Here is a 288,358-nt window from a genome sequence, read left to right as displayed (position 1 = left end):
GTTGTCGCCAGTGGTCGGCGGAAGGTGCACGTGCCCGTCGACCTGGGACCGGACCGCAGCGACGCACGGATGCACGCCAAGACCGTAGGATCCTACGCAGTGCCGTAGGGGACCGCACCGCCACTTCCCAGCAAATTAGGGACACTGTTGCTCCTGGGGTATCGGCGAGGACCATTCGCAACCGTTTCCATGAAGCTGGGCTACGGTCCCGCACACCGTTAGGCCGTCTTCCGCTCACGCCCCAACATCGTGCAGCCCGCCTCCAGTGGTGTCGCGACAGGCGTGAATGGAGGGACGAATGGAGACGTGTCGTCTTCAGCGATGAGAGTCGCTTCTGCCTTGGTGCCAATGATGGTCGTATGCGTGTTTGGCGCCGTGCAGGTGAGCGTCACAATCAGGACTGCATACGACCGAGGCACACAGGGCCAACACCCGGCATCATGGTGTGGGGAGCGATCTCCTACACTGGCCGTACACCACTGGTGATCGTCGAGAGGACACTGAATAGTGCACGGTACATCCAAACCGTCATCGAACCCATCGTTCTACCATTCCTAGACTGGCAAGGGAACTTGCTGTTCCAACAGGACAATGCACGTCCGCATGTATCCCGTGCCACCCAACGTGCTCTAGAAGCTGTAAGTCAACTACCCTGGCCAGCAAGATCTCCGGATCTGTCCCCCATTGAGCATGTTTGGGACTGGATGAAGCGTCGTCTCACGCGGTCTGCGCGTCCAGCACGAACGCTGGTCCAACTGAGGCGCCAGGTGGAAATGGCATGGCAAGCCGTTCCACAGGACTACATCCAGCATCTCTACGATCGTCTCCATGGGAGAATAGCAGCCTGCATTGCTGCGAAAGGTGGATATACACTGTACTAGTGCCGACATTGTGCATGCTCTGTTGCCTGTGGCTATGTGCCTGTGGTTCTGTCAGTGTGATCATGTGATGTATCTGACCCCAGGAATGTGTCAATAAAGTTTCCCCTTCCTGGGACAATGAATTCACGGTGTTCTTATTTCAATTTCCAGGAATGTATATTTCATTCTCCAGACGAATGACATCAAAAATTAAGCTCCGCTTCCTTGACACACTATGTTCTATGCAGGCACCACTCCAGAAACTCATTGAAACTCTACCTCGGAAGGATATGCATGTGACCCGATCTGCTTACTCCGAGAAGGAAAAGTTTCAGCTTGCGACTAGGAAAGGAGTTTTCTCTTTTGAATATAGTAAGGCGAAAGTCGACGAGACCAGGCTACCCGGCATATCTGCATTTACCAGCTCTCTCACAGGCGATGCTATAACTAGTGCATGCCATGAATCTCTGGCGGAAATTCAACATTACAAATTTGGTTGGGTACGCAAGACTATACATGGAAACTGATGTGCACTTGCTTGCGGATGTTTTTTAAAAGTTCTGGAGTGTATACAGGGTGTTACAAAAAGGTACGGCCAAACTTTCAGGAAACATTCCTCACACACAATGAAAGAAAATATGTTATGTGGACATGTGTCCGGAAACGCTTACTTTCCATGTTAGAGCTCATTTTATTACTTCTCTTCAATTCACATTAATCATGGAATGGAAACACACAGCAACAGAACGTACCAGCGTGACTTCAAACACTTTGTTACAGGAAATGTTCAAAATGTGCTCCGCTGGCGAGGATACATGCATCCACCTTCCGTCGCATGGAATCCCCGATGCGCTGATGCAGCCCTGGAGAGTGGTGTATTGTATCACAGCCGTCCACAATACGAGCACGAAGAGTCTCTACATTTGGTACTGGGGTTGCGTAGACAAGAGCTTTCAAATGCCCCCATAAATGAAAGTCAAGAGGATTGAGGTCAGGAGAGCGTGGAGGCCATGGAATTGGTCCGCCTCTACCAATCCATCGGTCGCCGAATCTGTTGTTGAGGAGCGTGCAGGAGCTCCATCGTGCATGAACCACATGTTGTGTCGTACTTGTAAAGGCACATGTCCTAGCAGCACAGGTAGAGTATCTCCTTTGAAATCATGATAACGTGCTCCATTGAGCGTAGGTGGAAGAACATGGGGCGCAATCAAGACATCACCAACAATGCCTGCCCAAACGTTCACAGAAAATCTGTCTTTATGACGTGATTGCACAATTGCGTGCGGATTCTCGTCAGCCCACACATGCTGATTGTGAAAATTTACAATTTGATCACGTTGGGATGAAGCCTCATTCGTAAAGAGAACTTTGGCACTGAAATGAGGATTGATACATTGTTGGATGAACCATTCGCAGAAGTGTACTGCATGGGGGCTTAATTAAATATAATGCAAATAATTTTAATTTTTTGATTTAGTTGTCTGTCCGATTACGAAGTCTCGTAAACGGTTGGCCCTGACTAGTTTTAGTACGCAATCTGACTGCATAGAATAACAACAAAGAATGAAAGAAAATTTCCGTTAACACAATTAATTAATTAAGTCCCCAGCAACTATAAAACGTACGAAACCAAAGCACAAGTGTAACTGTTCTGTGTGTGGAAGTGTGATTCAACGTACACATGTGGCACGGTTCTTCTTCAATAAGACGAGAAATTTTAAATACCATTTATACTGAAGTAATTTAAAAAAATAGAAATACTATAATTGCGCAAGAAAACCAGAATTACACTCTAATACAAGAACACGAGCCAGATGCTTTGTTGACTGAACCTGTAATGACGCATTATTTAAGACATTGAAATAATGAAAAAAAAGGGAATTTTTTTACCTTCATATATATTGACGAAAAGCACTCTGATCATTACAATATCTCCATTCGAACAACATCTGCTGTCTAGCCCATCAAACAACTGCATAAAACATGGAACAAGCACTCCCTACTACAACATCTCAACACCGACTCACTGCTACTACTCCACAAGCACTGACTACTGCCACATCTCGACAAGCACTGCCAGTGGGGGCGGCGGAATAAAACTCTTTGGCGCAATCTCTGGCGCTGTGGCTCAGTGTAGCCACCTTTCATATGCCCTTCCTCCACAGGCCAGAATTTGATGGTATTTTTGCCAGCATTGGTGGTGAAAATACCACCAAATTCGTCCACAAAAATACAGACAAAAATAAAAGATAATATTAATACGTAAATATCACATAATTAGATAAAATTTTGGCTTTGCACTGACCTTTCAATAACCTAATATATAAAATACAGTAAACAATACAAATTCTTTCATACATGTGACTTTACATAATAGTTTACACAATACACAAAAAATCAGTTTATACAAATGTTCACATAAAATGCTTTCAATGATTCAAAAAACAAGTAGTTGATAGTTCCAGCAGTAGCACCCAGCAATGGTCAACAGGTGCAAACAGCAAGAAGTAACATCATTTCAGTAGAAACAGTTCCAACAGTGGCACCCAGCAATGTTGAGTAGGTGCAGACACCGACAAGTGACATCATTTCAATAGAAGCAGTTCCATCAGTTGCACCCAGCAATGTTGAACAGGTGCAGACACCAACAAGTGACATTATGTCAGTAGAAGCAGTTCCATCAGTGTCATCCAGTAATGTTGACAGGTGCAGACAGCAACAAGTGGCATCATCTCAGTAGAAGCAGTTCCATCAGTGGCACCCAGCAATGTTAAACAGGTGCAGACAGCAACAAGTCACATTATTTCAGTAGAAGCAGTTCCATCAGTGGCACCCAGCAATGTTGAGCAGGTGCAGACACCAACAAGTGACATTATTTCAATAGATGCAGTCCATCAGTGGCACCCAGCAATGTTGAACGGATGCAGACACCAGCAAGTGACATTATCTCAGTAGAAGCAGTCCATCAGTGGCACCCAGCAATGTTGAGCAAGTGCAGACACCAACAGGTGACATCTTTTCAGTAGAAGCAGTCCATCAGTGGCACCCAGCAATGTTGAACAGGTCCAGACAGCAGTCCATAATATTCACTATCACTAATCACACTGTTCATCAGAGTTTATCAGCAGAAATTAAACATGTCCTAGTGGCACCAATCATGTAGAAAAAGTGCAAGTAACAGTCCATAATATTCACTATCACTAATCACACAGTTCATCAGCAGAAATTAAACATTTCTAAGTGTCACACATCAATGTTGAACAGGTGCAGGTGTGAACAACAGTTTGAATGCACACACAATTGCTTTTACAAAATTATTATCAATGCTCTTATACTAAACATACAAATTATAATAAACACACAAATGATATCAGATAATTGTCATATTAACTATTACAAATACACAAATATCAGTAAACCTATAATATTTATGGGTGTCAGTGCAAGCCACAACAAACAAGAAAAATAATATTTAGGAGATAGGTCGGTACCAATTATCTGGGATTAGGAAAGGAAAACACACAAAACACACACAAAACACACTCACTCATCTTTCATCCACATTAAGTGCTACTGTGTAATTGAATAGTGTTAACTGTGTGAATGCAATTCTGTCAAAATTTGATGTTCATCATGTGTATCAAATAGTAGTGGCAGCAATGTATAACAGTCAATAATAGTTAGTCAACGTCATAGTCATCATGTCAAGAGCAATGTTTGCCAAGCCAAATCAAATGTACTGTTGCTGAACAACTGTCAGTGTGCCATGATATGCAAATACTTCCTCTCTCCAAAAAAAAGTATATACTGCTTAGTGATTTAACAAAGTGTGTGTGCAGACAACCTTCTTTCCACTTGAGTGTTCTAGTCTGCCATCTTCATCCTCCTTGCTCCATATAAACCAACAAAAAAAAATATGCTCCTCACTTACTTTACCTCTTATCCAACAAAACTCCAATAATCGTCAGCATCACATAAACTTAATACTTCAATAATACCTCTTACGTCGATACATATACAACCTCATCATCAATATCATTTACCTTACCTCTTGTCCACCAAAACTCCAATAATCATCAACATCACACAATCTCAATACCTTAATAATACCTCTTCCATACGTCGATACATATAAACCTTATTACCAATATCATTTCACTTCCATAACAACTCTTTCCTCTAGTCAGTCTCCTCGAACAAGTACAGATAAAATCCTAGTGCAAACTTCAATTCATCATCCCATACAATCTGAAGACACAATGTCCACACACAACCTCTGTGTAATCCATCTGACCCAAATCTTCTACTCATTATGAATTATAAGATACATTTTGGTTACCTTGTCCATCATTAAATAAAAGAAATGAATACATGACTTCTAACAGCCTTTAGTTTGAAGAACTTTCAGTAAGTAAGTACGATTACGAAGTGTGAATAATCGTGATATTTCAGTGTGTGCACCACTTCAAGAATTATGGCAAACAGAAGCAAACATGTGGAGTATTTCTTGTGTCAACTGTCACTTGCTATTTCAATTGCTCACGAAGAATGCAGTGTAATAACTGTCAATGGTCTAAACCTAGTGTTGGTGTGTCATGTCGTTAGCTTCCTTCCTGTTAGCATAAATTTATACAGCTTCCATAAAACCTCCAGCTCATGTGACTTCAATGAAGTTTCTTGTACTAATGTCGTTCGTCGAATTATAGCAGTTCATTTTCTTATCTTAAAAATATAAGGCACTGAGCGTAAGCAAAACATGCAACAGCGAGTAAATATGCCAGTAGAGAACATAATGTCAACAAGTGGATGCAGCACAATCCCTACAACGAGGCTCTGCCAAGCGAACAATAATTAATACCATAGTGTAACCTAAACTCCATGTTCGTACACCGTATATCAGCATTTCTATATACCAAATTAAAGAGTTGTTATGACAACAAAACAGAAACGTGTAAATATGCAATCCATACGCAAAGCAGCAAATATGTTATCTTACATAATAAACAGGTCATTAGCATCATATCAGCATAAGCAAATAAATGTTCATATGTAATCTTATCACAAAGTATAACTTACATATAACCATATCAGCACAATTAATCAGGTGACAATTATAATTTAAATAAATAAGCACAGCAGGCACATAATTAAAAAATATGACATCAGTAAAAAAGCACAGCAGCCAAGCGATGCATAACATACACAAGTAACAACTCTGTTCATTAATCAATCATTGTCAAAATCAGTTAACACAAAGTATAAATCACGTAATCGCGAGCAGCAAATTAAGTCTAAAATACGTACCTAAGGGGAAATATGTTTCCTGAAAAATAAACTCAATTAATAGTTACCTTTTTAGTTTATTAGTTTCTTCTTGGAAATTACATTCTTCCTGAAATTTTCGCGATAGCAAGCCCTCTTAACGTCGGACACACACAGAATTTGCCTGAAGTTCTTAAATATTTTATACAAACGTATCCTGAAAAATACTGAACGTTAATAACATAATTTATCAAGTCACTATAGCTTTATACTGAATTTATTCGGAGAAATTAGACTGTGCATTTGTTTATGGCTGTCAGTGCATTGCACTGAGCGCTCGATCAGCTGTAGGCACGAGACGTAGGAAGTAATTGTTTGCGGTCAACGACTGCCTTGTGCGGCGCGCAGACTTGACTGTTGCTTTGAATATGTGCCGCCGCCGGAGCACGGCGCGGTATCCTTGCATTCTTCGTGTGTTTACGTATAACTGTTGATGTCTCAAAAGTATGTCATTCCACAAAAATTTTAACGTTTGATATATGATGTATTCCCTTAGAGCGTCGAGATTTAAGAGTTTCTACTTCGACAATGTTATCATGAATAATTTTGCGAACTCTATATGGACCGTTATAAAGCAGAAAAAATTTGCGACACAAGCCCTTTCCTTTGTGAGACAAACGATGAGACTTAATTAACACCTTCTGACCAACTGACAAGATTTTTAAACGAGCAGGACGTTTAGCTGATTTCTCTCTTCTAGCAGCCGCAGATGCAATATTTTGCAGAGCTAGGTTGACAACTTCAGAATGTCGCAGTTTCCGTGCAGGCGGGAAAGGAACTATTTCAGAAATGCGATTTGTCGGTGCTTTATTTTTTAATATCAATATAGGCGGTAAAGAAGTTGAATCATTAGGGAGTTCATTCAGAATGTTTTGAAAAATATGAAGACACTGATCCCACGTTCTGTGATTCTGATGACAATAAAGTCGACACAATTTATTGATTTCCTTCATCCATCTCTCTGAAGCGTTAGATTGAGGGTGAAAAAGTGAAATGAAAATTGGTTTAATCTTACGACGCCGTAGAGTACGAAGCCAAATTTTAGAACAAAACTGTGATCCATTATCTGATATAACTTTATCAACATGACCCACTTCTTTAAGAAAATGTTTGATGAAAGCGTTAGATACTGAACGAGCTGTTGCTTTGCGTAAAGGTGTAAAACACACATATTTTGATGTCAATTGCACTGCTACTCAAATATACGCAAAACCATTAGTAGAACGAACCACTGGACCGAACAAATCGACTGCAGCCATCTCCTTTAATTTCGCTGGAATGATAGGAAACAACGGTGCTCTGTGAGAAATAGTTGGCGGCTTAGCCTTTTGACATAATTTGCATTGCAGATCGAATACGTTTTTCCATATTACTGAAGTAGCAATTTTCTCGTAATTTATGAAAGCATTTTCTGGGACCAAAGTGTGCATAACTGAAATGTGTGTACCAAATCAATTTATTAACCCACTCATCAGGAATACAAACTAACCAAACAGAGTTGTCGACCGATTTTCGTTTAAAAAGAATATCATTGCGAAGTAAATAATACTGTCTGATCGCTACGCTTTCCTTTCTCCTCCACTTCTCCTTAATGTCCTTCCAGATTGGATCCTTATTTTGCTCCTTAGCGATGTCCTGGAGCGAAGACGAAATAAAATTCTCAAACACAACACCTTGAATATACATCAAACAATAATTGTTTTCCTTGCAGTCCTCTTCAACACTTTGTTTCAAACCCATAGGTGCATGTGATAAAACATCAGCAACAATATTTGAAGATCCCTGTATGTAAACAATACTAAAATCAAATTCCTGTAGGTACAGCGCCCATCGTGACAATCTTCCATGAGTTAATTTTGTTGACATAAGAAATTCCAGAGCTCGATGATCGGTATAAACCTTAGTATTTCTGCCAAACAAAAATGTCCGAAATTTTGTGAAAGCCCAAACAACAGCCAAGGCTTCAAGTTCCGTAATTGAATAATTCTTTTCGGATTTAGAGAGAACACGACTTCCAAATGCAATAGTCTTCTGTACTACAACGCCGTTTTCTTCTATCTCTTGAAATAAATGTGCATCTAGGCCTTTGTATGATGAGTCCGTCGCCAAACAAAAATCTTTAGATAAATCCGGATGTGAAAGAAGTGGAGCAGCAACTAAAGCATCACGAAGTTGTTCAAATTCTGACTGAGCTTCCTCATCCCAACACCAATTAGAATTCTTTCCAGATAGTTCACATAAACGAGGTGTGGCCAAATCGTCCAATCTAACAAAACGTCTAAGAAAATTACAGACACCAAGGAAACTACGAACATCACGTTATGTGGTAGGAACAGCATAATTACGAATAGCGTCTAATTTCTCTAGATCAGGAAGAATACCTTCTGTAGAAATAATGTGACCGAGAAATTTCACCTGAGAACGACCAAATTCAGATTTTTCCAAGTTCACTGTAATGCCAACTCTTGCAAAGATACGTAATAATGAATCCAAAATTTTGTTGTGCTCACTCCAAGAATGTTTAGCAATAAGAATATCGTCAACATATGAAGTAATATTGTCACGAAGATAAACAGGTAAAATTTCGATTAAACTACGAATGAATGCTGCAGAAGATACAGTAAGTCCAAACGGTAATTTCCGAAACTGGTAACAGTTACCAAAGGCTAAAAAAATGGCTCTGAGCACTATGGGACTCAACTGCTGAGGTCATTAGTCCCCTAGAACTTAGAACTAGTTAAACCTAACTAACCTAAGGACATCACAAACATCCATGCCCGAGGCAGGATTCGAACCTGCGACCGTAGCGGTCTTGCGGTTCCAGACTGCAGCGCCACCAAAGGCTAAAAAGGCAGTGTATTTTCTACAATCAGGGTGGAGTTCTATTTGCCAAAAACTTGCGCGCATATCAATCGTGGATAAAACTTTAATTCCATGGAAATGTTGAAGAAGTTCATCTAAATTTTGTGGACGGTCAGTTTCAGGAATGATGATATTATTTATCTGTCTGGAATCCAGAAACAAACGAACTGACCCATCCTTTTTAAGAACGACATGTAATGGGCTGGTATAAGGACTGACTGCTGGCTCAATAATGCCTTGATCTAACATGTATTGAAGTTAACTCTTAACCCTGTCTCTGTAAGCCAAAGGAATAGCGTACGTTTTCCCCCAAAATGGTGTGTGTTCTTTTACTTTAAATAAATATTGTAAGCCTTGTATAGTTCCTGTGTGATGACTAAATACTGTAGCATGTGAAGTCAAAATTTGGTGCAGTTCTTCTCTTGCAATGTCATCTGGCACTTCAGCTTTATTAACCTTTTCATTAATTAATTCTTCGCTATTAATTATATCATCCATCGCGTCTCTGTGTCTATTGTCGTTGTCATGAATGAACACATTGTCGTCATAATGCTCAACGAAAACATCAGAAGTAAGAAACCTTAAACATTTTGTATCTGATTCAGATCTTGCTAAACACTCGAAAAATTTCAAACATTTCGGCATTCCGGCAACAGTCAAATTCACACTTCCTTCTTTAAAGTTCAAAATTGCCTTATGTGTGTTAAGAAACTCCATACCTAATATAATTTGTGTACTGAGTAATGGGACAATAATAAAATTAGCAGAAAATTCGTATCCTTGACAATTGAAATTTAGGTTGGTCTGTTGTTTAACTTCCACACTTTTTCCAGAAATAGCGCCTCGAATTGTAGTTTTAGAAACAGGTAACACAGGACAAGCAATGGTTCTTACACATATACGAAAAACTGATTCACTAATGACATTCAATGGGCTCCCAGAATCTAAAACCGCAGTGAACTTATTCTTACCCACACATACTTCAACAACAGGATGTAAAAATGCGTCTACATTATTTTCCTTTTCGTCTAGCAAAATGTCTCTCATGTATTCCAAGCGTACGTAGTGTAAAGTCGTAGTGTCATTACTTTCTGAACCGTCTATATTGATGCCAGAAGCCGAAGCTACAAGTCATTGTCGATTGCTTGCGTCACGTCTTTGATTATTCGCGTCATTTCGCGGATCAATTTCTACGATTTGCACTTGTCTCTCTGAAGTTCTGTCACGTGGAGGATGCCAATTAGGTCCCTCCTGTCTGTTAGATACAAATTCTTGGTTGTGTCTGTAATTAAAATTTCTCTTGTGTAATTTCGACTGTCACTTCTGAAATTACTGTTAGACCTACTACCCTGGTTATTTCTGTAGTAAGAATTTCTATTACTGAATGAATAATTTCTGTCTTGATGATACCGATTACTGTTTCCGTATGATTGATCATTCCGGTACGAATTACCGTTATTATAATTGTCTGTGTAATTTCTGTTAGAACGTCTGTTATTGTCATAAGGCTGGTATCTATTGTCCTGTCTGTTACGTCTGTCATTCTCAAAATTACCCATATAACGCCCGTTCCGATCACTATCCCTTTTCTCTGAAAATCTATTGTAATTACTGTTACTGAAAAAATTACAGGAAGCCCCGTCGTCGTAGTCATACTCGAGTTCTTGTAGCAAAGTCTTAAAAGTCTCAATGTCGTCTTTACATCTTCCAGCTAAAGCAATTTGTCTTATGGATTGTGGCAGCTTAGTTAAATAAATGCGAATTAATTCAGTCGGGCTATAAGGGTTGGAAAGGAACTGATTCTTTCGAATCATGTCTTCAAAATGTTCTGTTTGAAATTACGCTGCATTATAAGACTATGTTTGACTCTGTCTTGCGTGTTTTCGGACCAATATGCCGATAGAAATGCATGATAAAAATCATTTAGATTATTACAATCTCTAATAAGTGCACGCATGCGCGTCGCCGGTTCGTTTTCTAAATATCCACACATAAATTCCAGTTTGTGACTTAGTGGCCAATTTGGTGGAAGTGCGTACATATATTGATCTAGCCTTGAACATGGATGTATGTCATTCTTAGAATTGCGAAAGATCTTAAATTTCCGAACAGTCAAAAAGTGTTTATAGTCAAAGTTTTCGCCTCGTGGCGACAAAGATCTACCGCGACTGTTCCAGTCCGAATGTCGATTATTGTCAAGTTCATGCGAATGGCGCTCTCTTGTTGCATCCCGTAAATGAAACAAATTATTTTCTTCAAAGCCCTCTGCTATCTGCGATTCTAAATTTCGTCTGCTGTCTTTTCCTATGATTTCGCCTTTAATTTGTTCGACTTGCTTTCGTAATGCCTCAAATTCCCTTTTGACGCGTTCATTAAATTTTCCCTGATTTTCAACATGCTTATTTATGTTCTGGTACTCTTCGGTTTCTGCAAATGGCAATGGTGCTGTATCATCTGAATCTCTGTCCCCATTTAAACTAAGACTTGTCAATTTATCTGAAATCTCCTCAACTCTTTCCGATAAATCACCTATTTGTTCTTTCTGTTTATTTACGTCTTCCGTAAGTATCGCGACTCGGGTTTCAGTATTAACACATTTGGTAGTTAACTGTTCATATTGTTGTGTTAGGTTATTTATTCAGTCATTTGGTACGGATTCCTCGATTCTCTCAAATATTTCTTCCTTATCGTGTGCACGTTGTAAATTTAACTCTGAAAATTTCTGTACTATCACGCGATCTCTTTCCTCCTGTTCTCTATCCTGTTCCTTTTGTCTGATTTCTATTGAAATTAATCTATTATTGTGAGCATTCAAAATCGGTTGTACTTCTTCTCTAACTTCTTTCTTTAATTCATCTTTCATGTTTTTGAAACATGTCCCTATTCGTGAGTCTAACCGTGTTTCCATTGTTTCCATCTCTGTTTTAATTGTTCCTATTTGTGATGCCAGTGAGTCTAACCGTGTTTCCATTGTTCCCATATCAGTTTTAATTTCAGATCCCAAAGTTCCCATCTCTGTTTTAATTGTTCCTATTTGTGAGTCTAACCGTGTTTCCATTGTTTCCATCTCTGCTTCTAAACGTGTTGCCACTGTTTTTAATTCAGATCCTAACCGTGTTTCCATTGTTCCCATATCAGTTTTAATTGTTCCTATTTGTGAGTCTAACCGTGTTGCCAAAGTTCCCATCTCTGTTTTAAATTTAGATCCCAACTGTGATCCCAGATTTAATATTGCACCCATCAACTGCTCCATGTTAACTGGTTCGAAATTCTTTTCGCTCCTAACATTTCCCGCTAAACCAGCTTCGTTCATCATAGCTGTAAAGCTATCTGTGTTCGATACTATTCCAGAATCTTCTGTCATTAATCTCGTATTCTGAAAATCTTTTGATTGTGAAAAGTTTTGAAATGGTTCCGGACTATTTTCCCGACTTATTAAATTGTTTTCAACTTCATTATTCATCGTACTATTCTCATGTGTTGGCGAGTTCGCCATGTTAACGATTTCGTCATTGTCACTATCCATCATTTTTGCCTTTTTCATCGATCGCGTAATCATTTACAAAACATACAAAACTCGTCACTGTACGAAAAATAAACACAATATGACACTTTATCACCAACAATACCATTCACACGAAATGCTTCCCTCAAACACGATTAACGAACAATTGAAATCTTCATAATTGCACAAAATTGTCAAACCCGTATACAAGACAACAAAAATTAAATTCTGCAAAAAAAAAAAAAAAAAAAAAATACCATTAGAAGAATAACAATTACCAAATTTACACATGCAATATAGACTACAATTACTAAACTACAAATTACTACAACAATACTACTGTCTACTATTTTTACAATCAGAAGAATTCCAAGGGACGATCCGAAGCAGCGGTCGCCACGTGCATGGGGGCTTAATTAAATATAATGCAAATAATTTTAATTTTTTGATTTAATTGTCTGTCCGATTACGAAGTCTCGTAAACGGTTGGCCCTGACTAGTTTTAGTACGCAATCTGACTGCATAGAATAACAACAAAGAATGAAAGAAAATTTCCGTTAACACAATTAATTAATTAAGTCCCCAGCAACTATAAAACGTACGAAACCAAAGCACAAGTGTAACTGTTCTGTGTGTGGAAGTGTGATTCAACGTACACATCTGGCACGGTTCTTCTTCAATAAGACAAGCAATTTTAAATACCATTTATACTGAAGTAATTAAAAAAAATAGAAATACTATAATTGCGCAAGAAAACCAGAATTACACTCTAATACAAGAACACGAGCCAGATGCTTTGTTGACTGAACCTGTAATGACGCATTATTTAAGACATTGAAATAATGAAAAAAAGGGAATTTTTTTACCTTCATATATATTGACGAAAAGCACTCTGATCATTACAATATCTCCATTCGAACAACATCTGCTGTCAAGCCCATCAAACAACTGCATCAAACATGGAACAAGCACTCCCTACTACAACATCTCAACACCGACTCACTACTACTACTCCACAAGCACTGACTACTGCCACATCTCGACAAGCACTGCCAGTGGGGGCGGCGGAATAAAACTCTTTGGCGCAATCTCTGGCGCTGTGGCTCAGTGTAGCCACCTTTCAGTACCCGTGGAGGCGACTCAGCTGCTGATAGTGCCTGCACACGCTGTACGTGGTACGGAAACAACTGGTTCTCCCGTAGCACTCTCCATACAGTGACGTGGTCAACGTTACCTTGTACAGCAGCAACTTCTCTGACTCTGACATTAGGGTTATCGTCAACTGCCTCGTCCATTGCAGGTGTCCTCGTCGTTCTAAGTCTTCCCCAGTCGCGAGTCATAGGCTGGAATGTTCCGTGCTCCCTAAGGTGCCGTTCAATTGCTTCGAACGTCGTCCTGTCGGGACACCTTCGTTCTGGAAATCTGTCTTGATACAAACGTACCGCGCCACGGCTATTGTCTCGTGCTAATCCATACATCAAATTGGCATCTGCCAACTCCGCATTTGTAAACATTGCGCTGACTGCCAAACCACGTTCGTGATGAACACTAACCTGTTGATGCTACATACTGATGTGCTTGATGCTAGTACTGTAGAGCAATGAGTCGCATGTCAACACAAGCACCGAAGTCAACATCACCTTCGTTCAATCGGGCCAACTGGCGGTGAGCCGGCCGCGGTGGCCGTGCGGTTCTAGGCGCTCCAGTCCGAAGCCGCGCTGTTGCTACGGTCGCAGGTTCGAATCCTGTCTCGGGTATGGGTGTATGTGATGTCCTTAGGTTAGTTAGGTTTAAGTAGTTCTAAGTTCTAGGGGACTGATAACCACAGCAGTTGAGTCCCATAGTGCTCAGAGCCATTTGAACCATTTTTTGAACTGGCGGTGAATCGAGGAAGTACAGTACATACTGACGAAACTAAAATGAGCTCTAACATGGAAATTAAGCGTTTCCGGACACATGTCCACATAACATCTTTTCTTTATTTGTGTGTGAGGAATATTTACTGAAAGTTTGGCCGTACCTTTTTGTAACATCCTGTATATGCCCACATACTCTCGGGACACTGCCTTTTATTACACAGCAACTGGGTTGTCCTGGGATGCAGTGCTCAAGAAAATGAGGTGCAGCATCGAACTGTTGACTGATGCTGATATGCTACTTTTTTTTTAGCACAGGATCTGTGGAGGACTTTGCCAGTGTGTCCATAGACACGCCGAGGAAAATAATCCATGTATGGGTGCGGGGTTTAACACATCTCTTGATTCAAGTTATATTCTATACTCAAGTTATATATTCTATATTCAAGTGATATTCTATATTTGGATGTGAATAATGGTCACGCCAGGATGCAGCTACTGCCGGTTGGTCGGTTCCAACGGGTGCCCAAAAACGAATTAGAGGGATTAGGCAGAAAAATATTGGGTCTGGCGGCTGATTCTGATGTAGGGTATGCGGTGGAGGCAGACCTCATATACCCTTTTAGTTCACATGAAATGACAAGCGACTTGTCGTTATGTCCAGAGCAACAAGTTCCACGAGGAAGCACTACTCCTGCATTGATTATCACTGTTGGACATAAGCAGAGGTATGTAATTCATTATCGTAATCTCCAGCAGTGTCTCAGCTTAGGGATGGAGCTAGGTAGAATCACCCGGGCTATTTCCATCTATCAGTCCCCCAGGTTGAAGGAGTATATTGAATTAAATAGCGAAAAGAGGGCGGTCGCGACTAGTGATTTTGAAAAAGACTTTTATAAATTAATGAATAATTCCATTTTCGATAAAAATATGTAAGAAATGAATGCAATATTTTGATTAGGACCAAATGGGATGGGCGTTGCGGTGTAAGAAACTGCATCGGCAGACCAAATTTTAAGCGGGTCACTATTTTCAATGAGAACATAGTTGCTGTGGAGATGTCGAAGGTTTCAGTAGAGTTTCCGAAACCGATCTATTTGGTATATGTGTACTGGACATCTCCAAACTCCACAGGTACCGCTTCCACTAGGCGTTTGCTTAAACACACTTTGTGGAACCAAAGTTACTTTATATGGATACAGATAGCTTCATCTACTTGGTGAAGAACAGCAATCAATATGAAGTAATTAGGTGTCACGGTAATGAACTCGACACATTGGGGTTTGCAGCCAATTATCCTTACGGTATCGCACCTCAGAACAAGAAGGCTATCGGCTTAATGAAAGATCAGGTGGATGGCTTGCCGATTGTGGAGTTTGTGGGTCCAAGATCCAAAATGTATGCATATCGTACAATAGATGGAGCCATCCAGAGGAGGGCTAAGGGTGTGCGACGTGCGGCATCACATGTCCTCATGGTCGAAGACTACCTGCAGTGCCTGTACGGTGGAGTTTGTGGTGCTTCGCCACAACCTCCACATATGGTACACCAAATTAATATTCGATCGCGAGGTCACGAGGTTTACATTGTGCTGCAATCTAAAGTCGGACTGTTACCTCATGATCATAAAAGAGCCATTTGCAATGATGAGATGGAAACCCTCGCGTACTCACACTATTTACTTGATGTGTGAGAGGTGGTGGGGGACTCCGATGGTGTCAATGAGAGAGAGTGAGTGAGTGACTGGCTGAGTGAGAGCTTGTACCTAGTAGTTCGGCTGTTTTATCATAGTTTAAATATTGTATGTGTGATATATGGCGTGCCTGTGTGTGTGATTGCTTATGTGTGCCCGTGTGTATACAGGGTTATTACAAATGATTGAAGCGACTTCACAGCTCTACAATAACTTTATTATTTGAGATATTTTCACAATGCTTTGCACACACATACAAAAACTCAAAACGTTTTTTTAGGCATTCACAAATGTTCGATATGTGCCCCTTTAGTGATTCGGCAGACATCAAGCCGATAATCAAGTTCCTCCCACACTCGGCGCAGCATGTCTCCATCAATGAGTTCGAAAGGATCGTTGATGCGAGCTCGCAGTTCTGGCACGTTTCTTGGTAGAGGAGGTTCACATAGCCCCACAGAAAGAAATCGCATGGGGTTAAGTCAGGAGAGCGTGGAGGCCATGACATGAATTGCTGATCATGATCTCCACCACGACCGATCCATCGGCTTTCCAATCTCCTGTTTAAGAAATGCCGAACATCTTGATGGAAGTGCGGTGGAGCACCATCCTGTTGAAAGATGAAGTCGGCGCTGTCGGTCTCCAGTTGTGCTATGAGCCAATTTTCCAGCATGTTCAGATACAAGTGTCCTGTAACGTTTTTTTTCCGCAGAAGAAAAAGGGGCCGTAAACTTTAAACCGTGAGATTGCACAAACACGTTAACTTTTGGTGAATTGCGAATTTGCTGCACGAATGCGTGAGGATTCTCTACCGTCCAGATTCGCACATTGTGTCTGTTCACTTCACCATTAAGAAAAAATGTTGCTTCATCACTGAAAACAAGTTTCGCACTGAACGCATCCTCTTCCATGAGCTGTTGCAACTGCGCCGAAAATTCAAAGCGTTTGACTTTGTTATCGGGTGTCAGGGCTTGTAGCAATTGTAAACGGTAAGGCTTCTGCTTTAGCCTTTTCCGTAAGATTTTCCAAACCGTCGGCTGTGGCACGTTTAGCTCCCTGCTTGCTTTATTCGTCGACTTCCGCGGACTACGCGTGAAACTTCCCCGCACGCGTTCAACCGTTTCTTCGCTCACTGCAGGCCGACCCGTTGATTTCCCCTTACAGAGGCATCCAGAAGCTTTAAACTGCGCATACCATCGCCGAATGGAGTTACCAGTTGGTGGATCTTTGTCGAACTTCGTCCTGAAGTGTATTTGCACTGTTATGACTGACTGATGTGAGTGCATTTCAAGCACGACACACGCTTTCTCGGCTCCTGTCACCATTTTGTCTCACTGCGCTTTCGAGCGCTTTGGCAGCAGAAACCTGAAGTGTGGCTTCAGCCGAACAAAACTTTATGAGTTTTTCTACGTATCTGTAGTGTGTCGTGAGCATATGTAAGTGAATGGAGCTACAGTGAATTTATGAAATCGCTTCAATCATTCGTAATAGCCCTGTACTTATGAGTGCGTTTGAGTGTGGATGTCTGTGTAAATATGTATGACATTGTGTAAATATATTGTTTTTTTCTAAGTAAACACCATAAAAAATTATGCAGAGAAAAAATTATAAAATATTTTCAAAAAATTATGAACGTGCAATGCATTTATGAAAAAGATTTAAAAAATTGAACCAAAATCATCAAAAAAGTTAAAACATTGTAAATGAAGGAAAAAATAGTGTATTGTGTTTCTCGCTTTTGCATGTGATGTTCTTGTGTCATTGTATGAGTGAATGTGTAAATAGATTAGTTCTTAAGTTTCACCTACCGCTAGATATCCAAGTCATACTAGTTGTAAGTGTGAGTTCCACCCAGCTCATTTTAGTGCAGCCGTTTGGGATGACCCATCCGCTTCATTGTATTACTATTTCAGCTGCTTGGGGCGGAAAATGTTTAGAGCCACCCAGTTAAAAGTACAAATTAAGTCTTCTCTTTGCGTGGAATTTCACTAGTAATAGTATCAGTGTAAGAGAAACTATACCTCTGCAATAGCTGTAAACAGTACTGTAACGTAAAGCAAAAAAAAAAAAAATTCAATCAGTACTATTATTTTTAAAAACCAAGAATTGTAAATAAAAAATTCAAACAGTAACAAGAACTGTGAATTAAAAGGCAATATGACTTTGTGCACTGAAAAAACAACAAGATTTGTGAACGTAAAGCTGTATTACTGCTGTGTATTTATGTCTGAATAAAAAATTGCTATTTGTTACCATAAGTCTTTGTTATGGTTTCACAAATCCGTATCATTACAAATGTATATAAAGGCTGTGCAAGATGGACAAGATATTAGTTTAAAACATGTGGGAGGTGACGATTAAGATGGAGGAAAACAAAATGTATGTAATGATTGCATGGGATTTCGCCTATCGTGCTGCACATATAGGTTTTTGGGAACAGGCATTGCGTGATAGTGTTCGCTTCCAAAGACATATAGAAAATCGTATCTCCTGTGCTTGAACAAAGCCGCAGACATATGATCTAAGTAGGAGCTAGGAAGAAAGAAAGAAAAACACAGAATGTGAAGTAAAAAACTTAATTTATTTTCATTAATCCAACTTAAAAGTAATTTTACATTTCCATAAGCAGATACAACACTATTTTCACACATCTTCTTCTTCTTAAGCTTATGGATAGCAAGACACCAGTAGAATTCCAGATCTTGAATAGACGCAAACTTGAAGAATAGCTGCATCCATGTGAGCTTCTCCTCGTCTTTGACTTAGATGGTGGTCTCAGGATGATCGAATGTTCGAAGTGGCGTCATCATTCCTTTATAAGATATAACAGGATCATCCCAGTAGAGTCCATGAAAGAAACGTGTTACCCACTTTGCACTCCTCTGTGTTTTAGCACAGTTCACATGCTTGAAAGGCCTCGGTGATACAATTCTTGCTGAGAATGTCTCTATTATACCAGCATCTTCTGTGTGTACTATGAGTGCAACATCTTTAAATACGAATTGTCTACACTCACCATCATAGAAACCTTGAATGTCAGCAACGACGTTCACACTGCAAGTTGTCATTGTGAAATTCTCTGGGCATGACATACCACTTGTTCATTTATACAGCATGCTGCACAACAGCAGTAAGTGGGCAATAGTTAATCGCACGGTCATGTAGAACTAGAACATATGCTGCAGTGTATTCTGAGAAATTTGATGAAGATTCAAATTCGATTCGTACTTCTATTTGTCCTGATTTAATTATCTCATTCTGCTTAGAACATTCTATCACGGCGATTGGTGCCAGTTCCTTGAATTTCCGTGGACTGAGTAGGCATCCTTCCTCTTAAACACCTTCAGAGTAAGAAGCAAGGAATCTTGCATACATGTCAAATGCTACACTGTATACATTCTGATCCCACTGTAGCAGTAAATTGTCATACGGATAAAATTCGGAATTCATGTAGACTCTGGCATTAGTTAAATTACAATTGTCAAATACGGTGGAATTATTTGCCCATTTGGTCTGGAATGCAAGTGTGATGAATCTCGGTGTTTCCAGCTGCACTGAGGTTTTAATAGCCCACGTTTGTCTGTTCGCTGTTGATAGCACTGGGTACTCAAAACCCCCCCCATGAGCGGAAAGTTAATAGCAGCTAACTTTTAAAAGCTTCAAACGCTTCTCGTCTGCCACAGCTTTTTCCATATAATATTACTGATGATGATATGTTTCTCCTCTTGAGCTCCTTGAATGTATGAGTTACTATTGTTGCGCTCCGTACACGAATAAGCTCCTGTTTAGCATTCATAATAATTCGCTGTGTGTCCTCAAAGTACCTCATAAGCACTTTTAGAAGTCTGCATGCAGTAAATCGGTGGTAATCTTCTGCTGTTCCGCCCGCAAGCTCGTCTATGAACCATCCTGCATTTTCTAAGCCACTGAGATCCGAGGGTGATGATGATGCTATGCCGACGTTACATGTACGATCAATCTCTACCCCATTCATAATGTATTTCCTGGAACAGGAATGCCAAAGCATTACGTGTAAGCTTTGATCCCACTGTATACGTGTAAGCTTTGATCCCACTGTACGACTACCATCATTTTTCTTAAAGGATCCATCCAAATACAGGAAACTCATGCATGAAAGAGTTAAAGCGTCTTGGTACTGGATGACAGTCTTAATTTCATCGTTCTTGTTAAATATCGTTGAAGCATAAGGTGTATGCGAGAGGTAATCCTGGCTTATGATTCGCTCATCATATTCCAATGGGTGAGATATATTGAGCGAAGACGTTATTGCGACGTTTCAAGCCTACCGATTTAAGAAACTCGTAGTTCGCACGTGTTATCACCTTGCGGTTCTGCTGCGAAGTGCTATGCTGTGTGCTGTGTGTGCTGGTTTTATACCTTACGCCCATCTTGTCGTAGATGCAGTCGTACAATGATTTCCTCACCATGAAAATCAACAAGTTGGTTATTCTGATCCGAAATACGCAGCTCCAGATAGTTCAATGTCTGAATTGTCACTGGAAAGTATATAGCGGTGGTAGGAGTCTCAACAATGCTATACCCTGTTCCAGCTGATGGAAGGAATACGTAAACTGAATGAACCAATCTATCGTTGAGATATGAGTTCGTTGCAATGTTACACTCAACACGGATTGTACTGACAGGAAGAATATCCACTGCCTGATCAGATTTGTAAAATTTATCCGAATCCATTTCAGATTTAAGGGTGCTGATGTTTGCACGGAGTACAATCCCTTTTCCAGATTGTTTTAAAACTTCGTTTAAATCGTCAATATCGTATCCACCAGGCTCAATTTCTACAATTTCTTCTTTACCACTAATTTCCAGATGCATTGTTAGCCTCTGTGATATTTGGGATGGTGTTCTATGTCTCCAGTCCAACCAGCGCGATGCTCCATTTCCGACGCTTAAATCAAATGGTGGGAAGTAATTCGCATGTAGTACAGACGATCGTTCTTTTAATGTCAGATGTACGACACTGCATCTAAACATCGACTGGTGACTGAGTGCTTAATACCCTGCCTCATATACCATTCGCAAAAGTCAGGAGGAACATGATGTATTAAAGTCTTGGTAGCGTCGAAAATTGTAGAACACATGTTTTCTATCAGTGAAGTATCGTTGTAATTCTTCTGGGGGTTGCAGGTCACCGAATGAGTCGAAATAGTAGATGTTACTTGTCTTTTTTTAACATATGCTACCCAGTGAGTTCCAGGTCTTCTTGCTACATCCAGATTCAAAATTTCGTATTCTCCTGATTTCCACACAGTATTCGGTAATGTATTCCGCATAAACACACCTCGTAATCTCGGAATGTGGAATTTCTAGAATGAGATTTTCACTCTGCAGCGGAGTGGAAACATCCCCCAGGCTGTGGCTAAGCCATGTCTTCGCAATATCCTTTCTTTCAGGAGTGCTAATTCTGCAATTCGCAGGAGAAAAGCTGTGAGGACGGGGCGTGAGTCGTGCTTGGGTAGCTCAATTGGTAGAGCATTTGCCCGCGAAAGGCAAAGGTCCCGAGATCGAGTCTCGGTCCGGCACACAATTTTAATCTGCCAGGAAGTTTCATATCAGCGCACACTCCGTTGCAGAGTGAAAATCTCATTCTGGAAACATCCCCCAGGCTGTGGCTAAGCCATGTCTCCGCAGTATCCTTTCTTTCACGAGTGCTAGTTCTGCAAGATTCTCAGGAAGTTTGGAAGGTAGGAGACAAGGTACTGGCAGAAGTAAAGCTGTGAGGACGGGGAGTGAGTCGTACTTGGGTAGTTCGGTTGGTAGAACACTTTCCCGCAAAAGGCAATGGTCCCGAGATCGAGTCTCGGTCCGGGACACAATTTTAATCTGCCAGGAAGTGTCATATCAGCGCACACTCCGTTGCAGAGTGAAAATCTCATTCAGCTCTACATTTGTAAGCGCCCTGTCTGGTAGGACTGCTAGAGTATAAGTTCTCCGATGGCCCCTGCCTCCATCATGAGATTATGTCTTCGTGCCTCCTGCAGTTGCTCCTGAGAGCTTTGTGCATTCTTTACTGTCCTAGAAACAGCCGCAGCATCCCCAGCCACTGAACTCGCCGCTGAGAGACCGGCTAAGGCAGGAATGAGGAAGGGAATAATTCCACCCGTCATGGGTATTGGTAGAACCCTGGGTGGTTTAATCGATCTATTTTTCTCTCTCTTTTCTGCTTCAGAGCGCTTTTAGCTGCAGGATGCAGTTTTTCATGCACTCTTTGGTTTTCATCTTCTCCCTTAGCCCCCTACATACAGCGCTCGTACGAGTAACTTGGCTGAACTTCTTCACATCCAAGCCCAACTTAACTTTACTACGCATAGCTTTTTCAACTGCAAATGCTGCAATGCGTTGACCTATACCAATATCCCTTCCCGCACGCATTGCCTTAGTTTTATCAGCTAAAATTCGTTCGGCGGTGTGACGATCTTTATTTCCTGCGTAAGCGATGTCGTGTTCCATACACGCTTCGTCGAGCAGATTTATCGTCTTATCACCGCGTGCCAATCTATTTTGAAGTTTTGCTCCAGGTCCACAGTACTTATATCCAGTAATGTGTAGTTCGAGTGGCAGTTTGTAGAGAATACTGCCTCCACCTCTAATGCGTCTTCTATCAGGCATGTTATGCTACTGATGTGCTTGTGGTCTGCGCTCCCTGTTATATAACAAATTGTCAGCGTCGATCCAGCGGTTTTGTGATGCGGGAAAACCAAGCCATTTAACAAATGCTCTATTCCCACGACGCCGTATGACCCTTTCTACGAGAAACACATCTGGTTCCGAGCTCTTCTGCAACTCTTGTGTGTAAAAGCATCCTGCAATTTCACTACCGCTGATGTTCTTTAAGAGGTAGGCTCTAGTATTCTTTTTCTGCACTTTTGGAAACTGTGAATATCTCAATTGACCAGTTTGGCATGTTTGACTTCTCAAATGCTGTCTTGTGTTTTGAAATACGTACTAAATCACTTACATTAAATTGCTGTTTGCTCGGATCTAAAATTTTAATACGATTGTATGCTGTATCTAGAAGTCTATTTTTCATCAACATCGATAGGTCTCATTTTTACTGTGCGATGTTTGGTTCGATTATACTGTGCAAAGGTTATCGATCCATCTGTGTGAGCCACGAAGATTGAATTGCATCCAAATTTGGGTTTTCACTGTCCTGTTCTGACGTTCCACGATACTCGCCTTCAGGTGGGTGGACGTCGAGTAGAGGTGTATTCCATAACGCTCCATCACAGCCTTGAAATGTCTATTGTAAAACTCACCGCCGTGACCTGTTTGAAGGTTGTCTGGGCTTCGATTCGTCCCCGTCTGCAGCAGTCCATCAAACACGTGCACGACTTCCTTCCCTGTTTTCGCTTTCACGGGTCATGCCCAGACATATTTAGAATAAACATCAATGACCATAAAAATATTTGAATCCGTTATTCACACGTGAATATTCGCTCATGTCAACAAGATCCGACTGCCACAGATCGTCAAAACCTTTAATCACAGCATATCTTCGAGGGCATGTTTTGCGTGCTGGTTTGTGCACTTCTCGAACTACTGTCTCCATACTTATTCGATGATGCCTCTCTCTCTAAGCTCAGAAATTACTGAAACAACTTCCTTCAAATCAGCTGTATTACCTGCGGCAGCTGATGCCATGAGCAGTCGTAGCCAGTCTGTTAGCTCATCGGGGTCGTCGTAATATATATACTACGGGAGTCAATTGCTCACTCTTTTATGCTGAATGTCAGTACCATCAACACTGCTATTTTTGTCACGATCCAAAATAGGTTTTATAATGGATTTGTATTTCACATTGCTTCGACTTTTTGCATTCTTATGCAGATCAGTTAAAAGCAATATTTCTCGATACATTTCCAGATCTTTAGGCGAATAATTTACAGTTTTTGTGGGTCTTAGGAAAATAAGATTCAGTAGACCGGGTGCTCTTTGAAATTGTTTATCGCCAATCCGTATTGTCTTTTCATTTAAAGTTATAGGCTGTGTGCCCAACATGTATGGTTTCTCACAACTGACCGAATGTTCTGTCTGTCCTAGCGTCGCTGTGACGGTCAATGAAATCGGCAGTAGAGTCATCGTCGTCGTTGTGGAATGTCGCTGAGGGTTCATCGAGACTGGTTTAACTGGTTTAAAGGTTTTAAAGGTTTCTCGCAGTGTCTGCTCCCGCTTCAAATGTCCTAACCTCAGCAACTGTAACTTCTCGCGAACAGCCTTCCGTGCCTCGATGACTTCATGCTTAGTCGACATCTCGGTGTATACTAATCGAACTTCCGTGCAGCGTGAGGTTTTATATATCCGCTATTCTTCTTCTTATGCTGTTCCCCCTTCTCGGCAACAGCTATTTTCCCTTCAGTTAAGTTGCCTATTTTCTTTTCCCAGGTGTGTGTGTTGGGGGGGGGGGGGGGGGGGGGGACGTCAGCACAGTCCTGGGAAAAAGAAATTCCCGCCAAAATTCTTTTGTCAATTCTTCTCAAAACTGCTTCATTACTCAAGTGAAATGTACGCCAAAACGCTGCTATATTCAATGACTTTTTATTATGGTTTTACTTTCTGGTGCTATAAGCTTATTTCGGGTTCACGGCCATTATCAAGCTGTCTGCAAATCTATGGAGTTGTTAAGTTCATATATCTGTGTCTGCTAGTAACTAATAACAATTTTGTATATATCTGTTGTAGTACTTCCTTTCATAACACATTTTTAACTCGGTCGCTGACGAGCACCTTGTATTACTACGTATCTTACATGTAAGGCAGACGAAATTGTAAACACGCAATGTCTCAGCAGTGGAATTTGTTGCTGTACAACCTATTTAATACTTTTCGTAAGTTTGACAACATCAGTTGACAAATAAGTCAACGATGTTATATGTTTACATACTTTGCTTGTTAGTCTATGGCGTTGTTTATGGTAGTAGTAAATTCTTTGCTAATGTTCAATGGTATTGTCTTTGTCTCAAATTTGTTTTAGCCGTTATCCGTTATCATATTCCATAGTTTTAAGGAAATTTTTCTAACAAATTAAGGGTTGGTCCGCCTTTTTGCGAGTTCAAAAAATTATTAAAACACTCAAACATGTTTCACTACATTTGTGGCGTCCTCAGTTAGGTTCTTTCTTTTATTTTCCTGACATGCAAACATGCAGATTATGTTTATGTAGGTTATTGTTATTTCAATTACGTATGCTCTTTACCTTTTATTTTACACTGTGCGTGTCCTGTGGCTGCCAACCGGCACGAATCCGCCCGGCAGATTAGTGTCGAGGTCCGGTGTGCCGGCCAGTCTGTGGTTGGTTTTTAAGGAGGTTTTCCATCTGCCTCGGCGAATGCGGGCTGGTTCCCCTTATTCCGTCTCAGTTACACTATGTCGGCGATTGCTGTGCAAACGTACGCGTACTCCATAACTACTCTACCACTCAAACATTGGGGTTACACTCGTCTGGTGTGAGACGTTCCAGGGGGGGTCCACTGGGGGCCGAACCGCACAATAAACCTGGGTTCGATGTGGGGCGGCGGTGGGGTGAGTGGACTGCTATAGCCTGTTGTGGAGTTGTGAACCACTGAGGGCTACAGTGGGGACGAAGCCTCTCCGACCATTCTAGATCCCCAGTTCCATACAATACAATACAATACAATGTCTGCAAGAAGGAACTGACACCATGAATCCCGCAGCGGTGTCCATAAATCCGTAAGAGTACGAGGGGGTGGAGATCTCTTCTGAACAGCACGTTGCAAGGCATCCCAGATATGCTCAATAATGTTCATGTCTGGGAAGTTCGGTGACCAGCGAAAGTGTTTAAAATCAGAAGAGTGTTCTTGGAGCCACTCTGTAACAATTCTGGACGTGTGGGATGTTGCATTGTCCTGCTGGAATTGCCCATGTCCGTCAGAATGGACATGGATGGACGCAGGTGATCAGACAGGACCCCTCACATACGTGTCACCTGTCACAGGCGTGTCTACAAGTATCAGGGGTCCCATATCACTCCAACTGCACACGCACAACACCATTACAGAGCTTCCACCAGCTTGAATAGTCCACTGCTGACATGCAGGACCCATGGAGTCATGATGTTGTATCCATAGACGTACACGGCCATCCGCTCGATACAATTTGAAACGAGAGTTCGACCAGGCAACATGTTTCCAGTCATCAACAGTCCAATGTCGGTGTTGACGGGCCCAGGCGAGGGTAAAACTTTGTGTCGTGCAGTTATCGATGATGTTTCGTTGAATGGTTTGGACGGTGACACATGTTGATGCCCCAGCACTGAAATCCGCAGCAATTTTCGGAAGGGTTTGCACTTTTCTCACGTTGAACGATTCTCTTCAGTCGTTGGTCCCGTTCTTGCAGGATCTCTTTCCGGCAGCAGCGATGTCGGAGATTTGATGTTTTACCGGATTCTTGATATCCTCACTTGACCGCTGCCTCGGAGATACTATGTTCCATCGCTCGTAAGCCGACTATATCACCACGTTAAAACTCACTTAAATCTTAAAACCTACCGTTGTAGTAGCAGTAACCGATCTAACAACAGCGCCAGACACTTGTTGTCTTATATAGGCGTTGCCGTCCGCAGTGCCGTATTCTGCCTGTTTACATATCCCTGTATTTGAATACGCAGGCCGTGTACCAGTTTCTTTGGCGATTCAGTGAATCTAAACCCTTTCAAGACATCTATAACACTGCAGGTCCAGAAGAATTCAAAAGCTGACACTCAAATCGATTTATTTCACTATGGAACTTTCTTCAGGTTCCTTACAATTTCTTCCATTGCAAGTATTACAAGTGTTGTCAAGGAAGGCCTTTTGTCTGCGTTGAGAGTAGGTTTCCCGGATATCTTTCATACATTGTCGCGTTTCTCACACTATGATTTCAAATCTTCGAAATATGAAATTAACTTATTCGCTTTGTTGAAAATTTCTTTCTACAAACGAGACGCAATCGTAGTTGTTCACTTGTTGGTGAAGGGCTAAATCTGTATTCCAAGTATGGATTCAGACATTGTCAGCAGTACTTTTTCTCAGTCATTTTGAGAAAATATACATTCAAAACACACTGGTTATATCACTTACTAGACACTACAGACTTTGTGCAGCGTGTAGCTACAACTTACCACAACATCTACGCAACTTTAGCTCTCTCAATACTGACGCTTCGCTGCTGTTAACAGGGTCGTCAATACAGAGTCAGTTCACGGAATTTCCCTGTCAGAGATATGGCTGAGTCTGATTTCTTTCACTTTTTGTGTACTGACTCCATGACGGAATATCTGGTGACGTGATAGCAGTTTGTGGAAGTAAGAGTATCAATTTCTATCTAACTGTATTTAAAAGCTTTTTTTTACTCAGGTTTTTTAGTTGTTCTGGTCCCATTTTTAAACTTACTGGTAAGAGAAATTTTCAAATGTGTGTGAATTCCTAAGGGACGAAACTGCTGAGGTCATCGGTCCCTAGACCTACACACTACTTAAACTAACCTACGCTAAGAACAACACTCACACCCATGCCCGAGGGAGGACTCGAACCTCCGGCGGGAGGGACTACGCAGTCCGTGACATGGCGCCTCTAACCACGCGGCCACTCCCCACGGCTGTAAGATTAATATGATTTGAACCAGTCAAAGTAGACTGAATTGTCATATATTAGACTACCAATATTATTGGCAACAGGCAGTCATCCAGCTCAGAAATGTAACAAATCAGTTGGCATGACTGTACAACAAAGTGGCAAACTGGAGAGGTTTTGTTCAGTCATATCCTCTAAAGAGTCAGCTCTACGAGCCAATGTGGGTAAAGTATTGTGTTTTCCAAATGTATCCAATCGCATGCTAAGCCCGTTAAAATTATATACAAACAACCGAAAACATGTAGCTTTAAAAACACACTAGTTCAACAAAAATTAGTGCTGTCAATGTCTAAAATGGAAGACATAAAAATAAGGTGATACATTCATTAACATGATGAGATATGAAGTTCTGCAAGCGAAGAAACTACTACATATATCAAAGATAAATAAGCATTTATTTAAAAATATCTGTACCCTCTTCCATTGACTCCAATAGTTGTAAACAAATGACGGTTTTGTGTTTTTTTTATTGATATGCAACAAGATTTTCTCAACCATTCAATCTTTTTTTTCCTATTTCACATTTTAAATGTTAGTGGTATGTGAATAGAAATATCTTTGTTAATATTTTCTTGTTTCTTTTCTAGTTTGATCGATACACTCGATTTAATATTATGAGAGTATAAATTAAAATAATTAACAAAAAATGACTTACGTAATAATACTGATAATATAAAAGGTATGTCTTATGCACATGCTTATGACATATGCTTGCAACGTCAGCGTCAAATTAATCTGCACTCAGGATCACGTTCGGTGGATCATTGTCTTTTGAAATACATCAAATTTTCTGTACCTCCTGTCAAACTTTATTATTACAGCATGAACCACCTTCAACCTCAAGGAATCATTAATTCCAAAAATGGCAACTTCAGAATCGTTCTTCCTCTTGGGTTAATTTCTGAGTACATCCATGACTGCATTAAAGGAGTTTTCTGTTCTCAAGCCTCATGATGTAAGCTTACATCTTACCCTGGTTTACTCTCCCTAAATGTTAGCAAGTACCTTGTCTTTCATACATCTCCATCCTCAGCCGATTTTCATTTTCATTTCAGCTGAATTTATTTAATTATCGTGAGAGTTAGGTTCATTAGTTATATCACATGCATAATTTTATTTCAGAAATTGTTGTTACTGGCTTCCCGTGGTCAAACAAATGAATAAAAGATATAATTGAGCACTTCTTTATCTGTTGATGTATGATGTAATTACGAAAAGAGTATTTGGCAGCAATAATAATGAACCAATGTTTATAAAAGAAAAATAATAATAAAAAAGCGTGAGTTTAAAAAGATCATTCCATCTAAATTATCCATGACTAATCGTCTGTTGCATGTTTAAGGCTCAACCCGTCTAATATCAGCGATATAACGTATTTTTAGGAGGACGTTTTGCTCCTATACTAAAAATATGATTTAGTTGGCAACCACACAGGGACGAAAAAGTGACCTTCAAATATGTAGCTCTGTATGATTTATTTGTACCAAAATAGAATATTTGCAATGGTATGTACTAATGCGTGGAATGTAATTTCTGTTTCAGGTTTAACAATCACAAATGCACGTAATCTGACAAGTACAAGAAGAACTGTAAAAGGCTGAAAGGGAAAAGGAAGGAATTAACAAGACAAAATCAAATGTACTACACACAGCAATGCCAGCAAAAGTATAAAAGTATGAAAGTGACCATACTCATGCGTTGTAGTATAGGCCTTAACCAGGCAGTAGTTATGTAGTAGTTTATTACTAGTTTAGTTTTTTATTTATATTTGGAATAGGATAGTAACTGAAGAGTGCAGTTTAAATTTCTTGTAGTTTGTGTGAATGTGTAATGGTTGATCTGGTATAAAAGCACTCCCATATGGATGAGCGCTGCTATATCGTTTGATATAGGATAGCATCAGATTGTCCGCGTGGTTGACTGCTTTAGGAAGGCCAACGCATATTTGTGTACCACAGATTCTACGCCAACGATTCGTTTTTCAAGGGGCAAATATTTAAATTGTTAAGTTAGTATAGTTTTTTATTATGTAATTTTTTTCTGTGTTAAGGGGATACGGAATCGGATTTTGGGTTAAAAAATCGAATTTTTTTTATTGGCGTATTATATTCTGCCATGTTTCCTCTTTAAAATGACGTATCATACATAGCTCTACTACAATTATAACTATTTTATTTTTATATATTTGTGAGATCGGGTATTGCGCTTTAGTTATACACGTCTCTCGTGGCTGACCATGAACTTTTTGGCAGTACCTTTAAAGTGACATGAATTCAAATATCCCGGTTTCCAGCGACTATTTATACACTAGTTGCCCGAAAATATTTCTCTCTGGTTTCCTCAAGTTACTCTTTGACTTTGTGGCGGGACTGTTTTGTAAACAGTGTGATATAAGAAAGTAGTTGTTGTTGAGTTATTTCGTATTTAGTGCTTCATTTTTCGCTGTGAAAATGCCTAGAGCTAAAGCAAAAGTATTTAAAAAGCGTGTGAACTGGCAAAAGAAAAGAAATAATGATTCATTAGCAAAGCAAAGCAGTTCATCATCATCACTGTTGGAAAATGTGAATCCACTTATTACTGATTTGCCGAACGGACTTACACCAAATGAAAACAGTGCTTCTCATAAAAAACTAAGAGATTTGGAAGAGAAATATAATTTACTTGATAGAGGGAATGAAGTTTTTGAACTCATTGATACGAATATATTGTGTGAAGCTCTTGAAAACAGTTTGTGCTGCAAAAAATGTCATGGAAACGTTTCTCTGAAAGTAGAATCCCATGTTGGCCTGGCTGCCCAGTTTAATTTAATATGCAGTGTTTGTAAATACAGCTGTAAGTTTCCAAGTTCGGTTTCAGTAACTGTAAATAATGGATACAAGAAAACTGAACTTTATAGTGTAAATATTAGGTTAGTTTATGGATTGCGAGCAATTGGTAAGGGCAAAGCAGCTGGTGATATGCTATGTGGTGTTCTAAATCTTCCAAGTGCACCTTCAAAGTTTGAAGCTTACAATTATGTACTAGGATCTGCAGTTGAAGATGTAACACAGAAGTCAATGCAGGTTGCTGTGGAAGAAGCAGTGGAAGAAAATGACGGCAGTCGTGACCTCACAGTGGCGTTTGATGGCACGTGGCAGAAAAGGGGCCACACCTCCAACAATGGTGTTGTAACAGCAACTAGTGTTGATACTGGCAAGGTTATTGATGTTGCAATAATGTCTAAATACTGTAGGTGCACAGGCAGGCTGAAAAATGAACACAGTGATGACTGTATTGCTAATTATTATGGTAGTAGTGGTGGCATGGAGGTTGCTGGGGTGAAGAAAATTTTTCATCGCTCTTCACAGTGGTATAATGTTCACTATGTCAAATATCTGGGAGATGGTGACTCTAAAGCATTCAAAGAAGTTTTGGAAAGCAAACCATATGGGAACAGTGTAAATATAAGCAAACTTGAATGTATAGGACATGTGCAGAAGAGAATGGGTGCCAGGCTGAGAAGGTTAAAATCAGTTATGAAAGGGAAAAAACTAGATGATGGGAAAACCTTGGATGGCAGAGGAAGATTGACTGATTCCATAATAGACCACATTCAGAACTGCTATGGCCTTGCAATCAGGCAAAATACAGGCAATCTTGAAGAAATGAGGAGAGCTATATGGGCTTTATATTTCCACACCGCATCCACGGATGAGCATCCACAACATGGTTTGTGCCCCAAAGGTGAAAACAGCTGGTGTAAATACAATAGGGGACTAACAACAGGAGAGAAATACATTCACCACCACAGTCTACCATCAGCCATCATGGCAGAAATAAAGCCCATTTTCAGAGATCTGGCTGACAGAAGTCTTCTGATGAAATGTCTTCACGGAAAAACGCAGAACCCCAACGAGTGCTTGAATAGTGTGATATGGCATCGTCTCCCAAAAACAGTGTTTGTCGGAATTAATACACTACATTTTGGTGTGTATGATGCTGTGGCAACCTTCAATCTTGGAAATATAACTAAATGCCAGGTCCTTCAAAAGTTGGGTATGTGTGTTGGTTCCCGTACGGTATGTGCTATGTTCTTTTAAGATCAGCACAGACTAAGGCATGCTGATAATATAATCAAGACATTAGTGAAAAAAGCAAGACAGGTGCAGAGGGGTGCCAAAAGAAGACTTGAAGATGATTATGAAGACTGTGAAGGGGGTATTAGCTACGGATCAGGAATGTTTTAATCTTCTTTCTCCGTTTCCCGTAAGTTTACTTTTTACTTCATCTAGGAACATTATCTCAGGTACTGGTCAACCTAGAAGTCTGAAATTTTTATGACGTAGTGACATAGGTCCCTATTACATACTGAAACAACGATTTTTTAATTACTTGATTTACAAAAGACTTAGGGGTGATAGTCTAGTAAAAAGCAATGGAAAAAATTTACTTAAAAATAAATGTACAATATCTCTGTAAGAAAATACTTTGACAATAAACTGTTGTTTCAGTATTGTTGTAACATATGAATGCACATACAGTAAAATTTTTACCTCTCTGTCTCCAGTAGTTTGTGAGAAAATGTTCCCTATAGTAGGCATATATTAACATTGCGGGGATAGGTGATTCCGTATCCCCTTAAGGACTGCCCAAATTGTTCCTACAATAATGGCCGCGGTGGAACAGTTTTCTGCGCTGATGGCGCAATTACAAACCCGTGCTGAGAAGTCAAAGACGCTTAGAGCTTCGCGAAAAGCAATAGTGAAGAAAATTACTGTATTAAACAAAAAGTAGACTCCTACCGTCAACTAAGTCGAAACATTAAATTTGAAATTTTATGAGCAAGGAGATAAGCTCGGCATGGAGTTGGTGAAATGGGCAGATCTGCAAGACAAAAAAATGACGGAAATTTTGGAGGAAAAGTTCGATATCTCGGGCAAACAGTAAACCCACAGGCTTGACGAATGATACACGAGTTAACAGGAAGATCTAAAAAGACCCTCAGTGAGGCATATTTCGAACAAAACGAGGAAATTGAAACTTTTGTTGACGAAAGACTAAACGCCAAGTCACGAAACCTGTAGCTAACGGAGGTTAACGAGATCAAAGTTCTAGTTGATGCTGTATGTGAGATTGTTTGGGCAAGACTCAGTATCAGGGATGGGTATGAAATGATAACTGGATCCTATCAGCGTCCATCAGATTCATCTCTTGATGTAACCGAAAACTTCAGAGAAAACCTCAGTTCATTTGTACGTAAGTTCCCCAATCAAACTGTAATCGTCGGTGGAGACTTTAATCATCTAACAATTAACTGGGAAAAATGCAGTTTTGTTAGTGATGAGGTTGATATGACATCCTGCGAAACTTTACTAAATGCCTTCTCTGAAAACAACTTAGAAGACTTAGTTCGGAACCCCACTCATGATGGAAATATATTGGATCTAATGGCGACACATCGAAACTGGTATTAGTGAACATGACGCGGTTATGGCAAGAATGATTACCAAATTACAAAGGATAACTAAAACAAGCAGCATATATACGTTCAGTAAACTAGATGAAAAGTCTGTAATGTCATATCTTAATGACAAAATCTTAAACATGGCTGCGAAGCAGCAACTGTGTAAATCTGAAGAGGTTGAAAAAAATCAACCAACCAGTTGTCAAACACACGTTTATTAGCCCTTGACACAGATTTCGATATTTCTAAAAATATCTTCTTCAGAAGGAGTGGGACTTGTTACATCACATGATGGTACATTAGAGTAGCTGCAACCGAGCAGCTCTTTTCATATATAAAATTGACAAAACGAGAATTATCACAGTCATGGCCTTAGACAGGAGGCACATTCCACTTAGCGTACTTCAGGATGAATGCCTCTACCTGTGGGCGCAGGTAGAGGCTCTTGTCAACATAAAAGTGTAACAGGAGTCACAGGACAAAATATTTGCAAAGTTAGTATACATCATGCCAGAGAGAAAGGCATTTATCTCTGGTATGATGTACACGCAACAAACGCATTTGTCTCTGGCATGATGTATACGTAACTTACGCTAGGCAACGAAAGCTCCATGAATTTAACACAAACAACAAGGCAGAGGAAAATACACTGAAGCGCCAAAGAAATGGTGTAGGCATGCGTATTCAAATACAGAGATATGTAAACAGGCAGAATACGGCACTGCGGTCGACAACGCTTACGTAAGACAACAAGTGTCTGGCACAGTTGTTAGATCGATTACTGCAGCTACAATGGCAGGTTATCAGGATTTAAGCGAGTTTGTAGTGCTGTTGTAGTTGGCGCACGAGCGATGGGAGACAGCATCTTCGAGGTAGCAATGAAGTGGGTATGTTCCGTACCACCATTTCACGAGTGTACCGTGAATACCAGGAAACCGGTAGAACATCAAACCTCCAACATCGCTGCTGCCGGAAAAAGATCCTGCAAGAATAGGACCAACGACGACTGAAAAGAATCGTTCAACGTGACAGAAGTGCAACCCTTCCGGAAACTGCTGCAGATTTCAGTGATGGGCTATCAACAGGTGTCAGCGTGTGAACCATTCAACGAAACATCATCGACACGGGCATTCGGAGCCGAAGGCCCACTCGTGTACCCTTGATGACTGTGAGACACAAAGCCTTACGCCCCGCCTTGGCGCGTCAACACAGTGGACTGTTGATGATTGAAAACATGTCTCCTGGTCGGACGAGTATCGTTCCAAATTGTATCGAGCAGATGGAGACGTATGGGTATGGCGACAACCTTATCAATCCATGGACTCTGCTGGTCAGCAGGGGACTCTTCAAGTTGGGAGGCTCTGTGGGGTGTGTGCAGTTGGAGTGATATGGGCCCCCTTCTACACCTAGATACGACTCTGACAGGTGACACGTACGTAAGTATCCTGTCTAATCACCTGCATCCATTCGTGTCCATTGTGCATTCCGACGGACATGGGCAATTCTAACAGGACAATGCGACACCCCAAACGTCGAGAATTGCCACAGAGTGGCTCCAGGAACACTCTTCTGAGTTTAAACTCTTCCGCTGGCCACCAGTCTCTCCTGGCATGAACGCTCTTGCGCATATCTAAGATGCCTTTCAAAGTGCTGTTTAGAAGAGACCTCTATCCCCTCGTACTCTTACGGATTTATGAACAGCCCTGCAGGATTCATGGTACCAATTCCGTCCAGCATTATTTCAGACAAGGGTCGAGTCCATGCCACGTCATGTTGCGGCAATTCTACCTGCTCGTGGGGGCCCTACACGATATTAGGCAGGTGTACCAGTTTCTTTGGCTCTTCAGTATAGTAGCTTAAACCTTCAGAACTGTGCAGAGTTGATATACCTGTTGCTATAATATACCGATGTGCTCAAAGAAAATCCTCGAATCATCAAAAAAATTTTTTACAAGTTGTAAGTAATCCTCATGAGCTGTTTTTTTATGCCCCTACCCCATACCACTGGCTAAACGATCAGCAATCAATAAAGAATTTAAACAAGTGCTTCACTAGGGCATCATCAAGCTGTCTTAGAGACTATATATCAGCCCTACATTTTTAGTTAGCAAACCTGGGGATTGTATAGGGTTTAATGATCATGCAATAAATACAATAATAATTTTCATGAGAACTTATCTAGGGAAACCTGAAGAACAACTGCAGACGTTCTGTGGAGCACGGTAACTTTCGAGTACAGATTTGAAAAATTCTAATAGCAAATTCCTTTGGATCTGAAGTTCTGCCTGTATACAGCATTTATTTACTTGTGGTGCCGTTACCAGCTGACATTTTTACTGTTCAGGTTAAATTTGAGTACAGGAATTTTTACGACTGTCCTTGACAGAGTGTTACGATCTGATTTGGTGACAAGGACAAGTCTCTTAATTACACTAGCTCTTAGGAGGAACACCTTGGACTGATAGAGAAGGTATTGCAGGTCTTTAAAAGAGCAGTGGTTATGGGCATTATAAAGAAACCGAAATATGTATGAAATGAGTGCATGTTTTTTGGTAATTATTACGCCAAATGGTATCCTGTTTGACCAAAAGTAAGATCAGTGCGGTGGCATACTTTCCGGGGCCCAGGAATGAGAAGCAGTTAAAATCTTTCCTAGATTTATGCAGCTTTTATAGGAATTTCATCCCTAATCAGGTTTTTAAATGATCCTTCGTTGAATTTGCTGCACACTCGTTGGGAGCAGAGCAGCGAGCATCAGAGAGCATTTCAATGCCATCAAGCTGATGTTAGGTAAAAGGAAGATGGTTCACAATCCCGACTTGACAGGCATTTGTTTAACTACAGATGCCTACAATATTGACATGGGAGAATGTCTCTTGCAGTTCGCTGGCTGCAATGGGGAACAGGCGGTTAAAACAATCCGTTTCACAAGTCATGCGTTAAAGACTTGCAGCAGATCGTACTCGACCAGTCAGTTTGTGTCGTTAGCTATAGTGTGGGCCTCTAAAAAGCATAACCACTATTTGTCAGAGCATCACACTAAGGTCTACATAGTCCAACAAGCATTAAGCTTTCGCTCAGTTGTAAGATTGCCGGCCGGTGTGGCCGTGCGGTTCTAAGCGCTTCAGTTCGGAACCGCATGACCGCTACGGTCGCAGGTTCGAATCCTGCCTCGGGCATGGATGTGTGTGATTTCCTTAGGTTAGTTAGGTTTAAGTAGTTCTAAGTCCTAGGGGACTGATGACCTCAGATGTTAAGTCCCATAGTGCTCAGAGCCATTTGAACCATTTGAAGTTGTAAAATTATCGTACGCTCAATTAACCATGTGCTCCCTCTCCTTACAGGATTATAGCTTTGTAATCATGTAAATAATGGATACTCAAAATATTGGAGTGCATGTGCTTTTGAGCTTGCCAGAAAGCTTGAGGTTGGTCGTATATGAATACTAGTATAAAAACACGATGTGCACCATAAGTACGAGGGTGACTCAAACGAAAACCTTAAATATTTTTTAAAATATTATTTATTGTGCAGAAGTGGTACAAAGCTGTATCACTTTTCAACATAATCTCCCTCACGATCAATGCAAGTCCTCCAGCGCTTAAAAAGTGTATAAATTCCTTTAGAAAGAAATTCTTTTGGTAGTCCATACAGCCCCTCATGCACCGCATGGCGTACCTCTTCATCAGAACGGAACTTCTTTCCTCCCATTGCGTCTTTGAGTGGTCCAAACTTATGGAAATCACTTGGGGCAAGGTCTGGTGAGTATGGTGGACGAGGAAGACACTCAAAATGCAGGTCAGTGATTGTTGCAACTGTTGTACGGTCAGTGTGGGGCCTTGCAATGTCATGTCGCAAAAGGACACCTGCTGACAGCAATCCATGTCGCTTTGATTTGATTGCAGGCCATAGATGATTTTTTAGGAGATCTGTGTATGATGCACTGGTGACAGTGGTCCCTCTAGGCATGTAATGCACGAAAATGACGCCTTTTTCGTCCCAAAAGAGAGTCAGCATAACCTTCCCTGCTGATGGTTCTGTTCGCAACTTTTTTGGTTTTGGTGATGAGGAATGGCGCCATTCCTTGCCCGCTCTCTTCGTTTCCGGTTGGTGGAAGTGAACCCAGGTTTCGTCCCGAGTAACGATTCTTGCAAGGAAGCTATGACCTTCTCGTTCAAAGTGCCGAAGAAGTTCTTCACAAGCATCAAACGTCGTTGCCGTGGCAACCATCTTGCAGACACTTTGCGAAACTGGAGCACATCATGCACAATGTGTTGTGCTAACCCATGACTAATCTGTAAACATGCTACAATGTCATTCAGTGTCACTCGGCGGTTTTCCTTCACTATGGCTTCAACTGCTGCACTGTGCTGTGGAGTCACAGACTCGTTGTGCCTGACCTGGACGGGGAGCATCTCCCACTGAAGTCACACCATTTGTGAACTTCCTACTCCGTTTGTAGACTTGCTGCTGTGACAAACATGCATTACCGTACTGAATCTTCATTCGTCAATGAATGTCAATAGGTTTCACACCTTCACTACGCAAAAACCGAATAACAGAATGTTGTTCTTTCCTGGTGCAAGACGCAAGTGGAGCGGCCATCTTTACACTGTTACTGCGACGGTATGTGTGCATCTGCACTATGCTGCTACCTACAGGCCATTCTGGACGCTGTTTATGGCACGCTTACGAACTTACAGGATAACGGCGCGAAATGTCGACTTGTTATTACAAATTTAAGGTTTTCATTTGACTCACCCTGGTATGTACTTTGGTCACAATATGGGAAAATTACAGGACTACAATGGTATTTGGCGAAATATTACAGATAATCAGAAGGAAATCGCAATTCGCACTCTAAATACTCGCTACTGTTTAAAGGATGAACACAAAAAGATGCGCATATCCCCGGCACAATGGAAAGAAGCGCTGATCTGACACACGCCTTATGTTTGGAGGAACGCAGGATACGGTGGTCGATGGGCAGTGACCAGTTCTCGTCCAAAGAACTGCGCGAGTTCATTCCTCTGTTCAGAAGGGTGGGCCAACAAGCGTTAGCCTCCTTTCAGGCAGTCGGCGATGACAGAATCGATGCGCACGCCCTCCAATCTTTCTCTAACGATGTTACAGAAACTATTCGGTAAGAAAAAACAATTTTTCGTTTACTGGTAGCTTTATATGTCAGGTTCTTTACGATGTGCCCATCATTTCGATAAACATCATAGTTATTGTCATATTTATGTGGGAGTAAGAGACCATGTGAAATTCAAAAATAGGGGTCGCTATGATTTTGCGTCTAGTGCACATTACATAATATGTTGCTGCGTATGAAATTTAGCTAACATAATGAATTTTTCTTTAGACTTGTTGGAGGTCTCTATCTGTCACCAATTTTGAGGAAATTGATCTGACGCAATGCACTCATTTGTGATCGCACCACGCCAGCGATAAAGCCAGAGTGGAATGTCCGTAACATTCCTCATATTTCATAAACGATTTGAAATATTAAAATCAGATTTTGGAAAATTGTAGCACACAAATAGGAGAGTATTTTGCCATATCATTATTATGCAAAACTTCATTATCTACCGTGTTATTCGACTAACTACAGACTTTTCCAATGAAAGAATGTAATTTTAATGGCCATCAACAGCTGCTGGAACGAGAAATGCTGTAGGTTTTGGAACAACGTAAGTGAAGTCAACACATGTTTATTTTGTACCGGATGTGCTTTTTCATAAGATGCTGACCTCACTTTTCTTCAGCTACTGACTTGATAAACTTAATAAACCGATGTTTCAGAATTCTCTGGCAATTGCGTCTGCACAGTATGTTAGTGAGGTGAGACTGTGTAAACTCCGCCGAGTTTTGGCAAAAGAAGCAAATTTCAACATGGAAGCAAGATAGAAGTGCAGGTTTTACTCAAAATTTCCCACTGGTGTCGCCGGCTTGAGTGGCCGAGCGGGTCTAGGCGCTACAGTCTGGAACCGCGCGACCGCTACGGTCGCAGGTTCGAATCCTGCCTCGGGCATGGATGTGTGTGATGTCCTTAGGTTAGTTAGGTTTAAGTAGTTCTAAGTTCTAGGGGACTGATGACCTCAGAAGTTAGGTCCCACAGTGCTCAGAGCCATTTGAACCAGCCCACTCGTGTCTCTTTTCTGAAAGTCAGAATTGGTTAACGAACCAGGCGAAAATAAATGGCAGCATAAATGACGGAATTCTTTTTAGGTGCTAACCGAAGAAGATGCGACAGATCTTTTTGAATCGTCACCACGCAAGTGTGGATGATGGAGGGGCCTCGGTTAATATTTCCAAAAAATGTGAGAGTAGGCTTCAGTTTAGAAAGGCACTTCCCCTCCAGCCAGTGATTTTCCCCTACAGTGTTCTGAGCGACCCCCACACCAATGCTACCCATCCCACGCTTCCGCAGCCGACTGTGCATCTAGCGTCCACGGCATTTTGCGCTCCCTGTACTTGGGTGCGGCGAAAGATCTGCTACGGCAGTGACGATAGGTCACAAACACAAGTAAATAGGCTAATAATACCGAGAGGAAATACACTTCTGTTAGGCATAAAAAGATCACACTTTAAGGAAAAGCAGGAACGGCTTTCAACTAACTTAACTAGTGAAAAAAAGACAGACAGGTATTTACATTAGGATGATAGAGCGGTTGTGCATGTTCTGTGGACATAAGCGAGTGACGAAAGACAGAAGACTTAGATCTAATTACAGGAAAGCGCAAACTATATATTTGCGATGACCGCAAATAACGACCAGCGGGAGTGACATCAAATAGTAACGACGTAACGCAGCATGGCTTGGGAGTCGTGACGTAATAGCGGCGCGCAGCGTCGACAATGTCGCCGGCGGCGCTGCAGTAGCTTGGGGAATTTTGACGTCAAACTGTTTACAGCGTGAATTAATGAACTATTTAACATTTTTGGAGACAATAAATCTTACCGATTTTGAATACGTGCTAAGAGAAGCGGTCCACTATAAGCGAAACATGTGGAATCTGGATGAGGACGTGAGGGTTCTGGTAAGTGTCCTTGTGGACGCTCTGCGTAGTGCATTACATTACCGATTAAGCGTAAGGATGAGTCAGGTATAGTTTAAATTGTTATTTTTTGTGTACCTCTTTCCTTCCGATAGCTATTTGCAATGTTTTTTTTTTATTTTTCTTAAATGTATGGGAAGCGACTCTACTGGCGTATTTCTTCCAGGCGGAGCACGTAATTAATTTATGCGGAACGGTAATATCACGTTCGGGGAGGACTCCGTGTCGGAAAATCGTGGGCCAGGAAATCAAGATCCTAAATCATCACTGTCAAAACATTTCCTGCCCCGCAGCTATTTTTCTGAACACGTTTACCTGTCACTGCCAACCGACTGCAGGGTGAACAACACCATCGCAGTCAAAAAACTCACCAGAAAAGAAATTAATGCAAAGAAAAAAATTGTAATGGAAAACGAAACAAATGTTAGCTGATAAAACAGCCCTTTCTCCTGAATGAGATTTTCACTCTGCAGCGGAGTGTGCGCTGATATGAAACTTCCTGGCAGATTAAAACTGTGTGCCCGACCGAGACTCGAACTCGGGACCTTTCCCTTTCGCGGGCAAGTGCTCTACCATCTGAGCTACCGAAGCACGACTCACGCCCGGTACTCACAGTTTGGAACGTAGGAGACGAGACACTGGCAGAAGTAAAGCTGTGAGTACCGGGCGTGAGTCGTGCTTCGGTAGCTCAGATGGTAGAGCACTTGCCCGCGAAAGGCAAAGGTCCCGAGTTCAAGTCTCGGTCGGGCACACAGTTTTAATCTGCCAGGAAGTTTCAGCCTTTTCTCCTGTTTTCATTTGTCAGAATAATAAATGTAATATAATGCGCATACATAGGGGCAGAAATCCATTCCAGTACGATTATGCCATAGGTGGTAACTCATTGGAAGCGGTAACGACCGTAAAATACTTAGGAGTTACTATCCGGAGCGATCTGAAGTGGAATGATCACATAAAACAAATAGTGGGAAAAGCAGGCGCCAGGTTGAGATTCATAGGAAGAATTCTAAGAAAATGTGACTCATCGACGAAAGAAGTAGCTTACAAAACGCTTGTTCGTCCGATTCTTGAGTATTGCTCATCAGTATGGGACCCTTACCAGGTTGGATTAATAGAAGAGATAGACATGATCCAGCGAAAAGCAGCGCGATTCGTCATGGGGACATTTAGTCAGCGCGAGAGCGTTACGGAGATGCTGAACAAGCTCCAGTGGCGGACACTTCAAGAAAGGCGTTACGCAATACGGAGAGGTTTATTATCGAAATTACGAGAGAGCACATTCCGGGAAGAGATGGGCAACATATTACTACCGCCCACATATATCTCGCGTAATGATCACAACGAAAAGATCCGAGAAATTAGAGCAAATACGGAGACTTACAAGCAGTCGTTCTTCCCACGCACAATTCGTGAATGGAACAGGGAAGGGGGGATCAGATAGTGGTACAATAAGTACCCTCCGCCACACACCGTAAGGTGGCTCGCGGAGTATAGATGTAGATGTAGATTTATTTAAATGCAAGCTTGTTTTTCATTGTATGGTATCTGGAGTGTGTGCTCTGTGTAGGAAATGTCATAAACTGTGACAAAATTATACGAGTATAACCATGTTAGGTCTAACTCAAAAAAAGAGCTAGAAAAGTAAGACAGACTCAGAAAAAATGATGAAACTGTTTTATTTAATCTTGTTTTTAAAGTTTACAGAAAAAAGTGGTTCAATCGTCATCGAAAAGCAAAATATAAAGTGGTGGAAGAGAGGAGTAAAACAGAAGACAGCGCCAGCAATGATATGAGTATCTAACCGATATATTGCTGCCTCTGTCGGGGTCCTGTAACATCTCTGCATCTCACCCCTCAAACGCAGTAATCGATTGGTTATTATTTTATTAATTATTATTTCAATTGAATTTAAATAACTATCGTGAGAGTTAGGTTAATTGACGGCGTCATCTGCATTATTTTATTCCAGTGATATTTTTATTTCTTCTGGTAAACAAGTAAAAAAAGTTATGACTGAGCACTTCTTTCACGGGGATGAAATTGTGGAGGTAAAAAGCAAAAGGATATGGCACTATATACCATAGAGATAAGAAAAGAAGCGAAGTGGCACTACAGACTTAGGCCGGTTGCACACACGGCGGATTTTTCCGCAGCGGTCAGTTGACCGTCGCCGCCGTTCTCGCAGTGGTGCACAGGAGTAAGTCAGAGCTTGCACATTAAGCGGAAGAAAAAACGAGCGGTAAATCTGCCGTCGGCGGTAGCTGTGTGACCGCCGGCTTCCACTGGCGCCGACGGCAATTCTACCGGCACTGCCAAAGTAATGGCGCACTTGACCAAATGCACGCTTACACACAGAGCGGTTTTTCTACAGTCGACTGCTGTTTTGTTCAGTGTAACACTTGGTTCAAGAATCATGAAAGAAGGTTGTATACATGGAAGAACCCTGGAGATACTAAAAGGTATCAGATAGATTATATAATGGTAAGACAGAGATTTAGGAACCAGGTTTTAAATTCTAAGACATTTCCAGGGGCAGATGTGGACTCTGACCACATCTATTGGTTATGAACTGTAGATTAAAACTGACGAAACTGCAAAAAGGTGGGAATTTAAGGAGATGGGACCTGGATAAACTGAAAGAACCAGAGGTTGTGCAGAGTTTCAGGGAGAGCATAAGGGAACAAGTGACAGGAATGGGGGAAAGAAGTACAGTAGAAGAAGAATGGGTAGCTTTGTGAGATGAAGTAGTGAAGGCAGCAGAGGATCAAGTAGGTAAAAATACTAGGGCTAGTAGAAACCCTTGGGTAACAGAAGAAATATTGAATTTAATTGATGAAAGGAGAAAATATAAAAATGCAGTAAATGAAGCAGGCAAAAAGGAATACAAACGTCTCAAAAATGAGATCGGCAGGAAGTGCAAAATGGCTAAGCAGGGATGGCTAGATGGCAAATGTAAGGATGTAGAGGCTTATCTCACTAGGGATAAGATAGATACTGCGTACAGGAAAATTAAAGATACCTTTGGAAAAAGGAGAACCACTTCCATGAATACCAAGAGGGAAAGCAGAAAGGTCGAAGGAGTATATAGAGGGTCTATACAGGGGCGATGTTCTTGAGGACTATATTATGGAAATGGAAGGGGAGGTAGATGAAGATGAAATGGGAGATATGATACTGCATGAAGAGTTTGACAGAGCACTGAAAGAGCTAAGTCGAAACAAGGCCCCGGGAGTAGACAACATTCCATTAGAGCTACTGACAGCCTTGGGAGAGCCAGTCCTGACAAAACTCTACCATCTGGTGGGCAAGATGTACGAGACAGGCGAAATACCCTCAGACTTCAAGAAGAATATAATAATTCCAATCCCAAAGAAAGCAGGCGTTGACAGATGTGAAAATTACCAAACTATCAGTTTAATAAGTCACAGCTGCAAAATACTAACGCAAATTCTTTACAGACGAATGGAAAAACTGGTAGAAGCTGACCTCGGGGAAGATCAATTTGGATTCCGTAGAAATGTTGGAACACATGAGGCAATACTGACCCTACGGCTTATCTTAGAAGAAAGATTAAGGAAAGGCAAACTTACGTTTCTAGCATTTGTAGACTTAGAGAAAGCTTTTGACAATGTTGACTGGGGTACTCTCTTTCAAATTCTGAAGGTGGCAGGGGTAAAATACAGGGAGCGAAAGGCTATTTACAATTTGTACAAAACCCAGATGGCAGTTATAAGAGTTGAGGGACATGAAAGGGAAGCAGTGGTTGGGAAGGGAGTGAGACAGGGTTGTAGCCCCTCCCCGATGCTATTCAATCTGTATATTGAGAAAGCAGTAAAGGAAACAAAAGAAAAACTCGGAGTAGGCATTAAAATCCATGGAGAAGGAATAAAAACTTTGATGTTCGCCGATGACATTGTAATTCTGTCAGAGTCAGCAAAGGACTTGGAAGAGCAGTTGAACGGAATGGACAGTGTCTTGAAAGGAGGGTATAAGATGAACATCAACAAAAGCAAAACGAGGATAATGGAATGTAGTCGAATTAAGTCGGGTGATGCTGACGGAATTAGATTAGGCAATGAGACACTCAAAGTAGTAAAGGAATTTTGCTATTTGGGGAGCAAAATATCTGATGATGGTCGAAGTAGGGAGGATATGAAATGCAGACTGGGAATGGCAAGGAAAGTGTTTCTGAAGAAGAAAAATTTGTTAACATCGAGTATTGATTTAAGTGTCAGGAAGTCGTTTCTGAAAGTATTTGTATGGAGTGTAGCCATGTATGGAAGTGAAACATGGACGATAAATAGTTTAGACAAGAAGAGAATAGAAGCTTTCGAAATGTGGTGCTACAGAAGAATGCTGAAGATTAGATGGGTAGATCACATAACTAATGATGAAGTATTGAATAGAATTGGGGAGAAGAGAAGTTTGTGGCACAACTTGACCAGAAGAAGGGATCGGTTGGTAGGACATGTTCTGAGGCATCAAGGGATCACCAATTTAGTATTGGAGGGCAGCGTGGAGGGTAAAAATCATAGAGGGAGACCAAGAGATGAATACACTAAGCAGATTGAGAAGGATGTAGGTCGCAGTAGGTACTGGGAGATGAAGAATCTTGCACAGGATAGGGTAGCATGGAGAGCTGCATCAAACCAGTCTCAGAACTGAAGACCACAACAACAACAACAACAACGAATAGAGTCGAATAGTGGTGTTCACAGTTGTCAACTGGTTTAATCTTTCAGACATGGGTAATCTAGACACAGATACTGAAATTTTAATTTCATTAATTCAAGAAAGGCCTGTTCTGTGGGACAAAACCCTTGACATATACAAAGACCGAGATGCTACCAGAAAAGCTTGGCACGAAGTTTGCAAGGGAATTCGTAGCGACTTTGATGTGTTGGACGAAAAGGAGAGGAATGATTTTGGTAAGTACATGCTTTTTCACGTATGTACTAGAAGAAACTTGATTTATAGATTCTAGAAATGATGGCGCTCACTCATAGGATCTTCACATTGCAGGCGTTTCCTGACTTAATTATTTATTTATTTTTATTATCGTGATAACCATGGTGGGCTATTATTAACAAATGTTTTATTTTATAAAAACGAACATTATTGAAAAACAGTAACAATGTCACATTTTTAAACAGTATTATTATTTTTGCAACTTACTTCTAGTAATACAATAACGAAAAATAAGTCGCGTACTGGAATACTTGTGGTCAATGTGAAGGCGGTCTATTCCACAGTTATCTGTTCTCGACATCATGCCGTTCGGAATGCCCTTGTATCATGGACTTCTGCCAGGAAACGCTTCCTACACTTGAAACAAAATATTTACACAGAATGTCTCTCACACTGTTTGGTTTCAGGCCTCCTCTTACAGTATTTTCTGCCTGAATATTTCCAGCCCTATAACTGACGTTGTATCCTCAACAATGTATCCATCTCTATCCCTAACATAACTATAAAGAATAATGCAGGCTTTAACAATGTCATCGGCAAAATGTGGTTGGACATTTAATGGTCGATGGAGTATTCTCCATTTGTTACTAAGAATGCCGAAAGCACATTCTATGTACCTCCTTGCTCGGCGCAATCGATAGTTGAAGATTCGTTTGTCGATTGTTAAATGTGTTTCAGAATAAGGCCTTAGCAGATGTTTATGTAGCCCAAATGCTGCATAACCAACAAAAAAATGTGGCACTTCCGCACTTTCTGTGCCCGGTAGGCACTTCTCATCAGGTAGATTTTTTGAACTGCTTTCAACAGATTTCCACAGCTGAGCCTGGTTAAAAATCTATGAGTGACAATCTTTTCCATAGCTACCAATATGCAGATAAACAAATCGGTACTTCGTATCTGCAATGCCCATTAACACAACTGAGTAGTAGTCTTTATAATTAAAATACATAAATCCACTCTCTATTGTACTCACAATGCGGACATGTTTTCCGTCTACTGCCCCAGTGCAATGAGGAAAGTTTGCTGCATGCTCAAATCCATTTGCTACTGACTGCCACATTTCATTTGTAAGGGGAGGTATGCACTCGCTTTGCATAACATTCCACAGTGCTCGATAAAAAAATCTCTATCACTCTTGCGGCTGAGATTCCTACTCTGAAGGAATAGTGAAGGTCGGAAGTACATCCACTTGGTAGATATCTGAAAAAAATTATTTAAAATATGAAGAGTTAACGAATTATTATTCACAATTTTTTTGTAATGTAAAATAACTAATGTAAATTTTATTGTAGCTAATGTAGGCGTTAATTATTTTCATTTTTAGGTAGGGAAGTGATAAAACGATGAGAACATTTACGTGACGCCTTCGCCAAGGCTGAAAAAGGGGCAAAAGAAAGCAAAACTAGTGGCTCACAAGCTACAAAAAAAAGAAAGTACATATTTCATAACGAACTCCAGTTTTTTAAAAAAAGTATACGAAACAACGGAGTCTGCAGAAAGTTTCAGCGTAGAAGAAAAGAACAACGATGAAACTGATGCCGCTTCGCAACCTCGTCAGAACGCAGAACATGAAGTAAACGTAACAATTGGAATAAAGGAAAAACCTCTGTCCGCCACTCAACCTCGAAAGAAGTACAAGAAAATGGACGAAATAGATCTGAGGCTTTTAAAGGCGTTGGAAAAAACAGAACCTGAGAAACCAAACTCCCAAATGTCCTTCTACCACAGTCTGCTACCACATACTGAGAAGTTTAATAATGGTGAATGGCTACAGTTTTAAATGGAAGTTCTTAGAGTGATTTCCAATATTAAGAATCAGAAGGTTGCGCCTCATCACTATCAAAGTGACACCACACAATGCATTTCCCACATGCAGCAACAGAGCCAATCAACGCCATACCAATTACAACAACAGACCAATCCATTGCCACCTCAACAACATTTCACTGATATCACTTCACAGCACTCACAACCACCACATGTCTTAACATTATGCCCCACCAACGATTCCCTCAGTTTCAACTCAAAATGCACTATGTACTCCAGTAACCCAGCCAGGGCGAACGCATTCTGCATTCAGAACTTTGCCTTTGTATCAAAATATGGTTCAAATGGCTCTGAGCACTATGCGACTTAACTTCTGAGGTCATCCGTCGCCTAGCACTTAGAACTAATTAAACATAACTAACCTAAGGACATCACACACATCCATGCCCGAGGAAGGATTCAAACCTGCGGCCGTAGCGGTCGCTCGGCTCCAGACTGGAGCGCCTAGAACCGCACGGCCACTCCGGCCGGCGCCTTTGTATCCCTCACAAGTTCTACATCTCCCAAATTACGACCCACCATCGATTTCCTCGGTTTCTACCGTAGATGAACTACCTACTCCACCTTCCCAACCCACAAAGGAAAAAAAATCTGCAGCTGAACATTATGAAAATTTTCCTGTGAGTGTTGAAGGAGATTTTGAAAGTAGTTATTCAGTAAATTCGAATTCGTCCACTACAATGGACATCAGTTTCTAATACTATATTGTGTACTAATGTGTGTTTGTTTATTTAAAGTTTTGGTACCGTAGGTATTTTGTATCTTTCTTCGGAATTTTATCTATAAATACTGTTACTTTATAACTAGTTTGTAAATGATTATCCCAAACTTACCTCAGTGTTATTGCCAGCATTTCTACAGGCTGAATACAATTTCTCATTTTGGTATTTTTCCGCTGAATAGTATCTTTCAACCGCCCTTGGAGCCTGTCAAAGGCAGACACCGACATTCTGAAATAATTGAAGAATTTCGTGTCATCCTGCCTCAACTCTTCAAACAATGTGTAGAAAGCTCCAGCCTCCCTTCTTCTTTCATTAATTGGATGAGCCCAAATTAATCGATTATTTCATCTCCTTTTCATTCGTCGACGTAATAACAATAAACTTATTATTCGCATTTTGTTCATTTCAGACGACACCGTGTGCTTAAAAGCAACAAATACTTCAAATAAAGTAGTAAACTTGTGTGAACTGGTTTGATCATGAACGAACACTGCCAGTAAAAAACTGCCTGACTCGTTTAGATGCCCAAGCGCACCGCAAAGCGAATAGCCTGCAACACAGTAAGCTGCTGACGATGGAGGTTTTACCGCCGTGTGTGTAAACGCTACAGTTCTGCGAGCGGCGACGGTCAACTGACCGCGGCGGAAAAAATTCCCAGTGTGTGCAACCGGCCTTACGTTGCAGGTTGTTTTGAAGCCAAGAGTTGGCGAGGCCTGCCGGCATTTTAAGTAGCCCAAATCATTAGCAGACTACTGTTCGCGATTGCTTCTTGCTCATTATTTCTGTTGCGTGAATGCAACAGCTGTTTTAAATACTAAAAATTACAGTACTTGCACGAATAACATAGTAGCAGGGAGGAAATTTCAAATTTGCTGTAGTGATGCGACACATTTGGTCTCGTTGATGTAATTTGTTTATGTTAATGCATTTCGAATAACGAAGAAGAGACGGATGTGATGTGAAAAGGATGCTTTCGTAATGAATTTTATTCCACTTGTACTATATTTGTATCGATAGCAAATGAAGCTGAAACTCCGAAACTAATGCCTGTTTGCTTACTGGTACCTCTTATTGTTAGTGATATTTTCAGTTTTCAACTCATATGCACAACATTTTTAATGTTCGTGTTTGCAAAAACTCTACCTATGTGTTCTTTGTTAGCCTATAAACGTGCGCAGTGTGGAAAGAAGGAAAGCGGCATCGTACCTTGAGCATCTCAACAAAGTGAACGATCATTGAAATGTCAAAGAAACACATCTGCTTACGGGTGTACCTACATGCAGAATAGAGTTCTTGTTTTATTAGATTGTCAGTGGATTAGTTTCACTGTAGTTTACACATCTTCTCACTTTGTAATCTTACCTATGATGCGTCATTAGTGTGTGTGGCCAATAACAGCAAAGCAATATGATTATTAAACATCTTCCAACATTGAGGAATGCTATAAATGTCATTAAGGGAATGGTCTCAAACACTAAAGACCCCACAAAATGGATACTTTGCGTTAACATGTATGTAAGTAATTTTTTCAATAATGATTTCCTAACCTGTGTGTAGTGTCACCGCCAGACACCACACTTGCTAGGTGGTAGCCTTGAAATCGGCCGCGGTCCGCTAGTATACGTCGGACCCGCGTGTCGCCACTGTCAGTGATTGCAGACCGAGCGCCGCCACACGGCAGGTCTAGAGAGGCGTCCTAGCACTCGCCCCAGTTGTACAGCCGACGTTGCTAGGAATGGTTCACTGACAAATACGCTCTCATTTGCCGAGACGATAGTTAGCATAGCCTTCAGCTACGTCATTTGCTACGATCTAGCAAGGCGCCATTACCAGTTAATATTGAGATTGTAAAACATGTACCGTCAAGAGTGATGTACACCAAATTATGGATTAAAGTTAAGTATTCCAGAAGCTATGTACTATTTTTGGCTACTATAATTACTTTACCTTATTCCAGACCTCACGCCAGTCTGCGTGAGCTTAAACGCGTGCATTTCGGCCTCCTCTAGCAACACGGTGTTGGCTCTTCTGCCAACACATCACTGTGTAAGGTATAGGCCTGCCTGTCCAACAGTAGCCTATTTGCTTGTTTTCTCGGAATATTTCTCGACAGTAACTCTGTCATTTTTTCAGGAATAACCAGAAATAACACAATTGGAATGTACATCTACTTTGATCATCTGCTTGATTTTACTTTTGATTTTCATTTTGAGGTTTTCCAAGTATAAAGGGTGATTTTTCCCACCGTGTACAAACTCTAGGGTTTTACCGATGCGAGGATACGGAACAAGAAAGGTTTAATGAACTTATATCCGGAATCGCATGGTTTCCGTGCCAGAGACCATTCATTCAGTCATACTTTGTCACAGAGACTGCGGTCTAATACGCGCTGTAGCTTGCAGCCACAGTATGCATAGTTTCCTCCTAGAGGGTGATACTGTTCCTCTTACGTCATGCCCTAATGCCCTCTACTGCCGTAGTAATTGGTAATGTTGTGTCCGATTTACTTCTCTTGCTGACTCCCTTTTGTAGTGGATGTGACACAGCGTTGCGCACAATGGTTCCATATTCAAATCCCAGGTATCTGTATCCGTTGGCCGATTCCATCACTGACTCACTGATCTTATAGTCATTGGAAACTTCGTGTTTTCGCTTTGTGAAATGCAAAATTTTACATTTCTGAAGATTTAGAGCAAGTTGCACACTCTGCACCACTTTGAAATCTTATCAAGATCTGACTGAATATATAAGCAGCTTCTTTCAGATAGATACTTCATTATAGATAACTGCATCATCTGCAAAAAGCCTGATTTTACTATTAATATTGTCTGCAAGGTCATTAATATACAACATGAACAGCTAGGGTCCCAGCCCACTTTCCTGGGGCACATCCGAAATTACTTCTACATCTGATGATGACTCTCCATCCATCCATAACAGTAAAAGACGCAGTATCTGATTATGACGACTACATCGGTCGTCGAAATATTGTGCATAAAGTGGAAACAACTGTATTAATTAGTCACACCAAGAAAACTTGAAAGGTAAAAAAAACTGATGAGATAATACGAAAGAATATAGATACAAGTTTAACAAAAGGCTTTAAAAGCCTGCTGTTGACTAACATGTATGTAAGATATTTTACGATATGTTTCCTAATTTAATGGAAAAGATGGAAGAACAAAATAATGTCATTAACGATTAACAATGGTGTTGTGGCACAAATATAAATTAAGATGTAAGTAAACGTCAGTGAAAAGGTGTTTGACATGCTGTACACGGCAGTTTAACAGAGCTAAATGTTCTGGTGCCACAAATTTAAGAAATTAAACGAAAAAAAACAGGAACAATGGAAATATTCACGTTTAGCGTCTAAACTGAAATAACTATAAATATAATAACTAAATAAAAACTTTTTTAATATAACACATTTTTCAAACGGACTAAAAGTATAAAATAATTTCTCACAGCACCATACAGATTCCTAAGCCATAAAGATAGTCCTGAAAGTATGAATCTGTGGATTTTTTAACAGCTATTGAAATACTTGTTAAATTAAAAACAAGAAACGTGGTGCACATGCAATAGATAATAGTAACAACGTGAACTATTCATGCAAAAGATGTATTGCATTTGCCTCACGAGTTTCGTTTTAAATTCTACAAATATTTCCATAGCTATTCAAAATTCACAAGCACAAATTTGCAGGGCTGTCTGTAAGAATCGGCATGGGACTAAGAGAAATTATTTTATACTTTTTAGTCCGTTTTAAAAAAGTTATGTTAAAAAATTTTTTCTTTATACATTTGAATTTGCGTTTTAGTCTTGTCTGCAGCAATTTTTTCAATCGATCTCAAACATTTTGATGAATTTAGAACATAGACATGTGGTAAATTTCAGGATTATTTCAGTTTCTCTTCATCTGAGTCAACCATTATATTGCTTTTTCCTACGATTATCTCACCTCGAAGGTGAAGGTTGGAGAGAATCGAGCTCACGCGGGGACTAACCAGCAAAGCAGAGGTAAACTAAGTACCCTCTGCCACACACCAGACAAGAAAGCGAGTTAATGTTGCGTTGTCAACCTGTTCTGAGCTATGCTGGAAGTTTCAAGTCTCTAGCTCATCGGAAAGTTAGTTTAAAATCCACCTAATAGAAATGTATTAAAATATATATTAAAATATACATATAGATGAAATACATATTAACATAGTTCCCAGTGTTGCGTTTTTACTTCATCGATATCCGTACAGTTTGTAAAAGTTTAAAAAGATTTTTAGTGTGTGTGGGACTACGCACAGTAAGTAGAATGGTGGCACTCGTAGGAAACTACATTCATGAAGAGTTTAGTACAAATCTGTCACATTTTCAGACGACGTAATTGTTGCAAAAACGATTGGCTGTGCGTCTCCCATTTTGAACACGCCCAGATGTGCCATTCTGTAGTAGTGCACTTACAGAACGGAGTGGTGAAGGTGCGTCGGAAAACAACTTTGTTGAATCTCTTACGGCAGAGAGTGGATATCAGCCAGCTAGGTAAGCGAACATCGCGAAACCAACGTCTGCGTGGAATAACAGGCTCAACACAGGCATAATATCTTCCCATAGAGAGATGAGACATTCGAATTCTCTTGTCATTGTTAAACGGCATTCTGTGGGGCCAAACGGTACAATCCAGACGGCGGAAGTTTGAGATCGACGGAAGTTCCGGATTTAGTGGCTTCTGGAGCAACAATATCGACTGCTTCATCATGAATTATTTCGCAGTGATATTTAGCCCACAAGAGTTCTGTTGTGCGCTTGCCAGTTAGTCTCGCTAGTTCATGGAAGCCTTGAGTACACACCGTAGATTAGCAGAGTGTTCGACATTGCCTGTGCTACGTTTTTTATTCAGATTGTTCCCTGGACTGTTTGTGTATACTTAGGACGACATTTGCTACCCTCTGGACTGTTTTTGGCTAGTCGCTCACGTTGTGAACACCGCCGTCGTCGACCTCAGGAATCACCTGTTTGTTTCATCGGTCTCTACATTACCACAAGTGCAAGTGATCATAAACTGTGTTCTACCTACCTTACATCAAAATACGAGTACTCAGATAATACCCCTGAACAAACTCCGACATTTGGTCGGTCGAGTTTAGGCTTGACCTTCATGTCCAGAGCTTCTTTCATTTAAGAACGTAGATATCTTACTGCTGCCACTGTGCACTCGGTATATTCGTACAAACAGTATGTATGGGGTTGTAGACCTTATTTTGTACGCTTTACTGACACTATCTCTTCCTTCTTGAATCTTCCCTTAAAAAAAAAAAAAAAAAGACGTGTGGTTTACTTTCAGCCTGAAACGGCACTTTATCTTGAATAATGGTGTGAAGCAAAAACACTGCGCCAAGAAAGGGAACGAGATTCATCTACGAGGGAAAGTTCTCGTTAGCAAATTTCGGTGTTTGGGGGCGAGGAGGGAGCGAGTAATGTTTATAGTTTTCCTTTCTCCAATGAACAAAACTATGCTGTGAGTAATAGGAAGCGTTATATAATTATCTATCTACATAAATAAGAATGCAAATGTTCATTTGTTCAAAATCGCAAATGTCCGAAAAATGTTGAACGGCTGCTTTGCATTCGAATACGCGTGTTTTTATATACCAATTTTTTAATAAATATAATATGTAGATAAATATGTAATATGTAAAGGGTGAACGCTATTACCAAAGATGTCGAATAGGTCCTGACCGATTTACTTCCAATTTTTATGCAATACTCTGATGAAAAATGGTTATATATATATATATATATATATATATATATATATATATATATATATATATATATAGCCAGAAGAAAATTAGTACCCTCTTTCAGAGATTTCCAATTCACTCAGGATTAGTTGTTCAAATTCAGATAGTGCATATGGGGTACATGAAATGAATTCACCTGAAGATGATGGAGACGCATTCCATCGAAACGTTGTTACGAGACGACGACGCTATTCGGCTGACAACCCGTGAAGACATCATATATGAAATTCGCCGAGAAAGCGTGCACTCACATTGCGCAACATTGCACGCTTTCGATTTAACGACAGTTAAAACAGAGTACCGCCTGGTGGAAAAATAGCTTTAAGCATCGGTCAGATGTTTATCAAACCTTGTGGATATGTTCATCACAGAATGGGTATTACATAATTAAATTTCAATGCCCATTGTCCCCATGGGCACGAATAAACTCTTATATACGTTGTGCTATGGAAGAAAACAGCCTCTGAATGTCATCCTGAGGAATTTCTTGCGAGTTCTGAATAACTTGCCGTGTCAGTTCATGATGATTACTGAGTGGAAGCTGGTGTGATTACATACGTCTTCCCATCACGTCCCAAACAATCTCTATGGGTGGCAAATAAGGGGATCGGGCAGGTCAGTCAAGGACCCACATAGTCCACCAGGCATCTGTGGTGTGAACTGCTGTGTGGGGTTTCAATTAGACTGCTAAAATATGTCATTTGGTGCCCTCGTCACGAATGGTTGTCATATCCAATAGCTCTCCACGCCAAGATTTCAGAATTTGGAGATGTATGGTTCTCGAGAACACCGGCTTTCTTGTCACCTATCACCGTCGCGCACGAACAAACTGGCGCCGATATAACCGCCATAAACAGTAGCGAGGCTCATAGCTGAAAACCGCAGAATACCACTCAGTGTCACAGTTGACTCTGTAGGCTACGCAAGTTACGGTTCGCTGTGGTAATAATGTCTGTGGTAAACGGCGCATGACAAGGCGAGATCACAACCCTGGTTTTAATAATCTTTTTCCCCGAGAGGTTGTGGACCCGTACTGACAAGGGAACCTCCCCATCGCATCCACCTCAGATTTAGTTATAAGTTAGCACAGTGGATAGGCGTTGTGAAACTGAACACAGATCAATCGAGAAAACAGGAAGAAGTTGTGTGGAACTATGAAAAAAATAAGCAAAATATACAAACTGAGTAGTCCATGCGCAAGATAGGCAACATCAAGGAGACTGTGGGCTCCGGAGCGCCGTGGTCCCGTGGTTAGCGTGAGCAGCTGCGAAACGGGAGATCCTTGATTCAAATCTTCCCTCGAGTGAAAAGTTTAATTTTTTATTTTCAGCCAATTATCAAAGTTCAGGCACTCACACATAATCAACTTCGCTTTCCAAAATTCCAAGAGATGCTCAGATTTGCTTGGACATAGGCAGGATTTGACGGTCTACACACGGAAAATTTTGAAAACGTTAAAAGGGAAAACTGTGCGGCTGTGAAACTATTGCATTCATTTGTTGCAGTTTGTGTGACAAACTCTTGTGTTTTCATCACTTTGTTCGGAGTGATTATCACATCCACAAGAAAACCTGAATCGGGGAAGGTAGAAGAATCTTTTTTCCCATTCGCCAAGTGTACAAGTTAGGTGGGTCGACAACATATTCCTGTCATGTGACGCACATGCCGTCACCAGTGTCGTATAGAATATATCATACGTGTTTTCCTGTGGAGGAATCGGTTGACCTATGACCTTGCGATCAAATGTTTTCGGTTCCCATTGTAGAGGCACGTCCTTTCGCCTACTAATCGCACGGTTTTGCGGTGCGGTCGCAAAACACAGACACTAAACTTATTACAGTGAACAGAGACGTCAATGAACGAACGGACAGATCATAACTTTCCGAAAATAAAGATTTCATTCGAGGGAAGACTTGAACCGAGGACTTCTCGTTCCCCAGCTGCCCACGCTAACCACGGGATCACGGCGCTCCTGAGCTCACATTAACCTTGATGTTGCATATATTGCGCATGGACTACTCAGTTTGTATATTTTGCTTATTTTTTTTCATAGTCCCACACAACGTCTTCCTGTTTTCTCGATTGATCCGTGTTCAGTTTTTCAAGGCCTATCCACTGTGCCAACTTATAAATAAATCTGAGGGGGGTGCGATGTGGAGGTTCCCTTGTGAGTGTAACTCCTGCCTGGTTATCAACTTTTATCAGCCATCTATTCGTCAGGGCAAGGCGGAGAATTCTACGATTTTAACGCCATTGTGGTACATATAAAGTAGGACTTGAATGCGGCATTAGCATATTTAATAAAAAATGAATAGGAGTGCCAGCAGGCAGAATTTACGAAGATTAATCATAAATATTGTCCGCCCCGATAGCTGAATGGTGCTGGTACGGTAGCTCAGCGTGTTCGGTCAGAGGGTTTAGCTACCCTCTGTAATAAAAAAACTGAGTGAACGGATCAACGAACAACCTGAACGAATGTCATCGGACGTCCGCCACGAACAAAGTCAACAAACAATATAGAACAAAATGAGATTTTAAAAAAGGGGCCGGGTTCGATTCCCGGCTGGGTCGGGGATTTTCTCTGCTCAGGGACTGGGTGTTGTGTTCCCTTCATCATCATTTCATCCCCATCCGGCTCGCAGGTCGCCCAATGTGGCGTCGAATGTAGTAACACCTGCACCAAGGCGGCCGGACCTGCTCCGTAAGGGGCCTCCCGGCCAATGACGCTCATTTCCAATTTTTTTCATAAATATTAATTTTTTAGAAGTAAAATACCTTTGGACCGCGGCTATTCCAATCAATTTACGAACTGCAATATTCCTAATAAAAGGAAATGCACTGAGATGACAGAAGTCATGGGACAGCGATGTGCGCATATGGAGATGTCAGTAGTATCGCTTAGACAAGGTATGAAAGGGCACTGCATTGGCGGAGTTGTCATTTGTACTCAAGTGATTCACGTTAAAAGGGTTTCCACGTGATTGTGGCCGCACCACGGGAATTTACATGCGGAATAGCAGTTGGAGCTAGACACATAGGACATTCCATTTCGGAATCCCGTTGGGGAATTCAATATTCCGAAATCCACAGTGTCTTACAGTGTGCCGAGAATAACAAATTTTAGGAATTACCTCTCACCACGAATAGCACAGTGGCGGACAGCCTTCACTTAACGACCGAGAGCAGCGTCGTTTGCGTAGGTTCGTCAGTGCCAACAGACGAGCAACAATACGTGAAATAACTGCAGAAATCAGTGTGTCACGTACAACGAACATTTACGTTGTGAGAGTGCGGCAAAACTTCGCGTTAATGGCAGCAGAAGGCCGACACGAGAGCCGTTGCTGACAGGATGACATCGCCTGCAGCACCTTTCCTGGTCTCGTGACCATATCGGTTGGAGCATAGAAGACTGGAAAACAATGGCCTGGTCACATGAGTCCCGGTTTCAGTTGGTAAGAACTGACGGTAGTGTTAGAGTTTGGTGCAGACTCCACGAAGCCATGGACTTAGGTTCTCAGCAAGCACTCTGCAAGCTGGTGTGGGCTATGTTTAGATGCAGTGGACTGGGTCCTCTGATCCAACTTAAGCGATGATTGGCTGGAAATGGTTATGTTCGGCTACTTGGAGACGATTTGTAGTTATTCATGGACTGCACGTTCCCAAAAAAGACGGAATTTTTATCGATGACAGTGTAACATGTCACCGGGCCACAATTGTTCGGGATTGTTTTGAAGAACATTCTATACAATTTAAGCGTGTGATTTGGCTCAACATGAGTTACATCGAACATTTATGGGACGTAATCGAGAGGTCAGTTCGTGAGCAATTCTGCACCGGCAACACTTCCGCAATTATGGACGGCTATAGTGGCAGCATGGCTGAATATTTCTGCAGGGGACTTCCAACGATTTGTTGAGTACATGCTACGTCGAGATGGCGCACTACGCCGAGAAAAAGGAGGCCCGACACGATATTAGGAGGTAACCCCTGACTCTGGTCACCTCGGTATGTATAAAATTGCACTTCAGTGCCGGCCGGGGTGGCCGAGCGGTTCTAGGCGCTACAGTCTGGAACCGCGCGACTGCTTCGGTCGCAGTTTCGAATCCTGCCTCGGGCATGGATGTGTGTGATGTCCTTAGGTTAGTTAGGTTTAAGTAGTTCTAAGTTCTAGGGGACTGATGACCTCAGAAGTTGAGTCCTATAGTGCTCAGAGCCATTTGAACCACTTTTTGCACCTCAGTTCAGCATTACTGTATATTATAAAAATGATTAGAGCCCCCAGCAGGAAGAATTTAAGGAGGTTAGTCACAAATATTTATTTTTAGAAGCGAAATAACCTTGGTCTTGTTCGGGATTGTTTTGAACAACATTCTATACAATTTGAGCGTGTGATTTGGCTCAACATGAGTTACATCGAACATTTATGGGACGTAATCGAGAGGTCAGTTTATCCAAATAGATTTACGAACTACATTTACTCGTAAGTAAACTACAAAATTCTCAGGGTCGTTATCAGACTGTTTAAGTCGTGGTTGCTATGAGACAAACAAAACTGGCGGGTTGCTGTAGATGCGAGCTGTAGTGATTTTTACTGGCTGGTCATTAGCGCGGAGGAGGGAGTGCAGACGGCTGGCGCCGTCTCAGTAGCGGCACGTAGTCGGCGGCCGAAGCTGGGTGTCCCGCATTGGCGTCTCAGCAGACGGCGCTCGGCATCCAAAAGTCATAGCTCGCATCTCCGCAAGAGGTCTCCCGTGCATACGGCAAGTGTCTTCTCTCCCGTCTCGATCACCAGTGTTTCTCCAAGGCGATCTCTTTGCGTCCTACAGAGCTACTTTATGTCCCTGAGAGTAACCACACATTCCATTGGCTGGTTCATATTCTTCTTCTACCCAAGCACATTATCGTTCACTATCATTGTTAAACATTTTTGCACCGCCCACAATTTGTAAATTCTCACGTTAGGAAGGGAGGACCACACACAGTCTTTATAGTGGCTAGAATATCCTGTGCCCGTTCATTTGTTCTCCATCTCCTCTTCCACCTTCTTCCTGAAATGTTCCTGCTTATGCGTTCACAGAGCCTCTTCCAAGCTTCTGTTTGTTCCACAGTCTATCATTTAACATCTCATTGCAGACCTCTTCGACTCTATCATTCTTTACTTGGTTTCTGCATTTTGTGCGTGATCTTCCAATTTGTCTTCGTCCAGATTCTGTCCATTCTAGGTCTCTTCTGGAGATCTTTCCGGTCCCACTCTTTTAATGTGGCCGAACCATTTAAGCCCATTACTCCCCATAGTTTTAGGGGCTTGGTCTGCAGGATGTTTCATATTATTTCATTCCTTATCCTATCCCTTCTCGTCTTACCGAGGACCCCTCACAGAACGTGCATAAATGTTGCTTGTATCCTGCTCAGATCTTTCTCTGTCCAAGCCCAACACTCTGATTCAGAGAACAAAATTGGCAGATAATATGACTTGTATATCATGACATTTGCTCTTGCACGTATATTCAAATTTATGATTATATCCGATACACAACAATAAAATTTCGTACAATTTTCTATTCTCTCCAAAACTCCATCTTTGATGTTTCCATTTTTGGTTAATTTACTTCCTAGGAACTTGAAAATATCAACGTTTTTCATAATTTTTTCCATTACAAGTTACAGTCTTCATTTTTTCGTTTTAGCTGTTCTTCCAGTTTTTGCTCATTTTCTTCCCAAATCATCACGTCATCTGCAAATACTATGATTTCCATATCATCTGCTGTTGACCCTTGTCGAACTTTCCTTATAATGTTTTTGATGACTATATATTAAATCTCCTTCCACTTCACTGCGTTTTTCCTGCGCTCCACTGAGCAACAGAGTACACGCAGACGCTAAAAGGCATTTGCAGTAAGCATTCTTTCCCTTAGCAAAGTGCATATCGTCATAGTTTCACATTACCGTGCCACGTTCTGCAGATGAATTCAGTAGTCCCTCGTCTGGCACACTGCAAAAGTCTTATTTCCAGTTTTAAAAGATGTTTACGACCCTTCCAGTCTCTTCAAGAGCACAGAAAAATAGTGTGTCGGAAGATATCTGCTCGGTTCGTCGGTGCCTGCCTGCCTCCCACACGGTGGGTAGTCATTCCGGAACGATCCACTGTTGTGCCTAGTCCACCTCGTCTCCACTCGTTCTGCAGCCCGTGCACTAAAGCCAACTGCTTGGGCGATATATTGGTATAATGGTTCAAAGTCCCTAATACCACTTGTTTACCTTTATCGAAGTCCGAAAGATGGAAATAAATTGCACGTGCACCACATCTGGACATGCTGTGTTGAGATCTCCACCAGAAGACTTGCAATAACGTCAGAGGCACCCGATAGCAATCATATACTCACGCCATTCTTTATCGCATGACTGTGATATTTACACATCTACATCTAACAATATAATAATTCCAGTTCCAAAGAAAGCAAGTGCTGAGAGATATGAATATTATGGAACGGCCAGCTTAATACGTCACAGTTGCAAAATACTAACACAAATTCTGTACGGAAGAATGGAAGAACTGGTAGAAGCTGGCGTCAGTTTGGGTCCCAGAGAAACGTAAGAACTCACAAGGCAATACTGACACTACGACTTCTCATAGAAGATACGTTAAGGAAAGGCAAACCACATTTATAGCATTTGTAGACTTAGAGAAAGCTTTCGACAGTGTTGGCTGGAATGCCCTCTTTCAAATCCTAAAGATGGCAGAGATAAAATACGGGGAGCGAAAGGCTATTTACAATTTGTGCAGAAACCAGATGGCAGTTATAAGAGTAGAGGGGTACATGAAAGGGAAGCAGTGGTTGAGAAGGGAGTGAGACAGGGTTGAAGCCAATCCCCGATGTTATTCAATCTGTATGTCGAACTAACAGTAAAGGAAACAAAAGAAAAAAAATTGGAGTAAGAAACAATATCTAGGGAGAGGAAATAAAAACTTGGCGATTTGCCGATGACATTGTAATTCTGTCAGAGACAGCAGAGGGCGGAATGGACAGTGTCTTGAAAGGAGGATAGAAGATGAACATCAACAAAAGAAAAACAAGGATAATGGACTGTAGTTGAGTTAAACCAGGTGAGCTTAGGGGAATTAGATTAGGAAATAAGACACTTAAAGAAGTAGATGAGTTTTTCTATTCGGGCAGCAAAATAACTGATGATGGTCGAAGTAGAAAGACTGGAAGTGTCAAGAAAAGCGTTTCTGAAAAACAGAAATTTGTTAACTTCGGGTATAAATTTAAGTGTCAGGAAGTCTTTTCTGAAAGTATTTGTATGGAATGTAGCCATGTATGCAAGCGAAAAATGGACGACAAGCAATTTTAGAATAGAAGCTTTTGAAATGTGGTGCTACAGAAGAATGCTGAACCAGTCTTCGGACTGAAGACCACAACAACACCACATCTAAAACATACTCCGCAAGCCACCTAATGGTGCGCTGCGGAGGGTACTTCTGGCACCATTAACTGATGCCCCTTACCTTGTTCCATTCATGAATGTCACGTGAAAAGAACGACTGTCGGTAAGCCTCTGTATTGGCTGTACTTCCTCGAATTCTCTCGTCGTTTCTTTGCGCAAGATGTGTGCGGGAGGAAGTACCATGTTGTCGGCTCTTCCTGGAATGTGCTCTTTCGAAGTTTCATTAGTAAACTTCCCCATGATGCGCAACGCCTCTCTTGCAACGAGTGACAATGGAATTTATTGAGAATCTCTGCAACACTCTCATGCCGACTAAGCGCTAACGTGACGCAACGTGCCGTTCTTCAGTGGATCTTCTTAGTCTCTTCTATTAGTCCTACCTGGTGAAAATCCCACATTGTCGACCAATACTCAAGAACCGGTCGACCAAGCACATTGTAAGCCGCTTCCTTCGTGGATGAGTTCCATTTCCTACGAATCTGCCCGGCATCTGCCTTCCCTCTTATTTGTTTTTTGTGGTCATTCTGGATAGTTGCTCCTAGATATTTTATGATAGGTACTGTTTCTAGCAATTTTCCAGCAATAGTGTACTTGTACAATTACGGATTTCTTTTCCCATGTGTGCGCAGTATGTTACATTTATTTACGCTCAGGATCAACTGCCAGAGCCTGCACCATTCGCCGATCCTTTGCAGGTCATTCTGCAAATCTATACTCTCTTCTGGCGTTGCTACTTTGCTATAGACAACCGCATCATCTGCGAACAGTCTCAAAGGGCATCCGAAGATTTCTACTAGATCATTTATATAAATTGTAATCGAGATATCCTGCAGAGATGAGAATAATGGATTGTCGGCTTGGCAGCGTTCGGTTAAGGTTTTCATCGCCTAATACTTTCTGGTTCTCTCAGAGTGTAACAGATTCTTTTTTAGGTTTCCTTACTTTCCATCGGTATAAACGGAACCATTGTAGGATCATTTTATTGTCTGTCTGTCTGTTAAGACTCCTTCACGTACGGGTATAGGTATCAAGTTGAAATTAACGCCACATACCAAGGTCTACGTGTCCTGGGCTGCGTAAAGAGTGTAAGCTTTTAAGTCAATGCAATCAACAGCTACAGCCATTTATGTCACAGGCCGATGTTTCTATACTCGCAAATTCACTCCTCAAAACCTACGTGGTACTTCCAGTTGAACTAAAAATTTGACAAGAATTAAGGTTTCACAGCAGAGGAAAAAGAAAAAAAAGTCCCAAAAATTATTAATTTGTAATTATATCACATAAAAATATTTTGCAGTGAACACATGATGTCTCGTGAGGCGATCACTCTGCTTTTAAAATAATTGAAAAGCCACGATCGCTTCAATATTGTTTACTAGATGACCGGTTTCAGCACTCTGAAGGTGCCATCATCGGATCTGTGAAGGTATAACATAACAGGTTTGAGGGAGGGCTTACATGAGCTAACTATATACATTATGTGGTTCTGTAATAATTGTAATTTATATAGTTAACTCATGTAAGCCCTCCCTCAAACCTGTTATGTTATACCTTCACAGATCCGATGATGGCACCTTTAGAGTGCTGAAACCGGTCATCTAGTAAACGATATTGAAGCGATCGTGGCTTTTCAATTATTTTAATAAAAATATTTGTTTGCCATTTGTTGTCCGTGTGTGTTTCCGTCTACCTGGCTGTTGAGACCCCTTTTTCTCGGGAACATGTAAAGATATCAAGTTGAAATTTATGTCAAATACGGTCCCTTGGCCGCATAAATAATTAATGCTTGCAACTCAATGCAATCACAAGATACGGCCATGTATGTTACGTATTTTGGTACTCACAAATTCAATCATAAAAACTTATAGATGAAGTGTTTGTATATGTGCCAGGTCTCGTGGTCAATATGCCGGCACGGTGTTCGGTCAGAGGGTTAGTTACCCTCTCTAACAAAAAACTGAGAGAACAGATAAACGGAGAACCTAACTGGGTGTTATCGGACGTCCACCCCGAGCAAATTCAACGAACAATATAGAACAAAATGGAGTCGCCAAAACTGAGTAGGTCACCTTTACCTGTTTAGATAAGTGGGGTAGGTTAGAGACACTCAAGTCGCCGAAGTGGCGTGCAAGGAAAGACTTCCAACAGCAAATTTAGCCACAAATAATAATAATAATAAACATTAATATTATTACTTCTTTCCTTCCTCAGACGTTATGTCTGGTTAAAAATGGTAAGTGACGCGGACCTTGATCAAGCGTGACTTTCTTTTAACTGTACGGTATATGTTACATTGCATTTAGGAACTTTCGGGTAATTGAACATGTATCAATAATTACAGATTTCTGTAGTTGTATATATACGTTTGGATGTAGCTGTATTGCGTTGATATACTGGTGGATATTGTGTGGTATGACTCCTGTAGTTGATGGTATAATGTCAACTTTATCCTGATGCCGCATGTCCTTGACTTCCTCAGCCAGTTGGATGTATTTTTCAATTTATTTCTCCTGTTTTCTTCTGTATATTTGTTGCATTGGGTATGGATATTTCGATTAGTTGTGTTAATTTCTTCTTTTTATTGGTGAGTATGATGTCAGGTTTGTTACGTGGTGTTGTTTTATCTGTTATAATGGTTCTGTTCCAGTATAATTTGTATTCATCATTCTCCAGTACATTTTGTGGTGCATACTTGTATGTGGGAACGCGTTGTTTTATTACTTTATGTTGTATGGCAAGTTGTTGATGTATTATTTTTGTTACATTGTCGTGTCTTCTGGGGTATTCTGTATTTGCTAGTATTGTACATCCGCTTGTGATGTGATCTACCGTTTCTATTTGTTGTTTGCAAAGTCTGCATTTATCTGTTGTGGTATTGGGATCTTTAATAATATGCTTGCTATAATATCTGGTCTTTATTGTTTGATCCTGTATTGCAATCATGAATCCTTCCGTCTCACTGTATATATTTCCTTTTCTTAGCCATGTGTTGGATGCATCTTGATCGATGTGTGGCTGTGTTAGATGATACGGGTGCTTGCCATGTAGTGTTTTCTTCTTCCAATTTACTTTTTTCGTATCTGTTGATGTTATGTGACCTAAAGGGTTGTAGAAGTGGTTATGAAATTGCAGTGGTGTAGCAGATGTATTTATATGAGTGATTGCTTTGTGTATTTTGCTAGTTTCTGCTCGTTCTATAAAGAATTTTCTTAAATTGTCTACCTGTCCATAATGTAGGTTTTTTATGTCGATAAATCCCCTTCCTCCTTCCTTTCTGCTTAATGTGAATCTTTCTGTTGCTGAATGTATGTGATGTATTCTATATTTGTGGAATTGTGATCGTGTAAGTGTATTGAGTGCTTCTAGGTCTGTGGTACTCCATTTCACTACTCCAAATGAGTAGGTCAATATTTGTATAGCATAAGTATTTATAGCTTTTGTCTTGTTTCTTGCTGTCAATTCTGTTTTCAGTATTTTTGTTAGTCTTTGTCTATATTTTATTATTATTATTATTATTATTATTATCTATACACTGTACTTAAGTAAGTCTGTGTGGAACCTTCAGAGCGCGAGTGCCGTTCTCACTTGTCCGCTATTTTTTCTTTTTTTCGACAATACTTCCTCTATAAAGGTGGACACTTCAGAGAATGTTCTGCTTACCCTTTACACACAGAGTATCATCCAGCGGCAATATTGTGAGTTTTAGAAACGTGCTGAGTCGGAAAGCAGAATCTACATCTACATCTACATCTACATCCATACTCCGCAAGCCACCTGACGGTGTGTGGCGGAGGGTACCCTGAGTACCTCTATCGGTTCTCCCTTCTATTCCAGTCTCGTACTGTTCGTGGAAAGAAGGATTGTCGGTATGCTTCTGTGTGGGCTCTAATCTCTCTGATTTTATCCTCATGGTCTCTTCGCGAGATATACGTAGGAGGGAGCAACATACCGCTTGACTCTTCGGTGAAGATATGTTCTCGAAACTTTAACAAAAGCCCGTACCGAGCTACTGAGCGTCTCTCCTGCAGAGTCTTCCACTGGAGTTTATCTATCATCTCCGTAACGCTTTCGCGATTACTAAATGATCCTGTAACGAAGCGCGCTGCTCTCCGTTGGATCTTCTCTATCTCTTCTATCAACCCTATCTGGTACGGATCCCACACTGCTGAGCAGTATTCAAGCAGTGGGCGAACAAGCGTACTGTAACCTACTTCCTTTGTTTTCGTATTGCATTTCCTTAGGATTCTTCCAATGAATCTGTCTGGCATCTGCTTTACCGACGATGAACTTTATATGATCATTCCATTTTAAATCACTCCTAATGCGTACTCCCAGATAATTTATGCAATTAACTGCTTCCAGTTGCTGACCTGCTATTTTGTAGCTAAATGATACGGGATCTATCTTTCTATGTATTCGCAGCACATTACACTTGTCTACATTGAGATTCAATTGCCATTCCCTGCACCATGCGTCAATTCGCTGCAGATCCTTCTGCATTTCAGTACAATTTTCCATTGTTACAACCTCTCGATATACCACAGCATCATCCGCAAAAAGCCTCTGTGAACATCCGATGTCATCCACCAGGTCATTTATGTATATTGTGATTAGCAACGGTCCTATGACACTCCCCTGCGGCACACCTGAAATCACTCTTACTTCGGAAGACTTCTCTCCATTGAGAATGACATGCTGCGTTCTGTTATCTAGGAACTCCTCATTCCAATCACACAATTGATCTGATAGTCCATATGCTCTTACTTTGTTTATTAAACGACTGTGGGGAACTGTATCGAACGCCTTGCGGAAGTCAAGAAACACGGCATCTACCTTGAACCCGTGTCTATGGCCCTTTGAGTCTCGTGGACGAATAGCGCGAGCTGGGTTTCACACGACCGTCTTTTTCGAAACCAATGCTGATTCCTACAGGGTAGATTTCTAGTCTCCAGAAAAGTCATTATGCTCGAACATAAATGGGTGTGTGTGATGTCATAAATTCTACAACTGATCGACGTTAGAGACATAGGTCTATAGTTCAGCACATCTGTTCGACGTCCCTTCTTGAAAACGGGGATGACCTGTGCCCTTTTCCAATCCTTTGGAACGCTACGCTCTTCTAGAGACCTACGGTACACCGCTGCAAGACCTACGGTACACCGCTGCAAGAAGGGGGGCAAGTTCCTTCGCGTACTCTGTGTAAAATCGAACTGGTATCCCATCAGGTCCAGCGGCCTTTCCTCTTTTGAGCGATTTTAATTGTTTCTCTATCCCTCTGTCGTCTATTTAGGTATCTACCATTTTGTCATCTGTGCGAATAGTGCAAACAGTGGTGTACGGGAAGAGCTCGAAATCCACAGACAAAATTTCGAAAGCTATCCAGGGCTATTTTCAAAGTATTTTAGTTTAAGGGACCCGTTGACTGCGTCATCGTATGAGAGTAATACATTAATTACAATTTCCTCTGTTTCTCTGGTCTAGCGGTTCTGGCGCTGCAGTCCAGAACCGCGGGACTGCTACGGTCGCAGGTTCGAATCCTGCCTCGGGCATGGGTGTGTGTGATGTCCTTAGGTTAGTTAGGTTTAAGTAGTTCTACGTTCTAGGGGACTTATGATCTAAGATGTTGAGTCCCATAGCGCTCAGAGCCATTTTTGAACCTGTGTTTCTGTGATGATACCTTCAAAACAGCTACAAAGCTTGTAATAGGCAAGCACGAAGAACTACCCATACTGCTGTGTATCATCATTAACATAAAACTGCCGCAGTAACAAATCCGAGGCAGAAGGGAACGGTACTGAATGCAAGTTAAAAGGCAAAGATTAAAGTGAGCATTATTTTTGTCACCAGCAAGCACCGTGAGTGAACTGAACAAATTTCTTTCCAAAGGACACACACAGCTCGTACGTCGACGTTTGCACCGTTGTGCGGGTATTTTCAGAGCAGAACAGAGACAAATATGATTGGGAGAATAAATAACGAAATGTTGTTATTCTGTAAGAAGGCACCGGAGACCACAGGTCTCTTAAAACAGGACTCAGAAAATATCCCTGAACAACTCAGAAATTTTATTGGTGGAGTTCGAGTCCGTCACGTATTTTTGCGGTAGCGTACTGCTTGCAGTGAATGTAATGTTTCCAGTAAGCCACGCACCTCGAGACTTTGTTTGCTCCATTTGTAATGAACTCGCGTTGTAGCTCCAGATTTGTAGGGATAATTGTCTGGTTTTTCAAAAGATTAATGGAATGAGACGATTCGTCGCAGGTGAAGAGAGCGGACAGGAAGTCCAAGTGGCTTTCGACTCAGGAAACAGCTGCAAAGCGCAGGGGTGCTGTTAAGAACGTCGAAGCAGCGTTTCTGTGAAATACCTTCAAGACTGGCAGAAATCAGCATTTTTCGGAATAAGGGAACTTTTTAAGTATGCATTTCTACAAATATTTGCTTCAAAAGGGAAACATGAGCACGCCGACGTTTCAACAAGTTTCAGCAACAACGAGCGTCTTTGGCAATAGCAGTCCCGTTTCCGGTGGATTTCGTTTAGCTGCTGGACGTAATGTTTTATGGGTAGCCGCAGTAATTTTCTCGCTTCATAACTCTTAGATCGTTCTGATCGTGACGTCTGACCGAGGAGCTTTAAGAGACCATGCCCCATTCATTTGCTCTTCTTATTATTACATAAGGTCAAGGAATGAAACGAAGCGTCAGAAAACGGGGAATGGCCTATTTGTTAGCTACTTTGTCGCCGTACACCAAATTGAAGAGAAAAGTGTCTACTAAAGAGCATTTATTCGTCGAATAGCTCATTAAAATGCGTTCATCTCGTCCCTTTGGTGAATAAACCAGAAACTTCACCTCCATAACACGGGGAGGGGTCGGACTCGTTTAAAATTCTCTTTATTTAATGTCTTCCAACTGCCCCCAGCTGTTGTGCACCTCAAAAACCGACAGAGTAACTCCGCTGCGGAAAGCATTCAATATTTTACTCGGCCCGAAAATTTCCCGAAACTGTAATTAAAAGAGGTTAAGAGGAGAGAAAGACCTGATCTGAAAGCCGTGCCACTTGGACGACAATGAGACCCTAACGAGCTGAACAATTACTCGTTAAAACCTAATGTTCGCGTGCTCTCCATACAGACCTACGTCCTAAGCGAGCACCAAAAAGAGTCCTGTGCTTCCATTGTGCGAGGGTTACTAAGACTGTTGTATGCTGTGCGGATAAGTTGTTCCCCCAATACTAAGAGGTCATAATTTATGACGATTTGTGGAAGTACACGAGTTTTTTTTATAATTTTTTAATGTCCTACGTATAAGAGCAATCGAGGGACGCAATTCTACTGTGCTGGGAAATCGTACCACGGACTGACGTGCACGACATATTCTAACGTCTGTATAAATCCTTCCGCGTGGAAGTAGTCGCATATGGAACTCCATTTACAACGCTGTAGATTTAAAGAGAAACATCTTTTTCAGCGCCATAGTCGAATTAAACAAGCCAACAGCAACAGCGTAAGCTGTTCTGCTGAAGAAAGCAGGCGCATAGCATCCTGTCTGTTAGTAAGCAAATTTTTCCTCGTCTTTCTTGTATGGACTGAGAACAGCCAAACACTCAGACGGAAAGGACTGTCTGATAATCAGATGTGGGTACGGGGGTCTTGCTCAACCGCTAACTAGACATACGCCGAAGTCAGTAGCAGCAGAGAAGCAGCGGCCAAAAGCCATAGGCAAAGGGAGCCTACAGATCGGACTTGCAACGTTCCATTTTGCGGACGTGATCAACTGGCTTAGCTACAAAATAATATTGTGTAATGTGAACATACGGTACAGGGTGATACGAAAAGAAAGAACAAATGTTTGTTACTCATGAACTATATAAGCTAGAAACGCACTGCGCATGTCACTGGATAGAGGAGGATTCAAAGTTTTATATCCGCGCAGACACTATACCGTACACTCAACACCACCACATGAGTTGCTCGAGAAATATAGATATGGTAATCCATTTCATTCCACACACGAATCAATAGGGCCTTGTTGACTGAATCGACAGCTTCAACAATTCGATTTCTCACCTCTTGAAGGGAAGTTGCCATATGTGGCACAAAGACTGTTTTTTATGTACCTCCACAGAAAAAAATCTCAAGGTGCGAGGAATGCACGTTGCACCTGAACAATGGATTGACTTTGCGCAAATTCCAACACACAAAATGATTTCTCTTGTTGTATAGTCGCCATGTTGCTACAAACACAAAAGCACATCTGCGTCAAAACTTCGAACCTCCCTCTATCCAGCGACAAGCGCAATGTGTTTCTATCTTTTAAAGTCTGTAATAAACAACTGAAATCTGTTCTTTCTTATTGAATCACCCGGTACTTAACTGTTGTTTTTCTGCTCAATAGGAATGTGAATATTTTGTAGAAATAATTATTGTTTTACTGCTTCAGCCACTTTTGCAGTAAGACTTGCTCGTTTTGTAACGTTTTATACAAACAAACCTAAGACAACGACGGTCTGCGGAAGCGTGAGCGCGTATGAATGACAGCAAATGGACCAAGGAAGTTTTATGATCGACGTCCAATCTGGCAGGCACCGAGTAAACGCGAATCTGGGAGCAGTGGCGCCTTGGAGAGTGGAATGCATCCCACTAACGTAAACCAGAACTGGCTGCTGCAATACAACTACATTATATACAGAAACAGGAAACAAGCAAAGATGAAACTGAATCAGTTATTACACCACTAAAGAGTAAAGATCACCATAGGTATGATGAAATTTCAGGCATAATTAAGGAGATAAGTGCAACATATTCTAGTTTTGTACTCAGTCACCTGCACAACGTTCCTTTCCAGTGTCGTCATCTTCCTGACAGATTTAAATAGTCGTTAGTGAAGTTATCTTATAGAAATGGTGAAAGGGCTAATGTAGGCAATTGCAGGCCAATGTATTTGTTACCAGTGTTTTCAACAGATTTAAGAAGAGATTGTAAGTTATAGGAGAATAGTGGCACAGCTTGTTGCACATAATTTGCTGTCAGACTCTCAGTTCGGCTTCAGGGAAGGAGTATCCATGGAAAATGCAATTTATTCTTTCGCGTGTGAGATACCAACAGGGCCAAAACCTAGGCTGAGGGGCAGTAGTTAGTTGTCTGAGTCAATGAAAGTATTTGACATCGTGGGTCATGCAATACTATTGCTAAGTTGCGACATTATGGGGAAGGGAAAAAGCTAAACAATGATCCACTTCGTATCTGAAAAGTAGGTAGCACAAGGCTGTCCTACTGTGTCAAGAAAAAGGAGAGTTGAATCTGACTGGTATGATACGAAGGGCCCGGGGTGGGGGATAGAGAAGATGTCGGTGCCACAGGGTTCCATTCTGGATCTGTTGCTTATCTTGATACATCCTCCTTAGTCATTATGTAGGTTATACGCTATATGCATCACCTCATCAACTAAATTTGCTGTGCCTATTTGTAGCGCATATTTGTTGCATATACTTTGTACAATGTGCTTCCAGTGCAGCACTTGCTTTTCATTCTGCACGTTCTCGGTAGGTTCTGAAATATACCCTACAAAATCGAATAAGTGATTGTTAATTTCATCATAACAGGCGATACATTTTTATCCTCGTAACACTGGGTCTACATTCGGCAACGACCTATACTTTCATATATGCATGAGAAGTAAGAGTGTGGAGAAGAAAAGGAGGAATATGATTATGAAGATGATGCACTAGTAATGAGGAAGCGCCCCAGAACATCAAAGTCTGTCTCATCACCAAGAGCAAAGAAGTAATTTGCCATGCATCTAGCTGAGACGATTAATAAGAGACAAAAAATTTGTTTCAGATGAGGGTTGTCCAAATGTAGCGTTTCACGTATTTACAGTGCACCAAACGCAAAGTATATCTCTGTTTCACTGAAAAAAGGAAGTAAATTCTGTAAAAAATAGCAGTACTGTAAAATAATCTTATTCTATTTTCATATATAAAATGAAATAAAATTTTGTCGTACTTACGTAAACGTCCTTATGAATTCAGTTGTCAATTTGTACATAAAATCCATAAAAGCATTTTATTAGGTACACTGATTTGACAAAAGTCAAGGAATAGCAACGAGCCGGCGGCTGTGACCGAGCGGTTCTAGGCGCTTCAGTCCGGAACCACATGGCTGCTACGTCGCGGGTTCGAATCCTGCCTCAGGCATGGATGTGTGTGATGTCCTCAAGATGGTTAGGTTTAAGTAGTTCTAAGTCTAGGGGACATGACCTCATATGTTAAGTCCCATAGTGCTTAGAGCCATTTTTTGAATAGCCACGTACACATATACGGATGGCGGTAGTATCGCATACACCAGGTATAAAAGAGCAGTGCATTGGTGGAGCTGTCATTTGTACTCAAATGGTCCTAAGAGACCAAACTGCTTAGGTCACCGGTCCCTAGACTAACATACTACTTAAAGTAACATATGCTAAGACCAACAAACACACCCATGCCCGAGGGAGGACTCGAACCTCCGGCGGGAGGGGCCGCGCAGTCCGTGACATGGCGCCTCAAACTGCGCGACCACTCCGAGGGGCATTTGTACGTGAAAAGGTTTCCGAAGTGTCATGGTCGCATGACGGCAATTAACAGACTTTGAACTTGAAATGATAGTTGTAGCTAGAGGCGTGGGACATTCCATTTCGGAAATCGTTAGGCAATTCAATATTCACAGCGTCAGGTGTGTGCGGATAATACCAAATCTCAGGCATTACCACTTACTACAGACAACACAGTGGGCGACGGCCTTCACGTAACGATCGAGAGCAGCGACGTTTGCATAGAATTGTCAATGCTAACAGGCAAGCAATACTGGGTGAAGTAACCGCAGAAAGCAATGTACGACGTACGACGAACGTATCATTTAGGACACAGCGGAGAAATTTGGCGTGTTTGGGCTATGGCAGCAGACTATCGGTGCGCCTTTGCTGACAGCATATCGCATCTCCTGGGCTCAGGACCATATCGGTTGGATGTTAGACGACCGGAAAACCACGGCCTATCCTGATGAGTCTCGATCTCAGTAGGTAAGAGCTGATGCTAGGGTTCGAGAGTGTCGCTGATCCCACGAAGCCATGGACCTAGGTTGTCAACAAGGTACTGTGAAGACTGGTTGGTGGTGGCTCCATAATGTTGTGGGCTATGTTTACATCGAATGGACTGGGTCCGCTGCTCCAGCTGAACCGATCGTTGACTGGAAATGGTTAAGTTCGGCTACCTGGAGACCATTTGCAGCCATTCATGGGCTTCATATTCCCAAACAATCATGTGATGTCAACGGGCAACATTTGTTAGCGATTGGTTTGAAGAACATTCTGGACAGTTCGAGCGAATGATTGGGCCACCCAGGCCGCCCGAGTGAATCCCATCAACAACTGATTGGACAAAATCGAGAAATCAGTTCATGCACAGATTTATGCACCGACAACACTTTCCCAATTATGGACGGCCATAGAAGCAGCATGGCTCGACCATGTCAGGTCGAGCTGGTGCACAACACCGGACAAAAAGAGGTCCAACACGATGTTAGGAGGCATGCGATGACTTTTGTCACCTCAGTGTACACCCTACATTATCAAGTAAGTGATTATTAATTTGATGAGAATATGAGATTCCTTTTTTTCTCTATGTAGCACTGGATCTACATTCAGCAACGACTTCCACTTTCGCACGTGCAAGAGGAGTAACAGAGTGAAGAAGAAGAGAAGGAATGTGGTGACGAAGATGTCGCGCTTCCAATGAAGAGGCGTCCCAGAACACCAAAGCTTTTTTTGTATTTTATCCATATTTTTCTGCTTCAAACGTGACTGTACGCAATACACTCGAGGTATGAATTAAAAAACGTCTTCAGTCACAATTTTTCGTGTTTTATTCAGTACACGATGCATTTCGGACCCTGTGGGTCCATCTTCAGGTGTAATTCGTCTTAATACATGCTTTATTTGTTCTCTTGAATGACATGAAATGCATATTCCTGTCACGAAAAGATTTGATATTAGGTTACGAATTTCGTTAAGTCAGACGCGGAAAATATGTGCGAAACAGCGGAAAAGGTGAAAAGGGTAAACTTACCAAATAATCCAAGAATATCGTTTTTGACATTTCAGTTACAGCATAAATTTTTTCCTCCAAAGTTTGTCTCATTGCCAACATCAAAGAAGTGCTATGCCACGCACCTACCTGAGATGGTGAATAAAACCTAGAGTGCATTAAATGCACACGATACTATGTTTCACAGAAAAAAAGAAGTGTGTTACTGATATAAACATGTGTTTCAGTGGTCAGTTTACAAATAAAATCCATCAAAGAGTTTTATTAAATTTATTATATTTTATTACTCTGACAAAAGACGTGTTTGAGGTCTGTTGTAGCGTATATGCTATATGCCCTTGTGATTCACGCCAATGTTTCAATGTTTCAGTCTTATGCTGTACCAGAACAACTCACTGATCACCAACATAAACTTTATATCCTTAACGTCTAAGCTCATGACAGAGAAAGATATCTATTATACGCCACTAAACGCGAGAGATGACTCAAAAAATTTTTTATTTGCAATCCCTGTCGGGCCATTCAGATATGGGTTTTCCGCGACTTCCCTAAATTGCTTGACGAGGGGGCGGGGTGTACGTAAAATCTGCCTAATTTTATATATATATATATATATATATATATATATAATTTATTTATATATTTATTTATTTATTTTGCGCCATACAGTTCTGGACCATGTTAGATATATAGTCTTCAATTTTCAGAGTTTAATCCATGGTACAAATGATGTAAGAACCATCTTGCTTCCAACAATCCACAATGCCACGCCCACTTTTCCGTAACCTTTTGCACTTGTTTGCAATAATTTACTATTTTCTGCCGTCAGAGAAGAGATCTCTAGAGCATTGAAGGTTAGAGCCGATTTACGATGCAATTAATTACGATTTATTAAAGAAACGCATACATGGCGGAAAACGAAACCCATACGAAAGCTTCAATAATCCTATTTAGACAGACATTTTGCTCATCTAGTATTGTTAACATTTCGGGTCAATTCTAGTGTCCGATTCCACACGTCGGCTTAGAGCAATGAATGACGTCTTACCTAAGGCAGAGACGCTACATAGAGACAATCTCTGAAAGGAACTGATCATATTCGTACACAAACAAATGGAACATACGATAAAATTACATTGTTCAAGTGATTAATTACAAATACAGCAACACAAATTATATCGAAAAGGACTGAAGGTAACGAAAATAAATTAGAACAGAAAAAGAGAAGTATAGGCGCAAAAAATAAATTATCGTAATTTATGCGAGTAAGGAAAGCACAGTGAACATATAAATCCATTACAGTATAGCGCATGATGAAGTCATAATATTGTGAAATAGCGCTAATTTTTAATAACAGTTATTGAATCTAGTGCGACTAGTAAAAGAGTAAGTAAATTCACAAAAAGTTGTGTCTAAAGAATATTGGTATTGATAACTAGAGCTATCGATTCTAGCCGTTCCATGGTACGTTATTTGGTTCGTTTTTCCACCAGGTATGTGCACTGAAGTATAATAAGTTTTCTGCATTTGTAATTGCTCTCTGACTAATACTGTAATCGGTAACTAGAACTGACCTATACAGATTAATTGAAATTACCGATTCCAACCATTCCACGGTTCGTTATTTAGGCCATTTTAACAAAAGGTGTGAGCACTAAAATGTTACAGGATTTCTACATTTGGTGTTACTCTCTACACTCCTATGAAAAAGAGAAAAAATTTAGGATCCTTATCTACAATATTTGTCACTTTTCCTTAGTAGTTCTGAGATCAATAAGAAATCTAAAAATCCTACAAAAACATAGTCCACAGATTTACTGCCGAAAATTTCCAAGATTATAAACCATCGAAAAGTTGGAATAGGCAACTAGAACTGATTCCTATATAGGTCAACTCTAGTTACCGACTCCAACCATTCGATGACTCATTAATTAGGTCGTTTTTTCAGCTGGTATGTGTACTAAAATGTAGGCTAATAGATTTTCTGCACTTGTAATTGCTCTCTGAACTACTGCGAAAAAGTTGTTAATATTGGAATCATTAACTAGAATTGACTTACATAGAAGGTCAGTACTAGTTACTACAACATACCCTTACGAACGATGATTAATAAACAATAACGTAAACCTTTTTCTAACAAACATTCAGAAAACGCTAAGAATCATTGTGTGTTGTAAACGTCACATGAATTTTATTTATCAAAATTTTGTAATCAATGTAAACGTCAGAGAATAACTATATGTTAAATATTATGTATTTTAGAGTTACATTATAATAAAATCCGAGGTCATGCTATTTTTTCATTCTTAAGAAAAACGCTCCATTACAGACTTCTGTCTCTTTTCTGTTTGCCTTCAATGTTAATTGTCGAACTGTATCGGTTTAAGTAATCAGGTGTGTGTGTGTGTGTGTGTGTGTGTGTGTGTGTGTGTGTGTGTGTGTGTGTAAATTGTAAAATATTTTAATATATGATTATAGAGCATTTGTTGGAATTAATTAAGTACTGCAAATACCCTTCCATATTAAATTCATTAAGATTTTTCAGCATTTAGCATTTGTAGCTGTTGAACTTAAATTAATCGTCCAAAGGTGCAGGACCTGAAATGGTTTAATTTAAGTTGTTACATTTTCAGAACAGCAGAGAAGATTCTAAACAATTTCTTACAGAATTTTGAGTTAAACCCCAACTAGAAACTTGGCATCGACTAACGTAGCCATTTATAATATTTTTGTGAGCAGTAAATAGTTTGGCTATATAAACTAAATGAAAGCATTAATTGATATAACAGTAAAGTATTTCTCTCACAGTCAGTATTACTATAGATGCTAAACAAGTTCTACGCAGGCCTATGCGACAGTGGTATTTTATTACGTGATTTAAAAACAATTTGCAACAACAATTAACAGTTTTCAAATCTCACATTATAGAAAACGGCATATTTCCGATTCCAATGTTTGTTATTTCACCGCAGTAGCCGTAGAGAGTAATTACAAGTGTAGAAATGCTATTATATTTCAGCGGATGCAGCGCCTGCAAAAATTATTTGCATATGGAACGGCTGGAATCGGTAACTGGAATTTACCTACACACGTTAATTCTACCTATCGATTCCAATATTCGTTCTTTTTGTAGATTTTCGTTAGTAGTGATCTGGCTTTTCTTTTAGAATTTAGTGTGTCCGTTTCTCCACATTTCCTGCTATTGTTTCACATTTGTTGTCATTCATTTCATTTCCCCACTTTTCTGTTATAGTTTTGTTTCTCCCCGCCCAAAACCACAACGATCCTGCGCTTCTCCCATTAGCTTGAGTAATTGATAGGAAAATTAACACTATTTTTTGCAATAGTATGAATTCACCATGCGCTTTACTGTAACGCAATTTAAAGGTTCTCTGTGCTTTTCTACAGCATAAATTACGAAGATAATTCTTATCAGAAACGAAAATTTATTTTTTATTCTTGTTCTTATTTACTTTATCTTCAGTTTGTTTCGATGTAATTCATGACTAAGTAAATAGCTGCGTGAAATGTGATTGTAATTTTATCGCACACTACATTCGTTTGTTTACGAGTATGATCCGTCGCTTTCTTGGATCAAGTATACGTAGTGTCTTTGCCTTAGATATGATGTCATTGCTCAAACCAGTCAAGTGGAATCGGACATTAGAATTTATCCTAAATTTTCGCATATGATGCTTCTCTCGTGTTCAATGGTGGTAACACAGAAGAATCAGAACCCTATGAGACTAGGATTTTATGTACGTTGCTTCATTGAAAACCCACTGGAGAAGGTTGATGACGTACATACTGCTAGTTCTGAAATATCAGTGAAGAATATTGCCAAAAGGGCACGCCTGAAGGATCAGACTGGAAGAAAAGAGCTGCATGAAGACCAAACAGACTAAAAAATTGTTAAGGTCAACATTAAGGTACTTGTTTCTGGCATAAGTGAGAGTAAAATCTTTTTTCTGTTTTTTTCTTCAGTGTATAAAGAACCATTGCAGATAAAAAGGTGAAGCTTGCTACAGACTTTGTACCTACTATAACACAACTTCTTGTGTCACAAACTTTTTCAGAGTACATTACTGTTATTTTATTTAAATTTTTGTGAAATAAAAGTTGCTATAGATGACACGTAATTTTAAGAAATTTCTGCGAAAGTCCTACGACGAGTATTAAAAAGGCAGGTAGCACACAGATTTCTTTATCTAATTTCAGAAAATAACCTGCCACATTATGAAAGTGATAAGCAAAATAATTTTTAAGAAAATGTTCGCCATGTGGTAATATGGTTCCAAAAGCATCCACCAACATATTCATAAAAAAAATTTCACAAATTTTTTATAAAAAATTAGGTTGTAAACAATAACATAATGACAACATGTGCACAATTTGTTTCAGTCAGCTCTCTAACAGTAAAAGTAATTCCCTCATACGTTCCCGCTTAAGGTACATGCCGGGATTATTGCTTTGAAAGGTCGGCCGATTTCCTACTCGATCCATCCCAAATCCGTGCCTGTACTGTGTCTCTAATGACAAGTTGTCGAGGGAACGTTAAACAGTAATGCTCGTTCCTTCTTTCATTCCTTCGTGTAACCTTTGTAGCTGACACAAACAAGGGCTATTATGGAAGACTTGGAGCGCAATACACGTAAGGGATTTGGCTAAATAACATCAGCACTTGGCTGACTTTCAGACAACAGGTCAAAGTTTAACTGCAACAAAACCCAAAAAGTAGAGTTTCTGACACGGAGCTCTTGTAAATGCTAAAAATTATTGCCCCAAGATGGTTAGACAGTCAGTGAAGTTTGGTCATTTTAAATTCTTAGGACTCAGGGTAAATGGAAGGCTCCGTCGAAAGTATTACGTGCAGATCTTGTGCAGGAGCACATTTTTTTCGTCTTTTATCAATTCTTTGTTTTGTTTATAAATTTTCTAATAATTTTTTTATAAAGAATGTACTGACTCGTTCCAAGGCGAATTACCTTTGGCTCGCGTGAGCCTGCGAAACACAATAAATAAAATAAACACTTAAATAAATTACTTCTTAAAATAATTCGTTTTTGAACGGACTACAAAGTGTAAAATTATTTCTCCTAGCCCCACACAGAATTCCAACCCCATACGGATAGTCCTGATTATTTTCTTTATCGCAGTCCGTTTTAACTACAATAGCAGAGCATTTAAACCATTAGTCAACCTATCTCTCCAATGTATATTGTTTCTCCGTATGTACAGCTTTAAACGAAAGTTGTATACACAACAATATGCTGTTTTGTTTTCTTCCTCGCAATTGCTTTTAATAGAAAAGCTGATTATCTGCATAAATTAATAATGTTGTATTTATGGCTTATCGGCTTATGATGAAAATACTACTGCGCTTTCTGAATCGTCTGAAGCTTTGTAACGCTGCTGATTCACATGAGACATATGCCATTTAAGCTACTATCCTCACAGATCTAGCAGCTGGAGAGGCCTCTCATCCTCAGTACAACATTATTCTAACCACCCGTTCAATTTAAGCGAGTCCAGGTTTCGTTTGCAGTAACAATGGAGAAGGCTCAAGGTCGGGCATTCAAATCGATTGGAACTGATTTATGATCGGAGAGATTTTCGCGTGGTCAATTGCCCTTTCACCAACTGGTAGTTCATAAAAGGAGTTCATCCTCTTACCACACAATATCTAAAAAGAGACTAAAAGTATACTGTAACCCTACAATGTACAAAAACTAAAAAAGTACCTTCAAATCGATAAAAACAAAAAAGTAATGAAAGGAGTCTTTTTTATTCTTACTCCATATGATTCATTATCATTTCGAGTTTTACATCTTCAAAGTGTACTAAGTCGCAACGAGGAGCTGAAAGTTGCGTTCTGACACAATTCCTAGGGAAACGTCAGACTAGGACATACTGTATATCAATTTCTGATACATATTTGGCAATTGCGAAACATTTCCAGGTTCGCTAGTATAACATATTTAAATAGCTATCGGTACTGTATTATTCAGAGTATATAGATTCAGAGAACGCAGAGAAGTTTCACGTTATTCTCTGGTTAGATATTTAACACATTTTTTCAACACAAAGGAAAGACTTCTTCTGCACCAATGTAACCATTTTGCACAAAACAACTACAGGTTGGCGCACGAAATATGTTACCATTTTGTTTTTGAATATAAACTTTATTGTCAATTCAATCTGAAAGGAACATATACTACAATGAAGAGCCGTCCATGGAGATTTCTTCTAACTCAGCACATGCTCAATATGTCCACCATTTCGTTTCCTAACTTCCTTCAAACGAACACTGAAGTTAGTGATTACCCTACGGCATATGTCTTCCGTAATTTCTCTGCAAGCTTGAAGAATAAGTCTTCTGAGCTCCATTAAATCACGTGGACTTTTCGGGAAAATTTTTTCCTTTAGGTACCCCCCAAGAAAAAAGGCATATGGATTGAGGTCTGGACTATTGGGGGGCCAATTTTGTCCGTCATTGAAGCTACCTGGAAACCTGAGTGAAATGACCTGCATGTCGAAATGTTCGTGTAAAAACTCCAACACAGTGTTAGCAGTATGTGGACTTGCTCCATCTTGCATGAACCACTGCGTGTTGAAGAGCAAGGCAGTAGCAAGAAGCTGTGGAATGAAGCTATTGCTAAGCATGCTCAAATAACGCTCGCTGTTCACAGTTTCTTCAAAGAAAAAGGGTCCAAGAAGTCCGTGACTGGAAATTGCTGCCCACGCTGTAATCCTCGGAGCTTGATGTTGTCGTTCATGAAGCACTTGAGGGAGTTCAGTAGCTCAAAAGCGTACATTTTGTTTGTTAACCACACTGTCTAAATGAAAATGCGCCTCGTCTGAAAACCAATCGTTGTTGAGAGTTTCTTCCCTATCCTCCGCCCAGTGAGCAAACAGTAGTCTCTGCTGCTGGTGTTCTTCAGTGAGCTTCCGTGCACAGGTCATCTTGTATGGGTACATATGGAGGTCACTTTTAAGAATGTGTTGAACGGAGCATCTGGATATTCCCAGTTGCACTGCTGCCTTTCTACACGATTTCCCGGGACTTCTCTGTACAGCAACTCGTACCGCTTCAATATTTTCCGGCGAACAAACAGACTTAGGCCGAGGTCGCTCCGCTTCCAATACTGTTCCTTCCTGTACAAATTTATCGTACAACCTGTGGATGATCTTCTTGCAAGGGACCCATCGTGTGTTAAATTGTTGTCGAAATGCCTCTGAGTCACAACAAGGCTTTTCGTTTCATGAAAAAGTAACACAATTGGCGATCGTTGCTGTGCCGTCAGTCTTCCATTGTCAGCCATTGCTGCTTACTGGTCTCCTAGCGACGGTATCGCGAATTACGCGTCATTTCGTAACTCATTTGATTTTCCAAGGTCTGCTGGTACTGCTGTAGAGATCCCAGCGGGATATCTTATGTGCTTCGTAAATTGTGAAAGGAACAATTGGTAACACATTTCGAGCGCCACCCTGTAGATCTTCAAGAGATCAACTTTTTGAAACTTTATTTCTTTAGTTAGCAGTAGGTGTTCTGAAATATTTCAATTTTCTCTCAAATTACTAATTAAGTTTTTTTTAATAACACAGTTTACTTTCAAGAAATTATAACATTCTGCAAAACTAAACCTCACGCTGGTCAATTTGACATCGCATTTATCCGTTTTCCACTCTTCGTTCGACTATGATTTTTCGAAAAATAATTTCCCTTTAATCACTAATTAAACTTTTCTTTATTAAACTAAATACTTTCAAGCGATTAAACCGTGTTTTGAGAAACCTGGTCTCACTCTGGTCAGTTTAATATCTCATTTGTCCAACTCTTTGTTTGACTATGAAAATTCCGACAAAAATCCACTGTGTAGTTTCTAGAGAGCCTTGTTGTCGGTCCGCTAGAACATTCAACCAAAAATAATATTAGAACAAGGAACCAAACTTCAAAAGTGTGATTACTGTCTGTAACTTTTGTTTCACTACTGGATTAGGTGGTGAATGTAACGACTGCACTGAACTGCAGTTGGAGCATCGAACAGGTATTACAGTAAGTAGCTTTGAGTGCTCAGTAGGGCAGTTATTAAGCTACAGTACAGCTTAGAATTACTCAACATAAAGTAATAAATGACATTAATTAACAGGACTGCTAACGGATATACAGCATGTAGGGCAGTACAGGCTCTACCACGCTTGTTTCTACTTAATTTATCATTATTGTATTATTCCATGGAGAAGAAAAAAATAAAAGAAAGGTGCAAGCAATTATATAATCAATGGTGAATCAGTAACATACCTGCTGGATAAAATTGGCAAAAGATAGTGGCGGTTCCCTTTCTTAAAAATGAGCTTTCCATTTATTAAAAGTCAATTAATATCCTTAGATCCAGTTCGGTAATAATTCTGGTTGGATGAACCGCCCTAATAACGGGCCTTAAATAAAAATTCCCAGGAATATCTAAGTCACTAGTGTAAGAATCACAACTGGTGTCCTAAAATCCGCATCTGACTACATTCAATAATTTCTCCCGTCATGGTACCGTTAACAAAAAGTGTCAAAGAGTAAATATTTGTCAAAGCTTCACGCAACCCGCAACTGCACAGTGCAATAAACTATTGGGGAAAAATGAGAATCCTTTTACTTCAGTTCCTTAAACCATAGTTTGTTGGATTAAAAGCATAAAATATATTTTTTGAGTAGTGTTGCAGACACTTAGCAATAGGTTACACTCATTTCCCTAGCATTGTACCTGAAATAAGTATTTTGGTGGGCAATAAAGAAAACCTACGTAACTGGAGCGTAATAAGATTAACAATATTTATACAAACACTGGTCAGCCAAAACATTATGGTCACTGCATGCTGCAAAGTTGGACGCCTCCCGGTGACGTTGCAGTAAGAGAAGTATGTAAGCCGAGCAGAGCCGAATGGGGGATTACACTAACGAAGACATGCACTGCAGATGGAGAAATCCACTGGGATAAGTGAGTTTGCCAAAGGGCAGATTATTATTATGCTGAGACTGTGAACGAGTTTCTGGACAACGGTGAAGCTCGTCGAATGTTAGTGTGCTACTGTCGTGAGCATCTACGGAAAGTGGCAGAAGGGCAGTGAAACTACCACTAGGCGCTAAGTGGTTGGACATCCACGACTGTTCACAGAACATGTGGTTTGGAGGCTTGTCTGCTCTGTAAAGTAGTACAGATGGCGATCTGTGGCACCTTTGGCGAAAGAGCATAATGCCAGAGGACGCACATGTGTTTTCGGAGCACATAATTCAGAGTACATTGTTGAACAACAGGCTCCACAGCAGACGAAACAGTGTGTGTTCACATGTTGGCCCAATGACATCGTCAAATGAGGACGCACATGTGTTTTCGGAGCACATAATTAAGAGTACATTGTTGAACAACAGGCTCCACAGCAGACGAAACGGTGTGTGTTCACATGTTGGCCCAATGACATCGTCAATTGAGGACGGACATGTGTTTTCGGAGCACATAATTCAGAGTACATTGTTGAACAACAGGCTCCACATCAGACGAAATGGTGTGTGTTCACACGTTGGCCAAATGACATCGTCAGTTGAGAACGCACATGTGTTTCGGAGCACATAATTCGGAGTACATTGTTGAACAACAGGCTCCACAGCAGACGAAACGGTGTGTGTTCACATGTTGGCCCAATGACATCGTAAAGTGAGGACGCACATGTGTTTTCGGAGCACATAATTCAGAGTACATTGTTGAACAACAGGCTCCACAGCAGACGAAACGGTGTGTGTTCACATGTTGGCCCAATGACATCGTCAAATGAGGACGCACATGTGTTTTCGGAGCACATAATTAAGAGTACATTGTTGAACAACAGGCTCCACAGCAGACGAAACGGTGTGTGTTCACATGTTGGCCCAATGACATCGTCAATTGAGGACGGACATGTGTTTTCGGAGCACATAATTCGGAGTACATTGTTGAACAACAGGCTCCACAGCAGACGAAACGGTGTGTGTTCACATGTTGGCCCAATGACATCGTCAATTACGATTGTAGTGGGGTCGGGATAATCGAGATTGGACAGTGTGTCACTGGAAACTTATCGGCTCGTTGGATGAATCACGTTTTTGCTATACCAGTACCAGTTACAGCAGTATTACATTATGATAGACATCCTCCTGCGCTTGCGTGGGGCCTGTGGTAGTGATCGAAGAAACTGTCAGCGACGGACCACCTGCAGACCTTCATACTTGATGTCTTCCCTGACGACGATGTCGTCTTTCAGTCACGAACCCAGAAACCAGAATCGTTCTACAGCGGTTCTAGGAACATAATAGCGAGATCACGTTGACGTCTTGGCCACTAAATTCGCCGGATGTGAATCCGATTGGACCCATATGGGTCGCTACCGTGCGCCATCACCGCGAACATAAATCAGCGACCAGTTAGTTACGGGAATTACATGACTTAATAGAGCGTTGACACCTGGTGCCACATAGTTCCACAAAAATACCGACGAACTGTAGAATCGGTTATACGCTGAATCGGTGATTTATTGCGTTACAAAGATGGCCCAATAAACTATCAAGCAGGCTATCACAATGTTTTGGAAATTGGAAATTTGTGGTAAGGTCTTACGGGACCAAACTGATGAGGTCATCGGTCCCTAAGCTTACACACTCCTTAATCTAATTTAAACAAACTTACGCTAAGGACGACATACACACCAGTGCCCAAGGGAGGACTCGAACCTCCGACGGGGGATCCGTGCGGACCGTGGCAAGACGCCCTGGACCGCTCGGCTACTCCGCGCGGCTGTAATGTTTTGGCTCGTCAGTGTATATGTTAGGGAAAAATACTTTTCGCTGTAATGAAAAGAACAATAACATTCCCAACGCCCAGTAATAGTGATTGGTCAAATTGTGGAAAAAAATGAGGAATAAACTTAGCGAATACAGCCTACAAAGTATACATTACAATCATTTTTTGTTTTTACCCTCTTACGTACACTGCAATCTAAAGCGGCCCCTAGACTGTCAATAATATTGACACTATTCCCAGATGTGCAATAATGTGAGACCGAGACGTTGTGCAGTAATATTGAGAACATCGAAAACTGGTAATATATTGAGCTGCCTGGAAATAATATACGTCTCTGGGCAATCTTGACAATATCCTTGGCATACACAGACCAAGAACTTCAGTTTTGTTGCTTTTATGTAGTAAATGAGTTCAAAACAAGACGAAAGAACGTTATTATTAGAGTGCATCGAAATGTATAAATCATTCCTGGCACTGTGAGATACTAGGGCAGATGAGAACAAAACCAGAAGTGTTGAAAATTTTAAATCCTATGGTTTGTTGCTCAGAAAATAAAGGATAGGCCACGAAAAAATGTTTTTATTTCATTAATGCACATGGAAGTATATATAGATATATATCTCTGTGTATACATTACTTACTCCGATACAATCCTTTAGTGACATATTATTGGAGGACATTTTTCCATAACTATGTCTCAAACACTGTAAAGTGAAACGGCACTTGCAAATTTTGAAGTCTTCGAAAAAATTGCCAGTAGCAAGATTCAGAGAACAATAAATAAACACTGACACGATGGAACTGTGTCTTTCATTGTTTTGTTTTTTGATAACGATTTTACGGGCGTCCGCATAAATTTGTGTGCGTGTGTGCGCGGCGTCGTGCGGGGGAGGAGGGAGGGGGGGCAAGCCCCTTCATCGTCCAACAATTCAAACGACAGTATTATTGCACAATATTATTTAACAGTCTAAGTAGAGCGTCAATATTACTGCGTAATATTAATCACCGTCTACAGCATACGAGTTTTGCTTTTAATCGTAGATTTGCTTTTACACATGTTGTTTGTTTGTTGTGGTCTTCAGTCCTGAGACTGGTTTGATGCAGCTCTCCATGCTACTCTATCCTGTGCAAGCTTCTTCATCTCTCAGTACTTACTGCAACCTACATCCTTCTGAATCTGCTTCGTGTATTCATCTCGTGGTCTCCCTCTACGATTGTTACCCTCCACGCTGCCCTCGAATGCTAAATTTGTGATCCCTTGATGCCTCAGAATATGCCCTACCAACCGGTCCCTTCTTCTTGTCAAGTTGTGCCACAAACTCATCTTCTCCCCAATTCTATTCAATACCTCCTCATTGGTTACATGATCTACCCATCTAATCTTCAGCATTCTTCTGTATCACCACATTTCGAAAGCTTCTATTCTCTTCTTGTTCAAACTATTTATCGTCCATGTTTCCCTTCCATACATGGCTACACTCCATACAAATACTTTCAGAAACGACTTCCTTAAATCTATACTCGATATTAACAAATGTCTCTTCTTCAAAAACGCTTTCCTTGCCATTGCCAGTCTACATTTTATATCCTCTCTACTTCGACCATCATCAGTTATTTTGCTCCCTAAATAGCAGAACTCCTTTACTACTTTAAGTGTCTCATTTCCTAATCTTTTAAACATAGCATACATCATACGTTTCTGTATGTTGATCGTTATATATTTGGAAATATTTTGCTAATGAATGTGGTATGAAATTTACTTACGGCGTTTATTATTCCCTCATGTTTCCAGCTTGACAGGGTTTTCCATCGTTGGCAGTAAAGACAGTAGTCAAAGAAACGCGGTTGCACTATCACCTTTCGCAGTTTTCGTATTTTCGGAATCCGCTTTTTCTTTTGCTGCTTTTAAGTGTTGTGTACTTCACTTTCGTAAATTTCAGACAAATTGCCTTCACAGATGTTTTATTATGATCTCACCTGTTCTCCATACAGCGCTATGTTTCTCTGTGTTCATTTGTGTGTGTTGTGAATACTAACAACATCTCAAATAATGTGTTTTTAAGCACACTTTCGTATGTGCGTGTGTGTGTGTGTGTGTGTGTTCGTGTGAGTGTGTGAGAGAAAGGGAGAGACAGAGTACGAAAATGTGCTTAAAAGTAAACATTTCCGATTTTGGCAGAAGGGGAGGTCAGTGTGGGTTGGCCCAGTTTTGTCCTTGATTTTTTATTTATGTAGTGAAATGAAAATATATCGTAGTTAATACTCAAAGTTTACTGTAACACAAATTCCTGCAATGTTTTGATAAAAAATGCAGTCACCAATTTTGTTATTGTAGTTACAAGAACATTTTGATAGAAAAAGTATGTACAAAATTTTCATCAATCGTCATCTGAATGCTCGACAGGATCTTTGCAGTGCAAACATTAAAAAAAAGTCCTTTCAATTCATTTTTAACCCATATAGATGAGCCCACCGCTTACAACTTGTGCATTGCATCCGCTTATCACCTGGACTGCTGTGAGAAAATCGTTTAAGATGCAGGGAATCCTCGTCTGTTTCATCTTGAAGAATCTTCTTAGGAATGCCTTCTTCCTTCCTGCGCTTTATTTGAGGAGTTTTATCACGTTATTTGGCTTGATCATGGCCCCTATTTATTAAAAAAGAGCTTATTATGCATAGTATCCATATTTCTCGGTAAAGTGTTTCCTTTTCTGTATGTAGAGGCTTGTTGTTTGCGTTGTAACACGTCTTGGCTCTGAGCACTATGCGACTTAACTTCTGAGGTCATCAGTCGCCTAGAACTTAGAACTAATTAAACCTAACTAACCTACGGACATCACACACATCCATGCCCGAGGCAGGATTCGAACCTGCGACCGTAGCGGTCACGTGGTTCCAGACTGAAGCGCCTTTAACCGCTAGACCACCGCGGCCGGCTAACACGTCTTCCACTGGAGTGTGTGTCAGCATAGGTGAAATTATTTTTGGTTTGTTTGGTGTCTTTTTTTCTCGGATAAGATTTCTTAAATGGCCTTCTTGAATGGCGTTGGGAACACTACTGCTCGGACGATGTGACTAACTTGACAGACGTTCTTACTAACAACATAGGCCTATTGTGTTCTTCAACAGTTGAAGGGTCAGCTTCAGCAGCTAAACCACGGCCAGGAACATTGGGATCATGTCTGTCTGTTACATATGAACGCAGAATGTCGGTATCGGTGAACATGTCCCTGATTAAGGTGGAGATGCCTGTCACTCTGAATCGAGCCAGTGTGTTTCTGGCCGGCCGAAGTGGCCGTGCGGTTAAAGGCGCTGCAGTCTGGAACCGCAAGACCGCTACGGTCGCAGGTTCGAATCCTGCCTCGGGCATGGATGTGTGTGATGTCCTTAGGTTAGTTAGGTTTAACTAGTTCTAAGTTCTAGGGGACTAATGACCTCAGCAGTTGAGTCCCATAGTGCTCAGAGCCTTTTAGTGTGTTTCTGGGCGTAACTGCGTTTGGTAGTGCGGTTTCCACAATGCCTGAGAGGTCGCATATTGTCATTGGTCGTTAGTTTTCAATCACCCATGCGTCACACGCTGAGTTTACTTACCTTAAAGAGCTGTAAACACTTCTGTCTAAAGGCAGTAGATTGTGGCTACAGTGAGGCGGAAAAGGCGAAAATGTGACATCATTTTCCTTGAAAGAGTGGGAACTATGGTTGTCCATTAATACCAAGCAAAGATGTCTTTGGAACATCGATTATGCGATGCAAAGTGTTGCATGTATTTCAAGAAGCTAGTTTCTGTTATTCACCCTCAGGAATGGGCACACTATCCTTGCTCCCGACAGGACTGTCTCTGATAAGATGGAGCTTGAAGTTAACCCTAGAAATATGAAAATGGATGCATCGTATTTCCAATTGCACTAATAAGTAAAACCGTAGTGATACGTGATCCGCTTTAGCAGACGTTCCCCGCCCTAGCTGACGTAATTCTCTTTGAACGACTATTATGTCAAACCTTTGGGCTCTAGTGTCATTTACATTGTGGGTGTAACCGGGGGTCAGTTTCACTCTTGTCAAAACATTGTTCAGGCTGTGGAGCTATTACAAAATGGTTCAAACGGCTCAGAGCACTATGGGACTTAACTTCTGAGGTCATCAGTCCCCTAGACTTAGAACTACTTAAACCTAACTAACCTAAGGACATCACACACATCCATGCCGGAGGCAGGATTCGAACCTGCGACCGTAGCGGTCGCGCGGTTCCAGACTGTAGCGTCTAGAACCGCTCGGCCACCCCGGCCGGCCGGAGCTATTACATCGTGCCAAGCTAGCTGCCTGAGGAGTTACCATGGAGTGTGTCCGGTGTCGTCCCAGAAATCCTGGAAACCAGTCAGATCCCACCGTTCCAAAGTCGGTTTAGTAGGGTACAGCATGTAATCCCGGATGGAGAGACACCCACGGATGTAAAAGTAACTACAGATGTGCCGCAGGGAACTGTAAGATTCACCATTCTGCTAGCCCTTATTGGTATGCCCAAAACGTGTTTCTGGAGAAGCAGATCGGACGCGCCGTTTCCGAGAAAAATTGCCTAACGGAAAGTGTGAAGCATTCTGTATATACTTTAATACACTAACAAAGGTTGAATCAAAGTTCTCCAGGTCTATTACTACAGATTTTGAACTGCCTGATAATTGTCCCTGAATATAATAATGCCACACAAAATGATATATTCATTGCTCTGCTCAACGAGGTGCATTCAAGTTCTAAGGCCTCCGATTTTTTTTCTCCTGACTGGAAAGAGATAGAAACATGTGCATTGTTTTAAAATGGGGCCGTGTTCAATGTCAATACGTTCCAGAGATGGCAGCACCGTACGGCAGATGGAATTTTACCGCCAGCGGCATGAATGAGAACTGTTTTAAATACTTAAAATGGCGACGTTTTCCTTACTTGAACAGCGTGCAATCATTCGTTTTCTGAATTTGCGTGGTGTGAAACCAATTGAAATTCATCGACAGTTGAAGGAGACATGTGGTGATGGAGTTATGGATGTGTCAAAAGTGCGTTCGTGGGTGCGACAGTTTAATGAAGGCAGAACATCGTGTGACAACAAACCGAAACAACCTCGGGCTCACACAAGCCGGTCTGACCACATGATCGAGAAAGTGGAGAGAATTGTTTTGGGGGATCGCCGAATGACTATTGAACGGATCGCCTCCAGAGTTGGCATTTCTGTGGGTTCTGTGCACACAACCCTGCATGACGACCTGAAAATGCGAAAACTGTCATCCAGGTGGGTGCCACGAATGCTGATGGACGACCACATGGCTGCCCGTGTGGCATGTTGCCAAGCAATGTTGACGTGCAACGACAGCACGAATGGGACTTTCTTTTCGTCGTTTGTGACAATGGATGAGACGTGGATGCCATTTTTCAATCCAGAAACAAAGCGCCAGTCAGCTCAATGGAAGCACACAGATTCACCGCCACCAAAAAAATGATGGTGTCCATGTTCTGGGACAGCGAGGGCGTAATCCTTACCCATTGCGTTCCAAAGGGCACTACGGTAACAGGTGCATCCTACGAAAATGTTTTGAAGAACAAATTCCTTCCTGCACTGCAACAAAAACGTCAGGGAAGGGCTGCGTGTGTGCTGTTTCACCAAGACAACACACCCGCACATCCAGCTAAGGTTACGCAACAGTTTCTTCGTGATAACAACTTTGAAGTGATTCCTCATGCTCCCTACTCACCTGACCTCGCTCCTAGTGACTTTTTCCTTTTTCCAACAATGAAAGACACTCTCCGTGGCCGCACATTCAGCAGCCATGCTGCTATTGCCTCTACGATTTTCCAGTGGTCAAAACAGACTACTAAAGAAGCCTTCGCCGCTGCCATGGAATCATGGCGTCAGCGTTGTGAAAAATGTGTACGTCTGCAGGCAGATTACGTCGAGAAGTAACGCCAGTTTCATCGATTTCGGGTGAGTAGTTAATTAGAAAAAAAATCGGAGGCCTTAGAACTAGAATGCACCTCGTATAACCGTTCACAATTTGCAAACGATGTCTTGTGCTGAATAAACTTACGAAATAGCTAGCTTGTTCCTTTACCTGACTGAAATGCAATGTCTTTCCTACATTTGAAACCATCAGAACTAGCAGTTTTGACTGACCTACTGCTGCGTCTATAACTAAATGTGACATTTCTAGTTAATTTTCACAACATATTCGTACAACAGGCACCACATACATAAAGCGACGATGGCCAATGTTCCCTTCAGCGCAGATGCATACCTAGCATTTTTACGGGAATCGACGAGATGCGGCGAGCAATGAGGCTAATGAGCAGGGCCACTACGTCAATAATGTCTACTATAAGTTGAAAATTTGGGTCTGACGGGAGGCGTGCGAGCATAGTCCGTGCGGTTGTGGTGATCACTGTGTCCGGATGGCGTACTGGTCAGCGCAACTGCCCAGCAAGTAGGAGACACAGGTTCGAATCCCAGTCTGGCACAAATTTTCAACTTGCCCCATTGATATAAATCAATGGCCATTGGCAGCTAATACCTTCGTGTCTTGCATATGACTCAGCAGTACATCAACGACTACAAACGGAAGTACCGTCGTAGGGGCATGTAATGAACCCTGTAAATAGTTTGAGGATTTCTTGTTAGGGAGAATCCAGCATGTCATCTTGAATGGAGAGTCATCGACAAATGTAGAAGTAACTTCAGGCGTGCCCTAGAGTTTGTTGGGATCCTTTCTGTTCATGTTGTGTGTTAATGACGTGGCAGATGAAATGCACCCAGCTCCTGCAATAGTATTATTGCGAACAGTTGGCTAATGGAGGAATTTTGGAGCAGACGGCATCTATTTTGCACTGCGAATTAGCTTGCAGTGGAGTACATTCAATAAATGTTTGCAATTACTTAACTTCGGTAGCGTTATCTCGAGGATGATATCAGCTGTTGCTCTGGTGTTAATAATGATCCCGGTTTTTATCAGTTACTTGAATGAAATGCAAGCTTCTTTTTTCGTTGTTTATTGAATCACAGAAAAAATCTCTGGTGCACCTCTGACACAGATGATACATTCCATTTTCATCATAATATCAGTGAATTCAAAATTTCTTCTGCGCAATCCAAATAACCTACTGCTGTCCACAACTGATAATTAACTGGCCTCGAGTTACAAACACACAAGAACAGTTCCTTCCTTACAGTTCGTTACGTACATGTCGACTCTAACATGCTTCTAAAGCGAAAGATACACATGTGCCAAAAATAGGCTTCCAAGAAGATAAATTAATATCAAAATCATAAACTGTGACATGAGTTTTTGTACATCAAAAGGTAGAAATGTATGTGTTATTGCAAAACACAAATTGTGTTAATATACCCCATTGTCATTTTCATTTGAAACGATTTTAAAGCCGGCCGAAGTGGCCGAGCGGTTCTACGCGCTACAGTCTGGAACCGCGCGACTGCTACGTTTGCAGGTTCGAATCCTGCCTCGGGCATGGATGTGTGTGATGTCCTTAGGTTAGTTAGGTTTAAGTAGTTCTAAGTCCTAGGGATCTGATGACCTCAGTAGTTAAGTCTAATAGTGCTCAGAGCCATTTGAACCATTTTGAACGATTTTAAATCAGATGTAAAGTAACTGTATGAGTATTCTTCTCGGAACTGCAGCATTAACAATTTCGGAACAAATAAAGAAAAACACACACAAACTCAAAATAAAAAACGAGCCTGCAAATAGCCGAAAGTCGAGCACAAACAATGGGCTCCGCTGCCAAAACCGAAAGGCGTGTACGTTCACAAGAAATGGTACCAGAATTTTTGCTATAGAAATCAGGCATTGATAGGTTCTATGCTAAAGTGAGCGTCATTTATGTTGGCGGCCGAGTTTAGGTTCGTTCTGCGCATCTGACGTCGCAAAACACAGTCAGCCAATGAACAGAGAACGACGTTGCCAGATCTCGACTGCAGTGCAGAGCATGGACGAGTGTCTTCAGTTTTAGAAACGTTCAGTCATAAATAAAGTAATAGAACAAAAGCAATGTCTTGATAGCAGACTTTCTTTTATAGAAAGTTTTGAAAAAGCATTCTTTATACCAATTGCTTCATATTCTATTAATTAATTAAACCAAACAAGCAATAAGACTCCTAATTCAGGCGATAGCAAGGAAAGGTGTTTGTATCAATCTCACGAACCGCTTTTTCGCAATAAAGAACAGCGGTAATTGTTTATTTTCTATTGTACTTCGACGAAGCGTGAGTAATTCATAGTCATACCAACAGTGTTTGTCAGTATTTTGCGTGACGCGTTACAGTCCTCAAGGTGTTCAGTAGTCAGAGGAGCTGTGTTAGTGTAACGGTTAAGATGTTGGGCTTCTATGCGAAAGGTTATGAGTTCAAACCATGTGTGCTGCTTAATATTTTCATTATTTAAAAACAATATCTAAGTGCCTTACTTCACTAATTATATTGGTTTGAATGCAATTTTTTTTAAATTTCTAGTGCTTTGTCTCTTCATTAACCCTTTCGCTGCTGCAGACACGTAATCCCCGCATTCCGCGCTGTGCGCGATTTTGTCATCACTGCACTGCTCGCCTGTGCAGACACATGGTGTTCCCACTGCTTTGACACACTTATCATTCAATTTCACAAAAACTATTTGGCCCAAAAATTTGATTTTTACACGTCTTCTTGACTGATACCTTCCCCCCATAAATGACTTAATTTTGTTTCGATGTTCAACGCAGTTATTATGCAGTAATTATGTAGTAATTTTATATGAAATTTAGGTATCTTGTCCACATTTCATTCTCAACATTGTGGCAACTAAAATCGACCATACAGAAAGTATACTGTATGGACTTATACCTCTGCAAACTCTTCAAAATTTCGTGCAATGGTTTACAATATTTGATGCTGCATAATAACTACGTTGAACATCGAAACAAAATTAAGTCATTTATGGGGGGAAGGTATCAGTCAAGAAGACATGTAAAATTCTAATTTTTGGGCCAAATAGTTTTTGTGGAATCGAATGATAAGAGTGTCAAAGCAGTCGGAACACGACGTGTCTGCACAGGCGAGCAGTGGAGTGACAAAATCGCGCACAGCGCGGAAAGCAGGGAGCACGTCTTTGTAGCAGCGAAAGGGTTAATGCGGCCGTGGTGGCTTTACTTCATGAACTGCGCGGTCCCCCCTAAACGTAAGCTTGCGAACTATGCTATACTATGGCGCTGCTTGTATTGGCGCGTGCGTCGTGTGCAACTGGCAACGCAGCAATCTCCCGCGTCTGGGCGGGCATACGCGAGCCGCCAAGATAAAAGAATTGAACTATAGTAACAGAGCATCAGCCTACGATTGTTACACACACCTTTGGCAGTCGACGCAATTATCTGCGATGACGCAGTGTCTGAAACAAAGCTGTACCGTCATGTCTTCATAAGATTTCAAAGTAACTCCAGGATTGGCAACTTGCTTTAAATTTTCAGAAATGTTCTTTACAAAACTTAAAAACGTAGTATCTTTTGACTAAAGTATCAATAAATCACAACTTAAATCAGCAAACGCATGCAGATACCTGAGTAACAATTTGTAGGGACATGAAATGGAATGATTACTTCGACTCATTGGTTGGATTCTGCGAAAATATGATCAGTGTACAGAGGAGATTGCTTATAAAGCACTCGTACGACCCACGGAAGAGCGTCTCTGGAATGTTGCGTAGACGCTTCAAGAGAGGCGCTTAACTATCAACCGAAAGCCACTTACATAGTTTTGCGAGCAATTGCTGAATGAGTCGTCGTACCGTCGTCGTTGGCTGCAATTCGATGTCGAATATGCTTAACCTCTTCCTGCATACGGTGAGCGTTTCAAGTCAGGTAATGACTGTGTTGCCGATTACTGAACAGATCAGTCTTGGCATAAAACATGCGCCCCACAAATCGCACTGAATAACTGGAGGAGGACTCAGTCCATTCCATGTAAACACAGCCCACACCATTATGGAGCCACCGTCAGCTTGCACTGTGTCTCGTTGACAATTGGGCCCATAGCTTTCCGGCCCTCGCCACACACTAACCCAACCATCAGCTATTATCTTCTGAAATCGGGACTCGCCTGCGATTCCACGGTTTTCCAGAGAATCTTCATGACAAACTACAGCAATGCATCAAACACCAATAAAGCCAGCTAAATAAAAGATTCTGACTACTGTAGCCTCTAACTAATAATAGGCATGTGTTTAGCAACGGGAAGATTTTGTTGCACAGCAAACAATGTATTTGGCAGACTTTACCTTAATCAAGTGACAACCAGTCAAAAAAATATATATATATAAACTCATCAGTAATAAATTTCCATGACGGATACACATTCAGACCGTCCGCTCGCGCTAATACTGCAAACTTCCAACACTGCTAATTATTAACCTATAACCTCCATCACTGCTGACTACTCACTCCCAACTTCCATCACTGCTGGCTGTTCACCTCCAAGAGCTAGTCCGACCAGCCACATAGTCTCTGTCTTACAGAGAGCGCACAGCTCAGTCACAGATTTTGATATACTCTAAAGCGCTGCCAACATACAAACACATACACAGCCTACTTACAATACTATAAGAAATTATGATTATTGTGTCTGCAGTGGTCATGGGGTTGGAATTAACAAAATTTTCTTACTTGTCGCTTGGCCTCTTCGTGTCTGCGGCACTCTTCTTCAAACAAGCTGACAGCTGTGGAAATAGTGCTCACCTACAGTAAACTATCAACAGCAAATTCTTCCAAAATTGGTATATTTGTACTAGTCGTCTTCATGATAAGTTTGAACTGGTCCTTGAAGCGCTCAAGAGGGCTCCATGAGGTCCATTGCCAGAGCAGAATGCGCCATAAAGGATTTGACGGAGAAGATTAGTATCATTCATGAGGTAAGCACGACCCAACCATCTCAGTTGTGAGCGATGATGGTTAGTGCCTCAGTGCTGTGTAGATGCGCTTTCTCGAGAACCGCAGTATTGGCAACATTGCCCTCCTACTTAATGTGCAAGATGTATCTCATTTTTTGGTGGCGGAAGCGCTCAAGCTTTTTGATGACACGGCGATAGTGTTCAAGTTCCATGGGCATACAGGATCGTGGAAACGACTACAACTCAGAGTGCGATACGTCTGGATGTCTAGGAGTATACTACCCCCCCCCCCCCCCCCCCCCGTTGCCCCACCCTGTATCTTTGGTTCCCGTGGGGGACCTCTGTTATATTAAAAGACTAGATTGATTACAGCTCCCACAAGGGCATTCAGGTAGCCACTTTCCCGTTCTCCATACCAGTCTGGAACGGGAGGAAAACTTAATATGTGGTACAATGAAAACTACCCTCTGCCATGCACTTCAGAGCTGTTTGTAGAGTATTGGTGTAGATGTACAAGGTGAGTCAGTGTATCGCCGTCAGCAGACACGTCAAGAAGGGCATGAATTCCAAACAGTGGCCTTGTATAATTCCTGCCCGTGCATAATTTCTAATTATCGACTAGCTGAAACCAGCACGTTTGCTTTCGAATTAACACTGAGAAGAGACCAAGTCTAAACCTTAAGATACGATGTAAAGCGTCCGAGTTGTCAGTCTGCAATTACCTCCTTGGTGTTTTATCGTTAGCATTCATCAGGAAGGAAATACTGATTGCACAAAAGCGAAATTCATCATAAAGAATCGATAGCAATGTGTAAATAATAATAATTATAATGTCACAAAAACCTTTGATCCCTTATCTAATAACTACAATTACTGACTGGTAACAAAGCAAATTTTAAATATAACCTGATAATATTTCTTCTGGACAACTTCTATTCCACAGACGAATGTTTAATTCAACAATGGTAGTACGTGTATCGGAGTAGAAAAATTAGTTTACATAGCTTAATTGCGTGTTGCAACATGAGTAATGACAAAGAGTAGTACGTTCGATTTTCATTACATTTAGGCCACTGTATAATTCAGAAATCTGTAATTACCGGCATGCAACCCTTGACTGCCTCTCAGGGACGAAATAGTTAAGTCGTGTTAATTCCGTGGAATCCTATAGTCCATATGGAAAGAGAGTATCCCTCATAGTTACAGTGGTCTTCGCGCGACTACTCCGAACGACCAGTCACTTACAGCAAATTTGCTTACGTTTCTACGGCAACGTCTCAGTGTTGCCGCAGTGGTAGGAAGCTTTTGCTATCAGAGGGTTTTGCGACAGCCTTTCGCACTTCGCCGGTGAAAACTGGCAACAGCGCATTCTAGCTGCCAGCGATCTTTCGCCATTGAGGGCATGACCTAACCGCATCAATTTGAATCCTAGTTTTGGAAGAAACATTCCATCTTTGGAGTCAGGCCGCGAAATAAAAAAGTAGCCACAGGGTACAACGAACTCATTACCAGATTATGGGCAGTGCTGATGGCGATGCAGATACAGGCTCAATGGTGGTATTCTATGGGTGTAAACTAGATGCCATCATCAGTCCTTTCCCTTTAGTTAATATACTCGTCTGCTAGAACCTAACAGCAGCTGTATAAGATTTTAAAGGAGTCTCTCATAAGCTTCAGTTAAAAATATGAAAGCTCGAACATATCAGAGTAAGGGCGCTGGGAACCATGTACGAGGTATGTTCAAAATATTCGGGAACATTCGGAATTTCGCACCAATGCAGTGTTCGAGGAAAATGCGGTTGGCATCCCTACACACACCTGTTGTTAAGGCGTCACTGCCGGAAGTTATTGTTCAGTACTGTATTGAGTAGAACGTCGTGTCGCACAGTTTGTGAATTTCGGGACGGCAGAGTTAGACGAGCAACGCGTCTGCATTAAATTTTGCGTGTAACTCAAGAAAACCTTCTCAGAGACACACCAAATGATGCAGGAAGCCCGCGATGATGAGTGCTTAAACAGCACTCGGTGTTACGAATGGTCCACACGGTTTAAAAATGACCGGACGGAAGCTAAAGATGACCCTCGTTTAGCACGCCCTTCGACGTCTGCCGACGACGCTCAAGTCAGGGTCGTGAATGAAATTGTGCATGCAGGCCGAAGACTGACTGTCCTAGAGATTGCAGAAGAATGCAGCATTTCAGTTGGATCATGTCACGAAATCCTCACGCAGCATCTTGGAATGCATCGTGTTGCCGTCAGGTTCGTCCCACGGCTGATGGGTCAAGATCAGAAAGACCTTCGGCACGCTGTCTGTGAAGAGCTTTTGCATCGCGCAAATGAGATATTCCTCAAGAGAATCATAACGGGTGATGCGACGTGGGTCTATGGTTATGATGGTTGAGACCTTCACAATGAATAGATAAACGTCCTCGAGAGAGAGAGCGTTTATCGATCCATTGTCTCTCTCTCTCTCCCTTTTCTTATTATTATTTTTTTAGGGCTTCGTGCCACAGGGAGAAACTGTTAATCGAAGGTACTATCGGGACGATATGTCGCGACATCTGCGAGAAAATGTGAGAGGGAAACGGCCTGAAACGCGGCGAGACAATTAATGGCTCTTGCATCATGATAACGCTCCCGCGCATTCATCAATATTGGTGCGTGACTATTGCACAAAACTTCGAAATCCTCTGTACTCTCCACCCCCGACCCCCTGCGGGCATATTTTTTATTTCCGAAGTTTAAAGGACGCAGATTTGCAATGATAGACGAGATAAAAGAAAATTCGCAGGCGGAGTTTGGCGCGACTCAGTAAGATGCTTACCAAGACTGCTTCTGGAAGTGAAAACGGCGTTGACAGCGGTGTATCAAGTGTGGAGGAGACTATTTCGAATGAGACCATGCACAATAAGTAAAACGTAAGCGTAGAAAAATTCTGTGGGCTAAGTTTCGGAATTTTTTGAACAAACCACGTATACAAGAATAATGACGTTAGCAACGGGAAGGATCAAGATGACCTGAGAGTAAGACGTTGGGAAATATGTGCACTAGAATAATGACATTGCCAAGGTGGGGATTACCTCTTTCTCACAACCTTCAACCCGTTAATGCACTGGTTCACTATAACCCGCTCTGAAAAGCATCAAATCAAATTAAGGAAATATTTTGTGGTCCGTGAGATTAAAGTGCGCCAGAGGCAAAGTGAGAGGAAAGGAAACTTCGAAATTGCCACAGTGTCATCAAATACCCTTGTACCATAACAATAAAAACGTGTGGCACTGCCAATCCGCATTTTCAGTGAAGAGACCAACAAAACAGATAACGGCCCCTTACAATTTGCTTTAAGTTATGAACAATACTGCTTCTCGTATTAGTACGAAGGAAGACCATCGGCGCCATTTTAACATCCTTGGCAAGTGTGGAAAAGGAAGAAGACAGTAGCCGTTTGGATGGAACCATCCCAGTGTTCGCCTCTAGTTCTACCAGTAAACAAACACAATACATCGATCTGAATAGAAAGACATGGTCAGAAGCAAAGAATCATCTGGTGTACCTGAAGAAATTATGCTAATACCTCTACTACTCGTGATACACAAATAAACAAGGCGGACATGGTTTTTAACACACTGATGCAGTACGTAGGTGACACAGATGTATACCGGAATATAACAAACTAATTACGAATGCAATAATCAGCGTTTGATGCAAAAAGAGACAACTTAATCCACGATATAATATAGTGCAGTGTAATGTGCGTAATTAAAGGAAAAGTCGGCTTTCAATCGCTGTCACAATCGTATATCCCTGAGTGCCTTGTGCGAAAACATTAAGGCAGATGCCAAATTGTGATTTCCTGATTATTGGGCCAGCAGTAAAAATATGTCTTGAAATGGCACTGAAAGCAATGTTCCAGTACCACTGCTTAAAACATTTATTGATTATTACGACAGCTGTTTCGAAGTATTTCCATTTCCAAGTACGTCAACGTTCTCCTGACTTACCTATAATATATGGTGTGACTGCACAGAATCTATGTGAAACAGATTTTAGAATTTCACGTGACATGTAACGAGAACAGTTACCATATACAGTCACACGAGATGTTATACAGGGTGTCCCACTCAAATCTCCCTGATTTCAAGGATCCAGGAGCGAAACACCACAGTAGATACGACAATGAAAAATGCACCACATTGTAGAGCATCTCAAAGAATTTATATTTCCGCGTCAGAAGTGCCAAGTATCGTCGCCCGAGTGTAGCATGGTCGCATGAAGTGAATATGACAACTCCACAGCAGCGCGCTCAAGCAGTAAACCGAGCGAGGTGGCGCAGTGGTTAGCACACTGGACTCGCATTCGGGAGGACGACGGTTCAATCCCGTCTCCGGCCATCCTGATTTAGGTTTTCCGTGATTTCCCTAAATCGCTTCAGGCAAATGCCGGGATGGTTCCCTTGAAAGGGCACGGCCGATTTCCTTCCCAATCCTTCCCTCACCCGAGCTTGCGCTCCGTCTCTAATGACCTCGTTGTCGACGGGACGTTAAACACTAATCTCCTCCTCCTCTCTCAAGCAGTAATGTGGTTTGCAGGAACAAAATCACCGATTACAGTGCAAAGAAATTATCGCTGTGTGTATGAAAGATCCACCTGATGTAAAAACAATTAAGGAATGGTATTGGAAGTTTCTGGCAACAGGAAGTGTTCTGAAACATTCTGGCACTTTCATCTATCTGGAAGGGTTAATAGGCATAATGTTCGGATTTGGGGTTCGCAAAATCCGCACGTTGTCATTGAACATGTTCGTGATAGTCCCAAACTAAACGCCTGGTGCGGGCTAATGCACGACAGGATTGTTGGACCGTTCTTCTTTGCGGTAACAAACAGTGAATGAGTAAGTGTGTCTGGACATGTTGGAGCAGTCTGTGTACCCTCAGATACAAGACTTGCAACCCGACATCATTTTTCAACAAGATGGAGCTCCACCGTTTTGGTCAACGGCTGTTCGCAAATTTCTGGATAGGAAATTTCCCAGTCGTTTGATTGGACGCGGAGGACCCATTGTCTGGCCACCACGTTCACCCGACGTTACGCCGCTTGATTTCTGAATGTGTGGATTCGTGAAGGACCATGTGTATGCGACAAAAGTGGACGATATTCCTACCCTGCGACATCGTATCACTAATGCGATTGCAACAATAACAGAGGAAATGTTACAAAGAACTCGGCAAGAAATTGACATGGTTCACATGTAGAGGTGTATTGATGATAAATAAGTAAATTCTTGGAGATGCTCTACAATGTGGTGCATTTTTCACTGTCGTATCTATTGTGTTTTTTTCCTGGGTCTTTGAAATTAGGGAGGTTTGAGTGGGACACCCCGTATATACGTCAGGGGAACGTAGACGTACTTGAAAATGAAAATTCTCCGAAACAGTTGTCGTGATACTCAATAAATGTTTTAAGCAGTGATACTGGAACCTTACTTACACATTCTGATTTATGTGAATAATCCACTCACCCCAAGGAACACAATTACACGACCCTCTTTCGGCCAGTCTTGAGCATTGTTAGTCGGTGTTGGACCGTTAAAAAGTTGTGCTGAAGGGGCAGAGAATATTGAGAGAAGTACAGCACGTTTCGTTACCGATTTACTTAGCGCGAGAGGGTGTATTGTGTGTGAACTTTCCCGTCACGTGTTCTTTCTGAACAGTACCACTTTCCGTTGAGCATGAGCGTGCTCCAAGAGGGAGTAACATTCTAAACTTCCCTTCTTTGGCTTAACTGACTCGGTGGGTCTGAAAAGTAGTCGTGCTGCAAGAAGTAAATTGACAGGATTTACCACTCCTTTACCATTTCAATAATTAATTTCATGGCTTTGTCGTATTTGTGATATGTAAGTTTCGTGAAGATGGTTGTAATTGTTACGGAAAATATCAGTATTTCAGTATAGTTTTCGAATGATAGTGTCTTTCCATAATTCAGTAGAAGCAATATTCTCCACGTGAAAATTTGGATTTTTTAGTGTGTGTCGCCGCATTGCACTCTGTGTAACACTGTTGCTAAGGGTTAGAATAGTCATATGTCCTCGCACTGCACCGCGCAAGGCTTTCTTCCATTTTAGCTGGTTTGCTGCTGCGCTGCATTTTTCCTTTCATCACTTCGAGCGGAACCAAGTTTTCGTCGCCACAGGTAAGCCACGAAATCTAGTTAGGACCAGCAAAACATAGTAAGCTCATTGCATTCAGTTAAGCATCGCATTTCAGCATTATTATCAGGTTCAGTTTAAGTAAAGGCCAATGCAGATTTCATTTACTTTGACAGTGTTACATTTGCATGTGTATCAGTCAGTGTCTGGAATTTTGTTTAATCAAGAAACGTAGAATCGCAGGACATTTTTTACTTAAGCATTTTGTTTATTTATTCTTTCAAAATTCGTTTTGAAATTTTATGTAGTATTTTTTATTCTGCAAGTTTTGTGTGTTGGAATTGCAAGTCACGTATTGTGACACTACACTCTATAGCACTGCACGATACAGAATTCCACAGGATAGTGTCTTTAATTACACTTTAGGTTTTCTAAATAATTTGTCTGAAGCTAATGGCAACAGCTGTACAGTTTGAGATAGCTTTGGCGACTCATTCTTATCAAATAGAGTTTTTCATAATTGCCTCACATGCATTGTTCAGGATTACAACAGACACGCACAAAATTAAAGGCAAGAAGCCAGTTCAGTTCAGTATATTTACAGATCACAATATACAATTTATTAATTATTTTTATTCAGAAAAGTTGCAACTTTTAATGCAGATTGTTTTGATACGTAAATGGGAAGCATTTTTCAACAGTTTATGAAAAGTCCATTTTATAACATTATTAATAAGAATATGAAGGGCGCATTGTTGATTCAGCGATAAGCAAGTACATCCTTATACGACTTAAGTCCAGGGTTTTCAAGGAGCTGTGAAATATAGCTACATGTTCACAAAAATTATTCATATTCCAAAAACTTTAGGTTGTCGCTGAAAATTAAAAATATGAATCATAAAAAAGAATGATTGAGAAAACCCTGGTGGATAACAACAAAAATAACCACATTAACTCTCCTCCAAGCGGAGGAACGAAATAAACTTTAAAAAGCGCTTATTCAGTTTGGTGATAGCCTATTTTACGCAATCAAAGTTCTTTTATAGAAGCTAAGACCCCGCTCTAACATTTTTTTATAAATTGTGTCATAAAACTACCTCGTACATTATCAAATATTTTATAAAATGCCTCTAATAAAGCATCTTTGCCGTAGTTATTTTACGATCTCTTACATTCCTAATACTGTTGCTTAAAAAATTTCATATTCGATTCCGTTAATGGATTTGTTTGATTACTTCCATGCTTCCTATTTTCAAAGTTAACTGGCTAACTGAAACTGACCAAAATGTATTTTGAAAGCTATATGTTTTTGATTGGTTGAGTAAAGCATAACCTGGCCCAGTATACGACGAGATGGGTGTGCCAAGTCTCCCAAAACCACCCCCACACACTGGTCAGCAGAATCGATTTTGGAAAGCCGAGGACTGATCCAAGGCAGTCCTCGTCTCTTCATGTAACTACGTAGGCTTTCCCGGCGTAATAAGTCTTGAAAGTCTTTTCGGGTTTGCTGCCGGATCCTAAAATCAACTTGACTCGATATTTCGGCGATCCAACTGTTCGCCATGCGCATGCGCCGTGTGCTGAACGGTGGCCTATATAGGACATCGAATTGCAATCTTGCGTCAGTTCTCAGCGGGGCTCATCAGCAGAAGCAGCATTCGCTGAAGATGGCGAACAGTTGGATCGTCGAAATATCGAGTCAAGTTGATTTTAGGATCCGGCAGCAAACCCGAAAAGACTTTCTCGTCTCTTCAGTTTGTAAGCTCATTGTGCTGCCTTGACAACTGGACTGTAGACTCCGTGTCTCTGACTGTGTGTGGGGCTGTGTTGCACCCCACTGGTTTTGAGGAGGTCCGTCGTAGAGAGGATATTTTTTTTTACCCTTAAGCTTCACACTTTCCTCTGTTCTAGGTTAGAAAACTTTTGCTTTTTCGACTGATGTTTTACAGAATAGCGAAACAGTGCTATTCAGAGTTCACCACAAAAGCGCTGCCGTGTAAAACAGTATCAGGAAGCCATCATGTGTCATCTTCATCCACAAGTACACGGGTCGACAATGCTGGACGTGCTCTCATATCGCTGGAATTGGGAACATGCAGTGCATCGGAGAATATGGTCGAGTTTGATCTTTTTGGTGGTCCAGGTATCAAGATGTGGGGAGACATAGTGTTGCATGGGCGTACTGACCACCAAATCTTCGAATACGATATACTCACCAATCAATGTTATTGTGACACTGTACTCCTTCCCCACATGCGTGTTTTAAGGGGTGTATTCGACCCTGACGTCAATTTTAGGTTTCCGTACCTCAGTCGGTAAAAACGGAAACATTATGAGATCTTTTTCTTATCCGTCTGCCTGTCTGCCTGCCAGTCTGTATGTCTGTCTGTCTGTCTGACTGTTCAAAACCCTTTTCCTTAGGAACGGGTTGTCGTATCGAGTTGAAATTTGTCACATATTAAGGTCTACCATCGTTTGGCGATATAAAACAGTGAAGCATCTAAGTCGATGCAGTAAAAAGATATGGTCATTTATCTCACATATTTCGATACTCGCAAACTCACTAATCAAAACCTGTAGTTTAGTTCCCATTGGCCTAGAAACATGAAATTTAGAAAGAAGCAAGATTACACTGTACAAGTAAAAGAAAAAATCCTAAGAGTGTGAATCTTTAATTATATCACACGACAGTAATTTTTCTTTTGTCATCTGTTATCCGACTTCAGAATTGAAATTAAAACATTCTCGGAATCCGTGAGATCGATATCTTGTCAGTATCAATGTCGATAATAGGGAAAAATCGTCGAGATTCTCGATTCCTGGATGGATGAACTGTCTATATATATATGTATATAATTAAGTTGTTCGAAACCCAGAGTGTGCGAATCCTATCGCACCTGGTGCATCGAACAGCGCAGGTTCAGGAGAGAATATTCGGCGAATGGACTAAGTCCCATGGAACACGTATGGAATGCGTTAGGGAGACGCGTCGCAGCACAAATGGTTCAAATGGCACTAAGCACTATGGGACTTAACATCTGAGGTCATCAGTCCCCTAGAACTTATAACTACTCGTACTTATACCTAACTAACCTAAGGACATCACACACATCCATGTCCGAGGCAGGATCAGAACCTGCGACCGTAGCAATAGCATGGTTCCGGACTGAAGTGTCTAGAACCGTTCGGCCACAGCGGCCGGCATCATTGCAGCACATTCACGTGCACTACCAACCAGCCGTTGACAACCGCGATGGTGGAGGTTTAAAACGCCCAACCACAAAGAACTTCTTACGAACCTTGTGACGAGAACTGGAACACGTTGTAGAGCCTGCGCTACCGTTTGTGGTGATCACACGACCTGTTACGTACGTATGGTGCAAGTTTCATCGAGCTATGTTACTTGGTAGTGGCACATCATGTGAAAGTTACTTTCGTCCTTGAGTTTTGCACACCAGTGTACAATGCTGCCGTGTTTATGATGTGCTGCGAACTGTCGGGATTTGCGCGCCAGGATATTGCACCCCTCCTTTCTTGCTGACTCGATAATGACTCTTTGATCAGGTTACTATTTCGAAACGGTTCGCATCCATCCTGACTGCAAAACAGTCGCTGCGTAAAGGAATAGAAACAGTTTCCCGTGACAGGAAACCGAAGGTATGTCAAGAAGTCAAAATAGTCCCATAGTCAGGGAAAAAAGCTTAGGGGAGGAGATGCCGGAATCCTGCACCGCATCCTGGACAAGGTCCTCACGGAGCTGGTTTGCCATTGTTTCCCGCCGACCTGTGTCAAGTTTGTGTCTGTGCCGTGTGAATGACTGTGATGCGTGGTTGTACAGTGTGATGATGTGTTTTTGTTGTTATAGATGACAGGAAGGGAGAGGGTGAAACCCGTTGCCGGCACTTTGCCAACTTCTCTCGAGCAGGACTTGCCGAGCGTAGCGGCCTCATCCGGAAGACGCATCACTATCAACAGTGTCCAACACTGGGAGTCTGGAATTTAATCTGAGACAATGGCACGAAAACTGGTAATCGGAAAGTATACGCTACCATATCTCCTCCACTTGCTGGCTAAATAATGGCAGTGCAAATTTTCCACTATCAGTTTTCGAAACCACATATCTATGAATCGAGTGCCACCTCTCAAGTGTCCGTTAGCGGACTCTGGTACAGAGGCGGGTCCAAAATGTATAGTGGCCGCTAAAATCATTCTATTTCCCGTCGGCCTCAGCAATTTTAAACCGGCACTGTAGTAGAGTGACAGCCAATAATTGCTAGTAATTTGTGAAAACTCTCTAATGAATTAAAATCTTCTATTCAGTAGATTTGTTTTTGGAGAGGGCCCGCCTTTACCAAACATAAGTTTATCTTTCCTTTTATTTCCCAGACACATTTTGCTGGAGTTTCAATATCGTCAGTGGGCTTTTAAGCTCTTTCTGTTAAACAGGAAAAATGCTCCATACTACTCGTATACATAGGAATGGAAATGAAGTCCCATGCTTCTTGACAGAGCGTAAGGGAACAATGCGGGAGACCCGCACCTACGTACTAGGCAAGGTCCTAATGGAGGTGGTTTGTCATTGCCTTCTTCCGACCGTAATGGGGATGAATGATCATGATGATGAAGACGACACAACAACACACCTGATCCCGCCGGGAATCGAACCTGGGACCCCGTGCTCCGGAAGCGAGAACGCTACTGCGAGACCACGAGTTACGAACATATGTATATTGGTACATATAAATTTCAGTTTTTTAAGACAGTATTTACAAGTTTAAAAACTCTAATTTATTTGTGTACAAGTAATGAAGAGTATTTTTCCTATATAATACAAAGATAACAATAGCCCATTGATGATGCTGGAACTTCAGCAAAACATGTCTGGGAAATGAAACATAAAAATTGTGTCTTGCTTAAGGCATTCCCTCTCTAAAAACAAATAGATTTGTTAGCAAACGCAGTCAGAAGAGCTTCAACCGCAAGATGATTATTCTTTTATCCGAGTTTCAGGAGGTGGAAATTGCCCCTTCTTGGCCTCCTGTTCCTCTCCAACCTCCTTGTACTTCTTTTTGTTCTCTCCTTACCTCGTACAGTACAGTATCCAACACAACTTTGCCTTCAAAGGCCGAGAGAGATACTGCTAAACTCTCTTAGACCTTCTCACTGTTACAGTCTGAAAGATCTGCCGCTCGTTCGTTGGGTCGTGGAATTTCAGGGATATTATCAGATGCACAATATTGCCCAAAATAAAACACGCAAAGGAACTTAAGCAGATCAAAACGATATACTAGGTACAGAAAACATAGGTACAGAAACGGGACTACGAAACACCCTTTATTTACTTTAATATAACGGGATTCCGTGTCCACTTAGCAAAATATAATCGAGTTTTCGCTGGTACTGGAAATCTTTTTGAATTGTTGCGCATCCATCTCCAGCCTCAAACTGAAAACTATGCCATTCAGTGCTCTGTTAATAGCTCCCTCCCTACTCTACGACGCTTTAGTATCTTCCACACATCCACACTCGCCTACATTGGATGAAAAGAGTCTGTATTTTACCTTTGCGGTCGTGGGATGGTTGCTCGATGCCCAATACTGCACTCTATCACCACTACAAAAGCGCCTCTGTTCCGCATGTACATCACTTCTCCCCAATTCACATCCAAGTGCTTGGCAGAGGATTCACAGAACTACTTTCGGACCATTTCTCGACCATTCCACTCTCGAACAACTCGCGGGGAAAGCTAAATCTTAGCATGCGAGCTCTGACTTATTTCATTTCGATGGTCGTTGCTCCCTTTGTACTTGGGAGTTAGAAAAATATTTTCGAATTGGGAGCAGAAAGTTGGACATTGAAATTTTGTGAAAAGATCTCGCTGCAACGAAAAACGCATTTGTTTTAGTGACTGCTACACTCCCTCCCACATTTAGCGATAATACAAAGCGAGTTGCTCTTGTTTTCACTTTTTTGATCTCCTCTTTCAATCCTACCTTGTAACTGTTCCATGACGTTCAACAATAGCAAAGACGGAGAAGTGAAGTGTAGGCAAGTCTTTAGTAAATTTGTTGAATTTTCTAAGTGTTCTGCCAATAAAACGCCTTCTCTGGTTCAAAACGCCTTCTCTGGTTCACCTTCCCCACAGCCTTTCATATGTGATGCTTACAATTTAAGTTGTTTGCAATTCTGATATACAGGTATTCAGTTCAATCGACAGTCATTAAATTTTTATTCTTTATCATGGAAGATTGTGGTTTTAATGCTGCAGGTGTTGTACACAGTCTTCCTCCATGTGGGCACTGCGCACAGAACTTTGTAGAACAATATGAAACTGTCACGAAATACCTTCTTTGGGATGTTGTTCAACGCGCGAGTCACATTCGCACAATCTTTGGTCTCGGTGAACCGTCAGAGACGTACTCTGCACTTTGTCGTTTTGTGATAGCTTCATATTGATAACACCAAACCTCGGCATCAAATGGTTCAAATGGCTCTGAGCACTATGGGACTCAACTTCTGAGGTCATTAGTCCCCTAGAACTTAGAACTAGTTAAACCTAACTAACCTAAGGACTTCACAAACATCCATGCCCGAGGCAGGATTCGAACCTGCGACCGTAGCGGTCTTGCGGTTCCAGACTGCAGCGCCTTTAACCGCACGGCCACTTCGGCCGGCGAAACCTCGGCATCGGTGATGACTTTTTCAAGAAGAGAATTGAGTACATTTTTCATTTTAATCAAACCGCGGTAAGTGTCCACGCGACGTCGTTTTATGTTCGGGAGTCAAGCTGAGGTGCAGTCACGGCCTGTCCGGCTGGTTCCGGCGTAGGTTCGAGTCCTCCCTCGGGCATGGGTGTGTGTGTTTGTCCTTAGGATAATTTAAGTTAAGTAGTGTGTTAGCTTAGGGACTGATGACCTTAGCAGTTAAGTCCCATAAGATTTCACACACACACATCAAGCTGAAGGTGACAGACTTCGTACACACTTTCACATTCTTCAAAACAAAATGGTTCAAATGGCTCTGAGCACTATGGGACTTAACTTCTGAGGTCATCAGTCCCCTAGAACTACTTAAGCCAAACTAACCTAAGGACATCACACACATCCATGACCGAGGCAGGATTCGAACCTGCGACCGTAGCGGTCACACGGTTCCAGACTGTAGCGCCTAGAACCGCTCGGCCACTCTGGCCGGCTCTTCAAAACATTGTGGAGAATATCTTGAACACTTGGTTTAGATATGTTCAGTTCGATACTCCGTTGAGATTTGTGACACAACTTTGACACATCACTTTTGGGCCTTCACTACTTTTCGTTACCAGCTCACAACCGATTGGTCGAACGCACATCTGTTGCTTACAGCTGTTAGTTCAAGACGCCATCCTTATACGCCAGGAATAAATTCACTGTCGGGCCTTTTACGACAGACAGTGTAGCCTAAGATACACAACGTTCTCATTAGGTAGTAATATTGATTCGGGCATGTGTAAAGTTAAGTGCAATGACAGTGATAAAGAAAGCATCAGCAGATAGGGAAGAACATCGGGGAGAGGGCACACACACTCTCAAAACAAAATCTCTTTTGGGGCACATAAGCAAAATTAAAAACTTCTGTTACGAAACATTCATCGTAACTTGGACATCTTAACCAGAGATCAAGAGGGCAGTTCCTAAACGTCTTAGAACAACTCGAAATTTACAGTCACAAAAAACAAAATGCCAATTAATGAACACAGCAAATTTCATCAAATTGTCCGTTTCAATATTTATGAGAACTTACTAAGATCTTTAAAATAGTGTTTCCATAAGGTGAGGTTCAAAAGCCATGAAGTATTTTATAAAATGCAGTTTAACCAACAGCTGTTTATTGTTCCATACCGGTTTCAGTTACTAAGAATCATCCAGGATGTAGCGTACAACAGATTAGTTTAAAGCATCTCATATTTGTTTAACCTTTCTATAGATTACCTTACTAGAACGCATCGGGTAGACTGAGAACAAGTGTGAACAGAAATTTCTCCTAAAATCTAAACTATACCCAAGAGTGTACCCATGCCAGATAAGAGCCCCCCCCCCCCCACACACACACACACAAGAAGAGGATCCCGTCACACAGACAGATCTGAAGACACCCAACACATGGAATGAATACGTACTCCTCTCCAAGTGTAGTCAGAGCCATCTGTCGTGAAATCTCAAGACTATTATACGTTCGTCGCTAGTCTCTTTACAACTGAAAGGGGAACTAGATCTGGGCTTTACGATCTTCCAGTAGCGTTGTGCTTTCTCGTATTACTATCCAGTGTCGAAACTATTAAGAATGTGAATATATAAATTATTCGTATGAATATGTAAGTTATCTCTGTTTGTCAACAATAGCAGAAGTATCATACGACTTACAATGTCTCAGTTATGTGCATTGCTGGTAGCAGATACCTATTAGGAAGTGCATCCTAACCACAGCGTCTGGATAAGCTATATATTCGAAATGGGTACTATCTGCTGCCTCATGGAATGCCAATACCACCAAACAATATTTTACAAAATTCTTTATAAATACAGGGTATCCTAGGAGGAAAGGTCAGTATTGAAGGTCATGACAGGAACGGTCATTCGAATGGTTCAAATGGCTCTGAGCACTATGGGACGCAACTGCTGAGGTCATTAGTCCCCTAGAACTTAGAACTAGTTAAACCTAACTAACCTAAGGACACCACAAACATCCATGCCCGAGGCAGGATTCGAACCTGCGACCGTAGGGTCATTCGAAGCAAAAAGTCTAGTAAACATAGGCTCTACAACTGATATCTTAAGTTCAAACTAGAAGTAAAATCTTCAAATAGCCAAGATCGCTATACTACAGTACAGCATCCTGGCTGTTGAAAGTTTTCACTTCTAATTTCATATTAATCTAAATCGCCCCCAAAGTAGAAGAATGTCAAGCATAGACGATACCTTAAGAGCTATGAGTACTTCTTCATTTTCTACTGAACAAGTGCTCATAGCTCTTAAAGTGCGTACTTTGAGGCCCATGTTTACTAGAAAATTTTCTCTTGTCTTGGTCCATACTACCTCCTCCCATAATATGGAAGCTTACAGTAGAGGAGATTTGTTTCACAGTATCGAAGATGAAGAAGTCCTCACACATCTTCAAGAGACGCGTTTTAGAGCCAATAACTTTCACTTCAAATGATTGTTCCTGTACCGCGCGAGGTGGTGCAGTGGTCGGGATGACGACGGTTCAATCCCGTGTCCCGCCATCCTGATTAAAGTTTTCCGTGATTTTCCTAAATCACCACAGGCGGATACCGGGATCGTTCCTTTCATAGGACATGGCCGATTTCTTTCACAATCCTTCACTAATTCGATGGGACAGATTACCGTGCTGTTTGGTCCCCTCTCCAAAATCAACCACCCAATCGTTTCTGTCATATCCCTCAGTATTGACTATTTCTCCTGGGAGACCCTGTATAATGAAACATATGATGTGTTTCTCAAATAATGTACGGTCATCACCGAGCGAGGTGGCGCATTGGTTAGCACACTGGACTCGCATTCGGCAGGACGACGGTTCAAACCCGCGTCCGTCCATCCGGGTTTAGGTTTTCTGTGATTTCTCTAAATCGCTTCAAGCAAATACCGGGATGGTTCCTTTGAAAGGGTACGGCCGATTTCCTTCCCCATCCTTCCCTAATACAATGGGACCGATGACCTTGCTGTTTAGTCCCTTACCCCAAACCAACCAACCAACCAACTAACCTACTGTCATTCGAATGCCCAGAGAGAGGTGTTGTCAACCTTCCTTTCATGACCTAATACGATTCATATATATGACATGTTGGGTATTGAGAAACAGCGTAAACCATAGCCTTCGATACCATCCATTGATTTTGCCAAAATATAAACATCAAATACAGAATCGTAGAAATTCTTTATGATAAATATTGAAGCTACCCGGACAACCGCGAGGAACTGGTGGTTTTTGACTAGATCAAAGTATAATCTAAAATAACAAACGCCAAATCACAATAATAGCAAAATATCCAGAGAAACACGACGCAATGGGTGATTCCAAAGACGCAAAAAACACAAAATCGATATAGCTCAATATACAACAGCGACACCAATAGAATAAGCCGAAAACCGGCAGCAGTACAAAAAGCATAAAGATGATAGCAATACATATAGACAAATATCACGAGAACAAACGAAACATGCTATCGAAAACATCACTTGACCTCAGTAGCTCAACCTAAAACACCGATACCAATTCTAAAAGCCAAAAAACCGATAGCACTAAGAAAAAGACAAACGGCGATGTTAATACACATAGCAAAAAAAAAAAAAAAAAAAAATACCAACACGTGCATCCAAAAATCAAAAGCCAAGAACCAACAACATTATAAAACGCCAAAAAGCAGTAGCAACATACGTAGTCAAAAATAGAGGCAATAATCAAAATAGAGTATGGAAATATAATTGGAACGAAATAATTAAATAAAAGTAATAATCAAACTCTTACGATTTAGATTTAAAACCAGATACAACGCTTGAAGTGTCAACTATCAAGTAATTTTAATCGGTTTATAGTTCTGAAATATCGTGTCTGTAACCCCTATAGGACAATAATGCAGTATGTGATGAAAAGTATGTGAACACCTGGCTGAAAATAATTTACAAGTTCGTGGCGCCCTCCATCGGTAATGCTGGAATTCAATATGGTGTTGGCCCACCCTTAGCCTTGATGACAGCTTCCACTTTCGCAAGCATATGTTCAGTCAGGTGCTCGAACGTTTATTTGGGAATGACAGCCCATTCTTCACAGACTGCTGCAAATGAGGAGAGGTATCGATGTCGATCAGTGAGGCCTGACACGAAGTCGGTGTTCCAAAACATCACAAAGGTGTTCCATAGGATTCAGGTCAGGACTCGGTGCAGCCCAGTCCATTATAGGGATGTTATTGTTGTTAACCACTCCGCCACAGGCCATGCATTATGAACAGGTGTTCGATCGTGTTGAAAGGTGCAATCGCCATCCCCGAATTGCTCTTCAGTAGTGGGAAGCAAGAAGGTGCTTAAAACATCAATGTGCCGGCCGGTGTGTCCGAGCGGTTCTAGGCTACGGTCGCAGGTTCGAATCGTGCCTCGGGCATGGATATGTGTGATGTCCTTAGGTTAGTGAGGTAAGTAATTATAAGTTCTAGGGGACTGATGACCTCAGATATTAAGTCCCATAGTGCTCAGAGCCATTTAACCAAAACACCAATGTAGGCTTGTGCTGTGATAGTGCCACCCAAAACAACAAGGTGTGCAAGCCCCCTCCATGAAAAACACGACCAAGCCATAACATGACCGCCTCCCAATTTTGCTGTTGGCACTACACACGCTGGCAGATAACGTTCACCGGGTATTCGCCGTACCCACACCCTGCCATCAGATCGACACATTGTGTACTACGATTCGACACTCCACACAACGTTTCTCCACTGTTCAATCGTCCAATCTCTTCCTGTACCTACAAAATAGGCAACGCAGCGAGCAATTGGCGCTCGAGAAATAGCTACGATTGGCTAACGGCTGGACCCTACCATTCGACAATACGTCGTAGGGTGACAGAGGAGCTTTGCCAACTGGTAGCATTATTTATCGAAGTGCATTGCAACTAAGAATTTCAATCGCTGCTGACGTAGTATTAGGATAATGGCTAAAAAAGTTACCAGGTTTTAATCAACTTGTGAAAAACTTTGGCAATATGAAGATTAAATAGGAAATAGAGGTAGTTGGGAATTACATCGAAACAAACGAAATAAATCATATTAAAATAATCGCGACTGTGACAATAAATTACAGTGGAAAGACCGGATGTCACTAGATCGCAGGACGAACGAAACGCCAAGAACAGAACTGAATTGTCATTGCGATCTTTTATTTATTTACTGGTTCCTGTTTTTACATGTACCCTGAAAGGAAAGTGACGCCAGTCAAAACACAGCAGTTTCTAGGTCTTGTCTCTGAAATATACGTGTGAAGGGTCAAAATGTGCACGAAAAACGTCACATTTCTATCTCGCAATTTATCCAATTCAGGATAATTGTGTCAGTTTTGTTGCAGGCTACTTCATGATACGCTACGGCAAGAACAGTGCCACTTCAGCGTGTGCATGGATCGTTCAAGAAGAGCGACACATTCTAAGTTGCGAGATTTTCATGTATAAGGTAAGTTGAATGTAGTTTTTAACAGTATTGATTATAACGACGTCCGTGGTTATACAGTATCTGCATCTTACATTGCAATGTCCTTCAGCTATACATGCAGGTCTGAAGGAACACTGTTTTGACGATTACAGCTGTTGTAAATATTACGAGATTTCAAGCGTTGCAGCGGACAAGAGAAAAATGGAAATTTCTGCTGCAAAGTAAGTTCGTGTTGAATCGTTTTTATCGAGGAAAAGTATTCCTACATTACATATGCCCGCTTATCATATTGTGTTTTCCTAAATTCTTTTCCTTAAATTGCACCTAATAGTATTTCGTTATTACATTGTGTTAATGTTTATAAATTACAATTTTACATTTGTATTTTTCTAAATAACCGATTTCGAATTTTTTCATTTTTTAGCTTAAGTGCTAATTTGGCTAAAGGAGGTTCGAATATCATATTACATTACAGTAAATAAGAAAGGAATATATTATTTATGGTGGAAAAGTGGAAAAAGTATTATATGAGGGGGCATAACAAGAACAAAACAGTATTTATAAAATCAAGAAAAGTGACACAACTCAAAGAATTAATTAATAATTACCCAATAACACCAAACATTCGACGAGTACAGAACTACAAGTGCATTTTATTGTTGTGTAGACTATAATTTACTGCCAATATTACTTACCTCAAATTTTAAAAAACAGTAATTTCCAAGAATAATTGCCTATCGATATCGTGAGCTACCTACGATATACGTATATCGAACGTGCGACTCTATGTCGACCAGACGACTCTGGTTTCGTGAATCATGGATACTGTTTACAGTGTTCACTAGAGCTACGACAAAAGACGACCGTCTACTAAGCTAAAGTTAATTATAAATGAAAGTAGTAACATTACTTACTTTATTAGTGTAGCACAAGCCGCCGGCAGCAATCCTTGTTTCCGGTAACTTGGATACTCCTGCTATGTTGTTCAGAAATATCGGGAGAGCATCATGAGGATCAATTTTTCGTCCTCTCTTTTCTCGACGATTTCAGAGATTTCCACAAACGTTCGATGTTCAGTGTGTGGGCACATAGATCATCCGATGACGCAAATTCAACAGAATGATTTACAGATTCATGTTGAAACCCTTCTTACTGTACGAAACACGAACTATAAAGCACTTGTGGGAATGTCTTTCAATTACGCTAGATACTCAAATACGGTCAATCTCTCTGGTCCTTTCAGGTATTTCCTAGTAGCTGTGTGCGATTCGCTTAATTCGAAAACCTTGTTTTTTCCACCGATTTGGAACAATTCCGTTCGTATGACCTAACTGACTTCTCGGCACAAACTGCAGTAGTCGCACACTGTTTGTGGACAACTGTGTTTCAGAAGCTGTCCCTTTTAACGAATAGTCTCTTACCCAACAAGAAACTAAAATGATACTCTTCTCGATGGATAACTTGGAACCGTCAAACCATGTGCTCTTTCTTAAAGATGTTCTCTTGTGACACTGGACGCAGTACAATTGCATCTTTCTCGCGAATTTTCACGGGGATGAGGCCATGACAGTCTATAGAATTCCTGCTATCCTCATTTGGAAGCAATCCTAAATTACAAAATTTCACAATATTTTCTACACTATATAACTGAGGATATAGACTTCGCCGTGTGAGGGTATCAGCACTCGAAAATGCAACGCTTTCACTTATTGCTATTCACAATCGAGAAAGATAATCTATGCTCCCCCGGCAACGCATTTACCATAATTCGCGCCACCATAGTCGTGTAGTCGACATGAAGTCGCACGTTCGATATACGTCGTTAGGGATTCGCGCGCACGATAGGCGATCATTCTTATAAATTACCAAAACGCTTATACCATTTCAAAATAAGTTTTACAATATTCTTTAAGTCGATTTTTCTCAAGTATTGTGTTTCTGAGTAGTGTCACAGTTCTTGCCCGGGGTGCGTTATCATCTGCTTCCTGAAAAAGATTACAGTAATTTCCAAGAATGATTGCCGCTCGAAGTCGCCGGGTCCAAGCGATACATATCGAATGTGCGATCCTAAATCGATCACGCGACTCTGGTGGCGGACGTTATGAGTATGTTTACAGTGGTCACTACAGCAACGACAAAAGAAGAGCGTTACAATAATACTTGTCATTACAAAGGAGACTACTTACCTCTCTCGTCGACGGTGTTGTCGTCATGTGAAAGTCCATGTGATGTGTATGCTACGGGAACAATTCCCTTTTTGGCGAAGAGTTCTCGGGCTTCCAGCCGGGTGGCGGTGTCTTCAAACTGCGACGTTTCGACGAGTGACATACTCATCATCTTCTGGCGAAGATGTCACTCGTCGAAACGTCGCAGTTTGAAGACACCGCCCCCCGGCTGGAAGCCCGAGAACTCTTCACCAGCTGTATACGCCGGGAAAGCATACATTCACAATTCCCTTTTTGCCGCTAATTCGCGGAGATGTATAACTTAGAGCAACTAAGAGAACGACGGAAAACAGACAAAAGTGACGATCACAAGTAATTGATCATAACGCTCGCCACCAGAGTCGCGTGATCGATTTAGGATCTCACTTTCGATATGTATCGTTTGTACCCCGCGACTTTGAGAGGCAATCATTCTTGGAAATTACCGAGATTACAGTCCGCGTTTCACCGTATTACTGAAGTCTATAGTACATTAATAAGGCTAACTGACGTCGTACAGACAGTAGCAACAGAAGTCGCTAGATCGCGGGCGCTCGAAAGATCGAGTAGAACCGGAGATTTCTAGAGTCGTGACGTCAACTGCTCAAACAGTTCGAGTCATCCTCAAGCGCAGCACTAGAAAATACAAGGAAACGGATAGGACGTCTCTTACCATTAGAATGTTATGACCGAAAGTAGGGGACAAGTACCAATAGACTGTCCTCTGCTTCACACTGCGCTAATCCCGGTGACAGTATGGGGTAAACTGCATGTTGTAAAAGTTTGTATTTATTTAAGCGTTATGTTTATATACATACTCTCCGTGAATGAGTGTGGACAATAACTGTATCAACTTTCGAACAGAAAAGATTGACTATGCACTATCCTCCGAGGATACTGCAAGCCACCGAGAAGACAGTGGACTTGGTACACAGCAGTGCCAAAGGCCTGTCCTAGGGAGGAGGGTATGTTGGACGCGTCACCGGCAGAGTTGTATTTTGCGGGCTGCATACCAGTATCAGACCGGGGGAGGATGGAGGTGCCGGAAGTACGGGCCCTCCATATACGACCGGAATGAGTGCAGTAGCGCACAGAACAGCAGAGAAGCAGAGGAGAGGCAGAGGACGATGCACTGCCATCGCGCCTTTCGTCCGGGGCTGATCTGATCTCCAGCGGACCGGTACTCCAGAGACCGTTCCAGCCGTCGCTCCAGTAAGCGTCGCAGCGCGTGGCAGTGGCTCCGCAGCCCGGCGGTGGCGCAGTGCGTCGCTTCCAGCAGCGCTTCCAGCAGCTTCTCCAAGCCGTGCACCGCCTCCAGCAAACCTTCATTCTGTGCCCGCAACATACATACGTTCTTCTCGCTCTGTTCCAGCAGCATCCGTAGCACGTGGTTCTGCCGCTCCAGTAGTCGCTTCTGCCTCAGCTGGACGCTCAGCCTCGTGAACGCGGCGTCTATATACTCCCGCGTCCGTTTCTGCTCCGCATCTGGACACAGCCCTTTGTCGTTCTCGCTTTCAAGCTCGCAATCTGTTCCGCCGTCCGGCTGAAGTCTGCTTGCGAACGGATCCAGTCGTTCTCCCTGTTCAGTTGCTGTAGCGCTTTCAACCCACTTCGGGGCTTCAGCTTTCAGCAACATTTGCTTACAACGTCGCTTTCAAGAATCACAGATGTTAAATGCAGCTGTGCGGAGGAATACACAACACAAAATATCACATTAACGTACAAGCCGCCGTATCGTTGCCGCAGAACCAAAGAGTAATACACACGTCGCACTACTCCGTGTCGTCCAGGAACAGCATCTCGTATTCCTTGTCACGCCTGGCGCAAGGGTAACACTCATTTCACAAGACTTTCTACACAAGTGACATCATTTTGACGTCAAGCGCAATATCGACAACGGCAGGAACTCCTATCGACTTTCGTTAGCGTTCGAGAGAGTCGTCGGGTCTAGTGAAGCAGGGGATACATCCCGTCGGCTTTGACCAATGACGTCATACATTACTCATAGATAATAATGTCTTCACTTTCAGCCATAGATAGTAAAACAGTTCTGTGTTCCGGAAAAGCGCTATCATTGTACATTAAAATAATTGCTCAAAATATTCTTCATGTGCATTTATATAAATAATTGGTTGTTTGCAATTCATTCAGTACTTAATTTCATTCTTAGTGATATTGAGGAAATTTGGACAATTAGTTTCTTATTTTAGGACAATTTTTAGTATCTCATTTTCGTTTGTAGGTATGGATTTATCTGTTCCGATGAACCTGGATTATTTGAGAGAGGCTATGGGCGTAGACATGTTGGCCACGATTTGTTTTTTTACAAATGTGTGGTCTCGTTCCGAGTATGTTCGATGTCGTGAGTGCGGCGAACATATGCTCCTCACAAGTGTGTCTCGTCGCCGTACTCACGACTTATTCGTATGGCACTGCAGCAAAGATCGGTAGTGGCGGTCCATTGGACGAGGGACGTAGTTCGAAAAATCTAAGCTCGCCTTGAGAGACATCATGATCATGTACTGTTGGTGTTTGAGATATCCTGTGTGGCTGTGTGTCCATGAATGACGTGTGAGTAAGCGTACAGTTGTGGAATGGGATATTTTTGTAGGAGAATACATGAAACATGGGGGCCGCTGGGGGGAGGGGGGGGGGGGGCGGGTGTTTATGGTCGGAATTGGCGATTCGCATTCTGGCAGGAGGGAACCTCCGGTGGGATTATGGGTTTGGGGGGCTGTAGTTTTAGATCAAGCTTAATGAAAGATCACGTTGCAGAGGATTCCATTGTAATTTCAGATGGTTTTTCTTCATATAGGGATTTAGAGGAAAGAGGTTATCAGCATCTTGTAGTTAATCACAATATTGAGTTCCGATCATTATCGACAGAGCATAGCATAGAGGGTTATTGGTCAGCATTGAAGTCTCTTGTAGGGAAGGGGAAACGCCGGATTTCCACACTTCAAAGTCACTTGGACGAATATTCATGGAGACGTAGTATTCCTCAAACATACTGCCTGTTTAAATGTTTTGTTAAACGTGTTGTGCAAATGTACCGTCCGAAATATGTTAGTTAATTTCACATTAGGATGGGGGTGGGGGTGGGTTAAAGTGTGCGTGTGCGTGCGTGCGTGCGTGCGTGCGTGTGTGTGTGTGTGTGTGTGTGTGTGTGTGTTTGTGTGTGTGTGTGTGTGTGTGTGTGTGTGTGTCTGTGTGTGTGTGTGTGTGTGTGTTTTCGTAATGTTTTGTTTGTTGTGTATGTGGGTATGTGATTTTTGTTGATGTCTTTCTAGGCGAGCTTCGATTCTTTTCAGAAGTTTCTATGCGGTAAGTTCAGTTTCCCATTTTTTTCTTTTACTGCGTTTGACTATTTTGACATATTTCATTGTTGTATTACATTATTACGTATGTTTTTATACTCCACTACGTAATAGGAAACTCGCAGCTGTTGTTCTTCTTTCGTTTCCCAGCACTAGTATCAGTACGATTTTGTTGAATCTGCACTAGCAATATTAAAGGCGAAACGCCCGACACAGGTAAAATTTCTATCCCGTCCTTCACTTTCCCTTTACACTAACACTACCTATTCGAAAAGAACGACATATGTGACATTGATGAGATTTACCTATATATGTCAACTATAGAGCAGGATACAAATGTTGTGTATAGCTATATAGCTCAACGAAAGAATGGGATACTATTGTCAGTGATGTGATCAAAACTATAACTTTCAGTCGATACTATCAGCACCGAAGACAAAAAAAAGAACTGTACCCCATAGTGAAGTACGAATTACAAATTGTATATGTGTCGTCTTATTGCCTCTTTGCGCGGTTCAAATGAGGTTGTTGTTGTTGTTGTGGTCTTCAGTCCTGAGACTGGTTTGATGCAGCTCTCCATGCTACTCTATCCTGTGCTAGCTTCTTCATCTCCCAGTACCTACTGCAACCTACATCCTTCTGAATCTGCTTAGTGTATTCATCTCTTGGTCTCCCTCTACAATTTTTATCCTCCACGCTGCCCTCCAATACTAAATTGATGATCCCTTGATGCCTCAGAACATGTCCTACCAACCGATCCCTTCTTCTGGACAAGTTGTGCCACAAACTTCTCTTCTCCCCAATCCTATTCAATACTTCCTCATTAGTTATGTGATCTACCCATCTAATCTTCAGCATTCTTCTGTAGCACCACATTTCGAAAGCTTCTATTCTCTTCTTGTCCAAACTATTTATCGTCCATGTTTCACTTCCATACATGGCTACAGTCCATACAAATACTTTCAGAAATGACTTCCTGACACTTAAATCTATACTCGATGTTAACAAATTTCTCTTCTTCAGAAACGCTTTCCTTGCCATTGCCAGTCTACATTTTATATCCTCTCTACTTCGACTATCATCAGTTATTTTGCTCCCCAAATAGCAAAACTCCTTTACTACTTTAAGTGTCTCATTTCCTAATCTAATTCCCTCAGCATCACCCGACTTAATTCGACTACATTCCATTATCCTCAGTTTGCAAATGTAACGTACGTCCATTTCCACGTTTTTGTTAGCAGTGTACATATATATAGTTGAAAGGATGTATGGTATACAAATATTATGTACGTAGCTCCTTCTGCCAACGGTAGTACTACTGTCTACGTAAGAACAGACTATTAGTGGTAGAGGAGGCGAATGAAAGAACACATATAAAATTTGTATCCCGTGCTTCAGTTGACAGATGTAGTTCAACTAAACAACAGGATATTAATGCTAACGAAAACGAAGAAATCGACGTACGCAAAACTTGTATCCCGTACTGCAGTTAACCAATACAGTTCGAATGAGATTTGAGATACAATCCATATATATGTAACGTGAGGTATTCTATGCTACCAATTATTTCCATCAATTTTTCCCCTTCATTTTCCACAGAAATAATACGATACAAATATGCGATATCCTTAACGTGAAAATACTACTTGCCTTGATATATGTCAACTACATTTTTCGTCTCTCGTATTCCTTTATTTCTGAACAGTTTTGTCAGTTGCTCTCTGGCCAATTCTTACGTCACTGGTAAAAGCCGATGGGTTGTATCCCCTGCTTCACTAGACCCGAGTCTCATAAGGACTTCGTGCACGCATCTCGGAGATTTATAAAGATACATCGTCTTGATACGATGTATTTGGTAATTTCGAAGAATGATTGCCTATCGAACGCGGGGGCGCCTAACGACATACATCGAACGTGTGACTCGATGTCGACCATACGATTCTAGTGGCGCGATTTATGGTAAACGTGTAGTGCGTTGCCAGGGGGACATATTTTATCATATCCGGTGTGAATAGCAATAAGCGAAAGGATTGCAGTTTTGAGTGCCGAGAGCCTCACATGACGAAATCAAATTCCTCGTTTATATAGCGTGGAAAGTTATATCTCTTCCGAGATCTATATTTCTACAACTTGAGGTTGACTGGAAAAATTGGCTGTACTGATACTCTCCTGCTATCTCTGACTGACATAGCAAGAGTGTACCCAGGTTATGGGCAAAAGAATTGCTGCTGGGAGCTTACACAACACGAGAAATAAGTAAAGTTACTACTCGTACTTTCATTTGTTATTAACTATAACTTAATAAACGTTCGTCCTTTGTTGTTGCTCTAGTCAATATCCATAACTCGCGCCACCTGAGTCGTGTGGTCGACATCGAGTCGGACGTTCGATATATATCGTTAGGGGCCCACGCGTTCGCTAGGCAATCATTCTTGGAAATTACCCGATTTATTATAAGCATTGTTATAATTAAACGTCACATAATGATTTATCGACGGTTAATGTTTTCACATAAGAGTGTACTCTCAGGTGTGAACTGTTATCGTCAATAACTTACAAATTAAACATGCAATACGCTAGTATTATAATTTGCAACATGCCGATCCAAGCTAACGGCGCTTTCAAAATTTATTCCAAACCTGGGTCCATTATCGTTACATGTCAGTTAATAATGCATGAACGATATAAGCCTTCAAGAAATACTATGATAACCAAGACATGAGACTACTGCCACATGCCGTCGTGCTAACATTATAGATAAAGTACTGGTTTATGGAGTCGGAAGACTTAAGTTCGCGTTTTTTTTTCTTATCTTAGCGTTGTTAATACATTCTGGGACTTCCTTAAGAATGTAATACAGCTATTTTCTGGATTTTTCGAGTGTATGGTTAGGCATGAACCTAAGAGTAAGAAAACAGTTTCAGTCGCTGCGAGTGTAAGGAGAAGCAATAACGTTCGTATTCTTTCTTGTCCCAAAGTCGATACCCACAGTCGATATTGCGTGTGCGTCAACATTACAACTCGTTTGCTGAAAGTCTTATGATACGAGAGTTAACCTTGGCGCAAAGTACGGTACTTACTACACTGTCAAAGATAGTTGACAAATCGGTTATAAAAGTTAAGACCACGAAGCAACTTTCATAAAAGATGTCGTATTCCTATCCCAGCACAGCGTTAAAAGGATTTTATAAAATGTTAGAACGGCCACCTTCTGCAGTAGCAGTTCTATATCAGTAATTATTCCTCCTAAAATGTAGTGCAATTGGAGTTTTTACACCAGACACGTTTCTTTTTTACTTCTAAAGCAGTGTCAGTCGTCGTTCTGCAAGTGTAATATACATAACACGTTTCTACATTTTGCTATTTATACACTCCTGGAAATGGAAAAAAGAACACATTGACACCGGTGTGTCAGACCCACCATACTTGCTCCGGACACTGCGAGAGGGCTGTACAAGCAATGATCACACGCACGGCACAGCGGACACACCAGGAACCGCGGTGTTGGCCGTCGAATGGCGCTAGCTGCGCAGCATTTGTGCACCGCCGCCGTCAGTGTCAGCCAGTTTGCCGTGGCATACGGAGCTCCATCGCAGTCTTTAACACTGGTAGCATGCCGCGACAGCGTGGACGTGAACCGTATGTGAAGTTGACGGACTTTGAGCGAGGGCGTATAGTGGGCATGCGGGAGGCCGGGTGGACGTACCGCCGAATTGCTCAACACGTGGGGCGTGAGGTCTCCACAGTACATCGATGTTGTCGCCAGTGGTCGGCGGAAGGTGCACGTGCCCGTCGACCTGGGACCGGACCGCAGCGACGCACGGATGCACGCCAAGACCGTAGGATCCTACGCAGTGCCGTAGGGGACCGCACCGCCACTTCCCAGCAAATTAGGGACACTGTTGCTCCTGGGGTATCGGCGAGGACCATTCGCAACCGTCTCCATGAAGCTGGGCTACGGTCCCGCACACCGTTAGGCCGTCTTCCGCTCACGCCCCAACATCGTGCAGCCCGCCTCCAGTGGTGTCGCGACAGGCGTGAATGGAGGGACGAATGGAGACGTCTCGTCTTCAGCGATGAGAGTCGCTTCTGCCTTGGTGCCAATGATGGTCGTATGCGTGTTTGGCGCCGTGCAGTTGAGCGCCACAATCAGGACTGCATACGATCGAAGCACACGGGGCCAACACCCGGCATCATGGTGTAGGGAGCGATCTCCTACACTGGCCGTACACCACTGGTGATCGTCGAGGGGACACTGAATAGTGCACGGTACATCCAAACCGTCATCGAACCCATCGTTCTACCATTCCTAGACCGGCAAGGGAACTTGCTGTTCCAACAGGACAATGCACGTCCGCATGTATCCCGTGCCACCCAACGTGCTCTAGAAGGTGTAAGTCAACTACCCTGGCCAGCAAGATCTCCGGATCTGTCCCCCATTGAGCATGTTTGGGACTGGATGAAGCGTCGTCTCACGCGGTCTGGACGTCCAGCACGAACGCTGGTCCAACTGAGGCGCCAGGTGGAAATGGCATGGCAAGCCGTTCCACAGGACTACATCCAGCATCTCTACGATCGTCTCCATGGGAGAATAGCAGCCTGCATTGCTGCGAAAGGTGGATATACACTGTACTAGTGCCGACATTGTGCATGCTCTGTTGCCTGTGTCTATGTGCGTGTGGTTCTGTCAGTGTGATCATGTGATGTATCTGACCCAAGGAATGTGTCAATAAAGTTTCCCCTTCCTGCGACAATGAATTCACGGTGTTCTTATTTCAATTTCCAGGAGTGTAGATTAGAAACAGTTTCTTTTTATTTATTTGAAGAACGATTTACTTACGGCGTTTATTTGTCTTTTTTACATGTTCTTAAGTCGGCAGGATTTCCATCGTTGTTAACGGAAATTGATGTCGAAAAATATTGTTTGCACTTTCACCCTTCGCAATTATTCGGCATTTAGGTATTCGGTTTTTATCATGCTGCATTTATGTTTCTTGCACTTTTATAAAACTTCATAAATGTTGTCTTTGTAGTCATAAACGTGTTCTCGTGTTTTCACTAGTTTTTCATGAACTGAGCACTGCCAACCTTGTGAATGCATTGTCGTAAGTCAAGTTTCGTATTCGTAAGTCAAGTTTCGTATTCGTGTGCACGCGCCCTTGTGCGTGTGCGTGCGCTCGCACGCGCGTTTGTGTGTGTGTGTGTGTGTGTGTGTGTAAACTAGACACATTAGAGAAGATTTGTTAGTTGTTCAGCAGAGATGTGAGTAGAGGGTCAAAGAAAGAGGTGGGGCGTGAGAGGGGCTACAGGTTGGGGCGCAGAGGTTTATATCGGAAGCAGCTAGGTGAAAGTGATGTCATTGGGGAATAGGAAGTGAATGTTTTGTTTCTGGGAACAGGTAGAGGGCACTGAGTGGGTGACATAGGTAGAGGTGAGGTCGTATATCTATATTCAAAAAACTGTTTGGTTTGCAGGCTTGGTCTGATCATTTATGAGCTCTTCCTTTTCTGATACAGTTTTATGAAGGTGATACTCTTCTTGTAGGGTGAGAACGTGCTTCATGTTGATGTTAAATGTTCAGCAAAACGATTTGTTCTGTACATCCGTGCTGTTTGTGATTGGTGTTAAATGTTATCCTGATTTCTACTATGCACTGAGGTGACAAAAGTCATGAGATACCTCCCAATATCACGTCAGATCTCCTTTTGCTCTCCATACTCGACGTGGCATGGACTCAACAAGTCCCCTGCGGAAATGTTGCATCTATAGCCGTCCATAATTGCCTAAGTACTGTCGGTGCAGGAGTTTGTCCACGAACTGATCTCTCTATTATGTCCCATAAATGTTCGATGGAATTCATGTCGGACGATCAACGTGGACGGATCATCCCCTCGGATTGTCCAGAATGTTCTTCAAATCAACCGTAAGCAGTTGTGGCTCGGCGACATGGCGCATAAGCACTCCGTCTTCAGGCCACAAGTGGCCCATCGGGACCATCCGACCGCCGTATCATCCTCAGTTGAGGATGCGGATAGGAGGGGCGTGTGGTCAGCACCCCGCTCTCCCGGTCGTTATGATGGTTTTCTTTGACGGGAGCCGCTACTATTCGGTCGAGTAGCTCCTCAATTGGCATCACGAGGCTGAGTGCAGCCCGAAAAGTGGCAACACATGGCGGCCCGGGTGGTCACTCATCCAAATGCCGGCCACGCCCGACTGCGCTTAACTTCGGTGACCTGACGGGAATCGGTGCATCCACTGCGGCAAGGCCGTTGCCGACATGGCGCATAGTCATCCAAAAAATCTCCATCGTTGCTTGGGTTCATGAAATCCATGAATGGCTGCAAATGATCTCCATGTAGCCGAACATAGCTATTTCGAGTCGATGATCGATTCAGTTGAAACAGAGGACCCAGTCCATTCAATGTAGACACAGCCCACACCATTATGAAGCCACCACCAACTTGCACAGAACCTTATTGACAACATGAGTCCATGGCTTCGTGGGATCCGCACCAGTCTCGAATCCTGCCTTCAGCTTTTACCTTTCGAAATCGGGACTGACCTGATGAGCCCATGGTTTTCCAGTTTCCCAGTATCCAACCAATATGGTCACGAGCCCAGGTGAGGTGCTGCGGGCAATGTTGTGCGTTAGCAAAGGCACTCACGTCGGTCGTCTGCTACCATAACCCATCAACGACAAATTTCGCCACACTGACCTAACGGATACGTTCGTCGTACGTCCCACATTGATGTCTGCGGTTATTTCACCAAGTGTTGCTTGTCAGTAAGCACTGACAACTCTGCTGCGTTGTCTTTGGTGAGAGATAATGCCTGAAATTTGGTATTCTCGGCCCGCTCTCGACACTATGGATCTTGGTATATTGAATTCCCTGACGATTTCCGAAATAGAATGTCCCATGCGTCTAGCTCCAACTACCATTCCGCGTTCAACTTCTGTTCATTCCCGTCGGGCGGCCAGAATCACGTCTGAAACCTTTTCACATGAATACAGTTGGCAGACAGGTTAACATTACACGAACCACGTGGTACCTACGCCATTATAATACAAAACCCTGCTATTCATGATACCGTAGTCACGAAATGTACGGACTGCAAAAGCCTTTGGTGAATGAAATATAAGCTTGCTAAATTTGACTACAATCAAATACCGCATGTAAACAGAAGGTAAATTGCCCCTCATTAATTGTAGCCATGAATACCACTCCGCTATTAATTCTGCTGCAGAAACTAAAGAGTATTAATTGTCCAGTATTGCTCACGAATTTCATGTATACAGAAAACATTACCTCGTCTTCCAGAGTAGATACATGGAGAAATGTTGTGTACAGTTGTCTTGATCGCAATAACTCAGTACTTTAGCCCACTCTCGCCACAAAGATTCTAATGGTTCAAATGGCTCTAAGCACTATGGGACTCAACAACTGAGGTCATCAGTCCCCTAGACTTTCAACTACTTAAACCTAACTAACCTACGGACATCATACACATCCATGCCCGAGGCAGGATTCGAACCTGCGACCGTAACAGCCGCGTGGTTCCAGACTGAAGCGCCTAGAACCGCTCGGCTACAGAGGCCGGCGCGCCACAAAGATCCTAACCAAAACAAACCAGTGTAGATTTTTGGACAACATGGTTGTGGAGATGAAACAGCGATTAGTATGATTAATCAATTATTCAAAAGCAGTCTTAATGGCATTTATTATTATTATACCGCCAACCGGTTTCAACCCGACGTGGGGGGTCATCTTCTGGGCGTTTACACTGTGAAATTATAGATATTCATCAGATTGCTTTCTGACGGATATCTATAATTTCACAGTGTAAACGCCTAGATTGCTTTCTGACGGATATCTATAATTTCACAGTGTAAACGCCCAGAAGATGACCCCCCACATCGGGTTGAAACCGGTTGGCGGTATAATAATAATAAATGCGATTAAGACTGTTTTTGAATAATTGACAAACCAGTGTAGCTGAAGCGGCAGTGAGCACACGGAAAAACGATCAGAGCGCGTAGATATCACACAAAGATTGCTCGCGAGTAGTAGATGAAACGTAACTTATGGAAGTTGAAAAATTATAACAATCAACTTAAAAACTCTTTTTAATGTATGAACAGCAAAATTAAGAAACGTGTTGTGTATACTATATTTACAGTATGACCACTGATGATCCTATTTAAATAAAATGGTAATGTGCCTAGTGAAAACCTTTCTTTAATCGCAATACGCTTAAGACGCAAAAAATAACAACTGATTTTTACTAAAGATGTTTGAACCATAGTGTAGGAATATCGAACATTTAGATAAGTGGGACAGAATTTTCGTCGTTAAAAATCATAGCCACCGAAGTCATGTGGCTATGGCACGACATAGGTTTATTGCTCTGCAAATTGAGAATGTCATTAGGTCGCTATGCAGGCAGATCCATTTCTAAAGGAAATGGAATCTTAATAATTTGCTTTAGATATCTGTAATGAACTTGGATTAATGCTTTGAAACTATAAACACGAAGGAATGCCGATTTTTGTGACGAGTGCCACAAATCTGACGTCGCTATTTTTTGTTTCATAGTAAGAACGGATTTACCGCTGTTTTCCGTTTTGTGCTGCACACTGCCGTTTTGATGAGTCTATGTTTCGATGAATTATGGTTTGACGGCATTTCGAAATGGTTTCCTAGTATGCGAAAGTGAAAGTGTCTCGACAAACATCGAATTTGGAGCTATGGCACGCAGTAGCTTAGCCATTTATCTGAATAATTCTTGCCGGCCGGTGGGGCCGAGCGGTTCTAGGCGCTACAGTCTGAAACCGCGAGACCGCTACGGTCGCAGGTTCGAATCCTGCCTCGGGCATGGATGTGTGTGATGTCCTTAGGTTAGTTAGGTTTAAGTAGTTCTAAGTTCTAGGGGACTGATGACCTTAGAAGTTAAGTCCCATAGTGCTCAGAGCCATTCGAATAATTCTTACAAAGGGAATGTATTACTTTCATGTATCCTATATTTAATCTGCTTTACTTCTTAGACGAAATGAAATATTATTTGTACATAAACATTCACCACATCGTAGATACTAATACGATAATATGCTATTTTTACTACTTTAAAATTTACGCTGTTGTATGGAGATCCACATAATCCGGAGGTGATGGCTCAGTCTGTCATGTAAAAATCTTATGTGTAGGCGAAAACTGTTCGAAATATGTGTACATTCAGCGGATTAAATGACAGCCTACTCGAGTAGTGCCAGGATTTATCTAGGACCTGACTCGTAAATACATGGTCGTACTTCGCATAAAGTAGCCCAAACATTTTATGCCTTTATTACAATATCTTAATACTAATCAACGCGCGGGATTAGCCGAGCGGTCTAAGACGCTGCAGTCATGGAATGTGCGGCTGGTCCCAGCGGAGGTTCGAGTCCTCCTTCGGGCAAGGGTGTGTGTGTTTGTCCTTAGGATGATTTAGGTTAAGTAGTGTGTAAGTTTAGGGACTGATGACCCTAGCAGTTAAGTCCCATAAGATTTCACACACATTTGAACATTTTATTTATCAACACATAAAACACCTCTTATTAGTACGAGAACTACCATATAATTAGACGTTGTCGTACCATTGACGATTTTCGATTTCCGTTCAGAGTAGCAACAATTCAGCATGATTGCTGTTACTGATAAAGATGTGTGAAAACGGGGCAGATATGGGTAAAAGTGAAGTCACGTCATGTTAGTATGTCGGTTTGATGTTGGCGACATGCGCTAAGGTATAAACCGGGGGACTGATTAGGAAGATTTACGCCATCGAAGGCGGATATGACATTACAATTTTAATGTCCGTGCCGCACACATAAAGATACAAATTCTTATTCCTGTTGGGAGTATAATGTAGCGAAGAACTAGCCGTGACCTGTAAGGAAGCATCCCGGCGTTGATTTAAGCGATTTACGGAAACAACAGTATCACCCTGCACGAGAATACTCTAAAGCTTTCTTGAACGTGCTGCACATGTCAGCCGTCCCCGAGTGTGTAGCCAGATAACGTCACCGAAAGCGTGCTTTATTTTGGGACATAGTGGACTGGAGTCCCAGTTAGCACTGGGAATGAAATACTGCGTTCACGTTAATGGGCCATTGGCGTGACAGTCAGGTGCTCGAGGGTAAGTCGTGTGATGTAACTGGATTACATATAATTTGTTCCGTACATCCAGAGGGAGAAGATCTTCAAGAATGTACAATATGTCATAAAACAAGAATACATAACACATATTTATAAAAGAAAGAGATATGCTAATGTATCTTCCAGAGAACCTAAGAGAAATTGTTATCATGGATGTGGAACAAGTCAAAAAATCTGAACCATACTTTCGTTTAAGATGTAATAACAAACTTGTCGCAAACATATAACTTCAACTATCGTAGCCACGCATCATAGAACAAAAAGCAATTTACAACAGTTAATTAAATTGATCGCAATACTGCACTGAAGATGTGCAGAAGTCAGATTTCATGTAACGCTCACGTTCTTTGACGTTGTTAATAATAGTACAACAACTGCCTCTACAAGCAAGGTCATGGACACAGTAAAATAAGTTGTCCACCAGTAGGGCCTTTGTTCCCTTCTTCAACTACAGGTTTTCGTCTTCCGTTTTGGTCAGCTGGGGACCAAGTGGCAATTTGAATTCCCTGTCATTTTTTTCTTTCCTCAAACATTCTTTTATCTTTGCATCAAGTGTATTTTTTTTTCTTTCTTGAGATCACGCCTATTTTTTCTTACTGTGTCTGCCTTGGAGTCCATCAAACTTTAACACCATCCTACTCAAACTATCTTTCTGCTGGTTCTCTTTGTCTGACACTAAATATTTCTCAGTATTTCCTAACTTCTCGGATTCACCCTATGTTAATTTCATTTTCCAGAGAGTCTCTGACATCCATTTTGTCAGTCTACTGTGTTTTATGCCGCAAAAATGTCTTCTTCACATTCTCTTGCATTCTGGTTTCACTACTGTGTTGTTATGCATTATTTTTGTGTTTCTCGATATCCACTTTTTATTGTAAATATTTTTTCATATGCCCTTCACATTTAACGTCCAGTGTCGTATCAAAAGCACCCGGACACTTATTAGCGGACATGAATAAGGGGTGTGTCACCTCTTTGCCCCATTCCATTTCAGGAATGCTGTTGGGCACAAACCATTGCCTCACAGATGCCGCTTTATGACTGGGAGCACTGCCATGCTGATAAAACGCTCATCACTTCCGAACTGCTCCTCGACTGGTCGCAGTATACAGTACTGTAAAATTTGTTCATATCGTTCCGCATTTAACGTTTTCTTAAGCGAAATAAGAGTGCTAAATGTACTGCTGGTAGTAAATTGGAACGCATGAGTGATTCCTTTCGCTGATTTTATGTGACTTCTTACAACCGCCATACGCAATGTTCGGCGGTCCTTTCATGTTAGTACATGAGCTCTCCCTGGTCTTCTTCACCAACCGTCGACTTGGGCAGCTATAGAAAGATTGCAATGTCCCTGATGGATTTCTTACTCAGGTGGCATCCAATGACTAGTCCACGATCGAAGACACTAGCTCACCTGACCGACCCAGTCGGCTGTCACCGCTTCTCTACTGGCGACACAACACTCCCCCCTCCTTTTATACTGCCCGGCCTGCCTTTTGGGACATCTAGTGGTCGATTACGCATTACATAGCAATGTCCGCATACTTTATATCAGACAGTGTATCTTTCTCTACAACTACATCTACATCTACATCATACTCTGTAAGCCACATAATGGCGTGTGGCGGAGGGTACCTTCGGCAACACTACCTGATCCCTCCGACGCCGTTCCACTTGCGAATGGGAGTGGGAAGAATGACTGTCGGTAAGCCTCTGTATTGACTCTAAGTTCTCGAATTTTCTCCTCGTGGTCAATACACGAGATGTATGTGGGGGGAAATAATATGTTGTCCGACTCCTCCTGAAAAGTACTGTCCCGAAATTTCAACAGTAAATCTCTCTGTGATGCACAACTCCTCTCTTGTAACGTCTGCCAGTGTAGTCTGCTTAGCATCTCAGTAACGCTCTCTCGCCACCTAAACGATCCCGTGACGAAACGCGTCGCTCTCCGTTGGATCTTCTCTATCTCCTGTATCAGCCCTACCTGACAGGGATCCCAGATAGATGAACAATAAGAATCGGGAGAAAATGCGCCTTATAAGCCACTTCTTTTGTGGATGAGTTACATTTACTAAAGTTTCTTTCTATAAATCTGAGTCTGGTATCTACTTTTCCCACTTTCTTTTTTATATGGTCATTCCGCTTAGGTCGCTCTGGATAGTTAACGCCTAGATATTTTACGGCAGACGCTGTCTCCAGCTGTTTGTCACCAATAGTGTAGCTGTACAGTAGTGGATTTCTTTTCCTTTGTGTGTGCAATATGTTACATTTATTTACGTTCAGGGTCAACTACCAGAGCATTCACCAGTCATCAATTCTCTGGAGCTTGTTCTGCAAATTCTTGGTATATTCTGGCGTAAGTGGCTGGCTGCATCATCTGCGAATAGCCTTAAAGAACTTCCGACGCTTTCTACTAGGTCATTTATATACAGTGTGTGTCCCAGTTATCTTGTCCACCCAAAATATCTCTGGAACAATAACAGCTATTGGTAAACGACTTTCACCGGTATCAATGTAGGGCTGGGGCCCATGAATGTACATATTTGGAAACATTCTAAAACGAAAGCATATGTGTTTTTTAACACAAACTTATGTTTTTTTTAAATGGACCTCCTATATTTTTTCATCAGCAATCCATAGCATGACAAAGCACATACACAATGGCGTTGATTGCATCGCAATATTCCCATTGCATCCCGAGATATTAAGACGCGAAGTTGACGCTTGAAACACCCGATATGCGCTGCTAGCGCACGTCCTGAGGCTCAGGCGTGAACCCCATGCTGCCCGTAATCGCGATGTGATTGACATGCGTAATCACACTTCCATACTTATCAAGAGGTCCGAAACAAATAATACGGTCTGCTGCCATCCTGCTGCGATTACGGGCAGCATGGGGTTCACGCCTGAGCCTCAGGACGTGCGCTAGCAGCGCATGTCGGGTGTTTCAAACGTCAAACCGAGCGAGGTGGCGCAGTGGTTAGACACTGGACTCGCATTCGGGAGGACGACGGTTCAATCCCGCGTCCGGCCATCCTGATTAAGGTTTTCCGTGATTTCCCTAAATCGCTCCAGGCAAATGCCGGGATAGTCCCTTTGAAAGGGCACGGCCGACTTCCTTCCCCATCCTTCCCTAATCCGATGAGACTGATGACCACGCTGTCTGGTCTCTTTCTCCAAAACAACCCAACCCAACTCTCAAGCGTCAACTTCGCGTCACAATATCTCGGGATGTAATGGGAATATTGCGATGCAATCAACGCCATTGTGTATGTGCTTTGTCATGCTATGGATTGCTGAAGAAAAAATATAGGAGGTCCATTTAAAAAAAACATAAGTTTGTGTTAAAAAAACACATATGCTTTCGTTATAGAATGTTTCCAAATATGTACATTCATGGGCCCCAGCCCTAAATTGATGCCGGTGAAAGTCGTTTTCCAATAGCTGTTATTGTTCCAGAGATATTTTGGGTGGACAAGATAGCTGGGACACCCTATATATTGTAAACAGAAACGATCCTATCACACTTGCCTGTGGTACTCCGGATATTACCTTTGCATCTGTCGGTTTAGTTCAGTTAAGAGCTACACGTTGAGTTCTATCTGCAAGCAAGTCCTGAATCCAATCGCCTCCGAGGTAACGAAGAAGTGGGTATTTCCCCGTACGACCATTTCATGAGTGTACAGTGAATATCAGGAATCCGGTATAACATCATATCTCCGAAAATCGCGGTGACTGGAAAAAAATACTGCAAGAGCGGGACCAACGGCGGCTGAAGAGGGTCGTCCAGAGCGACAGAAGTGCAACCCTTCTGCATATTTCAGTCAGCGTAAGAACCATTCAACGAAACATAATCGATATGGGCTTTCGGAGCCGACGGCCCAATCGTGTTCCTTGATGACTGCACGACACAAAGCTTTACGCCTCGCCTGGGAACGTCAACACAGACATTGGACTGTTGATGGCTGGAAACATGTTGCCTGGTCGGACGAGTCTTGTTTCATATTGTATCGAGCGGATGGACGTTTACGGGTCTGGAGACAACCTCATGAATCCTGCATGTCAGCAGGGGACTATTGAAGCTAGTGGATACTCTGTAATAGTGTGCGGAGTGTGCAGTTGGAGTGATATGGGACGCCTGATACGTCTAGATACGACTCTGACAGGTGCCACGTACGTAAGCATCGTGTCTGATCAGCTGCATCCATTCATGTCCATTGTGCATTCCGTCGGACTTGGACAATTCGAGCAGGACAATGCGACACTTCACACGTCCAGAATTGCTACAGAGTGGCTCCAGGAACACTCTTCTGAGTTTAAACACTTCCGCTGGCCACCAAACTGTCAAGATGTGAACATTATTGACCGTATATGGGATACCTTGCAATGTGCTGTTCAGAAGAAATCTCCATCCCTTCGTACTCTTACGGATTTATGAACATCCCTGCAGGATTCATGATGTCAATTCCCTCCAGCTCTACTTTAGACATTAGTCGAGTCCATACCACGTCATTTTGCGTCTGTTCTGCACACTCGCGGGGCCCTGCACGATATTAGACAGGTGTACCAGTTTCTTTGGTTCTTCAGTATGTTATTAGTTACTCTTCTTACACCCATTTGCAAATCACTGAGAGTGTGTGTTACTACATGATGGACTCCTTTCTGGACCAAAGTACATGATTTCAATTCTTTATGCACATTATCCTTATTTCTAGCATTAATTTAATGGATTGAGATGTTGGTTTGGAAACGAGATGCAAATTTGATTAAGGAGCAAATATAGGGTGTCAGGGGTATAAGTGCAGATATTTCTATTGATGACAGAGAATGTTGTAGTGTGCGTGGTCTGAGGCGCCTTGCCACGGTTCGCGCTTGGCGTAAGTTAGTTTAAATTAGATTACGTAATGTGTAAGCCTAGGGACCGATGACCTCAGCAATTGGGTCCCATAGGAACGTATCAAAAATGGCTCTGAGCACTATGAGACTTAACTGCTGAGGTCATCAGTCCCCTGGAACTTAGAACTACTTAAACCTAACTATCCTAAGGACGTCACACACACCCAGCCCGAGGCAGGATTCGAATCTGCGACCGTAGCGGTCGCGGTTCCAGACTGTACCGCCTAGAACCGCTCGGCCACCCCGGCCTGCTGCAACGTATCACTAGATGTTGTACTGAACAACAATACATCAGTAGTTACTTCAGTTCAGACTAATAATTACAACTATCACGTGTAATATGTTTTTAGGTTAATTAGTACCTCCAAAGTACGCGTGGTACAAGCAAGACATTAATGTTTGTTTTCCCCCATGTAGCAGATCAGGTATGAAGTGTGCACGCGTGGACGCAAAACGGATAGTCTATATCAACAGGCGTGGTCCTCTTCGTGGCGCAGTTACGACCGCGCAGAAAACATCAAGTACTGTATTTTAAGATGTGTTCGTTCAAATGACTCTGAGCACTATGGGCCTTAACGTCTGAGGTCATCAGTCCCCTAGAACGTAGAAGTACTTAAGCCTAACTAACCTAAGGACAGCACAGACATCCATGCCCGAGGCAGGATTCGAACCTGCGACCGTCGCGGCAGTGTGGTTTCAGACTGTAGCGCCTAGAACCGCTCGGCCACCCCGGACGGCGATGTGTTTGTGGGAAGACTGTTAGACACGGAGACAAAACCATTCACATACGGAAGTGGGTTCATAGAAAGGTACCAATTACCATAATACCTGTACCTATGCTTGAAACACCCTGTATATTTGGAAGTGGTAGTTGTGTCCCCACTTCCTTTAACATGTCTCCGCAGGAGTTTATACCATAAATAATTCGTACTACACGCTTTTCGGCTCGGAAAAGTTTAGCTTGGCTGGAAGATTTAGCCCCCACCCCCCTTTACACAAAAATTAAATGACCCCTTGTGACACCGTGGAATGAAAGTAAGCGAAGCAGACTAGTTTTCTTAACTTTTATAACATCTATGTCTAATAACATCCACATAGCAAACAGATTTGTAATACAACCCTTTCCCAACTTAAGCAATATTTATTTTCCAGTAGTTATTGCCAGAATGTCTTTCGCCAGGGTGCTGCCATCAGGCACCTGTCACTTACACATCAACTGTTAATTCCAAGATCGTGTGGATTTAAAAAAAAAATTTGTTGGCTGTGCCGGTGAGGTTATGCTTCGAGATATTGTTGCTCCAGTGGAAAAAGATTAATTTAATTTAGTGGGCACAATTCTGTCTGTTGTATATTTAAATAGTCTCAAGGATATTTTTGCTTATATATTGAGGAACATAAACTTAACTGGCACACAAAGGACAAGAATACACACACACACACACACACACACACACACACACACACACACACACACACACAAACGCACTACACGCAAATGAATTCTTTTGCCTGGTTTTGTAATGATTTAAAACCCCAGGATGAACGAAATGTGATTCTATAATTATAAATTGGTATTACATCGTTCATTCCTGAGCAAGTTCATGTCACACCAATTTCCATAGCACTTTTCATTTATTATGAAAATGCTCGCACAATAACTGTAAGACATAGAGGTACTTTCATAACCTCATACTACTACAAATAAATGAAGGTTCGAAGAATAGAGTTCAATATTTTGTATTTGTTCTCCTGGAAAATACTTTCACCTGTGGGCTTCAAATATGATTGCCAAGAAATGAAAATTGAAATTTTCCACATTTAAGAGATAGTTAATGACAGTCAGGGGGCACAGTTCTTTTAAACGAGGAATGTCAATTGTTTGAAATGTCATAGACTTTGTATGGCATTTAAATTATCTCAGAAGTGACGTCTCTTTCGAAAGCGGAACAAATTTGTTGAAGAAAATGCAATACAAATACAGTAAAAATAAAACAGATATCAGATATTGCTCATAACCACAGAAAAGACCGTACGAAATATAGACCACTTACCAAGTGTAAGATCATCGAATATGAAACCTAACGAAACCTCATGAAACAGAGAAATGAGCAAACATTGTAGAAGCAGGAAACGAGTCGGATAGGGATTATAAATCGTCAAAAATCCGGTTCTTGATCTGAAACGGAGAAGATAATGGTTGGTCCGCTTCATCAACGATGCTACCCTTGCTTATGTTCCAAACGTTTCCATTGCTCACGGGGATGATGAAATAAAAATTGATCGTACTATACACCACATATTGTTCACCCTCCCAAATCGCAGAATAGGAATAGGAATCGTTGTGCAAAATTTGTATCTTCATTCAAGCAGAAGATATAGTCTTCTAAAATCGAATGAACATGTATAAAATCCTGTATTTCTCGGTACGTTATCTCATAGATAAAGTATTTAACTGAAACAGAGCTGTCCGATTTCTAATTCCACTCGAAGTAATGACACATTAAATGATTGAGAAGTACACTACTTTAAGTATTGGGGATGAATTTTCGTATTTGCCCTTCATCCATTGTCGATGGAGCTCGAAAGCAGGGTTGCCAAGTTAGCAAAATTTCCTTTAAATTTGACGGATTTTACACACTGCCAGTGGGTTAAATGTTGCATTTAGCTGTCAACGGATTTTTAGCGGATTTGTGCATTCTTGTCTGCAACAATATTTTTCTCTTTAATTCATTGTTTACATTATACAATCAGAAACTATATTTAGTGTGACGAGACTGCAGTTCAACCTCCTCTCCATTTCGACGAAACGTACACATCACACAGTACCAACGAAACATGACGTCATCTGTACATGCCAACTTGCTCTTCGAGGACATGTTTATACGCATGATTATTGTAATACGATTCGACCAAAGGTATAACTGTAGTGTTGGCAGAAGAGCCAACACTGTTTCTCTAGAGGAGGCCGAAATGCACGCGTTTAATTACACGCTGACTGGCGTGAAGTCTGGAACAATGACGGGAATTATAGTAGCCAAAAATAGTACATAGCTTCTGGAATACTTAACTTTAATTCATAATTGTAGAACATCGCTCTTGATGATACAGAAGTATAATAGCAATATAAACTGGTAATGGCGCCTTGCTAGATCGTAGCAAATGACGTAGCTGAAGGCTATGCTAACTATCGTCTCGGCAAATGAGAGCGTATTTTGTCAGTGAACCATCGCTAGCAAAGTCGGCTGTACAACTGGGGCGAGTGCCAGGACGTCTCTCTAGACCTGCCGTGTGGTGGCGCTCGGTCTGCAATTACTGACAGTGGCGACACGCGGGTCCGGCGTATACTAATGGACCGCGGCCGATTTAAAGGCTACCACCTAGCAAGTGTGGTGTCTGGCGGTGACACCACAATAACGCTACCGAAAAATAGCATGCTTGCGCCTTTCTCTCAAGTTTGAATCATGAGAGCCCGTAAGGCCACAAAATAACAAATGTATCAGAATACTTTTCAATGCTTTGATTGCAGTCTCTGATAAGCTCTTAAAAGTAAGGTATGAGAACACAAGGCAGCATCCCTTTACTTCCTATAATTGATCTATTTATTGCGTATGTGTGAAGTTTAATAACCAGATTTCGATGTAGTGTATCCTCCTGCCTCAACACAAAAGAACAATCGTTCCCAATCCTCCTGGCTCAACACAAGAGAACAATCGTTCCCAATCTTAGTTCTTCGTTTTTAGCTTTGCGTTACTCTGGACTGATCTTAAGCTGTCGTATCGGTACAGTGCACAGTGTTAAACAGTTAATGTCTATGGTGCAGTTGATCGTGTTGTAATCAGCGATTTTCTTTACTAAAGTTGCGTCATCAAAATGTGGAAACAAAAGAACAAAAAATACGCCCACAAGTTAAGAGAGGGGTGGCTTAGCAACAAACAATTGACAGACTGGCTTGCTGAGATCCCGGCGATCCTTCTAGTGCGCGTTGACGATTTCGAGACAGCAATTTTAAGTTTGTTTCTGTCGGGTTTATTGAATCATTCAGAGAGCAAAAAGCACGTAAAGGCTGAAGCAACCTGTTCTGCACAGGGGCAGTTGGAAACTAGAACCACATGTAATTAGGCATTCGAATGAAATTTCTGTTGCACAAGCCGCATTAAGTTTATTTTTGGCTCACCATAGCGCTATAAGATCTGTGGATTACATCTGCAACGTTTCAAAAATGTCTTTTAAAAGTACTGAAGACGTCCCTCAGATGCGTTTGCATAGAAGCAAGTATAGTGATGTGGTTAAAAACATTCTTTACCCACATTTCATAGTCAGTCTGAAAAAGGCCATAGGAGACGGATATTTCAATGTAATATTAGACGAATCTACGGTCATTAATGGCAGTGAATTATTAGCTCCGAGTGTGGTACACTTTTCTGAGACCCAAGGTCGCATTGTTTCCACATTCTTATGGATGATAGAGTTAGAAGAAGTCAAGGCAGTGGTAAAAACCAATGGTCTCATATCTTTGCTTAATGAGTACGGCTTGAACATTCATTTAACGCGAAGTTTGGATACTGAAAATGCAGCAGTTATGGTAGGCATCAATAATGGTGTGTATTAGAATTTGGAAAGAAAAGTATCTCATCTTGACTTAATTCCTTGTGTCTACCATTCCGTACATCTGGCGGTATCTTCTGCCGCAAGAAAAACTTTGCCTCGGGATTTGGAGTTTTGTTGTCAAAAACGTGTTCCTGGTTTTTCAGTTCTTCATCTCGTCAAGTTGCTTGCAGAAAGTTAATCATTGTAGTAACTGATGGAGCTGATCCCTGAAAATAGTTCAGAAAGCTTATATAAGTTGGATGTCTATTTTAGAAACTGTTTTTTGTGTTTTGTCTCAGTGGCTTGAACTCACAGCGTTTGATGAGTGAAGTGGTGCACTGCCCAAAACTCCTCTATAACATGTACAGCAGTGATGTAACCGGACTGTACCTTACTTTTCGAAAACATGATTTGGAAGAATGTCAGCTGGTAAATAAGGCTTTTCGGCCAAATTCTGCAGATCAATGACGACACCTAAACGGTTATTTTACTAATCAGTTCGTTTGTAACGAGAATTATTATACCAGGGTATAGAAGAGCTAATAACGGACGTTCGCAGATATGTATGGAAGTGACCTATACTGAAGTCATGAAATGGAAATCTTACTTCAGGGTGTGAATGCTTCCAACAAAATTTCATCTAAGGTTGAGAATGCCATGAGGAAAAGTTGTGAACATATCCTTGTTTCCCTTAGTTCTGAGCTGCAACGCCGCTTGCCCCAGAATGTAAAAGTGTTGCAAAACGGTTTCCTTAATTGTTCCAAGAGAATGCTTGCGAAATAAAAGAACCAGTAGTATCGCTGGCTAAAGAAAGGAGCTTGTTAGATAATACAGTGGTCGAAGTTTACTGCTGTCCAGTGGAAAGAAATAAACAAAACTGTGGCGTTCTGGAATGTAATTAGATACTACAGAGGAGCCAGCGGCTTATATACTTTCGAAGAACATTCAGATCTGCAGAGGTGGAAAGGGCGTTTAGACAAATGAATTTCATAAAAACGTCTCTCCGGAACGAACTACTGTAATACTGAACGCCATTATTACAATAAGTGCTGGTCTTAACCGTGTTGGTAAGTGCTGTCACGATTACGAGCTGTCGGAGAATGATCTCCGAGAAATCGGCACCCTGAGATCGTTCGCCACAGATATTTCTTCACCAGGTCTCAGTACTTCAGCACTGGAGGCGCAAGACGCCCTACTGCAGCATGAGGAAGAAAAAGAAACACTGTGGCTGACCCATATTGTAAGTAGGCTGTTCAGGTTTTTTATGTTGGCAACGCCACGTAGCGCTCTGTATGAAAATCACTGACTGTGCTGTGTGCAGTCTGTGACTGGTTGGACTCACTGTTGGAATCAAAGACCTTGTAAAAAATAACTAGACTCACTGATGGCGCTGCAGTCGCGGGATAATTTGAACCTTCGGCTGGACGCCATTATAGTGGTTGTAATCTAATGTGTTGTGTAGTACTGTTGTTTATGAAGACCCTGATTCAACGTTGTATATTTGTTGGGACGTACATACAGTATTTGTTACTCGTAATTCTACGGTCTATACGTTCCAATCAAAAGAAGTACAATGGTGAAGAGTCGTGCAGCGATTAATTGTACAAATAAATTCGAGAAAGGAACGAATATTGCATTTCACAGGTAAGTGAATATTTTAAGTTGTTTTGTATGTCAATGCACTTGCTTAATAAATGTTTTTGTAACACGGTATTAGTATAATGTCTGTGCATCTATTTGCAGGTTTCCTTTCTCAAAACCATAGCTGTTACAAAAATGGTTTCACGCTGTCAGGAGGCAACATTTCAGACCGACAGAATACCATTTTATATGTTCTGATCATTTTGAAGAAAGTTGGCTGATCTGGAGTGTTTTCATGGTCTAGGTTAGGTTGAAACTTGATTATTTGGTCGTCAGTTGCCAAAGCACTATAAATATAGTGGGCAAATCTTCGAGTATTTTGATGCATTTTGCGTACATCTATCGTAAATGAAGTACGAAAAATGCTAGGGGTCCAGTACGTAACTTTTAGCTACGACAGATTCCATGTAGTGCGTAAGATAAATTCATAAACAGTGACTAGTTGCTGTTTGTTCATAAATTAAAAAGTATATTGTAGTAACGTATTTAAATGAGGCATTATGTTTGTGACCTAACTCAAGGGAAGGTATTTTATAACCAAAAGCGATGTATAAACATTCGAACTCCGCGCGTCAGTTTACCACCCTAATGGCCGCCGCCCAGCTATTCAATTTGTCCGCTCTTCACAGTCGACCACTCGTGCGGTTGTGGGGGCCTGGTTGGAATATTCGCTTATGTAGTGTTGGGCAGTTGGATGTGAACAGTGCGTAGCGTTGCGCAGTTGGAGGTGAGCTGCTAGTAGTGGTGGATGTGGAGAGAGAAATGCCAGAGTTTTTGAGAGGTCACCATAAGCGGACGATCTGGACGTGTGTCCGACAGAAAAAGGAAATTTGTAAAGATGGATGCCATGAATTGTTTTGAACATTATTATGGTAAATACATTGTTTGTTCTCTATCAAAATCTTTCATTTGCTATCTATGCCTATCAGTAGTTAGTGCCTTCAGTAGTTAGAATCTTTTATTTAGCTGGCAGTACTGGCGCTCGCTGTATTGCAGTAGTTCGAGTAACGAAGATTTTTGTGAGGTAAGTGATTTGTGAAAGGTATAGGTTATTGTTAGTCAGGGCCATTCTTTTGTAGGGATTATTGAAAGTCAGATTGCGTTACGCTAAAAATATTGTGTGACAGTTTAGTGATGATCAGAATAAGTAAAGAGAGAACTGTCTACGTTCAGTTTTGCTCAGCTGTTTGAAAATCAAATAACGCAGAAGTTTACCAACACAGTAATTTTTCTAAGGGGACGTTTCAACGTTAGTAAATTCAACAATATCATTTCTGGAAAAGTGCTGAATACTGATGTATGTGTAAAAGGTTCTCAGCTTATATTTAACTTACTTCATAAAAACAAATTTCTGCAACATGTAACGCTTACAGCTTATGCCATATAGTTGACATTTTGCCTGTGAGTTGGGTTGAGATAGCCTATATACGGCAGGTATAATAAATTAACATGATAATTCATCACGAAACACAGAAGAGAGTTTCTCACGCTACCTGGAACCGATTCATTGCGGAAGAGCGATCGTTTATCTCTTCCGATGCGTGCGGTTTTTATCTTATGAACTTCCGTTTGCACGAAAGCTAGATCCAATGGATAGCTCGATGAAATTACATGCGTGCCTCTCATCCACAAGGCTTACCATCAACATAAAGCAGTCCTTATCGAGTGCACAGATTGCTTTTATCTCCATCTTCAGTTCGCTGGTTTAATGGCTGACGCGTGACTGTGGAAATTCTATAACGTTTCATCTTCTGGCGTTCCCGAGAAGACGCATTAATCGCAAAGAGGTCCGCCCTGATATATCCATGTCGGCGTTCAGCACAATAGTCGATACAAATCTTTTTAGTTTGTAGGAATGCAAAGCTCACAAGAGCGGATTGTTAAATCTGTTAAATATCCATGAAATAGCAGTAAATTTTGTTAAACGGCATATCTGTTGGTAAGTCTGATCCAAACAATGAAATGCACAGCACAGAGCTATTTTACTTCATCGCTGACGGTATGACTCATTGCTGAAACATTTTACGTACTGCATTCCAGACACAAACTCAGTTGAAAGAAGTTCACGTAATCTCAGAACTCAAGACTGCGACTAATGCAGATTTAGTATAACTGTGAAGCTCTATAGATATTTATTCTAACGATATGCTCCATAAAATTCATTGTATCGTGAAAGAAGGCCCGTTAGCCTACGTTTCATAAGACTGTTGACATGGTAAGTGTTGTATCTAAGAACTTTAACAGTTTTATTAAGAAAAATACGCAGAAAAAATACAGAATTGGTAAATGAAATTCTAGAACTACAATCAAGAACAGATGCCAATACGAGTAGTTCGGAAGCAGATACCCTTGGTGTAGCGAAGGAACTTCAGGCATTCAACAAAGAAAGTCTTCTGGTCTAGACTGTGTACTTATCAGGTTCCTTTAGGAGTGTGCCAATGAAATAGCACCGTTTTTGGCAATCATATACAACAGCTCACTAGACGAAAAGTCACACCAATACACGAGAATGGAAATACATGTAATCCGCAGAATTATGGACCGATATCACTAACACTGATTTCTAGTAGTGTTTTGGAACATGTACTGTATCCGGAATTATGAAAGACCTCCAAGAAAACGATCTATTGAAGCATAATTGGCAGAGATTCACAAAGTATCGTTCGTGTGAAACAAAACTCTTTTTATTTACACGAAGTAATGAGTGCTATCGACGGGGATGTCGAGTCGATACCGTGTCTTTAGATGTCCAGAAAGCTTTTGTCATCGTTTCAGACAAGCGGCTTGTTCGTGAAACTGCGTGCGTATGGAGTACCGTCTTCTGTCCAACTGGATACGTGATTATCTGTCAGATAGGTCACAGTTCGTAGTAACTGACGAGGGAGTGATCTAGCGCAACAGAAATAAAATCTGGTGTTCGTCGAGGAAATGTTGTAGATCCCCTGCTATTCTTAATCTATGTAAACGATTTAGTAGACACTCTGAACAGCCCTCTGAGATTCTTTGTACATGACAGTGTCGTTTACCGTCTAGTAAACTTAACATAAGATCAGAATGAATCGTAAAGCGCCTGAGACAAGATATATGCATGGTGTGAAAAATGGCAGTTGATCCTTACCATTTTAAAAAATGTGACGTCCTCCATATTAGTACTAAAACATTCCATTGAATTTCGGTTACTCGATTGTCAAGGCAAGTTTAAAGATTGTAGATTCCACCAAATACCTATGGACTACAATTACAAACAAATTAGAACAATCACAAAGAAACTGAAATGGAGAAGGTGGAGCAAAGATTGCGTTTTATGGGCAGACCACTTAGAAGAGGTGAATATCTGGGCCTACTGAAGAGATTGTCTACACTAAGCTTTTCCATCCTGTTCTGGAGTATCGCTACGCTGTATGGGATACTTAGCGAATAGGATTGACGGAGGACACCGAAATAGCTGAAAGAAGGGCAGCTCGTTTTTTAATATCGCGAAATAAAGGAGGGAGTGTTAAGTATCTGATACGCTAATTGGGACTGCAAAAATTAAAACAAAGGCGTCTTTCGTTGCGGCAAGATGTTTGACGACATTTCAATCAACACCTTTCTCCTCCGAATGTGGAAAGATTTTGTTGACTCCTCCCCCCCCCCCCCTCAAGGGAGAAACGATCATCGTAATAAAATAAGAGAAATAAGAGCTCGCACGAAAAGATTTAAGTGGTCATTTCTCCCACTTGCTATTCCAGAGCGGAACGATAGAGAAATAGTCTACAAGTTGTTTTATGCACCCTCTGCCAAACACTTAAGTGTGAATTGGAGATGTACCAGATTCTCGTGAATGATCCAGCTGGGTCCGAAACCTCAAAGAGGTCCCAGGAGCAGGACAATTCTTTAACTAACAGACCTGGCAGACACAGTAGAGATGGCATTGATGAGTCAAACATGCGTCTCGCCAGAGACTGGCTGTGTGTTACTTATTGGCTAAAGGCCCCTGTAAACGAGAAAACTTGTTCGTCAAAGGTGCCTATGTCTAGCTGCAGATTTGTCAGACAAGCCGTACACGTGCCAAGAAAGCTTGTCGATTTTAACCTTACTTTTGAAGCAGACTTTTTCGCGTGTAATTCTTTCTTTTGCTCCAGTGGTAATGGCTATAAATTCAAATGACGCATTTCTAAAATTGAGGCTGGCACTGTGTTTAAATTAGAACAAGAAGGAAAAAAACCAAGACATTTGGCCAGGGAATTGTTTAAAAGAGAGACAAATATACGCATCAAAACCTGTTAATGGAAAAGTTACACTCATGAATTGACGATTACGTCAACTTTCCGCTGATGGACAATGAAACGTTTAATATCTTGTTTAGGGTTACTTCGCTCTCATATTGGAAAAGAAGACGCAACTATGTCAAAATTTGTTTTCATTGTTTGTCTCTAATGAAAGTTCCTTAAAATAACCACAACACGAGAACATATAACCCACATATCTTCCGTATAAGAACCGGAGAACTTAGATTTCTTTTATTTCACTGTACTCCCGCTTACATGTCATGCGTAAAATATTGAATTTGTTCGTAACTTCTCTCTGCGTAATATATGGCTGACAAATACACTCCTGGAAATTGAAATAAGAACACCGTGAATTCATTGTCCCAGGAAGGGGAAACTTTATTGATACATTCCTGGGGTCAGATACACCACATGATCACACTGACAGAACCACAGGCACATAGACACAGGCAACAGAGCATGCACAATGTCGGCACTAGTACAGTGTATATCCACCTTTCGCAGCAATGCAGGCTGCTATTCTCCCATGGAGACGATCGTAGAGATGCTGGATGTAGTCCTGTGGAACGGCTAGCCATGCCATTTCCACCTGGCGCCTCAGTTGGACCAGCGTTCGTGCTGGACGTGCAGACCGCGTGAGACGACGCTTCATCCAGTCCCAAACATGCTCAATGGGGGACAGATCCGGAGATCTTGCTGGCCAGGGTAGTTGACTTACACCTTCTAGAGCACGTTGGGTGGCACGGGATACATGCGGACGTGCATTGTCCTGTTGGAACAACAAGTTCCCTTGCCGGTCTAGGAATGGTAGAACGATGGGTTCGATGACGGTTTGGATGTACCGTGCACTATTCAGTGTCCCCTCGACGATCACCAGTGGTGTACAGCCAGTGTAGGAGATCGCTCCCCACACCATGATGCCGGGTGTTGGCCCTGTGTGCCTCGGTCGTATGCAGTCCTGATTTTGGCGCTCACCTGCACGGCGCCAAACATGCATACGACCATCATTGGCACCAAGGCAGAAGCGACTCTCATCGCTGAAGACGACACGTCTCCATTCGTCCCTCCATTCACGCCTGTCGCGACACCACTGGAGGCGGGCTGCACGATGTTGGGGCGTGAGCGGAAGACGGCCTAACGGTGTGCGGGACCGTAGCCCAGCTTCATGGAGACGATTGCGAATGGTCCTCGCCGATACCCCAGGAGCAACAGTGTCCCTAATTTGCTGGGAAGTGGCGGTGCGGTCCCCTACGGCACTGCGTAGGATCCTACGGTCTTGGCGTGCATCCGTGCGTCGCTGCGGTCCGGTCCCAGGTCGACGGGCACGTGCACCTTCCGCCGACCACTGGTGATAACATCGATGTACTGTGGAGACCTCACGCCCCACGTGTTGAGCAATTCTGCGGTACGTCCACCCGGCCTCCCGCATGCCCACTATACGCCCTCGCTCAAAGTCCGTCAACTGCACATACGGTTCACGTCCACGCTGTCGCGGCATGCTACCAGTGTTAAAGACTGCGATGGAGCTCCGTATGCCACGGCAAACTGGCTGACACTGACGGCGGCGGTGCACAAATGCTGCGCAGCTAGCGCCATTCGACGGCCAACACCGCGGTTCCTGGTGTGTCCGCTGTGCCGTGCGTGTGATCATTGCTTGTACAGCCCTCTCGCAGTGTCCGGAGCAAGTATGGTGGGTCTGACACACCGGTGTCAATGTGTTCTTTTTTCCATTTCCAGGAGTGTATGTGATACCCTTACCATTACGGTAACTGTCAGTGCCTTTTGTTTTTATCCTTGATAGTATTTTATATAGTTGTAGAAACACACCAAGAGTGAGATAAATTGTAATAAAATAATTTTTCATTATACACATGTGGCGAAACATCGGCACAAACAACGTCCGCCATCTTTTCAAGCCACCCGTCAATCAAAATTTCTCGCCAAGATGATCTATGCTTGACAAACACGTCAAGCAGCACCGTAAACGGTCAAATCTTTGACAAGCATAGTTAAGTTTGACAAAACGTTTGATCGTTTACGGGGTCTTATAGTTCAAGACGTCATCACACACAGCTCAAGCCCAGTCCACATCCTATGATTTACCTGTGCAAATATCTGTGTGGCCCGCAGGCCGGAAATCTGCATAAATGTAATGTTTGTAGAAAGTCGGGACATGGAGTCACACGCTTGAGTCTATTTACTCAGTTCTGTGATCGCTGATCATATCTATGGCAACAAGTCGGTGTGTGTGGATCGGGAACCGCTGCAGATCAAATGTGCACGCGAAATTTATTTATTTTATTTATTTTTGTGGTATCCACCCACATTTGTGGAAGATGAAAAGTGAAGAATTTTGAGATTGGGAAAAAAGACTGCTGTATAATATTCAATAAGTAGCCAGTTGATAAAAAATAAAAACAATATTAAAAATGAAGTAAAATCGTATAAAATTACTCACTCCTATAGTGTACCAACATATTTGGAGTTGGGGAAGTAAATTCTGTTTAACTCTAATTTTCACAAACTACCTACTTTTAAAGTTTTTACTAGTATACAGGGGAGGTAGAGGCAAAGTGGACGAGAAAAGTGGGCAGTGCATATGTTCTGTCCCAAACAGTGCTGCTACCTTCTGAGAAGTGGTCATACTATTCCTAATATACACAACCATTGTTTTCAGAGAGTTTGACAAAGGAAGCTCGCTCCGTTATTTCTCGGTAAAAGGTTTTCTGGTTTTCAGTCGCTTGATGTAAGATAGACCATTACGTTATTCTTCTTACCGCACTTCAACATAGAATAATATGTTTTCTACAGTATCAATGTTTAGATAACGTCGTTTGGCTTACAAATGTAGTTCCTTGTTGTTTATTTCGGTATGATAGTTCCATCTTTAAGCCGACATGACGTCCGATCGGCAAACGTGCCCAAGGTGCCTACTTTTCCCAACAGTCAGTCTTTAATCTGTTTACCCAGATAAGATTTTTTTTCTTTATTGTTATATTAAAACCTGTACAACAGGCAGGCTGTCAGCAGCATTCTACGCTGCTCTTCAGTCACAGAATAGACAATGAGAAAAAACAGAAAGAATTCACATAAGTTACATAATGGCGGGTAAGAAAACAGTAGACACATAAATACAAAAACACGGAGCCGTTCACACTCGACGATAATCCACACTACAAACTGTTGACACGACGCACAAACACTGAAGATGTCGATGGCACAGGTGAACGATTGAGTGTGACAGTGAACACTGAACACAAAACACGACGGCATACACGAGACACTGATGGCGATGATCTCCGGCGTGTGAATGTCCACATAATGTGTGCGAGTCTGGGGACCTGCCAAGAGGGGGAGAAGAGTGAGGGGGGGGGGGGGGAGAGGTGAGAACAAGGTTGCCAACGGCAGAGGAGATGGGAGGAGGAGTAGAGGGACAGGGGAGGGGAAGCCCGGGGGAGGAGTGGGGAGAAAGGGAGGGAAGGGGGAGAAAAGGGAGGAAGGGTGCCCAAAGGAACAAACACAGGAAGAGGGAAGGAGGATCAAAGTTGGTAGGAGGGGTAGATGGAGGGGAGGAGGGCATCATCAGGGAGGGGAAGCTGGCGGAAGCCACCTTGGGAGAGGGTAAGGAGGGTGGAGAGATGGAGTGCAGGTGGGACGTGGGAATACAGGCGCGGCAGCGTAACAGAGGATAGGGCGGATGAGGGATTTGTAGGTGTGGAGTATGGTGGAGGGGTCTCTACCCCACGTACGGCCGGAAAGGAGCTTGAGGAGACGGAGTCAGGAGCGTGCCTTGGCTTGGGTTGTACGGAGATGGGGGGTGCAGGAGAGGGGACGGTCGAGGGTGACGCCAAGGTACTTAAGGGTGGGGGTGAGGGCAATAGGACGGCCATAGATGGTTAGATAGAAATCGAGGAGGTGGAAGGAAGGGGTGGTTTTGCCTACAATGATCGCCTGGGTTTTGGAGGGATTGACCTTGAGCAACCACTGGTTGCACCAGGCGGTGAACTGGTCAAGATGGGATTGGAGAAGGTGTTGGGAACGCTGCAGGGTGGGGGCAAGGGCAAGGAAGGTGGTGTCATCGGCAAACTGAAGAAGGTGGACGGGGGGTGATGGCGGCGGCATGTCCGCCGTATACAAAAGGTACAGACGGGGGGAGAGGATGGAGCCTTGGGGCACACCAGCGGAGGGAAAAAAGGTGTAGGAATCCGTGTTATGAATGGTGACGTAGGAAGGTCGGTGGGAGAGAAAGGAGCCGATCAGACGGACGTAGTTAATGGGAAGGGCGCAGGTTTGGTGGTTGAAGAGGAGACCGGAATGCCATATACTGTCATAAGCACGTTCAAGGTCCAGGGAGAGGAAGATTGTGGAGCGATGGGAATTAAGCTGTTCGGAAAGGAGATGAGTGAGGTGAAGGAGAAGGTCATCGGAAGAGCAGGACGGCCGAAAACCACACTGGGTAATGGGAAGGAGGCGGTGCTGGCGGAGATGCTGGTGGATGCGTCGGATGATGATGGATTCCAGGACCTTGCTGAAGACCGAGGTAAGGCTGATGGGACGGTAGGAGGAGACAGCGGACGGCGGTGTACCGGGTTTAAGGAACATCAGGATACGGGAGGTTTTCCACAGGTCAGGGTAGTAGCCGGTGGACAGGACTACATTGTAGAGCCTGTCCGGGGTGGAACCCAGATAAGACTTAGTTACCTCCATATATCACACATAATATTGCAGACTGACTTCTAAATCCTTTTATATACAAAGCTATCATCTGTCCGTTCATTGCTTTGTGATGGTTTTGAATTAATTAATTAATGCTATTTAGAGCCTTCTCTGATTTGTTATACGAAGGGCGTTCAATAAGTAATACAACACTTTTTTTTTCATAGCCAATTTCCGTTGAAAAATGTGGATTTTACTGTGGGACATTGTGTTCCCGCTTCGGGCCTTATAGTTTCATGAAGTTCCAGTAGATAGCGGCGCTATACGTAATCCTTAAAAATGGCGTCTGTAAAGGAGTTATTTCCAACCAGAGACTTATCACTGAGTTTCTTTTGGCGGGAAACCAGAGCATCGCATATATTCATAGGCGATTGTAGAATGTCTACAGAGATCTGGCAGTGAGCGAAAGTACGGCGAGTTGTTGGGAGGGCATCTGTCATAATCGTAACAAGGTCGCGCAAACCTGTCCGATCTCCCGAGTGCCCGCCGGCCGCACACAGCTGTGACTCCTGCAGTGTTGGAACGTGCGGACACTCTCCCTCGAAGTGATTGACGTTTCACATTCATCACATTCAAACACCTCGCAGCTCAACTGGACGTTTTTGTTGGTAGTGTTAACATACTCGTCCACAAATTGGGTCCTCCCTCATGGTCCAACGATCAACTTGGTAGTGTCCTGTGATACCCACAGAAATTTCAAGAGCCGACATTAGCGTGTTCGTCGCCACAGAAAAGGAAACGATCTTCTTCTTCTTCATGACAACGCAAGTGCTCACACAACTCTGCACACCTGAGAGGAGCTCACAAAACTTAATTGGCCTGTTCTTCCTCATCCACCCTACAGCCTGAATCCCGTACCTTCCGACTTCCATTTGTCTGCCCAATTAAGAATGCACTTCGCTGGAAGCAGTGCGTGGCCGCTGGGGAGGTTACTGATGCAGCATGACGCTGGCTCGACGTCGATCAGTAGAGTGGTACCATGTGTTCATACTCCCCCTATCGGTAAGGTGGCGTAAGGCCGTTGCACTGAAAGGGAATTATGTTGAAAAATAGTGTTTTGCAGCCAAAAGAGCGAGGAATAACATGATGTATTGGGATCCTGAATAACACTATTGCGCTTTACGAAAAAAGAATTGTTACGTTATTTATTGACTGCCCCCTTGTATTTAACCTAATTCAAAAATCCTACTTTAAAAGATCTGCTGCAGCCACTTGGTATTGTTTCATTTACTTGGGCATCATTATGCCTACAAATATGCCCTGAAATCGCAGCAGCAAACATGGGACCATGTTGCGATGGAAATTACGAGAAAAATTGGAAATTTGTGGTAAGGTCTTATGGGACCAAACTGCTGAGGTCATCGGTCCCTAAGCTTACGCACTACTTAATGTAACTTAATCTAAGGACAACACACACACCCATGCCCGAGGGAGGACTCGAACCTCCAACGGGGGGAGCTGCCCGGGCCAAAGTTAGTTCTCTTTGCTGATGATACAAGTATAGTAATCACACCTGACAAACAAGAATTAACTGATGAAATTGTCAATACTGTCTTTCAGAAAATTACTAAGTGGTTCCTTGTAAACGGCCTCTCACTGAATTTTGATAAGACACAGTACATACAGTTCCGTACAGGGAATGGTATGACGCCATTAATAAACATAAACCTTAATCAGAAGCATATAGCTAAGGTAGAATATTCCAAATTTTTAGGTGTGTCCATTGATGAGAGATTAAATTGGAAGAAACACATTGATGATCTGCTGAAACGTTTGAGTTCAGCTACTTATGCAATAAGGGTCATTGCAAATTTTGGTGATAAACATCTTAGTAAATAAGCTTACTACGCCTATTTTCACTCATTGCTTTCATATGGCATCATATTTTGGGGGAATTCATTACTGAGGAATAAAGTATTTATTGCACAAAAGCGTGTAATCAGAATAATAGCTGGAGTCCACCCAAGATCATCCTGCAGACATTTATTTAAGGATCTAGGGATATTCACAGTAGCTTCTCAGTATATATACTCTCTTATGAAATTTGTTATTAACAACCAAACCCAATTCAAAAGTAATAGCAGTGTGCATAACTACAATACTAGGAGAAAGGATGATCTTCACTATTCAAGATTAAATCTAACTTTGGCACAGAAAGGGGTGAATTATACTGGCTCTAAAGTCTTTGGTCACTTACCAAATAGTATCAAAAGTCTGACAGATAACCAACAAGTATTTAAGAAGAAATTAAAAGAATTTCTGGATGACAACTCCTTCTACTCCATAGAGGAATTTTTAGATATAAATTAAGAAAAAAAAGAAACAAAATATTTAAAAAATAAAAAAAAATAAAAATAAAAAATAAATAAAAACAAAAAACACAAAAAATAAAGTTGTTATATTAACTTAAGTATGTTGTTAAATTAACCTAATTATGTCATGTATTAGAAAATTCGACTCGTTCCACATCATTACGAAATATCGTATTCATGATCCATGGAACTAGTATTAATCTAATCTAATCTAATCTAATCTAATGACAAGACGCCTTAGACCGCGCAGCTACCCCGCGCGGAGGAAATTACTATTGAGGCGGTAATATATGTCTTCTTCTGCAGCAACAAAGTGATTTCAGTGTTCTTTGTAAAACGCTGAAAAGAGCAGTTCTAGCAAAAAATCAAGACGCAGTAGGTGGTAAAAAAATAATGGGAAGCTTGTGCAGTGTATTCAGTAAAGAACAGGAACAAGAAATCCTTGATTATATTTTTGAAACGTAAAAGCGATTTTATGGATTTACAGTGTACGATCCATGTAGATTACCATTCAAGTTGGCAGAGCGGAACAAAATACCGCATCGTTTGAGCAAAAAGTTGGAGATGGGAGGCGAAGACAGCACCTTAATGTATTATTCAGTGGAAGCCTACCTCAGATGACGGCGCTTAACAAGGTCACATGTGAGAAAATACACTAGTACGTATAAACTAATGTAACTTTTACTGTTTGAGAGATAACTGAACCAAATTGTGCACATGTTATCATTATGTTATTGGCTATAACTTGGGTTGTTTTTTCAATTTTTTTGAGAAAAATTTGATCAGGGCGTTGCTGGATACTTTGAGGACACCACATGCGAAACATTTTCTCAAAGGTTACTTTACTTATCACTTTCAAAATGTGCTAGATTATTGTTAGTAATTAGATAAACAAATTTTTGGATAAGTTATTTTAATATTAGCCGTAGAGCTCTCGGAACATTTTTTAAAAATATATGAGTATAATACACAGTAATTTTGGTTTCATAAAAATTTAAATAAATTTGACAGTAATACACTGTCAAAAATTTTGTAACACAGGAAGTTGTTTTATAGTATATACAAAGTTTGTAGCAAAATTTCACCATTTTATCTCCAGTGTCTCATCAGAAAATGTGCCTTATATTCTGAAAAATGGAAGTTACAGGAAATGCAGAAAAATGATTTTATTAGCATTTATGTCAGAAAGAAGTATCTTATTGCTGGTCATAACCTAGCTCTTTTTGGTCTTCATGTAATTTTTTTCTACTAGTCTGAACTTCATGGCGTGCCCTTTTGACCGTACCCTACACTGACATTTCAGAACTAGCAATATGCTCATCATCAGCCTTTCCCAATATGCTGTCAGTGAAGCAACCTGCGTCAAATCCTAATTTCATAAGGGTCCTGATGCTTTCAGTTTTACCAGCACTGAACATCATACAAGAATCACATGAGGAAATTTTAAAATTTTAAAAGCAGTAGATGACCAAATGTTGTCTTTGGGGTCTCTTTTAAATGAGGTTATTTTAGCTTACGTTCGAGTTTCGTGTTTCACCAAGTGTGCATTTCTTTGATAGATCATAAGTAATGGAATCGTAAGTGGGCTCACAGCATTCTATACGAAAGTGCATGTGACACTGCGCATCGGTTGAAATAAGATGACTTTTACATCATTTGTATCTGCAACAATACAAATGATGTAAAAGTCATCTTATTTCAACCGATGCGCAGTGTCACATGCTCTCTCGTATAGAATGCTGTGAGCCCATTTACGATTCCATTACTTATGATCTATGCAGATACAGGGGAATGGAGGATACAACCAAGAGCTTGAGGAACTATACCAGCAGCCCAACACAGCACGAACTGTCAAAGCCAAACGAATGCAGTGGGCCGGCCATGTGGCCCGGATGGAGGATCACAGATGGCCTCGGAAGCTCCTAGATTTCACACCTACAGTAAAGAGACCGCCAGGCAGACCCAAGAAGCGTTGGAGGGATGGACTCCATGAAGATTTAAACCAAGTGTCAATTGATGTGGACGGATGGCAGATAGCAGCAATGGACAGAATACAGTGGAGGAGGAAACGTGTAGATGCGTGCGGTCCACTGGGCCTGATCACGTAGTAGTAGTAGTAGTAGTAGTAGTACAGGGCTATTACAAATGATTGAAGCGATTTCATAAATTCACTGTAGCTCCATTCATTGACATATGGTCACGACACACTACAGATACGTAGAAAAACTCATAAAGTTTTGTTCGGCTGAAGCCGCACTTCAGGTTTCTGCCGCCAGAGCGCTCGAGAGCGCAGTGAGAAAAAATGGCGACAGGAGCCGAGAAAGCGTATGTCGTGCTTGAAATGCACTCACATCAGTCAGTCATAACAGTGCAACGACACTTCAGGACGAAGTTCAACAAAGATCCACCAACTGCTAACTCCATTCGGCGATGGTATGCGCAGTTTAAAGCTTCTGGATGCCTCTGTAAGGGGAAATCAATGGGTCGGCCTGCAGTGAGCGAAGAAACGGTTGAACGCGTGCGGGCAAGTTTCACGCGTAGTCCGCGGAAGTCGACGAATAAAGCAAGCAGGGAGCTAAACGTGCCACAGCCGACGGTTTGGAAAATCTTACGGAAAATGCTGAAGCAGAAGCCTTAGCGTTTACAATTGCTACAAGCCCTGACACCCGATGACAAAGTCAAACGCTTTGAATTTTCGGCGCGGTTGCAACAGCTCATGGAAGAGGATGCGTTCAGTGCGAAACTTGTTTTCAGTGATGAAGCAACATTTTTTCTTAATGGTGAAGTGAACAAACACAATGTGCGAATCTGGGCGGTACAGAATCCTCACGCATTCGTGCAGCAAATTCGCAATTCACCAAAAGTTAACGTGTTTTGTGCAATCTCACGGTTTAAAGTTTACGGCCCCTTTTTCTTCTGCGAAAAAAACGTTACAGGACACGTGTATCTGGACATGCTGGAAAATTGGCTCATGCCACAACTGGAGACCGACAGCGCCGACTTCATCTTTCAACAGGATGGTGCTCCACCACACTTCCATCATGATGTTCGGCGTTTCTTATATGGAAAACCGATCGATCGGTCGTGGTGGAGATCATGATCAGCAATTCATGTCATGGTCTCCACGCTCTCCCGACTTAACCCCATGCGATTTCTTTCTGTGGGGTTATGTGAATGATTCAGTGTTTAAACCTCCTCTACCAAGAAACGTGTCAGAACTGCGAGCTCGCATCAACGATGCTTTCGAACTCATTGATGGGGACACGCTGCGCCGAGTGTGGGAGGAACTTGATTATCGGCTTGATGTCTGCCGAATCACTAAAGGGGCACATATCGAACATTTGTGAATGACTAAAAAAACTTTTTGAGTTTTGTATGTGTGTGCAAAGCATTGTGAAAATATCTCAAATAATAAAGTTATTGTAGAGCTGTGAAATCGTTTCAATCATTTGTAATAACCCTGTAGTTTACATCATTTGTAGCACTAATTAAACTCTGAAAACTAGACACAATTTTTCTAACATGCTAAAGAATTATCTGGTGGCAAAAAATTTCAACATTTTTGATCAACTTTACGTACATCCCCCTCCCACCATGAAAACAGTGCCAGAGAAACAATTTCATCCTCCTCATCAATTTTTAGTGTGGATCAAAACCATAACGGTTCAATCCATGAACAGCAAAGTGTTTGTACTTAAAGGAAGACGCCAAGCCCGTGGCGTTACCTGAGACGAAAGTGGGTTGTTGTCCACTTTGGGAGTGTGTATGTCCGCACTGACCACTTTACCTGGGTAGGTTGGGAAAAGTAGCCAATGTGTACTGCTTCAGAAACAAAATGCAATAGATCCTACTCGTTGTATATTTTTTTATTTGTAAATATTTAATGTGATACTTAATAATATGCAGATATAGAATATGAAAGCAAGAAGTTTCTATCAATATCCATGGTTTGGTAAACATTCAGTTTCCTCTAAAGTTGTCACTTCATCCCTCATTCCCTTACTGTAGACAGCTGACGGTGTTCCCTGAAATCAGTTAAGTTATTTTAATGTTTAGCATGTACTGCGATAGAGAAAAGACGGGATCGGTTGTTAGGACACATCCTTAAGCTTCAAGGAATTGTGGGTCTGGTAATGGAAGGTAGTTTGGGGGATACAGTAAGCAGGTTCAAGTAGATGTAGGTAACAGTAGTTATTCAGAGTTGGTCTTGCGTGGAGAGCTGAATCAAACTGGACTTCGGAATGATTACAACAAACAACCACAACAGCCCAAGTCTAATGTCTAGCAATCCAATATTTTCATTCAGTGCGAGCAACATCACCTAAGTTTTCTTTCTGTTAATGGAACTATATGAGCAAAACTAAATGATAATGGAGGCAGTTCCTCACATAATTCATAAGGAGCACTGATGTTTAACACGGATGTTCCCTGCCAGATGTGTCTATTGACCGGTGTAAGACAAGAGCAGCACCAGGGGTAAACTACGTCTACGAATGACCGTATTTACTATCCTGTACCAGCCTCCTATACAAATATGGAGTTTCTGCTTACGTCTTTTAGAGGTATTCATTACTCACGTTTCACTCGTATATCTCGAGAAGAAAATTTTAGTTTTTAAATAGCCTTTTGGGGATCTTTCTATTGGAACAAAGAATGAACGGCAATAACAGACACAGAAAATTCCAAACCTTCACACAAAAAGTTAAGTGCCGAGATCTCCCACGCACGGGTCATCAAAACTTCATGAGAAATGCGCGTGCATCCATCGCTTGCAGATGGGATACTTGGCGGCAAATTGCTGACAGATGTCTCGCTCCCATAAAACAAGATTTATTTGAAGTCCTCCTGAAAATTTTATCAGCGGAATTGCCGTGGTGCAGCCCTTATATTAGCAGGGGTAATGTGTTCCGTTAGCCGGATAACGAATTGCGTTCTCTTATTCGCTGGAATGTCAGTCAGCAGTTGGTTCAGATCCTGTGACAAACGGATTCTCCTATACGTCTTTCGAATCTAGCCTTTACCGAATTGCAGCAGTTCAGACAATGATTTATTCATACCAGCCTGTGTTCTGTTATTACCATATCCCCTTCATTGTGAGCCATGTAATTCTTAGTAATTTTCGTAGGTCGTATTCGTCTGTTCTTAGTGTCTCACGGCAACAGACAAGTGGGTACTAAGCCACTTCTTTGGTTCCTCGTTCATTTTTATGTCTGCGGATAGTATTCGGGTATAATAATTGTCGCATGACGAACTATTTTTGAATCTATTCTTGCAGTAAATGATCTTGGCGTTCACATAAGCGGTACAATTGAATGTTTTGGCATACATAAAAGATACCTGATCGATCACGTCGCTCGTAATTTGGAGACCTGTACTTTTGTGAAAATGTCATGTGCAGTGTGTGTGTGGACGCACAAAGGTCTTACATTTCATTTCCCAATAGTTGGTGCAGCTCAAAAATTTCATCGCCTATGAAATTTTTTAAATTTTTATTCCTTGCTTTGTTTATATATTCCAACGCTTATTTTCTATTATACTTTCTTATTATTGTTTCTGTTTTGATCTCTAGAGACATAAATAACGCCACTGCGTTTATATTCGTGTTTTCTGATTCTTGCTTTAGAACACTATTTCGTTATTTTATTTTTTTATTCCTGCTTTCCACCCTCGTCACTCGTTCATTTTCACTTCTTCATGTAGGAAATACTTGAAATATATACAAGGGGCGTTCAATACGTAACGTAACACATTTTTTCTCGGCCAATTTCGGTTGAAAAAATACAGAGTTTGTTGTGGAACATCGTGGCATATTCCCGTTGCAGACCGTATAGTTTCATGAAGTTCCGATAGGTGGTAGCGCTACACGTAGCCTTCAAAATGGCGTCTGTAACGGAGTTGGGTTCCAAGCAAAGAGCTGTCATTGAGTTTCCTTTGGCGGAAAACGAGAGTATCGCAGATATTGATAGGTGCTCGTAGAATGTCTACGGAGATATGTGAACAAAAGCTCGGTTGGTCGACGTTCTACCTCATGGTGCAACGATCAGCTCCGAATTGAACTGTGCTGCTTTCAAGAAATTGAAGAAAAGACTTCAGCGTGTTCATAAAAAATGGTTCAAATGGCTCTGAGCACTATGCGACGTAACTTCTGAGGTCATCAGTCACCTAGAACTTAGAACTAATTAAACCTAGCTAACCTAAGGACATTACACACATCCATGCCCGAGGCAGGATTCTAACCTGCGACCGGAGCGGTCGCTCGGCTCCAGTCTGTACCGCCTAGAACCGCAAGGCCAGAGTGTTCGCGCCACAAAAGTGCAAAAGAACTTATGGCAACGCAAGCCCTCGCATAAGTCTGCACACCCGAGAGGAGCTGGACTGGTCTTCCTCGTCCACCCTACAGTCCAGATCTTGCACCTTCAGACTTCCATCTATTTAGTCCAATGAAGGTTGCACTTCGCAAAAAGCAGAACATGGATGATGGGAAGGTTTCTGATGCCACAAGACGTTGGCTGCAACGTCGATCAGTAGAGTGGTATCATGCGGGTATAAAGGCCCTCCCAGTAAAGTGGAGTAAGGCCGTCGCACTGAACGGAGAGTGTGCTGAAAAATGATGTTCTGTAGCCAAAAATGTGGGGAATAGTACGGTGTATTGGAATCTTGAATAGCACCAACCTGCTTTCAGAAAAAAAAATGTTGCATTGCTCATTGGACGTTCCAGGTTTGCTTCTGAAAGTAACTTCTGTCAAGTCTTTCCTTATTTCATGCTTCCTCTATTTTTTTTTCCGCTGTTATATAACGCCTGAAAATAAATGTCTTCATTTTTCTGTGTGCCTCTCTATTGCGAATTCCCCCAAGATTTTGTTAAGGTATTTTTCCCTTTTTTATTTTCCAATTCTTACATTTTGTCGTTGATAATACTCTGTTTCATTACTGTATTGATGAGTCTGATTTTCGGTTGTCTGAACCATTCTTTCTACTGTAAGTATTTTCGGTCAATTTATTTACAAATTTACTTTAGCCACTCTCATTTCATTACTTTTTCTGTTTCTAGAGTTACTTAACTATGCATTGTTCTCTACTTTGTTATAACGATTTCTTTATAGGTCATAAATAAGATTTTGTTAAAAGTCTAACATTTCGGCAACTTCTTTCAGAAGATGTACTTCAAGAAACGTACGAAAAATACAGAAGTGCCATCAGCAATGACAATCCAATTTGCGAGGGTTAGTCAAAAAAATAATGTCTCCTTTAATAAAATTTGAATTTCGTGCTATTCCGCAACGCTTCTTTTCCAATCCCCTGCGGTAATGAGTTTCTGCGTCAACATGTGTCTGTACTGCCGTCTCCAGCAAAATCGTATTAGCCAGCGTTCTGTGAGAGAATTCTTGAATGCAGAAGGCGAAACGCCCAATAGCATTCATTAAAGACTGAAAACACGTAGGGTGATGCCGCAGCGGATATCATCACTATTAGACGAAGCTGAACAGCAAACACCGTTGGCCGACGAAACGTGGGGCGTCAGGTCGGTGACTGCGGTGACTCCACACAAATTCAGCGTATCGCGGACATCGTGGTGGCTGTCAGGTGACTGCAGATGGTCTGTGTCGCGTTTCCTCCCACAGAAAAGACAGTGTGAACACGATTATTCAACAACTGAGATAGGCCTCGCCGGCCGGAGTGGCCTAGCGGTTCTAGGCGCTACAGTCACGAACCGCGCGACCGTTGCGGTCGCAGGTTCGAATCCTGCCTCGGGCATGGATGTGTGTGTTGTCCTTATATTAGTTACGTTTAAGTAGTTCTAAGTTACAGGGGACTGATGACCTCAGAAGTTAAGTCCCATAGTGCTCAGAGCCATTTGAACCAATTTTGAGATAGGCCTCAAAGTTTTGTGCAACTTGGGTACCAAGATTATTAACCGACCAAAACAATTGCTCCCAATTCCTACAGCGCTTCCGTTTGGAGGGAGAGGAGTTTCTGGCACCATCAGATTTCCATCTGTTCGGGTCGCTAAAATAAAGCTCATTATGGGATTCACTCTGAAGCTGAGGAGGCCGTGAAAACATCCGTGCATCAATGGCTTCGGAAGCAGGACGGTGCGTTTTATCATTATAGAAACATGCCTCATTAAAAGATGGATCAAACCTGTGGCAATAGATGGAGATTATACTGAAAAGTCATAAATTAATACTAAATGTTCTGGTTTTCAATGTATGTAGTTGCATTTGAAATACTTGACAAATAAAAAAAATGGGAGGCGTTGCTGTTGGACTGACCCTCGTACATCAACCTTTTGAATTTTTGATGTATGTTCACGTCATTAAGGAGTTCCTTTTTTCGAAGTTTCTCTTTCCACACTAGTATTAATTTATACACTACTGGCCATTAAAATTCGACAAATATATTATACTAGAACTGACAGGTGATTACATTTTCGCGCAATTTGGGTGCATAGATCTTGAGTAATCAGTTCCGAGAACAACCACCTCTGGCCGTAATAATGGCCTTGATACGCCTGGACATTGAGTCAAACAGAGCTTGGATGGAGTGTACAGGTACAGCTGCCCATGCAGCTGAAACACGATACCACAGTTCATCAAGAGTAGTGACTGGCGTATTGTGACGAGCCAGTTGCTCGGCCACCATTCACCAGACGTTTTCAATTGGTGAGAGATCTGAAGAATGTGCTGGCCAGGGCAGCAGTCGAACATTTTCTGTATCCAGAAAGGCCCGTGCAGGACCTGCAACATGCGGTCGTGCATTATCCTGCTGAAATGTAGAGTTTCGCAGAAATCGAATGAAGGATAGAGCTACGGGTCGTAACACATCTGAAATGTAACGTGCACTGTTCAAAGTGCCGTCAATGCGAACAAGAGGTGACCGAGACGAGTAACCAATGGTACCCCATACCATCACGCCGGGTGATACGCCAGTATGGCGATGACGAATACACGCTTCCAAACTTCGTTCACCGCGATGTCGCCAAACACGGATGCGACCATCATGATGCTGTAAACAGAACCTGGTTTCTTCCGAAAAAATGACGTTTTGCCATTCGTGCACCCAGGTTCGTCGTTGAGTACACCATCGCAGGCGCTCCTGTCTGTGATGCAGCGTCAAGGGTAACCGCAGCCATGGTCTCCGAACTGATAGTCCATGCTGCTGCAAACGTCGTCGAACTGTTCGTGCAGATGGTTGTTGTCTTGCAAACGTCCCCATCTGTTAGGGATCGAGACGTGGCTGCACGATCCGTTACAGTCATGCGGGTAAGATGCCTGTCATCTCGACTGCTAGTGATACGAGGACGTTGGGATCCAGCACGGCATTCCGTATTACCCTCCTGAACCCACTGATTCCATATTCTTCTAACAGTCATTGGATCTCGACCAACGCGAGCAGCAATGTCGCGATACGATAAACCGCAATCGCTATAGGCTACAATCCGACCTTTTTGAAAGTCGGAAACGTGATGGTACGCATCTCTTTTCCTTACACGAGGTATAACAACAACATTTCACCAGGCAACGCCGGTCAACTGCTGTTTGTGTATGAGAAATCGGTAGGAAACTTTCCTCATGTCAGAACGTTATAGGTGTCGCCACCGGCGCCAACCTTGCGTGAATGCTCTGAAAAGCTAATCATTTGCATATCACAACATCTTCTTCCTGTCGGTTAAATTTGCGTCTGTAGAAATTTTAATGGCCAGTAGTGTACATAATTCAGGGGTAATGACGGACAAAGTGTGCAATTCTGCTCATTAGCTGTTACATCTGGTATGTCAGTTACCATGATGAGCAAGTTATTGCCACACAGCAGTAAAGCAGGTAATTCTTTCCTTCAGGCTGTCCTTCGAATCTGCAGACTGCCCCTGAGGAAATGGTTAGTATTCGTGGATGTGACAGAAACGATCATTCAAAGCAGGAAAGTGCAGTGGACTTGGGTTCTAAACAGCACGTCTTAAGAGCTATGAGCACTTTTTCACCTTCTACTGAGCAAGAGCTAATAGCTCTTCAGGTATTAATTTGAGGGCCCATGTCTACTAGACATTTTTTCTCAGGATGATAGTTGCTACAACTCCCTGAATATTGACCATTCCTCCTTGGATACCTTGTCTAAGCCGCAAGCCACTCTATGGTGAATAGTGGAGGGTACGTCCGATACTACAATTTCCCTCTTTCCTATTCCCCTTGCCAACAGTGCATGGGAAATACAGTTTGTGGGAAGCTTCTACGTACACTACTGGCCATTAAAATTGCTACACAACGAAGATGACGTGCTACAGACGTGAATTTCAATCAAAAGGAAGAAGATGCCGTGATATGCAAATGATTAGCTTTTCAGAGCATTCACATAAGGTTGGAGCCGGTGGCGACACCTACAACGTGCTGACACGAGGTGAGTTTCCAACCGATTTCTTATACACAAACACCAGTTGACCGGCGTTGCCTGGTGAAACGTTGTTGTGATGCCTCGTGTAAGGAGGAGAAATGCGTACCATCAAGTTTCTGACTTTGATAAAGGTCGGATTGTAGCCTATCACGATTGCGGTTTATCGTATCGCGACACTGCTGCTCGCGTAGGTCGAGATCCAATGGCTGTTAGCAGAATATGGAATCAGTGGGTATTGTATCCCAACGGCCTCGTATCATTAGCAGTCGAGATGACAAACATCTTATCCGCATGGCTGTAACGCATCGTGTAGCCACTTCTCGATCCCTGAGTCAACAGATGGGACGTTTGAAAGACAACAACCATCTGCACGAACAGTTCGACGACGTTTGCAGCAGCATGGACTATCACTCGGAGACCATGGCAGCGGTTACCCTTCATGCTGCATCAGAGACATGAGCGCCTGTGATGGTTTACTCAACGACGAACCTGGGTGCACGAATGGCAAAACGTCATTTTTTCGGATAAATCCAGGTTCTGTTTACAGCATCATGATGGTCGCATCCTTGTTTGGCGACATCGCGGTGAACGCACATTGGAAGCGTGTATTCGTCATTGCATACTGGCGTATCACCCAGCGTGATGGTATGGGGTCCCATTGGTTGCGCCTCTCGGTCACCTCTTGTTCGCATTGACGGCACTTTGAACAGTTGACGTCACATTTCAGATGTGTTGCGACCCGTGGCTCTACCCTTCATTCGATCCCTGCGAAACCCTACATTTCAGCAGGATAATGCACGACCGCATGTTGCAGGTCCTGCACGGGCCTTTCTGGATACAGAAAATGTTCGACTGCTTCCCTGGCCAGCACATTCTCCAGATCTCTTACCAACTGTAAACGTCTGGTCAATGGTGGCCGAGCAACTGGCTCGCCACAATACGCCAGTCACTACTCTTGATGAACTGTGGTATCGTGTTGAGGCTGCATGGGCATCTGTACCTGTACACACCATCCAAGCTCTGTTTGACTCAATGCCCAGGCGTATCAAGACCGTTATTACTGCCGCAGGTGGTTGTTCGGGGTACTGATTTCTCAGGATCTATGCAACCAAATTCTAGTATAATATATTTGACCAATGAATACCCATTTATCATCTGCATTTCTTCTTTGTGTAGCGATTTTAATGGCCAGTAGTGTAATTCCTCTGATTTTCCAATAGTGCTAAGACCAGTAGATATATGTGTGAGGTAGGAATATGTTGCCTGCCGCTTCTTGGAATATTTACGCTCCATAGGAATCCGCAAGGTGAGGACAGGGAGAGGTGGGGGAGGGGGGGGGGGGAGCAAGAGAAGGTACTAGACCCCTCTCCCCGAAATGTTGTCTCAATCTTGTCTGTGTCACTCCCTCATACAGCCCTTATCAGTGTGCAGATTACTTGGCGCGCAGATTCCAACGCCAGTTTCCAGAACTCATTAACATAGCAGCAGAATACGTGACCGTCATCCGTCCCCCAGTTACCATAAGGACGTCCGCAAATTTTGCTGCACAACAGAATCAGTTTGCTGTGGACAAAGATGAACTGCTGAATATATGTACATTTAGTTTTACAGGACAGGCTGAATCAGAGGCTCAGGCGGTTCTGTGACCGTGTAGGCTGCAGATTGCTTGACTTGCTCCATCGGGTGGCGGGTTTCCGGGTTCCGCTTAATAGGTCAGGAGTCCATTACATACAGGAAGCGGCTACCCGGGCAGCGGGCTCTGTGTGGAAGGGACTGGGCGGTTTTTTAGGTTAGATGGTCTCAGGAAATCACAGAAAGGGCGTCTGTCTAAAAGGGGGCAGGTAAAACACAGTAAGGTAGTTGTAGAAACGATCGGTATTGTCACTGTAAATTGTCGCAGCTGTGTTGGGACAGAACTAGAGCTCCAAGCTCTAATAGAAAGCACTGAAGCTCAAATAGTTATAGGTGCGGAAAGCTGCCTAAAGCCGGAAATAAGTTCAGCCGAAATTTTTTCAAACAACCTAACAGTGTTCAGAAAGGACAGATTAAATACAGTTGATGGTGGAGTATTTCTTGCTGTCAGAAGTAGTTTATCTTGTAGTGAAATTGAATTAGATAGTTCCTGCGAAATAGTATGGGTAGAGGTTATTCCTGACAATCGGAATAAACTATTAATTGGATCGTTTTACCTACCCCCCGAGCCAGAAGATATAGTTGCTGAACATTTCAAAGAAAACTTGTGTCTCGTTTCAAATAATTACCCCGCTCATACAATTACAGTCGATGGAGACTACAATCTACTCTCTATATGCTCGAAAAATTATACGTTTAAAGCCGGCGGCAGGCCTAAAACGTCATCCGAAATTGTACTGAATGATTTTTCAGAAAATTATTTTGAAATTAGTTCATGAGCTCACTCGAAGAGTAAATGGTTGCGAAAGCATACTCGATCTATTAGCAACAAATAATCGTGGACAAATAGGGGGTCTCATGACGAATACAGGGATTAGCGACCACAAGGCAGTTGCTACTAGGCTGAATACCGTAACACCCACAGCCATCAAAAAGAAACACAAAGTACATCTATTTAAATAAACAGATAAAAATGCTCTTAACGCCTTTTTAAGAGACAGTCTCCACTCCTTCCGATCTGTTCACGTAAGCGTAGAAAAGATGTGGAATGATTTCAAAGAGATAGTGTCGACGGCAGCTGAGAGATACATACCACATAAATTAATATGTGATGGTACAGATCCCCCATGGTACACAAAACGGATCAGGTCGCTGTTGCAGAAGCAACGAAAAAAGCATGCCAAATTTAAAAGAATGCAAAATCCCGAAGATTGGCAAAGTTTTGCAGAAGTTCAGAATATAGCGCTTGTCGCAATGCGAGATGCTTTTAATAATTTCCAAAACGAAATTCTGCCTCGGAATCTGGCAGAAAACCCAAAGAGATTCTCGTCATACATAAAGCACACCAGCGGCAAGACGCAATCAATACCTTTACTGCGCGATAGCAACGGTGAAGTCACTGATGACAGTGCCACTAAAGCAGAGTTATTAAACACGGTTTTCCGAGACTCCTTCACCAAAGAAGACAAAGTAAATATTCCTGAATTCTAATCTAGAACAACTGCGAAGATGAGAAATATAGAAGCAGATACCATCGGTGTAGCAAAGCACCTTAAATCACTTAAAAGCAAGGCTTCCGGTCCAGATTGTATACCAGTCAGGTTCCTTTCAGAGTATGCTGATGCAATAGCTCCATATTTAGCAGTTATGTACAACTGCTCGATCACAGAAAGTTCTGTACTAAAAGACTGGAAAATTTCTCAAGTCACACCAATGCCCAAAAACGGAAATAGGAATCACAGGCCCATATCACTAACGTCGATTTGCAGTAGGGTTTTGGAACATTATGAATTACCTCGAAGAAAACGATTTATTGAGACATAATCAGCACGGATTCAGAAAACATCGTTCTTGTGAAACACAACAAGCTCTTTATACTCATGAGGTAATCAGTGCTATCGACAGGGGATGTGAAATGGATTCCATACTTTTAGATTTCCAGAAGGCTTTCGACACCGTTCCTCACAAGCGTCTTCTAATGAAACTGCGTGCCTATGGAATATCGCCGCAGTTGTGAGACTGGATTCGTGATTTTCTGTCAGAAAGGTCACAGTTCGTAGTAATAGACGGAAAGTCATAGAGTAAAACAGAAGTAATATCCGGCGTTCCCCAAGGAAGTGTTGTAGGCCCTCTATTGTTTCTGATCTATATTAACGACGTAGGAGACAATCTGAGTAGCCCTCTTACATTATTTACAGATGATGCTGTCATCTACCTTCTTGTAAAGTCATCAGATGACCAAAACGAAATGCAAAATGATTTAGATAAGACATCTGTATTGTGCGAAAAGTGGGAATTGACCGTGAATAAAGAAAAGTGAGAAGTTATTCACATGAGTACTAAAAGAAATCCACTAAATTTCGATTACGCGGTAAGTCACACAAATCTGAAGGCTGTAAATTCAACAAAATACTTAGATTTTACAATTACAAATAACCTAAATTGGAACAATCGCATAGACAATGTTGTGGGTAGAGCAAATCAAAGACTGCGATTGATTGGCAGAACACTTAGAAGATGCGACAGATCTCCTAAAGAGACTGCTTACACTACACTTGTTCGCCCTATTCTGGAGTATTGTTGTGCGGTGTGGGATCCGCATCATGTGGGATGATGGATGACATCGAAAAAGTTCAAAGAAGGGCGGTTCGATTTGTATTCTCGCGAAACAGGGGAGATAGTGCCACAGACGTGATACTTGAATTGAAGTGGCAACCATTAAAACAAAAACCTTCTTCGTTGCGACGGGATCTTCTCATGAAATTTAAATCACCAGTTTTCTCCTCCGATTGCGAGAACATTCTTTGGCACCCACCTACATAGGGTGAAATGATTATTACAATACAGTAAGAGAAATGATGGCTCGCACACAGAAAAATTTAAGGGCTCGTTTCTCCCGCGCGTCGTTCGAGAGTGGAACGGTAGAGAGACAGCTTGAAGGTGGTTCGTTGAACCCTCTGCCAGGCACTTAATTGTGAATAGCAGAGTAATCACGTAGATGTAGACAGAGATACGGCAGCGCTCTCTGCAATACATGGCCATACTATGTGTTTGTACATGTATACTCAATCTTGGCAGCTAAATACGTCTATCGAACAAAGATATCATTTTCTGCGACAAGTGAAATGAAGAAACAGTGAAATTTCGTGGTCGAAAAAACGTCTTCTCCACGAATAAAGACCTTCTCAAAGTCAGTGCAACATAGCGCCAAATGCAGTCATAGAGATATGAGATCCGCAGTCCGGTTAGTCTAACTGCACAATAACTGGACAAAGCGAAGAGATGAGAACTGCCTTGGTTCAGTCCTCGGTTTTTAAACGTCGATTGAGAGTGGTTTTGGGAGGTTTACCACACTCATCCAGTCCAATGATACGCCTGGGTTACGCTTCTTTCCAACCAACCCAACGAATGTAGTTTTTAAAACATATTTTATTCATGTTTAGTTAACCGAGTCAATGATAAGCACAGAAAGCATTGAAGTAATGCAATAAATCCATAAACGTGATCAGATGTGAAGTTTCGTAAGCACTGTGTTATACATGTCATAAAAGTTAAATAAGTTTTTTAAGTTTATTTCTTTTTTCTTCAGTTTGTGGGACGCTAATGTGGCATATTCTGTTGCGTTTTTCTGTTATTATTGAACAGGATTTTCTAAGTCGTACAGAATTTTTATATTTGATTTTTAATTTCACTATCAGCCTAACATTACTGGAATACAATCATTTTTTTAATATCTCAACCTATATTCCATAACTCAGTAGTTTGTTGAATAAAAAGTAGCATCCATATTTAGCTTAATATCTACTGAAATATGCAGATCGTCTAAGTATCATGCGGGCTTTCAAATAAAGAAAATGATGGTGTGATGTGGGTGTGGTGGCCCTCAACTACATACCCTCAGACTCAGAGTTGAATTATTAAAAGTTTTGACTGGTTTCGTTGTCTATGGGCTGGGATACGTAGCTGCCGCATTACGAGCCAAATACTGCTGAGTCTACAGTAAACAATATGAATAGACACATGAATCAAATGGTCAATATCACTCGGCAATTGCGAAAATAACGTAGAAACTTATAAATGAAAGATTGCAATTAAATAAAATCTGCAGGTACGTTTTTAACGACTTTAATCGATGAGTACGATAGTAGATTTACTTTTGAGAGTGCGGAATATTTCCGCAAAACACTAATTGGTGTCGATCGTCCAGCAATTAAATAAAATATAAGTTGAATAACAGGGAAACAATAGAGCCTCCTGTACGTAATTAGTTATGAACGGCAACATAGGTCGCGAGATATTCACTTCTAAACGCATACTACGTCTTCACTGTAGAAGCCACGGAAATCTCACAAGTACAGAAGTCGGCACTCCGAAGTATTTCTATCTCTCGCGACCACGCGCAAACCGTTCCACTCCAAGTCTTTCCCGCGACTGTGCGTCTACCCCTAGAACCATTCTCCCGCTTCCATCCAGTCTGCCCATTCACGAGCGCTGTGATTGGTTAGAGCGCTCGCGCCATGTCTTCAAGACAACGCACCCACACAAACATAACGAAACAGCCGGCCGGGGTGGCCGAGCGGTTCTAGACGCTACAGTCTGGAACCGCGCGACTGCTACGGTCGCAGGTTCGAATCCTGCCTCGGGCATGGATGTTTGTGATGTCCTTAGGTTAGTTAGGTCTAAGTAGTTCTAAGTTCTAGGGGACTGATGACCTCAGAAGTTAAGTCCCATAGTGCTCAGAGCCATTTGAACCATTTGATCCATAACGAAACATATTCGAAATACCGGATTTACATTTAAATAACTTGAAATTAAATAAATATTGCTACGGCTGGACTATAAACACGCTCTAACACATATTATTAAATACATAAACATATTAAATGAACATATATCAAAGGAATAGCAACAAAAGGTATGCCAGTAGCCTAGTGTCTCTGTGCTTTCTTAAACACAGTAAATATTCAACCAATTTCTTCATGAATAGTGTATATCGGATATAAACAAAGACATAGATGAATAAATATATTTACAAGCATGCTGTTACCGTTTTTTCGTGTAACTGTGGAGTGCTTATGGCCTGACGCTATCGATACTAATCGGCCACTTTGACCTCCAATAACTCATGTACTATTCAAGTTACATGCCTGTAATTTATACCAATTTAGGTTTACACTAATAGCTTTCTAAAGACACGTCGATCAACGAAATCGGGTGAAGCGTTTAGATTTTGGAAATTCGTTGCTAGGTGTTACTTGTACACTATGGCCATTAAAATTGCTACACAAAGAAGAAATGCAGATAAACGGGTATTCATTGGACAAATATATTGTACTAGAACTGACGTGTGATTACATTTTCAAGCAATTTGGGTGCATAGATCCTGAGAAACCGGTACCCAGAACAACCACCTCTGGCCGTAATAACGGCCTTGATACGCCTGAGCCCAGCTAAACAGAGCTTGGATGGCGTGTACTGGTACAGCTGCCCATGCTGCTTCAACACGACACCACAGTTCATCAAGAGCAGTGACTGGCGTATTGTGACGAGCCAGTTGCTCGGTCACCATTCACCAGACGTTTTCAATTGGTGAGAGATCTGAAGAATGTGCTGGCCAAGGCAGCAGTCGAACATTTTCTGTATCCAGAAAGACCCGTACAGGACCTGCAACATGCGGTCGTGCATTATCCTGCTGAAATGTAGAGTTTCGAAGGGATCGAATGAAGGGTAGAGCCACGGGTAGTAGCACATCTGAAATGTAACGTCCACTGTTCAAAGTCCCGTCAATGCGAACAAGAGGTGACCGAGACGTGTAACCAATGCTACCCCATACCATCACGCCGGGTGATACGCCAGTATGGCGATGACGAATACACGCTTCCAATGTGCATTCACCGCGATGTCGCCAAACACGGATGTGACCATCATGATGCTGTATACAGAACCTGGATTCATCCGAAAAAAATGACGTTTTGCCATTCGTGCACCCAGGTTCGTCGTTGAGTACACCGTCGCAGGCGCTCCTGTCTCTGATGCAGCATGAAGGGTAACCGCTGCCATGGTCTCCGAGTGATAGTCCATGCTGCTGCAAACGTCGCCGAACTGTTCGTGCAGATGGTTGTTGTCTCGGAAACGTCCCCATCTGTTGACTCAGGGATCGAGACGTGGCTGCACGATCCGTTACAGCCATGCGGATAAGATGGCTGCCATCTCGACTGCTAGTGATACGAGGACGTTGGGATCCAGCACGGCATTCCGTATTAACCTCCTGAACCCACCGATTCCATATTCTGCTAAGAGTCATTGGATCTCGACCAACGCGAGCAGCAATGTCGCGATGCGATAAACCGCAGTCGCTATAGGCTACAATCCGACCTTTATCAAAGTGGGAAACGTGATGGTACGCTTTTCTTCTCCTTACACGAGGCATCACAAAAGCGTTTCACCAGGCAACGCCGGTCAACTGCTGTTTGTGTATGAGAAATCGGTTGGAAACTTTCCTCCTGTCGGCACATTGTAGGTGTCGCCACCGGTGCCAACCTTGTGTGAATGCTTTGAAAAGCTAATGATTTGCATATCACAGCATCTTCTTCCTGTCGGTTAAATTTCGCGTCTGTAGCACGTCATCTTCGTGGTGTAGCAATTTTAATGTGCAATACTGTAGAAAGAGAAAAAGGTAAGAATTCACTCTATGAATCGTTCACACTGCAGATGGTTTCACCAGTTCTAACAGCACCTCAAAATATATCCAGAGCAATTTTTCAGACAATTACGAATGCAGCAAATTTTCCAGTTCATTATAAATATTATTGAACGGTAAAAGTTACATGTATGAAGATTCGATGCATAATTGTATTGCATTGTATGAAACTTGGGATCTAGAAACGACAGAGAGATTTTCACGGTTTTTTTGCGTTATCCTGTAGTGTATTTCGGCACTTGTCTCACGCAATGTCAACTACTCTACAGGAGACGCCGCCTTAAAGTAGTACTGTCGCACACTCACATGACACTATATCGATGGTAGCACGGTCACTGGCAGCGTCTCCCAAGCCGGGCAGGCTGATCTTTGTCGATGAACCAGACGAAATGTCTCTCACAATGCCTGTCTTTCCACTTTCTGTCCCTCATCCTTTCACATTTAAAAAAAAAAATTGGAGATGAATCTCGACAGCCGCACAGAAATCATTTCATCTAGGGGAAGGTGACCCCAAAACCAAAAAACCTGGATCTACAGCTTGGAAGTGGGGTTGCTGCCGTATAACAGAAAACTTATTAACTATCAACGGTAAACAGACTACAAGGAAAATATTACTAGTATAAGTCACTCTGAGGGTAATCTGCAGCGTGTGGTAACTGAAGAAAACTTCACAAGCCAGGATCGCTAAAAGAGCATTTTATTGGATGGTCGGTGTCGACAGAACTATGCCGTCATCAAGGGTGTTCAAAAGTATAAAATCCGATGACGACGCATAGCTCTGTCGAAACCATACAATAAAATGCTTTTTTACTAATCTTCGCTTGTGAAGTTTTCTTCAGTTGGACTACAAGAAAGCCTCGGAATTTGATAATACAAAATAGACGAAAAATGCGAGAACAAGGCATACGATATTGAGACGAGCGACTTTGACGAAGGGCAGATTATTGGAATATTCGTGCTTTATATAACACAGGTGCCTCAACCAATCTAGTCAAGGAGATCAAAAGACATAAGATGGATTTAGTTGCTTTTTAGGACATTCGCTGGAAGGATAGCAGTATCCTTGATGTCGAAACCTATACACTCTTTTACGGAAGTTGTGAGACACAAATTGAGTGTGGGATTTAGTGTGAGTAAGACTCTAACTGCTGCGCTTTTGTTAGAGACCCCTAGAATAGCTGATTAACAGTGGCCATGGAGATATATAAAATGTCGTTTGTGAATTGCCAGGCACCCACAGAATACAGCACATCCCAAGTGAAGGATGAATTCATGCGTAATTGGATGCTATCTCCAATAGCAGTTGTGAAATCCCGCTGGGTGAAATTAATGCTAAAGTGCGAAGAGAAGACGTATTCCATTCAACCACTGGAAGACACAGTTTACATGAACGCGGCAACGACAATGATTTCAGGCTCACAACCTCTGCAACACCGAAAAGGATGTTCATCAACAGCATAAATTTCCAACGCAAGGATATACATAAAGGAATTTTGGTGTCACTAGATGGTAAGACAGTTTATCAGATAGATCGCACTGCAAATGACAACAAAGCAAACAAGTGGGTGATGTATGTAAGGATGGGGTGCAGAGTGCGAGAGCGACTACTCCCTAATAAAAAGCTGGGTACTAGTACAGACTACATCCAGAGTTAGAAACAATTTTTAGAAAGTAGTGCGCCTCCATGTAGATGCACTCAAAGATAATACAAAGAATGACGATTTTCAACTCAAGCTCAGCAACCGCTTTGAAATTATGCAGGAAGAGGATTCACAAAGGAACCCAGAAGAAGTGTGGAAAGAAGTCAAGGATGCAGTAAATGCGGTTGCAAGTGCAGTCATCAAGAAGCGAATTAGGGGCAAGAATATTTGGCTTGGGGATGAATGCGTCAAGGCATTAACCAAGAGCTGGATACGAGATATAGAATTTGAAAAGTTCAAAGAAGTACGGAGAACTACCAAGCAACCACGAGAAGAACAAAGAGTGTGTACGACAAAGAAATGATGGAGAAGACTCAACAAGATTTTTTGAAAAAGGGGTGTAAAAGAAGTACAGTAAAGTTAACTTCTTCAAGAACGGGTATCAGAGCCGCCAAAAATTCGTCAAGGTCAATAATGGGACTACCTCGAATTTCAGTCTCCTGCCATTGTAGATTCACATTGAGCACCCAGAAGTTCCGCAACACGACGTGGCATGGGCTCTACTGAAGTAGTGCTGTAGGGACTTGACACAATGCATCCTGCAGGGCTGTCCATAAATCCGTAGGAGTACAAGGGGATGATCTCTTGTGAACTGCATGTTGCAAGGTATCCCACATATACTCAATAATGTTAGTGTCTGAGGAGTTTGGTGGCCATCGGAAGAGTTTACACTCAGAACAGCGTTCCTGGAGCCACTCTGTAGTAATTCTAGACGTGTGGGGTGTCGCATTGTCCTGTTGGAATTACCCAAGTTCGTCGGAATGCACAATGGACATGAATGGATGCAGGTGTTCAGACAGGATGCTTACGTACGTGTTACCTGTCGGAACCGTATACAGACGAATCAGGAGCCCTAACTTACTACAACTGCACACGCCCCGCACCATTACAGAGCCTCCACCATCTTGAATAGTCCGCTGCTGAAATGTAGGATCCACGGATTCATGAGGTTGTCTCCATACCCGTACACGTCCATCAGCGCGATACAATTTGAAACGAGACTCGTCCGACCAGGCAACATCTTTCCAGTCACCAGGAATCCAATCTCGGTGTTGACGGACCCAGGCGGGCCGTAAAGCTTTGTGTCGTGCAGTCATCAAGAGTACACGAGTGGGCCTTCGGTTCCGAAAGCCCATATCGACGATGTTTCGTTGAATGGTTTGCACGCTGTCACTTGTTGATGACCCAGCATTGAAATCTGGAGCAAATTGTGGAAGGGTTGCACTTCTGTCACGTTGAACGATTCTCTTCAGTCGTCGTTGTTCCCGTCCTGCTGGGTCTTTTTCCCGCCGCAGCGATGTCGGAGATTTGATGTTTTACTGGACTGCTGATACTCACGGTACATTCGTGAGAAGATCGTACGGGAAAATCCGCACGTCATCGCTACCTCGGAGGTGCTGTGTCTCATCGCTCGTGCGCCGATAATAACACCATGTTCAAACTCATTTAAATCTTGATAATCGTCCATTGAAGCAGCAGTAACCGATCTAAGAACTGCGCCAGACATTTGTTGTCTTATATAGACGTTGCCGACCGCAGCGTCGTATTCTGCCTGTTTACATGTCTCAATATCTGAATACGCATGCCTATACCAGTTTCTTTGGCGCTCTAGTGTAGCTTACGCACCACCTGCACTGGAGGATATCATGAATCAGATAATGAAGCTGAAGAAGCGCGGAAGTCCAGGAGAAGATGGAATCCAAAAAGAAGTCATTCAAGTTGGAGGAGGGAGATTCTAACTAATGAAAAGGATCTGAATTTTGGAGGAGATGGTAGAAGACTGGAAGATAGCGGACATCTGGGCTATACAAAAGAAAGGTGATAAAATGGACAGCACAAACTACAGAGGAATCGCCCTCCTATACGTCTGCTAAAAGATCTTATTCAACTGTATACTAGATAGAACCCAGCCATTTGCAGAAAAAGTGATCGGTGAATGTAAGGGGTTTTTAGAAAGGGCCGTTCGACTGTCAGCAACGTTCGTGTGACAGCCCATTGGGAAGATGTGGGATGGCTAGCACTTACATGTGCTCTTCATAGATTTTAAGAAGGCTTACGACAGCACTCACCGGGAGAGCCTGATAAATTGCCTAAACTAGTCAGCCTTATTCTAAAGTGTCTCACTGATTCAAAAGGCAAAGTGAACTCGGGAACCAAGTCACTGAGAGCTTCTACATTAACACAGCGGTGAGACAAGTAAATGGTGTGTCGCCGATATTGTTCAACCTAGCGCTTGAAAAGATAATGGAGGATCGTTCCATAATAACGTCGAGGAGAAAGAAGTAGAAGGTGAGAAAACCGCACACGTCGCATTTGCCGACGATGTGGCTCTTTTGTCCTTATCTAAGAAAAAACTGATGCGGATGAGCGACAGCTTGGAGGCGGCGGCGAGCAGAAGCGGTCTCCTTGTGAATCAATCGAAGACCGAGTATCTGGTGATGGGCAGGAATCATGCCTATTCGAGAGACCCACTACAGTCTCTGGTAGATGAAACCCGATCATACAAAAGGGTTCATACAATAATTTTAAATATCTGGGGATAATCTTTACAGGCGATGCATCATGTGAGGCAGGCATAAAGCGAGGATTCAGGCCGCAAATCAGTCTGAGTCAGCTTTCTAAATCTCACAGTCTCTCAAGGAATTTGATTTCTGCTGTACGAGCACTGAGCCAACTTGTATGGGTGCGACACTTGGAGACTTAAATAATCTCATTTTCTGGTGGGAAGTCTTATGGAAGATCTGTTGTCCGATACAAGATGAGATCACTAGAGAATGGAGGATCCAGCAAAATTGTAGGTTGGATGAAATCTACAACAGACCAAACATTGTAGGCCTGGGGAGAAGCAAGCGGCTTGCATGGGCAGGACATGTCACCCGGATGGATAAGCATTGATGACTTTTGAAATCCGTTGATTTTACTCTCTGCGGAAGAAGACCACTACGAGGACCAAAGAAAAGATGGAGAGATGGAATCCGTGAGGACTTGCTGCAGATCGGTATGAAGGTCAGAAGGCACGAAACAGAATCAAGTGGACGAGGGGCCTTGTGGCAGTGCACGGTTCTCTAGAACTGATCCCGGGAAATGGAGAAAATTAATGTTAACCACGACTGACTGAAAAATTCCGTAGCCTTCATCATGGTAGTCGAACGTTGGCAGCAGTACAATGGGCTAAACTTTACTATGGGCCGCTGTTGTAGTTCGCTGTATATTGCAGATGTTGGCAACTTCTGTGCCTGTGTGTGGTTGGCGGTAGAGTCAACGACGAACTGCTACCCAGAAAACACGAATTACTCGCGTATTTCTCTCTATATAGTGGTCTGGCCGGATACTGACGTTTATGATATAAATAATGATTCCTTTTTGGCGTTACTGTAGTTAATGTGTACCACTTTAATAATTTTATATTAAAATATATATTAATGAATATGTCTCAATTACGAAATATTTGTAGTGGTAACAGGCTAATACAATTTAATTCGCACAAAATACACAATTTTACTTGTGATGAAGAACGCACACTAATTATTCGCGTTGTCTAAACAGTTCTTTCTTCAGTTTTTGTCACTGCTGCATATCGGCGTTTCTGTTATTGATATATCTAGCAAATTGTATAGTTAAATATTACTAATGATTTATTCTGAAGCGTGGACTTCTGTGTTGGCGATGAACTGCTATGAATTATTCCCAATTTATGGATGGTCCTTCATTAATCTTCTACTTTTGCTGCATTTTGGGGTGTATATTATCGATATGTATGGCGGTTTGGCGATTTTCATGTTGAGGCAGTTATTACGGAATCAGTCTAAATCAACGAAATCCTCGTTTTGTGATAAAGGAAGCACTTTGTATACGATATTGAATTTTTTCCGATGAAAGACCAGATACATGCATTACTATTTTTAATATATATATATATATATATATATATATATATATATATATATATATATATATATATATATATATTCGATATTGTTGTCCAGCAAAAATTTTGACAGGTAATCACACTTTGCCCTGCTAATGCCTTCGTCATAATTGGAACCCAAAATATCTTGGTGTCATCCTGGATCGTACACTACGCTTCAAACAACACCTTCTTAACTTAGCTCAAAAGTTGAGGACTCGAAACAACATCTTCCATAAGCTACGCGGAACTACCTGGGAATCTTCAGCAACCACCCTGAGATCTTCACTTCTGGGCTTGGTGTACTCAAGCGCTGAGTATTGTGGACCTGTTTGGACGAACAGTCATCAGACAAGGGTTGTTGACACGCAACTGAATACGATAATGCGCATAATATCTGGCGCAATCAGATCCACTCCAGTTTATTGGCTTCCACTGTTAACCGGTATAATGCCTCCTGATCTACGCAGATGTATTGTCCTTATGAGAGAATTCCACAAGATCTCCAGGAATTCTAACCTACCCGTGCATAGCGACTTGCCACTTTTAAATCGTAAGAGACCACGCCATCCAACTCTGTGCGATGCTGCTGACATGGTTGCTAAGGGTTTCAAACCTCTTGAAGAATGGAAAGGTCGGTGGGAAGCAGTGACAGATGTGCACCTGCATAACATCTTCTCAGGTGCTAAACTTCCAGTTGGATTCGACCTACCACGCAAGACCTGGACTACTCTCAACAGAATCCGCACCGGCCATGGCCAATGCAGCGATGCTCTCTTTAAGTAGAAGAAGCTGCCTGATCCAGCCTGTGAGTGCGGAGCTCCATACCAGACTGTTCACCACATTGTCAGTGAATGCAGGATTCGAGCGTATCACGGCGCCAAAGAGGACTTCCTGCTAGGAACTCCAGATGCAGTGCGCTGGATTGAAGGACTGGATATTCAGTTGTAAAGACAAACTTAAGTTTCTTGTGTGACAATATGTACATATGTATATGTAATTTAATTTCATGATCTGTCTGTATTAGCCATACGCTAAATAAATAAATAGTATATATATATAGTAATTTCTGTGCTGAAATATTATTAATGGTTTATTCTGAAATGTGGAATGTTGTGTTGATGACAGACTGATATCATTATATCAATTATTTTACATCTTATGGCCGGCCCTCTATTAATTTTCTAATTTTGATGAATATTGATGTTTCTATTATCGATGTACATGGCAGTTTGACGTTTTTTTAATGTTGAAGCTGTCACGGAATCGGTCTACATTAACAGAATTTTGTTTTGTGACAGCCTGATCGAAGCAATTTCTATACAATAGCAAACTTTTATTACGGCAACAGGCGAATTACATACGTTGTGCAGATAGACTTTCATTAGCCTCTGCTTATTGGCTTATCCACAGCTGATATTTATAGCACTTTCTGCGCTGAAACATTATTAATGATTTATTCTGAACAGTGGAATGTTCTGTTCGTGACATACTGCTACGACTGTCCGCGTTTTGTGAACGTCGTTTATTTATGTTCTCGTTTTACTACATCTTGCCGTTTCTGTACTCGAGATACACTGATGATCCAAATCGTCATGACCACCTGCTTAATAGCTTGTTTGTCCGTCTTTGAAACGAAATGTATCACTGATTCCGCGTCTCAAGGATCTGATAGTTTGTTGGTAGGTTTTTGGATGTAAGTGGCATTAAATGTCTACGCACAGGTCATGTAATTCGCATAAATAACGGGTCGATGATTTGCGTACCCAGATGGGTTGTATAGGATTTTTATCAGGCAAATTTGGTCGCCGAGACATCAACGTGAGTTCTCTATAATGCTCCTCAAACAACTGTCGCACGGTTCTGGCCCCGAGACAGTGACAATTATACCGCTGAAAGAAGACATCACTGTCGGGGAAGACAAAAAGCATGAAAGGATGCAGGTGGTTCGCAGCTGGCAGCTTGTCTTCGATTACTGCCACATGTCCCATGCAAGCGAAGGAGACTGTCTCCCACAGAATAATATTGTTCCCACCAACCTGTGTCCGTGGTGTTCTGCACGTTTCGAGCCGCCGTTGACCTCGATGACGGCGTTAGTGGAAACGACTATCGACCAAGTGCAGCCAATATGCGATTCACCCGAAGAGTCGATATGTTTCCTTTGATCGACGGTCGAATCCCGTCGGTCCCGTGCCCACTGCAGTCGTAACTGACGATGTCGTTGGGACGACATATGAACACGCTGCATGTAGTGGCACATATCGGCATCAAAGACGCCTGCCACTTGGGTTGTGAGGCCATCATCGGCTGCTTTCCGCCGCTGGCTGATTTGGTGAAGGAAACTAGCAACGCACACAGATGGCAGGCTCGACTGTCTATGTGTAGCATCGTACCCAGGGTTGGCAGCGGTCCTCTGGTTTGGAGTGGACTCTGAGACCTTATCGGATGCGAATTTCTCGACCTCCGCTGTCGAGTGTAGAATTGTAGCGTTCCCCTTAATAGGTATGGCGTGCACTACACGCAGGAAGCGGCCACTAGGTTAGCGGTGTATGTGTGGCGTGCACATTGGGCTCTTTTAGGTCAGAGAACCCCTCCTTTAGGATCAAAGACGATTTGCCTGTTAAATCAGCCACAGTGACCTCAGAGAATCTTGGTCCTCGCAGATCAGAGATAGAATAGATTAATATGATTTAAACTGCAGGAGCATCCAAGGAAAGATCCCAGAATTACTAACACTTACTGAAGGTTGTAATGCACAGACAGTATTGGGAATAATGCACAGATAGTGTTGGGAACAGAAAGCTGGTTGAAATCCTAAGTTCAGATTTGGAATAGGTTAGTCGCAATGGTGGCGGCATCTTTATTGCAGTAAAAAATTCAATAAAATCCAGCGAGGTTATCAAGGATTCCGAACGTGAATTAATCTGGGTAAAACTGAGTATCAAAGACCGGTCAGAGCATCTGGGTCCAGATCCGTAGTTTTAGAGCGCTTCAGACAGAACTAGCAGAATATCATTAGTAATATTACTGATCATGCCGGTGTAATAGCGGGTGACTTCATCCTGGCAGCTATAGATTGGGAGTGTTATGCCATCAAAAATAATGCTATAGACAGGGATTCGAGTGGCATTATTCTGGATGTCTTGTTCGAAAATTATCTCGACTTGAGCTGATAGTTAGAGAACCAACTCGTGATGGTAACGACTTAGACCTCCTGGCAACAAACAGACTTGAACTTATCGACTCAGTTAATGTAGATGGAGGTTATCAGTGATCATAACGCTGTGACGGCATCTATAACGACAAGTCGTACAAGGAATGTTAAGAAAGGTAGGAACATATATTTGCTCAGCAAGGGTGACAGAATACAAATTTCAGAATATTTCAGCATAAAATATTCGGTGATGAGGACGAAGATATGAACAAATGGAAAAAATTCAAAGGCGTCGTTCAGAATGCCCTAGACAAGTATGTTCCGAGTAGAGTTTAAGGGATGGGAAAAATCCACCAAGGTTTAATAGCCTGCGAAACTGAGCTCGCTCTGTTCGTCCATGAGATCCACAGCGCAGTGGACACGGCGCTCAGGCTGATACCGTGTTCCTTGATTTCAGTAAGGCATTTGACACCGTCCTACATTGCCGTTTAATGAAAAAAGTACTCGCTTACGGTGTATCGGAGCAGACCTGCGATAAGATTCAAGACTTTCTTGCAGATAGAACTTAAAACGTCGTAAGGAACAAATTCGACATAAGTAAATATCCGGAGTACCACAGGGAAGTGTGGTGTTTACAATATATATAAATGATCTAGCAGAAAGCGTCGGATGCTGTTTAAGGACATTCGCAGATGATACAATTGTCTATATAAAAGTAGCAACGCCAGAAGATAGTAAAAATTTGGAGAACGACCTTCAGAGAGTTGATGAATGGTACAGGCTCTGACAGTTGACCATGAACGTAAAAAAATGAAGCATATTACGTTTACATAGGGAAAGAAATTTACTACTGTACAGCTACACTATTGATGATAAACAGCTGGAGACAGGCCATAAAATATCTAGGCGTAAATATCCTGAGCGATCTTAACTGAAATGACCACATAAAACAGATAGTGGGAAAAGCAGATACCAGACTCAGATTCATCCGAAGAATCTTAAGGAAAAGTAACCAATCCACGAAAGAAATAGTTTATAAGGTGGTTTTTCGGCCGAGTCTTGAGTCTTATTCATCTCTCTGGGATCCCTATCAGGTAGGACTGATAGAAGAGGTAGAGAAGATCCAACAAAGAGCGGCGCGTTTCATCACGGGATCGTTTAGCTGGTGAGAGAGCGTTACGAAAATGCTAACTCCATTGGCCGACCTTAGAAGAGTGGCATTGTGCATCACGGAGAGATTTACTACTGAAATTTCGGGACAGCACTTTTCAGGGGGAGTCGCACAACATACTACTTCCCCCCACATTCATCTCGTGTATTGACCACGAGGAGAAAATTCGAGAACTTATAGCTAATACAGAGGCTTACCGACTATCATTCTTCCCACGCATTATTCGCGAGTGGAACAGGATTGGAATGATCAGATAGTGGTATGGAAGATACCCTCCGCCACTCACCATTAGGTGGCTTGGACCAGCTTTGTCGTTTACGAGATGTCCGTTCACAGACTCTGAGTAATAACAGACTGCCCTTCGTCAAAGTTGCTTATCTCCATGGATTTTCCTATTTGAAGCCCATATCTTCGCTAGGGTGATCGTGTCTGCTCCACTTGTTTTTGTTACCGCGTCACATGCCGACAACGCCAACAGGTGGCATCCAACGTCGCGGTGGGCAGTGCTCATAATGTTTTGGCTTAACAGTGTATATGTCAGCCTGGCCCTTTATGTGTTGAAGCAGCTATTACGAGATCTGTCTCAATTACGGAAATTTTTGTCTTATGACATTCTGGTCTGAAGTAATTTTGTATAAAATACGCAGTTTCGGTATTAATGACAGGCTTTCATGCATGATGCGCATTGAGTGGATAGCCATTTGTTTACTTTCTGCTTCTGCAGAGCCTGGCGTTTCTATTACTACCTGCAGCGTAGCCCGGAGTCTAGCTTGGATTAGAATGCAATAATCTGGTTGAGACTTGGCAAATCCCACGCACGTTAAAGCAAAAACGCTGGTTGTGGAAACAATAATCTGTAGTGTAACTCGAGATCAATGTTAGATTGTAAGGTAACAGTCTAATTGTGAGTTGGCGATGCCTACGACTGTGCAATCAAACGAACCGATTGCAGTGACACGCTGATCTGGAGCATAACCCTAAATAGTTTAAATTGGAAGCGGGTATACTCAATGATGTCTCACAACAATTTCCGCATTTTACGACCGAAACTGGGCGAGAGAAAAAAAATCTGTTGCATTACATACTGAACGGCCCTCGTAACAAGATTATAATGCACCCTGTAATAACCTAAAAAAGCATCTGTTAGGCATTGGTTTTGTGGAAAATAACATTCCTGAAATGGACAGGCCAGATCGAAGTCCCGACCTGAACGCAATGGAATACCTTTTGGCTGAGAGAACGTCGACGTCACTAGAGACCCTATCGTACAACATCACTGCCTTCTCTGGTTTCGATTCTGAGGTACAATGAGCTGCCATTCCTCCAAAGCTTTGAGACATCTCGTTAAAAGTGTTCTCAGCAGAGTTCAAGTCAACATAAAGGCGAAGGGTGGACATACCTCATATTAATGTCCACTAACAGGTGTCCGACTATTTTTATTCAGATAGTAGTTTCGGGGCAATACGGTATTTGCCATAGTGCACATTTTACACTCAAGCGCCAAAGAAACTGGTATAGATATGTATAGTCAAATACAGAGATATGTAAACAGGCAGAATACGGCGTTGCGGTTGGTAAAGCCTATATAAGACAACAAGTGTTTGGCGCGGTTGTTAGATCGGTTACTGCTGCCACAATGGCAGTTTGAACGTGGTGTTATAAGTCGGCTCATGAGCGATGGGGCACGACATCTCCGAGGCAGCGATGAAGTGGGGATTTTTCCGTACGACCATTTCACGAGTGTACCGTGAATATCAGGAATCCGGTAAAACATCAAACTGCCGACATCGCAGCGGTCGGAATAAGATCCTGTAAGAACGAGACCAACGACGACTAAAGTGAATGGTCCAACGTGACAGCAGTGCAATCATCCCTCAAATCGTTGCAGATTTCAATGCTGAGCCATCAACAAATGTCAGCGTGCGAACCATTCAACGAAACATCATCGATATTGGCTTTCGGAGCCGAAGGCCCACTCGTGTACGCTTGATGACTGCACGACACAAAGCTCTAAGCCGCGCCTAGGCCCGTCAACACTGACGTTGAACTGTCGATGACTGCAAAAATGTTGCCTGGTCGGACTAGTCTCGTTTGGTACACAAAACAGGCCCGAAAGCTGTCGCAGAGGCAACTAGAAAAAGCATGTGAAGTTCAGAAGAACGCGAAATTCCAAAGATCGGCTAAAATTTACAGACGCGCGAAATTTGGGACGGACTTCAATGCGAGATGCCTTTAATAGGGTCCACAACGAAACATTGTCTCGAAATTTGGTAGAAAATCCGAAATTCTGGTCGCATGTAAAGTACACAAGCGGCAAGACGCAGTCAATACTTTCGCTGCGCAGTGCCGATGATACTGTTACCGACGACTGTGCCGCTAAAGCGGAGTTATTGAACGCAGTTTTCCGAAATTCCTTCACCAGGGCAGACGAATGGAATATTCCAGAATTTGAAACACGAACAGCTGCTAACATGAGTTTCTTAGGAGTAGATACCTTAGGGGTTGCGAAGCAACTCAAATCGGTTGATAGGGGCAAGTCTGCAGGTCCAGATTGTATACCGATTAGGTTCCTTTCAGATTACGCTGATACAATAGCTCCCTACTTAGCAGTCATATACAACTGCTCGCTCACCGGTAGATCTGTACCTACAGATTGGAAAATTGCGCAGGCCGCACCAGTGTTTAAGAAGGGTAGTAGGAGTAATCCATCGAACTACAGACCTGTATCATTGACGTCGGTTTGCAGTAGGGGTTTTGGAGCATATACTGTATTCAAACATTATGAATCACCTCGAAGGGAACGATCTATTGATACGTAATCAGCATGGTTTCAGAAAACATCGTTCTTGTGCAACGCAGCTAGCTCTTTATTCGCACGAACTAATGGCCGCTATCGACAGGGGATCTCGGGTTGATTCCGTATTTCTGGATTTCCGGAAAGCTTTTGACACTGTTACTCACAAGCGACTTCTAATCAAGCTGCGGGCCTATGGGGTATCGTCTCATTTGTGCGACTGGATTCGTGATTTCCTGTTAGGGAGGTCGCAGTTCGTAGTAATAGACGGCAAATCATCGAGTAAAACTGAAGTGATATCAGGTGTTCCCCAGGGAAGCGTCCTGGGACCTCTGCTGTTCCTGATCTATGTAAATGACCTGGGTGACAATCTGAGCAGTTCTCTTAGGTTGTTTGGAGATGATGCTGTAATTTACCGTCTAGTAAGGTCATCCGAAGACCAGTATCAGTTGTAAAGCGATTTAGAAAAGACTGCTGAATGGTGTGGCAGGTGGCAGTTGACGCTAGATAAGGAAAAGTGTGAGGTGATCCACATGAGTTCCAAAAGAAATCCGTTGGAATTCGATTACTCGATAAATAGTACAATTCTCAAGGCTGTCAATTCAGCTAAGTACCTGGGTGTTAAAATTACGAACAACTTCAGTTGGAAAGACCACATAGATAATATTGTGGGGAAGGCGAGCCAAAGGTTGCGTTTCATTGGCAGGACACTTAGAAGATGTAACAAGTCCACTAAAGAGACAGCTTACACTAGTTCGTCCTCTGTTAGAATATTGCTGCGCGGTGTGGGATCCTTACCAGGTGGGATTGACGGAGGACATCGAAAGGGTGCAAAAAAGGGGATAGCTCGTTTTGCATTATCACGTAATAGGGGAGAGAGTGTGGCAGATATGATACGCGAGTTGGGATGGAAGTCATTAAAGCAAAGACGTTTTTCGTCGCGGCGAGATCTATTTACGAAATTTCAGTCACAAACTTTCCCTTCCGAATGCGAAAATATTTTGTTGAGCCCAACCTACATAGGTAGGAATGATTATCAAAATAAAATAAGAGAAATCAGAGCTCGAACAGAAAGGTTTTAGGTGTTCGTGTTTCCCGCGCGCTGTTCGGGAGTGGAATGGTAGAGAGATAGTATGATTGTGGTTCGATGAACCCTCTGCCAAGCACTTAAATGCGAATTGTAGAGTAGTGATGTAGATGTAGATGTATCGAGCAGATGGACGTTTACGGATATGGACACAACCTCGTGAATCCATGGCCTTGAATGTCAGCAGGGGACTGTTCAAGCTGGTGAAGGGTCTGTAATGACGTGGACGTGTGCAATTGGAGTGATATGGGACCCCTGTTACATCTAGATACGACTCTGACAGGTGACGCGTACGTAAGCATCCTGACTGTTCATCTGCATCCATTCATGTCCAGGAACACTCTTCTGAGTTTAAGCATTTCCCAGATATGAACATTATTGACGACATCTGGGATGCTTTGCAACATGCTATTCAGGAGAGAGATCTCCTTCCCCTCGTACTCTTACGGATGCATGGCCAGCCATTCGGTATTCATGGTGTCAATTCCCTCTAGCAGTACTTCAGACATTAGTCGAGTCCGCGCGACGTCGTGATGCGGTACTTTTGCGTGCCCGCAGGAGCCCTACACGATATTAGGAAGGTGTACCAGTTTCCTTGGATCTTCATTGTATCACCTATACAGCTGTTGTCCCAGTATTAACGGAACGTTACGATTGGGGGGGGGGGGGGGGAAGCGCGTCGTCCTCGGGGTCGGAACGCAGCTTGCAGATCACGTGTCGGTGGGCGGTGGGCGTGGCTTACCTGTTGGCTGCCAGGGGCTCTCAGCGGACGTGCGTGCTCAGCCGGCGCGCCGCCCAGCCCGTATTTTTGCGTGACAGGCCGACCGCTGCCGGGATAACACGCTAGCGCCGTACTCTATCATCCAGTTCCGTTCCAGAGTGGCTTCATTTCTGTAGAGAGCTTTTTTTTGTTGAAGATCTACATCTATTTTCTCTGAATTGTTACAGTACGTTATATGAAAGCCTTTTTTACGCCATTAAAAGGTGTTTCAGAAAGATTCACCCGATTTGAGAAGACTATATCTTCTAAATCAGTGTAATTACTCCGTGAGCCGTGGAAACTAAACGGTTCGATTGTGTTTCGGTCTCGAAACTAAATTATGTTTAAAAAATTGTTACTACTACGTACCACTATTCCGTAAAACTGTCATACTGATTACATATGCTACCAATAATAACAATGGCGTGCAGAAACGTAATGCCTCCTAACTTTTATGTGAAAACTCTTACAGCTTTTTAAATAAAACAATCATTATTAGCATTGTGCACAATTATTCTTCATGTCTACATATTTATTTCTCAACATAGTCAACGTGGTGACGAACGCATTTCTCCCGACGAGAGACTAGTTTGTTGATACCGTCACTGTAGAATGTTTGACATTGTTGACGGAGCCACAACTTCACCTCGTTTCCGTCGCTTAATACCAGCAAAGTGAAGCCAACTTCAAATTTTGCACTCTTTAAATTATGGAGACAGAAGAAACTCGGATGGGGCTAAGTCGGGACTTGGTGGGGGATGATCGACGTCAGCGAACCCAAGGCGTCGGATTGTTGCAGATTTCGCAGCGCTCATGTGTAGTGTGGCATTGACATGGTGAAGGAGAAGGTGCTCCATATGTGGACTAACTGTTCGAATTCGAAACTCTATTACAGCGCGGTATTTTCGCTCACCGACGCAGTTACGTTACACACAGCCACCATACTACCGACATTTCGAAGCCCTGTAGCAGCAGAGGGATCCAAATACTTAGATAAGGTGAATAAAGCTGTAGAATGTTAATTAAGATTACTTTATGTGAAAAGCTTTATAAGAGCTTTCACATAAGAAATTCGGAGGCATTAAGTTTCAGCACGGCTTCGTGCACTCTTTTTCAGATATGAGCATTAACGTGTGCCATATTGTGGTTGAGGTTACATCTTGTGAAAGGCATGTATCAACATCCTCCTCACATTCTCCACCCTTCTAAAACGTACTTCGGACTTTGTACCATGTATATACGCCAGTAAAATTGAGAAATACACGTCATGTATACTTAACTATCTCATCAGAATGAACTTTTCACTTTGCACTGGAGTGTGCGCTGTTATGGAACTTACTGGCAGATTAAAACTCTGTGCCGGACTGTGTCTGCAAACATCCCCCTGGCTACAGCTAAGACATAACTAAGCAATATCATTTCTTCCAAGAGTGCTAGTTCCACAAAGTTCGGAGGGGAACTTCTGTGAAGTGCTTGAAATTTTTCTGGCGAATCGAAAATTCCATAATTTTTCGAGAGTGAATCCAGGATATTATTAACTCTTGTACCGATATTTCGGCTGATAGCTTTTCAGCCATTCTCAAGGTGAGTCTCTCGCAAGATTTTAAAGCACCTTGTCCTGGTTAAACAGGTTGTCTGCAATGTCTATTTTCACAGCTTTTACGAAAGGCGGACATATATGAAATTACTTATGAGTGTGGTAAATGGTACATAGGGCAAATATCGCACGATAAAATAACATTGCATTCAACAGCAGCGATACTACAGCCCAACAAATCTGCAGTGACTGAACATCGTATTTCCACTGGCCATTCCATAGATTACGCAGTTAACATACCGGCCACAGCCTCATCCTACTGGGATTCATTGGTCAAGGAAGCTTTGGATGTACAAGCAGCAGACAACTTATTCAACCGAAACGGTGGTTTCCGGCTCGACAGATCATGAAAATCCTCCATTTCATGTCTGCGCTCTGAAAGGAAATATTGTTCTAGGCCTTCACTGCCCGGCATTCCAATATATACCATCCATAACAATTAACCAAACACTTCGTAAGCACTCTGCATTCGCTGTCTCTGCACTTACTTTGTTTTATTCATAGAGGCCTAAAGTTTTATCTGTGACATTACCAACAGTGTAATCTTTGGCTCATGCGCTTTTCCTCCACAGAGTAAAGTGCTTTAAACGTGCAAATAGTTTGTCAGCCTAAATATCGGTAGTCTGCAAGAATTAATAATACTCTCGATGCACTCCCGAAAAATGATGGAATAAATTTCTGTGAAGTTTTTAAGGTGGGCGATGAGGTACTGGCGGAAGTAAAGCTGGGACAACTGGTCGTGAGTCGTGCTCGAGAAGCTCAGTCGGTTCGGGCAGAAGACGACCCCCATAGTGGACCTCGACACGAGGCGAAATGCTTATCGACTTGGTACCAATGAACACTGTCCACAGATGGGGAGTGAGCATTGAATGGCGTGCTAAGATTTGTTTCTGTCATTATTTTCATTTCCTTTGAGCACGTTTTCGTTGTTTAAGCAATACAACTATAAGAATTTCCGTTCTCTTATTGGTTATTAGATGTTTTTAGTTTCTTCGTATGTTGGAAGGTGGAAGCACGCAATAGATGAAAAATTATTTTATGTCAAAAAAAGTGGTAATCGTCGCGCAATGTAGCCACGAAGTCATGAGAAAAGAAAAAAGAAAAAAAGAGGTACAGAAAAAAACGGCGCATAGTTTTAATCTGCCACACGAATATGCCTTCTTGAGGTTCTAGTTAGTTCCCGTAATGTACCGGAAAGTGCTTCATTATTAATTGCTTCATTATTCACTTCGCAACAGATAAAGGAACTAATTGACAGTACAAGATATATAATGCCTACTACGTTGCTATAAGACCTACATAGTTTTTATTATTATTATTTATCTGTTATTATTGAGAATGAGCCCATTAGGACTACATAGAGTACTTATAGGTGGGCATTTGCCATCGCTTGTGCCCATATTACCTCCAATCTTTACCTGTGGGCTTGCTTTCTCTCTTCAGACCCTGTTTTCCCAGTTTTCTTCTTTGTTTTTTCGTCGCCATTTGTGAATTTTGAATAAGAATATACCGCGGTTTTTGACATATTCTGACGTAATTCCTGCCAATTTGAGATTCCGCCAATCCATTTTACTGTGTCCGTTTTGCCTTTATTCCTGTATTCGACTATTTATTTCGTAACTCTGCCTGTTCTTTTTTTAATGGGCCCATAGGACTTTAAAATGCGTTTTTTGATGTCACTACGGATATTTGTGTTTTGTTTGATTTGCTCATTGCCTCTGAGTCGGTATTTTTCGTCCAAAAGTTTCGGGCTTAGAATTTTTCTTAATGACATTATTATTTGATTTTATTATTATTGTTATTATTAGAAGAAGAAGAAAAAGAAGAAATTGGCCAAAACCAAACCCCCACTTTATTTTTTATTTTTTAAAAAATAGTAAAACATTAAGTTTTATAAGCATGTAATATTTGCTTTGTAATATTACGCACAATTTACATTTTACTCTTAGAAAATACACTGGTGTACAAAACCTAAGGACAACAGTAACTTTCGTATAATGTGTCACTGCCAAGTAATGCAGCTCGTTGGAACTCGGACCACATTGAAACAACTGACCAAGTAATGCAGCTCGTTGGAACTTGGACCACATTGAAACAACTGCTACAGTATGGGACAGAAGGTAACTAAAAGAAAACATGCAGACGGACAGAAATGACGCTTCTATTCGAAGGCAAAAATTACAGTGAAGTCAGCGCAATTTATAACGGGTCCCTGGACATTACAAAAGGCAGCATCCGGTTCTTAATAGGGTGTGTGGCCAGCATAGATGCAATGGATGCTCTGCAACGTACTCACATGTTGACCATAAGGTTGCTAAGAAGTTCTTGTTGTAGAGCGATCCATTCCTCTACCAGCGCAGTTGACTGCTGCTGGATGGTCTTTGGTGCATGTGGATGTGCTGCAATATGTCTCCCCAAAGCGTCATACACACACTCTATGGGATGGTTAGGTTAGGTTAGGTTAAGTTAGGTGTAGGGGAAATGGGTAGGCCATTCAATTCGCTGAAGATCCTCTCGTAGCAAGAGCTCCTCCAGCCTCACTGTCTGATGCCCTCGCACACTGGCATCCATGAAAATGAATTCAGGGCCAAATGCGCCCATAAAAAGACGCCTATGGATTAGGAGTATAGTGTTACGAGAAAGTTGATTGATGACTGTACCGTGTTCAAAGATTTGAAGCTCAGTGCAGATGCGACATTATGCCTCCCCACACCGTAACACCTGGATCACCAAAACTACTATTTTCGTCAGTATTTCTGTGTGCATTAGATGTTCCTGCCTCTTGGCATATGAAAGCAAGTATTGCGCCCAGTCAAATAGTCGAATATGATTGTTTTCGTGGTCCATGTGTTATTGTGTGGAGAGGCATGAAGTTCCATGGTCGTACTGACAGTAGGGGGACAAGGGGAGCATCAGTCCATTTTGTTAGTGCGAGTTGCCTACATCAGAGGCAGGTATGTATTCAGGGGCATACCCTCACTAACAAAATGGACTGATGCTCCCCTTGTCGCCGTACTACTGACCTCTAAAAGTTTGAATATGGTATACTCAATGGTCTGTTATTGTGACACTGTATTCATCTAGCATGTGCGTCTTTTCAGGGGTGTCTTCCGCCCTGATTTCTTTCTTATGAACGACAATGCGCCACTGCATCGAATTGTGTAAGGGGAGAAGCTTGAAGAGCCATAAGTCTAAGCTGGCTAAAGGGGCCACGACAGTACATGGTACCAATAGGTGAAAATGCGATTTTTCAGGGGGTTATGTCTCGAGTTCGATTGGTCACAGAGATAAGGGGTCAACTACACTGCTGGAAAAAAATTCGTACACCCTTTGAAAGGTTACCAATTCACTCAAGAGTTATTATTGTAATAGTTCATATCGAGTACATGAAATGATTACATTTACAGAACAGTTGCAAAAGTGGTTCTGCGGTAGCAGGTATCGATCCATGCTGAAACACACATATTGGTATGTGATATAGTCTCCACGGCCTAAATTTTGATAAATAATCAGCATTGGCGGCTGAAGACTTCTGGCATAAGAAGTCAGCCTCATTCTGCCAACGGCCTTGTCAAAGAGGGTGGAGGAGCGGATAGAGGTTCAGGGCACTCTCTTGTCCTAGGGGTGGGAAATTGCCCCTAAAGGCGGAAGAATCAGCAATGATCAACGACATGAGGATGCAGAAGGCAATGGAAACCACTGCATTAAAGACACGTAACGTGTATCCACAGCACATGTGGCCTGTAATTGAAGAAGTGTCATGATGATCTCTCCAATGGGAAAAGATTCCGGAATAGTCCCCCATTCGGATTTCCGGGAGGGGACTGCCAAGGGGAGGTTCAGGTATACATGCCGACGTCGCAAGCTGAAGATGAACAGATAGAGAAAGTGTATGAGAATATTGAAAGGGTAATGGAGTATGTAAAGGGGGACGAAAATCTAATAGTCATGGGCGACTGGAATGCAGTTGTAGGGGGGACAAGGAATGAAAGAGGAGAGAGACTAATTGAGTTCGGTAACAAGTTTCAGCTAGTAATAGCGAATACCCTGTTCAAGAATCACAAGAGGAGGAGGTATACTTGGAAAAGGCCAGGAGATATGGGAAGATTTCAATTAGATTACTTCATGGTCAGACAGAGATTCCGAAATCAGATACTGGATTGTAAGGCGTACCCAGGAGCAGATATAGACTCAAATCACAATATAGTAGTGATGAAGAGTTGGCTGGCTCTGAGCACTATGGGACTCAACTGCTGAGGTCATTAGTCCCCTAGAACTTAGAACTAGTTAAACCTAACTAACCTAAGGACATCACAAACATCCATGCCAGAGGCAGGATTCGAACCTGCGACCGTAGCGGTCTTGCGGTTCCAGACTGCAGCGCCTTTAACCGCACGGCCACTTCGGCCGGCTGATGAAGAGTAGGCTGAAGTTCAAGACATTAGTCAGGAAGAATCAATACGCAAAGAAGTGGGATACGGAAGTACTAAGGAATGCCGAGATACGTTTGAAGTTCTCTAACGCTATAGATACAGCAATAAGGAATAGCGCAGTGGGCAGTACAGTTGAAGAGGAATGGATATCTCTAAAAAGGATGAAGTACAAACATGTTCTGGGAAAATCAGGAATACAGAAATACAAGTCGCTGAGGAATGAAATAAATAGGAAGTGCAGGGAAGCTAAGACGAAATGGCTGCAGGAAAAATGTGAAGACATCGAAAAAGATATGATTGTCGGAAGGACAGACTCAGCATACAGGAAAGTCAAAACAACCTTTGGTGACATTAAAAGCAACGGTGGTAACATTAAGAGTGCAACGGGAATTCCACTGTTAAATGCAGAGGAGAGAGCACATAGGTGGAAAGAATGCATTGAAAGCCTCTATGAGGGTGAAGATTTGTCTGATGTAATAGAAGAAGAAACAGGAGTCGATTTAGAAGAGATAGGGGATCCAGTATTAGAATCGGAATTTAAAAGAGCTTTGAAGGACTTACGGTCAAATAAGGCAGAAGGGATAGATAACATTCCATCAGAATTTCTAAAATCATTGGGGGAAGTGGCAACAAAACGACTATTCACGTTGGTGTGTAGAATATATGAGTCTGGCGATATACCATCTGACTTTCGGAAAAGCATCATCCACACAATTCCGAAGACGGCAAGAGCTGACAAGTGCGAGAATTATCGCACAATCAGCTTAACAGCTCATGCATCGAAGCTGCTTACAAGAATAATATACAGAAGAATGGAAAAGAAAATTGAGAATGGGCTAGGTGACGATCAGTTTGGCTTTAGGAAAAGTAATGGGACGAGAGAGGTAATTCTGACGTTACGGCTAATAATGGAAGCAAGGCTAAAGAAAAATCAAGACACTTTCATAGGATTTGTCGACCTGGAAAAAAGGTTGGACAATATAAAATGGTGCAAGCTGTTCGAGATTCTGAAAAAAGTAGGGGTAAGCTATAGGGAGAAACGGGTCATATACAATATGTACAACAACCAAGAGGGAATAATAAGAGTGGACGATCGAGAACGAAGTGCTCGTATTAAGAAGGGTGTAAGACAAGGCTGTAGCCTTTCGCCCCTACTCTTCAATCTGTACATCGAGGAAGCAATGATGGAAATAAAAGAAAGGTTCAGGAGTGGAATTAAAATACAAGGTGAAAGGATATCAATGGTACGATTCGCTGATGACATTGCTATCCTGAGTGAAAGTGAAGAAGAATGAAATGATCTGTTGAACGGAATGAACAGTCTAATGAGAACACAGTATGGTTTGAGAGTAAATCGGAGAAAGACGAAGGTAATGAGAAGTAGTAGAAATAAGAACAGCGAGAAACTTAACATCAGGAGTGATGGTCACGAAGTCAATGAAGTTAAGGAATTCTGCTACCTAGGCAGTAAAATAACCAATGACGGACGGAGCAAGGAGGACATCAAAAGCAGACTCGCTATGGCAAAAAAGACATTTCTGGCCAAGAGAAGTCTACTAATATCAAATACCGGCCTTAATTTGAGGAAGAAATTTCTGAGGATGTACGTCTGGAGTACAGCATTGTATGGTAGTGAAACATGGACTGTGGGAAAACCGGAACAGAAGAGAATCGAAGCATTTGAGATGTGGTGCTATAGACGAATGTTGAAAATTAGGTGGACTGAAAAGGTAAGGAATGAGGAGGTTCTACGCAGAATCGGAGAGGAAAGGAATATGTGGAAAACACTGATAAGGAGAAGGGACAGGATGATAGGACATCTGCTAAAACATGAGGTAATGACGTCCATGGTACTAGAGGGAGCTGTAGAGGGCAAAAACTGTAGAGGAAGACAGAGATTGGAATACGTCAAGCAAATAATTGAGGACGTAGGTTGCAAGTGCTACTCTGAGATGAAGAGGTTAGCACAGGAAAGGAATTCGTGGCGGGCCGCATCAAACCAGTCAGTAGACTGATGACTAAAAAAAATAGTCTCCACGAGTGGCAATGCAGGTGATGACCTTGGCATTCAGTTGAATACTGGCATAGGATTTGTTATGTCGCACCTGTTTGACCTTTTCACATAAGAGTTACAGGTACAAGTCGCATATTCCACATGTGCTCGATTGGAGGCAAGTCCATGCTGGCGAGGGAAGCTGTCGCACGTTTTGCATAGCACGTTGAGGTTCACGGCCTATGTGTGGACGAGTATTCACCTGTTGTAGCAATACGTCACCTTCCTGTTATAACAACGGCAAAGAAAACGGGTCTAACAGCATTCTACACATACAGAGCGCTGGTTAGCATCCCCTCCAGAAACACCAAAGTTGAACGAGGGTTGTAGCTTCTCGCCCTCCAGACCATAAGGCCTGGGGTGAAGCCAGTGTGTATTGGACGAATGCACTCTACGAGACAGCACTCACCAGCTCTACGTCGTATGCGCAAACGACCATCACTTGCGTGCAGGCAGAAATGTTCCTTCATTGTTTGAAGACCACGTCGCACCATTCCATCTTCCAAGTTATCCTCTGATGTCTCCACGTTGATGCTCTGATGTGAGTGGAAGACAGGCAAGAGGGGTGCATAGCTGTAGTCCCACTGCTAATAAGCGGTTCGCATCAGTACGTGTTTTGAAGTCTGGGCTCACAAGCCCCCTTATCCAAGCTGCGTTATTTGTATGATCTACCATTCCTGCCCTTGCAATACGACAATCCTGGCGAGCACTTGTACTGTGTGGATGTCCAGAATTTCGTCTACGGGTGTGAGGATGTCCACGTTACCACTGATACCAGCATTATTGCACAACAAGCACAAGATGTCCAACCGGCATGGCAATTCTTCGAAAGGACCATCTCGCCACTCGGAAGGCCACAATCTGACTTCTTTGAAACTCGCTCTGTTGGCTGTAGGAAGCACGAGTGTGTCTCTTTGCCATGGTTGCCTGCTTGCCTCAGACGTTTGCACAACATTGAGCCTTACGGCTGTCAGCATTCCCTATTAAAGGGTAGACACACATGGCACTCGTACCTATGCCACTAAGCTATCTGTTGTCGGACGACGTTGGAACCATTATCTGTAAGTCTACTAATCCCTAGATGGCGTATGCAGTCATCGAATCAAAATCGAAGCCGTATTTCCAGATGTACTTATTATTTTTCCGGCAGTGTATTTTGGATACCGGTTGGCCTAGCGACCATTTATATACCCATTGAAAGACAGGAATGCTGTAGCTGTCCTGCCCTTAAGCTGTCATACAGACCAGGAAAATTGAGCAAAGCCATTGGTTCTTTTGCATTAGGCGTGGTGTTGGGTGGACCTTAGGCGGTTTATAAAAGTATCATTTGTTCATGGGTGATTCCTGAGAAAAAACCCCAAAACTATGATTTTTGGGTGCGAAAAGTACCAGTCGAGGGGATGGTCACTTTCTATAATTTATATTCATGGTAAATCGTCGAAATTTTTAGCATATGTTCTTCACATGATGTTCTCAGGGGACCTCGAAACTTTCTTTGATGTCATTATCATTGCCGAGCTCCAGAGGTTCACAGTCACTGTACTTACACATGTAATATGAAGGGCTTATTTCAATAGTGGTACAAGTCCATTACCTCCATTTTTCTGAATATAATGCTTCTGAAATTAATGATCCAAACAAACAGAAAGAAAGGTTCATCTCTAGCAAGAAGCCATATGCTTGAATATTTCTGGTATCTCAACTGCAGATTTTTCAGCGCTCATTTAACTTCAGGTCTCTGTATCTCAAAATGAACAAAAATGGACTTGTACCACTATTGAAACAAGCCCTTCAAATATGCACGTATATCCGGTGTGTGACGTAAATGTAGTTTTAGCTGACGTAGTGAACACATGGAAAGGATTTTAGGGTCACGAAGGGTTTTGAGGTAACCAAACTACGTTTTTAATCAGTATTTTTCATCAGTAAAACTGTATAAACTGTATAATGCAATGTAGCCAACATGGAACTGGAGTGACAAAAATGGGCTAAAAAGGGCTTTAACATGCCTGGAAAAAAATTAAAATGTCTGCCAAAAATAATGTAAAACTGGAAAGACTGCCAATTCAGTAAAATATTCCTAATAAACTTTTCAGTCTTTATAATAAATCATAAGCCAGACATTTTCGATGAACTGCGATAGATGAGGAAAGTATCCAGAAAAAATGTAAAGTAAACGATTTTGTAATAACCTTATACACTGAAGGGCCAAAGAAACTGCTATAGGCAGGAGTATTCAAATACAGAGATATGTAAACAGGGAGAACACGGCGCTCCTGTCGGCAATGCCTACATAAGACTAGTGTCTGGCGCAGTTGTCAGATGGGTTACTGCTACTACAATGGTAGGTTATCAAGATTTAAGTGAGTTCGAACGTGGTGTTATAATCGGCGCACGAGCGATGCGACACAGCATCTCAGAGGTAGCGATGAAGTGGGTATATTGCCGTACGACCATTTCACGATTGTATCGTGAATATCAGGAATCCGGTAAAACATCAAAACTCCGACGTCGCTGCGGCCGGAAAAGGATACTGCAAGAACGGGACCAACGACGACTGAAGAGAATCGCTCAACGTGACAGAAGTGCAACCCTTCCGAAATTGCTGCAGATTTCAAAGCTGAGCCATCAACTAGTGTCAGCGTAAGAACCATTCAACGAAACATCATCATCGATATGGGCTTTCGGAGCCGAAAGCCCACTCGTCTATCTTTACTGACTGCACGACACAAAGCTTTACGTCTCACCTTGGCCCTTCAACACCGACATTTGATTATTGTTGATTGGAAACACGTTGCCTGATCGGACGAGTCTCGTTTCAGATTGTAACGAGCGGCTGGACGGGTACGGGTATGGAGACAATTTCATGAGTCCATGAACCCTGCGTTATAGCAAGAGACTGTTCGAGCTGGTGGAGGCTCTGTAATGGTGTGGCACGTGTGCAGTTGGAGCGATATGGGACCCCTGATACGTCTAGATACGACTCTGATAGGTGACACGTACGTAAGCATCGTGTCTGATCACTTGCATCCATTTATGTCCATTGTGCATTAATTGCTGCTTCCCGCGCCCGGGTTCCCGGGTTCGATTCCCGGCGGAGTCAGGGATTTTCTCTGCCTCGTGATGACTGGGTGTTGTGTGATGTCCTTAGGTTAGTTAGGTTTAAGTAGTTCTAAGTTCTAGGGGACTGATGACCTCAGAAGTTAAGTCCCATAGTGCTCAGAGCCATTTGAACCATTAATTGCTACAAAGTGGCTCCAGGAACACTTTTGTGAGTTTAAACATTTTCTCCGGGCCCCATACTCTCAATACATGAACATTATTGAGCGTATCTGGGATCTTACAACGTGGTGTTCAGAAGAAATGTCCACCCCCTCGTACTCTTACGGATTTGTGGACAAGCCTACAGGATTCATGGTGTCAACTCCCTCCAGCGCTACTCCAGACATTAGTCGAGTTCATACCACGACGTGTTGCTGCTCTTCTACGTGCTCGTGGGGGCCCTACACGAAATTAGGCAATTGTACCAGTTTCTTTGGCACTTCAGTGTATTATGCGTACCTATTTGTTGTTCATCTGCAGCGAAGTATTTAAATTCGTCGAAGTATATAAAAGTGTGAAAACTTTACTAGCCTATAGAATTCGGTTTATGCAAGCAGCACACCCTGTTGTAGCAGGGAAAAGAATGGAACCAGCGGGAAAATGTTCCTGTCGCAGTACAAAAAGGCGAATATGTTCCTCTTTAACAGATTCTGGCAGAAAAGAGGAGAACCTGTTGCCTCAATCCTCATTTCGCCTTCCTCACCAAAAATTTTGGCATGTGAACATATTCGCGCTTTATCGTGCTGACAGAGAGTAGAAGAGAGACAATGACAGTGGAAGAGAGAGAGAGGAGACAGTGGCAATGGGAGAGAAAGAGACGGGAGACAGTGACAATAGGAGAGAGAAACAGGCAGTGAAAGAAAAACAAGACCCAAAGAGAGCGGAGATGTTGATGGTCCGTGAGAGACAGTGGCAGTAACAGAGAAAGGGATCGAGATAGAAGTAGTGGGAGCAAAAGAGCGAGAAGACAGTGAAAAATGAGCGGAGACCGTAGATATGCTTGGGGTCTGGACCCTCCTAGACCGGCGAATTTCGACATGTAGGTATAGAGGGTGATGCATATTGAACAAACATTTTAAACACGTTGGTATAGCGGAAAAACTAAGTTGGACCCACGCCCCCAAAATATCAGCTGCAGAGGTATAGTGGAGACAGTGCTAGTGGGAAAGAAAACAAAAGGAAACAGTGTAAGAGAGGAGAAAGTGGCAGTAGGATATACTGTAAATCAATACCAGAAAAATGAGGCAGTGGAAGAGAGACATTTGTAGACAGTGGCAGTGGGAGGGAGATGCTGAGTATGAAGGCTTAACTACAAAGAGATGCAGGACTTAGAATGTTCTGGATTAAAAGAGCGCGAGGGACATATTGGCCTTTTTTGTTCTCCGACAGGAGCATTTTTTCCTCTGGTTCACAGATACTGCAATAACGATAATCTTTCATAATAGTGGGTTTTTAAAATAGTTTAATGATTTCGAACTTACGTCGAAGCTGTGAGCACACATATAAAGAAATTAATGACTATAGTGTTTACATTACTAGCAATTTGTAGCCATTGTGAACGCGAGTAATTTCCGAAACTGGTAATGTGAACATTGTAGTTATTAAGCGATCTTGACTTAATAAATTATTACATAAACTCAAGGTCTCATACTTACGTTTGGCATAATGTCAGATCTCAAAAAAATTGGCACAACAATATTACTTACAAAATCTGCTGCGCATGATTACTAAGTTGCTATAGAATACTGTCAACAGGGATTACTAGCATTACATTGTTAACAACGTCCCACGAAAATTGGTTTACAGATCTCCAGCATGCCGGAGGTGAATTAGGGTCGCATCTTCATCTTTAATGAAATAAATGGTTGGGGTAGTTGCATTAGGAAGTCTGCTTTATTTATTGATAGTAACTAGTTTCGCGCTTGAGTCCATTTTCAAATCATACATCTTCGTGAATACAGTTATGTATACATGTGTTTGGTGTGGTTGTTCGACACATGCATACATAAATACATTCAATCTCTTACGAAGACAGATGCTTTGTAAACGCATGCAAGTCCGCAACTAGTATCAATCAGAAAACAAAGGATACGTCCTAATGCAACTTACGATGCTACTGCAACAATTTATTTTATTAAAAATCATCTGTTGGAGTAGCTACGCGCTGAACGACGCAGGATGCTAAGAGAAACAATTGAACAACCAAAATACTCTCTTCGATAGTCACTCGTTTTTAATCAAAGTTACTAATGATCTGATTTAGTGCTATTTCTGCGATCCTGTTTTACGTTCATTTCAAAAATTTTGAGTTAGCCCGTATTTTTGTCTACCATGTTTGTGTAAAGCTGTTACTTACGCTGTAACGTTTAACCCACTCATGTACGATACTGTGCGCCTTTTCTCTCGCCAAAAGTCGCAGTGATAGATTTCCACCTTCCTCCGATAAGCACGCTGTAGATCAAACTTTACCAACTGATATGTGGCGACGTTGTGCTGTTTGGGATAGTCCTGCGGCGTGCGGGGCAGAACTGTGTTTTATCTAAAGATCTAAAATTTATAAGCTTAGTACATGATGCACTTCAAAAAGTAGAGTGAGCTGTAACAATTTATAATCAATTTGGAGACAGCCTCTATACGCCAGTGCTTGCAGCAGCGAGTACTGGTAATTCAAGTGATGATAAAAGCCTGTTATTGTATTTTTCAGGTAATGGTTCACATTATAGTGCCTAGCATCTTTAAGTACTTAAATTAGAGAAACGAAATTTTGTTCAGTGTTAGCTTCGTATGTTGTTGTTGAGGTCTTCAGTCCAGAGACTGGTTTGATGCAGCTCTCCACGCTACCCTATCCTGTGCAAGCTTCTTCATCTCCCAGTACTTACTGCAACCTACATCCTTCTCAATCTTCTTAGTGTATTCATCTCTTGGTCTCTCTCTACGATTTTTACCCTCCACGCTGCCCTCCAATACTAAACTGGTGTTCCCCTGATGCCTCAGAACATGTGCTACCAACCGATCCCTTCTTCTAGTCAAGTTGTGCCACAAACTCCTCTTCTCCCCATTCTATTCAATACATCCTCATTTGTTATGTGATCTACCCATCTAATCTTCAGCATTCTTCTGTAGCACCACATTTCGAAAGCTTCTATTCTCTTCTTGTCCAAACTATTTATCGTCCATGTTTCACTTCCATACAAGGCTACACTCCATACAAATACTTTCAGAAACGACTTTCTGACACTTAAATCTATACTCGATGTTAACAAATTTCTTTTCCTCAGAAACGTTTTCCTTGCCATTGCCAGTCTACATTTTATATCCTCTCTACTTCGACTATCATCAGTTTTTTGTTCCCCAAATAGCAAAACTCCTTTACTGCTTTAAGTGTCTCATTTCCTAATCTGATTCCCTCAGCATCACCCGACTTCATTCGACTACATTCCATTATCCTCGTTATGCTTTTGTTGATGTTCATCTTATATCCTCCTTTCAAGACACTGTCCATTCCGTTCAACTCGGCGAACCTCAAAGTTTTTATTTCTTCTCCATGGATTTTAATACCTGCTCCGAATTTTTCTTTTGTTTCCTTTACTGCTTGCTCAATATACAGATTGAATAACATCGAGGAGAGGCTACAACCCTGTCTCACTCCCTTCCCAACCACTGCTTCCCTTTCATGTCCCTCGACTCTTATAACTGCCATCTGCTTTCTGAACAAATTGTACACTCCTGGAAATGGAAAAAAGAACACATTGACACCGGTGTGTCAGACCCACCATACTTGCTCCGGACACTGCGAGAGGGCTGTACAAGCAATGATCACACGCACGGCACAGCGGACACACCAGGAACCGCGGTGTTGGCCGTCGAATGGCGCTAGCTGCGCAGCATTTGTGCACCGCAGCCGTCAGTGTCGGCCAGTTTGCCGTGGCATACGGAGCTCCATCGCAGTCTTTAACACTGGTAGCATGCCGCGACAGCGTGGACGTGAACCGTATGTGCAGTTGACGGACTTTGAGCGAGGGCGTATAGTGGGCATGCGGGAGGCCGGGTGGACGTACCGCCGAATTGCTCAACACGTGGGGCGTGAGGTCTCCACAGTACATCGATGTTGTCGCCAGTGGTCGGCGGAAGGTGCACGTGCCCGTCGACCTGGGACCGGACCGCAGCGACGCACGGATGCACGCCAAGACCGTAGGATCCTACGCAGTGCCGTAGGGGACCGCACCGCCACTTCCCAGCAAATTAGGGACACTGTTGCTCCTGGGGTATCGGCGAGGACCATTCGCAACCGTCTCCATGAAGCTGGGCTACGGTCCCGCACACCGTTAGGCCGTCTTCCGCTCACGCCCCAACATCGTGCAGCCCGCCTCCAGTGGTGTCGCGACAGGCGTGATTGGAGGGACGAATGGAGACGTGTCGTCTTCAGCGATGAGAGTCGCTTCTGCCTTGGTGCCAATGTTGGTCGTATGCGTGTTTGGCGCCGTGCAGGTGAGTGCCACAATCAGGGCTGCATACGACCGAGGCACACAGGGCCAACACCCGGCATCATGGTGTGGGGAGCGATCTCCTACACTGGCCGTACACCACTGGTGATCGTCGAGGGGACACTGAATAGTGCACGGTACATCCAAACCGTCATCGAACCCATCGTTCTACCATTCCTAGACCGGCAAGGGAACTTGCTGTTCCAACAGGACAATGCACGTCCGCATGTATCCCGTGCCACCCAACGTGCTCTAGAAGGTGTAAGTCAACTACCCTGGCCAGCAAGATCTCCGGATCTGTCCCCCATTGAGCATGTTTGGGACTGGATGAAGCGTCGTCTCACACGGTCTGCACGTCCAGCACGAACGCTGGTCCAACTGAGGCGCCAGGTGGAAATGGCATGGCAAGCCGTTCCACAGGACTACATCCAGCATCTCTACGATCGTCTCCATGGGAGAATAGCAGCCTGCATTCCTGGAAAGGTGGATATACACTGTACTAGTGCCGACATTGTGCATGCTCTGTTGCCTGTGTCTATGTGCCTATGGTTCTGTCAGTGTGATCATGTGATGTATCTGACCCCAGGAATGTGTCAATAAAGTTTCCCCTTCCTGGGACAATGAATTCACGGTGTTCTTATTTCAATTTCCAGGAGTGTACATAGCCTTTCTCTGCCTGTATGTTACCCCTGCCACCTTCAGGATTTGAAACAGAGTATTCCAGTCAACACTGCCAAAAGCGTTCTCTAAGTCTACAAATGCTAGAAACGTAAGTTTGCTCTTTCCTTAATCTACCTTCTAAGATAAGTCGTAGGGTCAGTATTGCCTTACGTGTTCCAGTATTTCTACGGAATCCAAACTGATCTTCCCCGAGGTCGGCTTCTACCAGTTTTTCCATTCGTCTGTAAAGAATTCGCGTTAGTATTTTGCAGCCGTGACTTATTAAACAGATAGTTCGGTAATTTTCACATCTGTCAGCACCTGCTTTCTTTGGGATTGGAATTATTATATTCTTCTTGAAGTCTGAGCGTATTTCGCCTGTCTCATACATCTTGCTCACCAGATGGTAGAGTTTTGTCAGGACTGGCTCTCCCAAGGCTGTCAGTAGTTCTAATGGAATGTTGTCTACTCTAGGGGCCTTGTTTCGACTCAGGTCTTTCAGTGCTCTGTCAAACTCTTCTCTCAGTATCATATGTCCCATTTCATCTTCATCTACATGCTCTTCCATTTCCAAAATATTGTCCTCAAGTACGTCACCCTTGTATAGACCCTCTATATACTCCTTCCACCTTTCTGCTTTCCCTTCTTTGCTTATAACTGGGTCGTATGTTATGTGGAAGTAAAGTAACACGTTCAAAAGTGTAATCACATTGATGCGACGAGCACCTCAATGTATATTAATATTTAATAACAAGTGTGAACAACAAATTATACGGGGTTTTTGTATTAGTGTTAGTAATTATCTTAGTAATGAGAGTACGATGTTTGTGCATATGCTAACATCTACACATCAAGAGCGCGATGCTGGCGTACTCTGTACAGCACTAACCGCTACATCGGTCACTCGATCGCGGTTCATCAGTTGCAGGTTGCCTATCAAGCAGCTACCAGGGAAAACAAAAATTTGATTTTCAGTATTTAATCTGATTACTGACCGAATTTAAAATTTTGAAATGCTATCATAATCTACTCATTACGAGGTATAATTTACATCAAAGCTTTAAGGCAATAAGTATTAAAGTTAGAAACTGTGCATATGTACTGAGGCAGTAAGTCACGGCGCGCAGATTGGCAGACTTTATTCATGCAGTATTTGAGAATGAGGCCACTTACCGACTTACAACAAACACATAATTTCAAACCTCTTTTAATCCATGATTAATACTGTAGATGAATAACCGGTTTTACGCAATAGTTTGAGAGTATGGAATATCTCGATTTCTCATCCGTCAAGTGTTGATTCCAAGTAGGTGACGTCTAACCTATTTCAAAATATTAGTGCGATGCTCCGTAGCGAGTCCTGTTCATAGCCAGGTGTTATGGTGCAGGTAAATTGTTTTCGCGGTTTGACAAAATTTTTGGATGTACGTTTCCAAAAACATGCAATAATTATTGAAAATGTACAGCAGCGATTAAAACTTCGCAATATATTAGATAAAAGAGTAGTAGATCATTATATATTGCTCAATTTTTTCTATATATATATAGTTGGTTCTGTTGTTAAATTGTGAAATCGAAGACAGCATTTTGGGCAATATGGAATACTTGGTGATCCATGAAACATATCTTGGTTGTGCAGGGGCTAAGAATGAAGATTAGATTTCTTCTACAGAAACAAACAATTATTTAAAAACTCTGTTTTGGAGTAAATAAACTTAACACGTTTGTCGTCGAACCAACTAATTTATTCTGTTACTGATAAGTCTTTACTTTAAGAGATAAATTAACAGCAATCTCAGAACTGTCTTTTGAGTACATGAACTATGTCTTTTCCCAAATTTACATGATTATCTGCTTTTTGCAACCTTATTCAGTATTTCTCGATTTTTTTTATATTATCCTTCAAATGTAATTTTTTAAAACTAATTTTCGGTGGTAAATTATTTAAATTTTATTGAGAGAAACACAAATACTTATTGACAAATAGTTGGGGTTTATGAGAAAGTTTGCTGGAGACGTAAAAGTTAATTCAATTAAGAGATACGACTACAAACGTAAATGATATTCGATAACACCCGAATTTCATCTACTACGCATATGAACTCGTATTGTTAAAATGCATTTCAATAACTTATCTTTCATAAATTACTTTTGCTACTATCAGTCATAAAATAAAGAGTGTGACACTATGCAATGTTTCCGAAAAACGTCTTACATGAGCATATAAAAGGCTCATTTGCCAATTTCTTGATTTACCAGTTTTAGTTTTTACTTTTCTTTAGTCTGAGGGTGAGTATAGCGAGACTAATAAAAACAATATAATTAGTACATTAAATGTATTCGTAATTGCGAATATGAACACCCATCAGTTGCAGAATGGAATGACGGCAATGAAAATTTGTGTGTGAACGGAACTCGAACCCGGATTTCTTGCTTATTGTGAGCGGTCGCCTGTCAGTGGACGACTCACGGCCATGAGCAAACTTCCATATGTAGTCGCCGCAGTGTCTGTTCCCATGCATGCATGTCCAAAGGAACTTTGCATCGTAACTCAGAATAACACAGGCACTGAAATATCGTCAATATAATCAGGATTTTGCCTCTTCACCCTTAAGGTTTTACATGCTTAATGTCTAATTTTTGACACATTAGCTAATTTGTAAAGTAATCACACGCTTGAAGGTGTTTAATACGTTGGAGAGCGATTCTTTAAAGAATCGGTGATGGGGAAGTACCTCGTTGTTTATGTTAGACGCCACATCCGGGGACCAACCGTGCAATACTACTAGAGTGTGCTGGGGTATAACGTTTCGTGGCTGCCAGGAGAACAAAAATATCTGCCGTTTTAGTTTTTATATTTTGTGTTAAAGCACTCTAGTGCGCTGAAAATAATACAGGAATTATATAATAACGACGCTACTGAACCAATTAGCAACTTTTCCAGAAATTTTCAAACTGGGAAGCGTAGTGTTTATGGGCAAGCACATACCCAGAGAGCGGTAGAGGGGGCCAATACCCCCCTCCCCCATCCCCCCAACCAGCAAAAAGCCTGGCGTCTTAAGGTAGGCAACCCTCCTAACATTACCCGCACCTTAGTTGTATGATGTACGTTCGTTCGCTTATTATAAGGTGCATGAAATACACTGCCAAGGGAAAGAAAAAAAGAAGAAGACCCGCAAGGATTTCTTCAGCAGTGCAAGGGTGCAATATGCGCATATTGAGGAGTTGTAGTGTTACTGGTTCGTCTATCAAGGTCTTCGTCAATCCGTCGATCAGACGGCGCTGAAGAGGTCTGCCTGTGCAACCTCTGTCTTGAGTCTGCAGGCAGTAACTTGAAAGAACTCTCCACTCGTCCTGTACCTCTAGAAATGTCTCAGTTTAGCCGGTGAGTCCGTAGATGGTGGTATCAGGGGCGTACGGTATAACTGTCCACGCTTCCCCACCAGAGTTTTGCGATAATTAAGCCAGTCCGTCGTTGAGCTGTATTAGGGAGCCGCCGAGTAGGAATTCTTCCTACCTGTTATGTGGAGACCTCTCGTAGTTTTATGTCCCCTTACAGAGCCGCAGCAGCAACGCCGGATTCTGAAGTTTTACGCACTGAAGTGCGAAGAAGTCTTTTTTTTTGTGCCAATAACTTTTACACGGGATGCCAGTATGGTGCGTTTATTTATGAAACACGATAAAATGAACTTATTCACACTGATTGTAAGCTGACTATTAACGATACGAGAGCGTGACTAGATCGAAAGATATCCTATCGACGACTCACGACTATGGCGCACAGTCTGTAACTTGAGCATACAGTCAAAGGAAACATTACCAAATATAAATAAACGATCTGATGAAACTTGGCGGGTGTGTAGGGAGCACAAAATAATGCAGTATGTATTTTTTGGTTGTGGCCAATTTCACTTTTAAGGGTAAAATGTAGTGTCCTGTGGTCGGCAGGAAAGAAGTAACGATCAGATTCGTTAACTACAACGCCTTCTTGGCGTGCACAGATTTCCAAATGCAAGAACAATAAGAAAACAACAATTCTCGTGATGGCAAAAGCCAGATAAGAGTACAAGACAATGAAAACAAATAATAAGCAAAATACTACACTAAACAATTACAACTTTCTACTGAAGGCTATGGCGAGTGTCTACTAGGCTAGAGCCAGCGTAGGTATTAGCTGGAGCTGCCATAGCTGTCGGTACACACTGCCGGTCTGACTCTGCTGGCGTGCTTATAACACCGATTAGGCAGAGTGCTACATGTAGTCACATTAATTCCAATTGGTGGATCTCTGTCCCACGCCTTTTCACGAAGTAGTGCCGTTTTTATGCGGAAAATTTGTTGATGTTTACACCCACTGGCGATGTTTTGCTCTGAGCTCTTCAAGGGAGCTCCGCAGCCCACCTTGCTTGTCTGTTGTGCGGGCCCTCTAACTGATAAGGGGCCGCTACGACATAATACACGAATATGTAGGGGACCACCCGCGACAATTTGAAATCCTGTTGAAGTTTGTTGCACATTGTGTCCTTCGTCGTGTATATAATGTGAAGAAATTTTGTTCATTTTATGTGCATGTCGTAAAAAGGGTTATGTTTTAGTAAATCTCTATATGTTATCATTATTGTAATCATTTTGTATCACAATAATGAGCTACTTATTATTTTCAGTTAACAAAATAGACATTTGTGAAACAATAAAGTAAAGAACAAAAAATAAAACATAAATATAAATATAAAATAATTTGAAACATAAAACAATTATTGAGTAAAATAAATAATTAGAATAATAATGAATGTTCACAAATTTTAATCAGGTATGTTGAAAATACTCAGACAGCACATTATCTACAGTGTATTTTCCAAAAATGGTATTTCTGAAGCTGGTTTCGTTACACATCGATGTTTGTAGTTTGAAATCTTCTTTAATTTATGTTCTAATAAACTTTCTCATTTTTCAAAATTAGTTAATGGTGCGGGGTATGTTACAAAATTTCAAATTATTACTAAAGTTGTTATACAGTTTTCACAAAGGTTAATTACACATCAACTTTTATATGAACTATATTTTTATATATAGTCGTTTCGGAGGTATTCCCTCTAAACCTAGTATGCCAAATTACTTTTCTGAATGTGTTTTACCGCTTAAAAGTGAAATTGGACATAAACAAAAAAATATTTCTTGCATTACTTTGCCCCTTTTACATACCTGCCTAGTTTCATAAATGTCGTTTATTTACACTTGCGAATGTTCCCTTGTCAGCGAGCAGTTAGTTCCAGGAACATTGGGAGCAGATTTCAGATTTTTCTATGGGCGCAAATTCCATGTTCCCATCCTCTCTTGCAGTCCAATGCAGCATGCAGGGATCTGCGTGTATTCTGATGACGTGTGTTTCTTGTGATAGATGTATTAGTTCCCAATTTCTGTATTCCGTATACTGTTAACATATTTATTGGAAAATAGCCACCCCAAACAGAATTTGAACACTGCTTTACCACTCGTTTTAAAGGCGTGCTGCTTAAGGCCCGGTATAACATTGGGAAGCAGCCTAGAGAAGCTCCTTGTGACATACTAGGAAAGAGGGTGTGGGTAAGCCTGCTCGTTCTTCTTCTTACCGACAGAAAATAAACCCTTGTCAAATTATATCTGTATGTCAATCCTTGTATTTATGAATTATATTTTTGTTTGTTCTTGAACTGTAATGCCATGACATTCAAGTCCCCTTGTGGTTCTCAATCGGAAGACTGTTTTTGACCACAAAAACAGTATTCGGACTGAGAACCACAGTAACAACAAACATTTCCCAACAACTTTTTGAAGAATTATACAAGACTGTGCTTTAACTGACACACAATATTTTTTAGCGCAACGCAATCTGACTTTCAATAATCCCTACAAAAGAATGGCCCTGTCTAATATTAACCTATACGTTTCAAAAATCACTAACCTCACAAAAATCTTCGTTACTCGAACTACTGCAATTCAGCGAGCGCCACTACTGCCAGCTAAATAAAAGATTCAAATAAAAGGAAGGCACTAACTACTGATAGGCATAGTTAGCAAATGAAAGATTTTAATAGAGAACAAACACTGTATTTACCTTAATAGTCATATTATATATAGCAGTTCATGACAGTCTTACAAATTTCAAAACTCCGCCATCTCTCTCCCCACATCCATCACTGCTGGCGGCTCACCTCCAACTGCGCAACGCTACGCGCTGTTAACATCCAGCTGCCGCTGCCCAACACTACAATGGCAGACAACAATGCAAACTAGCCACAGACTGCACACAGCACAGCCAGTGATTTTCATACAGAGCGCTACGTAACGTTGCCAATAAGAAAACATAAACAGCCTACTTACAAAATGTCATATATAAAATATATGCAATGTCGTTCAGAAAATTCAGGGAACTAGTTCATATTTATGAAAAGACAGCAATGTGTTTTAAAATGTGGAACTTTTCGCTGATTCTTTTGGGTTGGATATATTTGATACGAGAATGGCTGGAAATTTGGCACTATGGCTCTATAGGTCGCCGTAAACTTCAGTATAAGCATTTTCAGAAAACAGAACAGTGTTGCGAAGCGTGGTTAACAGAAGGGGGAGACAGACAGACAGAAAAAGAAAGAAAGAAAGAGAGAGAGAGAGAGAGAGAGAGAGAGAGAGAGAGACTTGCTTCACAGACAATTAATTTCTTCCCAGGGATAATGAGGTACGTTTTGTTACTTATTATTAGCCAAAGGCGTATGTCGGCGTCAAAATTCCTCTTCATATCAAATGTCATATGGATGATGAGACTCGTTTAACATATGGCTATCAGACTTTAATGCTAATTTCAGGAGAGAATTTAGGTGAGCGGCTGCAGTAAGTTATACGAGTATATTATTGCACGGGCGGAAGTGATAATTCATTGTAGGAGCGCTAAATGCAGAGTTGTATTGTAGTATATAAATGTTCTTCCGTATGTGTTTTGTCTAAGCAGTATGAGTTTTGGTTAAATCTGCAAGTGAATGTATGACAAATCTATTTGTGTTCTAATATAGATATCCTTTTCAGTAATTTTGATTTCATGCAATCTATGTCTTTACAGTAAGTTTACCTACCATGTTCCATCGTAATTGTGTAAAGTCTTTAGGTATACCCTGGCGTCTAACCCATTTATGAACGTCAGCGTGGTCATTCTCTCTCGACGAGTGTCGCGCTGATAGGTTCAAAAATGGCTCTGAGCACTATGGGACTCAACTGCTGTGGTCATAAGTCCCCTAGAACTTAGAACTACTTAAACCTAACTAACCTAAGGACATCACACACATCCATGCCCGAGGAAGGATTCGAACCTGCGACCGTAGCGGTCGTGCGGTTCCAGACTGTAGCGCCTTTAACCGCTCGGCCACTCCAGCCGGCCGCTGATAGGTTCCAGCTTCCACTCTTAAGGACAGAGTATGACAGACCTTTCCAGCTGGTGTGTCACGATATTTCACTGTTTGGCACGTCACGAAATTTTGTTCTATCTAGAGACCTGAACTTAATAATACAATATTGCAGTGCCTATGTTGTTCAGAAGGACGATGTAAAATTCCTTCGGACGTGCATGCATACATTCCCGAAGGAACAGGCACTGTGGCTACTAAAGCAGTAATGAAATACATGAAATGTATGCATGCATGTCCGAATGAAATGTATTCACATTTGCAAATATGGAGAACCATCAGCTGTATAATGGAATGACGGCATTGAAAATTTATGCTGGATTCCCCCCTTATCGCGAACGCTCGCCTTACCGTTAGGCTGTCTGAGCACGCTCTGCGACCGGAACCAAACTTCAATATGTCGTCAACCATTTGCCTATGACCTGCACTCGCACATTCTTTATGTATATTCCTGTACAGGGGAGAGATTTTAATTTAAAGTCGCTTACCGGGTGTCGGCGGATAAATACGATATTGTAGTGCCTGTGTTGTTCAGGAGGAGGAAGCAAAGTTCCTTTGGACATGCCGTGAGTCGTGGTCGGATAACTTAATAGTAAGGCGACCGCCCGCGATAACCGAGAAATCCGGGTTCGAGTACCGATCCAGCACAAATTTTTATTCTCGTCATTCCACTATACAAAAAAATGGCTCTGAGCACTATGGGACTCAACTGCTGTGGTCATAAGTCCCCTAGAACTTAGAACTACTTAAACCTAACTAACCTAAGGACAGCACACAACACCCAGCCATCACGAGGCAGAGAAAATCCCTGACCCCGCCGGGAATCGAACCCGGGAACCCGGACGTGGGAAGCGAGAACGCTACCGCACGACCACGAGATGCGGGCTCCACTATACAGTTGATGCTTGCTCAAATTAATTTGATGTGAACTTTATAAATATTTATCATACGGTACATTTTAACGTGAGCTATAATGATTTATAATCAATTTCCTGACACTCTGTAGTAGTCAGTGCTTTCACAGTAGTGGTCAAATGTCAGATCTGCTTGTTGGTATTTCCAGTGATGGTGAAAGCCTACAACAGTGATCACCTCTTTTTATATAGGTCAGATAATAGTTCAAAGAATAAAGTAAAATATTTATAAGATTTGACGTGGTAAAATGTGTGGAGTACGCGATCTTAAGTTTTAGTTATAAAATTTGTCTTGATCGCACGTTTATAAAATGACGGCCACTTTTGATCGGTCAAGCAGTCATCTTCAGATCTAAAATTGAGAGAGAAAAAAAACATTGTTCTACCTACTTGCCGGCCGGAGTGGCCGAGCGGTTCTAGGCGCTTCACTCTGGAACCGTGCGACCGCTACGCTCGCAGGTTCGACTCCTGCCTCGGGCATGGGTGTGTGTGGTGTCCTTAGGTTAGTGAGGTTTAAGTAGTTCTAAGTTCTAGGGGACTGATGACCTCAGGTGTTAAGTCCCATAGTGCTCAGAGCCATTTGAACCATTTGAATCTACCTACTTACAGTATGTACTGTGTAAAAATATAAGAAAGTGACAATACATACTTAAAATTTCGTTAAATAAGCAACTTGTCACATGTAATACAAAGACGTGTGTTACCAAAGCTACTGCGTGTTCCATGATGCTGCTGTTTAAAATAGGAACAAACGCACATCTTCTAGAGGGCACAACAGTGTGTATAGTTACGTGGCTGAACTTACCGTATAACAGCATAAGTGAACAAAGTACACAGGAAAAGAATGTCATAAGTTTAAAATGAGAGTAGGAAAAGAATTCCACAACCGATAGTTATAAAATAGTTTAGCAAATAAAATGCAAGATACAAGAGGGCAGGGAGGGAACGTTGCACGGGCGATGAGTTCATTGCAACCAGCAGCGGGCACTTTCTACGGGCGGGCTGCAAATTCTTGTTGTCCACAGTGGCTGATGTGTTGTGGACGAGCGCAGATGGATCTTCTGGAAGAGGTCTCGCTGTCACCGGGGCTTCACACGGGGAATCATGGGTCACAATCACACACTACGATAAAATACCAGATCACCTAATCAATTCCATTCTGGTTAAACACGCGCTGTTGTTTTAAAATCTGTTCTGGGGAGCACTTTCCGTTGCTGAAGATTTCAATTTCCTTTAGTACATCGAGCAGTCTTAAGTTGGTTGCTGTATGTAGCACTTCCACGTTCTGTCTTATGCTTGTTACAGAATGGTTATTTTCGGCAATATGTGTACCAAAGACGATTTTATTTTGGGAATATGTATCCTCTTTAAAACGCGTCTTAAATGAACGTCCTATTCGACCTAGATAATACTGATTACAATCACTGCAGTTCACCTCATGCACGCCTGAGCTCAGGAACTTGTAAAGTTTAGGTCCAATTTTATGATCATAACGTAATTCAAAGTATTGTTTGTCTGAAAACCTACCGTGACGTATGACTTTTTGAAACAATGCTCAATTCTTCCGTAGTTTTTGCCCTTACATGTCACAGCAATACACAGTTTTTATTTCCTGGTCCCTATTCTTGATTGACTTTGATTGTGATTCATTTCGTTTCTTGATTTTTCACCAACATCCTTAACGATTTGCTACAGAAATTTGCTTCTATAAATACATTTGTTCCTTTATTTCGCTTATAACAAAGCGAAATAAAGGAACAACTTACTGGACGGTGACTCGTCAACTTGAAACATACCCTTTAAAGCGTTGAGGATAACGTAAATTGGTGTCTATTATCATATCGGGGCAGGTTGATTTTCTGTAAATTCCTAAAACATGTTTACCTTGTTTTCTAGTTACAGATAAGTCCAGGAAATTAATGCAGTTATCTTGCTCTAATATTCAAGAATGAAGCTGATTGCATGGTACATGGACTGATACGTTGTGTAACGTTATCTACGCTGCGTTACTGTCTTTGAAGTAGAGAATCATGTCATCTACGTTACGTTTGTAATAGACGGTTTTCTGTTTTTAAGTTGTCGTATTTCTCAAAAGACGTATTCTCCAGATCGTTGATGACTATTTCTGCCAATGTCCCGTCTAAGCTGTTGCCCATAGCTAGGCCCTCTTTCTAGTGACAGATTTTACCGCTAAGAGTGAAATAATTGAAAGATAAGACCAGTTCTACAAATTCTACTAGCTCAATTATTTCTGTGATAAACGGTTATCTGTTTTAAGCTATCGTATGTCACAAAAGACGTTTTTTCCAGATCGCTGAGGACTATTTCTGCCAATGTGGCGGCTAAGCTGCTGCCCATAGAAAGATCGTCTTTCTGGTGATAGATTTTTACCACCAAAACTGAAGTAATAGAAAGATAAAACCAGTTCTATAAACTCTACTCGCTCAATTATTTCTGAAGTATTCATCTGTTTACGTTTTATCAAACTTCTCTTCATACCCTGAGTGACTAACTTCCGCTGCCGCATTAGTGGAAAAATTAGTGGTGTCTAGAGACGTTAACACTACATCATCTGGAATTTTTATATTTTCGACTGCTTTAGCAAATTCGTAGTTGTCGTTTATGCTAAAAGATTGCTTTTTTTAGCTTGTTATTCAAAAGACAAATAAATTTTATATTCGAAATAAAATGACATTTTATTAAACGTTATCTTCACATATTATATCATAATAAATAATACATTAAAAATTATAAGCATATATCCCTGGCTAGAGGCTGCAAGTGACCTTAGGCTGGCCCTGTTTCTACTCTTAACGATCTGCATAACAAAACCTTCGAATGTTACTGTAATGTGTATTTATTCATAAACAGCCACCTTCAAGTCAGATTAACGATACCGGGATGTCAAGTTAACCCTTTACGTACCAGAAATACAAAAAAAGAATTAATTTTAAAATTCTTCACGAAAGTGACCTTTATGATCATAATACACAACGAATACAAGAACAATTTAGCAGAAAGTAAACAATCGATTATTTTAAGGAGGTGATTTCACTTTGGAATATAAGTTCAAAATTTTTCACAAAATTAACCTTTATTATCCTCGTACTCTACGAATACAAGAAGAACCTGGCAAAAAGTAAATTATCAATTGTTTTAAATTAATGGTTCCACTTCGGAACTACTACCACAACACCCATCATTTCATCAGATACATTTGAAAGCAATTTCTCGCTTTTCCTAGACACAATTCTACATCCAGACACTTCCTTAAACTCATAATATCTGAAACAAATTTTAGTCCCAAGTAACAAGCAAAAATTGGGCTAAAACTGTTTGAAAAGCACATACTGCTCCAGTGGTTTCATTTCGATACCACTCGTGACAGCAGTAGTGCAAACTCAAAATTACGCTACAACAACTTTAGATATACTTTCCTTCACTGACAATGATCTTCTTGGTATAATCACAATAAAAGCCGCACGCATCTCCTACAATCAAGTGGCACGATCTTTGCGCCAATTGTTTGTTTGAACCCTCTAAGTGACTGCAGTGCACTGTATTCTTAAAATTCCTCAGAGAACCACTAGATGTTTTCTCTTGCAATAGCATCGGCGGTTTCATGGGAAAGGCACTACTACTTAAAATAATAATAAAATGGTAGATCCATGCAGAAGCCTCTGGTCTCAAGGGGTTAAAAAAATGGTTCAAATGGCTCTGAGCACTATGGGACTCAACTGCTGAGGTCATTAGTCCCCTAGAACTTAGAACTAGTTAAACCTAACTAACCTAAGGACATCACAAACATCCATGCCCGAGGCAGGATTCGAACCTGCGACCGTGGCGGTCTTGCGGTTCCAGACTGGAGGGCCTTTAACCGCACGGCCACTCCGGCCGGCAAGGGGTTAAAAGAAAGTCCTTTGGCGTCAAATGATATTAAGTTAGCCCGTGGCTTCGAGATGCTTGGTTGGATGGAAATTAACTGTACGTGAATAGATACACATTACAACAACATTTGGCGGTTCCGAGATGCTGTCATTTAGCCCTTCAGCTAACAATTTTTATCGAAGTGAAAGACACTACTACACATTTCTAGTTAATGTCATAGTCAGAAGTAGCAATATGAAAATAAATCTCCCTACCGTTTCTTTTTCAAGGTGGGGAGTACTTTGACACAGGATTATTCGTATAACTTCCGCAATTTCAGTAGGTGACTGTGCAAAAGCTACAAGGCATACAGAAAACAAGCACACAACAGTGGATAGAACATCTCTCCAGGTTTTTAAGTAACATTACAAGTGTTCAATACGGGCACCGGTTGTGAAGGCAACTAACGTCGGTACAATTTAGTGACAAGAATTGTCCGGAAAGGCGCGGCGGCAGCCCGCTAGGCGTATCTGTTCATTGGGTTGCGTATACGCAGGCGCGAACTAATTCTATTTAAAAATACGAAATGGAAAGAAGCAGTGGGTTAACAATGAAACTTGAAGACAGTACAGTCTACAGGTGGAAGCTCAAATTGTACGAATTCTGTAAATCACTAGCAGTTTTCTCATACCAGTTGGACACTGACACACAGCAACACCATACAGAAAATTCCCACTGGTTAGCGGGTAACCTGTCGCGACGTACATACGTCCCAATCGTAGTGAAAGAGTTAGCCAAATTTCAGATAGGTGCGTAAGTTCGTAGCGTTCTTGTTTTGCATACCAGTATTCCGGTTGCTATAAGTTTGCTTGTCGACTGTCATTTCTTATTTGTATTTCACTGTTGCTATTTGAGTTTACATATTGCCATTTTGTCATTTGGAGATAATGAGTGGAGCTCTGGACGCTAGAAAATGGAATGACAAGTGGAGAAATAGGAACATTTCCGAAATATTCTTCTGTTTGAGTTCAGTAGAGGGGTGACAGCGGAGGAGGTAGCCAGAAACATTTGCGATAATGCCACCGAACGGAGCAAGGCAAGAAAATGGTTTTCTCGTTTTAAGGAGCGGTTTGAAATTGTGAGTCTCCACGTTCGAGAAGACCATCAGGGTTTGATGAAGATCGGTTATCTGCATTAATCGACAATGAATTCGGGAACTGGCAAATGTGATGAACTGTGATCATTTCACCATCGTGCGACGTTAGAATACAATGGGGAAGGTTCAAAAATCGGTTGCATGGGCTCCGCATACTCCAGGTCAAAATCACAAAAATCTGCGCGTGGCCGTGCATCTCTGATTGTCATCAATTGACTTGTGAGCAACGCCGACCATCCTAACCCGTATCTCTATTGGTGGCGCGAAATGGGTGTCTTTACGGTAAATTAAGGAAAAGAAAAGAGTAGTGGTGCCCAAACAAAGCAGCAATTCCCCGCACGAAGACCTGAGCGCATCCACAAAAGAGAATGTAATGCATCTGGTAGAACGGCGACGTTGTGGTGTACTGCGAATTGCTTCCCCGAGGTGTAACCATCGGTGCTGACATTTATTGTCAACCACTGAGTCCAAAACAACGACCAGGAAGACTGGGTGAAGTGATGCTAATCTACAATAACGCCCGCCCGCATTCTCCTAGACTGACACAAAATGCTATACAGGAGTAGGGTTGGGAAATCACTCCGCACCCACCTTATTCACCTGATCTTGCACCCCCAGCGACGTCAGACTATTATATGTAGTGAAGGAGAATATATTATTGATGGGTAAAGTCTCTGTTATGGGTATCTGTTGTGTTTTTTAAACTTACGGGAAAACGCTACGAACTTATACATCAGCCAAACATTGAAGTTCTCAGCCCTGTTCACACAAAATATTTCTTGTCTTCAGGGTATACTGGAAGTAAGGGGAGCTTGGGTACCTGTGAGGTGCGCGGCCTGCAGCGTGTTGTACCTCCTGAGCAGGGCGATGGCGGACAGTTGCCGCTCGTCGCCGGTCGCCAGTTGCGGCGCCGCGTCGCAGCCCGAGCAGCAGCTGCACATGTTCCTGCCGTGGTGCAACACCCACTGCGCGCTCCCATCTGCGCCGCGCCGCCCCGCGCACAGGCCACGCCCACCGGCTGCGCGCGCACCCAACCGGCTTCCCATTGGTCGACGCACCGGCCCGCCAGGGGCGTTACGCGTAAACGTGGACACCGCGCCGAGCTTCCTAAGCTGCTTCAATTATTCAACAGCTGAGTGCGACCGGGGGCTCGATAACTGTCTGTTATCTGCCAGGCTTCCGAAATTGCGCATTCGTGTTATCGCTGCGGGTCCGGCTTTTACAGCATTAATATTACAGCGGCGTCGTGACCCGCGCTGGATGTTACTGCGATTATTTTCCGCACAGAATGCATCGGCCGACCTGTTTGTGGCAAAATTACTAAAATATTCACGGGTGAGTTTGGACACGAGCCAGAAGCGTCGTTTCGACACACACACAGTATCTTTAGGTTTCGGGCAACACAATAATTTTTTATTGCCTTCGCGTCGTCTTTCATATACACATTTGTGGCTTTGCCTCGTGTTCGAATAAAATGGGTTGCTGCGGAAAATAGTTTTAGAGAGGAGTTCTGCAGAGAAGCCTCAACGACTTTTTTTCGTGTGGAGCACGTCATAAGCGGCGATCAAAAAGTTTCCATTCGAAGAGCGTATAATCCAGATTCGGTATGTCAATCAGGCAAAATCGCCTTGAGACTGAGGAAAATTTCGCACCGACGCACCAGCCTGAAGATATCCATTTGGTAAAGCACTGTGTCCTGCAGCGTGAAGAAGTCCGTAACGGTTTGCTGCACATCCTAGGGATGCGAAAAACCGACTGCTGAAAGCTGATACCGGTATTTTAGTTCTGAATGACAGGTATTTTTCGGTATTTGTTTGGTCTACGTTATGAACATCAATTAGCCATAGCAGCAGTACTAAAATTTTTCGTTTTTAAATAAACCTTTCCTTAAAAAGAAAAGAGTAATTTTTATTCATAAAATTTGCATTGGCTCGAAACTTTTCGTTATTACAATTATGGCAAAAACGATCAATGCTATTTTAATACAACGTGTCATAGCAGTGAATTGCAATACTTCATTTGCTTTTAAAGATTGAAAGTTTGTCTGTCACTTTTATGAAATAATAAAAGAGGAAGAAATTATGGTAACAGTAACAAACTGAAAACTTAACAACAAATCATTCATAGTATAAAAATTGAAAATAGCTTATTTGATGCTTGAGTCTACATAAAATGCCTTTATCTGCTGTAAGGTGCCAGGACATGGGCACTTCCACGTTAGCTTACCAACATTAGTATTAATAATAAAGGGACTGGCAAGGGCATCAGATCATGACTCTATTGAATTATGATAAATATGAGGCACACTCGAGCAGTATTCCTTGCATGTCTGCATGACTAAGTCAAAAACTTAAAGCGTTGGCGAAAAGTGTCGGAAGTTGAGAATTGTGGAACATAAAGTTTGCAGCTGGCCGTAGCTCGCCGGGCCGTCGTGGGTGGCAGGTAGCGGTCACCGGAAACGCGGGACAATACGGCGCTTTTGGGGATAGCCCGGCATCCGGAGCCACCTGCGCTGGGCAACACGTGGCGAAGACGGGAATTTCGTTTGCCTAGGGGCGTTATGACCTACTCGATCATTGGGTGGATCTCAGTGGAGGGATTTCGGCGATGATAAGAGTGTTCGACATTGGCCGAAACTGAGTATTCTTCCGCCGCGTTTTCGTACGCGTGGGAGACGGGAGAATTGCGAACTTCGCCTTCAGCCATCGAGCGGTACGGACTTGGAGACGGCGTCTTGGCCATCGTCTTAGAAGGGAGATATACGGTCTGTATCGCAGCACTGCACCAACGCGTGTTCCGTGCAGAGTTCTGCGGTTAGAGCTCTTTGTGTGCTCAGGAGCGAGATTTTCACTAACGCTCAAACACTTGCAACAACTTACCTAATATTCTTGATCTGGTAGTTATCCTTGCGAGATGCCGAGTATTTATCAACGTAGCTGCCGGTAATAGGGGCGAGTAATTGCAAATTGATAATGTGCCATTCTCAGGAGTGTGTGGGTGGACAAAGAGAGTCACTTTTTTTTTGTAAATTTTGTCAGTTGGGAATATCAAATTAAAAAGCCAATATTACAATCGAATTATCGACTTCATTGTAGCTAGCATTTACCCTGTCCCAGTAAGCTTTACATGTAGTCTAGTCATTGCACAGCTTGCCCAGACGGGAAGGAAACAAGGTTTGCAGTCTTCTATGTCAGCGACGGACAATTAAGTTTACACTGCTTGTAGCCCTAGAAAACGGACAAATTAACACGAGAAATAAATATCTTCAACCTCAGTTTTCCCTCTTTGGCACTGACTACTCCTAACGCCCAAATATTTACATGATTCCCGATTACAACACGAGCCTTGAGCAAAATCTCAAAAAATTAGAATCAATAGGAGAATACTGCTGATTTTTTTGGTAGTATTCAACTAGTTATCACTTTTCGAGAAAAGCAGCGAACGTTGGATGGACTAAGTTTTCCTTTATTTTCAAACAATCCAGGATGGAATGTAACAATACCAGAGAAGGAAAGTTGCCACTCACCAAATAGCGGAGATGCTGAGTCGCCATAGGCACAATAAAAAGATTCACACAATATAGCTTTCGGCCATTAAGGCCTTTGTCAGCAGTAGACACACATACACACACGCACACACACACACTCACGCAAACGCAGTGTGGTTTCAGCTCTCTGAGACTGCCGACATGTGTGAAAGTTGCGTTTGCGTGAGGGTGTGTTGTAAGTAGGCTGTTTAGGTTTTTTGGTTGGTAACGCCACGTAGCGCTCTATATGAAAATCACCGACTGCCATGTGCAGTCTGTGGCTGGTTTGCATTGTTGCAATTTGCTATTGTAGTGTTGAGCAGTTGGCCGTTAACAGCGCGTAGCGTTGCGCAGTTGGAGGTGAGCTGCCAGCAGTGGTGGATGTGGGGAGTGAGATGGCGGAGTTTTGAGAACGGATGATCTGGACGTGTGTCCACCAGAAAGAGTAAATTTGTAAGACTGGATGTCATGAACTGTTATATATATATATATAATGACTTTTGAACACTATTAAGGTAAATACATTGTTCTCTATCAAAATCTTTCATTTGCTAACTATGCCTATCAGTAGTTAGTGCCTTCAGTAGTTAGAATCCTATATTTAGCTGGCAGTATTGGCGCTTGCTGTATTGCAGTAGTTCGAGTAACGAAGATTTTTGTGAAGTAAGTGATTCATGAAAGTTATAGGTTATGTTTAGTCAGGGCCATTCTTTTGTAGGGATTATTGAAAGTCAGATTGCATTGCGCTAAAAAAAGTGTTGTGTGTCAGTTTAGTGATGATCAGAATAAGTAAAGAGAGAGCTGTTTGAAAATCAAATAACATAAGGGGTTTATCAGTACAGTAATTCACAAATTTTTCTAAGGGGACGTTTCAGCGTGTGCGTCCGTGTATGTCAGTCTACTGCTGACAAAGGCCTTAATGGCCGAAAGCCATAATTGTGTGAATCTTTTTATTTTCCTTTATTTTCGTATTTAATTTAATATTTTAATTATATATGTCATGAAACTGAATGAGTAAAAATGCTTCAGTTTTTGTTTCATTTCTACGTTTATTAGAGAAAATAGCAGGAATAAAAAACCTAAAATCGGTTATTTGAGAGAACGGTTATTCTGAGTGCTTTAACTATCAGATTAAACTGGTATGGAAAAACAGATACAACCGAAAACCGGTTGTTTCGGCGATAACCGTCGTCCCTAGCACATCCTCGTCCGACAGAAGTCGTCAACCAAAAGCGTGACAGTCGCACGGGGAGGGATCAAGAGAATACGGTGTGTGCCCGAGTGTCTCTCACTTAAGTTGGCGTGATGGATGAGGCTGGCCTCGCAGATCGACCGGCGTCTTGTGACGAATCGCGACTTGCACGAAACATAACGCACCATTCCACAACGGTAGTCTTCGAAAGGCATGCTGCCTCATATTCATTCTTCACTCTCCGATAGATGTCTACCGGCGTTTGGCTTTCGGCGGTCAAGGAAAGAATAACAGCGCGTTTGTCGTGTTTGGTGACATTAGGTAAAAATATTAACGTTTCTTCTTTTACCCCAAACTCGTCGGGAAGATACGGATGTCACACCGATGCACAGCCTACATGTCGGCACTTAGACTGGGTGTCTCTCCTAACAGTCGTCAGGCGGACTTTCTCTTGTGTTTCGCCAGGTATTTGCAATTTCATTTTCGCATTATGTAACTGGAGTCAGCCCAAACAATTATTGCTTGCCATTTCTTTCATGTGACGCCCAGTGTCAACAGAACAAAATTATTTTTAAATCAGAATTTTACGTGTCCATTCGATAGAGCGCTTCCCAGTTAATATAGTCCGATATTCGTTTTACCGATAGTTATTAATAAAGGCAGTGAAACCCGAAGGATAAACAGCCATCCAGCAGCAACTGAGTAGCGCTGCATGCTTGGGCCAGGGCAGTGCTTTAAGTACTAGTTATTTTTCGAATTTTGCTGTCCGGGTTAATTCATATCGATAAAACAAATATCGCACGAGATTAATCTATGACAGCTCTATCGATTGGGCGGGTAAAACTGCGCTTTAAAGATCACTTTATTTGTAACGGGAAACAAACCGATGCCTTCTGTTGACACTGGGCGATGTATGAACGGTCCGCAGCTCGTGGTCTCGCAGCCGCGTTCTCGCTTCCCGAGCATAACCCTACTCTGTCCAGATGAATCCTACTTTCCCGCCGCAAAATATCACGCGCTTACATGGTTCGAAGGAATTACCGTTTATTGAAGAACCTTTAAGCTGTTAGTGCATCAGTGATTTACATTTTTATTATTATTTTTTTGTTTACTCTTTGGATGCCACCTTTGTTATTGTAACACTCAGTTACTCGAATTCTCATTTGTAGACGTTTCCTAAATGTAATCATGTAAATAAATAAATGCATACATAAAAAAATAAAAATAAAAAAAGTGAGGGAATAGTTAGGGGCAACGCCTCAACACGATTAGTTCATTTCTTTTTTTATGGCAGAGTTAAAGTGGCGTAGCCAAGTAGGAGTTGATTTAATTTACTTTCTTTTATTTTTGGAGACTAAACTTCTAAAAAAAATTGGTTAGGACATTGAAAAAAAAAGAAAGGGTATGATTCCTGCCATAAAAATAATCCCACTAACATTTTCGATCTATATTTTTTCATCACTGGTCACATTTTTAATTTATATGACATCTGAAAGGTAATATAATAAAAAAACACGTGTATTTCCATGAAGTTGTAGTGAATTTCATATGTTATTTGACTATATTATTTTTAATTAAATTTTCAAGGACGAGGGACAGGTTTGGAAAGCCCAAGTCAAATCTCGATACATAATGATGCGGATGATGTTGTTCGCAAACAGTATTGTAGCAAGTCATTGTGTGCCAGACCGCAAGAGTAATGGGCAATTATTCATCGGATGTGCATAGTAAAAAATAAAATAAACAAAAAAAGCACGGGGTCCCGTGTTCGATTCCCGGCGGGGTCAGGGATTTTCACCTTCCTCCAGATAACTAGGTGTTCGTGTTGTTCTCATCATTTCATCATCATTCATGAAAGTGGCGAGTCTGGACTGAGCAATGGTTGGGAATTTGTACGGGCGCTGATAACCGCGCAATTGAGCGCCCCACAAACCAAACATCATCATCATCATCATATGAACGACTATTTGTTTGGGCTGTCTCTAGCTACGCATTGCAAAAACGAAATTGCACATATCTGCTGAAACACCGGAGAAAATGCGCCTGACGACTGTTGAAGGAGAGACCCGTGTGTGTATACCCGCATCGGAATAGCGCTTAGTGGCATAAACGCTGCAGCAACGCCTTCAAACAAGGAAGTTTTGATTGGTGGGGCAAATAAAAATGGCCTGGACGAATGGATACGACTGGGCGTGAATGTATGCATCAAAAGAGGAAGAAAAGACCTGCAGTTACTTCTAACAAGATGGAAGACCAGTCCACATAGCCGGCCGAACCTTTCGAGCACATTTACACAATCTTCTCGCGTGACAGAGCTGTTATCGGAGGAGGTAGTGGCCCTAGCTGGCCATCCAGGTCACCTGATCCGTCAGTGTGCGATTACTTGTGTAGGGAACCCTGAAGTCGCAACAACCCTCATAGTCTTCAAGAACTGCAGCAGAACATTTCGCCTGAGACTGCAGCAGTTCCGACAGTCCAGCTTCGATCTACCTTCAGAACCTTGCTGACCAGGACCCAGATGTGCCAAGAGATGGATGGAGGTCACTTTCAACATCTGGTGTAGTCATATTAGTACTGTATTTCCTTTCCTGTGCTGTGTTTCTTTGTACCTTGGAAGTCTGTTCTCCGGGCTACTTTTATTCGCCCAACCCTGTATTACTCTCTGATGTAGACGCCATCTGGTTATGCTCTTACGATGTTTCGACGTTTCTTCTTAACTTCAAAGTACCGAGATTAGAGTGCTAGGCTTATTCACTGAGAGAAAAGTCTCTGGAAATTTAATCTTCGATCATCTGACCATTACCCTAGCCTACCTTTCAATCTATGTGCGAAATCGATATTTCAGACTTCACTTTTTCATTGATATTTAGCCAATTTTATAACGACGAATAGGCCTAAGAAATAGTTCAACAACTCTTGCGGACGACTACTGCAACTCACTTACTGTCGTTTCGACTTCACGAGAAGCTCGACACACTAATTTCTCAGGACTCATTGTGGATGCGTCTTTTGTAACTCGCACAACTAGAATTTTCTTGTCATTTTTTCGGATACAAAGAACTTCTGGCAACGAATTTATGACATCGACAGGAAGTGCCTCGTTGGCATATTTCCAGCTGCAGATTTTTTGGTTGCATCTAAAACACTTGCATTTTATTCTAGTACTATATCCAGCATATCTAAAGTCGTCACGCTTGGAGTCGAATCCAGCTATCGGTAAATTTTTCCTAAATCGCTTAAGGCATACGCTGGAAAGAATGGTTGTTTGAAGGCCTCTGTGTACATCGCAATTAGTCTCATCTTGAAGAAACGATCCCTACGGGAGCGTTAGGTAGCAAGTTGTATCCTAGATTCCTCACTTAACGCTGGTTCTTGAAACTTCATTAGTAGGCCATCGCCGGAGAAATGGTGTCTTCAGCCGTCTGGCAGCGTCTCCCTGACGATCGGGATTGGAACAATTGTGGGCTGTGGCACATCTGCGGAGTCTGGGCTCCTGCTGGGACAAGCGGCTTTTTCTCAAGTATTCCAACCTCTCCATGAAGGAGATGACGAGGCCTGCCTTGATCGTCTGGATTTGGAATTCATTAATCTTTTTGTCGCAGTACCCGTGGAATCTGACAAGATTACTTTATCATACCTTTCGGGGAAAGTTACCTACATAGTACTGGTACCTAATTTTTACCTAAATTAAACTAAACTTCTCCCGCACAGGCCTGAAGGCCCAAAGGTACCGACTGGCCGCCGTGTCATCCTCAGATCATAGGCGTCACTGGAAGCGGAAATGGAGGGGCATGTGGTCAGCACACCGCTCTCCCGGCCGTATGTCAGTTTCCGAGACCGGAGCCGCTACTTCTCAATCAAGTAGCTCCTCAGTTTGCCTCACAAAGGCTGAGTGCACCCCGCTTACGAACAGCGGTCGGCAGACCGGATGGTCACCCATCCAAGTGCTAGCCCAGTCCGACAGCGCTTAACTTCGGTGATCTGATGGGAACCGGTACCTAATTTTACAACTGCTGTGAAATTCGTACCTCTCTTGTACTAATCGACATTAAGTTAGGTCAACGTTAACTAAGCGCATCTTGGACCCGTATTGTCAGCTATGAGCTCTGTTCGTTAAGGAACAGACAGCCTGAAGACGGCGTTGATATGGTTGTAGTTTTCATCTAAATTTTTGCGTATGCGGCGAAGAAAATTATTGTCATAAAGTAAGCGGCAACCTAATGTTTAATTTATGAGTGAATATACATAAAATAATCGTAGTTTTCAGATAGCCATGAATCTGTATTCGTCATGGTTCGTTTTTAAGAAAATACGAGGTGCATTCAAGTTCTAAGGCCTCCGATTTTTTTCTAATTAATTACTCACCCGAAATCGATGAAACTGGCGTTACTTCTCGACGTAATCGCCCTGCAGACGTACACATTTTTCACAACGCTGACGCCATGAAACCATGGCAGCGGCGAAGGCTTCTTTAGGGGTCTGTTTTGACCACTGGAAAATCGCTGAGGCAATAGCAGCACGGCTGGTGAATGTGCGGCCACGGAGAGTGTCTTTCATTGTTGGAAAAAGCCAAAAGTCACTAGGAGCCAGGTCAGGTGAGTAGGGAGCATGAGGAATCACTTCAAAGTTGTTATCACGAAGAAACTGTTGCGTAACGTTAGCTCGATGTGCGGGTGCGTTGTCTTGGTGAAACAGCACACGCGCAGCCCTTCCCGGACGTTTTTGTTGCAGTGCAGGAAGGAATTTGTTCTTCAAAACATTTTCTTAGGATGCACCTGTTACCGTAGTGCCCTTTGGAACGCAATGGGTAAGGATGACGCCCTCGCTGTCCCAGAACATGGACACCATAATTTTTTCAGCACTGGCGGTTACCCAAAATTTTTTTGGTGGCGGTGAATCTGTGAGCTTCCATTGAGCTGACTGGCGCTTTGTTTCTGGATTGAAAAATGGCATCCACGTCTCATCCATTGTCACAACCGACGAAAAGAAAGTCCCATTCATGCTGTCGTTGCGCGTCAACATGCCACACGGGCAGCCATGTGGTCGTCCGTCAGCATTTGTAGCACCCACCTGGATGACATTTTTCGCATTTTCAGGTTGTCATGCAGGATTGTGTGCACAGAACCCACAGAAATGCCAACTCTGGAGGCGATCTGTTCAACAGTCATTCGGCGATCCCCCAAAACAATTCTCTCCACTTTCTCGATCATGTCTTCAGACCGGCTTGTGCGAGCCAGAGGTTGTTTCGGTTTGTTGTCACATGATGTTCTGCCTTCATTAAACTGTCGCACCCACGAACGCACTTTCGACACATCCATAACTCCATCACCACGTGTCTCCTTCAACTGTCGATGAATTTCAATTGGTTTCACACCACGCAAATTCAGAAAACGAATGATTGCACGCTGTGCAAGTAAGGAAAACGTCGCCATTTTAAGTATTTAAAACTGTTCTCATTCTCGCCGCTGGCGGTAAAATTCCATCTGCCGTACGGTGCTGCCATCTCTGGGATGTATTGACAATGAACGCGACCTCATTTTAAAACAATGTGCATGTTTCTATCTCTTTCCAGTCCGGAGAAAAAAAAAATCGGAGGCCTTAGAACTTGAATGCACCTCGTAACTAAGAGAAACTGGCGATGTTTCCCATAGTGTACCGCTATAAATTTCCGATATATTGAAACTTGCTCGTATAGTGAGCTTTAAAAAAACGTGTTTAGAATTATTGGTGAAACATAATGCTTAGAAATGATGTGGTGCATTTTCTAAAATGTTCTTTATCCTAATTTATTAATTAAATGATTATTTTGCGTTAGAGTATGACAATTAAAAGGCTTTTATGGTATAACATGAAATGTATTTGCAATTGCGAATATGGACAACCGTCAGCTGTATAATGGAATGACGACAATGACATTTGTGCTAGACCGGGAGTCTAACCCGGATCTGCTGCTTCCACGCACGTCTGAAGATACAGTACATCGTACTGAAGACCACAGGCTCTGCAGTATCGTATTTATCTGCTGACACCGAACAAGGGACTTTCAAGTGCAATGTCTCTCCTGTACAGGAATACTCATAATGGATGGCCGAGTACAGGTTGCCGAGCGCGTATGACCTGAGCTGTTTTTGAGCCGTAAAACAAAACAAAGCAAACAAAACAAACAGGTTGCCCACACATGGTTGATGACAAGTTTAGATCTTGTCATGATTCGTGCTCGGGTAGACTGATGGTAAGGAGACCGCTCGCATAAGCGGGAAATACGGGTTTGAGTTCCTGCCCGACACAAATTTTGGTTGTCCTCATTCCATTATACAGCTGATGGTTGTCCAATATTCACAAATGTGAATACATTTAGCGTATTTCATAACGGCTGTAGTCGCCGCAGAAAACTGTATCGTAATTCGGAATAACACAAAAAAATGTGTGCGAAATCTTATGGGACTTAACTGTTAAGGTCATCAGTCCCTAAGCTTACACACTACTTAACCTAAATTATCCTAAGGACAATGCGACATCCCACAAGTCCGGAATTGCTACAGAGTCGCTCCAGGAACACTCTTCTGAGTTTAAAGGCTTCCGCTGGCCGCCAAACTCCACAAACATGAACATTATTTAGCATATCTGGGATGCCGAGGGAGGACTCGAACCTACCCCAGGACCAGCCGCACAGTCCATGACTGCAGTGCCTGAGACCGCTCGTCTAATCCTGCGCGGCGAATAACACAGACAACAACATCGTAGAAGAGCACAAATGAGTCGCATTTAGCTGCAGCAGCATCTCGACACGGGTACCGTGGATTAAATGAATGTGCACATTGAAAGTTGTTAGTTTTGATTAACTTCAATATTTTGCTATTATTATTTATTCTGGTGAAAGACGTACGGAAATGTGTGACGTTCTATCTTTGAAAACATTAGTAATCAGATTGAGAACAAAAAAAAAAAAAAGAAAAAAAAAACCAACACAGAAATTACTTTTACAAATCAAAAGGAAATCAGTTCTCTAGTATCTGACTGCGAGTTTTAAAATATTATCTAACTGTTGTGGGTTAGCAGGAGAGCCAACACCGGTTTTGAGAGGAAGCCGAAAGGCACGCGTTTTAGCTCATGCAGGCTGGTGTGAGGTCTGGAACAGGACAAGGAAATTAGACTTCAGCAAAAAACGTACGTAGCTGCTGGAATACTTAACTTTAATCCATAAATGGTGAACATCGCTCTTGAGGGTACATTATTCATAATCTCAATAGTAACTGGTAATGGCGCCTTGCTAGGTCGTAGCAAATGACGTAGCTGAAGGCTATGCTAACTATCGTCTCGGCAAATGAGAGCGTATTTTGTCAGTGAACCATCGCTAGCAAAGTCGGTTGTATCACTGGGGTGAGTGCTAGGAAGTCTCTCTAGACCTGCCGTGTGGCGGCGCTCGGTCTGCAATCACTGATAGTGACACCACACTAACATCTCCTAAGAACTATACTGCTATGCCGGAGTGGCCGTGCGGTTCTAGGCGCTACAGTTTGGAACCGAGCTACCGCTATGGTCGCAGGTTCGAATCCTGCCTCGGGCATGGATGTGTGTGATGTCCTTAGGTTAGTTAGGTTTAATTAGTTCTAAGTTCTAGGGGACTGATGACCTCAGAAGTCGCATAGTGCTCAGAGCCATATACTGCTATGCTCCTTTACGCAACAGACAACTTACCTCGCCTTGCCGCTGCAACTGCGGGATCAGCAACGTGCTAAAAATAATTCAAAACAAATACTGCGATCCACGCAGAGTGCATTGCATGGTCACCACTACTGAAACAACTAGTGCTATTTTTTTATATATATAAATTGAATTATCAGGAGGGGTTTGGTCAAATAGCCTTAAGCGGCCCAAAAATGCAAGAAATAAATAAAAAATTTTAATTTACTACATTCGGAAAATTAATGATTTAAACAGTGGCAAACTTTATACTCTGGTACCGAGCGCCACGGGTTTCGAATCCGCGCCAGACGGCATGGACCTCGACTACCACTACAGGTATCTGCAGCCGTCGCGCCGTAAGCCGTGACTGCGCGCGCTCCTGGCCCGTGTATAACGTCAGGGCGCCACGGTGGAGCAGGTGGATTCCAGCGGCCAATAGCGACGTACCCTATCATGTATTTAAGCGCCTGCATCTCACTCTGCGAGCGTGCCACGTCTTCACCGTTGTGTCCCCCCCTACCCTCCATCTCTACACCCTACATCTCCTTTCCCAAGGTGGCTTCCACCAACTCCCCCTCCCGGATGATGCCCTCTCTCCCTCCATTTATCCTTCCTATCAACTCTGATCCTCACCCCCCTCCTTTCCTCCGTCCTTTCTCTGGGCTCCCTCTTCCTCCCCCCCTTCCATCCTGTGTTTTCTCCCCGCCTACCCTCTTCCTATCTCCTTTCTCCCCCCCCCCCCCCAAGTCCTTTTGTACTCCCCTCCTCTGCCTTCCCCACTCCCTGGCACGTCTGCTCAGCACACCCCCCCCCCTCTTATGTATCCTCATCTTCCGTTGGCTCCTTTCCCCCCCTCCCCCTTCACTTTTCCTCTCCTTCCCCCCCCCCCCCTTTTTCCCGTCATCTGACCAGTTTCCCCCCACCTGCTCTCGGGTGTGGTATGGCAGATTTGTGCCAATTTTTTAGTGCAGTGTTTAAGTGAGTGTTCAGTGTTGTGCGTCTTACCACAGTGTTGCGAACAGAAATCATGCTGTCGCTGGGTGTGCTTTCTATATCCCTTGCGAACAGAACCCAGACTGTCGCCGTGTTTTTTAATTGTCTGTCTATTATTTTTCTGCTTCCTGTGTATTTTATTAGCATCATCCACCCTGTGTTTTATGTTTTAATCTCCAGAATTTTCTGACATTTTACCTGTAAGTCACCGATTTTATCGCCAACTGTTATTATTTTTTTATTATCTTCATCTTTTTAAAACAAATTCTGTAGGCTGAAGAGCGGCGGAATAAGCTGCTGCCAGCCCGCCCCCTTTAGGGGGAATCGAAACTCAATAAAGGGAAAAAAAACTCTGCGAGGTAGTCTGATATTAGCATGAGTCTCTCGATGTCTCTCCTAGAGACAGCGTGTTTACTTTGCTTACTTCTGTGTACGAGTGGACATTGTTGATTTCGAGGTTTTCGCTTGTGACCCCGTTGCTTGTTGTGTTTTGTTGTTCTTAGTATCTTGCTCGGTTGACATTCGTTGTTCGTGTCTATCCTTTCCCGTTCGTTCGTTTTGTTTGTTCGCTGGCCGCTCCCGCTCGGTCCCGCCGGCATTCTGGTCATGGTTGCAACATACGAAAACCTTTCCTTTTGTTCCATTGTATGATTAGCAACAACTTTAATTATTTCACAATGTCTATAATCAATAATCACGTATCTGGCCACAGCAAAGATACGAATATTGCTCTCAATGTATGCATACACAAATCTGACAAAATATCCTGAGTGCGCAAGCAATTAACCACTATGTTCAGCAAAAAGACAACTTACCCAAAAATCCTCAATTAATGCCAAAATCTCCTCCGGCGCTACTCGCACGATCGCGGCAGGCTGCGGCCTCTCATGTCGCGCGGCTTCTCTCCACCGCACGCTGCATCCGACCACTTCGATTCTCGACAACTGTTCGCGATAATATCTCAGAGTTTGTGTATGCACACTGGAGTCGAATCAGTGGCCAACTTTCCAACGAAATGTTAATCTTCAACTTTCAACCCTTACACGGTGTTCCCAAGCTACTCGTTCAAATTAATAGCGCAGGTAAAAGACGTCAGAACGAATATACCGAAGAGCCAAAGAAACTGGTACACCTGCCTAATATCGTGTAAGGCGCCCGTGAGCAGCAGAAGTGCCGCAACACGACGTGGCATGGACTCGACTAATGCCTGAGGTAGTGCTGGAGGGAACTGGCACCATGATTCCTGCAGGGCTGTCCATAAATCCGTAAGAGTACGAGGGGCTGGAGATCTCTTCTTGCAAGGCATCCCAGATATGTTAAATAATGTTCATGTTTGTGGAGTTTGGTGGCCAGCGGAAGCCTTTAAACTCAGAAGAGTGTTCCTGGAGCGACTCTGTAGCAATTATGGACTTGTGGGGTGTCGCATTGTCCTGCTGGAATTGCCCACGTCCGTCGGAATGCACAATGGAAATGAATGGATGCAGGTGATCAGACAGGATGCTTACGTGCGTGTCACCTATCAGAGTTGTATCTAGACGTGTCAGGGGTCCCATATCGCTCCAACTGCGCACGCCCCACATATTTACAGAGCCTCCAAAGGTTGTCAGCTCAAATTAATACGTTGGGATCACGATTGTATACAAATGAAACTGAAACTATCACACAGAAAATGTTGTAGAAGGCAACCCAAAGACTGAGTTTTACTGGGAGAACACGTGGAAGATGCAGCAGATCAACGTACTAAAGAGACTGTATACACTACGATTGTTCGTACCTTTCTGGATTACTTCTGCGTGGTATGGGGTCCTTCACAGGTAGGGTTGGCGGAGGACATCAATAAAAATTCAAAAACTATCGCGAAATAGCGGAGAGAGTGCCACGGATATATTAATCGAGTTAAGATGGCAGTCGTTAAAACAAAGGAGTTTTCCATTGTGGCGAGATCTTTTCACGAAATTTCAATTACCAATTTTCTCCTCTGAATCCAAAAAATTTTTGATGACGTCTTCCTACACAGGGAGAAATGATCATCATTAATGAAACGGGAAAATCGGAGTTCTCACGGAAAGTTGTGTTTGTTTTTCATGCGCGCTTTTAGGGAGTGGAACGGTACAAAAATAGTCTGAAAGTGGTTCGATGATCGTCTGCCAGGCACTTAAGTGTGAATTGCAAAGTAGTCATGTAAATGTAGATACGGTCGTGGGGGCGAAAATTTCACTGGGCGCAGTTTAGATGGTGCCGTGGGCTCCCCGACTGTAGAATTTGCTACCAGTGACGTCAAAGTGGTATCTGCGACCACAGATATTTTACCCGTTGCTTTTACGACTGTCAAAGTAAGCCGCAACAGTGTGGGAGGATCTGATAGAAAATACCGCAGTCACGCCCCTTTTCCTCAACATCTACGTCGGATCAATGTTTACGCTTCGCCAGCATGTCATTGCGATCCTGAGTCGGAAACTGATGTCAACCACATCTTGTTTATGTGTTCCAAATTTGACTGGACTTTCTGAAGACTGCTGATTATGGGATATCACCTTCCGCAATCTATTTCTCTTTTATTTACCAAAGACGTTCGACTTTATAAAGTGTTTGTTAAGTTCCTTAAGAGTACTGGACACAATCTGTAGGTTTTAATGGTGCAATAATTCTGTTTTTCTGTCTTGTTTCTGAAGATATTTCAGAACTGTAACTGAAGACAATTTTAACTACTTTTTCCTCTAATTGTTGCAACAATATAGTTGACACAGCGGTCTCTACTTGCAAATACGCATTTCTGTATACTTCTTTTCAATTCTATGTACATTGTAACTATATGTTAATGATGGCTAAATCGTGTTGTTACTCGAAATGCCAAATAAATAAAAATAAAAAACTAGGTTGCTGTTAGCCGTTTCTTTTTTGGCCGTTTTTTAATGTGAACATCCCTTCATAATAACGAAAGACGTCTTTTGTATTCTTGCTTATCACAAACTTAACATGTCACTGTTTCCGACGGTGTGCTAATGCAGGAACCTAGGGTGGGAAACACAACGGTCAGAAAGTCCACGGAGCCGTTTACAGGTCACCATCGTGGGGGCGCGGGACAAGTATCTAAAGTACGGTACCGTCCCTGTTCTTCACGCCGGCCGCTACCGTCCTTCCCAACTTTCCTCACGCCCTTTTCTTTTTTTACAGTTTTTGTTCATTTGTTAGGGGAAATACACTCGATGCCGTATATTTCAGAGACGTCTAAAGCTTCGTCAAGCAGTGTGTCAAACGATACTTTGAGGCTAGGTATTTCTAGAGGAGCTGTACCTTTGAGGTCGTATCAACTGCAACGTCTTTAGTTTCAGAGTGGAAGACCTCTGACGCTCCACTGATTTTTTTCTAGTACTTTGCACAGAATTAGTAATAGGATAAGAAAGCTATAGGATTCAATTTTCTTTAAACAGCTATTTCTTGACTTCGTTCGTCACATTTCTTATTTGTTAAGTTTTGAGAACGCCAACGAACTTTATCTGAATACGCGCCAGCAGTTAGGTTTAGTGGTTTGAGCGCTATTTTGAAAGAACAAGTACGCAAGAAATAAGTTTTTGAATCCTGCCATCGTAGCATGCCGTGGTCAAAGGAGTTTTACATAAATTTCCTTTACTTTACGTCAACGGTCACAAACTTTTTTTTTCATTAGAGATTAGATTTAGATTAGATCAGATTCAGTTTTCGTTCCATAGACCCAAAAAATGAGATGATTCTCTTGGGTGTGGAACATGTCAGAAGATATAACATAAAAACAGAAAACATTTGAATATAATACTTACTACCCAGATCATTTGTCAGGAGTTAGTCGAAATAGGTTAATACAATGCAGGAAACTAGAACAGCTAATATTTACAGAATTAACACACTTTCAGAACGAAACACTGTTATGCACTATTAATAAGTTTATCATATACAAAATACCTAATCTTGACTGTTGTGACCAAGTGTTGTCAAAACTGAAATCTAACAGATATTTTTACTTAAGCTGGCTTAACAGTCTCTGTTAAGATATTAATCTTTGGAATAGAAGGAGTTGCCTATCAAGAAGTCTTTAAAGCTCTATTTAAATCGTGCTTTATCTGAAACCTAGTTTTTAATGGTTGCTGGCAATTTATTGAAAATGTGTGTTCCTGAATATTGGACCCTTTTTTGGACCAAGGTAAGTGATTTTAGGTCTTTATGTAGATTGTTTTTATTTCTAGTATTGTAACTATGTATTGAGCTATTGGTTGGAAATAGATATGTCTTACGCGCAACAAATTTCATTAAGGAATAAATATACTGAGAAGCAGTGTTTAGAAGACAAGTTTCTACAAGACGTTCTTGAATTTACGCCACAAATGATTGTCACACACTTTTGCACCCTAAAAAATTTTGCTCGGTTTGATGAGTTGCTCCAGAACATGATCCCATATGACATAACAGAATGAAAGTAAGCAAAGTATGCGAGTTTTTTTTTTAATATTTATATCTCTTACATCATTCTCACGGCAAATACAGACTTGTTGAGGCGCTTAGGCAATTCTGTGATATGCCCTTCCCAACTGAATTTATTATCAATTTGTAATCTCAGACTACCGGTTTCGATCTATAATGACCTTTTTCACATCTACAGCAAAATAATGGAGTTGTACATGTCACCAGAATTAGTGCACTTCTTCTGCACAACCAGAAATCACACTTTCTTCTTTATAATTGAAATAATTTGCTCGTGCAGTAACCTGTGTCCACTGTCAGTACAATCGACTGTAACATCCCCTTGTGCCTGTCAGTGTCTGAGTCTTATCAAACTCCATGCTATGCTTTTTTGCTATAATGGGAGTCCCGTTACAACTGATTTACCTGTTTCCTCCCTCGACAGTTGATTCTCTACTCCTCTGTTCCTTTTTTCCCCGTTCTCCTTGCAGTTTTTACCAGGCATGGTATCGGAAGGCCGAAGGTTAGTAGACAACACTTACGGACAGTTAGGTGAAGCATAAGTACACTTTTGGGCAGGTGTACATGGATGCTATGAAAATAACGATAGAAAAACGAATTTTAATTTTTCCTCATTTTTTTCATTTCTTTCTTTTGGATGCCGTGGAGCTCGTTGTTCTCAGATGTCCGGGGGTATTGATCCGGTCGCCCCAGACTAGTTATGCCACGAATGTATCTCTCTGAGATCTATCACTGAAATTCCGAGAACAAACATTCCAAGTAAAGACTGACAACATATTACTTCCCCTTACACGCTTTTTGAGAAATGCTCATTCCTGAAAAAGCAGAGAAATTACAGTTCACACGGAGGTTAACCGACAGTCGCTACTCTTAAGCACCAGAAAATGGGGAAAATGGTAATAGTACGAGAAGTACCCTTCGGCACACACCGAACGGTACCTTGTGGAGTATAAATGTACATTTGCACTGTTACAGACCTTGTTGTCAATCACAGTTCAGTACAAATAGTTAACATATAGGCCCTGTATGGTCGTAACTGGCCCAGTGAGACAGGAATCAGTGATATAAGCAAATAGCGATGAAAACTTCCCATCACCTTTATATGTTACCGCCCTCAGTACCGACTCCAATGGCAAGAAATGGCTCGTGTTCATGCTGGACTCATATGGTGATGATCGATAGCAAGTTAGATTATTGTCACCGGTCGTATCTTCATCTGTTTCGCCTAAACAGACCAGGTATCAGAGTCCTGCGTCAACACTTCGACAAAAGCAACGTGCTATTGGAAATGTGAACATAACAATCCTGAACCCATGACAATAATCCTGTATCCACCGAGAATGACGGTATATCAACGACATTTGCAACAGCCGATTCTGAATAATTCCAACTTCCGCAGCAGCCTTTGTAGAAATACGTAATGCCCCACGATAAAAACACTTATTACAATGACATACTTTGCATCTTCGAGCAAATGTGATGAATGGGTAGAAAATTTTGTTTCCTTCCTACAGAGCGAAATTCAAAAGGAGTCAAGATGAGATAATTTGTGTTCTGGGAACCTTGTTAATAGTATTCTTCCCAAGCTGATCCATTCTTCGGCCTTGACTTCACAACTGTGTCTATAAGAAGTAAACAACAGACATTTTTATAAAGAAATATAGGTTTTGTCACTGGTATGATGATGATGATGATACACTGAATGGCCAAAGTCATGGGAAGGCACTGGATGTGACGCCGATTGTTGAAGCCTACATGATGCATTTGTCTCCATACTGTAGTGATACAAATGGGTTCCTGAAGACTCGCATTGAAATCGACAGCGATCTGAATCACAGTAGCAGTCGATAGCACCGTACAGGCCTCCGAAGTGCCCAAAGTGGGGATTTGCTCCAACCTTTGGCGTAAAACATAATATTTGCGACACCAATTTCTAAAAGACAGGTCTTTGTACAAATCCCAAAGAGCCCCATTTCTCGCATATGATTATTAAATATTTGCTCCATTGACGGTGTGCAGGTGATTGAGATAAAGAAATGAGCTTATACACTTGTTGAACCATGTGGATTGGCAAACACATGTAGTGTGGTGGTTACCCAGTCAAATACAGAGACAAGGAATAGGGCTGATCCCAAATGCCCTTGTGGGCAGCCTCATTCCCTCTTAGGGAACTGCATCAAGAATCTTAATGCAGATCTCGAGCAGATCTATGCGTCGTACAACCATAACCCATCCGTTCTTTCGCACTGTTTGTAATCTTGGTTGTTAACTTAAAGTGCCGTTGTATTTATTTCAGTATTATTGTAAGACGTTATATGTTTTTTTGTGTCATTCACTACATAATTGAAGATTTTTTTTAGCTTTCTAAAACGCTGTGTGTTTGAACATAATATATGCGTGCAACCGTAGGCCAATAAACACAATGAAACTCATAATCGGGCCGCGATCGTAGAAACGCGCTGTCTATATGTTATCTACCTACTCAGTGTGTCCATCAACTCGTCACCTTGTTACAATTGACTATAAAGAAACACAAGGGGAATGCGCACTGGTCATTCAGTTGAACGCCTTCAGCTGGAAGTTTGTGTGAGTACAGTGTACACCAACAAAGAGAAGGTAGTACTTACACACACACACACACACACACACGTCATTTTCTCGCAATGAAGGGAGTTGCACTCCTTTTTTGACGGACAGACGTTGCCTACTGGTGTGTGGAATGTCGTAACAGATGTGAGCTACCTCAGAATGTTATATTTACACGAAAAAAAGTGTACGTATATACACTCCTGGAAATTGAAATAAGAACACCGTGAATTCATTGTCCCAGGAAGGGGAAACTTTATTGACACATTCCTGGGGTCAGATACATCACATGATCACACTGACAGAACCACAGGCACATAGACACAGGCAACAGAGCATGCACAATGTCGGCACTAGTACAGTCTATATCCACCTTTCGCAGCAATGCAGGCTGCTATTCTCCCATGGAGACGATCGTAGAGATGCTGGATGTAGTCCTGTGGAACGGCTTGCCATGCCATTTCCACCTGGCGCCTCAGTTGGACCAGCGTTCGTGCTGGACGTGCAGACCGCGTGAGACGCCGCTTCATCCAGTCCCAAACGTGCTCAATGGGGGACAGATCCAGAGATCTTGCTGGCCAGGGTAGTTGACTTACACCTTCTAGAGCACGTTGGGTGGCACGGGATACATGCGGACGTGCATTGTCCTGTTGGAACAGCAAGTTCCCTTGCCGGTCTAGGAATGGTAGAACGATGGGTTCGATGACGGTTTGGATATACCGTGCACTATTCAGTGTCCCCTCGACGATCACCAGTGGTGTACGGCCAGTGTAGGAGATCGCTCCCCACACCATGATGCCGGGTGTTGGCCCTGTGTGCCTCGGTCGTATGCAGTCCTGATTGTGGCGCTCACCTGCACGGCGCCAAACACGCATACGACCATCATTGGCACCAAGGCAGAAGCGACTCTCATCGCTGAAGACGACACGTCTCCATTCGTCCCTCCATTCACGCCTGTCGCGACACCACTGGAGGCGGGCTGCACGATGTTGGGGCGTGAGCGGAAGACGGCCTAACGGTGTGCGGGACCGTAGCCCAGCTTCATGGAGACGGTTGCGAATGGTCCTCGCCGATACCCCAGGAGCAACAGTGTCCCTAATTTGCTGGGAAGTGGCGGTGCGGTCCCCTACGGCACTGCGTAGGATCCTACGGTCTTGGCGTGCATCCGTGCGTCGCTGCGGTCCGGTCCCAGGTCGACGGGCACGTGCACCTTCCGCCGACCACTGGCGACAACATCGATGTACTGTGGAGACCTCACGCCCCACGTGTTGAGCAATTCGGCGGTACGTCCACCCGGCCTCCCGCATGCCCACTATACGCCCTCGCTCAAAGTCCGTCAACTGCACATACGGTTCACGTCCACGCTGTCGCGGCATGCTACCAGTGTTAAAGACTGCGATGGAGCTCCGTATGCCACGGCAAACTGGCTGACACTGACGGCGGCGGTGCACAAATGCTGCGCAGCTAGCGCCATTCGACGGCCAACACCGCGGTTCCTGGTGTGTCCGCTGTGCCGTGCGTGTGATCATTGCTTGTACAGCCCTCTCGCAGTGTCCGGAGCAAGTATGGTGGGTCTGACACACCGGTGTCAATGTGTTCTTTTTTCCATTTCCAGGAGTATATATATGCGCGCGCGCGCGCATGTGTGTGTGTGTGTATAACGGCAAACCGTTTTATATTCGTGTAAAACGTGAGTTTGAGGGTGTGTAGATAGTGGAAAAATAGAATCAAATACAGCTGGGCCAAGGGCAAGTTTGTTAATCAGTGAAAAGAAGAATACAATAAAGAAACACAGATTTTTATTTACAAAAACGTAGTTAAAATTTCAAAGGTACAGAAAGGCAGTTTAGGATGCTAAATAAATATTCGTCTGCAATTCTGAAAATGACATTCTGAACATACACTATGTGATAAAAAGAAGCCAGACACCTGGCACTTGCAGTTCGTGGCGCCCTTCATCGGTAATGCTGGAATTCAGTATGGTGTTGGCCCACCCTTAGCCTTGATGACAGCTTCCACTCTTGCAGGCATACGTTCAGTCAGGCGCTGGAATGTATCTTGAGGAATGGCAGGAGAGGTACCGATGTCGGTCGTTAAGGCCTGGCACGAAAAGTCAGCTTCAAAAACATCCCAAAGGTATTGTATAGGATTCACGCCAGGACTCTATTATGCAGGCCAGTCCATTACAGGGATGCTATTGTCGTGTAACCACTCCGCCACAGACTGGGCATTCTGAACAGGCGCTCGATCGTGTTGAAAGATGCAATCACCATTACCAAATTTCTCTTCAACAGTGGGAAGCAAGAAGGTACTTAAAACATCAATGTAGGCCTGTGCTGGGATAGTGCCACGCAAAACAATAACAGGGGGAAAACCCCCTTTATGAAAATCGCGACCACACCATAAACACCACCGCCTCCGAATTTTACTGTTGGCACCACACACGCTGGCAAATGACGTTCACCGGGCATCCGCCATACCAGCACCCTGCCATAGGATCACCACATTGGGTACCGTGATTCGTAACTCCACACAACGTTTTCCCAGTGTTCAATAGTCCAATGTTTACGTTCCTTGAACCAAGCGAGGCGTCGTTTGGAATTTACCAGCGTGATGTGTGGCTTATGACATTCTCCATGACAACGCTCGCCCACACATCGTTCGGCAAACCGTTGCTGTCCTGCAACAGTTTCATTGGAACATAATCACCCACCCTATAGTCCTGACTTGTCGCCCAGTGACTATCACCTGTTCCCTAGGTTAAAAGAACATTTGGCCGGAAAGCGATTCAGCTCCGACGACGAGGTGAAAGAAAAGGTTCATAAGTTTCTGAACAGCATGGCTGCGAGCTGGTATGACATGGGCATACAAAACTGCCACAACGTCTTCAAAAATGCAGCGACAGAAATGGTGATTATGTCGAAAAATAGCTAAATGTTCAAGCTGTAAACTGATGTAAACCATTGTAGAAATAAACAGGTCTATGTGCTTATAAAAAATAGGAGACCCGATATATACACATGCCACATGTAATATTAGAAATTAAGATATATACGATTAGCGACATAATATTTTGTAGTTAGGATTTTGTATCGTAATTTCTAATATTACATATGGCATGGCATATAATGTACGAGTTACGATCCACTACTTTTAATAAGAGAGTACATATGAGAATTAACGAACATAATACGCCAGTGAATATACCGCCAGTAGTTGCTTAACGTTACCGACCAGCCACAGATTCTAATCATCCTTGCCTATACCATAAAAGCTGTACCTTTACTATGATAAGGGAGCCTTCTGTTTGTGTCAGCTAATGGGTGTACTCATGTGCACTATGTATTGTTTTTGCGCCACGTACGCACAGAAATACGATGAATACCTGTCCACATGTACCAGAGATATACTAGAACGTGAAACGAAGCGTGAAGCTTAAAAAATGTTAGTAACTTAGGTTATAAAGTATGTGTGTTTGTGAAACTTGTGGACAAATGATATAAAAACAAACGTCATCATTTTGATCGCACTACAGGTGCTTGAAAATACCCGTTGTTGAAATTGGCCAATTGCACGGATAATAAACAGAATACAGCCTACTTCGACCATGACTTATTATTATTGTTCGTTTCTTAGCTATATTTTTATGATTGCGCTAAGGTCGGACAAATACTCTTAGGAGTCACTGTACATTATCGGAATGAATTTGTCATGTAATATCGTACAACGTAACGATCTTTCCGTTTCGTAACTATTTCTTTAACCAAATTTGCGCCATTTGCAGCAGCACTTGACTCATAGAGCTAGCTGCATATAGTTCGGAATATAATGTTCCTGTAGCACCTCCATCTGACGATGAGCCAGTAGTGACTCGAAAACTTGTTAATGTGAGGCTAGCGCCATATACCGATCCTGCCTTGGAGGCAGTTAAGTGGGAGATATGTCTCAGAGCTGGATAGTGACAGATGGTGACGCGAGACTGGACGCGCACGTAGTTTATGTATCAGCCGATAGAGGACAGTATTGGATAGGGGACTGTGATTTAGTTTCGATTGTGCTCACTAGAGTGTACTAAAGTAATAGAATGTTTTCCATAAACTGATCTAGTATTTTCACAAAGTGTTATTATGTCTTTTTGTGTATGTAAAATGCTATAAATGTGTTTTAGTAGTATGAATGATGCGTGAGTGTGGTTTAAGGTTAGTATGAAGATAATTGTTTAACGAGTTATGTAGTGGGATTTAGTGTGGGAACATTTCGAAGAAATATGGATATAGACAAAGGGGAATTTTGTAGAATAGATTTGTAAAGTAAGTTTATGGTAAAGGGAAAGTTAATTCAGGTATAAATAACAGTAGTAAATAACTTTATGCATGAACAAAACTGCAGCATATTAGATAATTACGTCGGTAAAAAGTGCAGTCGTTAGGTTTACTATTTTGCGACTGGTTATTGATGAAAAGCGCGGACTGACGCGGGAGAGTGTTGTTTTGCAAGGCTGTTGAGTAAACTGACCAATGGTAAAGCAATATTCTTCGCGCGCCTTTCTCTGCTGGTAGAGAAGACTTAGAGTATTCTAGAGAAGAGTCGGAGCCTAGCCATGAAACAGTTCGGAATTGTGTAGTAGTAGTTCCGATGGAAATGATAAGTTGCCGGATCTAGCAGTGTTTCATACATCAAAAGTGTTTTTGGGAAACGCAACACCATAAACTTGCTAACGTGAGTGAAAGGGATGCGAGTGACTGTGTTAAGACTAGCATAGGCTTGGCAGTGATACTTGTTCACCTAAGTTTCAGAATATATTAATTAAGGACAGAATTTCCAACCTTTCATTTCGTGTGAAAACTTTCTCCAGAAATGTAGATTAGTGACTTTAATTGGAGCCTGGTTCACGTCGAAGTACAGTAGGTTTAGCTCGGCTTCCCTACTGATGATATGCTGAGACAATGTTCACAGGTAGGCGCAGGTTCGTCGTAAAGGGTCGGAAGGAACCGCGCCGCCGCAAATGGTACAGTAAATTTTATCAAATTGGTTGCATATTATAGCTACATAAACCGATATTTTTTTAATTTGTGACAGGAGAGAAGCTGTGAGCGAACCTTCAACGCTCTTCTAGTTAAACAGAAGTAACTGCAAAACTGGTGACTGTTTCCCGTTTCTGTTTCGGACGCAACACCCTCATTAAGGCGTCTCATGTCTGGGTGCCATTCCACCCCATCGATCCGCCCCTGGAACGTGTAACAGTAATTCCCCAAGCAAACACCAAGAAAGCTGTTCTAATGACATCGTTATGACATCGGAATAAGTCCCCGCGAGGCGGGCAGGAGATGGGGAGAGATAGACAGCGGCGAGCACAGACTGACCGTAAGCCACAACCAGGTCGCCAGGTCTCTGCGGCGATAGCCATCTGACGACACAGCAAATGTCTGCGCGGCATGCTAGCCTGCTAACAGACGTCATTAGCCAACACACTCCGGCGCTTCTTTTTTCTCGTAAACACGGCGTTCTGCGATATCTCGCGCCTGATATGACACTCCACACGCCAGGCAGCAGCGTCTATCCTTCATAACAGCAGCTCCCTGCACTGAAAGACACTGCAGTGGGCGTATTAAACGGAGGCTCTTCACATCTTGTCACAAAAATTTATCACTACTTAATAAGTGCGCTGAAGAGACTTACAGAGAGTGTTCAACAATTTAGGACCATAGAAGGACGATGTCTTATGAAAACTATCGAAATTAGCTTGGATTTTTTTTTTACATAACGTCCATTGCTTTTTTAAAGCAAGTAAAGAATTAATCCATCAGTAGTATTTGAGAATGAAGTAATTGTAGAAATATTATTAAATATTCTTAGAGTTCGTCCGACAGAACAGACACTATATAAGAGCGCGACGGCTCCTATACGTTTGTTTCAGTGCGGAGGCACTAATATCGTCCAAACTCTTACGGGAATCAACATTTTGCGGGTAAATTAGGGGGGCCCAAATTTCGTCAACTTTGTGTGTTAGGACCTGTGTAAGTTCTGCAATATTACAGAGAGGCTACAAATTTTTATGTGTCTCCTGAATTTATGTTCCACTTGAAGGTAAGTTACACTTAAATTATTGTAACATATTATAGCCAGTATTCGACCTACATCTACATCAACATGATTACTCTGCTATTCACAACAAAGTGCCTGGCCGAGGGTTCTATGAACCACCTTCGCCGGCCGGGTTGACCGAGCGGTTGTAGGCGCTACAGTCTGGAACTGCACGACCGCTACGGTCGCGGGTTCGAATCCTGCCTCGGGCATGGATGTGTGTGATGTCCTTAGGTTAGTTAGGTTTAAGTAGTTCTAAGTTATAGGGGACTGATGACCTGAGAAGTTAAGTCCCACAGTACTCAGAGCCATTTTTGAACCACCTTCAAGCTGTCTCTCTACCGTTCCACTCTCGAACGCCACGCGCTAAAAAAAGAGCACCTAAATTTTTCTGTGTGAGCCCTGATTTCTCTTATTTTATCGTGATGATAATGTCTCCCTATGTAGGTGCGTGGCAATAGAATGTTTTCGCAATCGGAGGAGAAAACTGGTGATTGAAATTTCGTAAGAAGATCCCGTCGCAACGAAAAACACCTTTGTTTTAATGATTGCTTCTCCAATTCACGTATCATGTCTGTGACACTATCACCCCTATTTCGCGATAATACAAAACGAGCTGGCGTTCTTTGTACTTTTACGATGCCAACCGTCAGTCCCACCTCATGCGGATCCCACACCGCACAGCAGTACTACAGAATAGGGCGGACAAGCGTAGTGTAAGCAGTCTCCTTAGTAGACCTGTTGCACCTTCTAAGTGTTCTGCCAATAAATCGCAGTCTTTGGTTTGCTCTATCCGCAATATTATCTATGTGATCGCTCCAACTTAGGTTATTTGTAACTGTAATCCCTAAGTATTTAGCTGAATTTATAGCCTTCAGATTTGTGTGACTTATTGCGTAATCGAAATTTTAGCTGGTTCCTTTTAGTACTCATGTGGACAACTTCACATTTTTCTTCATTCAGTGTCAATTGCCACTTTTCCCACCATACAGGTATCTTATCTAAATCATTTTGCAAGTCGTTTTGATCATTACACTTTACAAGACAGTAAATAACAGCATCATCTGCAAACAATCTAAGACGGCTACTCAGATTGTCTCCTAAGTCGTTAATATAGATCAGGAACCTGTGTTAACACTGGAGAAAAGGAAGACAAAAAAAAATATTCGTACGTCTCCAATAAAAATTTTCTAAAGGACAATGAATTTAAATGTATTTTTCCTTTCTAACAATGCCAGGCAGTTTCGCTACTATAAATCACTTGAATGTCGCGAATGAACAATCTTTTCAAGTTTTTTCAGATGTGTACCATACGAATTCCTATGACGGCGTAGATAAACAGCAATAAAATCAGTGTTTAATATGAGTTCCAAATTTCGTCCTCGGGACTAAAATAGGAACTGCATGGGGGACGATATTACGAACATCCCAAGATTTATTATATTAGCCACTACAACAGCACAGGCCAAATCCTTGATTGTAACGATTACACGCCGGAAACTGCAACACACAATTGAAAAACAATCCAATATTTGGAACAAAAATCAGTGCTCACTTTAGAAATTGCAGGCTTACCTCAGCATAAAACAATGGATTTCTTTGTACACGCAAGCTACACGCGCTCCACACAACAAACCCTCTCAACAATACAATGAACAGAGGTCACGCAAAATGCACAGCTAAACATTTGCCACCAGCTGCGAGAACCGTAAATTACTAGGGGGACGAGATTAGGAGCGGGGACGAAATTAGGGCCCTTAAAATGTGTGTGAAATCTTATGGGACTTAACTGCTAAGGTCATCAGTCCCTAAGCTTACACACTACTTAACCTAAATTATCCTAAGGACAATCACACAAACCCATGCCCGAGGGAGGACTCGAACCTCCACCGCACAGTCTATGACTGCAGCGCCTTAGACCGCTCGGCTAATCCCGCGCGGCTAGGGCCCTTAACCTCAGGGGACTAATGGACGAGGAACGCTACATTGAGGCGTGCGATATGTTGAAAATTTGAGTAGGTCAGATACCGTGTCCGGATGGCCGAAGCGGTCACTGAAAACGCTCATGAGAAGCGGCGGATCCGGGTTCGAGTCCCAGTTTGTCACAAATTATCAACTTGATAATGATCTGTGCAGCTGAAGTCACGCGCTTCCCACCCACCCTTTCCCTTTTTTCCCCACCATCCTCCACTTCATGTAAATTTATTCACATAACAAGTTTCGACAGAACTACGAATTATGTTCAAATGTGTTAAATATTTATTCCAAGGACAGCACCGTCATGTAATCGAACGCTTTAAATTGTGTCAATAAAAATGCTTCATTAGCGTAGCAATTTTAATGCCAATTTTACTGACTTTCCGGACTGCAAAATAATGAAACTGAAACATATTGTAATATCGTTAACTACTCTTGCGCATCATTAATGTTTAATAGAATTCTGACGCCCGGGTTCCCGGGTTCGATTCCCGGCGGGGTCAGGGATTTTCTCTGCCTCGTGATGGCTGGGTGTTGTGTGCTGTCCTTAGGTTAGTTAGGTTTAATTAGTTCTAAGTTCTAGGCGACTGATGACCTCAGCAGTTGAGTCGCATAGTGCTCAGAGCCATTTTTTTGAATAGAATTCTGTATCTGCAAACGGTTCGCGCTTACACACTTACAATTATCGTTCACAATTTTACCAGCTCACTTCTTCAAATTTGCATTGAGACTAATATTTCCGTAGAAAAGACGTTAATTAATAACATTTTTAAAGAACATAATTCAGAATCATTTAACCACATCTGAAAGAGGTACAGAGGTGGGAAACGATTACAGCTGTTGCTATAAATATTCGAAACGCAGTTTTTCCTCTTCTCCACGTTTTTTCACCACGGACACATTTTCACACTTCTGACTTGTTGGTTATTTCGCAGTCCTTTTATACTATTTCAGGAATCCGAAAAGGTAATTACATAATGAACGTGGTCTCATGTACGTGTACATTAGTATACAGCAATTCACACTTAAGCGAGGGCTCATCCAACCACCTTGAGGCTAGCTCTCTACCCTTCCACTCCCAAACTGAGTGCGGGAAAAACGAACACTTAAATTTTTCCGTGCGAGCTTAATTTGTCTTATTTTATTTCGATGACTATTTCTCCCTATGTAGGTGAGCGTCAACAAAATACTTTCGCATTCGGAGAAGAAAATTTGTTAGCGAATTTTCATGAAAAGAAACGCAACGAAAAACGCATTTGTTTTAATGATTGCTACCCCAATTTGCGTATAATATTCGTAACACCGACTCTGCTATTTCGTGATAATACAGAACGAGCTGTCCTACTCGAATTGTATTTCAGTATCGAGATGGGCGGCGCCGTAATTTACACCTTTAAACAGCCGACCTACATTTTTGGAAATTGGGATTTAAATCACGGACTATCGATATTTACTGAGATTTTCCACGGTTCCCTCGAATCGATGAAGGTGAAAGCTGGAGAAACATTCCTTTCGTCCGTCCCCGAGGCTTTTGTGGTGTCGCGCGAAGTTTCACTAAAAACCTCTGCCAGAAGCAACAACCCTTAAAGTCGTGTTCACATGGAACGTGAAATCGTGTGTGTAGGAAAAGATGGTTGAGCTTTATGACGTCACAACGTGGAATTACGCGTTCCAGAGCGTTAGACGCCTGTAAAACTGAATGAAACAAATTATACTTTGGCTTTGTGGATCGGAACGTGGTCAGTGAGATGCAAGATGGCTTTCTGCTTCATAAGCTGAACTTATGAGATACCACGTAGGATTACGCCGTTTGCTGTTGAATCCCGTATTTGGTGACTTTTATAATTTACGTTGTTTGAATGTATACTGTTTCAAGACACCAACACATCAGGAATCTCTCCAATACACATATTTATTGGTATGATTTTTTAAATAATATAATGATAGTAAATGGTGATCTTTAATTTTTGGTATTTGGTTGTTTCACTTGTGTGTAATTGAAAATTTATCAAGAACAAATAGTTAGTGGAGCGATAATTAAATGTCAGTATGTATCAGCGGTTAAAGCCTCCAGGAAATGCTAACATCAAAGACACAGAAATTTACAGCATAAGTTCAATGTAGTGAAATGGACAGAGGCGCCGAGGTGCAAACTCATTGTCAGATATTGTAAGTTAGCGCTCTGCTATCTGCAAGTAACTTTCTATTGAGCTTCGTGTTTTCTAAAAGATTTTGGGAGTTTCTTACTAATCTAAAAGAAATATGTTCTGCAATATTCTACTATAAGCATACATAAAAGCGCTCTCTCTCAGGAGTCATTACCTGATCGGTGTCAATTCATTACTTATTAATTCATCCAAAAACTTTCGAAACTATGACATAGATGCAGACTCCTAACTAAGGTACGAGCAAATGGGATTGGTTCCCAAGTATGTGAGTGGCTCGAAGACTTCTTAAGTAATAGAACCCAGTTCGTTGTCCTCGATGGTGAGTGTTCATCGGAAGTGAGGGTATCATCTGGAGTGCCCCAGGGAAGTGTGGTAGGTCCGCTTTTGGATAGGGTGAATAGCAATGTGCGGCTGTTTGCTGATGATGCTGTGGTGTACGGGAAGGCGTCGTCGTTGAGTGACTGTAGCAGGATACAAGATAACTTGGACAGGATTTGTGATTGGTGTAAAGAATGGCAGCTAACTCTAAATGTTTATAAATGTAAATTAATGCAGATGAATAGGAAAAAGAATCCTGTAATGTTTGAATACTCCCTTAGTAGTGTAGCGCTTGACACAGTCACGTCGATTAAATATTTGGGCGTAACATTGCAGAGCGATATGAAGTGGGACAAGCATGTAACGGCAGTTGTGGGGAAGGCGGATAGTCGTCTTCGGTTCATTAGTAGAATTTTCGGAAGATGTGGCTCATCTGTAAAGGAGACCGCTTATAAAACACTAATACGACCTATTCTTAAGTACTGATCGAGCGTTTGGGATCCCTATCAGGTCGGATTGAGGGAGGACATACACTCCTGGAAATTGAAATAAGAACACCGTGAATTCATTGTCCCAGGAAGGGGAAACTTTATTGACACGTTCCTGGGGTCAGATACATCACATGATCACACTGACAGAACCACAGGCACATAGACATAGGCAACAGAGCATGCAGAATGTCGGCACTAGTACAGTGTATATCCACCTTTCGCAGCAATGCAGGCTGCTATTCTCCCATGGAGACGATCGTAGAGATGCTGGATGTAGTCCTGTGGAACGGCTTGCCATGCCATTTCCACCTGGCGCCTCAGTTGGACCAGCGTTCGTGCTGGACGTGCAGACCGCGTGAGACGACGCTTCATCCAGTCTCAAACATGCTCAATGGGGGACAGATCCGGAGATCTTGCCAGGGTAGTTGACTTACACCTTCTAGAGCACGTTGGGTGGCACGGGATACATGCGGACGTGCATTGTCCTGTTGGAACAGCAAGTTCCCTTGCAGGTCTAGGAATGGTAGAACGATGGGTTCGATGACGGTTTGGATGTACCGTGCACTATTCAGTGTCCCCTCGACGATCACCAGTGGTGTACGGCCAGTGTAGGAGATCGCTCCCCACACCATGATGCCGGGTGTTGGCCCTGTGTGCCTCGGTCGTATGCAGTCCTGATTGTGGCGCTCACCTGCACGGCGCCAAACACGCATACGACCATCATTGGCACCAAGGCAGAAGCGACTCTCATCGCTGAAGACGACACGTCTCCATTCGTCCCTCCATTCACGCCTGTCGCGACACCACTGGAGGCGGGCTGCACGATGTTGGGGCGTGAGCGAAAGACGGCCTAACGGTGTGCGGGACCGTAGCCCAGCTTCATGGAGACGGTTGCGAATGGTCCTCGCCGATACCCCAGGAGCAACAGTGTCCCTAATTTGCTGGGAAGTGGCGGTGCGGTCCCCTACGGCACTACGTAGGATCCTACGGTCTTGGCGTGCATCCGTGCGTCGCTGCGGTCCGGTCCCAGGTCGACGGGCACGTGCACCTTCCGCCGACCACTGGCGACAACATCGATGTACTGTGGAGACCTCACGCCCCACGTGTTGAGCAATTCGGCGGTACGTCCACCCGGCCTCCCGCATGCCCACTATACGCCCTCGCTCAAAGTCCGTCAACTGCACATACGGTTCACGTCCACGCTGTCGCGGCATGCTACCAGTGTTAAAGACTGCGATGGAGCTCCGTATGCCACGGCAAACCGGCTGACACTGACGGCGGCGGTGCACAAATGCTGCGCAGCTAGCGCCATTCGACGGCCAACACCGCGGTTCCTGGTGTGTCCGCTGTGCCGTGCGTGTGATCATTGCTTGTACAGCCCTCTCGCAGTGTCCGGAGCAAGTATGGTGGGTCTGACACACCGGTGTCAATGTGTTCTGTTTTCCATTTCCAGGAGTGTAGAAGCAATTCAGAGGCGGACTGCTAGATTTGTTACTGGTAGGTTTGATCATTACGCGAGTGTTACGGAAATGCTTCAGGAACTCGGGTGGGAGTCTCTGGAGGAAAGGAGGCGTTCTTTTCGTGAATCGCTACTGAGGAAATTTAGAGAACCAGCATTTGAGGCTGACTGCAGTACTATTTTACTGCCGCCAACTCATATTTCGCGGAAAGACCACAAAGATAAGAGAGATTAGGGCTCGTACAGAGGCATATAGGCGGACGTTTTTCCCTCGTTCTGTTAGGGAGTGGAACAGGAAGAGAAGATGCTAGTTGTGGTACGAGGTACCCTCCGCCACGCACCTATGGTGGATTGCGGAGTATGTATGTAGATATAGATAATTCCTTGTACTGTGTATGATTGTATGCGCAAAGACGCATGTATATACGTACACACCACTCAATTGAATTACCTTAAATTTCATAGTAATTTTTCAATAAATAAGTGACTATTTTTCCCTACCTAGAGTTTCAGTAGGATATTTTGTGCATTCAAGTCCTGTGTTTCATATGTCTTGAAACTTTCGGTAGAAGCAATGATCCAATTAGAATAACCTAACAAGAATAGAATTTTACTAAAAAATGTGGTCGATAAAATAATATGTATATTTACGAGGCGTGTTTTTTAAGTAAGGTCCGTTTGAACGTAAGTACACAATGAAAGGTTATTTCAAAAAGTAAATTTATTTTCAGAAAGTACATACTTCACTCCATTTTTCGACATAATTGCCAAGTTTGTTGAAACACGTGTCATACCTCTCAACCAATTTTAAAATCTCTTTATGAAAACTTGCCGCCTGCTCCGATAACCACTGCCGTTTTCACGTCGTCGTCATCATTCTAACGGTTGCCACTGAGGTTTTGTTTGAGGCGGAGGAACAGATGGTAATCGCTCGGCGCAAGATCAGGACTGTAGGGTCAGTGGTCTAAACCTTCCGAGCCAAAACTGTCCAATAAATCGCGGGTCTGACCTGCAGTGTGAGGTCTTGCATTGTCATGGAGAAGGACAATTCCCTTTTGTCAGCATGCCGCGTGTTTTGTTTTGAATCGCTCTGCATAGCTTTCTCAGGGTTTGGCAGTATGCTTCTGCATTGATAGTGGTTCCTCTTTGCATGAAGTCGACCAAGAAAACACAATGCCTATCACAAAACACCGACGCCATGATTTTGAGCTGGGACAGAGTCTGTTTGGCCTTGACTTTTACAGGCGAGTGTGTGTGTGTCTCCATTCCATGCTCTGTTGCATCGATTCGGGCGTGATATGCGAAACAACCCATGTTTCGTCTCGAGTTACAATCTGACTCAAGAAGCCGTCACCTTCATCGTGATAACGAGTCAAGAACTTCATTGCACTCTCAGATCTTTGGTTTTTGTGGTCCTCAGTTAGGAGTTTCGGGACCCAACGGGAGCACAGTTTCCTAAACTTTAGGGGTTCAGAAACAATGTTGTAAAGCACTGATCTCGACACGTTAGGAAATTCACTTGAGAGACCTGTTATTTTGAAGCGCCTGTTCTCACGAATCCTCGCTTCAACTGAAGCCACCAAATCGTCTGTAATCAAAGAAGGGCGACAGGAGCGATCTTCATCATGGACGTTGTCACGGCCATCTTTGAATTCTCGTACCCACTTGTGCACTTTGCTTTCACTCATAACAGAATCACCATACACTTCGCAAATCTGTCGATGAATTTCTGCAGCAGACAGGTTCCTTGCTGACAAAAACCGTATCACTGAGTGAACCTCACATGCGGCGGGCGAGTTGGTAGTCTTAAACATTTTGAAAGCACAGAACAGAACCGTACAGGTTAGCTACAGAGCTGAAACAGCACAGCTGTTCCCTAGGCATGCCAGTACACGACGCACGCGCTCGTTGCGGTATGCGCGCGAACTACTAGTGTCTACAACAAAACGAAACTTACTTAAAAAAGACGCCTCGTATTTGGAAGACTTTTGTCAGTTAGTAGCGGCACTTTTTTAAGCTGAAGTCCTTACTGTCTGGGCATGGAACTTTCCGTTTTTCCTTGAACACACGATCCACTCATTTTAATGTAGCACCGCCTACGTTCGTTGTCAACTGCAATAACCATTAGCAGTGGAGGGTATATAAAGAGAGCAGGGGGAACGCAGTCGTTCCTGTGGAAGACTTCCCGTGTCCTGCTGTTCCCTAAGCCTAACAAACCCCCCTCTGCTACCTCTTCCTATCGTCCCATCTGCCTCACCTCCATGTTCAGTAAGGTCTTTGAGGCCATCCTCTCTCGCCGTATCCACCGCCACCTTAACCAGCACCGCCTCCTTCCTCTTACCCAATGTGGCTTCCGGCATTCCTTCTCTGCTGACGACCAGCTCCTTAACCTTACCCATCTTCTTTCCCTCCAACTTAACTCCTGTCGCTCTGCTATCTTTGTTTCCCTTGATCTCCAGAACGCCTATGACCGTGTCTGGCATCCCGGGCTCCTTTTCAAACTCCAGACCAATGCTCTCCCCATCAACGTCGTCCGTCTCGTTGCTTCCTTCCTCTCCCATAGTCCCTCCTATGTGACTATCCACAATTCCAACTCCCGTACTTTTTACCCCCTTGCCGGCGTGCCCCAAGGTTCTGTCCTTTCCCCTCTCCTCTATCTCCTGTACACTGCTGATATGCCCAAACCTCCCCTCATCTTCTCCAGTTCGCTGATGACACCGCCTTCCTAGCTCTTTATCCTACCCTTCAATGGTCCCAACGTACCCTCCAAACCAACCTTGACCAATTCACCGCTTGGTGCAACCAGTGGTTCCACCGTGTAAATCCCTCCAAGACCCAGGCGATCATCCTCACTCCTACCCTCAAATACCATGGCCTCACACTCGACCGCCACCTCACCTGGACTCCCCATCTCCTTACCATCGAAAAAAAAGCTCACAACTGCCTCCGCCTCCTGAAACTCCTGTCCGGCCGGACGTGGGGTCTGCATCCTTCCACCATCCTCCACACCTACAAATCCATGAACCGCCCCATCCTTTGTTATGCCAGCATCGCTTGGATTTCCGCCCCTCCCCGGTTCTATAACGCCCTCCAAATCCTTGAACGCCATGCACTCCGCCTCGCCTTTCGCATCCGCCTTCCGTCCCCCACGCGCATCCTCTATGACCTCATCCCCTTCCCCCACCTTCTCCTTTTCCTTGAACACATCCGCACACTATATATTGTCCACTGCCTTGATCCCCCTCACCCTCTGGTGTCTCCTTTCCTCTCCACTCCCGACCAGTTGCCGCGCCTTTACCGTTGTGTCCCTCCCTCTCTCCATCTCCACACCCTCCGTCTCCTTTCCCAACACAACTTCCACCGTCTACTACTCCCGGATGATGAGCTTCGCCCTGACATCTACCCTTCCTACCAACTCTAACCCCCTCTTCCTGCCTCCTCCTCACGGCTCCCTCTCCTCCCCCTCCCTCCTCCTGAGCAGCTTCCCCCTCCTACTCCCCCTCCATCTCTTGTGCCTTCTTTCAGCGTCTCTGCGCTCCCTCCTGCCCTGTCTTCCCTTTTCCTCTCCCGCCCCATGTGTCTCCTGCCTCTTCGTGAACCCACGGTTGCCCCTCCTCTCTTCATCCCGCCGCTTCCCCAGCTGCCCCATGCTCTCCCCTCCTTTTCCATCCTCTCTGACCTTTCCCTCGGCAGGTCCCACCTGGTAGTTTTATTCTTCGTCGTGTGTGCTCCAAGTGGGTTTTAAGTGTGTTGTTTCGGAGTGTTTTTAATACTGTGGCCAACTTTTAACCTGTGCATGCGCATCCAGTGTCTTCTCTGTGTTTTAAGAATCGCCAACTGTGTTTTTTAACTTTCTGGTGACTTTTTTAACTGTCCCCAATGAACGTCTACATGTCAGTGTATTTTTACCTCCATTTTCTCCCCTTGCTCTGTTTTATGTTCCCCTTTTTTACCTCCTTATGTATGTATTATTTTATTCTTGTTTTAGTTGTCATGTCACTCGGCTGAAGAGCGGCGGATTGTGCTGCTGACAGCCCTCCCCTGCCCATATGGGGCAGGGGAATGAAATCACAATAAAGAAAAAAAAGAACGCAGTCGTTATCGTAATGCGGAAATGGAGCAATTTATCTTAGGTCGGAAAGGGCGTGTGTTTGTGTATGTGTGTGAGTGTGTGTGTGTGTGTGTGTGTGTGTGTGTGTGTGTGTGTATGTGTGTGTGTCAATTGCTAAGGGGCCAAACTGCTAGACTTACACACTACTTAAATGGTGCAAATGGCTCTGAGCACTATGGGACTTAACTACTGAGGTCATCAGTCCCCTAGAACTTAGAACTAGTTAAACCTAACTAACCTAAGGACGTCACACACATCCATGCCTGAGGGAGGATTCGAACCTGCGACCGTAGCAGTTACGCAGTTCCAAACTGACGCGCTTAGAACCGCACGGCCACACCGGCCGGCTACACACTACTTAAATTAACATAATCTAACCTATGCTAAGAACAACACACACCCACCCACGCCCGAGATAGGACTCGAACCTCTGACGGGAGCGGCCGCGCAATCCGTGACATGGCGCCTCTAACCGCGCGGCCACCGCGCGCGGTTCTTAAAGGGCCTTTAGGGCCAACGATGGAAGCATTTTCGAAACGGCCAAGTTTGTAAAATTTTCGCGTGCAGCCGTGTTTAAAGTATGCTTTGCATGGCAAAATGGCGTTGTCCAAAACCGATGCCGGGGCAACAGTAGCGCAACAAGGGCCATAGATGACCGGAGTGAACGACGGTTGCAGGATGTGTACGGGCGAACAGATGTGAAACTGTCGGGCAACTAACCGCCGATATGAACCAATGGGTTTAGCGAACTCTGCTGCGTATCGGCCTCCACAGTGAGCATATGGTCCATGCACCCATGCTGACTGCTGTCCATAGGCGATGAATGGTGGCATTTGCACTACAATTCCACAAACTGCACGTCCACTGAGTGGCGACAGGTGGCCTTTTGAGATGAACCACATTTTTTGCCCGATCGTACTGTTGGCTGTTGGCGTGTACGGCGTGAGACGTGTGAAAGCAAATAACTTGCAGCATTCGTCAGAATGGTCTTGTTTACGCATACGCAATGCCCTTTGACAGGTAGAACGGCCACCAGAATGCATCAGTGTTGTTGCCAGACCTGATTGGACATATAATGGGCCCAAAGAGTATCACATGTTGAGTCATGACTGAAGGACACAGATGCTGCTCACTCAAGTGAGAAACCGTTGTCAGTACCTGAGAGAGTTTGAAAGGGACCTCATTCTGGATCTTCATTTTGCTAATTGGTTGAATTGTGGGGCATTCGGATGTGACAGTAGCCAAGTCGTTGACTACACAGGAACGTCGAGGTTCCGGTCGACCGTATCTGACCACCACGACAGAGGATAGGCGTATTTTGCTCACGCACTCTGTACCCCGCGCATCAATGGCTGCCATCCAAGAACAAGTTACGGACTCCGTGAGACATTCTGTGACAGCCTGCACCATTGGTTGGAGACATGCAGCAATAAGACTAGGGAACTGCCGTCCCAGGGATAGGTTGCTTATAACGCCACAAACAATCGTCTATGTTTGGAGTGATGCCGTGACGAGGATGTATAGACTACTGAAGAATGGCACTGCATTCTGTTCAGCGATGAATCGCGGTTCTGCATTATCCCAGATGACAATCGTCATCGAGTATGCTGCGACAAGGGGAGAGACAGCATTCTTCCAGTATTTTGGAGAGGCAGAGCAGTGTTAGTCGTGACATTATGGTGTGAGAGCCGTTTTGTATGAATCAGGTCGCGGCTAGTAATCACTGACGGGACTCTGACCTCAGAACGATACATCATGGACATCCAATTTCCTCATATCTTACCTCTACTGCAACAGTATCTGTCAGTCAACACACGAGGTCGGCCTGTGCGCTTTTGTGCTGTAGTATCCCTTCACATTTCCACTTCACTATCACATCGGGAGTAGTGGGCCTAGGGATGTTTAGGAGTGTGTAAATCTTGCGTACAGACGTATGACACTAGCGACACCCAATCACCTGACCACGTTCGAGGTCCGTGAGTTCCGTGGAGCACCCCATTCTGCTCTCTGACAATGTCTGGTGACTACTGACGTTGCTGATATGGAGTACCTGGCAGTAGGTGGCAGCACAATACCACATATGAAAAATGTATGGTTCGGGGTGTCCTGATACTTTTGATCACATAGTGTATGAAGCAGGTGATCATAATGTTTTGGTGCATAGTTGAATGTAATGAAGCCAATCACGTTTCAGTAATGGTTGAATTATCCATCACCTGTTTAGTTAAAATATTTTATCCGAATAGTCTACATAACATGCTGGAGGTAATGCTAATTGGAGGGTGTTTATCCATATATACACCAGTCTCATGTGTTTTTCCACGTTTGAAAACTTTGCATACATCTCAAATTATACGTAGTATATACTCAAATACTTTTGATTTATGAAGCAGGACAAAAAAATAACATGATGCCCGAAGAATAAAATTTATAGTGACCCAGGAAAGATATCATCTTTAAAGGGCAGTCAAATGAAAACCGGACATCCGCTTCAACCGGGCCATGGAATGGATCAATTCAAAGGTTATCACCATAAGAATCTACACGTTTACCCTTTGGGAGACTAGACGATCAGTTCCTGTTTCGTAGAATGTGGTCGGCCACTGACGGATCCACAATCGCACACATTCTTGTACTTCCTCGTCTGACTGAATCGACCAACACATGTCTTTCTTCAGATTGCCAAAGATGTGACAATCACACGGTAAAATATCCGGGCTCTAAAGATGATGTTGCAGTGTTTTCCAACCAAATCGCTGAAGCGTAGTCTTCTTACGATTGGCAGTTTTGGGGGTGCTTTATCGGGCAACAGAATGATCCTGTCCGACAGCGTAACGACAGCCCAGCCCAGGAATGCTGTCGGACAGAATCATCCTCATGCACGGTAAGGCCCGCCCCCACACTGCCATTCTGACAAAGGCTATGCTTCAGCGATTAGGTTGGGAAACATTGCAACATTCTCTATATAGGCTGAGTCATCTATAGTTTGATTTTCGCATTTTTGGCGACCTGAAGAAAGACACGTGAAGACGTCTGTTTCAGTTGGACGAGGAAGTTCAAGAGTAAGTGCAGTTGTGGATCCCGTGAGCGGCCTATCGCTGATCTCTGATATCTCAGTGGGGTAAATGTCTTAACGAGGTCCAAATGGCTCTGAGCACTATGGGACTTAACATCTATGGTCATCAGTCCCCTAGAGCTTAGAACTACATAAACCTAACTAACCTAAGGACATCACACAACACCCAGTCATCACGAGGCAGAGAAATGTCTTAACGAGTTTAGTGGTCACTTTTGAGTGGAACCGTTCCATGGTCCCGTTGTGGTGGGTGTTCGGTTTTCATTTGACTGCCCCTCACAAAAGGGAAACGAAGACACAAGAAAAGCGATTGCAAAGAAATGTGTTTCCATAAAAACATTAACGACAATATCAGAAATTAGGTAAATGAAAAACTGTTACCCTAAATGGAAAAGGAATCTGAAATGGTAGCAGCGAAAAATGTGTTCAATCATAAAAAAATAAATTCGTTGCAGCTTTAAATTACATCTTTAAATCCAGAAATACGAATGACTCTACAGAAAATTTAGCGATTAGCAGATAACTTCATGTTTGCATTTACCTCACAAGCAACTCGTTCTCGCCCATGCTTGCTGCAACATTGTTCTTGATTTATCGTCTGCATTCACCTTTGTCAGTTTTTGCTGTCACTTACGATACATCCAGTGTCAACTTCACCGGCAAAGCAGTTCAGAAAGGCGACGACGAAGTGCTGGTTTCTCTTCCCAGACGTATTATCTTCACCAGTTGTTAGCTCTAACTGGAAGCAGGTCAGCAGAGGCAGCCAGCGTGTTGGGTGACGCGAGGTAAGTACGTAAGTGTGTTTACAGGACTGCATATCAGATAGCCGATCATCATACATCAGCCGCGTAATTGTGTTGACACAGGCTAACGCTTGATCCGTAGGCTTGTTATTTATGCTTGCCTCATGTTTACACGTCACACACAGGCCTCCACCTTCCCCCCTCCCCCCTTATTTCTCACAACCTCTGTCTCTCTTTCTCGTTTTGCCTCTGCACTCAAGTACAGGCCTGTAGGCATGATAATACCGACAGTTGGCTTACCTTTTTTCTCTTAACTCTCCAGACATTCCTCGATCGCAAGGCCCATCAGCAGCTACAACAATAAGAACATTATCATCTTTTGTTGAAAGATATTGTATGCAATGAACTTTGCAATATTTATGTTCTACTTGCAACTGTATGTTTATGTAATATTGAATAGCTCTGACACGCCATCGAAAATCGTCGCCGAGTTATTTAACAAAACTTAATGTGATGATAGTGGATCAGAGTGTAACTAGTTAGAATTCCAGTCACGAAATAATTTACAACCTTTTTTATTCCTGGCAAGTAAAACCTTGTAGCATATAGTACCGGTCTACAAAGCAGAACCTAAATTTTGCAGCTTCATTTCTGAATTCTTCTGTAGTATCTTACCGACTGAGGACGTAAGATATTGTTCATCTGTCTGCCGAAATAAGACGCAAACTAGGTGCTCCCCTTCACTGACCATTTTGGGGAGAAGGAAATTATATGCAGACATCAGGATTCACCTTCTCTCTGCATCTTGTGGGGGAAATAACTGTAGACTGAGACCAAGGGATAAACAGAGTAAGCAACTTCAAATGGATGCAGGTTGCAGTAGCTGCGTTAAATAGGATTCGGAGTGAAGACCACAAAAACATATTAATTATTCCAGACTCAGATTTCACTCTGCAGTGGAGTGTGCGCTAATATGAAACTTCATGGCAGATTAAAACTGTGTGGCGGACCGAGACTCGAACACTGGACCTTTGCCTTTCGCGGGCAAGTGCTCTACCAAGCACTTGCCCACGAAAGGCAAAGGTCCAGAGGTCGAGACTTGGTCTGGAACACAGTTTTAATCTGCCAGGAAGTTTCATATCAATTATTCAAATGCAGACAGAGCTCTGTGGAGGCTCTGGATGCTTTGAAACTGCAGTGAAAATTTATTTCATATTCGAAACCTTGCTACACTTATTTTGTCGCGCCCTGGAACGGACCTAAACGGACAATATAGAGTTGGTGTGTGGCCTGCGTGATGCAGTTAGGGCGTTAACGACAATACTGTTCTACTGTGTTTGCTTTAATTAACCTTTATAATGGAGTCGAAAGGGATTGGAACCTCGTAAGGTGTTTAGGGTCGGTGTTGAGAACAGAGAATGATCTTTGATGGGGATGGTGATCAGTGAAAGTAGTAAAATAATATGAACTCTTTAAACAGGTTTTTTCATTACATGCGAGTGTCTGACCAACAAATCCCTTACCGTATACACATAAGCCACAGCTGATATCAATTTTTTACTGTCGAAACCCCTTTCACTTATTACACGTGCTGTGCTATCGAGAGACAAGAGCTATGTGCTGTCTTATTCTAGTCACTATTAAATGCACTACCTGGGGTGCCCATTTCCGACATTAGTGCAACCAGTGGTACTTGTGAGCCGTGCTTCTGCTCGCGTTGGTGTTGTTTGTAGGTTTCCGCCCTCTGTTGGAGGCCAGACGGTATCGTTTGGTTGGCATGGTTCGGTTGTTTGTCTTCTTGTCATGTTACCACTAGCGGACAGGCAACAGTTGCGAAACCGACTGGCGCCACTCGGTAGGCTATTTTTGGTTGGGGACTCAGGAGGAGCCAGGTCCGTGCAGTGCCACAACACGCTGGGACCGCTGGCGGCAGGCATCGACTGCCGGATGGAAGGGCTGTGGTCACGAGGGTGCACGACCTGGTCGTAAACCGGATCCAGCAAGCTTTAAGATGAGTGTATTTCAATCCCATTAGAGAAACCTCCACCATTGTGATATCTCTCGATTCTCCAGTGACTTGTTTGTATTCGTGTGGCTGCTCGTAGTGTCGCCGAGGCGAAGAGCAGCGAGTGGAGTGCTTGGGGAAGGCGGATCTGATTAGCTTTCCTCGGCTTCTTATTACTATTTACTGCGTTCAACTTGCTACTATTTGATAAGTTCAACCAGCAGTAATTTTTCTTGCTTGGTGGCCACTAACGCCCCAGTTACCTGCCCTGGGGGTTAGTGTATGTAACGGCTGTGTACGTTTCCTCGCCTTGCCACTGCTGTCCGGTAAGGCGTGTAGTTCTGACAGCTTTCTTGATTGTAGGTCGGTTGGTGATTCTTCTACCCTGGTGGTAGTGATTTCTTTCTCGTTCCGGGCACTCTAAAAACAGTATTCTGGGGACGTAGTACAGACCGCAGGTTCCGGCTTTGGCGTATTATTCCATCATTGCATTTGGTTTATCGGACGTCGGGTAACTTCAGCAAGATATCATCAGTCATTCGTTAGACTGCCACTTGTCTGAGTTACCATCTTGTGAAGTGAATGCAACTCTTGGCTGCCTATCTCATCGCTCGCGAAAGTGTCTGTTGCCGGTCCTTCTCAGAGGTCGGTTCCTACAGCACCGTCTGTGGCCCCCTTGGTTCTTGTAAGACATGTGTGTTCTAAAAGGAGGTCTGATAGCGAGTAGTTCAGTGTAACGCTCCTTCAGTCCACGCCTTCTGCGGGTATAATCTGCCTCAGTACCCTTTAAGGAACTTATGTACTGATCCTTGTGTTTTATTATTGTATTATTTATTGCAGTACCTTGTACTGCCTACATTAAAGGTTATATACGTCTCGTTAATAGTTCTGGTCGCCTTCTGGAATAAATCTAGCAGTGTAGTGTTCAGTGGATGTTAAGGGTTGTGTCACAAAGTTTACCATCATCTTATTTCACCCGTTTGGTGATCAGTTTCTTGTTTTTTAATTAACGTTTGCTATTGTATTTGCTGTTTTACAGCAGGGTTCTAATTTTTTTATAATATTGCCGTTCTTGGCGTGTAAGGCCTTCTGCCCAGATCACAGTGGTCTGCTTTTAAAACATTATCTGTTGTATGTGTATTTAATGGTGATTTGCTAAATTGTAACTCACTCAAGACACTATTATTTACACAGTTGTTTATTCCTTCATTAATAACGTGTGGTATTTTTATTTATTGTTGAGTCTGGAATTACTGGTTTAAAATAAATTGTGTGTAACTGCAAAAGGGAACCAATAGTAACTGATTATGGCCCCGTCCACAATCGTAACCGAATCCTGCCTTCCCTTGACTACCAGGTTTCAACTTGACCTGCAGTGTAGCACATCAATGACCACTTCGCATGACTACTAATTCAATGGCCTCTTGGCCTAATTCACAGGAGACAAGTACTACGCAGCTACTTGTTTTTCATAGTAAATGAAATCCGCTACATTGCTATTTGGTTGTCTCTGCCTACACGTAATAACCTTATTCTCCGTCTAACAACCAACAATCGCAACTGGATTCTTACCATGACGGACATGGCCCTGACACTCACCTTACTTGGCGTTTTGACAAGTGGTAGCCGTGTGCTGACTCCTGACCTTCAAATAACAGCTGGCTTCCATCTGTGTCCAGGGCGTCATCTGCAACGAACACTCATCATGTACACACATTGCAAGAAACCCCTCCCCCCCCCCCCCGGCACTCATACTAACATCTACGGTGAGTCTGTAGATGATGGTATAAGGGGCGTACAGTATAAATGGCCAACCTTTCCCACCCGAGATTTACGATACTTAATCCAGTTTGTACTTGAACAGACTTAGTGAGCCGCCGCGCAGGGGTTATTACACCTGTTATGTGTACATACTCTCGTAGTTTTATGTCCCTCGCAGAGCCCTAACAGCGCCGTCGGATTCTGAAAGTGCAATACTACTATGTTTTACGTAATGAAGCGCAAAGAAGGTTTTTTTTTTTTTGCCAAATAATTTTTACACAGGATGCCTCTTATGGCGCGTTTATTTAAGAGACGCCATAAAATGTTCACAGCGATTATAAGCTAACTACTAACGGTACGAGAGCATGGTCTACCGCATGTCTACATCGACAGGCATCCTATCGACGACTGCCGACCGTGGCGCACAGTCTGTAACATGAGCGTACAATCGGTATAGTTCGTATAAAATCGTACATCTTCGGTTACGCCAAAGTGATTCATTTATTTATTAATATTAATGCTTCCTGACATTGTAAAATTAATGATAGATAGTATTTATGACCCGTACACTCCTCCTAATGTCTGAGTGGCAAAAAATAATTTTTGTTAGCAAATATTTATTAATAACAATTACTTGATTCGCGCCAGAATAAATGTGCTTTCCCTACGTATGCCTTTGGTGACGTCACGAGCGATTTCTGCATCGGCACCTCATCCCAATGGCACTGCAAGCTGCAGATGACCAACCGTCTCTGCAGCCACCGTGGGAACCTACCTCTCGCACCTTGCTCCATATATACTGCAGCGCTGATACATCCACTTCACGTACAGCATGTTAAACAGCAAAACTGTAAATAAAGTAGAATGCGCCCTTATCTGCAGATAAGTGGTATCTTACAACAAGCATGCTTGCCAAGACGTTTCATAAGAAGTTGTTCTCCTTTTACTCCGACTTTTTTACTTGCTTCATTCTTAAGGAACACACAGAAATTTGTTGCTGTAAATGTCTAATAGTGCTATATAATTGTTTGAAAGAATACATTGCCCATTCAGGCTGTAAAATTTTCCGTCTATTTGGTGCTATGGACCAGTTTTGACTGTGGCTGTTTGTATTTTATTTTCCTCGTTGTATACAAGATATTATTACTAGGACTACTATGAGATAACTTTGTAACCAATGTTACATCTATTACGATTTATGAGAGACAGATGATGGTGGGAATTCATGACTTCAAGCTGTGTAGGGTGTTGTGGTAACGCAATAGCAAAAGTTTAAAACTTGTGCAGGATCGGGACTCAAACCTGGATGCTCTGGATTTATGGAATTGTTGCGTAAACTGCCTCAGCCATCCCGACACGCTTTCTATCCAACCAAAATCTTCAACTTATCACACACTGCAATGCAGCGTCCTGGTCCATTAACACTCCATCCGCAAATTATTGATTCCTGTAGGAGTTCAGATGATAGTAATGCATATGCATTGAAACAAATGTCAAGGAGCCGTTGAGCTCTTACTGAAACGTATGTATGTAAGAGGCCTCTGCTCTGTTGGACATGTTTGGCGGAACAGACACTGCTGAAATACATACAGGGTGAGTCACCTAACATTACCGCTGGATATACACTCCTGGAAATTGAAATAAGAACACCGTGAATTCATTGTCCCAGGAAGGGGAAACTTTATTGACACATTCCTGGCGTCAGATACATCACATGATCACACTGACAGAACCACAGGCACATAGACATAGGCAACAGAGCATGCACAATGTCGGCACTAGTACAGTGTATATCCACCTTTCGCAGCAATGCAGGCTGCTATTCTCCCATGGAGACGATCGTAGAGATGCTGGATGTAGTCCTGTGGAACGGCTTGCCATGCCATTTCCACCTGGCGCCTCAGTTGGACCAGCGTTCGTGCTGGACGTGCAGACCGCGTGAGACGACGCTTCATCCAGTCCCAAACATGCTCAATGGGGGACAGATCCGGAGATCTTGCTGGTCAGGGTAGTTGGCTTACACCTTCTAGAGCACGTTGGGTGGCACGGGATACATGCGGACGTGCATTGTCCTGTTGGAACAGCAAGTTCCCTTGCCGGTCTAGGAATGGTAGAACGATGGGTTCGATGACGGTTTGGATGTACCGTGCACTATTCAGTGTCCCCTCGACGATCACCAGTGGTGTACGGCCAGTGTAGGAGATCGCTCCCCACACCATGATGCCGGGTGTTGGCCCTGTGTGCCTCGGTCGTATGCAGTCCTGATTGTGGCGCTCACCTGCACGGCGCCAAACACGCATACGACCATCATTGGCACCAAGGCAGAAGCGACTCTCATCGCTGAAGACGACACGTCTCCATTCGTCCCTCCATTCACGCCTGTCGCGTCACCACTGGAGGCGGGCTGCACGATGTTGGGGCGTGAGCGGAAGACGGCCTAACGGTGTGCGGGACCGTAGCCCAGCTTCATGGAGACGGTTGCGAATGGTCCTCGCCGATACCCCAGGAGCAACAGTGTCCCTAATTTGCTGGGAAGTGGCGGTGCGGCCCCCTACGGCACTGCGTAGGATCCTACGGTCTTGGCGTGCATCCGTGCGTCGCTGCGGTCCAGTCCCAGGTCGACGGGCACGTGCACCTTCCGCCGACCACTGGCGACAACATCGATGTACTGTGGAGACCTCACGCCCCACGTGTTGAGCAATTCGGCGGTACGTCCACCCGACCTCCCGCATGCCCACTATACGCCCTCGCTCAAAGTCCGTCAACTGCACATACGGTTCACGTCCACGCTGTCGCGGCATGCTACCAGTGTTAAAGACTGCGATGGAGCTCCGTATGCCACGGCAAACTGGCTGACACTGACGGCGGCGGTGCACAAATGCTGCGCAGCTAGCGCCATTCGACGGCCAACACCGTGGTTCCTGGTGTGTCCGCTGTGCCGTGCGTGTGATCATTGCTTGTACAGCCCTCTCGCAGTGTCCGGAGCAAGTATGGTGGGTCTGACACACCGGTGTCAATGTGTTCTTTTTTCCATTTCCAGGAGTGTATTTCGTAAACCACATCAAATACTGACGAATCGATTCCACAGACCGAACATGAGGAGAGGGGCTAGTGTAATTGGTTAATACAAACCATAAAAAATGCACGGAAGTATGTCTTTTAACACAAACCTACGTTTTTTTAAATGGAACCACGTTAGTTTTGTTAGCACATTTGAACATATAAACAAATACGTAATCAGTGCCGTTTGTTGCAATGTAAAATGTTAATTACATCCAGAGATATTGTAACCTAAAGTTGACGCTTGAGTACCTCTCCTCCGCTGTTCGATCGTGTGTATCGGAGAGCACCGAATTGCGTAGGGATCCAAAGGGAACGGTGATGGACCTTAGGTACAGAAGAGACTGGAACAGCACATTACGTCCACATACTAACACCTTTTTATTGGTGCCGGCCGGTGTGGCCAACCGGTTAAAGACGTACAGTCTGGAACCGCGTGGCCGCTACGGTCGCAGGTTCGAATCCTGCCTCGGGCATGGATGTGTGTGATGTCCTTAGGTTAGTTAGGTTTAAGTAGTTCTAAGTTCTAGGGGACTGATGACCTTAGAAGTTAAGTCCCATAGTGCTCAGAGCCATTTGAACCATTTTATTGGTCTTTTTCACTGACGCACATGTACATTACCATGAGGGGTGAGGTACACGTACACACGTGGTTTCCGTTTTCAATTACGGAGTGGAATAGAGTGTATCCCGACATGTCAGTCCAATAGATGTTCAATGTGGTGGCCATCATTTGCTGCACACAATTGCAATCTCTGGCGTAATGAATGTCGTACACGCCGCAGTACATCTGGTGTAATGTCGCCGCAGGCTGCCACAATACGTCGTTTCATATCCTCTGGGGTTGTAGGCACATCACGGTACACATTCTCCTTTAACGTACCCCACAGAAAGAAGTCCAGAGGTGTAAGATCAGGAGAACGGGCTGGCCAATTTATGCGTTCTCCACGTCCTATGAAACGCCCGTCGAACATCCTGTCAAGGGTCAGCCTAGTGTTGATTGCGGAATGTGCAGGTGCACCATCACGCTGATACCACATACGTCGACGCGTTTCCAGTGGGACATTTTCGAGCAACGTTGGCAGATCATTCTGTAGAAACGCGATGTATTTTGCAGCTGTTTGGGCCCCTGCAATGAAGTAAAGACCAATGAGTGGTCGCCAATGATTCCGCACCATACATTTACAGTCCACGGTCGCTGTCGCTCTACCTGTCTCAGCCAGCGAGGATTGTTCACGGACCAGTAATGCATGTTCCGTAGATTCACTGTCCCGTGGTTTGTGAAACCCGCTTCATCGGTAAACAGGTAGAACTGCAACGCATTCTCTGTTAATGCCCATTGACAGAATTGCACTCGATGATTAAAGTCATCACCATGTAATTGCTGATGTAGCGACACATGAAACAGGTGAAAGCGGTGACGATGCAGTATGCGCATGACACTACTTTGACTCAGTCCACCGGCTCTCGCAATGTCCCGTGTACTCATGTGTGGGTTCATGGCAACAGCAGCTAACACACCAACTGCACCCGCTTCTCCTGTGACGGGCCTGTTACGGACCCGTTTGCGTGCTACGACCATACCTGTTGCATACAGTTGGCGGTAGATGTTTCGCAATGTGCGGCACGTTGGATGCTCTCTGTCCGGGTACCGTTCTGCATACACCCTGCAGGCTTCAGCTGCATTTCGTCGACACTCGCCATAGATGAGTATCATCTCCGCCTTTTCAGAGTTCGAATACACCATGGTCACAGTTCCTACAACACAGACGTCTGGTAACACGGTGTATTACAGTTGGTCTGCGTGCGGAGACGAATGCAGAATAACAATAGCAGCAAGCGCTACATGCGGACACTGCGACAGCTAGACCAAACCACAACAGTGCAATACAGCCACACTCGTAAACACGGTCGTCATCGTAAACATGTCCCTGCAGATGCTGCTCGCCGACCGTGGCCCGTGTTTGTTACAACATGCAACTGAACGTCGGAGGTTTCAAGCGTCAACTTTAGGTTACAATATCTCCGGATGTAATTAACATTTTACAATGCAACAAACGGCACTGATTACGTATTTGTTTATATGTTCAGATGTGCTAACAAAACTAACGTGGTTCCATTTAAAAAAACGTAGGTTTGTGTTAAAAAACATACTTCCGCGCATTTTTGTATGGTTTGTATTAAACAATTACACTAGCCCCTCTCCTCACGTTCAGTCTGTGGAATCGATTCGTCAGTATTTCATGTGGTTTACGAAATATATCCAGCGGTAACGTTAGGTGACTCACCCTGTATATTATATTAAAGTTTAGATATGCAGCTATGAAAATATCTATTCTTTCCTTATTTCCCACCTTCTGAGATAGATTAGTGCGAATTCTTAGTTTCTAACATTGATGTACACTGAATTCATGTGTCCAATATCGTTCATGCTAAAAAAATTTATATATATAGACTGTATTATTCTCACTATGTACAGATATAGTAGTTCACATTTCTGTCATTAGGTTCACATTGCTCTGATGATGTAATTAATGTTATGTATAGTATATTTTGATATATAACATCTAATTAACACCATTCTTACGACAGTGAATTATGTATTATGCATAGGCATACAGTATCGCTATACACACATAAAAAAACTTTTGCATCACCTCGGTTCCGAGAGCTCCGGAATCTGCACAGGAAATTGGAATAGAGATCAACATAAACACATTGCGTGTTGTACCACCATACAGGGAGACCTTCAGAGGTGGTGGTCCAGATTGCTGTACACACCGGTACCTCTGATACCCAGTGACATGTCCTCTTGCATTGATACATGCCTGTATTCGTCGTGGCATACTATCCACAATTTCATCAAGTCACTGTTGGTTTAGTTTGTCCCACTCCTCAACGGCGATTCGGCGTAGATCCGTCAGTGGTTGGTGGGTCACGTCGTCCATAAACAGCCCTTTTCAATCTATCCCATGCATGTTCGATGGGGTTCATGCCTGGAGAACATGCTGGCCACTCAGCGACGTCTTTATGATGAAGGAAGTCATTCACAATATGTACACGATGGGCGCGTGCATTGTCGTCCATGAAGACGAATGCCTCGCCAATAGAGCAGCTCTAGGCGCTACAGTCTGGAACCGCGCGACCGCTACGGTCGCAGTTTCGAATCCTGCCTCGGGCATGGATGTGTGTGATGTCCTTAGGTTAGTTAGGTTTAAGTAGTTCTAAGTTCTAGGGGACTGATGACCTCAGCAGTTAAGTCCCATAGTGCTCAGAGCCATTTTTGAACCTCGCCAATATGCTGCCGATATTTTTGCATTATCGGTCGGAAGATGGCATTTACGTATCGTACAGCCGTTATGGTGCTATCCATGACCACCAGCAGCGTACGTTGGCTTCACATAATGCCATTCCAAAACAACAAAGTACCTCCACCTTGCTGCACTCGCTGCACAGTGTGTCTAAGGCGTTCAGCCTGACCGGGTTGCTACCAAACCCGTCTCCGACGATGTCTGGTTAAAGGCATATGGGACACTCATTGTTGAAGAGAACGTGATGCCAATCCTGAGCGATCCATTCGGCATGTTGTTGGGGCAATCTGTACCGCACTGCACGGTGTCGTGGTTGCAGAGATGGGCTTCGCCATGGACGTCGGGAGAGAAGTTCCGCATCATGCGGCCTATTGCGCACAGTTTGAATCGTAACATGACGTCCTGTGGCTGCACGAAAAGCATTATTCAACGTGGTGGCGTTGCTGTCAGAGTTCCTCCGAGCCATAATCCGTAGGTAGCGGTCATCCACTGCGGTATTAGCCCTAGGACGGCCTGAGCGAGGCATGTCATCGACACTTCCTGTCTCTCTGCACCTCCTCCATGTCCAAACAACATCGCTTTGGTTCACTCCGTGATGCCTGGACACTTCCCTTGTTGAGAGCCCTTCCTGGCACAAAGTAACAGTGCGGACGCGATCGAGCCGCCTATTGACCGTCTAGGCATGGTTCAACTACAGAGCCGTGTACCTCCTTCCTGGTGGAATGACTGGAGCTGATAGGCTGTCAGACCCCCTCCGTCTAATAGGCGCTGCTCATGCATGGTTGTTTACATCTTTGGGCGGCTTTAGTGACATCTCTGAACAGTCAAAGGGACTGTGTCTGTGATACAATGGCCACAGTCAACGTCTATCTTGAGGAGTTCTGGGAACTGGAATCATGCGAATCTTTTTTTATGTTTGTGCATGCGCAATGTCCTTCATGGTATCTTTGGTATAGCTGATTGGATGTAACAATTGTGTAAGATGAGGTTCTCTATATGATAAAGTGTGGTTCTTCACTGAATAGATGGCAAGTTCATCCTTAAGCTGTTCTGTTATTATTGACTACAGATCACACAATATTGATATGCCGTATTGATATCGGGATACTTAATCCACCAACAGAACAAGCAATGCCTTGCAGGAGCGCCATCCTACATGCGACCTACAGGTCTTCAGAACAACACCGAAATATTCCTGGATCGCAACAAAACACCAGCTTGTCTTCATGGGCAACTCCGTCAGCCGCCACTGCGACTAACGGAACTATATTCTTTACTACCTGACTTGTCATTTTGTCGTAGATTAAACAGACAATAGTTCATAATTCAGATTTGATGAGGAAAATAGTGTTGTTGTAATATCAAACAGTTAAGTGTGCCACTGGATTTTATGTAAATAAAGTGGTTCTTGTTTTATGTTTCCTGGGAGCCATGTCTTAGCTGTGAAACGAACGGCACAAAAATCATTGGTACCGATGTGTTAAGTACAGCAGATGCAAAAAATTTTGAGATTTCCCATAGAACACTGTGATTTGGGACAGTTATCCACTAGTTTTGTACTGTGTAACTGTTGTCCTAACACACATTTCTCATTTCAGTATGGTTGCAGCCAACAGAGACGAGTCCACCCAACTTCTTTTGTTGTTGAAATCAGTTCAGCAGTCACAGCAAGCGATGCAGCAAACCCAGGAATTAGGTAACTGGCTTTCACAGGTAGACTACTTGGTAAAAGTGTTCTGATCTGCGCCGCCGCCATTTCCTGCTTTTGACAAGATGGTCAATTACATCACTCATCCGGAGCAGCATTTCATTGCACATGGAACCTCAGCAATGGGCCTTCTTACTAGTCTACGAGGAGTCGGAGTATAGAGACTAATTCAACAGTTGAACCCTGAGATCGACCGCCATGACTTATCTATGATCAACTTGTGCAAAATTAGTGATTTTAATTCCCAGATGCATAGTCTAGGGTCACTGCCTGCCACAAATTCTTTAGCTGTCAGAGAAAGAATGACCAAACACACTAACAACGGTTAGTGCTGTTACAGGATCTTTTTGGGGACTATCGTGTTCAGTGCACCAGTGTGAAGTGTAAACAAGCCTATGCAGATTTCTTGGTTAGAGACACGATCCTTGTTCATTCACCACACGTGGGACTTAGAAACGATTCACTGAATCCCAATGACACAATACTGTCTTCCGCTTACTCATGCATCTGAACAGATGACACGATCGTCGGCATCCCTGCAGGACCCATCTCAAGTGTGTTTAGCCCGTCAGACGCTTAGGCACCGGACCCATTCAAATGGCTCTAAGCACTATGGGACTTAACATCTGAGGTCATCAGGCCCCTAGACGTAGAACTACTTAAACCTAACTAAGGACATCACACACATCCATGCCCGAGGCAGGATTCGAACCTGCGACCGTAGCAGTAGCGCGGTTCGGGACTGAAGCGCCTAGAACCGCTGGGCTACAGCGGTCGGCCCGGACCCATTCTCAGGAAATCCAGTTCCTCAAGACACAACTCCCCATCCTCCAGAGATTCGCTAGTTTTTCAGGAGGTTGCGGTCCTGTAGTAATTGTTTGATCACTTCCCAACGACAACAGAGCTAATTTCGGAAGGCGAATGTACATTTTGAGCGAAGACGGGACTTAAGGCGGAAGTGTGGGACACTGCTAACCAAGATAAACATAGTTAGAACGTTACTTCAGGATACAGACTCTGACAGTGGGGCTGACAAGTGGAGGTCAGGCCCGAAAGTGCTCCACATTCAGGCAGTATTACCCGTGTTGAAGCATACATTGATGCTGGAACTGTCAAAAATGGTTCAAATGGCTCTGAGCACTATGGGACTTAACATCTATGGTCATCAGTCCCCTAGAACGTAGAACTACTTAAACCTAACTAAGGACATCACACAACGCCCAGCCATCACGAGGCAGAGAAAATCCCTGACCCCGCCGGGAATCGAACCCGGGAACCCGGGCGTGGGAAGCGAGAACGCTACCGCACGACCACGAGATGCGGGCTGGAACTGTCAATGAACACCATTCCAGATCGGCACAGGATCCTCCACAACGGTCTTTAATCTACGTACCTACAGGCAGCTGGGTCGCCGTCACTTCGACCGTTTGCCAGACAGCTGAAAACTTACTGTAACAATGAAGTTAATGTGCTACAACGATTTAGCTCTACAATACAGTGTCACAGATTACCTTTTACGATCCACATCTTTGTAGTTGTAACAAAGACAGGTATTAACTTTTGGGATCGGATCCTTTCAGCAAATTAGGTTTGCAAGTACACGATTCTGCTCATCAGATTCAGCCCTCCTTACACAGTACGCACCTACAAGAGCTATCGACGAAATTTGCCTCCATAATCACTGGGCAAACAACCTGAGGTGCACAGTACATTGAGACATTCAGCTGTCCCTAAATTCTGTAAAGCACAGAATGTATCTTTTACTTTATGAGATAAGAGTGTAGTTCCAGTGGCTACAAGATGGATGTGTCCTCACACGGCTGCTAATACTTTGTGGTCTACCCCAGTTGTTTTGGTGGAAAACCAAATGGATCCTCACGGATGTGCAGGAATTTAAAGTCTACCGTGAACGTCTAGACAGTAGTTAATACATACAGGCAGAGCCGTACTTAGGTCTAGGCAGACTAGGCAGTTGCCTAGGGTTGGTTTAAATGGCTCTGAGCACTATGGGACTTAACATCTGAGGTCATCAGTCCCCTAGAACTTAGAACTACTTAAACCTAACTAACCTAAGGACATCACACACATCCATGCCCGAGGCAGGATTCGAACCTGCGACCGTAGCGGTAGCGCGGTTCCAGACTGACGAGCCTAGAACCGCTCGGCCACACCGGCCGGCAGTTGCCTAGGGCGGCGAATTTTAATGGATGGCTTATAACTTGTTGCTAGTTTTTGGAAATTAGAAATTTGTGGTACAGACTCCGGGACGAAACTGCTGAGGTCATCAGTCCCTAGGCTTACGCACTACTTAATTTAACTTCAACTAACTTACGCTCAGGACAACACACACACACACACACACACACACACACACACACACACACACACATGCCCGGGAGAGGACTCGAATCCCCGACAGTGGGAGCCGCGCGAACCGTGACAAGACGCCTAAGACAGCACGGCTACCACGCGCGGCTACTAGTTTTTAAACATTTTATTCACAACTTTTGACAAGAGAAAGCGAACTTAACTTCCAATGAAATGTACATGAATAACACTGGGAACAGTCAGCTCAAATTCATGATCAGTCTGGTCAAGCAACAAAAAAATGAGGTTTTGTTTTAGTAACGACGTTACTTCGTGACAATGTGGCCATCATTCACGTTATTGTGTCGTGCCTTCTCGTGTTATATATTTTAGAAAAGCAAATCTCGTTGCTCGCGATTAAGCTTTGCCATGAGAGAAGCCGCTAACACTGTCATAGGAGTAGACAATATTGACACACAACAATACCCATTCACAGTCCACATTCAAAGAAAACACCACGAGACATCATAACAGCCAGCCGCTTGTCTAGCGGTTAAGTTTAATCTGAAATTGTAAAGAAAGTAGATGTAAAATGTTCTTTCATTGGTTGCAGCAGGAATTCATGGAAGGGCCCAGCCCAGGGTTCAGCGTTACTTGTGGTTCACAACAACTAGATTTATTTCTCGGAAACATTTAAAATTTTCCTTAACAATAGAATGAAGCGAAAAGCCAGTTAACAACAAGAAATAATCACAGAGCGCAAAAAGGGCTTTGAAAATTTGCTTTGAAATTTACCTCATTAAGGACAAAAAATACAAAAATACAACAGCATCTGTGCGGCTGGTCCCGGCGGAGGTTCGAGTCCTCCCTCGGGCATGGGTGTGTGTGTTTGTCCTTAGGAGAATTTAGGCTAAGTAGTGTGTGAGCTTAGGGACTGATGACCTTAGCAGTTAAGTCCCATAAGATTTCACACACATTTGAACTTTTTTGAACAACAGCATCAACATCAATAATCAAAAAGCGCCAGAAGACTTAGAGTTTACTTCAAAATACTCTCTTGAAAGGAAAAAATTACAACAAGATCAAATTAATAATGACCAAGCGCCAGAAGGCTTACAAATTTTCTTGAAATTTTTTAGTATTACAACAATGTCAAGATCAAAACACAGCCCCAGAAAGCTTAGAAATATACCCTTTAAAAAATAAAAAACCCTAAAAGAAATAGAAACGGATCAAGATATTTTACAATTCCTCCACAACAATTTAAGAGAGTAAATGCGCCGCTTCAAAATAACTAGGCCACGATGGTGGCTATCAGGAACACAAAAAACGTAAAAACAGTGACAGCAAGCTGGCCTACAGAGGCTTACACGTTTTGAAAATTGGCAACAATTCCATATGTATCTACCGCGCCCGCTTCCTCTCTCGTCGTAAAGTTGGTCGGCTGTGAGGCACACTGGCACAATTTGTTAGCAGGTCGGACAACCAGGAGCCGCGCCAACAGACAATATGGCTAACTAGCCCAGTCTGCAAAACTGATAACCTGATATTAGTGCTCGTTCAGCTTAGACAGTAACCACATAAAACAAGAATAATTGAACACTTGAATCTTCTGCAAATTTGTTCCTTTTTTTATAAAAATGACAAACACTTCAGTAAGATTACAAATCTTAAATCCAAGAAATATATATATATATATATATATATATATATATATATATATATATATATTGTGTGTATTTACTGACAAACATTTAAACAAGAGGGTAATATTTAAACACAACATAGATCCAAGACAATTACAACAATTTGCCTCCACAAATCCAGTACTTGGACAGCGTTAAGATTGACTGATTATCCAAAAATTTCACTAGATAAAAATACTGCACCTTACCAATATAGGGCAGTCATTAACATTCCACAGTTTCTGCTACATGACAGCCGTCTCCCTGTGCGGTTAGGACTAACGGACACCCCATTGGATGGCCAATGTAGTTCTAAAACACCATTTTAAAAAAAGGGGTTTAACAACACGGCACAATAACTGCCCTGTCCATCCCAGTAGGACTCCTACTAGTTGGACCCATTGATACATCCACCAGATAACAATACCACAAGCAACTCAGACAATATTAAAACCAGTCACTGTTCAGCAATAGGGACGAACTGCAAGTAATCACGAGCGCACACAGCCAGAAGCGGCCGAAGGGCCCAATACACATGTTGAACCTGTGTTGTATGGCCTCCACAAGTAAGAAAAAGCTCCCCGGTGGATATAAAACAAGAACCAGTTGATTTTAACAAATGTGAAAGTTATATACGTATGACATTGTGTTAGTTTGGGGGCGATCTGAAAGTTACATTATTCTTGAAGAATCAATTTACCCAAGATCGCTAGCAATTTTTTTTATTACTGTAACCGGTTTCGAAAGATCTACGCCGCCATTATCGGATCTTATAACATTATTAGTTGTACATGCTTGTTACAGTACTGGAAGTCACACAGTGATGTTGCGTCAAATAAAACGTGAAAGGGAACATCGGTATGTCACTTATTAAATAACACCCAATTAAAACATACAACATGTTGTACTGATGTTCCAGCATACACTAATTGCTTGACACCACAATGGATTCACTCGACAGGTTGTCCATACCGGGACCCACCGACACTTACCCTAATTAAGAGTGTCGCCCACACCTCATCACGAAGTACATAATAAATCTTGATGAAGCTGCGACAGAGGGTAATCATGGGCCAGTAGTTTCATTATAGAGAGCTTGGTGTGCCGGGGACGGCCATGTAATTTTTCTCCAGGACTCGCCCCATTTTGTGAAGGCGAGCAACACGATGCCAGCAACAGAGTGAGCACATCGTCGACGTTGTGATCTTGTCCATCTGGCAGTCAGGACACTGCATCAGCATTTTCATGCTACATAGTGGAACGATACTGAAAGTCACAAAACTATCACACAATCGTTGGTTGGAGGAGAGCCCACATAAGGTGTTGCAGAGTTTTTTTGAGAGCGTTTGGACCAATTCCACTTGACGTTCTCGCACAGTAAATTGTGCAAAGGCTCCGCCGTAGCTGCGAGGTGAGGGATGAACTTGCAGTAAAAATTACTGGTGAGTTTTCCCGAGTACTGATTTTTAGCTGTTCAGCATCCTGTGACACCATAAACTACCTTCCCCTTACACGTAGCCAGCGACAAAAGAAATATTTTGTGCGTCAGTCCATGCAAGGGGTAAAACCCCTCTGAACCTGCGAATGAGAACGACGGGGGTAACAAATGGTTCAAATGACTCTGAGCACTATGGGACTAAAGAGCTGAGGTCATCAGTCCCCTAGAACTTAGAACTACTTAAACCTAACTAACCTAGGGACATCACACACATCCATGCCCGAGGCAGGATTCGAATCTGCGACCATAGCAGTCCCGCGGTTCCAGACTGAAGCGCCTATAACCGCTCGACCACTCCGGCCGGCACGGGGGCAACAGTTTTCTTCTCCGAACAGAAGGCTTGTAACTTCCGGTGCTTTAGAAGATTCTCCTCCATTAACATTTGGGCGTGTACATTGTTGAGTGGTATATTGCCATAAATAGTCAGACACCACATGTACACTTTTTGTCGTAGGCATCGGGCTACTCATCACTGACGTTGAATTCATCACATTTTGCTTCAGCTCGTCGGAAAATGTGACATGTGTGTCAGAACCACTTGCTCTTATTTCCTTTACTGGGTTTGTTCAATCGATTTGGTTATATTGTCTTTTCACTTCGGGAACTCTTCACCAAATTGTTGGCTTATCACATCACTATCAATATGGATCCGTGTTGATTAGGATACATTAGCCAACTGAACGTCTTGCACAACTTGTTGCAGTTGTTTATTAACACATTGTCACACTCTCTTCTACAACTGCGACACAATCTGATTTAACAAGTTCCAATTTAGTCACAAGAGAATCTACACTCAAGGTAACATCTTTACTCCGGTTTGGATTTTAGAAATTTCCTCATGAACTTTCTCCTGGGACAGCATAAGATTTTCCATTTCCGAAGCACGATCACTTTGCTGAATGCTTAAATGATCCAATTCGCATTTCAAACTCTCAGAATCTTGTTTGGTTGGCAATGACTCAATCATAGCAATAATATCTTGCATAGTTAGACTGATATTTGCTTGTTCAGCTACTAGTGCCTCCTGATGCTTAAAGAGACCATCTTGTTTAGCAGAGAGACTTGCCTGTTCTACTGCTACAGTATGAACTACAGTGGAAATTTTATCTTGTTCCGCAGCCGTTGATTCTTGTGCGGAAGCTATCCTAGACTGTTCAGTTGCTATAGAATCTATAGTATAGATTGTGCTTTAGCAGACAGATTGTTGATTTGCGGCTAACGTCTGCACCGCTTGCGAAATACTAAGTAAAAGATCTTTAATGTTAAACTCCTCAGTCCTAGCCGTGGTCATTACAGGTACTGAACTATCAGTAGAAGGGACTTCCTCAACCGATTGAATATTGCCCGTTACGTTCTGTTCCCGTTCCAGTCTCGACTGGGCGCGTATCCTAACCACAAATCACTGAACAAAAACATCTTCACACGACCGACGTAGTTTCAAAATACACACATAAAATCAGTACAAATCTACACATGAATTTTTTATATATACATCTATAATTAACAGAAATAGGAAGACTCTACAGAAAAGGACAGTATTAGATTCCACACGGGTAAACTTGCTGTTACTTGCCTGCAACCTGGATATTCGGGTGATCTGTTGAGGTGGACCGTACAGCATCAGTTTGCCGGTCCCTCTGACCCCGTTGTGGTCTCGAACAAGGACAGTGTATGCAACACAGAAACACACGTTATAATACACTTCTTATGAATACGATACATACATGGAAATGATACAAAATCCTAACAAGATCCCTAAGTTTGCAAGCAGTCCTGTCAATTGGTCGTCACTCTAAAATGAAACTGCTAAGTCGTAAATAAAAATTATTTAACTTGCTTATACCTTTGACTTTGACACAGATTAGACAGGTACTGGATTTAAACTCTCTCTTGATCCTTTTCCCTTGTGCATACATTCTAAAAAAATTTTACCTATCTAACATTAAAAAAAAATTGTGAAAATAATTTGACTATACAAGATGGTCCATTGATAGTGACCGGGCCAAATATCTCACGAAATAAGTATCAAACGAAAAAACTACAAAGAACGAAACGTCTTGCTTGAAGAGGGAAACCAGATGGCGCTATAGTTGACCCACTAGATGGCGCTGCCATAGGTCAAACGGATATCAACTGTGGTTTTTTTAAATAGGAACCCCCATTTTTACTACGTATTCGTGTAGTACGTAAACAAATATGAATGTTTTAGTTGGGCCACTTTTTTCGCTTTGATAGATCGCGCTGTAATAGTCACAAACGTATAAGTACGTGGTATCACGTAATATTCCGCCAGTGCGGACGGTATTTGCTTCGTGATACATTACCCGTGTTAAAATGGACCGTTTACCAATTGCGAAAAATGTCGATGTCGTGTTGATGTATGGCTATTGTGATGAAATTGCCCAACAGGCGTGAGCTATGTATGCTGCTCGGTATCCTGGACGACATCATCCAAGTGTCCGGACCGTTCACCGGATAGTTACGTTATTTAAGAAAACAGGAAGTGTTCAGCCACATGTGAAACGTCAACCACGACCAGCAACAAATGATGATGTCCAAGTAGATGTTTTAGCTGCTGTCGCGGCTAATCCGCACAGCAGTAGCAGACAAATTGCGCGATAATCGGGAATCTCAAAAACGTCGGTGTTGAGAATGCTACATCAACATCGATTGTACCCGTACCATATTTCTATGCACCAGGAATTGCATGGCGACGACTTTGAACGTCGTGTACAGTTCTGCCACTGGGCACAAGAGAAATTACGGGACAATGAAAGACTTTTTGCACGCTTTCTATTTAGCGACGAAGCGTCATTCACCAACAGCGGTAATGTAAACCGGCATAATATGCATTCTTTGGCAACGGAAGATCCACGATGGCTGCGACAAGTGGAACATGAGCGACCTTGGCGGGTTAATGTATGGTGCGGCATTATGGGAGGAAGGATAAATTGACCCCCATTTAATCGATGGCAATCTAAATGGTGCAGTGTATGCTGATTTCCGACGGAATGTTCTATCGATGTTACTACAAGATGTTTCACTGCATGACAGAATAGCGATGTACTTCCAACATGATTGATGTCCGGCACATAGCTCGCGTGCGGTTGAAGCGGTATTGAATAGCATATTTCATGACAGGTGGATTGGTCGTCGAAGCACCATAACATGGCCCGCACGTTCACCGGATCTGACGTCCCCGGATTTCTTTCTGTGGGGAAAGTTGAAGGATATGTGCTATGGTTCTCCACCTACAACGCCTGACAACATGCGTCAGCGCATTGTCAATGCACGTGCGAACATTACGGAAGGCGAACTACTCGCTGTTGAGTGGAATGTCGTTACACGTATTGCCAATTGCATTGAGGTTGACGGACATCATTTTGAGCATTAATGTGGTATCTAAGGTAATCACGCTGTAACAGCATGTGTTCTCAGAAATAATAAGTTCACAAAGGTACATGTATCACATTGGAACAACCGAAATAAAATGTTCAAACGTAACTACGTTCTGTATCCAGAATGAGATTTTCACTCTGCAGCGGAGTGTGTGCTGCTATGAAACTTCCTGGCAGATTAAAACTGTGTGCCCGACCGAGACTCGAACTCGGGACCTTTGCCTTTCGCGGGCAAGTTCGCAGGACAGCTTCTGTAAAGTTTGGAAGATAGGAGACGAGATACTGTCAGAAGTAGAGCTGTGAGGACCGGGCGTGAGCCATGGTTCGGTAGCTCAGTTGGTAGAGCACTTGCCCGCGAAACACAAAGATCCCGAGTTCGAGTCTCGGTCGGGCACACAGTTTTAATCTGCCAGGAAGTTTCGTTTTACGTTCTGTATTTTAATTTAAGAAACCTACCTGTTACTAACTGTTCGTCTAAAATTGTGAGCCATACGTTTGTGACTATTACAGCGCCATCTATCACAAAGCGAAAAAAGTGGGTTAACTAAAACATTCATGTTTCTTTACGTACTACACGAAAATGTAATAAAAAATGGGGGTTCCTATTTTAAAAAACGCATTTGATATCAATTTGACATATGGCAGCGCCATCTAGAGAGCCAACCATAGCGCCACCTGGTTTCCCCCTCCAAGCTAGACAAGTTTAGTTCTTTGTCGTTTTTTCGTTTTGCGCTTATTTCGTGAAGATATCTGGCCCGGTCACGATCAGTGGACCACCTCGTAGATGAATGTTTTCTTTGTGGCTGCTGTAAGAAGAGAACGGGCTAAGTACAGGACGAGTTGGCGGTCGGAGGTTTCTGGTTCTCAGAGAACGGCAGGCAAGGTTGAAGATAACTGCTACAACTCGTGATGAAGACCGTCTCTCTCTCTCTCTCTCTCTCTCTCTCTCTCTCTCTCTCTCTCTCTCTCTCTCTCTGCCACAAAAGTACTCACAGTCGCCGTAAGATTTTTTGGAAACACTTTCAGAATTAGAAGGTTGAACGACAGTGGTAGTGTGGTATCTTCCGAGTAAGAAACTGGTCGCTTAGGGAACGTCTTGAACACACAAGCTGACGGCGAAATGTTGCGCGTCGTTCGGGCCGTGATAGCAGCAGATTCGCTCAGTATTGTTAATTCGCGAAGAAATCGTTATGCACTGTATTGCTAAATACACTAACGGGTTTTATCAAGGTCCGGAGATCCGGCATAGAATAAAAGTTCGTGAACGATATTTACCCTCTTTTTCAAAAAAATGATTCAAATGGCTCTGAGCACTATGGGACTTCTGAGGTCATCAGTCCACTAGAACTTAGAACTTCTTAAACCTAACTAACCTAAGGACATCACACACATCCATTCCCGAGACAGGATTCGAACCTGCGACCGTAGCGGTCGCACGGTTCCAGACAATAGCGCCAAGAGCCGCTCGGCCACACCGGCCCGCCTTCTTTTTAACAAGTTAAGTTTTTTGTTCTTGATAACTGCGATTACAAGTTGACCTCTGCACTTCAGGTTGCTTCTATATGCAAACTTATCTGACCACAAAAAGGCATAACGTCCAATCGGCATTTCTTATCTCCAACAATTACAAGAAAACATAGACGCTCCTTTTTTCCTGCAAAGAGCGTTGACGTCTCAATCACAGTAGCGCATCATCGCTGGTACTTGCAGCCGGAATATTTCAATATTCCATTACGTAGGGACATTACATTGTGTTGTTGACCTTTTGAACGCTTTTAAAGTGTGTAAATTTTACATGACAAATTAATTTGGAATTTTCCGACTTATGTTTCTTAAAGGGGTCCTGTTTCTGCTTTGAAAGTTAATATTCATTGTCAATAGGATACATATTAGTTACAGGGGCCTAGTACTTCCATGTCATTTTCATGATGCCGGTACTTCTCGATTAATCAGAGAATCGCCAATTTTGTAATGTATGGAAGTGTGGAGGGATACTAAGGGATGCATAGAGTAACGGATTCAGATGGATGTAGGTTGAGGTAGTTGATGGGAGTGAAGTGTTTTGCATAGGACAGACTAGCGTGGACAGCTGCATGAAACCAGTCTCCGGACTGAAGCGACGACAGTGTGACGGCAGTAAGTTGGGTGAGACGTGATGTACTGGGTGTGGGACGGCGACAGGTGTCGCATATGGAGCTGCCGGCGCTGTCGCCGCCCCATGTAATAGCGGCGCGTGGCAGAGGCCGCCCGCACGTGGCCCCTGACCGACCTGACGTAACTGCGTGCGGAACACGTGTGAGGACGCGCCACCACCTGCCCCAGGGGGGATCCCCGAGCCACGCGATCAACTTCCTGCACCTGTGCGCCGTCACACGACCCCTGCTCTCTGCACACGTAACGAGCTGACGTGCGCCGCCTCCGTGCTTTACCTTTGAGTACACGAACCGGCTATGGATTCGAATTTTAGCGACAGTTCAAATAGTTCAAAACGCTCTGAGCACTACGGGACTTCTGAGGTCATCAGTCCCCTAGAACTTAGAACTACTTAAACCTAACTAACCTAAGGACATCACACACTTCCATGCCCGAGGCAGGATTCGAACCTGCGACCGTAGCGGTCGCGCGGGTCCAGACTGTAGCGCCTAGAACCGCTCGGCCACTTCGGCCGGCCAGCGACAGTACACGAAGGGCTTAAGACCGTAGTAAGGTAACGACAGTGGTTAGCAGTCTGTCGCGATGTGAGTTACGAATCGTTTCTTCCGTCGCTTCGCGTGTAGTTTCATTCGCGGCCGGAATCCTATAACAGTCTGCGACACGCGAGACAAAGGGCGCGACATACTGCTCCGCTGATTTACTCGGAAAAGTTTCTTGGCAGGAAATTTTAGATAAACTACTCAGTGTCTATCCAGGAGTACACGTTGCTTTGGTTGACTTACAAAACGATTGAGTCCTTCCAAACAGACTGTGGACATCTCAGTGAACTGACTAATACTCGGTTCTGTCTAGTATTGTTCAGTTTGCCTGCGGCCGAACCTGAACTAAGGCCGTGTACTACGTGAGTGACAGAAGCGAGCGACAGCGAGCGACTTCTGGATACGCGACACTCCAGCGTCAAACAGCAGCATGGGGCGATCTTATATTTTTACTGACTCAGTTACGATTCTTATAGTAAGTTTTATGTGTACAGTTTACATTGCATCGCTAAGTATATTTTTAAGGTCTTGCCAGAGAACTTGATCTTCACACCTATCCCAGTATATCACACACATTTAATTCCTAGTAAATTACACTGAACCATGAAATTGTACTGAAATTTGATGTTGAGAACGTAATTCATCAGCAGTCAGTGTTAAGGCCAAGCGTTTCAATTACTCTAAATAGTCTGTAAAAGTAAAGCTTCCAAAATGTTTTAAAAGAAAGTCAAACGTTTTGTGTAATGATTTGTCTAAAATATGAAATAAAAAATATTAGGGAAAGGTTTGGTGCACCTCATTTTCTATTCACAGTTCGAGCATCATTCAAAGGCACGTAGAACGTTTCTCTGATCTACTTATTTCTTTTACACAAACCATTTCATAAAATATTTGACTGATTTTTTTTCCAATTTTGAATTTCAAGTTTTATTCAGAAAGCATAATCTTACTGACTTCTCATTTGCTTTCCTAACGTACTTGATTCGAATGAAGCCTTTTTGACATTTAAATACCGCACCAGTGTGTCTTTTTATGTGCAAAATACCTAGGTCTTGACAGATGAAATTTTTGACACTTCATTTACAGCAACTTTTCGTGAAATATTTCAGTTTTTCCTCAGCTTATTAATTAAGTTTTCGTTAATTACCCTGATTACTTTGAAGCAGTTAAATATTTTCATGCCAAACTAGACCTCATGCTGGTCACTTTGATACCCCGTTTACCTGTTTCTCTTCCTTTGTTTGGGTATGAAAATTTTAACAAAACCTCATGGTGTAAGTTATAGGGAGTCTTGTTTTCGCTCTGCTCATGTGTTTACAAAAACGTATCGGGTGTTAATCATATGACAAAATAGTCCTTTCTGCGTGCTGTCATTTCCAAAATTCGTCGTTTCGATACCTCGAACCTTTTATGAGATACGACGATTTTTACGACCACTTGATTCCTGAAGCGCAGGAAAGGTTCGGACGTGCCGCGAGCGACCAGTCCGTAGATACAACAACTAATATCTCAAGAATGAAAGATATCAAATGGTTCAAATGGCTCTGAGCACTATGCGACTTAACTTCTGAGGTCATCCAGTCGCCTAGAACTTAGAACTAAGTAAACCTAACTAACCTAAGGACATCACACACATCCATGCCCGAGGCAGGATTCGAACCTGCGACCGTAGCGGTCGCTCGGCTCCAGACTGTAGCGCCTAGAACCGCACGGCCACTCCGGCCGGCAAAAGAGATATCATTCCAGTCTCAATTTAGATATATTGGTTACATTTCATATGCAATAATGTATGCCCTAAAATGAACTATACGGAAAGTCTACACAATGTGATTTTACCTCTCCAGATTCTTAAAAATTTCGTGCAGCACAGTAACTATGACGGTTAACGAAAATAATTTCTGACCTTTATCATTTAAGGATATCAAGCTATAGGTTGCGGAATAATCAAAATTTTTCACCGAATACTTTTCTTAAAATCGGATGTTAAGTAATTCATAGCTTCCGTCGCATCCACTCCACTGCTTTGCCAAGAAGACACGTGACTGTCGCTCTGTGTCGCGTGTGCTGCAGCGACGAGATTCAAACACATTTGAATTGAAATGTCGGCAGTTGCAGCGGGAGACAGGCAGCGACACAGACGTCGCTCACGTAGGACACTTCCGTAACTACACCTGCAGTCGTGTTTTGTCCCCTGAACCTGTCGCTCACGTAGGACACCGCCTTAAGACGAAGCTGTTGCTGCAGGCGTTGATTACAGAGTGGGCTGAGCGACGCTGCAGTCTAACGCGAGTGAGTTTCTAGTAGCGGCGGCGTATGGAAACTCTAGAGGGTGTGTTTATGCTGACATCTCTCATTCGTTGCTGCATCTGGTAGCGACTGTCTTCAGCTTGTGGTTTCGTTGTGAGGTACCAGTTGTAACTAGGCATCTTCTTCCTCGGCCGACACCTCAGTTACTGTGCGATGAATCTGAAATTCGCAGCACATTGTTCTTCCTGCCCTCGCAGTTGGCCTTGGAAGCGCTGCTTTGGCATTCGTAGTCCGTCCAGAAGTTGCGGTGGGCGACATTTGAGCCAAAGCAACACCACTTAGTGCCTAGCTGACGCGCCGCGACACAGCAGTCAGCTGCAGTAACTGGAATGTGCAACATATTCTGGAGACCAGCGTCGTCGCTATGGTGCAATTGACGGACAAACATGAGGCGCGTATTGGAGGACGAGGGAGGGCTTGCCTGCCGAGGTTGCTGGGCCTGGAAGTGTCGATTAGCAGACTGGTAGATGCGGTGACTACAGCTTCAGCCACCGCCGGAATAAGGCTAGTGGCGGACGAATCTGGGGTGACGCCAGCCCTGCTATGGAGCGCTGTTTGGACTTTGTTTTGGTGCAGTGTGGTGGGCCGAAGTCAGCGTCGCTGGCCACTGCTGGAGAAGACCAGCAGTGGTTTGGTCTCCAGCAACCGATAGGGAAGTTAAGCTGATACATGGTGTGCCGAGCAGCCGGGTGGGCATGGCCAATCCGTCGTGGACGAAAGTATGGAAACACAGCAAGAAATGCGTGCTTGAACATTAATCCAGATGCTAGCCAAGCCTGCGGGTTGCGCTGTTGTACGAGGTCTATTCGGAAAGTAAGGAACGACAGCTCGCGAAATGGAAACCACAGTGAAAATCAAAACTGTTTTATTTGCAATGGTTAGCTACACCTTCCAGCTACTTATCTACACAGTCACCGCTCAGACATCTGTCGTAGTGTTGTACCCAACTTTTCAATTCCCTCTTTATAGAAGACAGCCACCAGTGCTTTTCGACAATTTTCTAATCTGGACTGCAGCTCGTTGTCTGTGTCAAAATATTGTCTTCACAGCAGCAGTTCATTTGAGCCGAGATGAACCTCAGGGATAGCCAATTACGGACTGTATTGTGGATGATCAAACACTTCCCAATCGAAAACGCTCCAGGAGCGTCTTCATTGCTCCTGTAGAGTGCGGCCGAGAATTGTCAAAATAAATAAATAAATAAATAAATGTTAAAATGTGTGTGAAATCTTACGGGACTTAACTGCTAAGGTCATCAGTCCCTAAGCTTACACACTACTTAACCTAAATTATTCTAAGGACAAACACACACACCCATGCCCGAGGGAGGACTCGAACCTCCGCCAGGACCAGCCGCACAGTCCATGACTGCTGCGCCTTGGACTGCTTGGCTAATCCCGCGCGGCCGAGAATTGTCGTGCACAACGAACCGCATGACAGTTATGTTATGTGGATTGCCTAGCTTCAGGCGAAATCTTTCGCCAGGTCCTCATACTTGGCAGGAGACGCTAATTTCCAGCCATCTTTACGTTCTCACTGTGAGCTCAGAACCGAAAAGAGCGACATGATGTGACCGACAGGCATACTACACACAGTGCCCAACTCATCTGTGCAAAGTTTCATCAGATTTTCACTGTATTTTCCATTTCGCGACCGATCGTTCCTTACTTTCCGAATAACCCTCGGATTTGACCACAAACGGCACCTATGCAATAAACAGTTTGCAAGTGTTAATTGTGGTGAGAACAGTGTTCTGTTTAGTTGTGAGTCCACCATGTCGGAGCTCAGTGGAACAGAACGATGACGAATCTTGGTGCTCTTATGGAGAGTTCTTCCACAACCAAGATAGCCGATATGCTTGACGTTTCTAGAGGCGACGTACCAAACATTTATACCCTATACAGGAGAAGTGGAAAAAAATCATCCGCTATGTGACAAAACGGACAAAAGTGTACGTTCAGTGATGGTAACAGACTGTCATTGAAGAGGATTGTGACAAAAAATAAGAAGATGGCAATGGCAAAAGTCACTACAGAACTGAATGTCGCACTCACGAACCCAGTCAGTGCCAAAACCACACGAAAGGACCTCCAGAAGCAGCGAACTGCATGACGGGCTGAAGTTCCAAAGCCACTCATCAGTGATGCAGATGCCATTAGCTGGAAAATGTGTTGCCGAAACCATAAAACCTAGATTATGGAGCAATGGAATAATGTCATTTGGTCGGACCTCTCTTGTTTCACACTGTTTCCAACTTCTGGCTGAGTCCAAGTCCCAAGAGTGACCCATAGCCAGGGTTCGGTGATGATTTGGTAGGTCATAACGTGATATTCCGTGGGCTTCATGGTGACTATGCAAAGTCGCATTACAGCGAACAAAGGATCTATTTGGCTGATAACACCCATTCCATGCCACAAAGTTTGTCCCCTGGTAGTGATGTGTTCCAAAACGACAGGGGTCATGTTCACACAGCTCGCATTGTCCAGAACTGCTTTGGTGAGCACGAGGATGAGTCGTCACGTCTCCCATGGCTTCCACAGTCACCAGATCTCAATATTGTTGAGCCTTTGTGGTCGACGTAGCAGACAGGTTGCGTGATTGCCATCTACCTCCATCCTCGTTACCTGAGCAAGAAGAATGGTCTAAGATTCCCTTGAAAACCATACACAGCCTCTATTCATCCATTCCGAGACGACTGGGAGCTCTTTCGAATGCCAATGTGTTTCCTACACCATTTTAGGCAGAGCAATATGTTGTGTTTTTGGTGGTTCCATCTTTGTGTCCAACCCGTCTATATGGAAGGTGGATGTGTCTTTACCCAGTTGCCAGAGAAAACGTCTCCACAATTAGATACTGAGAAGAGTGATTTTGTTGTTGTCTTAACATACAGAGAATTAGGAGTGTTGCTACGGTCGCAGGTTCGAATCCTGCCTCGGGCATGGATGTGTGCGATGTCCTTAGGTTTAAGTAGTTCTAAGTCTAGGGGACTGATGACCACAGATGTTAAGTCCCATAGTGATTGGAGCCATTAGGAGTGTGCTTTACGATGTCGCAGTGTTTAGTAGCCAGCTGTCGGATTTATATTATTGCACGGCGGGTGGTGAGTGCAGTGAAGACAGCAAGAGGGTGGTCTATGTGTTTTGAATACGAAGTGTTCGTTACAAGTTCCGTTATTACATAGCACGGCTGTAGGGTCAAATGGTTCAAATGGCTCTGAGCACTTTGGGACTCAACTGCTGAGGTCATTAGTCCCCTAGAACTTAGAACTAGTTAAACCTAACTAACCTAAGGACATCACAAACATCCATGCCCGAGGCAGGATTCGAACCTGCGACCATAGCGGTCTTGCCGTTCCAGACTGCAGCGCCTTTAACCGCACGGCCACTTCGGCCGGCTGTAGGGTCAGATGAGTGTTCTTTTTATGTAGAACCGTATGTCTATGCCGAGGGCGTATTCTAGCATTGTTCATATTAAATCCTAATCTGACTTCTGGTCCACCCTGTACAAGAGAGAATTCTGTGTTCTGTTTGTAATCACGCTGAGGGCTTTTTCAGCTATTGCACATTGCTATAAGTTTACTCAATTTTATGTTGCTGTTTTTGCCTGTAGACTAGGTGCATTTCGTAGCGTTGTCGTGTGTAACAGTAATAACTTGCTGGTGGAAGTCCCTGCTAGTAGAGGTAGGTCCTACTGCGATCTAATTCATTTTCTGCATTGTGTAACGTATTACGGGCGGAGAGTGTCAATAAATGTACTCTCTGTTCTATTGTTTTTGGTTAACGCTCGCTTGTGCGTCACAGGGGCTGAAGCACATTTGAGTTTTCTATGTATTGTATAGCTTAGGAAGTTTTTTATTTATTTTATTATTGTCTTCTGCACATTGTACATAAGGATTTATTTGTGAACGGAATATTAAGGATTTATTGTATACTGCTTAACATTCTACAGATGTTGTTATGTTTGTGTGGAAAGACTTAGTCGCTGATAAATGCTTTTATGAAATAAGCCCACTCCCGCACAATCTCCAGGTCAAACGCCACTCCAACGAAAACTTGCGCTACATTATAAAATGCAGATGGAGTTCAGCAAAAACTGTTCCCTATAATTTAGCAGACTAGTCTGTTAGCAGTACTGCAGAACGTGAATACCAGTGTTCTTGAATTTAAGCCGGAAAAACTGCACAGATCACGGAAGATAATGTCTAACTTGTCGTCATCGCTTAGGACGCAAAGAACTGCAGTAGAATACATCGCTCCTACACGTTTCCACAGTAAACATTTTGATTAAAAATATGACAATTAATTACCTATAATTTTCTTCTTTCAAAACCCCTGTTATACGAGGGTGATTCAAATGAAAACCTTAAAATTGTAAAAACGAATCGAAATTTCGCGCCGTTATCCTGTAAGTTGGTAAGCGTGCTACAAACAACGTGCAGAATGGCCTGTAGGTGGCAGCATAGTGCAGATGCACACATACCGTAGCAGTATGAGTATAAAGATGGCCACCCCACTTGCGACTTGCACCAGGGAAGAACAGCGTTCTGTTATTCGGTTCTTGCGTAGTGAAGGTGTGAAACCTATTGAAATTCATCGATGAATGAAGGTTCAGTACGGTGATGCATGTTTGTCACAGCAGCAAGTTTACGAATAGAGTAGGAAGTTCGCAAATGGTGTAACTTCAATGGAAGATGCTCCTCCTCCAGGTCAGGCACAACGAGCTGTAACTCCACAGAACATTGCAGCAGTTGAAGCCATAGTGGAGGAAAACCGCCGATTGACACTGAATGACATTGCAGCACGTTTACAGATTAGTCATGGGTCAGCACACAACATTGTGCATGATGTGCTCCAGTTTCACAAAGTGTCTGCAAGATGGGTGCCACGGCAGCTGACTCCTGAAATGAGAGAACGACGTGTTGATGCTTGTGAAGAACTTCTTCGGCGCTTTGAACGAGAAGGTGATGGCTTCCTCGCAAGAATCGTTACTGGGGACGAAACCTGGGTTCACTTCCACCAACCGGAAACGAAGAGAGCGAGCAAGGAATGGCGCCATTCCTCATCACCAAAACCAAAGAAGTTTCGAACAGAACCATCAGCAGGGAAGATTATGCTGGCTCTCTTTTGGGACGAAAAAGGCGTCATTTTGGAGCATTACATGCCTAGAGGGACCACTGTCACCAGTGCATCATACACAGATCTCCTAGTAAATCATCTGCGGCCTGCAATCAAGTCAAAGCGACGTGGATTGCCGTCAGCAGGTGTCCTTTTGCAACATGACAATGCAAGGCCCCACACTGCCCGTACAACAGTTGCAACAATCACAGACCTGCATTTTGAGTGTCTTCTTCATCCACCAAACTCACCAGACCTTACCCCAAGTGATTTCCATATGTTTGGGCCACTCAAAAACGCAATGGGAGGAAGTAAATTCCGTTCTGATGAAGAGGTACGCCACGCGGTGCATGAGTGGTTGCGCGGACTACCAAAAGAATTTTTTTCTACAGGAATTTATGCACTTTGTAAGCGCTGGAGGACTTGTGTTGAGCGTGCGGGAGATTATGTTGAAAAGTGATACAGCTTTGTACCAATTCTGCACAATAAGTAATATTTAAAAAAATAATTGAGGTTTTCATTTGACTCGCCCTCGTATAATCCACTTCTTTAATTGCACACTTCAGCCATTTACAACTTATTTCAATAGTCAGGTATGAAACAATACCACAGAACTGGCCTACTTTGAACTTCCGCAATGAGACTGTCTACGTCGAATACAGTCGCTGTCTTCTCCATCGTCATAAACACTCAAAAAGCCTTTACTACACTGTGTACATAGTGACACTGACCAGAAACAATAGAGCTAGTGAACTGACAATGTATAACTAAACTGCGTGCGAATGTGATACGCTGCTGCAATACAGATGGCTGCAAGTTACCCCTCTGAAGGCTCCCATCAACAGAACGAATCGCTTCAGGTCTCTGCATCTGGATTCACAGCCTCTCGCCATAAGCGCTCTTACAGATGTTACTTTCGCAAAATCACAACTTTACTCAGTTTAGAAGTGTCAGGTGCGTAAATTATCTCGAATTTGTTTAGAAAAAACCTGCCACCCCTGATCCTGTAGGCCGACTACGCTGTATGAACGCACTGCACAGACTTCCTTCTTCCAACGCGAACAAGCGTCTAATGCAAAACCTGCGTTGCCGTTCCACGGGAAGTCAAATGCCCAGACTCCTGCTGGCCGAACGCCTGCACAAAGAAGGCACTACCGCCCTACTACACTGGTGTCCAAAATACAGCAACAAACGGAAATTTTGCAAGGTTGCGTTTATTTTTCCACAAAACAGTACAAACAGGTGATAGCAAAGTAGAAACAATGTAAAGAACACAGATCGTAAACAACTGCAACATGCGTAACAGTACACGAAAATTTCTTCGTTTTTTCCATGTTAACGGATTTGCACTCACACTGCGACAGCTGATTAACGTGCCCATTGCACGATGTGACCACCTCTGGCAGCAACGCAGGCCTGACGACGACGGAGCATGTCATGTTGAGGCAATAACGCCCATCCTTCCTGCGGCGCTGCTCGCAAGTTTTGGAGATGATGATGATGTTTGGTTTGTGGGGCGCTGAACTGCGCGATTATCAGCGCCCGTACAAATTCCCAAACTTTGCTCAGTCCAATCTCACCAGTTTTATGAAGATGAGGACAACACAGACACCCAGTCATGCAGGTGAAAATCCCTGACCCTGCCGGGAATCGAACCCGGGACCCCGTGCTTGGGAAGCGAGAACGCGACCGCGAGACCACGAGCTGCAAACAAGTCTTGGAGAGTTGCTGGCGGATGTTGACGTGATGCAATCCGTCTCCCTGGTGCACCCCAGACATGCTCTATGGGATTCAAATCGGGAGAACGAGCAGGCGACCCCATGCGTCCAGTATCTAAGTTTTAAGTTCTAGGCGACTGATGATCTCAGAAGTTAAGTCGCATAGTGCTCAGAACCATTTGAAACATTTTGAACCAAATCGGGACTCATCTGTGAAGAGAACGTTGACCCACTCTTCTACTGTTGAGGTAGCATATTGACGACTCCACTCTAGACGTTCCCTTCTGTGAAGACACGTGAGAGACACACAAACACACACGATACACACACACAAACACACACACACACACACACACATACACACACACATACACACATACACACATACACACACGCATACAGAATGTCTCCGACAATAAAGGCCACTCTGTCGAAGCCTTCTCTACACTGTTTCCCTCGATACAGCACGTCCAGTGGATGCTGCGAGGTCAGATGCCAGTTGCTGCGCAGCACTAAGGCGTTACCGTCGTGCCCTTACAGCCAAATAACGGTCCTTTCTTTCTGATATCACCCGTGGTCGGCCCTGGTTTTGGCCTTCGGTATACTGGTTCGGTCTCTCTAAACTGTC

Source organism: Schistocerca piceifrons, chromosome 1, assembly GCF_021461385.2.
Source record: "Schistocerca piceifrons isolate TAMUIC-IGC-003096 chromosome 1, iqSchPice1.1, whole genome shotgun sequence".
Lineage (NCBI taxonomy): Eukaryota > Metazoa > Arthropoda > Insecta > Orthoptera > Acrididae > Schistocerca > Schistocerca piceifrons.
This window is presented reverse-complemented; position numbering follows the sequence as displayed.